The sequence below is a fragment of the Eublepharis macularius genome, chromosome 12 (assembly GCF_028583425.1).
Source record: "Eublepharis macularius isolate TG4126 chromosome 12, MPM_Emac_v1.0, whole genome shotgun sequence".
Lineage (NCBI taxonomy): Eukaryota > Metazoa > Chordata > Lepidosauria > Squamata > Eublepharidae > Eublepharis > Eublepharis macularius.
Genome location: NC_072801.1, coordinates 28,691,757 through 28,940,000, shown reverse-complemented (window position 1 = coordinate 28,940,000; position 248,244 = coordinate 28,691,757). Strand labels below are relative to the sequence as shown.

Sequence of the window (248,244 nt, the reverse complement as noted above, 5' to 3'; positions counted from 1 at the left end):
AATATCAAACCAATCATAATTTAATTCTTTTTTACTATTTCCAATCATGTGACATTCTACCTAGCCAAAAGTACCACTATGCCCAGCTGCAAGATAAGAGAGATGGATAGTAAAAATGACAGGAAAAGTTACATGACCAGATCATCCTTGGTCTCTGCTAACAATTACAGAACATTTATCTGATACTGGTCACTATTTTTAATTGGCTGTCAAAGATAAAGAAGCACCAGTTATACACCATACTAGAAAAAGAACTACAGTGAAGTTCATACAACGTTATTTAGAATGCATATGTTTCACTAAGTATGTGTTCTAAACCATAATCAGGAGTCTACTGGTTTGAATCCCACTACTGACATGAGCTCAGTAGGTGGCCTTGGGTCAGCCACTCCTCTCAGCCCCAGCTCCATTGTGGGGATAAGAATAACACTAACTTGTTCACTGCTCTGGGTGAGGCACTAATATGTGTAGAAGAGCGGTATATAAGCACAGTTATTATTATTATTTATATTTCCATGACGCCATCCCTTGACCTGTGAAATTAAGTATTTTGATAAATATGAAAGTGATACAAAATATAAATGCATTGCATAATGTGTGAGTGTACATATACAAACTTTAAAAATTGTATTGGATAATACCACAAAGTATGATTACTGAGAAAGCTGCTTTCATTGCTTTCAGTGTGGAGAGCTGCTTGTAGATCAAAACAACCTGGCGAGCTGTCTTCATGCAGAGTGCACTTGATTCTCTTGGCTTTCAATTCTGCTTTCGTTCAGCATGGGTAAATCAATGTGTCAGCAGTAAACATTTGTATCACTCCTCTCTGAATGACCTTTTAAATTTTACTGCCTATCGTGTCAAAGCAATTAAAATTAACAATACAGTTACTAAGCTGTTAAGATCAATTAATGGCTTTTAGGCTTTATTTATTGATCTAGTGACATCTTCAAAACCCACTGGTAACAGACTATACATACTTCTCTTCTATCCACAATATATACACAAGGATTGATTACATATTCTTATCTTCTAAATTACATATTTAAATGACATATTCTTATCTCCTAAATTAATTAGTCAAACTCTTTACATCAAGGATTTGTGACAAGTTGTGGACAGCCTATGCTTGGACAGAATGTACACTGAGAATAATGGACATCAAACAAATTGGAAACTAAATAAATCACTTTTACTTAACAAAAATTTCTTCTGAAGTCTCTTTAGAAATTAAACAATAGAAACAAATAAACTATGTGGCATTCCTCAAATCCACGTGTAGGATGCTATGGAACTGGTACTTAGAGGGAAATTAATCTCCATTGCCTCCTGTCATGAAGAGCAAAAAGAAAACATTAGAAATGAAATTATATCTAGAATAAGAAAACTAGAAGATGAACACAAAAAAGGCCGCCCAATCTATAAACTTACTTGCTTGAAAATTAAAGGAAAAAACCTCCTCACATTCTATACAAGCTATTAAAGGCACCCAGGAAAAACTCAAACTAATTATGTAAAGTCGAAGGCTTTCACAGCCGGAGAACGATGGTTGTTGTGGGTTTTCCGGGCTGTATTGCCGTGGTCTTGGCAAGACCACGGCAATACAGCCTGGAAAACCCACAACAACCATAATTCTGTAAAATTAGCCAATTTATTTTCTGAATACTACCAAACCATTTGTACATCAGACAATCCTGACACTAATCATATTTTAAATTATTTATCATCACAGGAAATTATTTGGAAAACAACTCACAAGAACATAAACAATATCTGGACCAACCAATCACAACAGAAGATGTTACAGTCACTATCACATCCTTGAAAAAAATAATAAAGCTTCAGACAGGGATGGATTCCCTGCCAAATTTTTACAAAAAAATACATTCCCCTACTTTCAACTCCACTAAATGCCACATGCAACTCTGTTATGACAGGAGATAGCATCCCTCTATCTTGGTCAGAGGCTGAAATAGTAGTTACTCCAAAAAAGGACAACGATATTACAAATACTAAATCTTCTCAACCAATACCCTTACTGAATCAAGACCAAAAGATCTTTACAAGCATATTTGCCAAAACATTGTCTAAATTTAAATAACCAACTACATTCACCTTGACCAGACTGGCTTTATGCCAACAAGGAATCTTTTTGACAATACACGTAACACTTTAACTATAATTAATTTCTGTGTAGCATACAAAACCCCTGCATTACTTCTGACTTTTGATATAGAGAAGGCATTTGATTAAGTGGAAATACCATATCTAAAACTTTTACTTCAAAAATGGGTTTTGGCAACCAATTCTAAAATGCCATTAATGCTCTTTATCTTTCTACAAAAGCTACAGTTAGGACCAGCAATGTACATTTGATAGATATCCATATAGCAAGGGGAACTAGACAAGGCTGTCCCCTTTGTATTGTCGAAGGCTTTCACGGCCAGAGAATGATGGTTGTGGGTTTTCCGGGCTGTATTGCTGTGGTCTTGGCATTGTAGTTCCTGACGTTTCGCCAGCAGCTGTGGCTGGCATCTTCAGAGGTGTAGCACCAAAGGATAGAGATCAGTGGTGACACTGAGAGATCTCTATCTTTTGGTGCTACACCTCTGAAGATGCCAGCCACAGCTGCTGGTGAAACGTCAGGAACTACAATGCCAAGACCACGGCAATACAGCCCGGAAAACCCACAACAACCATCGCTGTCCCCTTTCCCCATTTCTTTTTGCCATAACTATAGACAGGGCTGGTGCTACCATTAGACCAACTAGGCAGCCGCCTTGGGCACAGACCTCAAGAGGGGCATAGTTTTATACAAATTACTTTCTTGAAAAAAATGCAACTGAGAAAACCTATTGAGCACCCCCTAAATGGTCCTGTCCACAGACATCAAGCAGCTCAAAAGCTCACGGTAACATTTTTTTTATTTATTTATTTTATACCCTACCCTACCCACAGATGGCCTAAGGGTGGCTAACATTAAAAAATACATTAAAATCACAGAAACATAAAATCAATAATATTTTTTTTAAATGATTAAAATAGTCCAGGAGCAGGCTATTTAAACAAATATTGGGAGTCCTTATACAAACATGGCAGATGGCTGAGGGCAGCTCCGGAAGAAATGGTGGTCTTAGATGGAAGAAGAAGGACACTCGCTGGCACTCAGCCAAAGGCCCAGCAGAACATCTCCATTTTACAAGCCCTGCAAAACTGTAACAGGTCCCACAGGGCCCAGATCTCCAGCGGGACAGCATTCCACCAGGCCAGGGCCAGGGCAGAAAAAGCTCTCGCCCTGGTTGAGGCCAGATGGATGTCCTTTGGGCCAGGGACCACCAGGAGTTGCTTGTCTGCAGAGCACAACACCCTGCAGGGGACGTAATGGAGGAGGCGGTCCCGCAGGTATGGAGGTACCAGTCCATGAAGGGCTTTAAATACCAAGGTTAACACCTTGAACTGGATCTGGAACTCCACTGGAAGCCAGTGCAGCTGGCACAGCACATGATGAATGTGCGCTTGGATGGGCGTTCTGGTAAGAACGCGTGCCGCTGCATTCTGGATCAGCTGTAACTTCCGGGTCAGGCCCAAGGGCGGTCCAGGATAGAGTGAGTTGCAGTAGTCTAGCCTGGAGGTGACCATTGCATGAATTACTGTGGCCAGGTCCTGGGGTGAAACATAGGGCGCCAGTTGCCTGCCCTGTCAAAGATGAAAAAGGCAGACCTGGCAACAGTCATGACCTGGGCCTCCATTGAAAATGTGGCATCCAAGGTCACACCCAGACTCCTCACCATCAGTGAAGATTTCAATTCTACCCCATCGAGGGCTGGGAGCCGGTTCCCAGCTCGATTGCCCCATGATCCAGAAACAGAACCTCTGTCTTCAGGGGATTCAATTTCAGGTGACTCTGATGTAACCATACTGTCACAGCCTCAAGACCCTTGACCAAGGAATCCAAAGCAAGATCGGACTGGCCATGTGTAATGATTCCAAGTAAATGTATGCATGTATCTTTAAATGCTTGATGAGATAGGTGAAGAGTGGGGGGAGGTGAAGGAGATGGATGAGTGAGTGATATGTGTCAGGCTATGGCATTCCAGACTTGATAGTCTGTTTCACTCCCTTCTGCAAGAAGACGAGGTCTTTTGATTTCGAAAGGTTTATTGTGAAAGACAGCATTCAAGCCCAGATGTGCATATTCCAGGATTAGAGATCCTGGCCGAGCAAAGCGTTGCTAGGAATGAATCATAGAGTAAAGGTTGTTACATTTCACACTCCCGGAGCCCAGCCTCCCCCCCGAGTTCATACAGCAAAACTTCTCAGAGGTCCGCTGAGCTGGCCAAGGTCGAAACAGCAGATAAGACAGGATCCTTTCCCATGGAATTGGCTCCTTGCAGGTGTTGCCTGGAACAGCAGATAAGACAGGATCCTTTCCCATGGAATCGGCTCCTTGCAGGTGTTGCCTGGAGGGAAAGAAGTCTAAACACTACACGATTAAATATGGCGTTACTTAGGTTAAAACAGTTTCTGACAATATGATTGGTTGAGGACTGAGAGGGTGGGTGGAGTGAATGCAGTTTGAGACTGAGAGTAGAGAGAAAATTTTTAGTCAGAAGAAAGCAGGCTAGCTGTGTGCTGCCTGAATATGTTGAAGTGTTTATGAGAGAAATATAACCTGTGTGGAACCTGAACTGAGCATGTTTGTGAAAGGACACTCAGTCAGGGAAAGAGAGGCCAGCTGTGTGAATGAGAGTAAATGAAGTAACTTTAAGAACCGAGAACTACGTTTATGAAACCGATACGCTTCTTGACTAAATAAAAGTTTATTTTTGTTTTGTTATATCCCAGTGTAGCTGTTATTGCTATATCCCATTCCTATCTTCAGGGCCACATAGAACCACGAAGGAGCCTGACGCTTAGGAACGTTACCAAAGGGAAAATTTAAATAAAATATCTTGGAATAAAATATTCCTGGTGGCAGCAGACTACCCAGAGGGTTAAGGGATAGATTAAAAGAAAAATCTACCCTAAAGAAAGTAAAAGTCATAACACCATCCATCAGCAGATAGAGCTGAGTGTCATCCGCATACCGGTGACAACCTAGCCCAAAGCTGCGGGCTAACCGGGCAAGAGGGCACATATAGATGTTAAATAGCATCGGGGAAAGAATCGCCCCCTGAGGGATGCCACATACTAAAGAATGGTAAGCAGACATCTGTTTCCCGAGTGCCACCCTCTGTCCTAGATTGTGAAGGAAGGAGTTCAGCCATTGCAGGGCTGTTCTACGAATCCCCGCATCGGCAAGGCAGTGGGTCAGAAGATTATGATTGATCATGTCAAATGCTGCTGTAAGATCTAAAAGTATCAGCAGTGCTGACCCACTCCGGTCCAGGTGTCGCTGCAGATCATCTGTGAGGGCAACCAGAGCCGTCTCTGTACCATGGCCAGGCCTGAAGCTGGACTGGAATGGATCCAGGATAGAGGCATCACCCAGGTATACCTGCAGCTGTTCCGCTACTGCCCTCTCAATTACCTTACCCAGGAATGGAATATTCGAAACTGGGTGATAATTGGCTGGATCAGCAGGATCCAGTGATGGGTTCTTTAATAAGGACTGCACCACTGCCTCTTTCAGTGAGTCTGGAAAAAACCCAGAACTCAGAGAAAGATTAATGATGTCAGCTAATGGTGCCCAAATCCCATCACCACCACTTTTCACCAGCCATGATGGGCATGGGTCCAGTGGGCACATGGTAGGTTTCACAGCATGCAGGACCCTGCGCACCTCCTCCTGGGAGAGTGGCCTGAATTGATCTAATATCAACCCTGAGGACAACCAAGGGGCCTCCAGTACATATACTGCATCAACTGTCGTGGACAGATCCCAGCGGAGTGACAAGATCTTATCCGCAAAATAGACTCCAAAAGCCTCACAGCTTATTACCGAATTTACATTTTTATTTGTCCCATGCGTGACGTTAAAGATCAAATCACTCTGAAGAGTTGTGCCGGGCGAGAACTAGTGGACGCAGTGGAAGCTGCATAGTAGTCTCTCTTTGCAGCTTTCAGTGCCATCTCATAGGCCTTCATAAACGTCCTATAAAATGTTCTTGTCATTTCATCATGAAGTCGCCACCACACTCGCTCTAGCCATCTCAGCTCCCATTTGATTTGTTGTACCTCATCAGTATACCAAGGAGCTACTCTAGTTCGGGGGCGGAGAGAACGACGGGGAGTGATCTCAGCAATAGCTTCAGAGAAACGGGCATTCCAGTCCTCTATCAGCTCATCCAATGAGCCACCAGGGGGCATCGGATCCTGCAGAGCGTTCTGCAATTCAATTGGATCCATTTGACTCCACGGGCGAGCATAAATCAGCTCGTTGCCCAAGCAGGAGGGGGTCATGGTGCCCAGACAAGCCCTCAGGATGAGGTGGTCTGACCATGGCACTGCTATAGCTTCATCCAGATCCACCTGTATCCCGAACCCAAAGATCAAATCCAGTGTGTGTCCTGCTCGATGTGTGGGCATTGATACAAACTGGGAGAGTCCTAATGCTGCCATGGAGGCTATCATGTCCATGACCTGTGAGAAGGTAGCATCATCAGCATAGACACTGATGTCCCCTAAGACCAGAAGCCTGGGGTACTCCAAGGCCCAGCCAGCCACCGTCTCTAACAGGCCTGGCACAGCATCTGCTGGTGCGCTGGGCGATCAGTACACCAGACAGATGGCTATACTCTCCTCGGCATCCCACACCAGGCCCACACAATCAATGCCAGCAATCTTTGGCAAGGGGAGCAGCCTGATGGAGAAAGACTCTCGAATGAGCACCACTACCCCAACAAGACATTTCCCAATATGTAAAACAAATATGAGAAACCTGTACCATAAATGTGTTGGAATATATGTGTGTTGCAAGGTCTGAGATTCAGTCATTATGGGGTTAATGTGTTTACCTACCATGCTATCGTTTAGATTGACCTGGAAGGGGAACCTGGCTCAAAGCCAATAATCTGCAAGCCCGGAAAATTTGAGAGTGTTTGTAAACTGTTATTGGTCAACAGGTCAGGTGATTTTCTTTCAGGGTCAAGAAGACAGAGGAATAAGAAGATTCTCCATTCAGTTATCCCAGCTCTTTGTTTGTAACCAGTAGTGAGAATGTAGCTCCAGGCATTTGTTATTTTGTAGGCAATCCTGTCAACCTTTTTCCTTTAGAAGTAAATGATTTTAAAAGCTAAACTCGTGTGCTGACTCTCTATTGATTCAAGATCCATTGCACCTCTGAAGAAAAGCTATTTTTTAACCTTTTTCCCCAACCAAGTGGACCAGTTGAAGTAATTATTAAGGTGAAAAAGATGCTAGTGATTCGTGTATATTGTTCTTTGAATAACAGCAGTATGGTATGGCTTTGGATAGGCAATATGAGGTCATTAACTCTCAAAAAAGGCAAACCTTATGAGTTATATCATCCTGCTTTCAGATAATACTGCCAGTCATTGCTGCATCTCAAAATAGTCTAGGAGACTCAAAGTTATCTCAGAAGTCTCAGTCAACTTGAGAGGAACAATCCTTACTGAAACTACTCCTTTTTAGCTCTCCAGAGAGCCAGCTAAAAAGAAGAAAGCAAACAAACAAAGTAACTGCAGACAAAAGTATCTCCTTTTCAAGTACAACAGAATTCTCTCTCTCTCATTGTCTCACAGCAAACATGAGAAGGGGGTGGGAGTAGAAGACACTCTGTTGTGCCAGCCAGGAAAAAGGTGGGGAAATAGCTTCCAATGCTACAAAAAGAAACTTTTCAGCAACTTGAGGAAGCCAAGCAAGAAGTGAGAAGGAGAACAAAAGGGAAAAGGTGGGAAACTGCCTCCAGAGCTAAGAAAAAACCCCACTTCATAGAGCAAACTGTATTCCAGCAACACCAAGAGAAGCGGCAGAGTGGAAAACACTAAATCTTCACAGCTATTCTGCTGTGTCTGGAAAGAAATGGGCAGAAAGTCAGCTTCATGGCTGCAATAAAAGGGAGGAAAGTAGGGAAATTCTACTGTAGCAATGCACAGAGCATACTTGCTGCAGAGGAACAAGTGCAGGGAAAAATACCTCTGCACTAGAACCTACAACTATATAGTCAAGCTTTTAAGGTTTCCTCAAAATCTGAAAATCCTTTAAAGAGTTATGATGACCTCGTCCAATCCTTAAGGCCACTTTCGGTAGGTGCTCGAGAGGGAAAACTGGTCAAGACCAATTTGTCATCTAAACCTTGGTTTGATCAAAGCTGTATTTGTGCTAAAAATGCTTTAATCTATGCCTATAAGCTAGCACTGAGAGCTGATAAAAAGACCAGACAGGATGCATATCGTTCTCTTTCATTTTTAAAAAAGAAATACAAATCACTGGTTGCCCGCTGTAAGAAAGAACATACCAGAAAACTGTGGGCCAATATAATTGAAGCAGCTACAAGCAAAAACTCAGTGGTGTTCAGGAAACTAGTGTCAAACCGCGCCTCCACAGCCGCCTCCTCCTTGGCTTCCTGTATCCCCCCAGATAAATGGACTTCTTTTTTCCAAAAAATGTATGATGATCCTATTCAACCCCCTCCTGCCCTAACAATAGAAGATCTGGCCAAATGCCCCCCAGTTCATGCCGAAGAGGTAAAAGCTTATATTAGCCAGTTAAAGAATGCAAAAGCCCCTGGGCTTGATGGAATATCTCCAGAATTACTAAAAACAAATAAGGACTGGTGGGAAACTTTCCTAGCCTCCCTATTTACTTATATTGATGAAACCGGCTACATCCCCAATGATTGGGGAATGGCTATAGTAGTCCCCTTCCATAAGAAGGGAAAGAAGGAGGATCCATCCAATTATAGGCCCATCAGCTTACTAAGCATTGTAAGCAAATTGTCTACAAAACATCTGCTGGAGAAATTTTCAGACTGGCTAGAACAGGAGGATATAATTGCTGATGAGCAAGCTGGGTTTAGAGCTGGCAGGTCAACAATAGATCACTGCCTAGTAATGCAACACCTTGTAGAGAAATATGCTACAGGAGACCAAGCATCACTTTACCGGGCATTTGTTGATTTAAAAGCAGCTTTTGACACAGTCTCTAGAAATAGACTTTGGAGGAAACTGCAGGCCTCCTCTATTGATAGGCGACTGCTGTTCCTTTTTGGGGCTATGCACAAGCAAACTGCCCTGAGTAAGGTGCAGCCGAATTGAGCATTTGACTGACCCCATTCAAACTTACAGGCAGGTGTGCCTTCTAGCCCCCTTTCTGTTTATCTTCTACATCAACAATTTGGTAAACCTTTTGAATGACCCTGGATTGCACCCTCCCAAATTATCAAATAGGCACATTCACGTACTGCTCTATGCAGATGATGCTGTATTACTTTCTAGGACCCCCATAGGGCTGAAACGAGCCCTAAAAAAATTCTCCCAATTCTCTGATACTGAACACCTTCTAACTAATTACCAAAAAACTAAGATCCTGGCTTTCGATAAAAATCCAAAGATCAGACGATGGGAGCTTCAGAGGCATCAGTTAGAACAAGTTACCAGCTTCAAATATTTGGGTGTAGTTTTGCAAACCTCAGGTACCAAAATAACACATAGCAGCTTCATTGCTGATGTGGGAGAAAAAACAGCACACAGTATACTGAAATTCTATCAATCACAAGGGGGACAGTATGTACCGGCTGCACTCAGATTGTTTAAAGCCAAACCATTGGCCCAATTAGTATACGGATCATTCTTAGGGCTGCCATCCTCCTCTTTCTCTCAACTTGAGAGACTGCAGTCCAAATTCCTTAGAGCCCTATTACAAGTGCCCAAATGCATGCCTAACTCATGGGTTAGACTGGAAACAGGAATGTTAAGGGTAGAGGCCAGAATCACCATCCTTTCAATTTTCAAATGGCTGTCAGGATGTCTAAACCCACAAGGTCTGCTCCCTCTGTTATTCCAAGACAAATTTCAATCTAATTGGCAAAAGGCGACTCTGAAATCCCTGGGAAAATTGGGTCTTTCCCCTCAAAGTTTGCTAGTCATGGGGTTAGACCGAGCAAAATCACTCATTAAGCAGAGAGCGACAGACATTGAAAGACAAACAGATTTACTTAGAGCACCAGGTTTTATTTCTTCAGATACTACTAAATATATTGCCGCTCCTGCAGCCTACTTTTACTTTCTTGAATCCAGTAACTTCAGAAGGGCTAGAAGTTCAACTCTACCCTCTGCCGTTCTGGAAGGAAAGTTTAAAGCTGCCCATTACTCTCTTAGGCTTTGCTCCTATCCCCTAAGAGAAATTGACTCAATGGAGCACATCTTCTTTAACTGCCCAAGTCATAGTAAAATTAGAGCGGAAACCATCAGTCCATTAGTAGAAAGATGCCCTGGAAGTTCAAATAAAATCAAACTTGATTATCTTTTGTCTGATCGGAATCACCAGACAACACATCAAGTAGCAAGATTCTGTGGCCAGGTCTACAAGCAACGTAAATCGCATAAGGCAGACTGAATGTATTTTAACCTTTTAAACAACTAATTTATGATTATCTTATTTTTTTACTCTTATATTTATTCATCGTTCTTCCCCTGTATCCAGTCTCGACTGTTTTTAAACTGATTTGCAAATGGTTTTATATGTGCTGGTCACAGACTGTAATAATAAACTTGACTTGACTACCTCTGCACTAAGAACAGTAGAAATACCTGAACCTACTTCATGGGGTGAATTATCATAGCTACCACCAGAAGAAGCTGAGAAATGGAGAAAAGCGGAGGGTATGGTGTCGGTGTTGAAGAGAATGATAGCACATTGAAAGAGCTCCGTCTCTCCCATGCCTGAAATTTAAGATTTATGTTGGAAGGGCAAAATAAAAATATTTACCCTTCCAACGTAAAGATACACTAAGAGATCCGAAATGCAGATTCATATTTATTAAAGGCACTACAGAAAACCAAACTTACACATTTGGCTAAATTTATGCCCCAAGCCAAGACAGCCTAATGAAATTCTAAAACAAAGTTCATTAGAATACACATGTATCACTTAGTATAATGTGCTCTAAACCATATTTTCATGACAAACCCACAGAAACAGCAGCAACATAATCTAAGAGTATAACGGAAAGCAACAAATAGAAACAGAAGGATTCAAAGTATCCTACTCACTAGGTTGGAGGCAAGTTCTGACAACAGGGCCAACAACAAAGATTCTCAGGTCAAACTCCATGGTCAAGTAACAGATTCCAAAATCAAAGACTGTGACCCACCAAGGCTCAGGCAGCCAGAACCTAAGAGCTCACCAACAGCCAAGTTCAGAATACCACAATTGTGACTAGCTAATCCCATGCTAGCTGCAGCCTTATAAAGGGAGTTTCTCCTACAGGTGAGGCTGGGTTCATTAAGCTTCTTTCTCCAAGCTGGCTCATCTCTGCTACTCAGGAGGAGTAGATCAGATCCTGTACTGACTCTCCTGACATTTCCTCAGCAGGGGGAAGGCCGTGGGCTGCCAGGCATGCACTCCTGTGCTTGGTCCATGCCTCTGCCCTTACCCTCAGCCTTCGCTGCTCCTGGGGTTCTTTGGGAGACAGTGGCAGGTCTGGCAGCAGGCAGGTCCATGCTAAGGCCACCTGTCTTGATGACACTGTGGTTGCCAACCCTCCTGGAGATCCCCACAAATTACAACTGATCTCCAAATGACAGGTTTTAACATTCTCCAAGACATGGAGGCTTCTTAGGCTGGCCTATGTGTAATTATACCCCACATAGGTACTACCTGACAATTGATGTCAACCAACCTAGAGAACTCTGAGAGTTACAAATGACTTTCAAATGACAAGTTTAAATTATCTCAAACAGAATGGTGGCTTTGGAGTGTGGCTCCTGTGGAATTATACCCCACTGAGGACCCTCCATATTATGATTGCCGTACCTGGAGATCTCCTTCCATTTCAGCTGAACTCCATATGTCCTATTTTACCTAAATTGGAGACAATGGTGGTATTGGGTATTGGCGACTGGGGAGTCTGAAGCACCTCCTTACAGTAGTTGCTAACTTGGGGTTACGGGGGGCTTATATTTTCACCACTTCCTTATTCAAAGCCATGTCTAATACTGGGTGCTTGGAGAGAGGCCACATTCACGGCCTTAGGTCCAGAACCAGAGACTGGATCAGCACCAGCACATGTCCTCTTGTAGGGGACAGTCTCTGGAGTTCAGGGGTGTGTGATTTGGGGTGATCCAAAGATTGTTTTGGGTTTCAGAAGGCTTATATTTTCACCACTTCCTTATTCAAAGCCATGTCTAATACAGGGTGCTTGGAGGGAGGCCACATTCGAGGACTTAGGTCCAGAACCAGAGACTGGATCAGCACCAGCACATGTCCTCTTGTAGGGGACTGTCTCTGGAGTTCAGGGGTGTGTGATTTGGGGTGATCCAAAGATTGTTTTGGGTTTCAGAGTGCTTATATTTTCACCACTTGCTTATTCAAAGCCATGTCTAATACAGGGTGCTTGGAGAGAAGCCACATTCGAGGACTTAGGTCCAGAACCAGAGACTGGATCAGCACCAGCACATGTCCTCTTGTAGGGGACAGTCTCTGAAGTTCAGGGGTGTGTGATTTGGGGTGATCCAAAGATTGTTTTGGGTTTCAGAGGGCTTATATTTTCCCCACTTCCATATTCAAAGCCATGTCTAATATAGGGTGCTTGGAAAGAGGCCACATTTGAGGCCTTAGGTCCAGAACCAGAGACTGGATCAGCACCAGCACATGTCCTCTTGTAGGGGACAGTCTCTGGAGTTCAGGGGTGTATGATTTGGGGTGATCCAAAGATTTTTTTGGGTTTCAGAGTCCTTATATTTTCACCACTTCCTTATTCAAAGCCATATCCAATACTGGGTGCTTGGAGAGAGACCTCATTCGAGGACTTAGGTCCAGAACCAGAGACTGGATCAGCACCAGCACATGTCCTCTTGTAGGGGACAGTCTCTGCAGTTCAGGGGTGTGTGATTTGGGGTGATCCAAAGATTTTTTTGGGTTTCAGAGAGCTTATATTTTCACCACTTGCTTATTCAAAGCCATGTCTAATACTGGGTGCTTGGAGAGAGGCCACATTCACGGCCTTAGGTCCAGAACCAGAGACTGGATCAGCACCAGCACATGTCCTCTTGTAGGGGACAGTCTCTGAAGTTCAGGGGTGTGTGATTTGGGGTGATCCAAAGATTGTTTTGGGTTTCAGAAGGCTTATATTTTCACCACTTCCGTATTCAAAGCCATGTCTAATACACGGTGTTCGGAGGGAGGCCACATTCGAGGACTTAGGTCCAGAACCAGAGACTGGATCAGCACCAGCACATGTCCTCTTGTAGGGGACAGTCTCTGGAGTTCAGGGGTGTGTGATTTGGGGTGATCCAAAGATTGTTTTGGGTTTCAGAAGGCTTATATTTTCACCACTTCCGTATTCAAAGCCATGTCTAATACACGGTGTTTGGAGGGAGGCCACATTCGAGGACTTAGGTCCAGAACCAGAGACTGGATCAGCACCAGCACATGTCCTCTTGTAGGGGACAGTCTCTGGAGTTCAGGGGTGTGTGATTTGGGGTGATCCAAAGATTATTTGGGGTTGCAGGGAGCTTATAATTTCACCATTTCCTTATTCAAAAAAAGTCTAATATTGGGTGCTTGGAAGCAGGCCACATGCGAGGCCTTAGGTCCAGAACCAAAGACTGGATCAGCACCAGCACTTGTCCTCTTGTGGGGGACAGTCTCTGGAGTTCAGGGGTATGTGATTTGGGGTGATCCAAAGATTATTTGGGGTTGCAGGGGGCTTATAATTTCACCATTTCCTTATTCAAAAAATGTCTAATGTTGGGTGCTTGGAAGCAGGCCACATGCGAGGCCTTAGGTCCAGAACCAAAGACTGGATCAGCACCAGCACATGTCCTCTTGTGGGGGACAGTCTCTGGAGTTCAGGGGTGTGTGATTTGGGGTGATCCAAAGATTATTTGGGGTTGCAGGGGGCTTATAATTTCACCATTTCCTTATTCAAAAAAAGTCTAATATTGGGTGCTTGGAAGCAGGCCACATGCGAGGCCTTAGGTCCAGAACCAAAGACTGGATCAGCACCAGCACTTGTCCTCTTGTGGGGGACAGTCTCTGGAGTTCAGGGGTATGTGATTTGGGGTGATCCAAAGATTATTTGGGGTTGCAGGGGGCTTATAATTTCACCATTTCCTTATTCAAAAAAAGTCTAATACTGGGTGCTTGGAAGCAGGCCACATGCGAGGCCTTAGGTCCAAAACCAAAGACTGGATCAGCACCAGCACATGTCCTCTTGTGGGGGACAGTCTCTGGAGTTCAGGGGTGTGTGATTTGGGGTGATCCAAAGATTATTTGGGGTTGCAGGGGGCTTATAATTTCACCATTTCCTTATTCAAAAAAAGTCTAATACTGGGTGCTTGGAAGCAGGCCACATGCGAGGCCTTAGGTCCAAAACCAGAGACTGGATCAGCACCAGCACATGTCCTCTTGTGGGGGACAGGCTCCGGAGTTCAGGTGTGTGTGATTTGAGGTGATCCAAAGATTATTTGGGGTTGCAGGGGGCTTATAATTTCACCATTTCCTTATTCAAAAAAAGTCTAAAATTGGGTGCTTGGAAGCAGGCCACATGTGAGGCCTGAGGTCCAGAACCAGAGACTGGATCAGCACCAGCACATGTCCTCTTGTGGGGGACAGTCTCTGGAGTTCAGGGGTGTGTGATTTGGGGTGATCCAAAGATTATTTGGGGTTGCAGGGGGCTTATATTTTCACCACTTGCTTATTCAATGCCATGTCTAATACAGGGTGCTTGGAGAGAGGCCACATTCGAGGACTTAGGTCCAGAACCAGAGACTGGATCAGCACCAGCACATGTCCTCTTGTAGGGGACAGTCTCTGAAGTTCAGGGGTGTGTGATTTGGGGTGATCCAAAGATTGTTTTGGGTTTCAGAGGGCTTATATTTTCACCACTTGCTTATTCAAAGCCATGTCTAATACTGGGTGCTTGGAGAGAGGCCACATTTGAGGCCTTAGGTCCAGAACCAGAGACTGGATCAGCACCAGCACATGTCCTCTTGTAGGGGACAGTCCCTGCAGTTCAGGGGTGTGTGATTTGGGGTGATCCAAAGATTTTTTTGGGTTTCAGAGAGCTTATATTTTCACCACTTGCTTATTCAAAGCCATGTCTAATACTGGGTGCTTGGAGAGAGGCCACATTCACGGCCTTAGGTCCAGAACCAGAGACTGGATCAGCACCAGCACATGTCCTCTTGTAGGGGACAGTCTCTGGAGTTCAGGGGTGTGTGATTTGGGGTGATCCAAAGATTATTTGGGGTTGCAGGGAGCTTATAATTTCACCATTTCCTTATTCAAAAAAAGTCTAATATTGGGTGCTTGGAAGCAGGCCACATGCGAGGCCTTAGGTCCAGAACCAAAGACTGGATCAGCACCAGCACTTGTCCTCTTGTGGGGGACAGTCTCTGGAGTTCAGGGGTGTATGATTTGGGGTGATCCAAAGATTTTTTTGGGTTTCAGAGTCCTTATATTTTCACCACTTGCTTATTCAAAGCCATGTCTAATACTGGGTGCTTGGAGAGAGGCCACATTTGAGGCCTTAGGTCCAGAACCAGAGACTGGATCAGCACCAGCACATGTCCTCTTGTAGGGGACAGTCCCTGCAGTTCAGGGGTGTGTGATTTGGGGTGATCCAAAGATTTTTTTGGGTTTCAGAGAGCTTATATTTTCACCACTTGCTTATTCAAAGCCATGTCTAATACTGGGTGCTTGGAGAGAGGCCACATTCACGGCCTTAGGTCCAGAACCAGAGACTGGATCAGCACCAGCACATGTCCTCTTGTAGGGGACAGTCTCTGGAGTTCAGGGGTGTGTGATTTGGGGTGATCCAAAGATTTTTTTGGGTTTCAGAGAGCTTATATTTTCACCACTTGCTTATTCAAAGCCATGTGTAATACTGGGTGCTTGGAGAGAGGCCACATTCACGGCCTTAGGTCCAGAACCAGAGACTGGATCAGCACCAGCACATGTCCTCTTGTAGGGGACAGTCTCTGGAGTTCAGGGGTGTGTGATTTGGGGTGATCCAAAGATTATTTGGGGTTGCAGGGAGCTTATAATTTCACCATTTCCTTATTCAAAAAAAGTCTAATATTGGGTGCTTGGAAGCAGGCCACATGCGAGGCCTTAGGTCCAGAACCAAAGACTGGATCAGCACCAGCACTTGTCCTCTTGTGGGGGACAGTCTCTGGAGTTCAGGGGTGTATGATTTGGGGTGATCCAAAGATTTTTTTGGGTTTCAGAGTCCTTATATTTTCACCACTTCCTTATTCAAAGCCATGTCTAATACTGGGTGCTTGGAGAGAGGCCACATTCACGGCCTTAGGTCCAGAACCAGAGACTGGATCAGCACCAGCACATGTCCTCTTGTAGGGGACAGTCTCTGGAGTTCAGGGGTGTGTGATTTGGGGTGATCCAAAGATTATTTGGGGTTGCAGGGAGCTTATAATTTCACCATTTCCTTATTCAAAAAAAGTCTAATATTGGGTGCTTGGAAGCAGGCCACATGCGAGGCCTTAGGTCCAGAACCAAAGACTGGATCAGCACCAGCACTTGTCCTCTTGTGGGGGACAGTCTCTGGAGTTCAGGGGTGTATGATTTGGGGTGATCCAAAGATTTTTTTGGGTTTCAGAGTCCTTATATTTTCACCACTTCCTTATTCAAAGCCATATCCAATACTGGGTGCTTGGAGAGAGGCCTCATTCGAGGCCTTAGGTCCAGAACCAGAGACTGGATCAGCACCAGCACATGTCCTCTTGTAGGGGACAGTCCCTGCAGTTCAGGGGTGTGTGATTTGGGGTGATCCAAAGATTTTTTTGGGTTTCAGAGAGCTTATATTTTCACCACTTGCTTATTCAAAGCCATGTCTAATACTGGGTGCTTGGAGAGAGGCCACATTCACGGCCTTAGGTCCAGAACCAGAGACTGGATCAGCACCAGCACATGTCCTCTTGTAGGGGACAGTCTCTGGAGTTCAGGGGTGTGTGATTTGGGGTGATCCAAAGATTATTTGGGGTTGCAGGGAGCTTATAATTTCACCATTTCCTTATTCAAAAAAAGTCTAATATTGGGTGCTTGGAAGCAGGCCACATGCGAGGCCTTAGGTCCAGAACCAAAGACTGGATCAGCACCAGCACTTGTCCTCTTGTGGGGGACAGTCTCTGGAGTTCAGGGGTATGTGATTTGGGGTGATCCAAAGATTATTTGGGGTTGCAGGGGGCTTATATTTTCACCACTTGCTTATTCAAAAAAAGTCTAATGTTGGGTGCTTGGAAGCAGGCCACATGCGAGGCCTTAGGTCCAGAACCAAAGACTGGATCAGCACCAGCACATGTCCTCTTGTGGGGGACAGTCTCTGGAGTTCAGGGGTGTGTGATTTGGGGTGATCCAAAGATTATTTGGGGTTGCAGGGGGCTTATAATTTCACCATTTCCTTATTCAAAAAAAGTCTAATATTGGGTGCTTGGAAGCAGGCCACATGCGAGGCCTTAGGTCCAGAACCAAAGACTGGATCAGCACCAGCACTTGTCCTCTTGTGGGGGACAGTCTCTGGAGTTCAGGGGTATGTGATTTGGGGTGATCCAAAGATTATTTGGGGTTGCAGGGGGCTTATAATTTCACCATTTCCTTATTCAAAAAAAGTCTAATACTGGGTGCTTGGAAGCAGGCCACATGCGAGGCCTTAGGTCCAAAACCAAAGACTGGATCAGCACCAGCACATGTCCTCTTGTGGGGGACAGTCTCTGGAGTTCAGGGGTGTGTGATTTGGGGTGATCCAAAGATTATTTGGGGTTGCAGGGGGCTTATAATTTCACCATTTCCTTATTCAAAAAAAGTCTAATACTGGGTGCTTGGAAGCAGGCCACATGCGAGGCCTTAGGTCCAAAACCAGAGACTGGATCAGCACCAGCACATGTCCTCTTGTGGGGGACAGGCTCCGGAGTTCAGGTGTGTGTGATTTGAGGTGATCCAAAGATTATTTGGGGTTGCAGGGGGCTTATAATTTCACCATTTCCTTATTCAAAAAAAGTCTAAAATTGGGTGCTTGGAAGCAGGCCACATGTGAGGCCTGAGGTCCAGAACCAGAGACTGGATCAGCACCAGCACATGTCCTCTTGTGGGGGACAGTCTCTGGAGTTCAGGGGTGTGTGATTTGGGGTGATCCAAAGATTATTTGGGGTTGCAGGGGGCTTATATTTTCACCACTTGCTTATTCAATGCCATGTCTAATACAGGGTGCTTGGAGAGAGGCCACATTCGAGGACTTAGGTCCAGAACCAGAGACTGGATCAGCACCAGCACATGTCCTCTTGTAGGGGACAGTCTCTGAAGTTCAGGGGTGTGTGATTTGGGGTGATCCAAAGATTGTTTTGGGTTTCAGAGGGCTTATATTTTCACCACTTGCTTATTCAAAGCCATGTCTAATACTGGGTGCTTGGAGAGAGGCCACATTTGAGGCCTTAGGTCCAGAACCAGAGACTGGATCAGCACCAGCACATGTCCTCTTGTAGGGGACAGTCCCTGCAGTTCAGGGGTGTGTGATTTGGGGTGATCCAAAGATTTTTTTGGGTTTCAGAGAGCTTATATTTTCACCACTTGCTTATTCAAAGCCATGTCTAATACTGGGTGCTTGGAGAGAGGCCACATTCACGGCCTTAGGTCCAGAACCAGAGACTGGACCAGCACCAGCACATGTCCTCTTGTAGGGGACAGTCTCTGGAGTTCAGGGGTGTGTGATTTGGGGTGATCCAAAGATTATTTGGGGTTGCAGGGAGCTTATAATTTCACCATTTCCTTATTCAAAAAAAGTCTAATATTGGGTGCTTGGAAGCAGGCCACATGCGAGGCCTTAGGTCCAGAACCAAAGACTGGATCAGCACCAGCACTTGTCCTCTTGTGGGGGACAGTCTCTGGAGTTCAGGGGTGTATGATTTGGGGTGATCCAAAGATTTTTTTGGGTTTCAGAGTCCTTATATTTTCACCACTTCCTTATTCAAAGCCATGTCTAATACTGGGTGCTTGGAGAGAGGCCACATTCACGGCCTTAGGTCCAGAACCAGAGACTGGATCAGCACCAGCACATGTCCTCTTGTAGGGGACAGTCTCTGGAGTTCAGGGGTGTGTGATTTGGGGTGATCCAAAGATTATTTGGGGTTGCAGGGAGCTTATAATTTCACCATTTCCTTATTCAAAAAAAGTCTAATATTGGGTGCTTGGAAGCAGGCCACATGCGAGGCCTTAGGTCCAGAACCAAAGACTGGATCAGCACCAGCACTTGTCCTCTTGTGGGGGACAGTCTCTGGAGTTCAGGGGTGTATGATTTGGGGTGATCCAAAGATTTTTTTGGGTTTCAGAGTCCTTATATTTTCACCACTTCCTTATTCAAAGCCATATCCAATACTGGGTGCTTGGAGAGAGGCCTCATTCGAGGCCTTAGGTCCAGAACCAGAGACTGGATCAGCACCAGCACATGTCCTCTTGTAGGGGACAGTCCCTGCAGTTCAGGGGTGTGTGATTTGGGGTGATCCAAAGATTTTTTTGGGTTTCAGAGAGCTTATATTTTCACCACTTGCTTATTCAAAGCCATGTCTAATACTGGGTGCTTGGAGAGAGGCCACATTCACGGCCTTAGGTCCAGAACCAGAGACTGGATCAGCACCAGCACATGTCCTCTTGTAGGGGACAGTCTCTGGAGTTCAGGGGTGTGTGATTTGGGGTGATCCAAAGATTATTTGGGGTTGCAGGGAGCTTATAATTTCACCATTTCCTTATTCAAAAAAAGTCTAATATTGGGTGCTTGGAAGCAGGCCACATGCGAGGCCTTAGGTCCAGAACCAAAGACTGGATCAGCACCAGCACTTGTCCTCTTGTGGGGGACAGTCTCTGGAGTTCAGGGGTATGTGATTTGGGGTGATCCAAAGATTATTTGGGGTTGCAGGGGGCTTATATTTTCACCACTTGCTTATTCAAAAAAAGTCTAATGTTGGGTGCTTGGAAGCAGGCCACATGCGAGGCCTTAGGTCCAGAACCAAAGACTGGATCAGCACCAGCACATGTCCTCTTGTGGGGGACAGTCTCTGGAGTTCAGGGGTGTGTGATTTGGGGTGATCCAAAGATTATTTGGGGTTGCAGGGGGCTTATAATTTCACCATTTCCTTATTCAAAAAAAGTCTAATACTGGGTGCTTGGAAGCAAGCCACATGCGAGGCCTTAGGTCCAAAACCAGAGACTGGATCAGCACCAGCACATGTCCTCTTGTGGGGGACAGGCTCCGGAGTTCAGGTGTGTATGATTTGAGGTGATCCAAAGATTATTTGGAGTTGCAGGGGGCTTATAATTTCACCATTTCCTTATTCAAAAAAAGTCTAATATTGGGTGTTTGGAAGCAGGCCACATGTGAGGCCTGAGGTCCGGAACCAGAGACTGGATCAGCACCAGCACATGTCCTCTTGTGGGGGACAGTCTCTGGAGTTCAGGGGTGTGTGATTTGGGGTGATCCAAAGATTATTTGGGGTTGCAGGGGGCTTATAATTTCACCATTTCCTTATTCAAAAAAAGTCTAATACTGGGTGCTTGGAAGCAGGCCACATGCGAGGCCTTAGGTCCAAAACCAGAGACTGGATCAGCACCAGCACATGTCCTCTTGTGGGGGACAGTCTCTGGAGTTCAGGGGTGTGTGATTTGGGGTGATCCAAAGATTATTTGGGGTTGCAGGGGGCTTATAATTTCACCATTTCCTTATTCAAAAAAAGTCTAATACTGGGTGCTTGGAAGCAGGCCACATGCGAGGCCTTAGGTCCAAAACCAGAGACTGGATCAGCACCAGCACATGTCCTCTTGTGGGGGACAGGCTCTGGAGTTCAGGTGTGTGTGATTTGAGGTGATCCAAAGATTATTTGGGGTTGCAGGGGGCTTATAATTTCACCATTTCCTTATTCAAAAAAAGTCTAATATTGGGTGCTTGGAAGCAGGCCACATGTGAGGCCTTAGGTCCAGAACCAGAGACTGGATCAGCACCAGCACATGTCCTCTTGTGGGGGACAGTCTCTGGAGTTCAGATCTGTGTGATTTGGGGTGATCCAAAGATTATTTGGGGTTGCAGGGGGCTTAGAATTTCACCATTTCCTTATTCAAAAAAAGTCTAATATTGGGTGCTTGGAAGCAGGCCACATGTGAGGCCTTAGGTCCAGAACCAGAGACTGGATCAGCACCAGCACATGTCCTCTTGTGGGGGACAGTCTCTGGAGTTCAGATCTGTGTGATTTGGGGTGATCCAAAGTTTTTTTCTGCTGCAGCTGCTGCCCTTTTCTTCTTATTGAATTGTTCTGGGGGGAACCTATTTTGAAGCTGTTTACTCAAGATCTGGGTTCTGTAGGATGACCCAGCATAGGTCCACTTAGAATGCTGAGTCTTGTGAATATGAAGGTGTATAATATATGCCCCTGCAAACTTCATTTTGGAGTGTAGAGCTTTTCAGTTTTCCCACAATATTTTTCTTTGGCTTTGCGAATAACGAATAAGGAATAAGGAAGTGCGAATAAGGAACTGGGAATAAGTAACCAACTTCAGCTTCGTTCCCTGTACCTTTGAGCCTGCAGAAGAGGGAATCACTTTGGGAGAAAAAAGTTTCACTTTCCGTTTCTTGTGCCTGTTTAATTTGGTGTTTGCGTGTGTGCCAAGAATCTTTCATTCAGAGGCCTCAGAGTTGCTGTTTGCAAACAGATATTACAGGAAAGCAGAGATTCTTTTTAACCACAAAGATTGCTGATGGCAACATGTTTTTCTTCCCCTTCATAAGGCGGGCTGCCCCCTCCCTCTCATTAATTTTTCCAAACAGTTTTTGAGAATCTGTTTTTTCTTGGGAATGTCAAGGCCCAGGATTATAATTTCCAGAAAAGTTCTTGCAAGACATGCCTCCTCTTTTGCCAAGATGACTTGTGCATTGCTGTCATGTGAATTTGCACCTCCTGAACTCGCAGCTGTTACCTCCTCTCTGCCGAAATGAAGCCTGCAAAGCAAAGGTGGGAAGTGTTCATTTATTTATTCCTTCCCATTCATTAGAAGGAGGCATGGGATGGGCTGAGTTAGCACACGAAGATTATGTTTGAGAAGATTATGTTTGAGGATAGCTCCAGTTTCTCACAGCTCTTTCTGGCTCTCCTTTCTGGAGAAATGGGTGGGGAGGGGACATAAACAGCAATCCCTGACAAACAACTGTCAGGCGCCACATGACTTTGCTGCTGTGTGGAATGCAGGGGATGACACTTTTACCCTCATGATGTTGTTCAAGTTGCTCTGGATAACAAGAGGACGCACGAGTCAGCACTGATGGCTGATGACACATGGCCCCATGTTTGAAAGTAGCTATCTGAACTTTTAAGGCCAGCTGGGAAGAAGCAAGAGGGGATTGAGGGTGGGGGGAAGCCAGCTAGTCTTTGATGCTTCTTTGTTATTTACTTCATTTATACCCCACTTCCCCCCCATGGGGGCCCAAAGTGGCTAACATCATTCTTCTCTCCATTTTATTCTCACAATAAGCCTGCGAGGTAACTTAGACTGAGACTGTGTGATGGGCCCAAGGTCATCCAGCAAGTTCCATGGCAGACTGGGGATTTGAACCTGGGTCCCCCAGAACCTAGTCTGACACTCTGACTGTTACACCATGCTGGCTCTCAGAGTTTCTCTACACAAAACATCATACACAGGGATACTCAAGAAACTTACTTTCTGTGTGGTTTAATATTCAAGTGTACTCTGTCTCCCTGGTAGACATGGGCATGAACGGGGGGGGGGGGGGACCAGAACAAGCTGTTCGTTGTTCATTGCCATCCACGAACAGCGAACAGTAACGAACATGACCCTGTTCACAAACATGTTCGTTGTTCGTGCCCTTTAAAGATCCCCCCTGCCACCTGCCAGCTGATAGTTTAAAGGGCCCTTTCCTGCCACGTGCAAGGGGCAGGGCCCTTTAAACACCCCACAAACGGACCTTCCCAATGTCTAATACCCACCAAATTTGAGAAAATGACAACAAAGGGGGGGCCATGGATCATGCCTTTCCCGGGGTGCAATTTCTCTGAAACTTGGGGGAGTCTTCGGAGGACAGTGAGGACTATGTCCCCTGCAAATTTGGTGGGAATTGGATATTGGGAAGGTCAGTTTGTAACCCCTCAAATTAGCTTCCAATAGAGAGTCCCGTTTTTGCCACTGTGAAGAGAAAATGACAGCAAAGGCAGGGGACCCATGGATCATGCCTTTCCTGGGGTGCAATCTCTCTGAAACTTGGGGGGTCTTTGGAGGACAGTGAGGGCTATGTCCCTTGCAAATTTGGTGGGTATTGGACATTGGGAAGGTCAGTTTGTGGGGTGTTTAAAGGGTCTAACAAATAGAATTTTAAATATTTATATATTATTCATATTGATGAATTGTTATATTAAAGACTCTTTATATTTTTTCCAGTTGTAACTGCTTTGAGGAAGGGGCATCTGGAAACGGGAACCTCTTGCTGGCGAACCCGTCAGCGGTTACATAATTTAGTTTGGAAATATTATTGTTACAAATTGATGTTCTGTGGGGTAACTTTGTACCTCTATGTACGTTGCAAGTCTTGAAGTATTTATATCACTTTTGGACCCTTAAAAGGCACATTTTGAATTATTCACGCCTGTTGTTGATATTGTAATTAATTGTTTTCGCTTGTGCAATATAAAGAATTCTATTTACTTTGGAAGCAAGTATTGTGCCAGGAGGGTTAAGTGCTCTTCCATTCCCTGGCCTGGGGGGGCACTTTTCTCTCACCGGTACTTGGAGCTGGATTCGCCAACTGCTTCGAGTACAGTAAAGGTGAAGAGGTGTAATAAAGTTTGGTTTTTCATTTTGTATAATAAAATTGTATCACGTTTTATTGGAGTTTAGTTAGTTGGACCCGGGGTGATAGTTGGTAGGGTGTTTAAAGGGCCCTGCCCCTTGCAGGGCCCTTTAAATCCCCCCTGCCACCTGCCAGCTGATAGTTAAAAGGGATCTTTAAAGGGCAATGAACAACGAACATGTTTGTGAACAAGGTCATGTTACTGTTCGTTTTTTGTTGTTCGTGGATGGCAACGAACAACGAACAGCTTGTTCGTCCCGTCCCCCCCCCGTTCGTGCCCATGTCTACTCCCTAGCAGTGCATGTGTATCCACAATGGAAGAACAAGTGTAAGCTCTTTCACTTGATCCTGCTTGTGCAAGATGTCTTTTGTAGAGAGACTCTCAGTCTGGCAGAGTATTAGATTTCCTCCCTCTTGCTCAATAGATAATGGTTTGTTTTCAAAATGTACTACAGAAGTGCTGCGGGTTTTCAGTCATCCCAAGATCCGATGAAAAGCTGTCCTGCTCTAAAATTACATGGGGGTAACGGGGGAGTTTATGGAAGATGAGGAAAGTAACAGGGATATCTGTTCCCCAGAGGAGATGAATATTTGGCAAACTTCTGGAAGCTACAGCAGCATACATTTTGCCAGGGCTTCCAAGACGAGTATTTTCCCCAGTTTGCCTGCAAAGTGCACAGGGTGGGCTCAGTGAGTGTAGACGGCTCACAGCCACTTGAGACTAAATACTGAAAAGCGGGTCTTTTTTTCCGGGAAAAGAGGTGGTAGAACTCAGTGGTGGAACTCAGGACCACACAATGACATCACTTTGGGTCAGTTGGAACAAGGGGGGGAGTTTTTTAAAGTTTAAATCGCCCACAGCAAAAATGGTCACATGGCCGGTGGCCCTGCCCCCTGATCTCCAGAGGTGAGTTTAGACTGCCCTCCGTGCCGCTCCAGCAGCGCAGAGGGCAATCCAAACTCCCCTCTGTCTGGAAATCAGGGGCCGGGGCCACCGGCCATGTGACCATTTTCAAGAGGTGCCAGAACTCCGTTCCACCACATTCCAGCTGAAAAAAGGCCCTGCTGAAAAGTCACCACAATCCCTCCCCCTTCCATTTGGCAATGAAAAGTTGTAGCTCGCCACATTGCCCCATTCAAAGCCCCAGTAGCATAAGAGTTTTCAGGAGGACCAGCCAAAATGTCACAAAGCAAAACTTCTATATTTCTCAGAACTCTTTCATTGGGCTGGATGTTAAATTAAATCCAGTCTTCCTTATTCTTTCTTTGCTCCCTCTGAAGTCCTTATTTTAAAAAAAAAAAAAACATGACTCATCTTGGTTAACACTCTCGGTGCTGCTGTCTGCAGCTGGAGAAGACTTTTCATCATGTCCAGCAACTGGAGTTGCCAACAGGCCTGAAGAGGAAAACGTCCTGTCCCTTTAATCGAAGGTCTTTCACCACGGGATGCTGTTCACCTCCATGTGCCATGAAAAGCTTAAGCTGCCCATGGTCACGCATTAAGCATCGGTTAAAGGGACATTGTAATGGGGGGTCTCAATCTGGCGGGAAACTCTTTGGCCCATTACCCGCTGCCGTGAATGCCATCCCCTCCTGTTCCAAGCATAGACTTAGCTGGGATTCAGCCAGCTCCCTCCATAAATACTGCCCATGATAGCTCCCCAGAGACCCTCCAAGACTTATTTACATGAAACCAAAATGGGCCTCATTAGCCACACAGACACATTCTTACATATATTCTGCAGGCTCACACACAGTAATTGTTCCTGTGCTTGCTTGTTGTTGCCCATTTATTCAAGTGCAAGTAAATGATATCCTTTGAGAGAAGATGATAATAACTGCTCTCATATACCGCTCTTCTAGGCAGATTAGTGCCTCACCCAGAGCAGTGAACGTTAGTGTTATTATTATCCCCACAATGCAGCTGGGGAGCCTGGGCTGAGAGGAGTGGCTTACTCAAGGTTACCTGCTGAGCAGTAATGGTAGTAGTGGGATTCGAACCAGCAGAGTGCTGATTCAGAAGATCTGAATTTCAAATCTCCTTGGCCAGCAATGAATTTACTCCCTCACCCTCTAACACAAGAACATTAACAGCTGCAGATGTTTCCTCTGTGGGAGGCCAGAGGGCTCAGGGTTGATGCTTTTGTGGTCAAGGATTCCTCTGACTCCTCACAACTAAGGGGAGCAGGCAGGGGTGAATGTGCGTGAAGGAAGGGCTGCCTGTGAGTGGAGATGGGGCTGCAAACCGGGCACGAGCTCCTCCACAGGAGCTGCTTTCTCTGCAAATAGGCAATGGAGGTCACCGTGGGGGACTGCAAAGGAGCAGATCTGCCATTAATTGCCCTGGCAGAGACCCTGCTCCTCATAACTGATGGAGTCACCTTCTTGGCTAAGGACCGGGAGGTACATTGGGACACCCTCTCCTACTCACCAGGTCCTCTTGGGGGAAAGACACATGTACATTGTCTTGCTCAAGGGCCACTTAGCATTCCCTTAGGGATCAGTAGAAGTACTGACCCATTTGGAGCAATCCTGATAGCACCGCTACTGTTCAAAGGTTATCTTTAAAGGGCAGGTAGGGTTGCCAGTCTCCAGACTATAGAGATTAGCTAGCCCTAGAGAAAAATGGCTGCTTTGGAGGGTGGACTCAAGAGCATTTACATGATGCTGAGCTCTCTTGCTTCAGCAAACCTGCTTGGAATACGTCTGGTGCCTGATCCAGACTCCACGGCAGGCTCCCAGGACCATCAACCCCCACCTCAGCAGCGGACTGCCCTCACCCTGGCCAATGCTCCTCAGGGGCTGGGGAAGTGACAGGGTGGGGAATCAGCCTTGCTGGTGATTCCTGGCCAGGTCTGAGTGAGGCAGAGGCAGAACCGGGAAAAGGCAGGGCTGGGAAACAGCCAGAGGCTGGAGGGACCCCTGATAGGGCCCAGCCGAGGCTCACCTCCAGGCTGAGCCAGGTGTTGCTGCCTCATTAGCCCAGGTGGCAGCCCATCTCCTGGGGGTGGGGAAAGGGGGGTGAGGCTGGGATTTGTGAGGGTACAAAAGGGAAAATCCACAACAGACTGGGGAGGAGAAGGGAGCTGCTGGTCAGGGCACCCAAAGGCCGCAGTTAACCAAAGAGAGCCCATTGAGGACCCTGGGTGACTTTGTGACCTGCCTCAAGCTCTCTTTCTGAGGCCTGGGACACCCCACTTGGGTGATGAGGGCAATTCAGGGCAATGTCAGACAACTAGGAGGAGATGCCAATCAAGGTGGAACCTCTCAGAATACATCTCTAGTTTGAAGTTGTTGGCATCAGGGCATGCATTCCAGACTTCCCTCTATATGTTTGCTACTCTCATGCCAAGGACCACTTTGCAAGGTGCCCCTCACTCCCTGGCCTCCACCCTTTGCATTGCTGAAGGCTCCGCCCCACCCCCATGTGACTGCAAAGACTTTGCCTTGGCTGATTTCAAATCCAAAAGTTGTGTTTTGGTTGAGGATAAACTGGGGGGAAATACACAGCTGTCCAACAAATATGTTGGCAACAGTTGACACAGCTGTGGAGTGTATGATGCACTTGAGTGTTCATGTGTGCGTAACACCAGAGACAATGACTCCCAGTGCACCCACTCAAAGATTTCCCATCTAGAAAATATGAACCTTGCAAAAGAAGGACGCAAGCAAAAAATTTGGCCCCCCAATGCCTCCGATTCAATGTAGTTCAAAGGTGGAATTAGCTGCCTAGGGAGGTGGTGAGCTCCCCTTCACTGGCAGTTTTCAAGAAGAGGCTGGATGAATATTTGTCAGGGATGCTTTAGGCTCATCCTGCATTGGGCAGGAGGTTGGACTAGAAGATCTGTATGGCCCCTTCCAGCTCTGTGATTCTGAGCTTGGGAGCTTGGGAAAGTAGAAGACCTCCACCTGAGACCCTGGAGAGCCACTACCTGTCAGAGCAGAGAGTACTGACCTTTGCGTTAGAGAAAAAGAGAACTGGGTATGGTAGAGGCCTATAAAAATATGTATGGGGTAGAGATATGGATAGAGTGCTCTTTCCTTCTCTCCCATAGTACTAGCACTCATCGGAGTACCCAATGAAATTGATGGGAAATAGGCTCAGGACAGACACATGGAATTCACTGGCAGTGGCAGTGGAGGTAGTGATGAGCAAAGGAGGTTAAACAGATTCTTGGAGGTCCATATTCAGAGGCAGCAGATCTCCGAATCTCAGTGCTCGGAGGCGGCAACAGGGGATTGCTTCTGTTTCTTTGGTGCCCTGTTTGTTTGGCCCTTCTGGGCCACTGCTTGAAAACAGTGTGCTGGACTAGATTGACCACTGGTCTGATTCACCAGGTTCTACTTATGTTCCTATGTTCATATTTAATCAATATATCTAATTAGCAACTTGGGGGCTTACACCCCCCTCAATGATAAAAAGAGTGGCTGTAGCTTTAAGAAACAAATGCTCTCCGTGGCCATTGCTAGACAACCAAAACAGTATTGTAAGCCTTCCAGACTTGGTTTCTGTCAGGAAATGGCAGGGGGAGGGGGCAGGGCTCTTTTCAGGGCTGTTTTGGCCTTTGAGGGAAGGTATTTGTTTATTAATGTACTTTCCTAATAGCTGATGGTAGCTTACCAGTTCAAACTGAAAGCATGCAGCATGCAGTATACCCTCTCCCCATGCCTGTGGTGTGCCCCTGCCCCATTAAAAGCCCTGGCTAATTGAATGGCCTTGAATGGCATGCGTGCACGTGTGCAATCTCTCTCTCACACACACAAGTTGAGGGTGGTGGGGAGCTCCTTATCTATCATTTTTGCAAGCAAGGAGAAAGCAGTTGCAAGCAACAATCTGACTAAAGGGAACTGGCCATGATTGGTTACAGAAGTCCTGAATGTATGGGCCAGGATGGGGGAAGGGGAGAAAAGTAGGTAGAATTCCTCCCCCCTGTCCTGTAACAAACATGTTGGAGCAGGTGGGGAGGGGGCTTGGATGTGATTGATTGACTGACAGTTGATTTGAGCCAGACAAAAGGGCATTCTTCTGGGCATAATAAATGTGTGGAACTCAGGAGAGACGTGTGTAGATGCCTTTAAAAGGGGATTTCTCAAGTTCACGAATGGCTATTAACCCCGATGGTTAAATGAAACTCCATGTTCAGAGGGAGTTGAACCTCTGGACACCATTTGCTATGAGAACTTTGGCTTCTGGGCCCCTCCGTGGGAGCTTGTCCAAGCCTCTGGTTGGTCACTGCGGAGAACAGGATGCTGGACTTGCTGGAGTGGCCAGGATCAGGCCACCTTTGGTGGCTCATCTCTGGAGTGTGCTGCTGCCGCCTGGGGGCTGTGTGAGCCTAATCCTTCAGCAGCATCTTTTCCCCCAGCAGGAGGGTGAGCGTGTGATTTGCATCTGGTGCCACTGGAACTACTAAGGACCTGTGTTTTAGTTGGAAAAAGTTTCTGTAAACTTCAGGCTTCCTGCTTACATCTCTTGGGCCAGTAACCTGACCTTTTCTCAATTTTGGAGCACCTCTTTAGTGTAATATTAATTCAGAGTAACTTCTTTGGAAGAGAGCTTTGAGGAACATCCCTGCCTGACTGGCAAATGACCTCAAGAGACTACCAGTTTACTTTCCACATCCCTGAGGGGCAGGAAGCCTTGGGCAGACCTTGTAGCTCTGTTTTGTCAGGGGGTAGGGAATGCAGCAGGGCTGCAGCCATGATCTTTATAGGCAGAGAGGTTTGGGAGATCCTCCATCATTGCTCCCCTCCCCCCCCCATTTATTGGTTGCGGGGAGACTCATATTCCAGCACGGTGTAGTGGTTAAAGTGTCAGTCTAGGGAGACCCAGGTTCGAATCCCTGTTCTGTCACAGAGGCTTGCTTGGTGGCCTTGGGCCAGTCACATACTCTTTGCTAAGCTTACCTCATAAGGCTATTACTTGTTATTTATGTTATGTTATTTATAGTCCGTCTTTCTCGCTAAAACTCAAGGTGGATTACACATTGTAGGTCAATATGATCAATGGCTGGTAAAAGCAACAAACAATACAGTGGGGTATGGGACAGCAGAAATTTGAAAACAAGCACAGAACAGAATGTAGATATGAAATGTTGCAAAAACAAAACATAAATAATTCGACATGAACATACTAAATGATGCAGAAACTCTCAGTAGAAGTATATCTACATCAACAGATAGCACTCAGTAGTATAGTCTACAGGCCCTGTCCCTTTACCAAGACATCTGTCTGATCCATTTCTTACAGGTCAAACCTATTTCCAGAGTTAAAAGGCCTCCTAAATAATTCAGTTTTGCATAGTTTTCAGAAAGCCAAGGGAGTGGGAGTTTTCCTGACCTTTTGAGGCAGGCTATTCTATAAGATAGGGGCCACCACAGAGAACTTGCATGTGTGGGCAGCTGTTCATCTTGCCCTTTTGCAGGGGGATATCTGCAGAAGGCCCTGTTCGGATGAATGAAGCTGCCGTAGAGGGACATAGAGAGAGAGGTGATCCCACAGATATAAGGGATCAAGACCATGAAGGGTATGTGGTAGACAAAACCTTAAACTGAGCCCAGTAACTGATGGGTAGCCAATGGAGTGGCTGCAGAATGGGAGTAATATGCATGCTCTGCCTAGCTCTCGATAATAACTGAGCTGTGGCTTTCTGCACCAACCGAAGTCTGCAAGTTGACTTTGAAGGAAGACCTATGAAGAGCGCATTATAGTAGTCTAGTCTTCATGTTACCATGGCTTGGATTCAGGGGGCCAGAGTGACCATGTCAAGGTGGGGGGGGGGCTTCTTCCGGGCTAGCCTGAGTTGGAAGAAATCTTTTTTAAAAATAATAACTGCACTTAATATACCACTCTTTGCTGTCTCGATGCAGGGTAGCAGTTGCTTCTGAGGCCTGATGCTGCTTCAGGAACACAGCCCTTTGTGCATGACTGCCTGGGAAATCTGCTGCAAAATAAAACCACCAGTCTGCTGCACTTTTATCCTACCAAAGGCTGGCCCTGGAAAACTCGGGGACCGCTGCGCAGGGGTGTTCTCAACCAAAGGGGGAAAGGAGCCTGCCCTGGGTGTCGTGCTGGGGGGAGCCTGACTACCCACATCCACCCCCAAAGAAGGGGGTAAAAGTAAAAGAGCAGGCTCCCACCATTCACAGTAACAACCTCTTGTGCCCACTCAGTTCAAGGCTCAAGCAGTAGCTGATTTCCAGACATTGGTTGGCCTTAGCAGGGGGCTGTAGCGTTAGTGGTCAGAACCGCTCCGGTAATATTAGATGGCTTGTGGTTTTGGGTATGTCATGATCCCCTTCTTTGAATAAGCCTCCCGCATTAAGATTACTGCCCAAGCAGGCAGAAAACATGGAAGCTGGTTGATCAAGCAGGAAGCCAGATTTCGCCCGGGAGACGGAACGGGCAAACGTGGGGAGAAACCAGTGAGGCCAGCTCGACTCCCTCCCTTGCCCAGGAGGTGCACTAAGGATCCTGATACAAGAGGGCCTTCCCGGAGTCCCTGAATTAATCGACGCAACCCACCCTAATGATATCACCTCAACCACTTTCCTGTTCTTAAGCGATTCAGAGAACTGACTGATAGCCTCACCCGTCCAACTCGTGGGCCGTCAGTCATAACTTGGTAACTTTACTTCCACTCAGGAAGACTTAGTCAAACCTTCCTAATTCTTTGTTACACCCTGGAGATAGTTTACTGGCTTATTGTCCCACTTTGGGAACAGTTTGCCAGCAATTTGTCTCATCCTGGAGACAACATTGCAATCCTTTGCCCTACCCCGGGACCAACCACTCAAGACTTTGTTTGGGGTAGAAGATGCCCCATGGTATAAAACAGGCTGCCCCTCAACCCCAAACTGTGTGCATGCTTGGATCCAGCTTTCCACCTTTGAACTCCGTTCAAGCCCTCCCACTAGGGTTACCAGGACCCGTCAATCTCCCAGTAGGGGATCGAGGCCTGGCTCTTACCTTGGTTCTGTGGGGGGTGCGTGCGCGTGTGCGCGCGCAGCTCCCACAAAGCACAATGATGTCACTTCCGGGAAGTGATGCCATCGCGCTGCACACGCCCTCCCAGCGCCCCCACGCTCTGCAGGGGCTCACATTGGGAGCTGCTGTGGAGTGCAGGAACGCTCCTGCACTCCACAGCGGCCCAAAATGCACCTGCGGATCGGGCCCGTTTTGAGGGGCTGCAGAGCGCATGAGCACTCCTGTACACCCAGCGCCTCAAAATAGGCCCATTTGGGCCCGGATTGGGCCCATTTTGAGCCGCTCCTGTGTGCCGCAGCGTCCCAAAATGTGCCCGATCCACAGCTGTTTTGGTGTGGATTGGGCCCCTTTGGGGCCTCAAAAGGGGCCCGATCTGGGCCAAAACGGGCCCATTTTGAGGCACTGTGGAGCACAGGAGCGCTCTGCAGCGCCTCAAAATGGGCCTGATCCGTGGGAGTGCGCAGCTCTGCAGGGGAGTGCGCACAGAGGGTGCGCCCCCCCCCCGCTGGCCAGGTAAGTGGGGGTGGGGTGTGGGGGGCAAGGGTGGGGGATCCCCCGCCCCCACCGGGGGTCTGGCACCCCTACCTCCCACCTTGACGTGCAGGATGCTCATCGCTCCTCCTCTCTCGGATGTCTGGATGGTCCCCATCACCTGACCTTGTCTCTCTTTCCAAGTTAGTCTTGAATGCATGTTGCGTGTTGTATGAATGTATTGTGTGCTTCTGATTTTTGTCATTTTCAATAAAAACTCCTTGTTTTTTTGAAATATCTGTTTATTGAAGTTCTTTAGCTATACATAGTCTAAAAGATCCCTACGTTACACCTCCTCTTGCAAGCTTCTCCTTGTTGCTAATTCCTTCCAACTCACAAGGAGGGCTTGCAAGTTAGGAGGAATTAGGAGGGCTCATTTGGCTAACAGTTGGGGGTTGCAGTGATTCTGTGCCCCAGATCCACTAAGACCTCTCCTGTTGCTGTGCAGCAGCTGCTGGCTGGCCCTATGGCACTACGGCCCTCCAGGCCCTGATCCAGCATGGCCATTGTATGTGCCAAAGTGTAAGGAAGCTGCATTATTCCCTCCAGAGAGAGCCTGCCAGGAAGATGCTTGGATTGTGCATGTGGCCACTGAGAAAATGGGCAGAAGGAGACCACCCTTTGGTTCTGGCCCAAAGGGGCAGGGCTCATTTCGAGGGGGAACGCACAGGAACGCAGTTCCAGCAGTTCCCCAAAGAGGTCACATGTCAGGTGGCCCCGCCCACCTGACTTGCACATTTTGGGCCTGTTTCGGCCTGGATTGGGGCCAAAATGGCCTGGATTGGGCCTCTGACAGGTGGTGGATCCTCTCCCACTCAGCAGCGGCCCAATCCTGACCATTTTGGGCCTCTTTCCAGCCATTTCCAGCCCCTTTTTGCCATTTTGGGCCCAATTTCGGCCCTGAATGGCCAGGATTAGGTCCAAAACATCCAGAATAGGTGATGTCAGGGGGTGTGGCATATGCAAATCAGCTATACTAATAACACACTTCTGGTGATGGCAAGAGGCGTGGCATATGCTAATGAGTTATCCTAATGAGTTATGCTAATGAGTTCCTCCAGCTCTTTTTCTACAAAATGACTCCTGCAAAAGGGAGATATGAAGCTCTACGCCCCTTGGAGAAGGAGGAGAAGGACAGAAACATTCTCACCCAAGAGAGAAACCCATCCTTCCATGCTGAGCTCAGCCCAACAGCAGAGCTGCCTCAACAGGATGAGAATAACCTGGGGGAAAGACTTGCTCGCACAAGGTGAGAACAACCCAATCCGACTTCCGTTTGACATAAATCTGACTTCTATATGTTAAAATAAAGACTGCCCTGTGCCTCCATCTGCCCTCATCCTGAAAAGAGAACTGTGTTTCTTGATGTTTTTTGCGTGACATTCGGACATGCTGAAATCAAACAAGATGACTCGCTATGATTTGGGTTCTTCTTCCCAAAACACCAGTGCTGTAATCTAATGGTGAGCCTGCCAGCATCCAATGCCAACAACTGGCACAAACTCCAATGAAGGGTTCACAGAATGGGAGAGCTTGCACCATCTGCAGTGTCATTTGGTTTGGCCCCAATACAAAAGTTATGACACAGAGCTGGTATTTCAATCTGGATTTAGGGTGAAGGAAAACCACAGCTCTCTCTCTCCCAGGCAGCCCAACCAAAACTTTTCTTGGGAAAGGACAGGCAGCGCCTAAGCCAATCTGGTTGAAATATGAGGGAAGAAGATGACAAAATCAAGGACCATCTACAGCAGCAAAACAAGAGGCTGATCAGACAAGGGCTGGTCTCAGATTGCACAGAATGTGAGAAAACAGGAGGGCAATAAAAGATGCCACGTCCTCCAATTTGCAAGAGCGTCTGTTAACGACAGGACGTTTTGGAGGTCTTTCCTTCATGGGGTCACCATCGGTTGGAGGTGACTTGATGGCACGTAATACACACAGAGAACAGAGGGTTGCACAGAGATGAACCTGGCAGCCTCCTCCCACAGCAGGTCAGTCTGCTGTGTCTCTGCGGTCAGAATGATTGAATCAGCCAATGGCAGAATTGCTTGCCCTGACGCAGAGTGGACGTGGCAACAGCAGAACAGCGAACCGTGTAGCGGCCCAACAGGCAGCCTCTTCTGTGAATGGGTTTCAAGGAAAATTTAATTAATTTCTTTCTCAGGCTTCAGTGATCTCGTTGAAGAGATGCTGACCTTCTCACCACATTTCCTGTGATGTCTGGTGACAGCACAATGGATCAGTCATTGAAAAGTTGATGCCGTCCTTTTACTCAGGTGTACTCACAAATGCCAAAGGGAACCTCTTCCCATCTCCAAAATCTATCGCATTCCACTCTCTCGAGCTTGGATTTCCCCCTGTCCCTGTGCAGGCGCCCTCTGCAGTCACTCCTGGTCTGCTGGTGCTGTCCTAGACAGCCACCTACGTGTCTGTGGAACCAAGGAACAGGCTGGTGGAGGGCGGGGGGGGGGGGACTGTACATTTCTGGAGCGGGGCTTTTCCCCACAGTTCCAGGCTTCTTTCTTATAAATGTATTCTCTCTTCCTACTCAGTAGGAACCTTCCTAGGAAGTTCCCTTAGTATAGACTCTCCCTCCCCCCACCCCCGGTTTCTGGGGAGACTGTCTCGATAACAACTGGTTTTCCAAAAAGAGGAAGAACTGGTAAGATGCAGTCATTGATATCTTCCTTATCGTCACGCTAATCTACAAGAAAAGATAAACTAAGGAAAATGACATGACTCTGTTTACAAGAACAGAAAATGAGGAATTCATTATTCGTAAGCCCTGAATCATGTAATTCCTCACATTTGCCTAGCAGGATAGGGCCACAGGAAGCAAAACTTTGCTTCAATCTTAACTCATGCTTAGCTTGATAGGCCTGCTCTTTGGCTGGGGCTGCTAAAGGCACACAGGAGATGAATCTGTGGGACACTAGCTGAGCCCCCCCCCCCGCTGCCACCAGCCAAGGGTCAGTGCCTGGTGGGGCCAGCCTCCAGGTGGGGTCTGGAGACCTCTCAGAATTCCAACTGACCTCCAGACTACAGAGATCAGTTCTCCAGAACAAAATGACAGCTTCAGAGGGTGACTGTGTGGTATCACATCCTTGTTAAGGTTCTTCCCTCCCCAAACCCCACTCTCCCTGGACTCTACTTCCAAGTCTCCAGGGATTTCCCAATCCAGAGTTGGCAACCCTACTAGTGCTGCCATCTTGGTTCAGGTTGAGTCAAGAGTCTGAGCCTGGGCTCTCAAACTCGGCTGGGCTCTGTGCTGTGAGAACAGGTCTCAAAGTACCTTGTAAAAAGGCGGGGGTGTTTTCCTTGCATGCACCCATCATTTGCCATAGTGGCTGTCCTCCTCCTTCATTTGCCACTGGGGCTCTCAGAAGGCTGAGACCCCCCCAAAAGTTCGTCCCAGGCCCAGCAGCTGCCACACTGCTTGCTCCCAAAGCTGGACACAATGAGGACGGCTTGGGTGGAATCCTTTACAGGTGCATAACTGAAGAGATGCTTCTCCACTGATGTGCACTCATGCTACTGATGCTAAATGATATGCCAAGGGCACTTTGTGCATTCCACTGTCGTGTGTGGCAGCTGTTACAATTTTGGACTACAATCTGAGAGACCCACGTTCAAATCCCTGTTCAGCTATGGACACTTGCATGGACCAGTTGCATGCTCTCTACCTAGACTTCTTTACAGGGTTGTTGTGTGGTACAATGGAGAAACAATATAAGCCATTTTGGCCTGCCATTGGGAGAAAGATGGCATATAAATGAAGTAAGTAAATGAAAATTTAGTATGTAGGAGACTGAAGGCTTTAAATCAAAACTTGTAGTCTGCCTGACTTTTGGTCAACCTCACTTCATATTAATATTCAGGAGAGTAGCCGGTTGGAGAGATACTGAAGGAAAAACTGCCTCTTGACTACCCATTGTTCCCTCCCCTGCAGCTTACTCAGCTTTAGGCCTGGATAGTATGGAAGGCTAGTGCATGAGTTTTAAGTTAGTTGAAGGTAAAACCAAGGAAGTGAAAACCCACTAAACCGCACCCAAACAGGATCTGTTGCAAACTCCTACCCAACTCAAAGTGGAGGCTCCTAAGAAAAAACTGAGGCAAAAATTAGAGAGCCACAGTTTGCAGGGCACGGCCGATGGGAAGGGCCTCAGATGCAAAAGCCCCTAACCAAAGCCACCCCAGCAAAAATGGCTAGCAGCTATTCCAAGAAAGCTGCCTCCAAACCCACAAAGGCATCTTAGCAGCAAAGGACTGGGGCAAATCCTTCATCTGGACCACTGGGAATATTAAGTGGTGCCAAGGCAGTAGTATTTAATGGTATTAGAGCTATAGTGGGTTCTAGATTAAATCAAGCCTGAATCCTTGCTAGAAGCTAAAATGACGAAACTAAGGCTATTGTACTTTGTCATATCATGAGAAGACAAGATTCTCTGGAAAAGTCAATAATGCGAGGAAAAGTGGAAGGCAATAGGAAAAGAGGAAGACCTAAAACGAGATGGCTTGACTCAGTAAAGGAAGGCACACCCTTCTGAGCAAGTCTGTTAATGTTAGGATGTTTTGGAGGTCTTTCCTTCACAGGGTTGCCGTAGGTCAGAGGTGACTTGATGGCACACATAACACACACACCCACACACACCCACAGTTATAATGCATTTTGTTTTCTTGAGTTAAGAATGTGAATTTATACAGGGTTTAATTGTAGATTATTGCTTCGAGTCTGACTCCTGACTTGATCAAGAGAAAGGCATTTCTATAAATATTTTAATAAATACATTAGCATAAAAGAAAAGCAACCCCCTGCCCCATCTAGGGCTACCAGTCAAAATCTGGCTCTGGGAAAACATTCGGAGCCATTACAGCCCCTACCTTTCCTGGAGCCCCCAAGAGAAGGGAAGGCAGCCCCTGCCCTGGCAGGGTGTTAGTTTAAAAGCCAAGCTAGATGTGCAGGTTTTTAAAGAGTTCCCCAGGCCCAACTCAGCCATACAGCAGTTAAAAAGTAAATGGCTGTTAAAAAAGAGCCAAAATGGCCTCAGAGCTAAGCTACAAGTGACGCCTGACACAGGTTGGACACTTGTCAGCTTCCCTCAAGTTTTGATGGGAAATGTAGGCATCCTGGTCTTGCAGCTGTAATGGAGAGCCAAGCTGTAAAACCAGGATGCCTACATTTCCCATCAAAACTTGAGGGAAGCTGACAAGTGTCCAACCTGTGTAAGGCGTCACCTGTAGCTTGGCTCTAAGAATGCCTCTGTGGGGGAAAGAGGAGCTATTTCTCTGTGTCACAATAGCATGGGAGGAGTCTCTCCCCTGTTCTTACTGCCCCACATGCACAGAATACTCCACATGGAGCAGAAAAAATGGGGAAAGACTCCCTTCTCCGTTATTTTGACACTGGGAAATGGCTTGAGGGGGAGAGGGAGGAGCACCTCCTCCCTCCACAGAGGCATTCTCTGGCCATCCTTTATTTTTAACAGCTACTTCCCAAAGCTGTTGTGTAGCTGCAAGGAACTCAAGTTGTGTCTGGGGGAACCCAGACCCAACTCTTTAAAAATCTGCATGCCTAGCCTGGCCCTTAAGCAGCCTCTTAAGCTAGCCCACAGACCACCCCAAAGCTTCCACCTAAAAAGGGAAGCATTTGCTAGAACTGCTCAAAGAGACACATTCTTGGGGCAACCCACTAATTTTGCTTCCTTATTTAAATACTTCCAATTCTGTAGCTACAGAGAGAAGAATTGATCTGTCGACTTCCAAAAACAGGGCAGAAAGTATCTTCAGTTGAGGGTTATTAATCTCTAGGTGGAGCCTGGAAACCTCGCACAATTACAACTGTTTCCAGACAAGAGAGATGAGTTCCCCTGGAGAAAATGGTTGTTTTGGAGGGTGGACTCCAGGGCATTATACCCAGCTCAGGTCCTTCCTTTCCTCAAACCACACCATCCCCAGGAAACAAAAGAGGAGAAAACAGAGGATAGGAAAATGATGTAAGTCTGTTTCAGGAGAAAAGTGAGGTATAAATAAAGTATTTGCAGCACCAAAAGAATCTAGATTCTGCAATGTGTAACTTAGGACAAATTTGCACAGAATTTTCATCATCAATTATGGAGAAGGTCAGAGAAGCTTTGTGCCGTCACCCACTGGGAATCTTGTTCAATCAGCGCCCCTTCCCTGGCTTCTGAGGGCCAAACTACAAGTGACGAATGACACAGGTTGGACACTTGTCAGCTTCCCTCAAGTTTTGATGGGAAATGTAGGCAGCTTGGCGGAATGTTGGACAAGTGACAGTTGAAAAGTCCATTGGACAGCAGTCGGGGAGCCAAGCTGCAAGACCCGGACGCCTACATTTCCCATCAAGTGTCCAACCTGTATCATTCGTCACCTGTAGCTTGGCCCTGAGACTACAGTGGACTATCTCACCTCTAAGTACAAGAGAGATTTTTTTTAAAAAAAGGAACAATTAAATGGAATCTAAGAGTTTTAGGAGCTGAATTCGAGTGCCACACGCAGTCCTTCTGCTCTCCTGCAAAACTGCCACATTTATTTCCTTCATTTATACTCTTATCTTTCTCCCCACAGTGGGAATCAAAGCAGCTTTCATTATTCCCTAGCCTCCATTTTACCCTGTGAGATGGGCTAGATGAGATAGGCTGGGAGGGTGTGACTGCCCCAAAGTGACCCACAAGCTTCCATGGCACAGTGCGGATTCAACCCTAGATCTACCAGGGTCTGGTCCAGCATTTTAACCACTACACCACTTTGGCCACATACATTGATCTCAGCCTGTAGACCCCTTCAGTGCTATTATAGGAGATGAGCAACTGTATTTAAAACCCTTTTAGTGCTCCCTTCCTCACTATCCCACCCCCTTTCCAAGTTATCACGAGCTTTCTGGGAATTTAATGTCCACTCAGTCCTTCACATGGCCTTCTGGTAGCAGAGAGTTAAAAACAGCACCGAGTACAAAGTGAATGCCCAAAGAGCCTCATTTCCCTATGACCTTTGCCCCCCCCCCCCCGCTTCCAGCAAAAGCTGCCAGTTCTTTCCTCCACAGCTGTTGTAAAAGGAAAGGGAGGTAGATTTGTGCACTTCGCAGACAGTAGCTGAGGCAACAACACTCTTGCGATATCAACTTCAAAGAGAAAAAAGCTGCTTTAGAAACAGCAGCAGGCAGGCATTTGAGCGGAAAGGGGCAAAGACAGTGTAGCAGAACTCTGGCTACCTAATCCCTCTCTTAAATTATCTTTTCCAATTGGAGAGTTGGGGGGGGGGCAAGTCAATAAATGACAGCACCCCGGTGGCTTGGCGAATAATTATGAAATTACTTCAAAAAGAGAACATTGAAGATATTATAATTTTCAAGGTAACATTGATCACAAACCCATCAAATTTACAATTACAGGTATAACTGAATCATATAATCACTATGAACATTGCAGCATTTGCCGACAGGATTTCCAGTGCCCTTCAGAAAGAATAAAGGCAAGCCCTAATAAATGGTGCCCAGTAATACAAAGAGAACAGCAAATCCAAGACGTTCACTTAAAGAAGAAGTGCAGCACTATCTGTTCCGCTGTGTGCTCTTCAATGGCTTCTGCTGCCACCACCGCTGCTACCTTTGAAGCTCTCTGTCTGTATCTTGCCCCTGCAAGGGAGTCAGCAGTTCCCTCAATCAAGATTTATGTTTTCTGTCACCTGCTGAAGACCAGACTAGGGTTGCCAGCCAGGTCCCTATACCCTTCTGGAGGGATGGGAGAAACGGACACTTACCTCATGCCAGTGGCGTGTTCTCTCTTCGCATGTGTTCCAGCACCTGCATGATGACGTTATTTCTGGTAGTGATGTTGTGTCGGCCACGGGAGCGCTCCCATGCTCTGTGTGGGGCTGATTCAACCCATTGGGGGCCAAAATCAGCCCCAAATGAAGAGCAGGAGCTCTTATGTGACTGGTGTTACAATGTCACTTTTGGAAGTGATGTCATCACACCCCCTGGGAGCACACCAGAGTGCTTGCCGGTGGTGGGTAACCTCCAGGGGCTTGTCACCTCCTGCCGCTTGCTTGCAGATCGGTGGGCAAGGGGGCAAACCCCTGAGAATTTGCCCACCACTGACAGGCAGCTGAGACCCCTAGGCCAGATTGACTGAGGGGGCGAGGCTGTAGCAGCTGGTGATCTCACCTTTTGAGAGAAATAAAATGTTAAAGAGAAAACAGCCTAGGTTACAACAGGAGGTAGGGTGAGGGGGCAAGGGACGGTGTGCCCTGAATCTGCTCAGAGCCAACTGGTGGTGGCACAGAACAGATCCAGGAGACAATTGGGGGGGGGGCACAAGCCACTCCCATTGTCTCCTCGGTGAAAGCTGAGCCCCCTTGCCCTTTGTTCAGCACACAATGTGCTGGCTGAAGGGACAGACGGGGGCAGGGCCTCATCACTGTTCCTTTCCTCACAAATGCCATCTTTCAAGTAGGAGGAGGGCAAGGCTCCATCCCCTGCAAATGTTGGGCAATTCTCCATTTGTATTTTAATCCCACAGGGATAACCATGTTAAGCTCATAGAGCAGTCTGAGGGCAACTTAAAATTAATTTTTTAAATGTCAGTTGCCAAAAACCTCTGCCAGAATGAACTCTCATTGGCCTTCAAGGTGACATCAGAGGCCATTTGAGGCCAAATCAGACCTGGGTCAGAGAGAGACACACAAGTGAGCAGCCAAGTTCACTGGGGAAGGGGGTGCATTGCCCACACAAAAAGCTCCATTAGAGAAAAGGCCAAAAGCCATAATGTCCAGACAGTGAGGAAAGCAGAGAGAGATCTTTGAAACCTCATTGGCTCTTACTGTTGGGGCTCAGACTTTTTATTACAAGGATGGAAAAGAGAGGGAATGGGGTGGGGGTGAACTTCACCCAGTGAAGTGTACAGTTGGAGCAAGCTGAGACTCTTTCCACACAGGCATTCTTCTCCCCTCCTCTCCCGCCCTGCCTCCCCCAACTGTAAAGGGGAGCATCCAGATGCCACTATACCAAATCTGGGCCAATTCATCTGGCTCCCTTTCCCCCCTTTGTTCTGGAGAAAACACAAACCTCATTTTCTCCAAGGCCCAGGAGAAACTGTAGATGGAGTGTCCCTCTGGACTTTCCTCTGTAACAGCTAATCTTCGCACACCCTACTTTGTAGCCCTTTAGAGCAGAGTGGCTGGAAGCACAGGGGTTCTGTGCACAATGCACAGACATGACCTGGAGAAATTAGGTGAGCAGTGGGAGAGCAAGTGTAGGGCCATATTATTCATAAGGCTGGCTAGGCTGAAGCCTAGGGGCCCCACAGAGATTAGGGTCCCATCAATTTTTTCTGCTGAGATACACCCCCATATAAATTATGATTGATTCTCTTATCTAAGTTCTATTAATAAGATAATTAACTGCTTCCTTACTGAAGTGAAACAAATTGTCTTTTATATTAAAACAATTATCCACAAATTATATATTTTAATAAAAAAAATTATTCACTTCAAAATATTACAGTATTGAACAATTCTGCTCCCAAAATGTGCTTTCCAGAAGAGTTCTACTAGCACAGTACAAATATTTTTAAAATTGTGAATAGAATTCTTCAGGAGACCCTCAAAATGGATATAGGACTATGTACTGTGGTCTAGTACCTACCATACCAGGGTCAGGCTGTCAGCTGTAGTGAGGTAAAAGACTGAAATGCAGGAGGGGGTCCGAAATACTCAAAGGCCTAGGGGCCCAGCCATGGGTTAATACGGCCTTGAGTAAGTGGTGCGGGATATGCAGACGCCGTTCCCTTATTGCACCATTTGCTGTGGCCTCTATGGTGAGAAGCACAATTTTGTGCCCCTATCCAGAAGCAGCCCAAGCCACAGAAGGAAGTAAAGATACGGGGGTCTAGAATTGAGAGAGCTTCAGCTGGAAAAAAAACCCCTGGTTTTCTGTACATCAAGCAACGTGGGGAGAATTTTTCCAGGCTTTCATTTGTGGGGGAAGTAACCACAAGGGAATTTGTTGGAACTACAAAGTATCAGTGGGAAGTGCCTTCTCAATTAGGCAGAATGCCTCCCACGCCAGCTTCAGTCTGCTTACTGGGAACTGCACCATCCCACTGTGATAAGCGGATGACTTCCTTGCTGTTTGATGAAGGCATTGAGGAAGAGTGCCTGCTTTACATGAGGATAGTTTGGGTGGGTAGCCATGTTGGTCTACAGTAGAACAACAGGATTTGAGTTCAATGGCACCTTAGAGACCACCAAGATTTTCAGGGTGTATGTTTTCGAGAGTCAGAGTTTGAAAATCTTGTTGGTCTCTAAGGTGCCACTGAACTCAAATCCTACTTTGTGTGCAGAAGGCTCTGGATTCTCTCCAGGGCTTTTTTTCAGCGGGAATGCGGTGGAACGGAGTTCCGGAACCTCTTGAAAATAGTCACATGGCTGGTAGCCCCGCCCCCTGATCTCCAGACAGTTTAGCTTGCCCTCCGTACCAAGTGGCGTGGAGGGCAATCTCAACTCCCCTCTGTCTGGAGATCAGGGTGAGGGGCCACCGGCCATGTGACCATTTTCTCCGAGGGCAACCCACTGAGTTCTACCACCTCTTTTCCCTTAAAAAAAGCCCTGATTCTCTCATCCCTAACCTCAGCAACTCAATGTTCCCACAGGCATGTCATCTTTCAGGATGTCAGCTCCCTCCCTCTGATCTTTGAAAGTTGAAGGTCTTTTCTCTAGCGTTCCTTCAGGTGAAGGCAGGTGCATGAACACAATGGCAGCGCACCACCTGCCATTTCCCTGACTGAAGCTGAAGAGGTTTGGCTTCAGCTGTTGGAAAGATTTGGCACATCTTACTCTAATGACCTGGCCTCCTTTTGTCTTTGGAATCCATGGAGGAGAGGCCTCTCTGGAGTGACCAGAATAGATCCGGCAGTGATGTTGCATGCGTGGTGAGCGGTAACCCTTGGGCAGAGAGCTGGGGTGGCACAAGCGGTACAAGCCGGCTGGCAAACAGAAGGTACGGATTCAGCTCCTGCCCACTCCAAATTCAAAATCTGGTTTGGAAAGACCCTTCTCCACCCAAGGAAAAAGAGTCGCTGCCAGCCAGAGGAAAGAGCAGCATGTTTGAATGTTCCCAAAGCCTGACTCAGCACCAGCCAGTGGCACATATGTGCAAGTTGAACTTTGCCCCATCATTGCACTGGGTCTTTGTCATCCTTATTTCTGAGTCACGCAACAGAAGAACATTCATAAGCAATCGATTAGTTACAGAATCTTCTTTCTCTCTCACACACACTTCCTGCCTAACCCACTTAACCAACCTTTCAGGAAACAGACTGGATTTCCTCCACCACCACCACTCCTCCACCATTATTTAAATATTTATTACAGGCAGAATGATGGGCCATGTGACAAAAGAGACCCCCGCTCACTGACCCCTCTTTCAGTTTCACTTTTGGAGGGAAAAGAAGCTGTATCCTCTCTCTCTCTATTTGAATATTTAAACCCTCCCCCACTTTTTAACAGCTCCAACTCTGTTCCGGAACACACGATCAAAGTTCAACAGGTCAAAAATAAAAGTCACATAAATCCCTGTGTTTCAGTTGCTGTTTTTGCATATGTATTTTATCTTTGGTTTTAATGGTTTTTAAGATAGGTTTTGCTCACGTGTTTTTTTAATGTTAGCAGCCTTGGGGGCCTTGATGAGGGTAGAAAGGCAGGGTACACATTTTGTGAAGAAAAATAAACCATACATTGCATAAAAACAACAATAGGGCCCAGCAACAGGAGACCAGGGAAGCGCATACATGCGCACACAGCATCAGATTATCTAGATCCATTTCAAACCAGCTTCTGCCCTGGTTTGGGAAGTGCCTTGGTCACCCTGCTGGATGATCAATGGTGGGAGAGAGAGAGGGGCAGGGAACCCCATGGGGACTCCTCAGCCTTTTGGTCACATTCAGTGCCGTCAGCTATGCTTCCTCCTTGCCCAGTTGGCTAACATAAGGAAGCAAATGATCAACTCCTAATTGGCTGATCAGGAATAGCAACTACTGTCCTGGAATTGCTGCTTGAATCCCAAGCAGCAATGGGGGAAATGAAAAGGTTCCATCTTACACAGCATGCTGATTTAACTACTATAAGAAGATTGTCCAGAGATTGGAATTCGTGTGTCAACATGCTGATAATAATATTTGATTTATATACTGCCCTTCAGGACAACTTAATGCCCACTCAGAGCAGTTTACAAAGTATGTTATTATTACCCCACAACAATCACCCTGTGAGGTGGGTGGGGCTGAGAGAGCTCCAGAGAACTGTGACTCGCCCAAGGTCACCCAGCTGGCTTCAAGTGGAGGAATGGGGAATCAAACCTGGCTCTCCAGATTAGAGTCCTGTGCTCTTAACCACTACACCAAACTGGCTCTGATGATGCTGATGCTGTAGTTTTCCTTTTCAGAATTAAGTGAAACGATGGAGGTCCTGGAGTTGGGAAGTGGTAACGCAGTAGGCAATAAACTGAAGCCCAACCCAGACATGGCAGAGGAGCTCTTGGTCAATAGTATTGCAGCCTCTCAGAAACCAAGGATGCACCTTTGAATGAGAAAGTATGTGCCTGGGATTGGTATTTGTCAAATGCCTACTGCTGGAGGTGCAGCTTTCTGTTGGTGCATGGGCTACAGCGTTTCCTTGAGACACAGGTTCCAGCCCTGCTGCTCCGGGACTCTGATCACATCTAGGTTGGAGTCCTGCAGTGCAGTTGAAATGGGGTTGCCTCTTACCCAGTTCTTAATGGCTCACTTTAGTTCATTTTTACCCTTAGCCTTTCTCCCGGGCCGGGGGTGGAGGCCTAAAGCAACTTATATCATTATTCTCCCCATTTTATCCTCACAACAACCCTGTGAAGTAGGTGAGGCTGGAGAGTATGTGACAGGCCTAGAGTCACCCAGCATGCTTCTGTGGCTTTGACCCTGCATCTCTTGGATCCTCATCTGACATGCTAATTAACTGCTATACCACACTCTCTCTCTCATTTATGAAGTTCTAGCAATGATCTTTAAAGCCTAATCTGCTTCCACTTGAAACCTTCAGAAATGTCTCCCATCTTAAGAGGGAGGAAAGGTCTTTTCTTTCCTGGCACCTTAAGTGAAGAATGCCCTCAACAATATTATTTGCCTGGAGCCGAGCCGAGACTTTTCCTGTTTCTCCAGGCCAATTTTCTTTTCTTGCTGCAATCTGGCTTTTAATATTGCTAACATATACTGATTCTGTGTTTATTCATTGAAGGGCTTTCTAACATACCCCTCAACTATAATGGTTCTCAATCATCTTACATAAAAAAGTAAAACCATACTAACTAAAAACATTAAAACAACAAAAATTACTCTCACATAAATGGATTTATCTTGTTGCAGCTTTATGCATTTTCTCAGAAAGTTGCCTTGGCAAAGCCTCGGGCTATATACATTTTCATTAAATGAAAAATAAATATTAGGTGTTGCTACTGTCCCACTGTGAATCACTGGAAAATGTATGCAATTCTGAGAATGTAAAAACTTTTTCAGCTCAGACCAAAAATCTATCGAGCCCAGCATCCTGTTTCCAACATTGACCTGGCAGATCTCTAGGGGAATTCTAGCAGCGAGTATTGAGATGTATGCTGCCCCAAACATTCAGGTTCCACTGAGGAATTCACATTTGTTGGGGCCCTCTGAGTATATCTTCAAGAAGTTCAGAGTGGCAATTATATATTTCTTCAAGGTGTTCAATTTAATCCTAAAAGGCCCACAAGATGGTCAAGGCACAAGGCAGGGACTTTGCTCAAGGATGCTGACAGCTGAGTAGGGAAATTAACTCCAGCATCCCTACAGGAAGCATAATGCTCTTTTGCTCAAAGCATGAGGCCTCCCACTGTGACTGTCTGATATATACAAGGACATGCAACCAGGGCCCTGGTTGGAAGACACAGGAATAGGGGTTTTTTTCAGCGGGAACACAGTGGAACGGAGTTCTGGCACCCCTTAAAAATAGTCACATGGCCGGTAATCTCCCTTCTGTCTGGAGATCAGGGGGCAGGGCCACCGGCCATGTGACCATTTTCACTGAGGGCAATTTAAACTTTAAAAAACTCCCCCCTTGTTCCAGCTGACCCAAAGTGACATCATTGTGCGGTCTTGAGTTCCACCACTGAGTTCCACCACCTCTTTTCTCAGAAAAAAAGCCCTGCACAGGAATATGTGCTGGGCAGTAGAAAAGTCCCTGATGTTCTATGAATAAAACACATCCTTACTATTAGCACCAAGGCACTCAATTGTTGCCTAATTACTGTATTTCTAAAGTAGTTGGTCATTATTCAAGGAAATTGCTGCAAGAGTCCAGAAAGCAATAAATCACACACGCACCCCACATTTAATTTCCACCTCATAACTTTGGAAGTTGGCTTTTATCGATTTCACAGCAGCTTGGCTATTTTTGGCCCCAGCTAGCTTTTCACTCTCTTTCCATGCCATAGAATACCTTCAGGCATCGTTGTCTAGGCAAGGCTATATCAATTCTTTGCATTGCTAAACACACACTGTGCACTCCTGGCTGCAGCTTGAATGCTTCCCCCCAAGTGTCTGGGACAATTCTAGTAGTTATGGTCAGGCCACAAGGGACAACAGAGTTTGTCAGACACATACCTAGGATAGGAGAAAATAATAACATAATAATAATATTCAATATATATACCACCCTTCAGGACAACTTAATGCTCACTTAGAGAGGTTTACAAAGCATGTTATTACCATCCCCATAACAATCACCCTGTGAGGTGGGGTGGGGCTGAGAGCGCTCTGGAAGAACTGCGACTGACCCAAGGTCACTCAGCTGGCTTCAAATGGAGGAGTGGGGAATCAAACCTGGGTCTCTCCGCTCTTAACTACTACACCAAACATCTATTCTCCAGTTGTTACCAGGAAAAATAGAGCCACACATGTAAAATTCCTTCTATTTTGTAAATAGAGGGGAAGGACCTGTTTAGGTGGTGCTGAGATAGGGGACCAGAAGGCCCCCCACCATTTTCCTAATCTCACATTTTCTTTCACACTAGAGCATCCTAGCTCACATATTTATGAAGATGTGAGAAGTGCCTGCAGACTTCAACAGGGGTTTCTCTTGCATTGAAGCAATGGCCACCTGCAGACATCTTCATGGTAGCAGAGACTTTGAATGTGTTCTTCTACTTTTTTTCTACCATGAGACGACCGAGACAACAGCAGAATCCCAAAAGGGGCTTCCCTTGGGTACTTGCAACGTAAGCTTTACGTTACTACAAACACCCAATGTGCTGAGCCACTTTTCATCGGGTTTGTTGTCTAGTGAGAATTGGAAGAACTTCTATAGTGAAAGGACTGCAGTCTTTGGGCTTTGTGAGCAAGAGTATACCAATGAGGCACACCACTTTCCTTCTCTTTCAATGTACCAGCGTTCTTGCCCAAAGGACAGGTCACAGAGAAGCAGATGAAACCAGGGGAAACTTCAGGGACGGAGGCGTCAAGTGCCTGGCTTCCAGCCTCAAGCTTGGAGCAGTAAGTTTGATTGACTTTAACATTCTTCTTCTTCTGTGAAATGGAGGACTCTATGAACTCAAGTGAACTCTGGCTTGTGTTTGGGAATGTCATATCTTCCTTAACTGGCTCCTACCAAAGCTCTGATTTAATGAGCAGGTTTTCTAGGAATAAGCAGAATACAGCCAGGGCAGAAACCCAAAGGAACAAATTTCCTGGCTTGCCTTCAACTGCTGCCTCTAAAAACAAATGCATTCCCTTAAATTCACCTCCCTGGAAGAGTCAATGGGCTGTCGATAAAAGCAGCTTGCCAAGACACTGCCTGAAAAGAAAGCCAGAGATCTCTCGCATTTACAAAAGCATCCTACTAAACATGCGTCCAAGAAGAATGAGCTGAGCAGGAGAGAAGCAGGAATTTGTCAAGCTTCTTTGGCATCAGCATCTGGGCAGGCCAGCTCTAGGAGGACTCGATTCCAAAGTGGCTGATGACGTTTTTGCCATGATAAATTAAACTCCCCAAGGTTCTGTTGATGGTTATTCTGGTCAACAAAGCAAAGAATATTCTACTGAAATGCATTTATCACTTCTGGCTAAAAACAGTAAAAGATAAAAGTTAGTGTAGACTAACTGAAGACCTTTGAGCAGGAAGGGGAGTTTAACTAAGTTGCAGACTAAAGTGAATTAATGCTAATTCTTTCCAGGCAACTCCAGGGGCAGAGGCTGTAGAGGAACGTGCATGCTCCCTAAGAGAATTCTCAGCACCCTTGCCAAACTACAAATTCCAACATTTTACAGGGGAAGCCATGGCACAAAATTAGTCTATGTTTGTATGGCCAATCTGCCCTTTCCTTTGTCAAAATACATCACAGGGGTTAACTCTGAGTCTGCACCCTTCCCATTACAACACTCAACATTATCCAGGCAGACATGGAGAGCGAGGTAAGAATTTAATTCATTCTCACAGGAATAAGCAACCCCCCCCCCCGAAACAATTCCTTGAAATGCTCCAATGGCACCCTGCCAGTAAAACCAGTTCCTTTCCAAGCATTGTCAGTGTTCCTGCAGTGCAAGGGGGGAATGAGGTGTAGGGTAGCAGGGAGTGCATTGCCGGAGTAATTCAGGAGAATGTAAGAGTCCTGCTGGATCTGACTGGTGACATACTTAGTCCAGCATCCTGTTTCCCACAGTGGCTAAACCTGTTGGCCCTCCAAACAGGGCACAGAGGCCAAGGCCTTCCCCTTGATGATGCCTCTAAGCAGGGAGGTTCTCTAGGGTCACCTTGGCTAGTAGACACTGATGCACCTTTCCTCCATGAATCTAGTTCCATCTATGTCCATGGCGAACACTACATCCACCAGCACTTGCTTCCACACACTGAGCAGAGAAGCATTTCCAATAGTCTGTCCTCCGTCTACTGCCCATCGACTTCATTGGGTGCCCCCCCAGCCTGAATCAAATCCCCCTTCCAGGATGCATCTGGATTGGGCTTCTCATTTTGGAGGCCTAATTATGTGTGTGACATTCCAGTGCGATATATAGCTTATCCCTGAAAACACATGGAATTGGGAAGAACTCTGAAAACTTCCCTTTCATACACACTCAATATTGCCAGAGACCCCCCCTTGATGCATTTCACTCTCTCAGATCTCTTTTACCCACAGGTCATCAAGACAGGGATCTCTCTCAAGGAACATAGTGCATGTGTTGTACAAATACCTCCATTCCAAGAACAGCTTCAAAGTGGAACATTGAGGTTCACATAGGACCTTGCCACACAAAGTCTGTTTCATGACAGGCCACTAGGACGAGGACAGCAAAATCTAGTCCCATACGTGACAGAACAACGATTCACCCGCCTGCACCAGGCTCAGGGGTGGGGGTGGGAGACACAGCAGCCTCCAATCGACTTGTGCTTGCAGGCTGCACAGAATTTTACTGGTATATAAAATGGCCCGTGGAAGTTGCAGGGCCTCATTAAGGAAGGGCTGGTCCCAAGCAAGTATGTAGCAAGGACAACTCAACCACACCACGAGAAAAGCAGTATGTTAAAATAGTTTACATTCCTCTGAAATCCTTTACACAAAAACTCTGCCAAAGATTTCCCATGTATTCCTCCAAATAAGCCCTTGAGAGATGCTAAAGAACAGGCTCCCCCCCCTCCTCGCTCTGCAAACTCCCACCCATAACAGATGTGCATACAACCTCAGGTTAAAATAATACACACAGAGAGAGAGAGAGAGAATACACACATCCAAATCCTAAAGACTACAGCGGTATAAATACAAGCAGCTGGTAGGTCTGGGGTTTGCACAGACTACTCATGCCTTCAAAAATAAATCAAAACAGAATGAGGCTGGACGAAGAGAGAGGAGGTTTGTTCAGGTGGGGAAATTGCCTCCAAGGTGCCCTGGAGTTCGGCAGCCTTTCCTCCAGGCAAATCTACCAGCAGTTGGTGCCCCTAACCTCCACCACACAGAAAAATAATTCTGAACAGAAAGCAAAATGTCTCTCTCAAATTTTCTGAATTTTGCTGCAGTCGTAGCTTTTCCTGATAACGGGGTTCAAATGAGTGGCTTTCGTATTAGTGGCTTTTTAAAAGCGTGAAAAGATATACCCGCAGGTCCTCCAAATCACTAATACCAGCTCCCCTACTATTCTGTCCCCCACCTCACCCCTTTTTCATCACCACTGGTGTCCAATACTTAGCTCTAGGTTTACAAGAGATTTCTCTCTCCTCTTAAAATTAAATGCAGAATCTTAATCCTTTGAAAAAAAGACTCTGATAACAGGATTGTGGGATGTTACTACGGGTTCATTAATGGGCTTCGTGTTCCCACAGCCTCTCAGGAGAAAGCAGCAAGAGTTTGCTTTGCATCTCTGTCACTGCTCATGATCTGAATGACTGCTTCCCTCCGCCTCTGTGCAAACATTCGTCTCAGCAGCTGGTGGCAGAACGCAGCCAACGGCGAGAATACTGTCCGTGTCGACTGGCGGGACCAGCGTCAGTGACTCCACACTCAGGGCATCGGTGGTGTCGGTGGAGATGAGGGAGATTGTGGGCTGCTGAGCAGGAATCAAGCTGGGAGATAAGTTTGCCGTTTCCACGTCGGCGTTCCTTCCAGAGTTCTTGCTGGGTCTCGAGAGAGATACGGAAGTGTCATCTGCTACTGCCCACAGACCGAAGGACGGCATCTGAGGGTGCTCCAGAGCTGCTGGGTCATCTGTTAACGTGGAAAAACAAAAGAAACATCATTACACACTTAAAACAGCACCAGAGTTGGAACACTTTACAATACCACAATCAGGAAAAGTGAAACTTTAAAAATAGGACTTCCAACATGGATGATTTGGGTTCAAAACTTAAGTCCGGACAGTCTCATGTTACTGTCTCTCAGCCTCAGTTACCCAAAGTGAAGCAGAAAGGGGGAAAGCAGGAACCCAAGGATGGCTGAAAAACTCTTTCCTGAGGAGTGCTAGAAGGGCCATGAGATGGAGCAACATGGCAAGATAACAGTCCAGTGTTGCTTGCAACTAGTTAGGGGGTGGGGGTGGGAGGGGTTACAGAAACAGAGAATACAAAATGGAGCAAGCCAAGCATTACTATCTGGGAAGCCTCAAATACCAGCCAGTTGGGATCACTTCCTCTTTACTAGTGGTGATCAGGCAGCCACTTATTTGGGGGTGGGCGGCTGTTACATGACCTGTTCAATATATATTCGCAAGAACAGGCTATTTGCCACCATCAGAATCTACCTCCCAGCAGGTGAGGGATCAGCTGGGAGTCTGATTCTGATATCCCGTTACGAAAATCTAACTCTATCCGGTGTGTGCGTGCGTGTGCGTGTGTGTCAGAAGCCCATTCCCAACTGATAAGCTGGAAGTCCAGTTCTCCTGATCTCCCACCATGGAAATTTTGTTGCTTCCCAGCCTTGCTGAAATGCAACATACTGGGTGTGCATGTGAGTGATCAGACAACTGATTTCCCTTTTACTCTCCCTACCCCAAGTTTGTCAACCTGGGTTAAAAAGAAAAGGAGAGAAATGAACTCTTTCTCCCTTCTCTTTTACAATGCAAAGATTAAAAGCACTGCATCTGAAAGGGAAGGGAGGGGAAAGAAACAAGCTCTTTCCCCACTTGTAGTGTAGCTATTTTGCTGAGGAGTGGTGGAGGATAAGAATCTAACTCCCAGCTGATCCCAAGTGGGCTTCTGTCTGACATGCAGTGTTGAGCAAAGTAAGTTCGTCTGCTGAACACTGACTGCTGAAAAATTCATGGCATCCCTACCACTGACCAATATCAAGACGGACTACAAGAAGAGAGGGATTTTAGTTGTGAAGAAAGGCATTTCAATAGAATGTGTATGCATGTGCAAAATATTTGTTTTGCAGCACAGTCTTTTGAAGTGTAGGATTCTCAGTTTGCCTTGGCAAGAGACTTAAAGGCGTAGCCATGAGCATATCACTCCACAGATCTCTAAATGTATGAAATTTATTTGCCAATATTGTCAGGCACTGTGACCGATTCTAACATTGCAGAAAGCCCAGCGTCAAGATCCTGGTAAAGAAGAGATTGAAGTCTCTGGTCATTCTGGAAAGGCTAGCTGAAACCTGATTACTTGCAAGTGGGAAAGCCTGTTAGACCCACTGGCTGAGGGTTCAGGTGTGAACTGCATTCTGGGCCCTTCTGGTTTTGACATGTATTGTACCTATATGCCTGGATTCATCACAAGAGTTGGGTTGTTTTCAGCTGGGCCCCAACCGCATGGCAGACATCGGGGTCCACAGGAAACAGAAGCATGGCAGAAAGCCAGGAGATTCTTCCTGAAGAATCCAATTTTCAAGTGTCTGTATCCAATTCAGGGTTCATTCCCAATACAGACTTGACAAATGCTTTTGCCAATTCCTCCGCATGCTCCCTGCCATTCTCCTTTCTGTTCTGGCTCCTAAAGTTTCCTGAAGACTTAACTGACCACTGTTTTATATGTACAGAAAATTGAACAACACGAAACCTTCTACGCACATTGTAGTTTCCCACCTTGACTAGGGAAAGAGATGGACCTCGACAGCTGCCAGACCCTGCACCTGCTGAATGCTCTCCCACTTGAGATTTGCCAAATCTAAAAACTCAGGACTGTTCAAAACTCGGTACAGTTACCCCCCCCCCCCTTCTTTTTAGGCTGGTGGGTAAAGTTACTACATTTTCTGCATTGTTTGATTTACATGTCATTAGTTTGGTACCTTAGAGTGACGTTTTGATTTTCATGCGCTTGGCCTAGAGAATTCTGTGGGGAACAGGAGATGTATTCAATGCTGCTCTGAGAAAATTCGCTGTTATATAGGGTGCACTGGGTCAGAACCCCAGAGAGAGTTCATGATAGTTTGCAGCCTAAGTCTCCAGCTTTCCTAACCAACAGGACCTTCCTGCCTTACAGGCACTTCTGGGAACACGGCCTGGGTGCAAAAGAGGCAGATTTCACAGGAGCAGAGAGAGTTTTGCCTATCTAGAATCAGGAAGGAACCAGATTAGGAAGATCTGAATGTGTGTGTTTACTAGACAAGAGAAATATCAGCAGGAAATCTTTCCTAGACGGAAACATGCTTTTTCATTAGCTTCTCTTCCTTTTTATCTTAAGGATCCTATTCACATGAGAATCTCGAAGGAAGAGCGATTTTGTGCTCTGTGAAATTTGAAAGCTTATAATGATAAACATACTACTGGCTCATTATCTTTGGAAATACAAAAAAAATTGGTAAAGGAGTCAGTGTAACTCATTACAGACTGCTCTTTGCCCAAAAGGTTGAGGGGAGCCTGCACGGGCCTCTCTTTTCAATCACAACCACCCTGCGAAGTAGAGTTTGGAACAGACCCACAGTTAAGCCTGTCTCCTGGCTGAACGGGAGATCTGAACATAGGTCTCCTAGGTCCAATGTGCCCTTCTGTACTATCCCGCATTGGCTAAACGTGAATGGATGGTTAACGGAAGGACTGCCTCCTCTGCTATAACCCATCTGCTGATTCAAATACTCAGATCAGCTTCGGCTGATGGTGTGCTCTACCCAACAGATGCAGTCTTCCTCTGCAAGGTTTTCAACTCTTTGGAAGAGACTCTCTCCTGAGGATTGGATGGGTCGTTCTTTCTGTTTTTAGGCAGCCATGTAGATCTTTGAGATCTTTTGGAAGAAAGGGATGATACCAATTGGGGGGGGGGGATTGAAGTAATGGTGACTGCTATAATGCTGAGGTTGTTTCAATATATACATGTACACACACATCTCTATATTTAAATAGCAATATAAATATTGTATTTTTAAAGTAATCTGTTTGTCAGCTACCTGTAACAGAGAGACAGGAGATAAGTTAAAAATAAACCGCTTGCATTTATAGGGCGCTTTATGCATCATGTCCAAGGACCCCTTTGTGCAGAGAAGGGTTGAGGCTGAGAGAGAGTGGCTTGCCCAAGGATACCCAGCAAGTTTATGTCAACAGGAGCTTTGAACCCTGATCTTCCAGGCCAGGCACTTGTCATTTCATCCTGATGTCACGGTCACTTGGGGGTTTCATGGCAGGAATGAGCAGACAATTATTTGAGGTCTCAATGGATATTTTTAGCACACTTGCAAGGGCCCTTTGGAATAAATCCTACGCAAGACCAAGGCTAGAAAATTTCTAGCTGGGAAGGCTGGCTCATCCTTCTCTCTCTCTCTCTCTCTCTCTCTCTAGCATCTACTAACCACAGAAAGTGACCTGCAGTATGAGATAGCTGCAGAACCCCCCACAAGGCACAACTGACTTTTTGCACTTTGGCTAGAGGCAGAACCCTCTGGGATTTCAATTCATCCAATCAATGCAAAAGCGATGCAAAAAGCTTCACAAGGCAAAGAAATATTAAGCACAAAAAAAAGGAGAAAAGTGGGGGGGGGGGAACAGATGATATGTGGTGAGAAAAATGAGGAGCTGTGGGGGAAGAATGGATGAGGAGGTAGTTTTTTACTGGGGGAACCTCAACTTTGGTGGATGCACTGTAAAGGGGGAAGGGGTCAATTTTCTCCTCGAAGACCAGGCAGGGAGGTGGAGCCAGAAAGCCACAGGTGCTGGTGATGCTGCTGAGACAGGCCACAAAGGTTACCCTGGTTTCCTTGACCTTTCCAGGCTGACAACACTGGGAAGAGGAGTTTGATCTGTGTCAGAGAAGAGAATGGGGATGCCTGACGGGGTGTGTGTGCGTGTACTAGTTCCCAAGGAAGGATGCATAAGAAATTCCAGGCTGAAAGCTTTCTGTCCATTTGAGCTTTTGTGAAACCTTGAAAAGGGGTGGAAGGAGGAGGGCTGGATAGACTAACAAGCTGTACTCACGGAAGCATGAATTAATCCAACCAGAACAAAGTCAAGATAACATACATATATATTTAGTATAAATCAAGATGAGTAGTCGTGTTAGTCTATCTGGAATGTGATTCTTGAGTCACCGCTCACTTCTTCAGATATTTATTATCATTAGCTTCAACAGCAAACCTCCCAATCTGCTTGAGACCTTGGAGAAGTGGGAGGGAGCAACCTAGGCAACCTGATTCTGCGTATGGCAGATTTTTGCGCTTAGTTCTAGGGAGAAGGAAGGATATAAAACTAGAGCAGTAAAGCAAGATCAGCGGTGCAAGTTGTGTGCCATGAAACTAACCATGCTCTGAGCTGAGTGTGGGATCTGCACCCTCTCAGGCTAACTATCCACATTTCAGTATCCTGACAGGGAATGGGTCAGGCCTCAGACAGACAACGTGCCAGGAGTTCCTGGAACTCCCTGGGAGTTTCTTTTTCTTTACAATTGTGAAGGGACCCATACCAGTACCTGGACATTTCCCCCACCTGGCAAATCTCCCCGGGGCTATTTCAGATCCAGAAAACTGCAATGGGGATGGGCTTTACACTTCCCTCCCCTCACAGTTCTGATCCAAATCAAGCCCCCGCATGAGGATTCCAACAGGCCTCTGTTCAGAAGAGGCCACACACACAACGCTTGGGCGGGGGGGGGGGGGGAACCCAGCCTTCCATTTTTCTTTCAAGCTCCTGGACTGTCCAGCCCTGGAGCCACACAGGTTCGTGCTTTCCAGTGTGCCATTCCAATGGATTCTCCCTTGAGGCCTTGCCCAGGAGCATCATCTCCAGAGCTCTCTTCAGCAGAGCCACAAGGTTCATCCATGCTGCCCTTGAACCTTAGATTAGAATCAGCCCTTCAAAATGCTCCCAGTCGTAATTCTCTTCTGTTAAGTACTAGAGAAACAGAGACAGGCAAGTTCGTCCTGCCTGAGCCTGATCTGATTAGAGAGAGTTAAAATGACACACTTAGTGCTGAGAACATTGAATGAAATGGGGAGGGGAGAGGAGAAAGAGTCATCTCTTTCTGGGAATTTCATGAATGAATGAAAGAGATGCCTGCTAAAAATGAGAATCCCACGTCACACCATTCATATATTAAACATGGCAGAGGCCATTTCCTGGCAGATCTACATACTGTTCTTTTTCTTTTCAACTCAAGTAGAGGAAATTAGCTAAGGTAAGAGACAACAGTAATACCTTCCTCTTGCAATGTGTCATTTCTATGTATAAGAGTTTGATAGAATGTATTTTGCTTTCCTGGAAGATTTGTTTCACTCTCTTTTTAAAAAAATTGAACTATCATCATCATTCCTTAGTTTCAGGTGGGTAGCCATGTTGGCCTGCAGTAGAAAAGTAAGATTAGAGTCTAGTAGCTCCTTAAAGATGTTAAAAATTTTCAGAGCATCGGTTTTCAAGAGTCTTAGCTCCGTTTGTCAGATATGGGAAGAGAGCTTTGACTCTCAAAAGCTTATATTGTAGAAATCCTATCGGTCTTTAAGGTGCTTTTGGACTCAAATCTTGCTCATTATTCCTAAATATCTCTGCACACTGGAGCAATTGGGGAAGCTGGCAAACAAAAAAAAATTAGTTTAAAAGGAATACAGGGGAAAAAGTGTCTCAAATCCACACAAGGACTAGCTACAAATGAGGCTGGTTGGCTTTCCATGCAGACAAGTGCAGTTTGGGGCAGCTTTGTAGACAGCAGATTTGCAAACAGAAAGAGTAAATAAATTGACCATAAGACTCATAGCAAATGCCTTTTAAAAGAACAACAAAATATAAAAACAGTTAACACAATTGTGAACAGTAAGCACAGGCTTCAACTTAAAGGCTTCATGCACTGAACCAGTGAGCTCCATTTCAAATTCCTAGTCTTATTGCATTGCTTATTACACATCTCATTCTCTTGATTGCATTGATTTACATTGTTGCAAACCCCCTGCAGTCTCAGTAAGAAAGGCGTACTATAAATAGCATGAATATAAAAGTAATTAAATAAAATGTCTGAATGGCTGTCTGAAGGCTAACACCAGATCTCTAACAGCTATAGGTGGCTTCACCACAGTGGGCAAAAACAAAATCACAAAGAAAAAAAAATCCACAAGACAGGCAGGCAACCAAGGCTAAGTAACATTTCTTGCAACCCCAGGAAGAAGCTCCCCCAAATAAGACATTTAAAAGAATACCGGCCCGGCCCATAACAGCAACGTCTGAGAATGTTTGAATCTTGTGGAAGGAAAAAAAGGGAGTTCAGGCAGGATGCTGGGTTGCTATACAGGTGGAACAAAAGCATGGTGGCAACAGCCACCTCGAGCAGGCAACAGGGACGGCTGGAGTGGGCTCTGGCTTGTTTCCCTCCGTAAACCTGCTTCTCTACCCCTGCCACCACTATACTGGGTGTGGAGGAGCAGAAGGCCAGACAGGCAGGGGAAAACAGCAGGCAGGTGAACAGGCAAGGGAGAATGACAGAGAAACAAAACCCAATGGATATGGAAGTGAGGCGGTGACGGATGCTCCAGGCAGGGTGGGATTTCCCTCTCCCCCTGGGAGAATCTGAGGGCATCTCCTTATCCGCCAGTGCCAGATCACAACTCTTATTTTATTTTTACTTCATTTATGCCCCATCTTTCTCCTCAATGGGGACCCAAAGCAGCTTACATCATTTTTCACTTCTGCATTTTATCTCACAACAACCCTATGAGGTTGGTTAGGCTGAGAGGGTGTGACTGGCCCAAGGCCACCCAGCAAGCTTCCATGGTCCAGTGGGGATTTGATCCTAGGTCTCCCAGATCCTAGTCCAGCACTCTAACCACACCACCACAATGGCTCTGTCTCCCATTCCATGTGCCAAAGGGCAAGGAAGCTTCTGGTGCCAGATGAATTCCGCACGCAGGAAGAGCAATCGTTGTTTTCAGCGGGAGTGGCAAAAGAGAGGTTGGGAAAAGCCAAGGGAAGAAGGCCAGCCTGTGACAGCATGGCGCCCGCATACAGCAAAATTCTCCTCCCTAGGGGGTGGGTCCAGAGGGCCCATGATGCAGAATCCTTGCCCAAAAGCTAAGCAGTTCTGGGAAGCATGCCTGGATGGGAGAGCTCTTGGATCCCTCTGCATGCCCCCCCACCCTTCTAGTTGTAGCATGAGCTGAACCAAGATTTCTCAAAAGATGCAAAGAAGTGGTACCCCCAAGGGTCCTGCCATGCCAGTTAACTTGTTTCTGTGGGCACAGAAGAAGATGATGGCAATGCTCAGTTGACAGTTGCAATCTTGGGGTGGGGGCACAAATAGAACACACGTGGAGAGACCTGCCTGAAGGGGTTTGGCAAGGGTGGTCGCTGCTGCAGCGGCTGTCGGAACGCTTAAACCCAGTGTCCGCCATGACTGTCAGCCTCCGAGACACTAAATGCCTGTCGCCGTCCTTTCCTGCCAGTGCCAGACTTTACTAGAGGGAAACACAGCGAGACAGATCACGTGAAGCCTTTAGACCATGGGGAGAGGTGGGGGGGCAGGGTGGGTAGGGACAGGAAGGAGACAGGAAGGACAACAAGTTAGATTCACAACAAACAACAACGTGGTCATTCGCCAGAGCATCCTGGTGTGTGACTTCACCCCTATCCCCCCGCGCCTGGAAGCCTGAACAGATTGTGAAGAAGCCGTCTCACAGGGGGCACCCCCCCTTTTTCTTGAGAACAAGAAAATTGACTCGGCTGCCTGATGTGCCCACCCCTAGTGCCAGCTAAGCGCCAAAAGACAGAGCGGCAGGCAAGATGCGCAAGGGCAGGACTGAGCATTGACTCTGTGACCTGCTTTAAAAATGAAGCGAGAGCAATCATTTACACATTTCTGGTTGGTTAGCAATATTCCAGTCCCACTTAGTGGTAATAAATTGCACAGGCAGGCTGCATCTCCTCCCCAAAGCTGGACATAAATCAGAACATAGGATAAATCTACCCCGTTAGATAGGAAGGCTGAAATACTGCACTTGGAATCCAGTCAAACCTAACTGCAGCATTTTTTTTTTAAAAAGGACTCAGTGGTGAACAGTCAACTTGGGGGTAGAGAAGCTGCAAAGTTCAGTATGCATGCATGTGTGCATGTGCACACCCATAAAAACACCACTCAAAGTTTTGAGGAGGGGGAGTATTTTGGTGGCCTCCTTCACGGTGCAATGACACATGTGCTATTTTAGCCATTAAGGAAAAGCAAGTACCGTGTTGTTGTTTTTCCCTGCTACAAAATCTCAGGGCTTGAATCTAAAGAAACATGTAACCAAGTCCATGTGCCATAGAGGATGTTTCTCAAACAACCACCTCCTTTGTGTGGTCATAACAATATTGCAGCTCTCTTTTGAAACTCAAGAGGAACTTTCAAAAGCAGATTACAGTAGGGTACCTCCAGTGCCCTTTGGTGAACCCAAGCCTGGTTGGACCCTACCCTGGTGCTTTGAGATTCAGAAACACATCACACACACATCACGCATCACACATCACACACACACACAGGATGACAATGTGCCGATGCTAGGTTTGCTGTGGGATACGAGCCGGGAGGTGAAGTATGGCTATACTGCAACAATGGCATGCCCCCAAGGAGCAGAAAGTCAGCTCTACAGGTATCCAGTGTCCATGTGTGCGGAGGGAGGGATTTAAACAGGAGATACAGCAGGAGGGAAGCAGGTGGCAGTCCCCTCCCCTCCCCAAACTGCTTGCTCTTATTGGTTTCCTTCTGAGATTAGCTGGGAGAAATCACTCAGGGAGAAGTCTTAGAAGAATCTGGCACTCTCGGAATCCATTCGTCTGCATTTCATACAGGTACTTTCCATACAATGCAATTTCTCTTCTCAATCACCCTAGCAACCTCATCATTTTGAAACCCATGAGGCTGAGAAACAGCAGCTCGGTGCAGGTGACCCGCAGCCAAGCAGAACATGAACTCGGGGCATTGACATTCAAACCCAGTACTATATGCTCTGCATCTCACTCCGCAAGGGACCAGGCTCCCCAGCCCTCATCCGGAAGGTCAGCCTCTAAATGCCTAGGTTTTAAAAGATGGCAAAACGCAGCTGAGCAGGAAGGGCAACAGGCTATGCTTGTGATATGTAGTTGTTCTGAACACCTGGTATGGACTGAGCATCTTACATTGTAAATGGACGCACTAATTAAATAAGCAAAGGTATCAGTATCTTTAAGAAACAAGCAATGCTTTTGACTAATGCACAATCTGTAGCAGCAGTTAGAAATTCATTCTCCCTTGAGTCTGTTAATGCTGAATGAGGTGGCAGAATTCTGCAACATGTCACTTGTGAAGACAGAAGGAGGTGAAGAGGGTATATTGCAAGTAGGAGCACTTATTTGTGAGAGTTTTGCAGTAACAAAAATTCCAGCTGGATTCACAATAGGATTTGCTTGTTTTGCAAAGGGGGGCCCATGTATTGTTTCACCTGCACAGCACCTTGTGTTAGGCAGAAATTTTGTGGCTTCCCTGGAGAGTGGGAGATGGCTTAACCTGCAAATGAAGCAATTCCATCAATTCAGCAACCTCCTTCCTGTAGCGCACCAGAGGCCAAAGGACTCTACAGTAAACCTGAGATTACGAATCATGATGGAGAGAGGAGACCAGGATTGTACTTTGGACGGAATGAAAGTGCTAATAAAATCCTTTTCAAGTTTGCAGTCAAGGACACCTCTGGCATTTTAGGGATTTTCCTAACTTCTAATACAAAAATTCGCTTCTGCTTTTCGCGTTTATGAAGCCCATTCATTACCAGTTCTCTGAAGTGAGGACAGTTTGCATGATACAGTGGAGGGAAACTCATGGACTGCACATTGCTGCCCATGGCCTGGAGCCAACAGCTGGAAAAGAGCTTAAAAAGTCAGTTCTCCCCAGCAGAGAAAGTCCCCTCCTCCCACTGCCCCCTTAAAATATCCCCAACAAAAAAGCCAACCGAACCTTTAAAAAAGTAACAGATACAGTTTTGTCATGCCTATTAAATTAAAAAAGGAAAAATTAACACTACAGAACCAAGGGAGTTTCAAATAACTTGTGCAATTACATATCTACAAACCCTGTTACTTTAAAGCATGGAATAGTATTTACTCCAAAGCAAGAACAGGGTTTTTTTACAGGTATACCATCAAAAATAAAAGAGGAGGTAGTCTTAAATCTGTATACAAGTGACAGTTATGTCCAATAAAACTTTTCTTTGTGTATATAACATGAGGGGTGTGTTTGCATCTTACATTCAAGGTCACCTTTCTTTCAAGTAAATACGGTATATTCCCAAGTATCATAAGCATTGTATTGTCGAAGGCTTTCACGGCCGGAGAACGATGGTTGTTGTGGGTTTTCCGGGCTGTATTGCCGTGGTCTTGGCATTGTAGTTCCTGACGTTTCGCCAGCAGCTGTGGCTGGCATCTTCAGAGGTGTAGCACCAAAAGACAGAGATCTCTCAGTGATCAGTGATCTCTCAGTATCATAAGCATTCCTTTTACAAGCAACATCTGTCACCAAAACTATTCCATCCAAGTTAATACTTTACCTGGGCGTCTGGTTTTACAGAGAACTTGAAATGATCCCTTGTGGACTGGGAAGTTAGTCCAGAGTGGGAGGTGGGGAGCAGCCATTCTTTTGATGAACTGGGATTTTTGCAAAGGATATGATCTTGATGAATCTCCGCTTGATTTGGCAAGATGCTTCTGACGTACTTCAACAGGAACACTTTCTTGGGATCACTCAACAGAAGTTTAACTAAGCTTTAACGGGTACAAAATCCTGACCGTATTTATACACTTTGCGCACACTGCTGGACAGGGAAGTCAAGCAGGCAAGGATATATTCAACTCCAATTAAGGGGCTGCAATTTTCACCTCCAAGAGCTCAGCAAGAACCTGCATCAAGAACCTCAGGCCCAGTGAAGCCGGCAGATCCACAATCCAGTTTGGAAAACTGGCTTCCAAGTAATGGCGGTGTAATGTAGCAGCAAACCAACAATTTGTATCTCTCCATCATGCTACCTCCACAGTTGTTGGTGGTTTGGTTAATAGAGCAGCCGGCTGACTTTCTCGTTGAAGAACAGTATGTGAGGGGCCCCTGTGCAAACAGAACCATGGGAGGTGGGATATTTTCCCTGGGCCATTTTCCTGCCCTAAAACAGCCCCACAGAGCAGTTTTAAACTGGGGAAATGGCAATGGAGGGCAACCCACCATTGCTATCTACGGTTTTAGGTGGGGGGGGGACATTGAGAACATTCTTAGCATCACATATGAATTCATTTCATTTCTGAATTCACTTTATCACCAGTAGGTACTCAGAGTGGCTTACATCTTTCTCCTTTCCATTTTATTTTTGCAACAAACCTGAAAGATGGGCTAGACTATGAGTGTGTGACTGGCCCAAGGCTATCTAGCAAGTAGGGATTCAAAGTGGAAACTCCCAGATTCTAGTCCACCACTGTAACTGCTACACCATGCTGGCTTTCTGGGTGGATCAATTTATAAATTGATCACATGTTTCATTGGTAGCTTGACCTATAACAGACAGTAAATTTTAATAGAAACATGTTGGGAACTTTTTCAAAAAAAGCTAATTCAGGGGGCGGGCTGCAATTGACTAGGAATATTAATACACAACTGGGGGAGTTTTTATGGGCTGCTCTTGGTAGACTGTATCACTCCAAACCCTTACTTGTTGTCTGAAAGACAGTCCATGCATGGGTAAAAACCAACGTGGTATTTGTAGAAACAGGTGCAGCCACATCAAACCTACATCCAAAACCAAAGGATTCAGAATATGAATACAGAAAAAGTTACCTTCTTTGGGGGAATGTTTGAAGAAAAGTCAGTAGCCTAGCACTGACAGTTTGTGGATGGAGCTAGGCCTGCATTTGGTTGTACAGACCTGTGCTTTCCCAGAGTTCATCGTAACCACAAAACACAGGCATTATAAAGAACTCCATTTAAAGCATCTGTGGCAGAAAAAAGCCAGACACAAAAGACTGCCTGGAAAAGCTCCCCTGGGAATTTCCTGGAGTTGCCATCTCCCAAGTGACACACCTTCTCAGGGGAGGATGAGAAACCAAACTCTCTGCAGCAGGGCTTTCTTCTAGAATCATACACTGTCAGAAGGCATTTCCAAGCATGGAGAGGGTGAATTATCTAGATCGTCACCGAGGGTCAGCAGCAGGCCCCAGGATCCCCTCGAACATTTGTCTCCTCAAGAGATTAATTTCAGCTAGCATTTGACCAGAAGCCTTCCTTCAAAAGTGGGAACACGGGAAATGTTGGAGAGAACCTCAGAACGTACGTAGAATGCCTTTCCTTTACTACTGCCAGCCACTGCATATCTGAGACTCTAGGGACAGGATTCCAAACCAGAGAATGAGAATTCTGGAACAGACTCAGACCTGGCAGCTCAGAAAACAGCTAAAGCACTACAACATCGAATTTAGGAAATTTGTTGCAAGCTTCGTATTGTATATACTTCAGATTCACAAATGGCAGAACCTGGAGACAAATTTAGTGGCCCCAATTCTGCATGAATGCCAAATGGATTCACCCAGATGACCTTAGGTGCCCATCCTAGAATGCCCACAGAGTGAATGAGATATGTAGCATCAAGAAAAATGAAGAAAGCCTGTGAACTTACAGTTCAGTTCAAGTGGTTTCTATAAAAGCCAGCCTCTTGAGTCCCCAGGGTGGCAAGAGATAAATCAAGGACTCCGTACCTGATGGGCTCTGGACCACTGAAGGCGTGGACGTGGAGCTGGCAGCAGCTGAGTCACAGTGCCCGGTGCTCCCGCTAGACGGAGGAGATGGTGAAGAAAGTGGAGAGGAGCCATGCTGGTTGGTGCACTGAGCAACAGCAAAACCTGCCAGCAAACAAAGCAAAAGGGGGGGGGCAGATTACTGACAATGCAAAAGCACCCCCACACAGAAGAGAGAAACATGGCTACTCTAGCCAAACAACATTTGCCAGCTGGAACAGCAAAAGCCCAGCTCACATGGGCAAAAGAACAAGGGAAAACACACACTCACACCATGTCAAAGCTCAGTTAATTACATTAGGGGTGCAGAACTGACAAAAAACCACAAGGCTTTGATCACAGTGGTTTCCAAAACTGCCTTCTTTGGAGAAAGCTTCTGTTGCCAAGTAGGCCCCCTCCCCTGCTTTAAGGCCTGCCATGAACTGTGTTAAAGTTTCCTGCGTTACTGTTTCACTGCTGCACAAAGACTGCTTTGCACGTGTGTGCTCTGATACACGTGTCAGTTTCCTGCCTGCGTGTCAATTACCCTGCTGCTGTAATAGACTGTGTAGTTACTGACTCCATGTTTGGTTAACTGCACAAAAGGACTCTCTTTCTGGGCAGCTCTGCCCTGACCTGTATCTGGAATTCCCAGTGTGTGTTTGGACTCTGTTACAAATGTGCCCCGTGCCTACATTGCCATCTGCCACGGACCGTGCCTGTTCCCTGCTTTGGACTGTGTTTTAAAGTGTTGTTCCCGCTGCCTCCATGGAAGCCTGCCTCATATGGGCCCAAGCCGCTGCTAGCAGCCGGGCGCCTGCCGGGGAAACCTCCAACGAGCCTGGCTAGGCGCTCCCTGGTCAGTTCCCGCCTGGAGCCTCCCGCGGGCCGGTCCCCGAGCTTGCCCTCGCTACCGGGCAGCCTGCTATCCAGCCCCAGCTATGCCCAGCCGGCATCCATGTTCTCAGGCACCCAGAAGACCCAGGGAAGAAGACTGCTTTGAGAAGCCATTTCGGCGAAGCGGGCACACCACGTCCGCAGCGAGAGCCCCTCGCCCCGCTCTGCATATCTTAGGAGCCGCCCCGGAGAAGAACTAAGTGCCGACCATCCCAAGCACTTAGAGAATGCATCTCAAAGAAACCTCCGCATTCCAGAGCTGATGACATCAGGACAAGCCCTGTCCGCTGGAACATCCTTTCAGCCCACTTGGATTTCCCCCTCCCTCTTTTGTCCCCTCTTCCTGAGGTGTCACTTATCACAATCTGATTACCAAAGTGGCCCATCCAAGCCATTCAGTGACCCATTAGACCCTTTGTTTTAATCTGTGAGAACCACCAAGTACAGCACCAGCCCCAGGGTACGTTTTGGGGTATTTAAGCTGGTCTCTCAGACCACTCGGTGCCTCGGCCATTCCCTATCCAGACCTCCTTGCTGTCCGTCTGTGGTTCCAGTGCTGGCATTGGGCCACCCTCGCTGCCGTGTCTCTGCTTCGCTCCAGGATTGTGAGTATTTCCCTTACCATCGTTGGGAACCCGCTAATGCGAACGTCTCTGTATTTCCTACTCTATATTTCTTAGACCTTGTATGTTCCTTGTATGATTCTGCAAGCTAGGCTTACGCCACACTCAATACACGTGTTTGGACCTTACTCCTTGTCTGCCTCTTTTTCACTAGAGTGTCTGGGATCGGGACCTCCGTATACATAGGTTATGATCCTCGCTTAATATTAAAGTTACAGACTGCTATAGCTAATTCCCCATTATAATAAAAGAGCAGTTCTCGTAACAGTTTACTGGTGGAGAATGCGGGCATAACCCAGTTCGTGTGAATACACGTGAGTCGACACGCGTGTCTTCAGCGAACTGACTTAGAGGAAAATTTTCCAGACCTCAGTGTAAAGAGCGCAATTTAGCTCAGGGAATTAAAAGTGTGAGTGTGTGTGGCTCTAGTGAGCATTTCTATCTTGTGGGTTGGCTTTTCCCCATTTCCTCCTTCAGCCAGCTTTGGACTACTTGCCTTTTGTGGTGCACCGCGAGGCCCTCCAGCCGTTATAACCGGTGTACTGTGGGTGAGGACCTCTGAACTGGTGAAGTTCCTGGCCACCTTCCGGGCCGCCTAAACGCGTCTATGTGGGTGGGATCCCAGAAGTAGGCTCTATATATATATATATCCTGAAGCAGCACATATAAAATTCTCTTCCGCCCTCCCCCGTCTCTCCTAAGCCCGTCCAAACCCCCGTTCCTGCCAGCACTTAGGCTTCAATCCCCGCTCCGGAGGAAACGTGAAGGGATCTATAGTCCGTTCGTTTTAGTTTAGCTTTGGGAATCTAAAGCCAGGTTCCTGAAGCCCCGCGGCAGCCGGCCGCACCGTGCTTAAGAGTTTTAAGTTAGACTCTTGAGCGCTTTTCGCCTGAGAGTTTTAAGGTAGACTCTTGGGCGCCTTTCCGCTTGCGAGTTTTAAGTCAGACTCGTGGGCGCACCTCGCTTGGGAGTCAGTGGGACTCTTGGGCACACTTTTTGCTTGGGAGTTGTTAGAACTCTTGAGCGCACCTCGCTTGGGAGTACAGTAAGCTTTACTCCTGGGCACTTTCGCTTGGGGACTTGCAGAGGCAGTCCTTGAGCACATTTAGTCTTTTGGTCGAGGCTTGGAGACAGTTTAACCGTTTGTCTCTGAGCACGAGGCCTGGGGACACTTTGAGTTTAGTTCTTGGGCAGAGAGCTTGAGAGCATTTTGGCTTCTGAGCAGAGGCTTGGGAGCATTTCTGGTTGCCTGAGCAGAGGCTTGGGAGACCCCCTTAGTAGCAGTTCCTGAGCAGAGGCTTGAGGACACTTTTTGGTTTCCGAGTATAGGCTTGGGAGACCCCTGAGCTTTGGCTTCTAGGCAGAGGCTTGGAAGCACTGAGCGTTTTGGTTCTTGGGCTTAGAGAGCTTGAGAGCACCTTCTGAGCCAGTAAACTTTTTCCTGGTCCCGTGGCTTGTAGGCAAGCTTGAAACGGGAATAGGAATTTTCCTTCTCCCCCGGTGGAGAAGAGCCGAGTGTAGGACCCTTAAAATACCCTTTGAACCTAAAAGTAGAACCTTAAAACCCCCTGGTAAAAACCCTTGAGGACCTAAGGGAAGGATAAACCTCCCAAAAGGAACATAGAGAGGAAGAAGTTGTTAAAACCCTTGAGCAGCTTTAATCGCCCCACCCCTGGTGTCGCTGATCCACTCTTTAACCTCCCCCGAGATCAGCCTAAACTAAAAAGAAAAAAAAATGTACCGGGCAGCCCCCACCATGCCCCGCCTGGAGAAGTGGCTAGTTAAGAAAGGAGATTGCCCTTGGGAAGCCGGTTCCTTCAAGGGACCCGACCCACTCCAGATAGTTAGAAGCGCCTTCCAAGATTTTTGTGAAAAGGAGAAACCTAGGTCAAGTAAGAAGGACAGATACGGGGCCTGGGCACTTTTCACCGCCTTGCAGGACAGCGTGTCCCTAATTAGCAAGTTGCACTCAGCGCAGGAGGAGCTAGAGGAGAGGTCAGAACGAGAGCAGAACGCCTTGCGTCTAGAGATCCAGACCCTCAGGACTAAGCTAACCGAACAGGAGAAAGACCATGAGGAAAAGGCAGTTGAGTGGCGCGCTGAACGCGTCAATTTCATATTAGAAAAGCAAGGATTAACTACCGCCCTCCAGGACGCCCAGCACAAGGCTGAAGCGGCCACCGCTCGTGCCGACATGGCTGAGCACGCAGTAATCGAGGGACAGGAAAGAATCGCTAAGCTAACCCATGCCGCCCAGTTCATGGCAGAACAGAAAGTTGCAAAGATAGCCGCAGCAGACCACTCCGCTTGTAAGAGGGAGCTAGAGGCCCTAAAGCAGCACCTGGGGATGCAGCAGGCCGTAATCTCCGCCGTGCATCCCGCAGCCCTCTTGGCCCTCCCTGAAGGTAGTACCGACAGTTGGTCACCCCCTTCGTCCCAGCCCGAGGAAGCTCCACAGCCCCTCCATCCGATAGCTACCAAAGAAATTGTAACCACAGACGAGGACGGTAGGAAGACAGACCGGGTCATTAAGGAAACCCGCAATTGGAGGCCCGATGAGCTCCAAGCCATAGCGGACCGCATGGGACTCCTGAACCGAGACTCAGCTATACAATGGTTTGCACACGTGACCATGTCCCAGCCCTCCGCCAGTGGCTCCGATGTAGCTCAGCTGGCTCGCCACTGTGCCAGCCCCGAAATAGTCACCTCTCTTAATGCATACATTTCTAACAGGAGACTAGCCACTCGCAGTCAGTATGGTGCCATGAAAGAGTTGTGCGCATTTCTATGGCCCACCAAGAGTTTAAAGGCCCTGTATATTGCAGAGTCTCAAAAACCCGGAGAGGATCCAGAGGCATATTTAGCCAGGAAGCAGCTCCTAGCCAAACTAGCAGACGAGGTAGATTTAGACTTGAGCGACATGCCGGACTTCGACGACTTAGAGTTTAGGAGGGCAGTCATAGATGGACTCAATAGCACCACTCGCCTGGCCCTAGCAGGAGTCGAGCCCGGGAGCATTACATGGGGAGAGCTGGAATCCCGCATCAGGAGCATTGCTGGCCTGTTGCGAGAGACCGGCGCCATCCGCCATGTGAAGTCCCCGGCCTCTCGTAGAAAGGAGAGCGAGCCGATAAGCGCAGTCACCTATGCCAATCATGGCCCCCACTCTCAGTACCGACCGCAGGGACGCAGCCCGTATCCGGAGGCAAGGGGAGGGATCCTGAGGGGAAGGAGCAGTAGCTTTAACCGAGGAAGAGGGCCAAGGGACTACCGCCCAGGAGTTTCCTTTGCGCCCGCCCCGAGTTACAGTTCCTCCTCCCAGCAGGGACCCCATGAGCCCCGATCGCAGGATGCGCCCCTAGCCCCTTCTCACTCTTGAGCATCGCACCCGTACAACCATCAGGTCTACCCACCTCCAGATCAGTCTAACGCTTGGGGAGCATCGCAGGGCGACCACGAGGGCTACCGGGACCGCGGCAGCACGCCCCAGTCCAGGGACTCCCTCCGTTGGGAACTATGGATGCGCCTCAAAAACATTGGAGCGAACATGGAGCTATTCGATGGAAAGCCCACGTCCGTTCTAATGAAGGCAATCATGGAGTGGGAAGACCAACAGCAGCCCCCAGTACCCCCGTCGGCGCCCCCGTTACCGCCAGACCCTCCCTTCTCGAGTCCCCCGATAGCTGCGGTCCGGGAACGCCCGAGCCCCAACAACCCCTTTAGAGGAAGCGCCGCTTCCACCGATCAGGGTGCAGGATCAGAATAGGGTTGCCCCGAGTCCCAGTCTCCGTCCGTGGGCATAGTTGCCAAACTAAAGCCGGACACATGGGGGAGACCGACAGTAAAGGCAGGGATCGGGACTCCCGGGGAAAAGAAGAAGCCTGCCACTCTTCTTATAGACACCGGAGCTTCTCTTAATATACTCCGGCCCACTTTAGCCACTAAAGGAACTCAGACCCCCACCACCATGCAGCTCGCCGGTTTTGGAGGCGGCATGCAGGAATCCCAGGTATGGCAGGATATCCCCCTCTCCGTCGGGAACCTGGCCACCCGGATTTCGGCATGCGCAAACCGGGGAGAAGATGATGGACTTTTGGGCATGCCATTTTTCCGTGCCGAGGGACTGACCATTGACCTAGCAAATGGGCTCCTGTGGCGCATCCCAGGAGGCCCAGACTTCGTCAATGCAGTCCATCGATGCGCAGCCCTTAAGGCCCCCCTTCCTCTCGCCCCCATCACAGGAGACCCCTGGGTTCAGGACTTTCCCGAAGTGTGGGTGACAGACAAGGCCGAGTGTGGGATAGTGAAGGGCGCCTGCGTCCTGATTGAAGGAAAGGATCCCCCTCCCCAAAGACAGTACAAGTACCCAGCAGAAGCTGAGGCAGGGATAGCCAAGACTATAGAAGGACTCCTTGAGTGGGACGTCATACTCCCGATGCAGTCCATCTGCAACGCCCCATTGTGGCCAGTTCTGAAAGCAGATGGAGTGACCTGGAGAATGACGGTCGACTTCCGTGCCCTGAATGCCACCACCCCTCCAGTTGCCCCGGTTGTGGCTAAGTACAATGAGATTCTGACGGCCATTGCCGCTGGGTCCCGGTTCTACTCGGTCATAGACCTGGCCAACGCTTTCCACTCTATCCGGTTGCATGAGTCTTGCTGGTACAAGTTCGCGTTCACTTTCCGCGGCCAGCAATACGCATTCAAACGGACACCCCAGGGATTCCACTCCAGCCCCAGTATTTGTCATGCCCATGTGGTTCAGATGTGGGAACGCCTCCAACCCTCCTCGAGGCCCCACGTACTGAGCTACGTGGATGACATTTTAGTCCACGCCCCCACGGAAGAATTAGCCCGCCAAATCACCAGGGAAGTCCTGGAACTCCTCCGCGAGACTGGGTTCAAGGCAAGCAGGGAAAAGGCCCAATTGGTTCAGACCAGCGTCAAGTACCTGGGTCTGACCCTGGGACCCGAGGGTCGCACCCCGGACGCCCAGCGAATGGAGGTCATTTCTAAGCTGCCTGCACCCACCGATGTCCCCTCCCTCAGAGCCCTTCTAGGAACTTTTAACTTTTCCCGAGACTTCATCGAGTCCTTTGCAGACAAAGCTCGTCCCCTTTATGCTCTCCTCAAGAAGAACACTCCCTGGGAGTGGGGACCGGAGCAACAGACAGCCTTAGCCGAGCTAAAGCGCAGCCTGGCCTCAGCCCCGGCCCTAGCCCATCCAGATGTCACCCAGCCGTTCTTTATTCAGTTAGCAGTGTCAGACAAGAGCATAGGAGCCACGCTCACCCAGCAGCAGGCGGGAACCGCTAGAGTAGTAGCCTATGCCTCTCGCAACCTAACCGCAGTAGAGACCAAGTTTAGCCCATGCGAAAAGACTTGCCTTGCTCTAGTTTGGAGTCTGACCCATTGGGAATTTATCATAGGAGGTTCACGTACCATAGTTCAAACCACTCACACGCCGCTCAAATATATTCTGTCTGGAAAGATACAAGACGGACAGGTCTCAAACGCCCGCATAGCACAGTGGACCCTGGCCCTGGTCAACCGCGGAGTAGAGTTTAAAAAGGAAACCACCGAGCCACCAGCTCCCTATGGCCTATTAGTGACCGGGACCGAGCACGAGTGCCCCCTGGACCCGCCACCGCAGGTTGTCTGGCCAGTCACTTGGGGAGTCCCGCTAGAGGAAGCCCGACAGAACGGCTTCACATGCTGGTTCTGTGACGGCTCCTCCTTTCACGTTGGAGGCTCCCCTCGGACAGGCTACGGCGCCGTGCGAGTGAGCGATGCCCATACTCTCAAAGGTCCAGCCCGCCCCCATTCCAGCCAAGCGGCTGAGGTGCAAGCGCTTCTGGCAGTGCTTGAGTTTGAACCCCCAGAAAGCCCACTTGCCATGTACACAGACTCAGATTGGACGGCCAAAGCCGCCACAGTCTGGCTCCCGGTGTGGCAGAATCAGGGGTGGAGAGCTAGTGATGGGAAACCCGTAGCCCACCTACAGCTATGGCAGCAAGTAGCAGCACTCCTTCAGTCCCGCTCAGGCCCAACGCAGGTTACCCATGTCAAGGGACACCAGAAGACAAACTCAGAGACCGCTTATTGGAATGACCAGGCAGACCTCGCAGCCAAGGCAGCCGCCACTGAAAATGCTCCCCTACCGGAACCAGCCACCGATTGTCCCTTACACCCTGTCACCACTCACGCACAAGCCCGCAGCCAGGCTCAGGGAACGGCAGGAACACTAGACCTAGCACAACTACAGCTATCTGACCCAGAAGTAGCTGACCTCCTAACCGCAGGAAGAGATCAGACAGGAAGACTAATGATCCGAGAGGAGGAAGGCATAGTTTGGGCAGTAGATACAGCCGGCGAACGCCACTGGGTAGTGCCATTGGAAGTTAGGGCCAACCTAATTCAGTTCGTCCACGAGCAGGGACACCGAGGCAAGGACCTGACTCTGGAAAGGGTAAAAGAGGTTGGTTGGTGGCCTGGCATGCGCACCGAAGTAGCGCAATGGGTAGACAACTGTCTGTCCTGCGCTATGGTCAATGCAGACCCCACCAGAACTAGAGCTCCCCTCCAGCATCAGAGAATTGACGGACCCTGGGCTCGCATACAGATCGACTTTATCGGCCCCCTTCCCCCCACTCCTCGCGGCAATCGCTACTGTCTCACTGTCATAGACCCCTTTAGCAAATGGGTCGAAGCGTTTCCGTGCAAGCGCAACAATGCAGCCACCACAGCCAAACTACTGTTCAACAATGTCTTTTCAAGATGGGGCATTGTGAGAGTCATGGACTCTTATTTAGGTTCACACTTCATCGGAGAAGTCACACAGGAGCTTTGTAAAGCACTGGGTATCCAGCAACGCTTCCACATAGCCGGCCACCCTCAAGCTTCAGGCGCCATAGAAAGAACCAACCGGACCCTCAAGGAGGCTCTCCGCAAGATGGTTCGCTCCTCCGGGAGAGACTGGGATGAAAAACTCCCCATAATCCTAATGGCCATTAGAGGCACTACCGCAGTTCACGGGCTCACACCCCATATGGTGATGACAGGGCGAAGAATGCAGCTCCCGGAGGCCTTCTGGCTAGATACGCAGCTCCCTTCTGATATGCAGCCCGTAGTGATTAATGACGCTTGGGTCCAAGACCTGCTCTCATCCATACACGCCGTCCACATGCAAGTGGCCCAGAAGTTGGGCACAGCTCAGAAAGATATGGACCGCAAATTAGGATGGGTCAGGAACCCCAGGCAGTGGGAGGAAGGACAGCTCGTTCTGTACAGGAAGTTCTCGCAAAAGGCGCATTCACTAGCAGCCAAATGGCAGGGCCCAGTCCCCATCACGAAAAGAGTCTCTCCAGCCGTCTACCAGGTAGCCATCCAGAGAAAGACAGGAGGCACTTGGCTAAAATACTTTCACGCCTCTCAGTTAAAAGAATGGAAAGGGAAGCCACTGCAAACCGCCCCTCCTGTGTATGACCCTGGGGGAGCCGCCACCAGCCCAGCCCCCCTCTGCCCAGTGATTCGCCAGATATCCCTTCACCCTGGGCCAGAGATACCCTGTGTCCCCTTAGATCAGACCTTTGTAGCCTTAGTATAAAAGAAACAGGAGAATATGTAGATATAGGTGTGAATGTCAAAAGTTTTTCCAGTTCTATTCTTTAACTTCATTGGGCGGGCCCCACAGTTGGGACCCTTGGGGAAGACACGGCAACCAAAGCCAAATAGGACCACCACCGAAAGTGATTCTTAATTGGATTTTTAAGCCGCATGTTCGGAAAAAAATTGCACAGGCAAAAGAGATTTGCTGTGTGTGAAAGTGGTTGGAGAGGCTTTAGCCCAGAGGTGCATACATTCCTTCGAACATAGTGGAATCACCAAATAAGGTGATCCCTGTATTCGAAAATATATCACCCGCCGTGCTGGTGAAGATCCCGCATCTACGTAGATTCGGGGTCTCACCTGCCAGACCCACGCTTTCGCATGATGGTCGGCTTTGGCTTTGAGGGCCGTGCCTCCCCTGGAAAAGGATCCCCAAATAGCCCAATACCCCTCTTTTACTAATGTTCATGTTCGTCATGGTGAGTTGCTATACGGCGCCACCAGCCAGTACGCTTTAGTGCAAAGGTAAAAGACCCGCCAGTATTTTGTAAATATGTGCCCTCTGGAATATGTTATTGGGGTGCGTTCGCTACGCACAAGGGGCAGCGTGTCTCATTTACATAGCCAGAATCCCCTGCGCCAAGATGACCCCCGAACAACCCAGACCCAGTGGCGCCGGCAGATCTCGGCCACCTCCGCCGCTTTTCGACAAACGCTGCCGAGCACCCTCGGCTCCACTTCGGCCCTTTCCGCCAGCAGCCACTCGCCCCACGTACTGAAATCTTTTCCCTTGCCCGTACCGTATAAGGGAAAAGAAGGGGGGGAGACATATTGAAGTTATAATGAAGCCCTGCCAGGCCCTCCAAGTGAGGGCAACCTGAAAATAACCCACGCCCGTGTGCTTTTGCTTTGTATGTTTCTTTCTTTTAACATGAAATTGGGGCCTCCCGAGGGAGTCCCTCCAAAAATTGATCCTAGGAAAAAATGGTCCGCCGAAATACATACATGAGGTCCTGCAAAAAAAGCAGAGGGAAAAAGGCAAAGCAAAGGTGAACCATCATGGAACATACCTTCAACCCTAACCACCCCTACTTAAAAATTATTTTAGAAAAATAGAACGAAGGTCTCCTTTAGCAGCAACCCTTATAGTTAATGGAAACCGCTCTTTAGTTTTCTTTTCTTTTTAAAACGGCAAGGCCAGGCCGAGCCGGACCGATAGCTCTCAGCCCGCAAAATAAAAGTAGCCCGCCACCGAGCAAGGGGCACCTGAAGGCCACATAGTCCAGGCACCCAGGGACCCCTGGGGCGAGTTTGCATAATCCCGCCTAACGCACAGCCGACCCTTGCCCGACGCAAAGACGTTCCCCTCTGAAATATACATGCTTTAGAAAGAAGCCTCCGCATAGGAGTCCCCCAGAGCAACAAGCTGGAAGGCTCGCTTAATGCTCCGGGACTTCTCGTTCGAGTCCCGCCTAATAAACAGTGCTGGCAGAAAAACGCCCTCCCTTTTCTTTTTCCGTACTTCACTTCATTTATTTTGCTGCAACAAACTCAGGGAACCTGTACTTATATCTGCAGGTCTCCCCAGGATATTTTCGGCACAAAAAGGAAAAAGAAGGCCAGGAGATGAGGCACCTGGCTACTCTGTGTTTGCTCATGCTGGCAGGCACCCTAATAGAGGGACGCCCGTCCAAATTAATGCCCTACCCCCACTGGAGATGTATCAACACCCTGGCAGGAAATGAAATGATGGTCTGCAAGGTTGTGCAGCAGATCAACATGACCACCCCCACGGATCGCACTAACTTCCGCAGTTGTGAAGAGCAGTGGATCCGACCCCCAGAGCTTGTTATTTTATGTGTGGGAGTAAAAACTCTGTCCCAAGAATTAGTATGTTACTCGCCTACCGATACAGTTTCACCACTTGCTCCAATCCCTTGTATGTTTCTTCCCCGTATAAGGCCAGCCCCCACCGCAGTCCCGGTGGTAGACAGATATACCACCCCTGCCAACTTCGAAACCTCGCCATTTGTCACTGAGGCTTTCGGACCATACTGTGAAGTTATTTTAGTGTCGGCCGCAGTATGGAAGGCAGGAGACCCCTTTAGAATGACCATCCTACTAGGCACTACTGCCACTGAATCTGCATCAGTCACTATCACGCCCCCTTCAGGCACAGTTCTCTCCTTTGCTATAGAACGCTGGGAGAACCTGACCTGGATTGTAAAGGAGGAAGACCTAGCCAAACACGGCCCACCCGATTGGATACTGGTTCAACAGACGCCCGAATGCCAAACCAAGCCCCTAGTAGAGAAATTTCACCGGCTTGGGCTGCTCTTTGTAAATTTGACTCACGAACCAGGCAATTATTGTCTGCTGATCCGGACCCAGGAGACCCACACCATCCAAATTGACCCTTTGATTGCTAGCAATGAACAATTAAGCCAAGGCGGCACGCATATAGTGGGCTCCCATGTTTTGAAAACTGACATTCGAGAGAGAGTTCTAGTCCGCCCGCAAATGTCTTTAAAAGAGGTCCGCATAGACTTAGCTGAGCTAAATATAACCCAGAGGCTGCCGCAGTGTGCTCCCTATCTGGAGGCCGGTAGCAAGGGTTGGAATGCATGGCTACAACTGTGGATCGATCCCTCCCCCTCTCTCTCGCGTGCCAGACGAAGCATTGCCGACTGGACTGCTCCTGCAGCCGGAGGCTTAGCAATCATGGATTCGGTCAACATTGAGACTCTCGCTAATAAGTTTGCCCATGTCACGACTAGCATCTCCGACTTAGGTAAACCGGTGGTGCAGTCCCTAAATTCCATTTCGAATGGGCAACACGAGATCAGCTCCATTTTAGTTAACTGGGAGAGTCAAATTGAAAGAGATTTTTCTCTGCTGCTCAAAGGAACACAGTCTTTGGAACGCAACATGTCAATAGCCATGGCATGTATGCAAGCCCAACAATTAAATCAGGCTGTGGCCATGGGGCTAATTCGGCAAGCCACGGACGGGCATTTGCCCCTGGAAATTAAAAGATTGATTATGCCCAAATTGTCACCCATAAAACTGGAGCTTGAATCCTGGTGGTCTCTCGTAAATTCCTCATTCTCACCGACCACCCAGGAACTTAAATTATTTTTATTGACGGCCAGTGCGCACGAGTCATTCCATGTGTATCCAGTGGTGCCTCTGGGACTCCAAGTCAGCGATACCGAAGTCCTCTACGCCCGCCACCCTGACCATTGGGCCCGCTTCACCCCGACCGGATGGCAGCTCGTCAGCCTCCAAGGGTGCCAGCATCGAGACCAGACCGGCTTCATCTGCCAGGACCAAGCCTTTGCACCTCATCATCCCTGTGTAGCCCCGCAAATCGACGCCCTCAATGAGTGCCCTTTCGAGGTCGTCCAGGAGAACAGCTCCGCCGTGGTCTACATTGGGAAAGGATGTGCCTGCGTGCGAACGGCCTGCGATTTTGTGGTCCTGAACTCGTTCCAGCTCAAGCCCGTGATCCCGGGAGTCAATCGCTGCTTCTGCAACCTGTCTTCGGTGGCAGCCTGCGACTTCACTTACACGGTACCGGTCTGGACCCAAGAAGAGATCCTGGTGGCACCCTCCATCTATCGACATGTGAAGCCCATCTCCCTCGGCCTCGGTCTGGAGCTAATCCATGAGCTCCTGGCCCACCCGCAGCTCCACCGCACCCTCCAGAGCATCCAGAGGGACGGGGATACCACTGCTTTGGTTGTGTCCCACAATGGAAAGGAGATTTTGGATCTTGCCCAGCGGATTAAGACCACCGGCGAGCACTCGTGGTGGGAGACCCTCTTTGGCTGGAGCCCCACTGCCACTGGAATTTACAATTTGGCTTTGCACCCGATCGTCGTTATTCTGGCCTTTCAAGTTTTGTTGTGTGCCTCACTGCTTTATTTGGGCTGTTGGAGCCGCCGACAGCTCCAGCAACTCCAACTTTCCTACCGTCTGGATCATTACAATCCAGACCTCCTCTTGCCCTAATGGTTATTCTTGGCGCCCTCCTTTAACCCTTGTTTGTTTTATTGCTTGTGCCAGTATGAACTATGATTATGTTTATTACTATGTGTACGGATCCTGCACCGGCCCCATGGACGCTCTGCTGCCGGACACCGCTCCGAGGCCCTCTTGTGGACTAGGGGGGGACATATTTCTCTGCCTCCCAGCCCACGGCCCGTCTCCAAACGACCGCCGGCCGCGCCACCTCCATGAGGACTAGAACTGTGTGCCTGAAGCCCTTCTCGCCGCCTGCCGACCCTGCTCTGCGGATTGACGCAGACAGCAAGGGGGGGTGGAAATGTGTTTTGGAACACATGGACTCAGCTTGCTTGTTCCTGTATATATGCAACCCAGTCTAGCAGCTGTACTGCGGACTGAGCCATCTGTGATCTTTGTTGCTCTATTGTTTTATGAATTTCTTCCCATTGCTTTCATGAATTTTACTCCCATGAATTTAGCCCCGAACTAGCCCCTCCCTCCAGCTACTGCAAGTGCACCCATGAACTTTATCCCGATGAATTTGATTTTAACCTTTCGAATTGCCTTCTTAACCCAACTCCCTCCGCCGAGGCAGTTCTAGTCTATGAATTTGATTTTAATCCAGCCATATTGATTTGGTTTTTAATCGCAGAGTTTATTTTTCTGTCCCCCATGAGCCCTTCCGCCGCTTACCCCCCCATGAACTATTTCCCCGCACTTGCTTTTACTATTGCTGCTATCATCTATGAAATCGGTTTTAACTTCCTGAATTATCATTTTAAACCCTATGTATCTATGTATTTATGATTTTAACCATTTATGAATTAGCCTACCCTCAATGAATTATGCCATGCTTGCACATTTCACTTTACCCTGTATGAATTATCCCTGCTTTTAATCCTATGTATTTATGATTTTAATTATCTATGAATTGATCCATGTATATTAATTGCCCCTGGTTTTTAGTGCTTTTAACCCACCATGAATTCCGTATGAATTACCTCCCGCCATGAATTGATCAATGTACCCAAACATGAATTGTTGTTGTTTATATGCATGAATTGATCATTGCTGCCCATTACTATGAATTACTATTGCTATGAATTATTACTATTTATTCTGGCGATTGCACTTAGCACACCCCCTGGTGTGAACCCAGAGACCTGCAGCCCATTGGCTGATCTAAATTGCACTTATTCGGTTAGGTGGTTCTCCAAACTAAATTTTTGAGTGACGCCTCCCCCTCCTTCCCTTCCCACTCCTTCTTCGCTCGAAGCTCGACCACCGGACATTGCCGACCACCTCGCCTTTGAAGTCAAGTTCGGAGACCCGCGCGCCTGACGTCACGGGGTCTCCGAGGGGGGGAATTGTTGCCAAGTAGGCCCCCTCCCCTGCTTTAAGGCCTGCCATGAACTGTGTTAAAGTTTCCTGCGTTACTGTTTCACTGCTGCACAAAGATTGCTTTGCATGTGTGTGCTCTGATACACGTGTCAGTTTCCTGCCTGCGTGTCAATTACCCTGCTGCTGTAATAGACTGTGTAGTTTACTGACTCCATGTTTGGTTAACTGCACAAAAGGACTCTCTTTCTGGGCAGCTCTGCCCTGACCTGTATCTGGAATTCCCAGTGTGTGTTTGGACTCTGTTACAAATGTGCCCCGTGCCTACATTGCCATCTGCCACAGACCGTGCCTGTTCCCTGCTTTGGACTGTGTTTTAAAGTGTTGTTCCCGCTGCCTCCATGGAAGCCTGCCTCATATGGGCCCAAGCCGCTGCTAGCAGCCGGGCGCCTGCCGGGGAAACCTCCAACGAGCCTGGCTAGGCGCTCCCTGGTCAGTTCCCGCCTGGAGCCTCCCGCGGGCCGGTCCCCGAGCTTGCCCTCGCTACCGGGCAGCCTGCTATCCAGCCCCAGCTATGCCCAGCCGGCATCCATGTTCTCAGGCACCCAGAAGACCCAGGGAAGAAGACTGCTTTGAGAAGCCATTTCGGCGAAGCTGGTCTCTCAGACCACTCGGTGCCTCGGCCATTCCCTATCCAGACCTCCTTGCTGTCCGTCTGTGGTTCCAGTGCTGGCATTGGGCCACCCTCGCTGCCGTGTCTCTGCTTCGCTCCAGGATTGTGAGTATTTCCCTTACCATCGTTGGGAACCCGCTAATGCGAACGTCTCTGTATTTCCTACTCTATATTTCTTAGACCTTGTATGTTCCTTGTATGATTGTGCAAGCTAGGCTTACGCCACACTCAATACACGTGTTTGGACCTTACTCCTTGTCTGCCTCTTTTTCACTAGAGTGTCTGGGATCGGGACCTCCGTATACATAGGTTATGATCCTCGCTTAATATTAAAGTTACAGACTGCTATAGCTAATTCCCCATTATAATAAAAGAGCAGTTCTGGTAACACTTCCTACTTTTTTGTTTATTTTACTTTATTTATACCCCACCCTATTCCCACTGAGGGTCCAAAGCAGCCCACATCACTCTTCTCACACTTCTCCTTGCAGCAGCCCCTTGAGGAAGATGAGGCTGTGTAACTGGCCCAACTTCACCCAGCAAGCTTCTATTTCAAAGCAGGAATTTGAAACTGGGTCTCCCGGATTCTGCCCCAGCACTCTAAGCTCAACGCTGGAGGAAACCCCAGTAAGCTTCCAATGGTCCCTACCAAGGTTATCTGCAACACAGTTGGCCAGCTGATCTTGGCACAGGCAGGGCACCATTGTCCCTAGGCAATCAAAGCAGTTTTGTTATCCCTAAGCGTGCCAAATGCCTCCAAGTCAAAGTGCAACCTTCAAGGCAGAGTGGACACCTTAACTGACATCTTTTGAACTGACACCTTGAGGGCTGTTTGATACATTGCAACAATGGCAAGCCCACTGTACAGGGGGAACAGGACTCCAGCTAACGAGGGCTCAACGAAAGAACGGGACTCCAGCTAACGAGGGCTCCTCAACGAAAGAACAGGACTCCAGCTAACTAGGGCTCCTCAACTAGAATGCCTTCTTGTATTTTTAAATGCATACTTGAAGTATCTCTAGTATGTTCCTAAAAAATAGTAACCTGTGAAGTGGCACTTCCTACTGACAGAAAAAAAATTATTAGCAGCATTTACTTTGTACTTTCTGAATATGAAACATGTTCAGAGCCAGTGTGGTGTAGTAGTTAAAGAACATCAGACTGAGATTTGGGAGACTCGAATCCCCACTCTGCCATGGAAGCTTTGCTTGGTGACCTTGGATAGCCACACACACATGACCTGACCTACCTCACAGGGCTGCTGTGAGGACACAATGGAAGAGAATGTTGTAAGACACTTTGGGTCCTCATTGGGGAGAAAAGCTGGGTAGAAATATCTAAATAAGCAAACAAATAGATATGTTTGAGATATATTTTCTCTCCATGTAATCCTTACAATAGCCCTGCAGGCATGGTCCACTATTCTACTATGAGTCACCCAGAGAACCACTTTGGAGATGCCATAACATCAGCTGCCTTTGTTGGGGCAATGACTAACAACATTCCTGGCTAGCAAAAACTTGATGCAGACTGAAACATCAAGGTGCTTTGGGGCTTCTGTTGTAACCATGGCTGGCCAGGATTCTGTCTTGCCTCCCTTATGTATGTCATTTATACATACATTTCTCACTGAGACTCAAGGTGGATTACATAGTGTGAGATCAGTACAACCAGTAGCAAGGACAAGGGTAGGCATTTCCATACAGTGTCAAGGACATTTCCATAAACAATGTCAAGTTTACAGAGACATAACATTAGCAAGGATCCAATACAGGGTTGAAGGGTTGCTGAAACAGAACATAATCCATTCTAGGATTGACACGAGACAACATGAAGCACAAGCAGTATATACATATTCAAAGCAACATATAATATGTAAAGCAACATACTGGTGGAGCCCATGGTTCCCAACTCATTGGCAAAACATCCGAGACCCCCTCGCTACAATACCACCTCCTATTAGCGAAACATCCAAGCCCCCCCTCCCTACAATACTGCCCTCCTATCTGAGTAAAGAAGCCTTTTTGAAAAATTCAGTTTTGCATTGTTTGCGAAAAGCCAAGAGCGTGGGAGCTCTCCTGACCTCAGGTAGGCTGTTCCATAGGGTAGGGGCCACTACAGAGAAGGCCCGTGAAGAGAAGGCAGTTGATTTTGCCCATGTGCAGGCTGGCACCTGCAAGAGACCCTGTTCAGATGAGCGAGGCTGCCATGGAGGAACACAGGGAGGGAGGCGGTCCCTTAGGTATGTTGGGCCAAGGTCATGAAGAGCTTTGTATGTAATAACCAGTACCTTGAATTGAGCACGGTAGCTGATAGGTAGCCAATGGAGCGACTGCAGGATGGGAGTGATGTTCATGCTCCTGCTTGCACCTGCTAACAGTCGAGCTGCAGCATTTTGCACCAATTGGAGCCTCCTAGTTAACTTAGATGGAAGACCAATATACAGTGCATTACAATAGTCAAGTTTTGATGTTACCATAGCATGGATCCAGGTGGCCAGATCAGCCGTGTCGAGATAAGAAGCCATCTTCCAGGCTAGAGTGAGGTTGTAGAAAGCATTTTTTGCAGCTGCTTTAACTTGTTTTTCTAGTAGTAGCACTGGATCCAGCATAACCCCTAGGCTCTTAACTGAGTCAGCAAGGGTCAAACAAATTCCATCGAAAGTGGGGAGTACGTCTTTCAGAATATCTGACTTCCCAACAAGCATCACTTTGGGCCTGTCTGGGTTTCATTTCAATTTGTGTCCTCTTCTACTATCACCAAGCTAGGGTCAGGCACAGAGAGGGCCCCGGCTTGGCCACTTACATTTATCTTCCACTCTACTCATTTTATTTACCTCATTTATAGCCTGCCTTTCTTGCTGAGACTCAAGGTGAATCACACAGCATAAGATAATGCAGTCAAACAGCCCGAGACAACCAAACAATGCAGTAAGACTAGGATCACCAAAATTACCAACAATGCATAGGGTTGAGAACAAATGACTGATCCAGGATGACCCAATGAGCTTCCTGGAAACCCCAAGTGGCAATTCAAACCCAGGCCTCCTCAGGCCAGCCTCTACCCCACACAGGCTCAAAGTCATTTCGTGCATTCAGAGTCAAGCCTCCTGAATTCAAATGCAGTGTGCCATGTGGCAGTTGCCCAACTGCTTGAACGTTGGTCCAGGAAGTTGCACAGCTCCAGAGCAACAGGATAACCCCCTGTAGAACGTCAATCACTGTTTATTAATGCTTCAAAACATTGCCCTAAAAAGGACAGCAACCCATTTTAGAGAAATTCAGGTTAAACTGAGGCAAACCTCAATGGTGCCTGGCGGTTTACAAAAGCCAAAGCAGGCTCCAAACTATCCCAGGCATATTCTTAACCAGCAGAGGGGTTTTTCACCACTCTAGAAGGAATAAAAATTTGTTTCAGGTTGCTTCGGGATCTTTAAAAAGCATGAAAAGCAGCATCAAAGAGAGTGCACAGTCAAAGGCGAGCACTTGGAACAGCAAGCCTTTATCTACTTGCTGTACTCGTTACATATTCAAGACTTCTTATTTTTAAAGTGATTTGATTTAAAGAGAAACAATGCCATAGGAAGTTTGACAGCAATAAGCCGAAAAATTGTATGAACAGCTGTGAATATTTGGGTCTGGAAAACAACAGACATTCTACCTCCCCAAAGAAGTGGCACAGGAAGGGCATCTCCCCCGCCCCACACCTGCATCCTTAGGCAGAAAGCCTCACTATACTGCAAGTAATATTCACTACGTCTATAAAATCCCTTCCACCGCTTTCTGTAAATCTGCAGTTCCTAACCCTAGAAGCAAAGTACATACATATCCAAAGGCAGTATAAACCTTTGAGTCCCAGGGCCGGGAAGCAGCATCAGGGGAAAGCCTCTGCCTCTGTGCCCTGTTTGTTGGCCCGCCAGGACAGCTGGTTGGCTGCTGAGTGACACAGGATGCTGGACTGGATGGACCACTGGTTGGATCCAGCAGGGTTCTTCTTATGCATAATATTGGAGGTGCTTGCAGACATGTGCATTCAACAAAAACTATGGGCACCGGAGGCACTGTGGAGGGTTGGTGGCAGGGAGAGGGAAGGAAGTCTATCAGAATCTAAATCCACTAAGCAAGATTTTACTACTTTGGTGTGCACAAGTGCATACAGAACAAGAGAGCTCTAAAGTGCCAATTCTCCCCCCACCCAAAGCCATACACAATCTATTCTTACGGCAATGGCACGAATGTGCACCACTACAAGAAAAGCAAGTTAATTTTATTTATGTATTTCATTTATAATCTGCATTTCTCACTGAGATTCAAGGTGAATTACACAGTGTGAGATTAGTACAGTCAATATCAGGAACATTTCCATAAACAATGCCATAGGGTAAATAGACACAAGTTCACGAAGACATAGCATTAGTAGGAATCCAATACAACATAGTGGTGAGGTCTATGGTTCCCAACTCATTAGCGGATCATCTGAGATCCCCTCCCTACAATACAGCCCTACTATCTGAGTAAAAAGCCTTTTTGAATAATTTGGGTTTGCATCCTTTGTGGAAAGCTGGGAGAGTGGGGGCTCTCCTGATCTCCTCAGGCAGGCTATTCCATAGGGTGGGGGCCACCAGGGTAAGGTGTCTACATGCAGCCAAAAGCCCTCAGCTACAAACTGGGTGTTTCTGAGAAGGGGTGCAGAAATTTGGACCCCCACAAAAGCAGGCGGTGAAACTGCCCCAGGAGAGTTGGACACTTCCCCCACCAGCAGAGCGTGGAGACCATGATCCTTCTTCCTAGAGCACTGCTCCCAAAGCTCTGCTTTGAGAATGCTAGCTCAGTGGAAACTTTTAGCTATTACCTGTCATCATTAATTGAAGAGAGATGAGAAATCTATGATTTTTTTTCTTCTAAATCAGCAACAGGAAACAGCGCTGGGGCCTGCCAGAAAATACGGTACTTTCTAAAACCACAGTTTCTCTGAAGAAGTCAAATAAATCTGTAGTTTAGGAAGACCTTGAGAACACAAAGTGTTTCCCATCCATTAGTTCACAGCAGCAGACAGAAAGAAAAATTGGTCGATTTTTTTTCATGTTTTTCTGAAAAACACCAAGTGCACCTCTGGGAGGCAAAGAGACCAGGTCTGCTGAGTCTTCTCAGTCTGCTGAGAAGGCCACTGGTCACCCGTCACCATGTTTGCCAGCTGGAAGGCTTTTGGAAAGGAGCAAGAGGGCGCTGCATTCTCAACAGCTGCTTAAATAGAAGCATACCAGGGGCTGAACCTGCTCACTATTTATTGCTCCCGGTTTCCGTATGCACTGGCAATGCTCACTGGGGCTTGGTAGGGTCTTCCTTGCTTTGTAGCACCGAGGGGCCTTGCCAGTAAGTCTAAGCAAGTCAGTAAGTCTCAAGAATTTTTGCTGGCCATGTATGATGCATGAGCAAATGAAGAAAGAAAAAAAATAAAAGAGAAGCAAGGACCAAAGCTCCTCTCATTTGTAGGAGCTGCCTTGCTTGCTTGGCAATCCTTGGTCTCCAGAGGTGCATGGCTGGGGTAGAGATCAGAGATGTCACCCAAGTTCATTTACTTCATTTATACCCCATCTTCCTTCCCAGAGGGGACTCAAAGTGGCTTGCAAGAGTCTCCTCTCCTCTGACCCTGTGAGGTACATTAGGCTGAGTATGTGTGACTGGCCCAAGGTCACCCAGCAAGCTTCCATGATGGAGTGGGGATTTGAACCTGGTTGTCTCAGATCCTAGTCTGACACTCTAGCTATTATGCCTTGCTGGCAAGTCGCTAATTATTTTGTCATACTTGGTTACAGTATGAATCAAACACTATTTTCCCCCAAAGTGCTCCTCTGATTAACCATGCTAAATGGAATTCTGTGCAGAGGTCCAGTTAATAATGTTCAGCAGACCAAATGCCCAATGCTGGCTGCTTTGGTGTATGAGCAAAAACAAGTTCTTTCCCTGAAATTCCAAGCAGCTCTCCGCCAATAATGCTCTGGGGATCATTGGAACTCATGCGCCAATGCTGCAAATCAGGAAAATATTTTCAGAAAGCAGACAAGCTAGGATTTCCCCCAAATACTCACCCAGCCAATCCTGAATCAAGAAAAGGGAAGCTTTCCCATTACTAGTGAAGATACACAAAACATTCAGCAGTAACAAAGAACCTCAATATCAACTCCTACTTTGCATCCTCTCTACAATCATGGCATGGCATCATACCAAAGTTCCAGGGAAACGCATAGTATCGCAAGAAGCTGACACTGGGCAACTTTGTGAATTAAGCCAGAGCTCTGCCATGGCTCAGGTCACACACTCTGCTTGCCAGAAATTGAAATGGAGAGGCCAGGCATGGAAGGATGTTATGAACTGGATAGTGAGAAAGCTCTGCAGGAATGATGCCAATCACAGCGGACAACCTTAAGACAGACCAAGGTCTGTCTCAGTACAAGGTACCTTGATGCACTTCCTTAGAATCTTTATTTCATTTATACCCCACTTTCCCCCCTCTATGGGGACCCCAAAGAGGCTTATTACAGCATTCCTCCATTTTATTCTCACATGAACTCTGACAGGCAAGTTAGGCTGAGAGGGTGCAACTGGCTCAAGATCACCCAGCAAACTTCCATGGCCGAGCAGAGATTCAAACCTGGCTCTCCCAGATTCTGCTCCAATACTCTAATCACTACACCACACTGGCTCAGTTTGTTTGTTTTTTGAAACGACAATTAGTTCCTGACATGTAAGGCTGTGAAGATGTGCGCAATTCCAGATGGGTACTCATGTTAGTCTGTAGCACCAGAATAAAACAGGAACCCTGGGGCACCTTAAAGAAAATGTCTCCCAGCAGCAGCTTTTGAGAGTCAGAAAAAAAGGTGCAGGAGCTTGCTGTGTACGACCAGAGACTCAGCCCTCTACGGAGCCCCCTGACCCCACTTTGTGACTAACAGGAGCAAGATAAGTTATGCAAAAATGCTGCAAACATGGGGAAATATGGCAAAATATGAGAATATGCAAATAGCATTATTGCATAATGGATACTGGCTGAACATTTGACTTCTTCTGAGGACAGAATTCCAGTTTCTTCTTTTGAGAGCAGAGAAACCAGAGCTTCGTGTTTTATAATATGATACAGCTGTGAGGAACCATCCAGGGAGTTGAGAGGTGCTGCCAATATGTGGGGGGACACCCAGTCCCATTGCTCTGCAACAGCAGTCATGTCCTGAACAGATGGCTGGAGAAGGTAATGGGATGGACGAGGGTCAATAAACTGAAGTTCAGCCCAGATAAGACTGAGATGGTCAATGAAAAAGCCACACAAGGACAGACTAAGCCCATGCTGGAGGGGGCTGCACTGCCCCTGAAGGAGCAGATTTGTGGCTTGGGGGTGCTGCAGGATCCTGGGCTACAGTTGGAGGGTCTGGTTTCCTCTGTGGCACGTAGCACCTTTTAACAGCCTTAGCCAATGCACCAAGTATGGCTGTTCTTTAAAAAGCATGCTCTTGCCAGGGTGATCCATGCTCTCATCACCTTCAGGTTAGCTTATTGCAACACACTTTACACGGGGCTGCCTTTGCAAGCTGTCCAGAAAGTTCATTCGGTTCAAAAATGATAACAGCCAAGATATTATTGGGGCTTGATGCAAGACACTGTATCACTCCTGAACTATAAGATCTGCACTGGCTGTCTACCTGTTTCCAGGCACAATTCAAAGCGGCAGTTCTGATGTTTCAGGCTGTCTTGAAGGGCTGCCTCTTCCCATTCCGTACAGCCCACCGGTTAAGATTGTCTTCTCCAGTGCAGCTTTCTGGGCCCCCATTTGCAGATTTGAGAGAGGTAGCAACCAGAGACAGGACATTTTTAGTGGTGGCATCCTGCCTTTAGAATGCCCTCCATCCTCACCTGGCACTTACTGTCCTTAAAGGCACCAGACCAAAGCATTTATTTTGCTCAGGCTTTTAACTGAAGGGGTTCATCCTTTTATACTCCCATTTTAACGATCTGCTTCTAGCCTGAGGACCATTTTACAGATATAATTGTAGACTGTGAAATGATGTTCTATGCTCTTTTGATGTCACCAGCTTCTTTTGGCTTGTTTCATTACTGATACTTCTTATGTCATTTTTATTGAGACTGTTTTTACTTGGTTAGCCTACCTAAGCAGGTCTTTAGAGAGGCAGCAAACACATTTTCTAAATAAACAAGTAATCTGATGCAAAGAACCCCTGTAGGACTGCCCCAGGATGCCAGAGGCTTTGACTTGCCATACACAGAAGGGCAGGTTTTTCTGAACAGCACAGAGTCAGGCTTTGCTACCATCTGAAAACAGAATGGTGACTTAGCTTAGGGAAGAGAAGAGCTGCCTTGGAAAGGAGTCTTGTGTCCTTAATGCCAGATTTAAGAATACGGAGGTAGCATTGTTTCCAACAGGCACAGTTTTAATCTGTCTCCATTCTTTTCCTCTCTCCAGCTTCAGTTTCCACAACTTCCTTCCCCTGCCTACACCAAATCTTGGAGTGGACTTGGGCAGTCTCAAACACCTGTCCGGATTAAAGGACCACACTGATCAAACCACCAAAGGGAGGAAGCACTTTCGGCCCTCCAAAGCATCACCCAAGAGTCAAAATCCATTTTATGATTGCTATCCTTAGGCTTGGTCACATAAACCCACAATTTAACTAAATAAACTCTGGTCAGTTGACCCAAACATGGTTTGAAGTTGGTTCATTAACTACTGTTAATCTTAACAATGGTTTTGTGTAATGCACAAGTGTGGCTATTCTGGCTTGTTCCCCTGCAGCAGCTTCATGTGCTCTCCAGCAATGGGGTCACCTAGGCAAAAATCACTCGAGTGCCAAACAAAATAGGACTCTGGTGGCACCTGATAGACTAATCACATTTATTTCAGCATGAGCTTTCATGAATCGGAGCTCTTAGCTTCAGAGGCTATGAAGAAGAAAGCATATTCTCGATTTTTATAGGGAAAATCTACTAAAGGGGAGGTGGGAAAGGGAGGAGTTGGGGACAGAGAGGGGCTTAGTATGAGTCCCATCACCCATCTTTCAGGGTGATTCTCTGTGTAAGGGACTGGAACCAACTGGGTTGTGATACAGAATGGATGATGACAGAGGTCAGAGATTCCAGCCTCTCATGGGGTGCAGATTAAAAAAGTTTTATAAGTAGGAGAAATAATTAATTGGAGAAAGAAGCAGCCTAAAGCAAAACGTCTCTTGCCTTTCAGCATCACTTGCTAGCAATTTCCCTAGCCAAGAAATTCACTCCTAGCCCACCTGACATGACCAAGTATTCACTCACACTATGGCCTGGCAACTGTGGGCCAAGCTACACATGACGAATGACACTTGAATGGCAAGTGGATTGAGTGGAGGGCAAGTGAACAGGGAGAAATACACTTGCTGTTCAAGTGTCATTCGTCATGTGTAGCTTGGCCCTATGTCATCTCTCTGGCACCAGAATACTTGTCCATTACTTCTGCATATGTTATGTGCAGAGGGAGGAAGGGGGGAAACATCTGATATGGATCTTTGGCTTTCTTAACCACCTGTGCCACAACAAAATTATTTACACAAGCAACTGATTTGCAGTTTTTCAGAGAATGGCTCTAGAATGGGGAGGGAGAAGAGTAGAGGAAAGCAAACAGACCAACTCCTCTGCATGGATTCTCCCTCAAACACAATTCAAGGCTTCCTCGTCCCCGTCTTTGGATGGAAATACCACTGCCCATGGTGGAATGATACTTGTGGGGTGGCTGGGTGGGGTGACTTTTGGGTGTAGGTATGCATAAAGATGTAAAGGTTAAAAACACTGGAAAAATAGGGGGGGGTATTTTTTAGGCTTCCCAATTTTTCTAATGAAAAAACTGGAAATTTTAGGGAGTACTAAAAAAGACTCGTATGATATTTCCCCCCTTTTAGAATGAGTGAAATGCTTTTTAAAGACAACGTGGGAATGTTGTAGACACATACAGTTCTTAAATTCAAGAGGCACTTCTGTACCTAGCAGGATCCCTAATCTTCATGAGGGGAGCATGCAGGGCTTTCATAGCTTCTCAACTGCTGCAGGCCTTCGGTTGTCCTTTTGACCTGATTCTTCCCTGGCAGCTGGCCGTTTCATCTCTCCCTCAAACTCTCCACTGTGACACCCACAGATTGGGTAACAAGCAGCTTATTGCCCTACCTTGCAGGAGGGGAAAATAGATCAGGAGGAGGTGGGGCGGAAACTGCACCAAAGCCTCAGAGGAAAAAAATGAAAGTTTCGTTGAGGACTGAACTCCCTCTAACCAGTAGCCACAGAAGGAGGAAGACAGCATATAGCTGGAACTACGCAGATAATATTAGTGACCCTTTTTCTGACCAAATAATATATTTTATATTGCTTACCACACAGCTTGTGTTTCCTGTTTAACTTATTTTTTTTCTACTTTTCAGATAGAAAAAATTAAGGTACATGTGCTAAGGTAATCCATAAAATAGCAAATGAGGTATTTTTCCTACAATAATTATTGTTAATATTAATACAATATTAATTTGTTGCTGTTATAACTAAAGCGTATTCTGTTTGTTCTGACTGACCTCTGCCAAGTTCTCTGGAACTTTTGAGACTTGGCCATCCATCTTACTGGAACTGCAGAACACTGTGAACCATGAGGTTCGGTTTTGGTTCCTGTCCTGCCCGCTTTCTTCTTCGACACTGAGGCTTGGCTCAGGCAATCTGGAACTATTGGTTATTTAAACTCTGGATAGTGCTGAGAAACCAGAATTTGGCCCACAGACAATCATCCAATGCCGATTCTTCTCAACAAATGTTGGTTTTAAGCACCTCCCCCCCACTCCGATCTTCTCTGCAAAGACCAGGCTGGTATCCTGGCATATATTTGAGTGGCTCACTAAGGGCAAAGTCTAGTGGCAATACCAATCCCCTTGCCCCATGATGGCGCTCATCTCCTTAGGAATCTTGGGCATACTTGACAGGCAAACAGTCATGGGTCTGCACCCCTTTTCCCTTCCTTCGGCACATGGAAAACTGACCTTGTGCTGCTGCATGAAGTCCACTTTTTTGGATATGTGCATGCCTAGAGATGTAAAGTTAACAACAATTTTGAAGCCATGGGGGAAAAAATTTCCTGTATTGAGGGAAATTGAAATATATTCAACAGCTAATGTCCCATAAAACCTAAACTGCTTTAACTACATAAAATGCATCCTTTATATCTTAGCAATTAAAATTGCAATATTTGACATATTTATGGAGTTTACAAGTTAGAAAGGCTTTTTCTACAAGCAAAATTGCAAATATACCTAATACCTAATAATATATATATAGCGCTTGAGTGTACCCTTTTTTCAGTGTCCCTTTTTCTTCTTCTACTTTTTATGTGACAATCCTTTTCCACCATTACTTTGCAACAAAATCAATCTGTGTAGCTTCAAGGATGTAAGGCATGATTGACCATCATGGTTTTCTTCATTTTGCAATCTAATCCAATTTGGTTTGTGTCCCATCTACAATTTCAGTGTAGTATTGAATCACTGGGATGGTCAAGGTGTTTGTGCTACAACTTATATTTCCACTGTTTAGTTTTGACTGGAGTATTTTTAAACCTTTTTTACGTATTCAGCACAAGTCTTCTTTTTCACTGTCATACGGTGAATATCACTAGCTTGCAATATATAAAAATATTTGTAGTTTTCTTTATAATCTAAGCTTTTGATTTTATTTCTATCCACAAGCTGTATTCTGTCTGATTCAGTCATCTTCTCTCATTTTATTGATAGCATTGCCCATTTTTCAGTTCCAAAGTCCATAGCTGTACCTTGGCTAAATATTTGAACTGTATGCACCAGAGACTTGATTTCCTCTTCAGATTTTCCCTATAATTTAAGGCCAACGGCAAAAGGTCTTTGGAGGACTTGGCACTGAAACTGACTGGATTTCCACTTACCATTTCCCAGAACGTGGCTTTACTCAGCCAGTAAGTGAACCTGGAATTCACAAATAAATCATACAAGTTGCGGCTCCAGGGATTCAAGGATGCATACCACATGGAATGACAGGATCTACCTGGCTGGGCTCTGGAGATGTCACAGTTACTGGCTGCTAGACGGGCCCTGATAGAAACAGCGTAGTGTTGAGGGGACGTAAGAGAGAGCAAGTGTAACCTGCACTGCAAAAGATTGGGAGATGGGGTGGTGGTGGTATTACTGTAGCTTTATGCACATAGAAAGAAAAACATTCTTGGGAACCAATTCTGTACCAAGGAAAGCAGAATCCTGCATCTCCTATACATAATGCAAGTTTGCAGATGCTCGGTTTGCATAACTGATTCTGCATCTGCTAGTCATGGAGATGGTCAGTCAAATGTAGATCATGGGATTTTCCAGTCTTGCTCAACATCCTTGTTGGTTGCTGACGTTTCACAAGGCATAGACGCTTTCAAATCTTGAAGGCCAGAAACGTGTGTACTCTTCTCTTTCTCTCTTTAAAGAGACATTCTTTGGATATTAAATTTTGTACTCCATATCAATTCCTCCTTAAGTGGCTCACACACACAGCTTTTGACAGCAATGTTTCTTAGCTGTTGTGGGTTTTCCGGGCTGTATTGCCGTGGTCTTGGCATTGTAGTTCCTGACGTTTCGCCAGCAGCTGTGGCTGGCATCTTCAGAGGTGTAGCACCAAAAGACAGAGATCTCTCAGTGTCACAAGAGATCAGTGTGTCACTGAGAGATCTCTGTCTTTTGGTGCTACACCTCTGAAGATGCCAGCCACAGCTGCTGGCGAAACGTCAGGAACTACAATGCCAAGACCACAGCAATACAGCCCGGAAAACCCACAACAGTCATCGTTCTCCGGCTGTGAAAGCCTTCGACAATACAGCAATGTTTCTGTTAACTCCACACATTATTACTACCCCAGGACTTAACCTAATTGCGTGTGTGCGTGCGCACGGGCATGCATGTGTTATGTCCTGTCAAGTCGCCTCCAACGTTTGGTGACTCTATGAAAGACCTCCAGAACGTCCTACCATTAACAGAGTTGCTCAGATCTTGCAAACTGGAGGACGTGGCTTCTTTTATTGAGTCAAGCCATCTTGTTTTGAGTCTTCCTTTTTCTACTGCCTTCAACTTTTCCTTGTTTTATTGACTTTTCCAGAGAGTCCTCTTATCTTTTCTAGTTTCCCTCACAGCTGCTCTTCCTAGTTGCAATCGTCTTCTGATTTCTTTGTTTCAGTCTCCCTTTTGGTTGACGGTTGAGCCAAGGAATAGAAAATTCAAACAATTTCAATTTCCTCATTGTCGGCATCAAAATTGTGTAATTCCTCAGTAGTCATTACTTTTGTCTTCTTGATGTTCAGCTATAATCCTTCTTTGCCGCTTTCTCCTTTAACTTTCATCAGTAGTCATTTCAAATCTTCACTATTTTCAGCCAGTAACCCAATCCTACCAAACACAATATCCTTCACCTGCAAGCTTTGAGGCAAGCTGAGATGTGCGTTTTAGGAGTAACTTGATATTTGTCAATGCTTTCTCTACTCGTTATGGTTCAGTTTTTGAAAACTGCTGCTTTTCCCCTACACAATGAATCATGATTCTTGTTTGGACTTGAACAAATCACCTTATTTGAACCAAAGCAAAAGCGGGGGTGTGAGACGGGAAAGCACCACGGACACAGCTGGCTAGGTTTGGGGACTGATTTAGCATAGAGATCATAATATGGCAAATCCGAACCAAATCAATTTGAAATGTTGTTCTCGTTGTCCTTGTAACATAATAATTAAAAGAGCTTCAGGACCAGTTTCAGGTGTTTTCTTGCCCTGCACAAGGTACACCCAACAGTCCCAGAGCCCATACTGCTGCCCGTGGATCTGTGCCTTAATGGGGCAGGTAATGGCAGTTGCTTTTCACAACACTGGTGGCTGGGAGAGAGCCAGGCCCTACTCCTTCTTCAAAAGTCTGCACCACTTTTCAATGAGCTGTCCATTTCAAGAGGTATGGTTTTGCTATCTTTGAGAGCGGCTGTAGCACAGTGGTTAAGTGGTTCAGCTGCGAATCAGCACTCTATTGGTTTGAATCCTGCTATTGCCAGGAGCTCAGTTGAGGGCCTTAGGTAAGTCACTCCTCTCAGCCCCAGCTCCCCAGCTGTATAATAACACTAACTTGTTCACTGCTCTGGGTGAGGCACTAATCTGTCTAGAAAAGTGGTATATAAGCACAGTTATTATTTATTATTATTTATCTTGGGGGTATTTCAATCAAGTCACAGATCTAAACATGTAGCAAACTGCTGGGGTTTATCAGTCTAACTTGCAAATGAATAGATGAATAAAATTAAGTGTGTCTTCCTGAAGAAGCACAATGAAGAGATTCTACCCACCCCCTTTAGCAAAACACTCTAATCTGCTGCCCCACATTAGGTGCTTCAATGCAGAGAAAGCAGAACGATAGTGCAAATTTATGTATCTTTCCTCTCTCGTGAGGCACGGTTCTGAGGTCAGACCACAATCTCCAAGCAGAGATTCCTGGCAAGGTATAAACTGCAAGTTTATCTAACAACTTACAGGAAGCAAACGGGAATAATGAGACAACAGAGGTACCAGGAATGGGAGCCCATATTTCAGTCTAAAATGGGAGACTTCGCTAAGTCTTGAGAGCAGAAACATCAAACCTCAAAAGAAAAGCATCCGTATGTTTTCAGACAACATGTAGCGAAGAGGAAACAGCTTCAGCTTTCTAGATGTTTTTATAATCACTAGGCACCAGCAAAAGGAACGGCAATTCTTAGATGAACAGGCTATGAAGGCACAAATGCTGCCGTGTTCATGGAAGGATATTTTTGATTACCACAAGCTGAAGCCAATGGCCCCCCCCCCCAGTTTTCCCTTTCCAAGACACTTTTAAAAAAAATCACAACTGCAAGCAGCTAAAAGTACTCAGCAGTATGGTTTGTTTGCAGGTCAGTTTGTACACTTCCTCCCACCTTATGCGAAAGGCCAGATACAACCTTCGGGTATCAAAGATCTTGGACAAGAACTCCTTAGTTGCTACCTCAGACAGCAGCCTGCTCCCTGACAGTAGCCCCTGATTATGTCACATAGACATATGTTTTTGAATGCCACCCCCTCCCAACAGCAATGGTTTCCAAAGCCACTTGTCTTATGGCATGGGGGTGTTCACTGTACAACAGTTTTTCAAAAAGGCATACAAGCCTTCGATTCCTGTCTCAGCTCTGAATGGTTTAGCTGAATCAAACATACAAGTATGTTTGACAAAACTAGGGGAAAGGAGCCCTTCCTCCTCACTTAGTGGCAATCCGGGCCCAAATGGGTTCTGCTTTATTTTAAATAGCCATTCTCCACAGCTCCCATGTGGCTGCAGAAGACCTGGACTAAACTCCTTTAAAAAGTAAATGTCTCATTTGGCTCATGCCCTCCTCTTCAGAGGTGAGGCAGGTGATGGCATTCTCTGTGGTGGCACCTCATCTTTGGAATCCCCTCCACCTTATGCCTACTCGTCTGGTGGCTACTTCCATTTTCTTTAGGTGCCAGGCTAATATACAACTTTTTACCCAGGTTTTTGATTAGGAGCAGAGATGGGCACGGAACAAAAAAAAACGAACCACGTGATTCGTGGTTTGTAGCATTCCACAGAACATCGAACCACGAACTTCCGACCTTTTCCCAGTTTCTGGTTCGTTGTTCTGTGGCATTTCAATTGCCCTGCACCGGCTGCTGAAGCCGGTGCGGGGCGTTTAAAACAGACAGTTTGAAACAGACAGCGTTTGAAACTGACAAACTGATAACCCAGGCAGCAGGAGAAAGAGGCTATCAGTTTCACAGACCCTGAGTGGCTGAAATTGGTGCGGGGTCTGTGCAACTCTGAACCCGGCCACAGAACGGCTGGAAAAATTCGTTTGTTCCATAAACACGTGTTCCCATGGAACAAATGTTTCAGTGCAAACGAACCAGCCATTCTGTATGGAATTTTGTTCCATGGTTCGTTTTGTGCCCATCTCTAATTAGGAGTATTGCCTCAACTAGCTTTTTAATGGTCTACTTCTGTTTTATGGACAGCTTTTATGTTGCTTTTGTCCAACAGTATGTTTTATAATGCACAAAGGAGAAGCAGGCTTGAGCTCTCTGGGTCCACCTCCTGCAGGATCGCTAATTTATAAGCATGGAAGCTACAAACATAGGTGCCATCCTAGCCATTAGGATCATTAGACAAACAACACTCCTGCGTGTACGGAGGGAAGCTCACATGTGCAGCCACTGTTCTCACAAGATGCTGATTATCCTTGGGGCTGGAGTGCAGTGTGCTCACCTCCTCCTACGTGTGTTGATTTTCTTTGTGGTATAATGCTGTCTGTAGAGAGCTGGACCCTCTGCTCTAGCCAGCCAAACACTGTCCATTACAAATGGCAGTCTGTTTCATACACAGATGGTTCCCCATCCTGCTGCCAGAGCCCCCTTTATCCTAAGGTGCCAGCATTGGAATGAAGGAACTTTCTACATTTGAAGCATCTATTCTTCCACTAAGCTGCCCCCTCTCTCCTTTAATCTGAAACAGTGGAATTCTTGCCACCAAAAATGCATCAAAAACGCCTTTCCAATTCTGAAATAAATTCTTTTGGATAGGAATTTGAACCCAGCAGGCACTGGTCCCTTCTAACATGTGCACAGAATTCTGAGATGCTCAGAGGGTGACTTGGTAAGATCCTGCAAAGGTCTCTCCAGGGCCGTTTCCAGACGGCCCCCCGCCTCGCGAAACGTCGCGCGTCGTCGCGCGTCGTTGCGCAGAAAACGTGAAATATCGCGTTTTCTCGCGCGAGTTTTGCGCGACGTCGCGCAAAACTCGCGCGAGAAAACGCGATATTTCGCGTTTTCTGCGCAACGACGCGCGACGACGCGCGACGTTTCGCGAGGCGGGGGGCCGTCTGGAAACGGCCCAGTAGTTCACATGTGTGTGGGGGAGGGCTCCCCCCAAAGCGTTCTGCAAGCATTTGCTTGTAAAAGTCATATCCTGGTGACACACAATCCTAGAACTGCCCCTAAAATTACTGCTTAATAGATGGGGGCCCTCTGGCCCCTGTGAACACTGCATCTTTCAAAATCAGAAATGTAAGGACAGGCAATTAGACCTTCTAACTTTATCCTAATTGCCTGTTAAATCTCATGTCCATATAAAAATGCTGACTCTCAGAAGAGTTCATTCTCTAACTAACTGAGTTTGGGAAGGCAGTCCAGGAGGACCAGTCTTGTGTTGAGATAATTCGAAAACACCAGCTTTGCCCTCATCTGAGAATGCGGCCACATGAAAAAACACATACGATTTAGATGGCAAGGAACAGGACTTTTTTTCAGCAAAACATTTAGAAGGATAATCTTATGTTTTTGCCTCCAATTTTCATTGGAGACTCTACTGGTGAGGCAGCTAATGACTAGGAGAGATCCAGAGTTAGCCGTGTTAGTCTGTAGTAGCAAAATAGTAAAGAGTCCAGTAGCACCTTTAAAACTAACCAACTTTATTGTAGCATAAGCTTTTGAGAACCACAGTTCTCATTAATCTACTGGACTCTTTACTAAGGACTAGGAGTAGGGCCTTTTCAGGTGTAGCATCCCAACTTCAAAAAAACCTTCCTCTCAGAAGAGCTAGGGTTTCAGCGCAGGATAAAAACCTACTTATTTTTTTCAGGCTTTTAGGAGACACCTTTATTGCCTAACTTCGATGCTCACCTGTTACTGCCTGTTCACTTTATTGTTGGTGACTGTTTATTGGATTTAATGTTTCAGCGGTGTAGTTTTTAAATATTTCTTCTTGGCACAAACTAGATTTCTAATTTAGTATTCTCATTAATTTTGTTGTTTCTGATGTTTACCATAAACTGCTCTGGGAACCAAAAGGTTGAAGGGTGGGATGTTTAATAAGGTGGCATTTTGACACTGAAAAAGTACAGTGAACATCTGAACACCTGAAGTCCATCCATCCCAGTCCCTCTCTACCCTGACCAGCAGAAGACCACCCAGCACTCAGGTGGGGAGCCCCTCCCCAATCTGTTACCCAGGATTGAACGGGTGATTGAACCTGGGAGCTTCTGCATGCAAAGCAGGTGCTCAGCCCTGAGCCATGGCCCCTCCTCCAGTCTGCGGAATGAAATATTTATTCTCTGGATGACTTGAAGAGCCTTGCAATAGCAAGACAGAAAAATTTTGAGTTCTGCTGTTTGCAAAATGCAACAGCAAACATCTAAGGCCTGAGCACCAGCTGCTCAGAGACCTACAACTCAGAGCCGCTGCTCAGCAGCAGCATCAGGAGAAAGCCCAGAGTGAAGCGCTGCCGCTCTTTAATGGCAGCCTTGAGCAGCCAAGAGGCCCCCTACCTGGAGCCAGGGTCTGTCTGTTAACCTTGGCGTTCTCCCCAGACTGATCAATAAGTGTTCTGCCAAAGACTGTATAATGTGTAATTAGCTGATCGCTGTCTGCCATCATCCTTGCGCAGGTTGGCTACAAAAATAAGTAAATAAACCCTTTTAAACAATTTAATCATTGTCTGGCTATTTTAGTTAATGTAGAGGCAATTAAGAAGGGATTGTTTAACACCACAAAATTCATTATGACACCTCCTGAAATGCAGCAGGGAGCCAGCCGAGGAAAGAGGGACTGGTCTTACCACACACACGTATAAGAACATTTACCACATATATATTTATATTCCCTCCTTTTCTCTAAACAGCTTATTTGGAAATCGTGGGTTCACGCAGTGCAATGTTACTTTTACGAGCACTTATCAGATGGATTGTCGTGTCTTTTACAACTTCTGTGGAAGCCTGCTCATAACCCCGGGACTCTTCAGTCAAAGCAGGACTTGTCCTCTTCACAATAACAACAACGGTTCAGTTAATTTCCTTAAAAGGTGCCTTGTGAACCAGAGTGGTTTTACAATGGCTGACAGACTGAAAATCAAAGTGACCCAGCCTCCTGCTTCGGGTCCAATCCCTGCCCTTTGCCAGCTGTAACTAGTCACTGTGCCCCTCCCGGTTTCTCTCTCTGCCTTCTTCTCATTTCTGTACTAATAGTCAAACACCTGCATTTTCTAATCTCACCCCCCTCCATTTTTAATACAAGGCCAGTCTCCCAGGTTCCCACAGAGGACAGGTGCCGGTCAGTGTTAAACATGGCTATTTATTCCCACTCTGCGGAACCATCCGGCAGCCTCCACGGCTGGTTCTCCAGACTGCCTTGTCTTCAAGCAAGGGGTGTCCGTGGCCGGCGCAGTCACTTTTGAGGGATTTCTTCTTTCGTGCCCCTGCTTATAAAAGAGATTTACTCTCATGTAATGAACACACTCTTGGCATGACACTTCACCACACCTCTCATCTGTGAAATGGGCACAGTGTTGGTCTGGAACTGGAGGGTCTTACTCAAAGACCAATTTGAACAGGGGCTCAGCACTTCCTGTGGGTGAGCTGAAAGAGGGCCTCTGAGCAAGTGCTAAGTGAAGCTTCCTAGCAACTGGGGCTCCTTGCTTCATACCTGGCAGCGGCTGCTCCAAGACTGAGGAAAACTGAAACCTGCAGCCAGTATAATATTGGCCCTTGTACACTTTCTGTGCTTTCCCCCTCATCTAGAGGAGGAGAAAAGGACACCAAATCCTTGCCTCCATCCACAGAATTTTATGAAGCAGTTCCTCTGGCTTCTGATACTTCTGCAGACACTGGCCGCAAGGTATGACACATACCTTCCCAACCATGAGGACTAGGAACTTTTTAAACACAAAAGTTGAGTCTTAGGAAGTTCGATTTTTGTGCCCCAGACTGCTTTCTGCTTTTCTGAGCTCCAATGGTATCACAGCATACACACCATCCAGTGTGATGTAGTGGTCTGGACTAGGATCTGGGAGGTCCAGGTTTGAATCCCCACTCATTGGGTGACCTTGGGCCAGACACACACACTCAGCCTGACCTACCTGCTGTGAGGATAAAATGGAGGAGGGAAGAACAATGTAAGCTGCTTCATATCCCCACTGGGGAGAAAAGCAGAGTATAAATAAAATAAATGAACAAATAAATAAAAAAACACATGTGCACTCGTACCAGGAACAACCCTCATTCTCCTTCTATACAGAGAGGACATTGCCTTTGCACATGCACCACTCACCTTCTGCAGCTGCCCTGACAAGTAAAACATTTCTGCAGTCCTTAGCAGTGAAAGCCAGGTCCTGTTTGGCCCAAGTTGAACCCTGTACCATCTCTGCAAGCAAGAATCCACTCAAGACCCATGCTCCCTACCGCCTCACTATGTAACACCAGCAGCTTGCATTGAGGAAACTGGTTTTGGTGGAAGTCAGCAGCAGCTTGTGGAGAGGGGAACAGAGTATATCTCTGCCCCTGCTTCCAGGGAAGGTGGCACTCGCAACATCAGGCATCAGCAACAGAGCTGGTGGAGTACAATGCCAAGCAAGGGCTTGGCTACTGTGAGTGGTTAGAACAACCTGGCACCAAGCAAGTGGCACCAACTCCCTGCTTGCCCACTACCCACTCAGCAGATGTGCATGTGCATAGTGCGGAAAACAGGTACTACATCTTTCCACCCAACAAAACATTTCTGGAGTTGTACACAAGATTACAAATCCTACGGAAGAGGTTTTATGCAACCTCCAACCCCCAGTGTACCATCCCAATTTTGTAAACATACTTAAAAGTAACACAACTTACACACCCGACATGGGATTTACAACTCTAGCAGCCATAGCATCTCTACAATCTAAACACACAAAAATCTACATGATGAAGATAACGTTAAAAATCAATCAGGAGAGTGGAAAGGTAAAAAGTAGGGTGTCGTAACATTATAAATTGATGTCCTCTCTCTTGTGGAGAAAGTTCTTTTGTGGGCAAAAAGGCAATGTTAGACCCGAACCATTGGACTAAAACTATATGCAAACTAAAGAGAATCAAGAGCACTTAGATTAAATACTTCTTTAGATAAACAGTAGCAGAACTCAATTCATTGTGCTAATTTTGGGTTCAGTAAGATATAAACCACATTGTACCAAATAGTTCTCAACTCCACCCTTTTACAGTGCCCCCACCTGAAGGAGGCTCAAACAAAGCTGCTAACACCATCTTAGGAACAAGGTTTAAAAGCTGAGACACTGAGAAATAAGAACAAACATCAGACCTATTTTCATGTGACACCAAGAATACTAATGTAAGAGCGAAGTAACATTTGGGGGCAGGTGTTATTTGGAGTCTTATGGTAATTGTGTTTAAAATTTGACTTTGAGCTATGAGAAAAGACAGGGTATAAGTAATTTAACAAACAAATTTCTAATAAAGTGGCTGTCAAGCTACTTTAGATGAGATTGACTTGAAATGGAGCACATACTCTGGCCTCATAAAGGAAACTGTTCTTATTGCATTTGTTTCATTGCAAGAAAAGCGGAGTATAAATAAAGAAATAAATGTTGAGGTATAAAAGCAAAAACACTAAAAAAAACCCCAAAATAAAATCCTACATCCAAATTAATTAAATGACCATAAAAGGTCAGAAAGGCAGCAAGGAAGTTTCATTGCTATCTACAGACACATTCTTTCTATTTCCTCTTTTTGAACTTTTAAGAACCCGAGAGGTGGCATGCAGTAAGTGGCAGTGAGGACTCACCTGGGACCTTGTCGACAGATGCAAACACAGAGCGCTGGACAGCCGGGTCGCAGCTGCTACGCCTTGCCTGGTCGTAAAACCTGAAGGGCAGGTGCTGAGCCGTGGCAGTTGAGCTGTGTCCAAACCCCATCACTTCATTGGAAGGCTGGACGGGAAGGTCCAGGAGAGCTGCATCCAAAGGGGGACATTTCCAAGTCTCACTCAACCCAAATGCATAGGCTACCCACCCTAACAAAGCCACACCTCGCTTAAACATTCAGCCCCAAACGGTAACAGCAGGTGGCTTCAATTCATTTGACCTCTCACCAACTCTCTTTTCATAGGATTCACCACATCATGGACTTTGCAACTGTGTCCTCAAATTCAACAGATGCAATCTTTTCAAAGCACATGAGCTGGGATGCATTGCCTGATGTGAAAATGGCCCCTTGGGGATTCCACTGCACGAGTATCACAGAGAACAGCCTGTGTATGTGTTTGTGGGTCACTATGGAAAATTATTTGCATAGAAACACAGAGCTGGAAGGGACTCCAAGGGTCATCTAGTACAGCCTCCTGCACAATGCAGGAAATTCATAACTTCCTCCCTCACCTGCTCCCCCCTCCAGTGACGCCAGCTCTATGCCCAGAGGAAGGCCAAAAAACTCCCAAGTTCCCTGGCCAATCTGGCCTGGAGGAAAATTCCTTCCTGATTCTAAAGTGGCAACTGGCATTACCCTGGGCATATAAGAAAGGGCCGTGAGAGCCTAGCTCAAGCTAATCCCTTCATAGCCTCCCAATCTGAGTAATTCATACTGAGTCACAGAATCATCACTGCTGTCAGGTGGCTATCTAGCCACTTCTTAAATACCTCCAAGGAAGGAGAGCCCACCACCTCCTGAGGAAGCCTCTTCCACTGTGGAACCTAATTGTCAAGAAGTTCTTCCTAATGTATAGCTGAAAAGTCATTTACTTTAATTTTATCCCATTGTTTCTGGTCCAATCCTCTGGAACAATAGAAAACAACCCCACTCCATCTGCAGCCTCTTTTTGAGTCGCTGAACAGACTCCAAGCACTTTAGACGTCAGGAAAATATTTATGAAGTCATCTGAGGCCCTAGAGCAGGAGTGCAGCTTGGATAAAAGTGTGGGAGAGCAGCCCACCTCCAATGGGGCTCTCCTAGGAAGCCCTGGCCACAAAGAGAAGCAGCAGTCACAGCAGCTACTCTCAACCTGCAAATTATGGCTGCTATCCTGGAAGGCAGACAGATTCTCTGATCTGTGGGGCAAAAGCCTCCTTGGAGTCTTTCTGTGCAAGCTGCACTTCCAGGAACAGGGCTAGCACACACTCCCAAAGGTTTGGTCTTAGCATGAAAACCAAGTGATGTAAATTGCAAGCACTTCCACGGATTTCAAACTGTTACACTGACATTTCTATGCAAACTGTTTATTGTTTCAGCTATGAAGGATCCAGACAATGCAATATTAGGAAAGAGAAAGAAATCAGTCCGATTGACCCAGACAGGATTACCTGCTATCCTCTGCATCTTCATGCGCCGAGCTTGGATGCGGCCCTTTGCCAGGCGCTGCTTTGCAATGATGCAGCGAATGTGGTCAGAAAAAACGAAGGTGGCCTGAAGGATGGGGAAGGGCTTGGAGTGGGGGCTGGAAGCTGGCTTGTGGATGACGATGTTAAGGGCCCGGCTGTCGTCTTCAACTCCGGTCACCTGCATGTCCTTCACGGGGAAGGGAAAACAAAACGCTGTTGGGATGAGAGTGACAGAGCTGGGCAGAGGTGCATCTGGATGCATAGACCAGCAGGCAACAAAGCTGAAGCCCGTCAGGGCAGGAGAGGCTCATGGCTCAGGGCATGCAATGGCCAGCTCATTAGCAGGGTTGGGAACAAACCTCCTTCGAGGCAGAGGAGACAACATCGCTCTCAGACTGAGCTCTAATCCAGCTCCCAGCTGTGTACTCTCAAAGCACAAAGCAGCTTCTGCTTGCCGCTCCCCCCACCCCAAAGCGGAGCCCAACCGATCAAGGATCAAGAGATAGCAGGTCAGCACCTGAGGCCCCACTTACTAAATGGCTAGGAAGTCCAGCTGTCAGAACCCACGGGGCACTCTCAAGGAAATTAGAAACTTCCTTTGGGCCAAGAGAGGCAGCTCTTCTATTAGCCACAAGCAGTATCAATCACAATTGAGGGAGGCAGCATCAATGGCGGGTAGAGGGGGAGAGAAATGTGTCAGGGAATTTGCTGTCTTCTGTGGCAACCTGCTTCCACAGAACCCAAGGCCCAAGTGGCTCTCCTCAGAAGCAGCCCAGTGGTCCCCATGAATCCAGCTCAGGAGCATCACCCAAACAACCCCCCCTTCCCTCAACTGCCTGTGGGAGGAGTTAGGGCCCCTTGGAACCCCGCTTCACTGCAAGGTGTGCATCCTACTATTCTGACTGCACTCTTAATTATGCAGGTCACCTCAGGTCTCAGAGAGAAGGGCAGACTATAAATCCAGTCAGTACGTGGATAAATAAGATAGGTCTAAGACCTTTGGTCTGATCCCCAGTGCTACCAGCTGAAGGCTTTCAGGTGGCAGGGAAGAGACCCAGGGTGATGTAATGATGAGAGTGTCAGACTAGGATCTGGAAAAGCCAGGTTTGAATCCCCACTTTGTCATGGAAGCTTGCTGGGACTGTCACAACCTCTCAGCTTAAACTATCTCAGAAGGTTCATTGTGAGGATAAAATGGAGGAGAGGAGAATGGCGTGAGCTGCTTTGGGTCCCTGTGGGGTAGGGGAGAAGGCAGGAATAAATGAAGTGAATAAGTGGAAAGAGAAGGGAAATGCCAGAGACCCCTGAGTGCCAATCGGTCAGCATTCTGTGCTATAGGGTTCAGTGACCTGACAGTAGGCGGCAGCTTCATGTGATCATGTGGAACTAATTTGGGCATACTGCAGATGACCCAAGCAGGTGTCTTGTGTGAAAGCTCTTCCCCCACCCTCCAGCCAGATGGGGGCTTACCTGGAGAAGGCCTGCAAATTTAACCACTCCCCAGCCTAAGCGGGCAACCTCTGGCTCCACCAAACTCATCTGGTAAATATCTACTGCCAGAAAGCGCTGGACTTGACCGGCATCTTTCGTGATGACAGTGCAGGCAATTAAATCGCTGTTATCTGGGAGAGAAGGGAGGGGAAAGGAAGAAGAGAAAGAACGTGATGAAATTCTAGAATATTTCAGAGGGATAGCCACATCTGCTGAAATAAACACAAAAATGTTTTGTGGCATCTTAAAACATCTACACATTTATTGCTGGCCAGGCTTCATGTATCTGCTCAAGGGGGCTATGAGAACTTACAACGACACATCTAAGGTACCAGAAGACTCCCATTAAAAAGAAAAAAGATCTTGTTTTTCTCCACAAGTGACATTAAAAAAAACCCCCATTCTTCCCTTCTCCATTTTTGCCTCAGAACAACTCTGCAAGGTAGGTTGGGCTGAGAGGGTGTGACTGGCCCAAAGTCACCCAGTGAGCATCCATGGCAGAGTAAGGATTCAAACCTGGCTCTCTCGGATCCTAACCTGACACCCTAACCAATCTGCCATGTCAGTTCTTTCTGAAATATTGTAATGTAATGGACAGAATGTTGCACTAGGTTCCTGAGAACCCTGACCTCGAATCCCTGCTCTGCCAGGGAAGCTTGCTGGGTGACCTTTCTTAGCCTGGCCCACCTCAAAAGGTTGTTGTGTTGAGAAAATGGAAGAAGGGAGTATGGTTTTGTAAGCCACTTTTGGTCTCCACTGAGGATAAAGCAGGATATAAATGGGGGCGAGGGAGCAGTGAACCAGCATTTATTACGAGCAGGAAGCATATGAGGAAAGTTACAACACATGCGCGCGCACGCACGCACACACACACACACACACACACACCCTACATGCAAAAGTAAAGTCTTGGTGAGGAATAAATGGCTACAGTCTCAACAGACTACATTTTATCTGGATTTCCAGGAAAAGCAACCGATCTGATATTCCGATCCACCATGTGGCAAAAATATTAGGGGCTGGGGAACTGCACATGTTGAGACAGGAGACACTGGAAAACAGAACGGCAAAATGCACTTTAACGTGCCACAGCTCAATTGCGATTGGTCTATAAAACCAAGAAAGGTTACAGGAATATACATTAAACTGCTCAATGAACATTACTGAAAATGAAAAAAAAATTGGATGCAGGTACCAATCAAAACAATCAATATGCAGGAAACAACATCATTCCATATGAAAGCCAAAAAAAATGCAATTTGATTTACTTCAAGAACACCCATATGAAATACCTGACAGTTAGATGATAATCACATTTCCAGTTAGTTTACAAGCTTAAATTCTGCCCTGGGAAACTGTTTCCTGATAGAGCAAATACTAGATTGGGGGAGTGCAGGAGAGCAATCCCCAGGACAGGACAGCAAATGATGTTAACTCAGTACCATCATTTGCTTATAGAATCTTGTTTATGACACGGCTATTTATCATCTCTTCCCTGAAACGTAATTTATTTTACAGCCCAATCCTAAGACTTCATGCGCCAGTGGTTTGAGGTTTACAGACATGACAGCAACACGTGTCCTTCCAGCACACTACCTGCTGGTGGCAATGACAGTTCAGCATCACCTGGAGACTCCACACCCCAAACTCATACATGCATGGGAGCATCCCCACCCCACATAGCAAAAACGGGCCAGAAGCAAGAGGACTGTGTCAAGGGTGATGGCTGCAGAAGTGGGATTTGGTAGCAAGCCACAGGGGGTGAGGGGCAGAGCTTTCCTCTAGGTGATCCTAGTTGCCAATGAGGCTTGTAAAATTCAGAGATTCAGATGGGACAACTTGGCACCCCAAATTAGCGTAAAAATAAATTTGACAGGTTTGATGTTGAAAAGTTTTGGCTTTTTAAAAAAATTGTACCTCCCCCCCCGCCCCCCCATCCCCAGAGAACAGTGTGAAAAATGCAGATCTCAGTAAAACATTGCAACTGAAGAATTGCTTTGTTTTATCTCCATGTTATAAGCAAGGCAGCTGATAAGCTACTGGGGGTGGATGCAAAGTTCTGTTCAAGAAATGGAGGCTCAAAACTTCATCAGGCACAAGGAACTCATGGTTCTGTTCCCTGGGTCCTAGCCAGAACTTATCCGTTTTTCAGAAACATCCACCTACACAACGAGCAATCCTGTTCCACTTTTCAAAACTTGGACCAAGACATGCAGATTCTATGTGAATCCTCCAACAGTGCCTCATTTAGGATACTTTGGGTGCAGCAGCAAGGTAAGAGGTCAGAGAAAAATAATGAGGCTGCTCACAACAGAATTGCTGAGGCAGCTCAAGCTTCCGTGTTGCCATGAGCCCGGGCTTCATGGGCATCGGCTCTACTGCTTGTCCAATCCAGCCAATCACAACAGGACATGGTCTCTGGAATTCATTGCGGTAAAAACGACCAAAAAACTTCTATTAACGTGGATGGTGTGTGCCAAGATGGAATGAGGATACTACTTTTTCCAGTATACGCTGAATTTGTTATGAAAATAAAACACAAAGCATTCCAAGAATATCGAGTGGCTATTTTGAGGCATTCATGACTTCCAGTCAGTGTTATTGCAGAAACAGCTTTACACTCTTCCGAAAAACAGAGAGAGACAGAACAAAGAAAGCACAGCTAGCCAACACCATCTAAGCCAAAGAAGATCCCCCCCCATCTCCCCTAGCCTGGAAAGCCAACTGCCTTACCATCAAATCCCACCAGGAAGCCCACAGCAGATGCTACACACGCCCCCAAATACATTCTCTCTCCCCAAGAGCACTCAGCTCTTCTTTACAGTTAACACTTCTGCCAAGACAGACCCTAAAAATTTTTGAGACTCAATACAGAGGCTTAGGGAGACTATGGTGCAGTGGCTAGAGCATCAGACTGGGATCCGAGACAGCCAGGTTTGAATCCCACTTTGTCAGGGAAGCTTGCTGCGTGACCTTGGGCCAGTCACACTCTCCGCTGACCTATATTATGGGGACGTGGTGAAGACAAAACAGTGGATAAAATGGTGGAGAATGATGTGCGTTGCCTCGGGGTCCCCCACAGAGCAGAAAGGTAGGGTGTAAATGAAGTACATAAAATAAACTGGCTGACTCTTTACAATGGCTCAACTTTCAGAAAAGAAGTGGTTCAAATGAATCTTCCAAAAGCTTCCTGCTTCTGGGGAGGGGGAGCAAGGAGAGAGACAGTTTGGTGTAGTGGTCAAGAGTGTGGGACTCTAATCTGGGGAACCGGATTTGATTCCCCACTCCTCCACTTGAAGCCAGCAGGGTGACCTTGGGTCAGTCACAGCTTCTAGCTCTCTCAGCCCCACCCACCTCACAGGGTGTTTTGTTGTGGGGATAATAATGACATAGTTTGTAAACTGCTCTGAGCGGGTGTTAAGTCATCCTGAAGGGCAGTATATAAATCGAATGTTATTATGTTATTAAAATGTGAAAACAAAAAGGTGGCAAAAAGTCCCCACAGCTCCGTTCGCAAGTGAGTTTCCATTGCCTTGTTTCTGAAACTGGGAGCAAAAACGGAGAACGCCACCAAGGCTACCGCTGCCTGTCCGGCTGGCTACTCACTCAAGTCCAGGACATCTTCGGTCTTAATCAGGTCCTCCTCCCGCGTCAAGGGCAACTGCGTCTCTGGCTCCTCCCGGAGTTGCAGTGACAGGGAACGAAGCATGAAAAAGACTCTGATGGCCTGCAGGAAAAAAGAAATGAAGCTGGTCACCGAGGAGGGGGGTGGGGGTGAGGAGAACGTGCCAACGTGAACCAAGCAGTAGTATGATTTCACCAAGCAACTGCCAACGGGAAAAGGTAAAGGAAAAGCAGGACTCCTGATCTCTGCCCAGCTCTTGCCCCCTTCAGTCTTTTCTTTTTTTGGTCTGAAGTTTATAATAGCTACACCCAAACCCAAAGCCTGCAAGTATGCATGCAATAAGAAGGCACTGTGGCCAGAATCCCAACTGGCAACTTTTAATTTTTACACTGTGCATGTCTATTTCATTTCTTTTTTTTTTAAGGCACACTTTTTTTCAAATATTGTTGACTCCAACTGGTCCCATCTACCACAGACAACCACCCCTCCCAAGGTGAAGACAAACGTGGGAGGGAAAGCACACCCTCCTCGGGTTACGATGAACAGCCACTGATTTCATACTGTCCCCTCTCATGATACCAAAAGGGCAGGATCTAAAGTTTTCAATGTCTTACATTTGGCAGATGGGAGGTTTGCAAAGACCACAGGGGGCCAAGGCAGAGTGGACATACAGAGCTACCGACTGGTCAGCTGACAGTCCATGCTGGGCTGGGTAAGGGGGAACGGTACTATCCCAGTATTACCCAAAGACATTTTGTCCAACAAGTCCTGCAATAAATATTTCAGCTAAGATGAAAGGAGAGGAAGGGAAAGGTGCTCAGGGAAAGGAAAGGTCAGAGAGAGAAACAGGTGAAAAGACCCCTCTGGAACCAAGTGAGGCTTCTGTTGAAAGTGCCTTGCTTTTAAAAAAAAAAATCCACCCCCTCCTCTTTTCTGCTTTGAAGGGCACCTGCCCGGGAAATATCGGGGAGCCTTCCGCTTCTCATGCATTTTCAGTAATCCATAGTAATGAGTGCTACATATAAGAGCAGAGAAAGCTGTAGTTTGTGGCTTTCTACAGGGAACAGATTAGCCAAATACAGAAACAGTTTTTAAAACTTAAGTCCATTGCTCTAATTTTTAAAGAGCAGACTAAGGAAGAAACAGGGGCACCACCACTCCTATACATGAAGAACAAAGGCAGAATAAAATGAATGTTTCGATCACTGGACTTGCTTTCAACACCCTCTAAGCAAATTCTCTGAATCAGGATGGACTTCTCAAGGCTTCAAAACAGAAGCAGTATGTGTGTGTGCAGACTTCTGGGTGCGCTGACATGTTATTCTGAGCCAATCAGATTCACCTCAGATGAATCAAAGTTCTGTTCTAGGAAAAAGTCTCTGTGTGCTCTTCCTAGAAGTTACTTATGTGCGAGCAAACCAGAGATAAAAGATAGGAAACTGTGCTGTTGTGATAGGGCAACATAAACACAATGGCTTAGAGAAGGGTATGATAGCTGGCATTTCCAAGAACGTTCTTAAGACCCAGAAGGTGTTGTTGCTGTTTTATTCTTTCCTCCCAAAAGATATAAAAATTCTATGAATGCTGAAAAAGAACAAACAGATCTAGTGAGAAGTAGGAATGTGTCACTGGTACAAGGTGAATGAATGGTGGTGCGTTCTCTGTGCAAAAGTAACCAAGTTCAAGTTGTTCCAAAAGAAAACAGATTGCTAGAGAACCAATCATAAAGTTCACTGACCAACACCAGAGCATGCTTCAGACACAACAGCTACTTTCAAGATGCATCAAGGCAAAACAGAACTTTTTTGATGTCTCTCTCTCCAGGGAATTGCTCTGCTTTCACAGCATGTCTGGAAAGTTGCAGGAAGTGACTGGAAAAGACTCGTATGGTTCTGAGGTACGGCTGAAATGGGGGAAAGAGAAGCCTCCAATTCCCAGCCAGATGTTTCTCCTGGCCTTAGCTGAGTCAGAAAATAATGGTGCTAGCTTGTAATCCTCCACCCAAACATATCAGAGCAGGGAAGATGATCACGTACCTTCCTATGTTGTGGACTGCATCTGGGGTTTCTTTTGCATATGGAGTTACATAGCTCTACTTTGTCTCCCTTTTTGTTGACTGTTACAGCTCCTAGACCCCAAATGCAATTATCACTGCTACCACGTTCTCTCCCCTCTTTACAATCAGCCCCTTGAAAAAGGTTGTAAGGTAAAGGGAAGCTATACGTAGCTATCTTTGCCACTGACCCCATCTCAGTTGGAACAGGAAGGAAGGAAAGCTTGTTGCTACCAATTCCTCTGCCACAGCTGCCGCCGCATCCTCTCTGGGATCCCAGAAGCAGTGGCAGATCCACAGTCCCTTCTGCCCCGCGTGAAGATGGGCAGCAGTCCAGTAGTGATCACAGCACATGTGGCCCCTTTTTCCTTTTCTGTCCATCCCCACAATAAGAGCTGCCCCCCCCCGCTCCCCGCAAGTCACCTTGCGTGTCCTTTCCACATCTCCGCACGGTAGTCTCTTTACAAAATCGATCCCAGTTAGTGGTGTCCCCGTAGGCGGAAGCAGGATGGAAGCATCCATCATCAGGTACTCCACATTCATGGGCTTCAGCTGGAAAAGAAACCTCACCATCAGCACGCAATATACAATTCCAAACATAAAACTGCGATGCATCAACCCCTCCCCAAAAAACTCTGAATGGGGCTGCACAAGAAATAAACTCAAAGCCCTCTTGGACCCAGGGAACAAACTGGATCTTGGTTCTTTAGTTCATGGGCAAGTAACCCCCTCTCACCTCCACCCCACACACATTGTAGCTTTTCTTCATTGGTTGTTGTAGATAAGGGGTCCCCAATGTGGTGGTCTGTGGGCTTCATGGAACTCACATCTTTCCTGGTACCCCACCAAGTAGTTTTAAAAAAATGAGTGGGGGCAGCTGCTCAGCAAGGCTTCTGACAGGATACTGGAGATATGATTACCTGAACTTATTTTTAAAAAGTTGCTTCGGCGGCGGCAGCCACCACATCATAAGGTTCTTTACTGTGTTCGTGTGTATATGCAATAAAATATTTTTAAACAATATGTTCATTTTAAACGGCACTCTGTTAAACAGAGCTGCCTAAAAAGTGGAAGAATTACTATTAGAATTATGCACGACCTCACAAGGGGTGTGCAATCCGGCGTTTATATAGCAGGATTTATGCTGACTCAGCATAATCTGGCTATGCCGATTCAAATGAGAGAATCCCAAATCAGATCTGGGATGCCGGATACTGATGGGCATGATTAAACTCAGTTTGTTTGGTTTAATCTGGAAAATGCTGCAGGCTGAATTTTCCAAGCCTTTTTTCCCCAGACATTGTTTTTTTTTGGGGGGGGGGAGGGGGCAAGATCATCTCCTGTGGCTTGTTGTACCCTCATGGCTCCCCATGCTCTTGGCTGGCTCCTCTCCCAGCCTCTCTGCCAGCTGCATCCTTTCCCCTGCTGGCCTCGTGCCACTCTCCAGCTGCGGAGCTTGCCACAGAGCTTTAAGCCACTTCGCACGGCTGTCGTCTGGCTGCTGCTCTGCCTCTGCTGCCTGCTTTTCTCCACGAGGGCTGTGGATTCCCATCCCACCTCCAACTCCCAGCTTCAAAAGAGTCCTTCAAGCAGCCACCAGCTGCCTTTTAAACTCCGCTGCTTGTCCAGTGAGACCCATCCCCCCCTTGCCTCAAGTTTGGGATTCCTGGGTTTGACATTGATTCCCTTGCTGTAGTTTGGTTCTGTTGGTTCAGCTTGTATGGGAGTGGGACTTGCATTGGGACTGGCTTTTGGCCAGGGGTTGCCTTTGTTTAAGGGTCCTCTTTGATTAGAAAGCCTTGGAAATGTCACCCCCATAGCAAACAATGGAGAGTGGCGGGGGAGACTTTGTTTAGGGGCCCTAAGAACTAGCCCACAGGATCCAATCTTCCTGAAACCTGGTGGGTATTTAATGGACAGGAAGGAGTAGGTTCCCTGCAAGTTTAGTGGAGTTTGCTGGAAAAATGCCCCATTGTCTGTCCCTTGGATAGCTTTCCCCATAGGGAATAACGGTTGGATAAATTCAGGATTCTCTAATCTTACAGAAACAGATGACAGAATCTGACCCAGAGTTTTTATGGTATCTCTGCTACCCAGATCCAAATTGAACCATTTTTTTGTGTGCAAACCCCTAGACCTCACTACCTGGCATTTTGCGGTTGGCTCCATCTCCTGCGACAGCCATTTCATGGTTGGCTCTGCTGCCTGTGACAGCCGTTGTGTAGTTCTAACCACCAACCTGTCTCAGAACTCTAAACATGCTCACAGACTCAAAAAGTTTGGTGATCTCTGTTATACACGGAACCTGTGTTTGCCTGGCTTCTGTCAAAGAATGGTAAGAAAGTACGGGCAACACACCTCTCTCTTCAGAGGACACTACCCCTGACAGAACGCCATGCCCGAGTTGACCCTCCTGCACTCTTTTCCTGCTCCCACTGAAGTCCCACCTTCTCACCCCTTGGCTGGATTTCTGCTGCTGCTGCTGGCTCAGCTCTTTCAGCCATGCATAAAATAATCTTATCCTTTCACTGTACTTCCAAACACTTTGTGAAAGAGTCCTACATGCAAGGATCTCGGCTCTGTCCACTGAAGACATGCAACACCTAAATGGAACCTATTTCACAGAGTGCTATTCCTAACTCAATAGAAAAAGAGCTGTTAATTACAGACATTTTATAAATTGCAAATTGTTTTACAATGATATAATGACGACACGATTCTTTTCAGTTGCATCTTGAACTCTTTATTTCATAAAGGTAGTAGAGGAGGGACACAAACACCTGCTTCAGGCAAGCCTCAGATCTTCGGCATGCCTAGTGCAGTTCTTGAGAATGTTACTGGGAGATCTTTCCAGGAATGCAAACCGCTTTCGAAAGTCTGCTCAGTTTCAAAAGTTGTTTGCCACCTGGTATTGGGAGGTGGTGGTTTCCTGCTATTTGAGAACTCTTTACCAATGCCCCTTGGCCACATGGTACAAGTTGTATGGTTCTTCCAACTGGGTCCTGGTTTCTTTTCCAGGAAAGAGTTTGGGCAGCTGAACTTTATCAACTTGGAACTCTTCCATTTGACAAAGAGCATTAGGCGAGATGGCACTGACAGATATCTTACTATGAGTTAATTATGACATTTTCTTTCTGTTACGTAAATAACTTGACATGCGTTCTGCAAGCCCTATGGAATTCAGACAAATAATGCATAAATCAATGGGCTCTAAACAACATCCATACATTTGGTGCCCAGCCCTAGAATATTTTTCTTTTTAGATGCAGCGCCCCAAGACGATTCACACTAATGTTCCAGTTGCTCTACAGCCCTACAGCCGTGGCCATTTTCACACTACTTACCGTCATACTCCTATATTCATCTTCAAACATATCCAGAAAAATTTCTTCTCCCTTTAAAGAAAAGAAGACAGTCATCTCCATCCCTCCATAATAATTCTGTTTCTCATTAAATGGTGGTCTGGAAGCCTCAAGAAATGGTACATCTCATTGTCCACCAACCTATAATCTTGGAGGAACTACTTTTGATCAAACTAATAGAGACCCAACACTAATTTCTTAAGTTTAATTAAAGTTTTCTCTCTCTCAGCATAAGCCTTTACAGTCAGATGCTTATACGTCCCAATGATTTGGCCCATCTGGCAGCAGCACTGCTTTTGAAGTAGGCTGCCTAAATGCCTGGAAAGTCACATGTCCATTTCCGTCTCATTTGTAGCTTTCAGGAATTAAACAAACAGGCATCAACTGGAGGCCAGTTCATGCTTGAAGCAACTGGTGGTGGAGTGCCAGAGACTACCTGGCAAGTTTGCTGCGCTTAAGTTGGCACGTGGTAAGTTTGCCACATTTAAGTTGGCACCTCCATGCACACCATCACCAAGATGCCTATGATTACAGCTACACATGGTGCTAGCTGCATATACTACACCTACATTGCAGTGTCATTTGTGAGCAGGCGACAACTTCACATGAGCCTTGTCAAGTTGCCAGCCTACCAGTGGCCCTCCTCCATGCTCCTGAGAGGACACACCTTAGGGCCACCTTGTGCACAAGCCTGCCTTAATACCACTTTAGAGAAAATAAAGAATAATGGCAGACAAAATCCAGGGAAGGAGGCTGCTTTCCCCTCCCCAAGAGTGGCGGATAGATGGGGTCTGCAGTGGTTTTCTGTGGGTGGCCTAACTGCACTGTGACATACCACACAGTGTGCTTTGTTGCAGGACAGATCTTCCCCACAGAGATCCCATGGAGCACTGAAATAGGGCCTCCCTCAGGCCGTGCTCCACGGAGCAGAATTCTCAAAAATTGGCTACAAAATTGGTGCTGGTTGAACAGGTGTGGCTCATGACCTCTACACTGATGGACCTACTCTGATGAAAGAAACAGGTGCATCAGACGAATGAGACCTGCAAACTCGGCTCTGTGCTGTTAAGCCAGGGGAAGAGCCACGCATGTCCCCTATTCAATTGCAGCTTTTCTGTAAGACTCTCGTGGCTGACCTGAACACTCTCCTAAGGACGGCTTCCTCTACCATCCCTTCTGTTAGCTGGTCTGGGATAGTTATAGCAAGAGAATACCTTATAAAAACGCCGCAGCAGGTGGACACTTTCTTCTCTTGCACCCTAGAAGGAACAGCAAATTTCTCAGTTCAGACTCGCAGTATTTCCCAACCACGGTTTCATAGAACCCTGGGGTTCTGCAAGGCATTGTCAGGGGTTCCATGAGAAATCAAATTCAGTAATACTGCAAAAAAATTCCAAATATTCCTCAAGATACAACAGTTATTAAGGTTATATTGACTCTATATTACAGGGTTTGGGTGCAGTGCACAGTTATTACGGTTTCTATATACAAGGTTATATTGTGTTTGTGTTCATACTGTATTATTACAGATCACTGACAACACACATTACAATAATTTAGCAGTAACTGAATTGTGCTCCCTACTATCAACTTTTTCCAGCCTGTAAACATTTTTGTACGTAGGGGTTCTTCAGAATTTGAAAAATTAATCTAGGGGTTCCTCCATGGGAAAAAAAGGTTGGGAAACACTATCTCAAAGTATGGTTGATCACCTTGGGCTGAATGGTGAACTACCCCCCCCCACACACACCCTGCCCCAAACAAAAGGTTATGTGCCCTAATCAACTCTCATTTGAGCTACTGTAACGTGTTCTACAAAGGGTTAACCCTTGAGGGTCGTTCAGAAGATATAATTGGTTCAGGATGCAACAGCCAAACAAAAACATTTGGTGTTAGTCAGGCCTTTTTTCTGGGAAAAGAGGTGGTGGAACTCAGTGGTGGAACTCAGGACTGCACAATGATGTGCTGGAACAAGGGGGGGGGGGTTAAAGTTTAAATCACCCTCAGCAGAAATGTTCACATGGCCGATGGCCCCGCCCCCTGATCTCCAGACAGAGGGAAGTTTAGATTGCCCTCCGACCTGCTGCAGAGGGCAATCTAAACTTCCCTCTGTCTGGATATCAGGGGGCGGGGCCACCGGTCATGTGACCATTTTCAAGAGGTGCCAGAACTCCGTTCCAATGCGTTCCAGCTGAAAAAAAGCCCTGGTGTTAGTTGTAAAGAGTAGACAGACACAAGTTCTCTATGAGCTTTGTTAACTGGCTGAATGGCAGGTGCTGGTGATCACTTTTAACACCCTTTCTGGCTTGAGCCAAAGACATCCTATGCCCACATATTCCTTCATGCTCATCAGAATTTTGGGGGGATAACTGATTCAATAATCCATATTATATCAAACTGGGGGCCACTCCCAAGGGATCTCTTGTTCTTCTGGAGCCAAAGTAGACATTATGTTGGTCAGAAGTTGGGGCCCGGGTGCCTGACCTGACTGTCACACAGAAGAACAGGGGAGCTTATCTCACAAGCACTCTGTTCCACTGCACAGAGGGGAGGAGGGGAGGCTTCCAGATTATGCTGTTTTTGCCAGCAGAAATGGTTGCGCGGGGGAGGGGGCACCCACTGGCAAACAGGGCCCCCTGCAGCCATTGCAACTGGCAAAAGCAGTGCAGGAGGGAATCCTGAAGTCCTCCCCCTCTGCAGCACTCTGCGGCCAAATGGAGTAATGGAGCACTTTCAAAGTAAGTTCCCCAGGCCTTTCATGTAATGAGCCGGGTCAGACACCCATGTCCCAACTTGTGAGGCACAATGTCTACTTGTGCTCTTGGGTTCTTGATAATTAAAGATACATGTTACGAGGTGCTTATTTGCTTAACACAGTATTGTTTTTAATCTCACATTAGATCAATAAGGAAACAATGTACACAGTTAAAAACTTGCTCTGAAAGCACTTGTTTATAAGCAAGTCAACAATCTAACAGAAAAGGAAAGACTCAGCTATCAAGAAATGGGTTCCCAGTTATTCAGAAGTGACAGGAATTCAAAGGAGGCAGAAGTTCCAAGGAATAATTCCCCCCACCCCTCACCCTGAAACTTTCTCTATAAAGAAGGTTAGGAGACAGAAGCAATTCTCATGGCCCTCTAGTGAGGCTGGCGGAGAAACACTATCAGGTAGGGGTCACAGCAGTGGTGCAGCCTATGTTTGGCATGCACTAAGTCCCACAGGAGAGTGATGAAATACCTGCTATCAAGTCAGATCATTGGCCTTTCAAGGTCGATCTACGACCATCAGCAGCTCTCCACCATCTCTGGGGGAGATCTTTCACATCACTGCAGCTGGAGATGCGGGAGATGCTGAGGACTGAACCTCGGACTTTCGGCATCCAAAGTACAGGCTGGGCCACAGCCCGCCCCAGGTCCCTGGACATCACTAACTAATGGATCTTGGGCTAGAAGGGCAGAGAAAGACCTCTGCCTAAGGTCAAAGCCACACATGCACAGTGGGACATTGCACTACATGTTTATTTCATTTATACCCTGCCATTTCCACAAACGGGGACCCAAGCAGCTTACATCATTCTCCTCTCTTCTGATTTATCACCACAAGACAGGTTAGGTTGAGAAGGTGCAAATGACTCAAGATCAAGTAGCAAGCTTCCATGGCAGAGTGGGGATTCGATCCTGGGTCTCCCAAATCTTAGTCTGACACTCTGTCCTCTACACCATACCAGCTCTATAGCACTATAGTAATAACTCGTAACTCAGTTCTCCTGCATGGACAAGACAGTCCAGTTGCGCAGGAATGTCCGGAGTGCAGTTCAAGGGCCACCATTTCCAACTTGTACTCTCAGCTCAACTTCTGGGAAGCTGGCACACTTACTTGCAAAGCAAAGCCAACAGAGGTGACCAGTGGCAAAGCTCTACAAGTTAATCTGGATCAGCAAACTTGGGGCTGCAACAACAAAGTACAAGATTACAGGGGGGGGAAAACACCACACTCACTTCCAGACAGGCAAGGTGAACATCTTTTATAATACTACCATGTTTGGACAACACCAGCTGTTTCAGCAGCAAGCAGCCAAGCTCCAAGGTAGCTAAACGGATTCTGCCATCTACAAAGTGGGAACAAAAGGAAAGAGTTAGCCAAAAACCTTACTGCAAAATATCGATGATTGATTTTGTATGATGATGGCAATTTCAGCCTGATTCTAGGACGTCTGCTATGGGGCACATTTATGCAAAGACGATCCAAAGGTTTTTCACACTTAGCTGCAACACAGAACTGGAAAGGCACCCAGCTAGCTCCAAAGCAAAACCACAATTTGGCCCCACTTTCCATGGCTGGCCTTGTATATTCCCTTCCACACTCTTGGGAAAGCCGGTGACCCCCTTGCAAGAAGATGAAAACTTCACTTCTATGCTCAGCGCTCACAGCAAGGCATGCCAATGACTTATTTAAGTAGACCCAGGAACTGTGCCAAATGCACCAAGCATTTTTTTTTTTTACAAAACGTAAGACAGATCAAATTTCTACACGTTGGCACAACTTCTGCCCAAATTACACAAATTCCGTGCGTTTGCATGATTTTACAATTCTGTATGATTTACTCTGCACCTGCTAGTCACAAGGATGATGTAAGAGGCAAGGAATCCTGAAAGGCATTGACACGCCCCCCTCCCCCCTCTGAAAACTATATTCCAACCCAAGCCTCTGGGCTGCTTTTACTAGGCACTGCCTCACTGGTTTTCAAAGATTTCTTTGTACCTCTCTTATTTAAAAAAAACACAACAACAGTTGCAACTAACGCTGCCTTCTGCAACTTATCCTCAGGGCCATGGCAGGCACACAACTGAATACAGTGGAAAAGTTCAGCAAATGACTGAACTCGGAATCCCAATTTTCCCTTGCTCAATACTGAACTCTTTTCCAAAGAGCCATCTGCTCTAAGGCCTCGTGCCTGGAATTCAACCTCCCTCTGCACCTAGGGCTGTAGCCTGCCTCTGGCATCTAACACTAGATCTCCCTACTGCCCAATAAGAGCATGTTGCACTGAGCCCTTGCGCATGACAGCCTTTTGATTCCCTACTGCTGCGTTTTACAATGCCTGCAATGGCTGCTTTGTTTTTTTCAGGTTTCCAATTGCTATAACCTGATGGGGCTTCTGGCTCAGACAAAAGATGTATTTTATTACAAAGTAAAACAGAGAGGTTCCCCCCCGCCCCCTCTGGTTCACACAAAAAGACCCTATATGACGAACGTCTCACCTGGCTGAGCTGCGAAGTTCATTATCCTGATGAGCCTTTCTGCAAAAACAGGGTTGTAGGTGTTTTTCTCCTCTGCATCCTGAGCCGAAAGCTGAATCCTCTCCAGCGTCTCCTGCTCCATTCCTGCAAATCAAGCAGCAGCATTTATGGCAATCTGGCATTTGATGGCCAAAAGGGGCTTCAGAGAAACTGTAGAGCTGATGGAGAGAGTGGCACCAGTGGAGAGAAAGACTTGTTATGTTCCCAAAGCTGCCCACACAAGATACAGGAGGGAGGTGATGCAGCCAGAGACAAAGACCGCTGGCTTCACTGGCCCATCCTCAATTCCTGCTGGCCTCTTGAGAAACCAAATCCCTTCCAGCAATTCAACCATCTCCACTTCATGGCTCTGAAACCTTTTCATGCAACCGACACCTTTTCAGCTCATGATCTTGTAAGGACTGATTAAAACCTTCAGCAAGACTTTGTGAATAACTGAAGTTATGAAACAGGCCTTGTTGGATTAAAGTCTGTCTGTACAGGGTTGGCAGCATATTGGGGAAGGGATGGAATGGTGCTGCTGCTGATCTCTAGGGTGGTGGCAGTGGTGGAGAGTGCCTTCAAGTCAAAGTTGACTTATGGCAACTTATGACAAGAGACTAACAGAGGTGGCGTGCCATTGCCTGCCTCTGCAACCCTGGTCTTCGTTGGAGGTCTCCCATCCAATTACTAACCAAAGCCAACGCTGCTTAGCTTCTGAGATTTGATGAGATCAGGCTCACCTGGGCTACCCAGGTCAGGGCGATCCCTAGGGTAGCATCTTGATAAGAACACACACACAAGCATCTCCTTGCATTTCACTATTAGGTCTGTTGTCAACAAAGGCAAACCCTCCTAAGTCTGAAGATTCAATGAGAAGAAGGGGAGAAAATGATAACATGTGCTACAAGCTTGTAGAGAAAAGACTTGTGAATGAAGATGGCCCTTAGCTATTCACGGGTCTTCTGTCTAATGTAGAGGCGGGACTGAAAATGGAAAGCGCTCTTTTTACATCTGTCTACAGAAGATTCAGGAGCGACCCATAGGAATCCAAACAGGCATCTGTTGTGGCTTAACAATCTATGGGCATAACAGTGATTAAACCTTTACATTTCCTCATCACTTCTTTGCCCTTTTCTCAGAATGATATATATGGGAATGATTCCTCTTTTATCCTAACAGTCTTATGATGCAGGATAGATTGAGAAACCCACCATCAAACACCAGATACCAAATGAACATAACCAATCTACATTCAACGCCATCTGCTACACTGCTCTGCTTTCTGCGCTTGTGCATATGCACACATGCATGCATGCGTATTGAGGAAGGGAGAGGATTTATGGAACTGCTGACTTGTTTGAGCACGCGAGAATCATTTAAAGCTTCAGTACAGCGAGCAGTTCCTGTAACAGAGCAAAGCAATTTCTCAGAACAGGTTTATTCATGATGCCGTCCTCTACAATGCATGCTACAGTAACGACTTTTAATACTGCAGGAGTATGTGCAGAAAAGCTCATTGTCCATCCGCTAAATCTGAAAGAAACATTTCTATCTTTTTTTTTTATAATTTTTTTTATTTTTCATAACTACAAAACACTACACCAGACTATCACAAGGAAAGGGGAGAGGGAAGGGACAAAGGGGGGTGGAAAAGGAAAAGGGGGGGGGAATAAACTACAAACACTAAACACTACACTTCAATGTTTCCCTTCATACTGTCATAATACAAAAATAGCTCCATAGAATAATGATGGAGTGGTTAATCATACAGAGAATAAACATTTCAAATTCTGATTAAACTTTCCTCCCCCTTCTAGGTCCCGGACGCAGTTCTCTCTGTGCAACTGCTGTTGTGATGCTCTCCTCCTCCTCCCCCCCCTCCGGCTCCTCCTTTTCTTCGTTCTTGGTGCAGCAGAGTTCTGGGTTTTTATTCTCAAAATCCTTTAGTTGATCTTCTGATAATATCTTATAGGCCTGATCTTTATATCTGAACCATATTCCTTCCGGGAATAACCATTTGTACTTTATTCCATGGTCCCTCAGAAGAGCTGCAAACTTTTTATATTTAAAACGCCGTTTCCGGACTAGAAATGGAACGTCCTTCAAAATCTTGACTTTCAAACCCATAAAGTCCAAATCCGCATTGTATGAGTTATATAGGATGGTGTCCCGAATCTTTTTAGATGAAAAGTCAATAATGATCTCACGAGGCAACTGTCGCTTTGTTGCATATTTTGAAGAAGCCCGACGGACCTCCAAAATGGCGCTTTTAACCTCTTCTTTAGTCGTCCTCGCGGGTGTCGCCAGTAGTTCCGAGACCACATCCCACAGATCCTCATTTTCCTCCTCTTTCACGTTTTGGAGACGCAAAATTGTCTGCGTTCGTTCCACCTGTAGCCCGATCAGCTGGTTCTCCACCAACTTCAGCTCCTTTTTTGTAGCCTTCACAAGTGATGCACTTTCCAGAGCAGACTTTTCTGCCCCCCCCCGCTGCTGCCTTAATGGTTTTCACCTCGCTTTCAATTAAGCCCACCCTTTGATCAGTTTCGTTCAGCTTGTCAACAAAGGGTTTTATAGCTTCCACCACCGCCCTGCGCACCAACTCTTCGAGCGACTCCCCCTTCTGCAAGGTAGCCGAGATTGACTTACCGAGAGCGGGACTTTGCTTCTTTGCTGCCATTTTGGGGGGGGAGGCGCCAACAAAATTCTGGAACTCAACGAAGGGGAAGAGCGAGTCTTCTTCAGATCAACCTCTCCTTCACAAACGCTTGTAGAACAGAAGGGATTCGCTTGTTTACAGGCTTCCGCCTGTTTCTTTTACTTGCCGTTTCTCGTTGCCCGGCGGCACTCGAGGCGCCGCGCACATCTGCCGGCCTCCATAGGGACAAACGGGCAATTCCCCCCCCCCGCATTGATTTCGGGGAGTTCTTCCCGCCGCGTCCCGGACCCTGGCTCCCTCCCTGGGAGTCCTGGGGGCTAATCCTTGCGGATCAGCCGCCCGGTCAGGGTGCCCGGTCGTTTCCTCCCGGACCAGCCGAGAGGAGCGTCCGGCATGGCTGAGAAAACGAAACCGAATCCAGAAACATTTCTATCTTGATAGTAAGGCCAACACATTCATCTCTGTAATCTCTCTCATCCCTGAATTCCAGGTGGGCAAGCATTTCCAGCAAAACTGCTTACCATTCATGCTTCACAAATCAGGGCTCATTCGCCCCAGCCTTAAAATACCCTTCAATATCACTTCTAGCCCCAGTTTCCCTGAGCCCACGAAAGAATTCCTTCCCATATGTGCTGAGCCTGCTGATGTTTTGTACATATTTTTAGATTTTGAAGCAGACCGGATAACAGAAATACTCCTCGTTGCATTTTGGGTCCGGAGATTGCAGGGGTGCATGATTTCTTGCTGAACAGCCTTAATATTCTGAAGTTTATACCTACGGGGCAGGCAACAGCTTCCTGGGATTATATATTCCCAAAATGCAGTTTGGACAGGAATTCAGCAGCAGCCTTGAAACAGGGTTTGCCACGTGACCAAGAAAGCCCTTAAAGCTCTCTGGACCTCAACACACAACCGGCGGCTGTGCTTCACTCATCTTTCAGCTGATCTAAAGAAAGACCATCAGCAGCTCCAGAACTTGTCCTGGTCCCCTTCCCCTAATCTCTTCCACCATAGCTTCCCACCTACTCCAGAGAAGCCCTGGACAGTGTTCAACAAGAAATATATTGGCAGCCTGTGGCACTGTTGTAAAGTGTTCCTGTCGGCCTTGTACCAGCCGCAAGATGGGTGGCAGTGTTTAGAACTGACACAGAAGTTGGTCTTCATGACTTGTCCATTTCTGCTTCAAAAGCAGCCCTGTGAAGGTTGAACACTTTCCCCATCCGGTGACTCAAAACAGTCCCCAGTTTATTCTGCACAGAACTAGTATCCAGTATTACTGTAGCAAGGGGAAAAAACACTTTTTCAGAGCCCAAGCCATGAGGCGGGTTTTGACCTTTAAAAGCCCCTGAATGGTCTGTGAGCGAACTTCCCATATAAACTTCCCAAAGTGTTCATTTGTGATGCAATGCCAAGCCCCCACTAGATGTTTGTCCTGGTGCGCTCTCCTTGCCCCCCAAAACGTACTTGTTCAGAGGAAGCTTCTTTTGGGGGGTGGCTGCTTCCAGAGCTGCCCCTTGGTTTGTCACTGTTATTACTGTTTGGAGTTCTTTTCTTGGTTTTAAAGTTGGCTTTAATTGGTTTCAAATTTGCATTCTATTACAGTCCCCTTGAATATGGAAAAGACGAATATAAAATAGCAAAAAACTAAAAATTTGGTTTTCCTCCTCAAGCTAAAAACAGCTTTTCAGGGCATCCAGAAAAGATTAAAGACTCAAGACAAAAAGGAGCAAATGCTTGCTTCTGTTTTTTCAAAAAATCCTCCAGGCTCCTTAATATTCACCAGCCCCAAATCACCTTCTTTATACTGTCTGATGGGGCTACCAGGGAAAAAGCAAGCTCAGCTGTAAATTCATTTAGGGAGTTGAAAAGGAATGGGCAAATTGGTAGATCAGGGGGTTTAAGACACAGTGGCAGCTCTGTTACATCGTGCCAAGTGCTGGCTCAGTTCCCTCTGAAACCTGGCACCAACAGATGAATCTTCATTAAAAATACTCCGCTCACATTAAAAGGCATGTTCTGTTTGCCATTATTTCAAGGGACGGACACCAAAGAGTTGTCATTTCAGCACAGTTTTGCTCCTGAGAGTTTGATGTCTGATCCATCATGATGACAAAGGAAATTCTGCAATTCTGCCAAAAGGTTCAGCCTCTCCACCCAGATCTTCCAGGTCAGGAGGGTTCACAGCTCTCCTACGCAGAATTGTGCATGAAGGAGTTATGCCTATGCTGATTTCCTAGAAGTATCCCATTAATAGCCAGCATCTATCGCTGTGATACGCTTCAGCCATCTTCCACAATGAGAAATCCACTGGATATGAACACCCTCACTGAAAAAGTAGTATGGGAGCCTCTTGCTTTTGAACATTCTGAGGATCAATGCAGACCCTTGCAATCTCTGTCTGGGAAAATACTGATGTCAGCTGTCAAACAGAAGGACCGCAGGATGAGATGACAACCAGAAAACAAGCCCGAAGAGCACCGCAACCATCTAACTACAACATCAATGAAAGAAGAAATGAATACATTAATTCAAAAAAGTATACACAGTCTTATGTCTTCATTATATACGATTCTACTACATAGCACAATGGTAGCTGCCAGAAAACACTCTAAGGCAAAAGAGGTCATCAAACATCAAAATGTCAAAGGGACGTAGTAGGCAACAATGAAGTCCTTATATATACACACACCATAAAGTGCGCAATGCAAGGACAGTAAATAACAATAAATAACCGTTACAATGTGACCATAGCAATGTTTAAAGCGACCATGCCTAGAGCAGCAAAATATATATAACGCAATCAATAGAGGAAATGTCCATCAGATCCAAATCTTAATGTGAGTTGAGTTCCAATGAGGAGTAACTGTAGAATTCCACTGAAGAGTAACTGCGACGGAGGTGCCAGTATGTCCACCCGTTTCCGTCTTCCCTCTTCCTGGCAGTTACCATGAGTAGATGGTTCTAATTCAGAATACAGAACATTTCCCAGTCATCTCCAGTAAGTATAGAGGCAGCTGGTGATACATTTGGTTCACTGCTCCCTTTTCTATCAAAAGGGAGGGAGAAAGATCTTCCCCGTCTTCATCTCAGCAGCCTTTGGTGGGCCTTAAACCTGTTTCACACAATTCTAATCCAATTAAGTTTGTTAACAGATTCCGTCTTACACTTTAAAGGCAACGATCAGCAGACGTGGGACCTTTCCATCACCGCTGGGCACTAAGAAGGCATTTACACAGCTTTGGTAAGTTTTTGGCAGACCACTGAGGCTATCTACAAGCCCAGAGGATTGTGCACATCACCTGAAGGACCAGGTCTGCCCATGGTGGCAATTCTGAAGGATGCTGCAGAGCCTCAAGAGGCTTACAGTCTCCCACTCCAGCCACCAAACTCAAGTATGGGATCTAAGCTTCCGCCAGCCTGAGCAGAGGCTCCACCCGGAACCTGTAAGGTCTTTGAGCTGGAGCTCTGCCCCCTTCAACCCCATAAACCTTCAACCCCTTCAACCTTCACTGCTCCCCCCATTACTATTACGCTGATCCAAACCAGGCAACATTATGGGAGTCTTCTGTTGGTTTCTGAAGTTGTCCCTAGGGTCTTCTGAAGTTGTCCCTAGGGTGCTGCTTCAGATGGGAAAACGGTGCAAAGGGAGCGGGAAAGATGACCCCGCGCCCCTCAGCCCCAGACCAAAGTGGGCCCCTGAACATCTGATCAATGCCAGAAGTTCTCTGATCGCTACAGTGCCAGCATCTCTCCTGGCTGCAGGCTCCCGTGGGTCCTAGCTTTCCTGCTCAATTATTTAAAACATTTATAGGGCGCTTTTCCAAACGCTCAAAGCAGTACATGCTTCCTGCTAAATTCCGGAGCGCGGTCACAGACTTCCAGTCCAGCAGCCAGTTGATCCATAAGCTAGGAAAAGTTCTGTTCTCCTTCCAGCAAGTCCTGTCAGTGGCGGTGGTGAGGGGCTGGCAAAGCCAGCCTAGTGTAGCAGTAAGACTGTCAGACTAGAATCTGGGAACTCCAGGTTCAAATCCCCGCTCTGCCACAGAAGCTTGCTGGGTGACTTTGGGATAGTTACAAACTGTCAGCTTCACCTACTTCACAGGGCTGCTGTTGTGAGGATCACGTGAAATGAGAGGAGAATGAACGCTGCTTTGGAGTCCCGTTGAGGAGAAAGATGCAGTAAAATAAAAATAAAGTTCTCAATGCTTCTCCATTTTTCAAGCTGGGCATCCACTTGATGTTACTGTAGAATGGAAAAAAGCAGGTCCACCAGTCACCTGCTTCCCTCCCTGGGCAAGAGAGTCCGCAAAACCATGACAAGAGCAATGGTTCCATTCACAGTGGCAGCCTCTTCATTATGCAGAAAGGCAAAGTAAATAAATCCAAGGAGCATTCCAAGTTTTGCAAGCAGGTGCAAGCTCTTTTTGCCACTATGCACAACTGAGAGCCAGGCCACTCAGACCAACAATTCACTGTCTGTAACAACTTTTTAATTAGTATAGTGTAGCTTTAAAAAAAAAACACACCCCACTTCTAGGGATTTCTGTTCATTGTGCTGGGAGCCAGAGCCAAAAGGTGAGAATGTCCAGAAGATTCCTGGAGAGTGAGTTCTTACCTTTGTTATGAGACATGGCATACAAAAGGCACAGCACAAACAGCGCGTAGTAATCGTCCTCAGCACAGTCCAGGGCTTTGTACACCAGCTCCAGAAAAGGCCTAGGGAAGACACAGACACTTCAGAATCTGCCATCGCTGCCCTATAATTTGCCACAAAGCAAACAGAGGGATTCTAGTGCACCAAATGGCCCTGCATGGGACAGATATGTCTAGTTACTTTCCTTTGTTTATACCCTGCCTTTTTCCCCAGTGGGGACCCAGGGCAGCTTACATCACGTCAGCTGCTCTGGGTCCCCATTGGGAAGAAAGGTGGGGTATAAATGAAGTAAACACACAATGTAAACTGCAGCTCTTTGGCCAGAGCTCAAAAGCTTTTCAGCACTGTCTTATGTAGGGCTGAGCACAGAAAGGCTTATATAAGACGGTCACTCTCTGCCCATACCTGTTCCAGTTTGACATCTGGGCACCGGAAGCAGCTGCTGTCTTTTCTTCATCCGTTATGTTCTGTTCTATCACAGAAGACAGTTTGCACCGTTCCATGATCACCATCTCGATTTCTGGAAGGAAGTGACAGAGGACAAAATTTACTGTTGGTGAGTTTATGACACAGAGCAAGAGGGGGCCAAAGGATGGTCCACAGGGGGACAATGGCAACTGCCACTGGCTGCAACCATTAACCTGCTTTTATTCCACTGTTTTCTAAGGTCCAAATCCCATTTTATTGCATTGTTTGTTGCATGTCTTATACTCTTTTCATTGTATTTTTTAAAAGTTTTGTAATCCTCCTTGAGTCCCAGTGAGAGAGCTGGACTATAAATTAAAGAAATAATAAATAATGAAGGACTTGATCTGACACCAGCAGGGCATTTCTTAAGCACAAGAATTCTGAAGATCACTTCACACAAGCCGCTTGTGTCTTAACTGAGAAAAGAACTTGCGCACATTCGAATTTACAATTTTACAAGACCATGGCTAGCCTACTTTTAAAAAAAATTATACTCCATTCAAGGCCAGAGTTAGTTCCCCTAACCTAGACCTTCTTGAATGTTGTCATATTCTCTTGCTGATCATTAGGAATTATATAGGTATCCCTTTTCTCCTTGCTGTATAGCATATCTACCTATCAACAAGAGAATAGGACAATATTCAGGAAGGTAAACAACTGCAACAAACAAAGACCATCCAAATTACAATTCAATGCACAGTGAAGTTTTCATGAGTCGATGGCTACCAGACAGAACTTGTCCATGTGGATAAGGTGAGGAAATAAAGCCAGAATTAACCAAAGCATGGGAAAGAAATCCAGCTCTCCAGAAGAGGATGATAATACCTAATCATATGACGTTATCAATGTTCAAAGGACATTGCAAGACAAACCAGTACTGTTCCTTAGAGCCAAAACACACGAGAAGAAATACCTAGGTTCAGCATGTGTTCTCTTACCTCAAGGTTTGCCGGGATCTGTAGGCGTCCTGGAAGCTTAAAGTTTAGCATTTACAGAGCAGCAGGAAGGGAAATACAGGCGCCTGTATTTCCCTTCCCCTTCCTGCTGCTCTGTAAATGCTAAACTTGTTCTCTTACCTCAAGGTTTGTTGGGAAGTGTAGGTGTCTTGGCAGCTTAAAGTTTAGCATTTACAGAGCATCAGGAAGGGGAAGGGAAATACAGGCACCTGTATTTCCCTTCCTGCTGCTCTATAAATGCTAAACTTTAAGCTTCCAGGACACCTACAGATCCCGGCAAACCTTGAGGTAAGAGAACACGTGCTGAATCTAGGTATTTCTTCTCGTGTGTTTTTGGCTCTTACATATTGCTGATGAGAGGGGTGGAGCTGAGAGAGAACGAGGACCACAGAGTGGGTCTGTGGCTGAGGCACGATTTAAACCAGAAGCCCCCAGATCAGGGCTCATTCCCTTGGCCACCATATTGAATTATATATTACAATCCAACTGTATATCTCAAATGCACGTTAGAAAATGATAACCAATGCACTGGATACTTTTCTTTGCTTCCCACATCTTTTGGTGCGCTCACCTTCGTTCTCCCTGCTCGGCTTGATACCTTTAGAAGGACCCTCCGTGCCTTCTTGGCCTTCCTCAGGCCCCTTCTCTTCTTCCTCATCCTCTTCAACATTTTTGTAATTCGGCCTTTTCTGTAGCCTCTTCCGTCCCTTATGCTTATTGATTTCCAAAGATCGCTCCAATGTCTCAGAAGGTTTAATGAAGCATCGGATGCTGGGCTTGGTCTAAGATGTGGACATAACGAAACAAACTAATTAGCCAGGCAGGAAAAATCTGGAACATGACAATTAGGCCAAGTCAGTGTTGTACATGAATGGCTCAGAGCCAAGCTACAAGTGACGCCTGACACAGATTGGACACTTGTCAGCTTCCCTCAAGTTTTGATGGGAAATGTAGGCATCCTGGTCTTGCAGCTGTAATGGAGAGCCAAGCTGTAAACCCAGGATGCCTACATTTCCCATCAAAACTTGAGGGAAGCTGACAAGTGTCCAACCTGTGTAAGGCATCACTTGTAGCTTGGCTCTCAGTTTAAAAGTGTGTTGGGGAGGGCTGATACTTAGGGTAAGTTTGCACTGAAATTTGAGCTTGTGTTTTAGTTTTGTACCTGAGAGTGAAAGCATTTCTAAATCTACAAAAAGCATGGAGCAGTGGCTCGCTTCTTGCCTGAAGTGAAGGCAAGGAGAGAGCAGTAAGAGGTAATATGGAAAGATTATTGCCTGTAGTGGCTAGTCGCAAATTTGGATCATTCAAGCCACAAGTCTAGAATTCTGCTAGATACAAAATTAAGATGACAGTGAGAACTCCTGTTGCTGCCACACTTCTGGGCTGTCACTGATTTAAGCAAGGGGTAAAGTACATGAGACACAGGAGACTGGTAATCATATCTTCTAACATTTTAGTTTCTAGTTAACAGCAGCCAAGGTGGGGGCTCGCAAATGGAGCACAGCAGTGGCACATAGAGAAGGTGAATATGCAACCCCCCCCCCCACACACCATTTTTCAGATATCACAAACAGGGGAAATGTATACATTTTGACCAAGCAGAGCAAGCGGTACCAGGAGGGTTGCGGGGAGACACGCAGAATGGGAAAGGCCTAGAGGAAACGGCTAAACATCTCTCCCTCCGCTTTCTGACTCAGTTTGGAGCTGCCCTCAACTACTTTTAAGTTAAAAAAGAAAAGAAAAAAGGACATTCAGCCACAAGGGTGAATTTGGCTTGCTGCGTGTCCAACTAAAGTCAATCTTTATCAGCTTTGCCAAGAAGGCTTTGTTCATTTCCATTTAAAAGCTTTTTTCTTAAGAGAGCAGTCCATTATCAGAAAAGACTTCCGTCCCCAGCCTTGACTCAGAGGCTTATCAAACCTCAAAAGTGGCTTTATGGGACCTCAGCTCCATTCTTCCCTTCATATAAATGCTAAAACTCAATATCCAAGACAGAGGGGAAGATGGCCTGGTGTGGGAGGGAGTTGGACTCCTCTTGAAGAGCTTCACTGCCCACGAAGGGTACCTGTGCCTGAATTCAGTAGAGCATTAACACCCCTGCAAAACCCAGAGCCCCTGCATAAACGTACATTCCAGGTCCAGCCACGGACTTGCCTAGAAAGCACAAGTTCCAGAACTGGAAGGACCCTCAAGATCATCTAATGGGTGGTACTGAAGAACTACTCCCAACATCAGGGGAAAAAAAAACCCCTAACAAACAGGTTTACATAACTTTCACAGGGGGTGGTGAGTGTTCCACAAGAAAACTAAGCAAAAATTCTGCACCAAGGTAATCCAAACGATACCAAGAACAGCTGAGCTCTATGAGAAACATCAGTTGCTTGCATGGCACAACTTGTTATTTTTGCTAACTATGGGGAAAAGACACAGGACTGTGCAGGCCCAGGAAATCCCAATCAAGGAAATCTTATTCAGGCCCTCCCTTGGTTTCCAATATATCTGCAAGCACTGCATTTTCAAACGTATCTTTGCAAATGCAGAGTTTAGAAAATAGCTTCTGAAAAAAAAATGAAAGCCAAGATTCCAAAGGAAACTGAACTGAGATGGCAGCCCAGGGGTTTTCGGGGCTCCCACAGAATCCCAGTATGCACACAAACCATCTTGACCACGTCTTCCATAGCACAAGGAATGTGCATTACAGGCTGGGCAACAGTCCCTTCTGTAGCAAAGGTCTTCTTGAAACAATGCATGCTGCCCCTACCCAAATGCCTGTCAGGTGCAACTATGCGTACAATAGCCTCAACCAATGGAATTCACCCGAAATTTTCATTCATCTACTAAACCAACACAGATGAAACACTTTGCAAGCCGAATCTGTCCAAGCAGCTCGCTCCCCTTAGAGTGGAAATTCAGTTTCCAAGGAGGCCTTCATTTGGACTCTGTCTACGTCCCTGGGTGCCTCCACGCATATCCTATCAGCATCAGGAACAACAGCATGTTATGGTTCTTACAATGATTGGCTTGCAGGGAAGTCACAACATTGATCCAACAGTAGAGATGAACAGGTTGTGTGAGAAATCACAGCCAAATACACAAATAGCAAAACACAATCCAGAAGAACATAAGAACAGCCCTGCTGCATCAGACTGAAGGTTCATGGAGTCCAAGGTGAGCAGCAACAAACAGAAAGGTGGCCCAAGTTTCACCCCCATCCCCAGCAACTGGCTTTCAATGGTACACAGCCTCTCAACATGGAAGTTCCATTTAGTATTTGCAACTAATAGCCCGTGACAGATGTGGGGCCTGCTACTTGTCCCCCTTACTGCACACTGTTTAGCCTCCATGGTGCAGATCTGGGAGACACGGGTTTAAATCTCCACTCTGCCACGGAAGCTGGCTGGCTGACTTTGGGCCAGTGACACAACTCTCAGAGTAGCCTAACACTCAGGGTTGTAGTGAGGATCAAGTGGAGGAGAGGCGAACGACATGCATTGCTTTGGGTCCCTCGTGGGGAAGAAAGCCGATGAAAAAATTAAGGAAATAAATTTGTCCAACTCCCTTTATGCACTGCCTTGAGTTCCATGACAGAAAAAGGAAATAAATAAGATTCTGAAGCCAGGTACGCAAACCATCTCTGAATGTCTCTTGCCTTGAAAACCCTAGAGGGTAGCCATAAGCTGGCATTTTCCACTACCAAGCTAGTGATCACCACGGGACCCATCATGCCTTGTGGTGGCAAATTCCATGAATTATGCTGCATCTCTTCCATGTCATAATTTCACCAAGTGACTTCAAGGTCTACTATAACAGGTACAATCCTAGCTGCACAAACAGTGCCATACTAAGAAGAGTTACACTCTTCTAAGCCTGTCAAAGTCAGTTGTGGGCTTAAAGAGGTAACTCTGCTTAGGACAGCACTGTTAAGTCACACTTGGAAATTTGTTGTGGATTGGCATGACATCTGAGGCAGGTGTGCAGAAAGAATGATATAGAGATGGAGAGTCGCAGCAAACAAACTGCTTCTGCAAAAACAGTTTTCAAACATGCCTATTTTTAAAATACTTTGGGTTCGATCATCAGCTAGACAACTGCAACCGTGCTAGTGACAGCCTACAGGTTACAGGAAGGAGAGAAAGTAGGTTAAGCAAAAAGAAAAAAAATTAAAGAGTGGCAGGAATTTGCCACATCCCATTTATGCAGGAAATAGATGGAAGACACACTCACAGGAAGGAAGGCAACTTCTGCCCCATGAGACATGGTGCTGAGTGTGAATGTACACCACTAATACCACCCCACTTGGTTACTGGAAGCATCCTGCTGGGGTCTCAGAAACTCTTCCACAGCAAAATCACAACCCAGATATCGCTGCTATGAAAAAAACCTAGGTACTCATTGGGGCAGGTCACTGAGCCAGACCAACAAAGTTCCCAAGACACTGAGATTTAGCAGCAATCATGCCTGGTTTTCCATGTTCCTTTGCTGTTAAAACATGTTGTGCATCAGACCACCAATCTGTATACTGCCCCATTGCGAGATTCACGGCCAAGGACCGACTTCTGGCAGGCAAAGGTGCTCTGCCACCAAGCATAAAACATCTGTAAAATATAACCCAACCTAGGCTGATTCTGCACACATTGGACAATGCACTTTCAATGCACTTTATCAATCGTTTGAGGTGGATTTTTTGTTCCGCACATGAAAAAATCCGTTCCAAATGAACTATAAAGGGGATTGGAAGTGCATTATCCAATGTGCGCAGAATCAGCCCTAAAATGAGGTCTGCTCAGAGCGAGTGATTTGTTGGCTTTCAGCAGCTTTTATGAAGCAAAACAACTAGTCTGAACTGGCACAAGCTGGAAACATCAAAAGAAACGTTTTTATTTGCAATGCCGCCTGTGTCCATCACCCATCATGAACTGGCATACATGCCCACACATTCATATGACCCCCTCACCCTCTTGCACAGATATCCCTTTGCATTACTACGTCAAATGCCCAACACCTATTCCAATGGGGCTTTGGCCTCCTTTCACACTCCCTTTCGACCCACCAGCTCCATCTGTTCCAATGGATGGGAAGGTCTCCTAGACAACTGAAAAGCTCTTGAGCAAGATAGTCCACATCCCCCTCTTCTTTGGTCTTGCCTTCAGAGCAACTGGCAAGCCACTTTGTTTTCTTGGGGGAAGAGCAGGAGGGGAGAGCCTACACAGACTGGGTGCCATGGATGGATTCTGCAAATGGTGACCATTTCCTCCGGTACTAACACCTGAGCCTCTTTGGCTGGCTGGACCCAGCGATGTCCTGTGCTCTCATTTAAGAGCTCAGTTGTTGCTATATAATCATGGCCTCTCCAAAGCCAGTTTTGACAGTGAATGCAGGTTGGTATGCATAAAAAAATACATTCAGTACCAAACAAGGACACTGCAGCCCACTGACCTCCGGCACTGCACACCTCCTCTGCACTGCCTGACAGCAAGTCTTGCTTTCTTTGCACTTTGCACAGTGGGTGAATTGCTGAGCCGGCAAGATCTTGCCAGCATCCTACTTAACAACTGCTACTCCACCTTTTGCTTGGAAAGGCCACAATTTGTGTTAAGTCACTGGCAATAGGAAGTGGTGTCCCAGAATAAGCACTAGAACACTTCTGCTTTTTTATTTTAAACAACAAAAAATATTTTTGATATTGCTAAACCCACAAAAAATGACAACAGTTACTCCAAAACACTCCCCTAAACAGTTTAAATTAAAAAAAAAAAAAAACCTCACACCCAAGAAATTCTGCAAAACAGGTTCAGTGGAAATGGCACCGCGGCAGCAGAAACCACAAATTTCCTAGTAATAAAACCCACTTAAAGAAAAGTGGGTGAGACACACAGCGTGAGCTAATGTACTAGGAAGACGAGATCATCTTCAGATGTATCAGATCTTTTCATCTTTCAAGCCTGCGTGCCAGAACAGGTTAGCTTTCTGGCTTAAAAAAAAAATAACAAGATGATGGTGTATCAAATACACGCGCCTGGGAAACTTTTGCACACTGCAAGCTAATGTAAAACATCAAACCCTCCGATTCTTGACTCAAAACAAATACAGGTACTTAATTTTGGCCCATGCCACGTGAGAGACTGATGTAATCAAGGCAGCGCTCCTCACTTACTGCGCTTTTCTGGACATCTTGCTCCACTTTTGCCGAAAACATTGACAGGTCTCCATTCAGAATGACTTCAGTTAAGGAATTCACCAGGGGCGCATAATGTATAATTAAGAAAACCTACGATAGAGGTAGGGAAGCAGAAAGGAATGTGAGTATGGAGCTGCCATATCTGGCCCTGCACACCATAGAGTGCTTCCTCCACATTTTCGCCTATTTAAACCTGCAGAAGCAGCACCCAGCACAGTTGGCCTTGCTCACATTTACATGTCACACATCCAATATTTCCCCAATCCAAAAATCCCCCACAATAGAGAGCTAGCAGATCAGTCACAACTGTTCTAGCCTAACCTTGCTGAGGAGCTACCTTTCTATTAAAGGAAATATTTGGGATTTGTTTCTTGAAATAAAAAGCATGGCCCCCTTATCAGCAGTGCAAGGTGGTATACTCCTTTGTAAACCATTCACATATTTCTATGTCACATCTGAGTTTCCTTTCCCTGACTTTCCTTTCCTTCATCATATCTGCTTGTCCACTCACCCAAACCACCCTCACCCCTCACTGCAAATCCCCAACCTCTCTTCCCATGAGTCAAGGTAGTATCTGTGGGCAAGGGACTACACAGACATCACTACAGCATCAGGCACTCTGCCAGTGCTATATGAATATGAAAAAAGCAGTGATGATGATCAGCCCCAACTTGTGATTTGCTAGTGACATCACTGACATCCTCAAAATGTCTAACACTGTCTAGAAACATCAAACACATACCTGCGACAAGAGGTACAAGGAAACCTGGAGACTTATTTTCGGACGTTCCCCGCCCTACAGAAGCAAAGGATTAAGACAAAAGTGTTAAAATGTGGAAACGTTGTCTGTACCAAATTGTATCACTTTAAATTGCAGGAAGAAAAAAACTTTTTAAAAAACCTCTCTGAAACTCCGGTGATAAAACTGGGGAAAAAACTTTCCTCTAGGATCACTCTCATATTATTCTGTTTCTTAAGACACTGAGAAACTCTTTTAACAATCTTTTTTTTAAAAAAATAGGTGAATGGTAGGAAGTTGGAAATCTACAACAGAACGGATTCAGGTGGGTAGCCGTGTTGGTCCATATCTGACCAGGTATCTGACAAAGGGAGCTCTGACTCTCGAAAACTCATACCTTGGAAATCTAGTCGGTCTTTGCCACTGGACCCGAATCTTGCTCTTCTGCAATGGAACAGCTTCCTAGTGCATACCTGCCTTCTTTCTCAGTTCTTGGACAGGTACCAATATACAGGGTTTGGTCATCAAGTGATTAAAACAACATGAACCATACCTGTGAATTTAAACCCCCTTTATCTGAATCATTAAAAAAAAGAAGCTGAGCATTAAACACGGATTTTAATGCTTCCAGAAGGTGCCTTTTGGGGGGTGCAAGCTCAAGTATTTTAGCAGTCACAGAGCAGTTACCCAAGACCAACGCGGGACGCAGCTCTGCTCCCCACTCACGAGGGGCTCAACAGAGTCAGTGGCTGAAAATGGGGCCATGGTTTTGGGTTAGGGTGGGCTCTGATGTGGGATCCCCTAGACTGCAACTGACAGTTGAAGGAGGAGTGCCTGCCAGGATCAGACCAACAGGGCCAGCCAAGGGACTCCTGGAAGCAGCTCTCACTTGGCATTCGCCTCCAACATCTTGGACAGAACCTGCTCCTGGCTGAAGCATTGAGTGCAGATAGGAACCCATCTCCCTTGGCAGGAATTTTCAGCCTGATGCTCCAGAGGCACTCCAGAAATAACCAGGAGCTGAGCATTCAACCACCAACAACAACTGCTACACAGAGCGTCCCCCAGAAGTCTCCCCATTGAGTCATAGAACAAGAAGACCCACAAGAGGGTCAAAAGAACCATTGCACTTTGCCAACAAGCCACTGGCATTCTTCAGAAACTTATCTTGCATTAGCTGTCCCAGAGCCAAAGCTGGAGGGCTCCTCTTACAATTATGTGAAGCACCAAGCCCTTTCTTGTTTCCCTCTTTAAGGAAAACAATGAACTCAAAACTATTTCAGCCAGCTTCCTGGGAAAAGGTGCTGTGACCAAACAGAGGCGCTCTCTCTCACATGAATTACAGAAGGACAACCACAGTTGTTTTTATCGAGAGCATTCAGAGTCCAGGTGGATCTTTGGCATGAACAGAAATGCTCTCTTGAAAAGTTAATTTGAGATAGTCTTAAAGGTGCACCTGGACTTTCAGGTGGCATTCCGCAATCACAAAATATTGGGGGTTGTTTCAACTGTGTCTTGCGTGATGAATTCTGGTTAATCTACCAGGCCTAGGCAACAAGCCCCACTTTGTACACAACACCACAGGCCACCTGCTTCTTGCTGGGAGGACTCCAGCAGTGGATGGGGTAGCATAGCTCAACACACGGGGTTCTGTGAATTCAGACACCTCAACAAACCTAATTAGTATAAATAAGTGAGGTTTATTATGTCTGGGTGCAGCCTCCTTTCCTTTAAAATTACTTAAAGCAATGGAGGAGGACGGACTCTAAATCTTAACAAGCCAATCTTAAATCCTTCCTTGGAAGAGCTTGAGATGACAACTAATCCTACGTGGCTGTATCCCAGAGAGAGACACAGGAACAAAGCACAGAACTGGGGGTTTGCCAGGGGTGTGTTGTGGAAGGAGCTGGCCTTGACTGGCATCCTAAGCCTCTCTAGTTCTGGTTGTGCTGACCTAATGCCAGTGCCAATTGTACACCAGCAAGAACCTTGATGCAGCTTTAAACACCCCCCCCCAACTGAACACAGGGAGGCTTCCACGTATTTCCCTTCTACGGAGCAGGCACTGGATACCAACTAGAAGTAGCAAAGCTGCACAGAAACTGGAGAGCAACTTAGGATGGGGATGTCCCGAATCAGTAGTTCCTTACCTTGTCTTGGTTGACTAAGGAATACACATAGAGTGGTAGAAATAGGCTGTTCAGTAAGTGGTCAGTCAGCACATCATTTAGGAATTCACAGTTGATAATAAGAATATCATTCAGGTAATGGAGATGGTCAAGGTGCTCAGCTACCAGGTCACTCAGCTTCCCCCGGTTTCTGTGCCTGCAAGAAAAAGAGAAACAGATGCAGCACTAAAATCTCCCCCCTTCACCTTCACAGAAAGTAGGAATTTTTCTAAGAGGCTGAACCTGCTTTTTTTAAAAAAGTAGTACATAAAACAGGGATTTAAGAGCCCCATGCCTGCTTACAAAAGGGCCGTTTCCACATGGCTTACCTGAAGCTGCGCCACGCCGCAATGTTGCAGACTGTGCCGGGGAAAACGCGAAATATCGCGTTTTCCCTGGCACGATCCGCAACGTTGTGGCATGGCGCGGCTTCAGGTAAGCCATGTGGAAACGGCCAAGGTCACCTTGACCCTCCTCCATTTCTGTCATTATATGCCCAAAAAATAAACATGGCAGATGGCAACGTGCAATTCTCTGGATCCTGGTCAAAATGTTTAGGTTGGGTTATTATACCTCCAGCAATTTCTCTCTCAGCCTAAAAGGGCTTGCTATGCCAGAAATCTAAGAAGCCTGGCATTAGCCTCTTTACTCTTCCCATACAATTTCTTCCATGTTAACACACAACCTGCTAACCATCTTTTGTTCAAGGATGAGCCGCCCTAGAGCCACTTGCTCCCTTCTGTCCCAGTGTCTGCTAACTAAATCCTCCAAGTCCTAGTCTACCTCTTGGGACTGTATCAAGCAGAAGGGAGACTTCAAAGGCAAGTAGGGAGGGATAAAAATGACCTCCCTCAAGAGGCATTCAGACACAGAATGAGAACCAAAGTCTGAAAGAGTTCCCACTTGGCAGCTAGTGAGCATTTCCCCCTAACTCTAGAGAAGGATCAAGATGGGTAGCTGTATTAGTCTGTCTGTAGCAACAGAAAAGAGCAAGAGTCCAACAGCACCTATAAGACAAACAAAATTTGTGGTTTCTTCAGAAGAAGTGAGCATTCAGCTCATACCCTACCACAAATCTTGTTAATCTTATAGGTGGTACTGGACTCTTGCTCTTTTCTAGAGAAGGAGAACAGGTGCCACGGCTGAGCAGACACGCCTTGCTTGGCAGGAAACATTTGCTTGCAGGTTTTAAAGCATTTGGGAACGTTCTTTCCAAAGAGGACCAGATGGATGTTAGGAAGTCACCCTGGGCAAATGGGAGCAAACCCCATTTTTTTTATCTAGCCAGGAAGCAGAAGACTTGTTTGCCTTCCCATAGCACAGGTGGCCATACAGCTTCAAGCAGTCAGGCACCCGTAGGTTAGCTGCTAAAGCTTCTCTTCTCCTAGAGGTGGATTCTCCCAGAATGTGACACTCCCACAAGGGTCTTTGATCTGCTTCTCTCCCCCAACATGCCCAGATTGACTTTGAAAAGAACTCACTTCTATGTAACAACTCCAAAGAGCTACTTTAGGGGCTGCCTAAAGTGGGATTTTGAAGAGCAGATGCTCTGAGCTCTTCAGCCTTCTTTGGAAAGCTCTCACTGTGTCAAAAGCAGCTTGCTATGTAGCGTTGGCACAGCCACACTGCAGTCACTGTGACTCTTAGGGATGCATGAGTTGCAGGTCCTGCACAATGCACTAAGGATTCAGATGCTATACTTGAAGAGGCTCAGGCAATTCCTCTCTAAATCAAAAGCTCTGGCTCTGCAATATCTAAAAAGAGCCTCTAACCCTTTCCTCTATGAGTCAGGCCATGATCAGTAAGCAGTTTGCTAGCTGCTCTTTGGCAATCTATTTCACAAAGTTTTCATCTCAGTGCACAGTCAGGCTGGATAAGATTGAAAGGGTTCTATGAAAAGCTTTCAACGATTTGAGAAACGCCCTGTGACTACAGAAGCCAGGGGAAGCTCAACCATGAGCCGGATACCCTGCAGCTGCTGGCAGTTCACAAGCCAATCCTCCCTTAGAGAACTCCACTACACTGGCCATTGCTCTAGGGCCATGGGACCCAAGGGAGGGGCAGCCAGACTCCTGTCACTGGCCAGAGGAACAAGCATTGCTGGGAGCTTGCACCTTCCAGAAGGACATACCATCACCGACTGATCTCAGTTACAGCCAAAGGTTGCCAATTATTTTGAGGCATCTGTAGAATATTTAGGGAAATTCCATTTCTTTGGCGCTTCCTCTCTTAAAAAACAAACAAACCCGTAAAACACATATATGTATGTTACTTTAAAAAAACCCCATCAGATGGAACACAAATCTAATAAAATCAAGCACCCCTCCCCCCCGCCAAAAGCCTGCAGTTTGGGGTTGCAATGGTTCATTGATTCATTCGATTTGATTGATCAGTTTAAAAGTCAGCCCCAAATAATCAAACTGCAGATGCGGATGGCTGGTACCTACTTAAGAAGGTGCTTTCCCGGTCCTCTCTCACACAAGGGGAATGCCTCTTCTTGGCAACTGCCTGCTATAACACATTTATAAGCAAAAAGTGTACTTTCCCACAAGCCACCCCTTCCTAGATTTATACAGATTTAGTCAACTACTGGTGAAGCCTTTCTGACCGCTCTGAGTGTTTTCATCAATAGTCAAGCAAGACAACCGGAAAAGCTCAGGAAATGCGGAGCCCCTCTTCAATTACACCATCCCGTCCTGAAGTTAATGATCACAGAAAGGGGGAACTCTGAATGGGGCTGCCCTGGGAATCTGATTATTCGGCCGGCAGTGCAGTCCTCCTTATGCTTACAGAGAACCAAATAAGAACATGCAGGACCGCGGCTTCTGGCTTCCTTCATCAGGCATCCCCCCTACTTGCAACTGCCTGGTATCAGCGATCAGAACTCACTCTTCGTCGGTTTGCACACAGTTATCCAGTTCTATCACGTGACTCCCGATAAACCAGACAAGATTGGAGAAGTAAGGGACAGCCGTTTTATCTCGAATGTAGTGAAGCATTGGTTGGTTGTCCACTGGAAAGAAAATTTTGGGTTTTTAAAGCACAGCTTCCAAAAGAGGAAGATAAATAAAATACACTTTTATACAAACCCCTTTCTAAAACGCAAGCTTTCAAGGCAGCATGCAAGCTTCTTTCATACTTACATGTCTCTCATCATTTTTCCACGTCACACACACACTTAACTCCCTCAAGAGATTAAGCAAGTCAATTAAAATGCTAGTAATTACTGCCTTGTTCTGAAAACAAGTGAGGGGAAAAAAATCTCAGTTGTGGGGGAGCTCTTGCTTTCTAAAGAACTGACAACAGAGCAAGAATAAAGAAATAAGGCTGACAGTCAAAGCGATTGGTGGACTTACATGAAACTGCGTTAAGGAACACGGGAATCATCAGTGAAGAAAGGGTTAAAAAAACAGACAATGGTTAACAGGGTTAGGAAACTGGGACAGCAAAACATTCTCCAAAGGGCGAAACAGCTAAAGCAGAAGCTATCTAGATTTCAAAACTACAGGTTAAAAGCGAGAGCGCGCGCGCAAGAGAGAAAGAAAGAGAGAGAACAAACACATTTGCAAACTCAGTTCTAGAAAGCTATGCTGCCTCAAGATACAGTAGTAGTGGGGGGACCCCCCCCCAAACCTGGCCAACATCATTACATCTTTGGCCCGTGGTTTTCAGGCACTCTGCCTTCTGGGAACCTTCTCAGATTGACTTGCCTGTTAGGGAACCTCCCCGCCATGTGTCACAAGGGATTCTGGGAAGCATCTTCAGCTTCCTGCTCAGTTGACGCAGAACCTGTCAGGCTCCTCTACTGGAGCGTACCTAGGTGCTGGAGCATACCTAAGACATACAATCCCCTGCCCCGCAGCTGAACGTCATGCAGGAAATTAAGAGTGTGGTGGCTGGGCTGCCTTCCCAAGGGCATTTGGCCCTCCACTACCGATCTTCCTGCCCAGGAACCATCCCTTAGAAACTTCTGAAGAACCCAAGGGTGCCCCAGAGGGAGAGTCTGAAAAGCGCTGCTCTAGTTAATACCACTTCTACCCAAAGAGCTTTTTAATTTTGAAAGTTTTGCTAAACTCAAGTTCAACAGATTGGACTAGGGCACCAAGGAGCCATGTTTTGGGCTACAGAGTTCAAGATGCCACAAAGCAGCCCGTAACAGAGGACTCTGTGATTCAGTGTCTGGACACACACTGCAAAAACCTTCTTGTATCATTGTAACAGGAATGAACAGGTTTAATGCCATATGCTGTTTACATCAAACACATACAGGACGTGTCCCTACAATAGTGAAGAATCTCTTTATTACGTACAGCATCAGACATTCAGCAGATGAAGGAAACGAGGGGTTTTTTTCTTAACTTATTCCAAATCTGGTGAATCTAAGAGTGTGTAAGTCTGAGGCTTTCTACATAGCACATCTTGAAATGGTATTTGTAGTGACGTCAGCAATTTAGCTCAGACTAAAAATAGCCCTTTGTATTACTAAAAAGATGTCTAAAATTGGAGAAAGGTCGGGGCGGGGGAGAAGGGAGACGAATTCAAATGCAATCTCAAAGAACAGCAGGATGAAAAGCTCCACAGGAATGCAAGAGTTACTCCTATCTACTGAGGGTTTATGCCAGGAAAGCAGAAGAGCCATAGTTAGAGTGCAATGCTCCTTACACTGTGGTGAACACCACTAAATAACCAGGAGCTACAGAGCCATTTAGAGTCAGTCAAGGTCCCGAATGCACCCATACTTTGGCTTTTTTAACCTCTTTTGAAATCTTATGTGTTTTCAAGAGCAGTTTCTTGTGTTTCATTGGGGGAGGGGGGAGCGGTGTACCATTCAAGAAATGCAAGTTCAAAGCGATTTTTTGGGAGTTGGGGGGGGGAGATCCTAACCACATGGCCCAAATGATCACTTTAGCTGGTTAGAGTGAATTCCTAATCAATACCTTCTAATTCTAGCTTTTCCACTATCAAGCAGGGTGAGGAAGTCTCGTATTTCCAGCTAAGGGAAATATCTGGCTGCGTTCTAATCCACAGCACAGTGACATTTTCTTCACTGATGAGCACAGGAGAAATATGAAAGGTAATGGATTCCAGTTTTGACTGCGCAGCTTAACATCCCTCAATGGCAAGACATCCAAGGGCTGATTCTTTAAGTATGCAGACCCAACAAAGAATGACCCCTAGAGGCCACTGTTCTGTGGTTTCTTAAGGGGGTCCAGCTTTACTGAAATTTAGGTGGGGGGGGTGGACAGCTGGATACAAAAAGTACACTGAAACACTTCCTTTAGAAGCCACAAAGTTTCAGCATAAATAAGATGTTATTCACCCACAACAGAAATGCAAATGATACTCTGCTTGTGTGAACAGCCCTTTGAATCATCAACCTTTCTCTCGATAAACTGCCCCAGTTAAAGATTTACTTTCAGAACAATGTTCTAAGGTAGCCTCATTACAGGTCATGTTACAGATTTGGGAAACTTACCTTTGTAAACATTCAAAGTTATCGTTCTAACAGCAATCCTGACCATGCTTTCGGGATGGTTGAAAAATTTAATGGCCTCTGTGTACAAGGCAAAATCATTCGTATGCTGGAAGAGAAGACAGTTCAATCTTAGAAACGACGTCATTACTTTTAGAACTTTGCAAAAGTGAATTACTTTTACATCTAACACCAAGGCAAGTTTTTCACATATAGATGCGATTACTTGTTACCCATGCCTTGGCTAGACACAACTTCGATTGCTGTAACAACGTACATGGAGCTCGCTATGAACAAACATTCAGAAACTTCAGTAGTTAGAGGGAAAGTATCTCATTCCTCAGAAAGAGCTCATGCCAACATGGTGCCATCCTCAGAGGCTTCTTGTTGGTTTTTAAAAGCTATCTGAATGGCAAACTCTGTCCTACACTGTGCATGCTTTCACACGTCATTGGCTAGGTCCTAATAAATGGTGCCATATCGACTGTCTTCTTAACCTCTATCCCACCAACCTCAAGCTGTCAACACACTATGTTCCAGATACAGATGGTGACTTCATAGGGGAGAGGTCTGTCTTCTGTGGCATTTCCCCTTTCTCCTCTGAAGTATTCAGGGTGCCATGTGTATTTTTTATTTATTTTGTTTATATTGCCACTTTCTCCCTTCTGAGGTCAGTAAAATGAGTACCCAGTTTCCTGGGGGTAAAGCGTAGATGACTGGGGAAGGCAATGGCAAACCACCCCGTAGAAAGTCTGCCAAGAAAACATCGCGATTGATGTCCCCCCATGGGTCAGAAATGACTCGGTGCTTGCACAGGGGACTACCTTTACCTTTTTTCCTCCTCAATGGGGACCTAAAGTGGCTTAAATACTCTCCTCAATTTTATTCCCACAACAACCCTGTTAGGCTGAGAGTGTGTGACTGGCTCAAGGTCACCCAGCGAGCTTCCATGGCTCAGTGGGAATTCGAACCTGGTTCTCCCAGATCCTAGTCCATCATACTAACCCACTAGATCATGCTGGCTCTCCTGTACCTGGTTCTTTCTTTGCTCACATCCAGATGCCAGGTCAATACACTTTTATTCCAGATTTCTTTTGACCTGGGTTGAACATTGACTGAATTCTACCTCCTGGTCTGGGATTGTTTGGTTGTTTTTAACTGAGGTAGGTTTTAATTGGCAGTTCAGACTTTTGTTACTGCTTTATTATAGCTTCGTAATTTTTACAAAGTACTTTACACTGATCTAGCCTGATAACCATCTTGGCGGTCCTCACAGGTGGAAAGGCAGGGCAAAAACGCTTCATGCAAATAGTTAGCAGCTGCCTCTTGCAGCTTACAGGGCTGCAAGCAGTTCTGGCCTGTTTCAACTCTGTATTCTTACGTTCTGGCGCCCTCTTCTGGTTAATATTGACTTAGTTTCAACAAAAGCTATCCGTTGTAGGGCAACAGTACTGCAGGAATTTTATTTTAATTATATTCCTCTTTTCTCCCCAAAGCAGCTTACATAATTCTCTTCTCTTCTTTTCTTATCACAACAACCTCATGAGGTAGGTTATGCTGAGAGAGAGAGAGAGAGAGAGCGAGAGAGAGAGAGACTGACTGGCCCAAGGTCACCCAAGAGTGGGAATTCGAACCTGGGTCTCCAGATCCCAGTCCAGCACTCAAACCAATACATCACCCTGGAGAATTTTCCTCGACAAATCTCCACATCCTGAGAGACACAGAAATGGCTTTTGTTATGGATAGTTTCAGGCTGAACATGCCTATGGGTGCTGACAGGGTTCTTGGGAGAGTCAGGGCCTTGTGCTCTGGATCCATGCCCGTGCTGGCTTTTAAAATCTTGCTGGGAAAAGATTTGATGATTAGTGAAAATTAGCTCCCTGATTTAGGGGGCTGTCCCTAAACCTTTGAAAGAGGCAGCTATTAGATCTCTACTCAAAAAACCTTCACTGGCTAGTGATGAGGTGGCAAGTAACAGGCCAGTCTCCAAACCACCTCATTTAAGGAAGGTGATGGAGCACGTGGTGATGGAGCAGCTCCAGGGCTTCCTGGATGGCACATCTTCCGCTGACCCACTTCAATATGGTTTCAGGCTGGGGTTTACACTGGTGGATGATCTTCCTTTGAAGTTGGCCATGGGATACTGTTAGATCTTTCAGCCGCCTTTGACACAGTTGACCACTCCATTCTTATCCACTAGCTTGGATACGGAGCTGGATGTTACCCTTCAGTGGTTCCGCTCTTTCCTGTATGACCGGACATAACAAGCCTCCACCAGAGGAGTGGAATCAATTGGTGGGATCTGTCTTGTGGAGTGCCACAGAATTCAATTATTTCACCCGTGCTTTTTGATATATATACGAAGCCACTGAATTGAGATTGTCTGGAGCTTTGGGGTTGGAGGCCATCAATATGCAGATGGCCCCCAGCTCTATAGATCATTTCCAAGCCTCCAGATGCATGTGCCTTGGTTCTGAACTGGTGCTCTGAGGCTATGGCAGAACAAACTGAAGCTGAATCCAGACAAGACAGAGGCAAATCAAATTATTTTGCTGCATTGCTTTTGCAAGACAGAAGCAATGCTGGTTGGAAAGGCCGATATTCTACAGGGTCCTAGACGGAGTGAAGCTGGCTTACTCAGAGCAGATTAAGAGCTGGAAAGGGTTCGTGGATGCTGTTTTGCTCTTTCAAAATCAGGCTGACATGGTAGCCAAGAGCACCTTCTATCAGCTGCATCTGGTGCGCCAACTCCCTTGTTACCTACACTCAGCAAATTTGGCCAAGCTGACCTATGCTTTTGCAACCTCACACTTGGATTACTACAATGTGCTCTACTGGGGCTGCCCCTGAAAACAACCCAGAAATGACAACTGGCCCAGAATTCAGCCACCTACTGGCAGGGGCTAGCCACTGAAACATACGTTGCCCACTTTGACACAACTACATTGGCTAGCAGCCTGTTTCTGAGCTCAATTCAAAGTGCTGACTATGACCTTTAAAGCTCTTCACGCCCTGAGATCTACATATTTGTTCTGGCAGCAATCTTCTGGCGATTCCACCTCTCAGGGTGGCCTGTCTAGCATCTACCAGAGCTCGGGCCTTTTCTATTGTGGCCCCTGCTCGGTGGAATGGGCTCCTTGAAGAGATGAGGGGAGCTCCCACCTTGAGATCTTTAGGAGATGCTGCAAGGCCTGTTTGTTTGCTGGGGCTTTTGATAAGGTTTGAATGACGGGCATCTTTCAAGGGGGAGAGGGGGGATTTAGGGGATGTTATTTTAACTATAAATGTTTATCATCTGTTATTGTGACTGCCTTGAATGTTTTAATAAATAAAATGAATGTCTTTGAGGGCCAACAGGAGTAAAGAACCCTATACTGCATTGTTACAACTTTGGAACTTTTATGCTGGAAGGTTTAGTGCTTTACTATCTGATCTAGCCTGATCTTGGCTGGGATCGCATCTAGCCCAGCAGTGGAAGAAGACAGAAGTAGGTGGGGCTCTGACACTCAAAACAAAGTAGCCCAATAACTAGAACTGGAGAATTTGAAGCAGGATTTTTTCCCATGAGGATGCCTTATAGTACTTGCTTTTTTTTTTTGCACATCTCAAACTACTCAAGATTCAAGAGCTTAAGCAGTGCTTTAAAGTGGCATCCATAGAGGGGTGTACACTTAACAAAAAGTAATTTTTTCAGATTCAGTTATCCCCAACACCATACAGATTTGGTATTCCAAGTATTCAGGTCCAAAAATACTGGTATAGTATTTGGGTGCTGTTCAGAATTCTCAATATATTCAGAGGAAATCTTTTCCAGAGACTGAAGAAGCTGTTTTTCAAGCAAGCTACACCAAAATTTCAGGGAACCTAGTCCTGCCTGTCCACTAAATACCCCAGGTTTCATGTCAATTGGGCCAAGGGGTCCAGTTCTAGGGACTCCAGAAAAGATGTGCCCAGCCACCCTTCATTATTTCCTGTGGGAGGAAAACCATTATCCAGTGCTTTCTCCAGGTCAAAGCCAAAAGCATAAAAAAGAGCCTCAGCTGAACACGAGAGCAACCACACTGGCCACGCCTCCCAGTGCAAACTGAACCAACAAAGTCTAACCAAACTAATGTTAAACCAGAGAATCCCAGAAGAACCATTCTGAAGCAAGGGACACTGTTACAAGCCCAACAGAACCAGTATTATTTAGAGATGCCAGGCAGAACCCAGGGCCAATGCAAGCCCAACAGCCCAAATAATCCAGACATATTTAGATATATCTGAATAATGTTAAAAAAAGTATTTTTGGTATTATTAAAAAACAGATATACCAAATTGCTCAACCCTAAATCCATATAGGAGTCTGGAAAAAGGAGGAGAGGGAACCACACTGAGCCCTGTGAGCACATAAAGCTACCTTCAGTCTTCTTTACATTGACTGGCAGCAGGTCTGTGGCATTTGGGATAGAGAAAGTTCTTTCACACAACCTACTACCTGATTCTTTCAAATTGGAGATGCCAGGGTTTGAACGGGGGACTTTCTGCACGGCAAAGAGATGTTCTACCCCTAACCCCTAAGCCATGACCAGCTGCCTAGAGATGTGGCAGGTTCCCCCTCACTGGCAGCCTTCAAGGAGAGGATGGATGAACACTGGTCAGGGATGTTTTAGGTTGTTCCTGCATTGGGCAGGGGTTTGGACTAGATGGTCTGTAAGACCCCTTCCAACTCTACAGTTCTACTGGACAGCCAATGCCATGCACTGGTTAGAGTTATGGGTTAAGCTCTGGGATACCCAGGTTCAAATCCCCACTGTGCCATGGGTGCTAATTGGGTTACCTTATGCTGGTCACTCTCAGCCTAACCTACCTCACAGGGTTGTTGGGAGGACCAAATGGAGAAGGGGATATAAATAGAGAAAGATGGGATATAAATTAAGTAATAATAGAACTATAGGAGACAAGACAGACAGAGCCAACTCTTCACAAAACAAGTTTTTAAAGGTTTTCCCAATGTTTATTCTAAAAAGTCATATCCAGCCTCTCAACCAAAAATCTGAGGTGCCATAGAATCAACAGAATTCAACTAATAAATCAGCATGAAAAGAAAACAGCAGTGAAAGCATCAATTGACTAAAGTCAGCACATAGAAAGATCTTACCACCTCTGAATAAAAGGATTCAGCGACATCTAAAAATGCCTGGTGAGCAAGTGGCTGTTGAGAGGCAGCTGCACAGTTGAGAGGCCACTGAAGAAGAGGCCCTCTCCCTGCCAGCCCCTCACTTCACCTCGGAAGTGGACGGAGCTGCTGGAGAACGGCCTCTCAAAAAATACTGCTAGGCAGGCTCATTAAGGTGCACCAGTCCTTCAAATTCCCAGCCCCTTTGGGATCTGTGGTCTTCAATTTTTCCAGACCCAAGACCCACCTTTATCATCCGAGTGGGAGCATAAGATCCACTGAACTATAACTCCATGGCAGAAATTATGGGACATCAAAGTACTGTGAGAGGAACAAGAAGGGTCAAAGTTATGACCTCACAGATCAAGGGGGTGCTCTGTGCTGCAGGTGGACAACAGCACTGGGAAGCCAGTGCTGGCGTGGTGGCCTGACTAGGAAAGAAAAGAAAGGAAGGAAGGGAGACTTATGGGAGGGAGGGTGCCTTTGAACCTGCCTGTGCTGAAGAGGAATCCTCTCTATCACTGAATGACCACACTTTGCCCAATTGAGCCTTTCTGCACAGTTGCAGGAGGCACAGCACTCTGGTTCCCTATGCATATGCAGTAGCCACAGGATCTTTCAAAAGACAGCCCCCCCCCAAATATATGGCGGCTGTACCACATGAGGATCCTGACCTTTGAGATGAAGACCACTGATTTCAGATCAAGGCTTTATTTGCATTCCAAACACACAATGTCATTAGAATGTTTCTCTTAAATTGCAACTGACCTCGTTATAAAAAAAATGAACGGTGTGGTTGTTGAGTTTCAGAGAGAGGGTTTTCAAGAACGATATGTAGTATGCCATGATCTCTTCATCAGAGAAGTCAAATTTATGCACAATGATAGAATTCACGTAGTTGTTAGAGAGCAGGTAATCTGGGAAGGAAGCAAATCAGTAATCAGCAAAAAATAAGAGTAATGTTTGGACCCCTGAAGAAATTGAAGATTTCATGAAGCATTCTGTCAAGCAAGGTTTATTCCAGGAGTTATCTCAAAGTCTTCAAAAATACTTGACAATGCAGCGCAAAATGCACAATGCCAAAAAGCCTTCTACGAATCAGGAAATCACTCCTGCAAGCAGCACATTCACCCGCATAAATCAGTACACAGAATTACTTCATCTCATTTATTCACGTTTTATTCTGAGATCCATCTACCTTTAGGCAGCAGACATTTTACAGAACATATTTAAAATGGTTAGATCACAAAGAACACGCCTCAGCTTCTGAACAAGACGCACACTTCATCACTTACATAAGCAACTTGCAAATGCGCTTTCCCAGCCCAGCTTTTTCAAATGCCATTAATTCCGCTCACTGTAACTTTTACTCCCAGGAAATCAGAGCTTTGTGCTTAGGCAACTTTAAAAAAAAAATCAAACCTTGTAAATAATTCTTTTTAAATGTGTATCACAGTTCTTATCAACAAAACTCAGTTTATGTTTTTCATATTTAGAGTGGGGTAGGGACTTGTAATTAGGAAGCAGGGAAAGCAATTCAGTAAAATGCCAGATGGAGCCAGAGTCCATTTTCAGCCTCTAAGTCAACTAAAGAGGCACCAGTCTCCATGAACTATGACACTCAGGGATACACAATGCTTTAAGTTCTGGATGTTTAACACATTTACTTGCTGCACTCTCCACAGATTTGCCAAATGCGGTTTTCTTTCCCATCCCAAGCAGTAAAAGCCTAATTTGTAGCAATGTTGCCTGAAAGTGATCATCCGTTGCACGATTCAAACCCACAGCCTTCAGGTCAACGATGCCTTGCCAAATGGCCACCACCTCACTTACACAATGCAAACAGAGAGAGAGAAAAGCCAGCATGGTGTAGTGGTTAGAATGTCAAGACTGGGATCTGGGAGACCTAGGTCTGAATCCCCCACTCTGCCAGGGAAGTTCATTGGGTGACCTTGGGCCAATCACACATACTCAACCTATCCTACTTTGCAGGGTTTTTGTGAGGATAAAATGGTGAAGGGGACAATGCTGGAAATCAGTTTAGGTACCCACAGGGGAGAGAAATTAAGTAAATAAAAAGAATGCTGCAAGAACACGACTAAGTTGCTTTTGTGACAAAGGAGACGAAGTATGCATACTCACAGAGAGACGTCTCATGGCTAATGTTCTCAAAGAGGATGTTCAGTGTCTGCAGAAGCTGCACACATACGTAACGGCCGGACTTCTGACGCAGGATGTTCAGAAAGAACACAAACATGTTCTTCTCCAGGAAAAAACTACAAACACCAGCAAAAATGGTTACCTATTTACTTGCTCCATTTGGCAAAATAAGTATTTTTAAATTATTTTGCGAACATTAGTTATCTAGATAAACCCATCGTTTATGACTGTCCTTTCACCAAGGGAAAGCCTCGCGGCATGGAAGGGATGCCTGAGGCAAAACCCCCTAAGCCATAGCAATAAAACTAAGTAATTGACCATTCCTATCCTTTGAGGTACTGTGTAATTTTGCAGAATGTCCTAGATTCAATCCTGGGAAGGAACTCAAAGAGCAGGCAGAGCCTCTCTGTGCCTTAGAGAACTTCTGTCAGATAGCAGAATACTGTCCAACTGAAAAGAGGGCAGGTTCAAAGATGTACCCAGGGCTTTTTTTCAGGGGGAACGCGGTGGAACAGAGTTCCGGCATCTCTTGAAAATACTCGGCAACAGTGCTTGAAAATAATATTATTTCAAAGAAACCCGTGCATTTCGTCCTCATTTCCCTATTGAGAGTTCCACCACCTCTTCCCCCCCACCAAAACCCCTGGATATACCCCATTCTGAAAATCTTCCAGGAGAGATGCATTTTAACAGAACACCAGAGGACTAAGAAGCCAAACAAGTTTCAGGAGGCAGGTGCAATCTCCTGGGAACGGTCTCCTTATCAGTGAGGTGAGGTGAAAAAAAATCCAGAAAACTGTCCAATGCTGTATTTTTCCATAAACTTTTCCACCCCGCATATGTAAATATAGTATCTGTTTCTCTAGTTGTCAGGGCTGTTGCACTGCATATCAATCACGTTAGATGGGCTAAATGCGGATCTGATGCATGGATAAACCCCAGTGCTTGTATATAGTCCAGGCTCATACAGGGTGTATGCCCTCTTCTGCTAACATCATTTATATTGACAATCCCACATCACTGCTTCCAATCCTGCTGGCTTGTAAAGCACAGCACACCCAGCCAACTTCAAAATCTGGGTAGGCTTCATAAAGTGGGAGGCAGCCCGTCCGGTACCTTGGCTCCAGTTTGTCTGGGGCTTTCAAAAAGGAACGCTTTGAATGGGGCCTGACCAGAAGCCACTGAAGCTGTCAACATACTAGCATTATATTATCATCACTGCCCCACGTGAGAATCCTAGCTGCTGCCGTCCGATTAAAATTCCCAGCCTCATTTCAGCAGCCTGTTCCAGATGTTACCAATGTATGTGCAACTGAGGCCATGACTTGGCGACTACATGTTAAATTCAATAGGTCTTACTTTTGAGCAAATCTGCAAGGAATTAAGGTGCAAATCCTTTTTAAAAAACAGAAATCTCCATTAGCTGATTAACAGTTCACCCTGTAAAACTCAAGTACAGTTTTAAAGCACTTACTCAAACACTGAACTGTCATTTTGATCTCCCCATATAAGGATTTCTGTTATAGTACGAATCGTCTCCACCAACAGGTTGCGGTTGTGCTCAGTCACAGTGGTATTTTTGGTCAGAATGTGATACATGTACCTTAAATGAGAGAAAGAGAAATGGTTACTGATTGCAACAAGACCATTGTCACATTTGAAATTCTTATCAATGAACTTGAGAGTTTGTGCCAGAAGAACCGCAACTTGGAGAGGTGTTCCTTAAGTTTCACAGTGTTTTGAGAAACCACCTGGGACATTTTGGCTTCAGATCAGCAAGGAAGCCAAGTCGATTAACAAAATTATTCCCAGGAGCAAAGATCCAACCATAAGCGAATCTAACAATGTAAGACTTGTAACTGCTTTCTACCTTCAGCGGACACTTCCTTTACTTGCTCATCTGCTGAGGAGCCCCAATCCCCTCAGAAGACTCTAGGGTGCACATGCTTGGTTCATGAGGACAACTAACCAGACTTGGGGGGGGGCGGGTCGGGTCTAGCTGCTCTCCCACCGAAACAAAAAACTATACCAAACAACACAGCTTGCCCATGGCTTCACAGCGCAGTGCAAGATGATACTAGAAGAGCCCTGCTGGATAAGACCAGAGTTCTACCCAGCCCAGAGCTCCGTTTCCTATAGTGACTGACTGAACACTGCCAGGAAGTCAATAAGCAGGGGAGCACAAAGACTGCTGTTTGCTCCTATGCAACTGATATTCAAAGGTATACAGAATGGAGGTCTCATAACCACTAGCCACTGACCGAGTTAACCTCCACTACGATTAATCTGTCTAATCCCCTTTGTATAACAAATCTTGCCCTGCAGCGGAATGGAACAGCCCAGGAAGGCACCTTTATAGTGGAATAGGCTTGCAGTCTTGCACTGCTTTTATGGCATTGCCTTCTACCTTTGTAATGTCATTTTTTGCATAGTTCCTAGCATACCTGGCCTTACACAGTTTTATGGCTCACCTTGTTTTTTAACTCTCTAATCCTAGATCTATTGCATCGTTCATCCTATCATATCTGACTGCATCATTCCATATTCTATAGTCCACCTTGAGTCTCAGTGAGAAAGAGAGCTATAAATAAACAAATTGTGGCAGTGAATTCTACACATAAACCATGCTCTGGCAAGGTAACTTTATTTTGTCTGTCTTTAATCTACCCCCTATCTACTCTTCTGGGTAATTCCGGGGTGTTATGGGCAAAAGGAACCCCTCCCCCATTATCCACACTAGGCATAATCTTATCAAGCCTCTATCATGTCTCTGCATAGCTGTCTTTTTTTTTTCTGCTTACACCAAAAGGTCACAAAACTCTTTAGCCTTTTCTCATAGGGAAAGTTCCCAAACTTTTTTGAAATTTTGGCTGCCCTCAGTAGTTGTAGACAAACTGTCTTTCATCCTAGGACCCTCTGAAACAAGTTCCAAAACTGACAAATGGTGCCATGGCCACACAGAGCTGCACTGGGGTTGCTCCTTTTAAAAATATATACTGTAAACCCCTTCCATGCCATGTTAGACTCGTGGAATCTCTCTCAGCAGAACTCCTCCATTTTTGTTTTCCTGTTACTACTTCCCACACTGTTCTTTGCAACCCTTGGAGGCGCTTCTGCTCCCCTCCCCATTTCTTACAACATTTACCCATCTAGACCCCTGCAACTTCCTTCAAATAAAATTTGCCCAGTCTCTCATTAAGTTACTGAAGAGACACAGAAATCAGGGGGCTGTGTGAGTGCCAGTGAAATATCAAGTGAGGCCAGTGAAATAATGTATTAGGACACAGTATGCAAGCCATAGCATTACACAGAACAGATCTTCCTGGACATTGCAGAAAACAAAAGTAGTGTGATCTGGGAGGAAGTCACAAGACAGAAGCTACATCATTCTGAGTGGAGGTATGGGTTTGTTAGTTCAAGAGAAAAAACGCACACAATGCCTTCCTAAACAGATTCACACCCTTCTATGCCCTATGTCGGAATGGGCTCAGAAAAGGATGACTCAGTTGAGGATTGCACTGAGAGAGACTGTCTGATCTTTACCTAGCTAAAGTTCACTGCAACCAAGAGTCCTATTGAAACGAAAGGAACTAACTTAGTCCCATCACTTTCAAAGGGAATCCAGTTCCAATTAACTTTAGCTGGCCTGGCTGTTAACGCAACTGTAGTCAAACATGTATAAATAAATCATCGCCTGTAAGTTGATACACATCCTGACATCGGCTTGTTGTTACTCTGGTTGGATAGACTTGTTTTCTTCAAAAAGTGTTACAGATCACAACACTATAAATTAGGTACAGCTACGGATTATAGATAAAAGTATGGATTAGATATCTAGTAGCCCAGTCCCAAATTCTATGTGACATTGTCTTAGTTGCAAGCAGGTGTCCAGCATATTGCATCTTACCCAAAGACAAGATAGGCTTACTATCACAAATTGCAAAACTGAATTATTCCAGAACTAATAATGGTTTTAAAAGCAACTAGGTTTAGAAAGCTACTTGGGTAGAGGTTTAGGGATAGTAATCTACACTATTATGTTTCAGTTTGTTGCTGAAAATATGCTCCTACTATGTAATTCCCATGTCTTTTAACATGTCACGTTAACACTTAAGCTTTGCTTCAGTTCTAGATTTCTGATATCAACACCTTATTGCTTTGCTTATTGGATGTCCCAGCCTGTGGATTGTATTTGACTTACACTGCATAATCCTCCTTGAGCCTTGAGAAAGGCGGACTATAAATAATATAAATAAGTTTACCCATACCTTTTATCAAGGTCAGAGTAGCAGGCTGAAACAAGCGATGGGCAGTTTATTCCGTGGATTTATTTGTAAGGCCAAGAGCAGCTTTGGTTCAGATCCCCCATTTTAATAAAGGTGACTAGCCCAACCTGAATTCAGTCAGGTCACAGGTTTGTGCATCAATTGTAAAGCTGCCTTCTGAGGCTCAGAGGAGGCCCCTTCCTCAAGCCTCACTTCATGGGGATGCTCCAGGCCAGCGATCATGTTTCTACAACAGTTTTGTTTAGCGGTTAAGAGCAGGAGGACTCTAATCTGGAGAGCAGGGTTTGATTCCCCACTCTTCTGCTTGAAGCCAACTGCGTGACCTTGGGTCAGTCACAGCTCTCTCAGAGCTCTCTCAGCTCCACCCACCTCACAGGGTGATTGTTGTGAGGATAATAACACATTTTGTAAGCCGTGCTGAGTGTGGCATTCAGTTGTCCTGAAGGGTGGTATATAAATCAAATGTTATTATATTATTATTATAGCTTTCTGGACACCATTCAAAGGGACAATTTGGACGCAGTTTGTCTCAAACACTAGGTTCCATCTTACTTATTTGGGGCAACAAGTATTTATTTACTAGTATAACCAGATTACAGATGTTAGTGCTTAGTGCTGAAAAACAGCTGCTGTTTCATACATCAACAGTTCTGGGTAAAGCTACGTAACCAGACTTAAGTACCCTTCCTGCAGCATTAACTGTTGAGCTAATTTTGGTTTATCCTACTTCAGTGGCGCTTCTAATCCATCTTATCACAATGCTGCTGTTTACATTTCCCAAATGCATCCAAAACATCACCGTCTGTTGAGCAGGACAACTGACATAAGAACTACCCAACTAGATCAGACCTAAGATGCATCTAGCCCAGCAGGAACTAATGGAATGCCTCTTGGAAGCTTACAAGTAGAGCATGAAGATGACAACCAGTGTGGTGTAGGGGTTAGAGGGTAAGACTATGATCTGGGAGACCCCATATTCCAATCCCCACTCTGCCATGGAAACTTGTTGGGTGCCCTTGGACTATCACACACTCTCAGCCTTACCTACCTCACAGGATTGTTGTGATGATAAAATGGAGAAGACAGCAATGTAAGCCATTTTGGGGAGAAAGGCAGGGTATAAATGAAGCAAACAAACAAACTTAGTTGTCCTTGATAACAGCTACCCATATGATAAGCCTCCTACCAGGATTTCCCCAATTCTCTTTGAAGATATCTACCCTTTGTTGGGTGTTATGTGCTGTTGTGCAATTCTGTTTAAACTTCAATAGGCATCAAAACACTGACTCAACTCCAGGGCACCTGGGAACTGGTTGGTCCACTGCAGTGACTCAAGGGCTGCTCTAAATAAATAGTTGCCTCAAGAGCTAATCAGCATCTGCGGCTTGGTCCCAAGAATTTCACACACCTGAAGAGCAAACACACGGAACGCTGGAATGCTAGGCATGATTCCACGGGAAGAAGCGAGGGGGGGAGACAGCAGAAGTTACTTCAAAGTAAAAACATCCAAAAGGGAGCATGCTGAGGATCACTGCACTGCTGGCACCTGCTTGACGTGGCCCTGACACTGCTATTGTTTTGCCTGCCCACCTTCTCCCAGGATTTGGGTACCTGAAGGACCACACCTGGGTGGAAGACCAATACAACAATGGCACAAACACAGGGGCAGATAACTCCATGCGCACATATTTATGCATATGTACAAAAAAAAGCATATATGTTTACAAGGAAGAAGGGAACTTGGACTCTCGAACACTTATACCCTCAAAATCTTGCTAGTCTTTAGGGTGCTATCGGCCTCGAATCTGGGTCTGTTTACAAAGGTCATGCATGAATATGTGCGCGCAATTACGCACACGCACAGACGCAGAAATAATTAAGAGCAGGTTCCCACACAGACGCGCTGATCTTGGACTCTCTGAGGCAGCGGCTCCCGCTTCTTCCTCTGGCTTCACGGCGGACGCCGCGCGCCCTCCTTTCCCTTGGCAGGCCTCGTAGACCGGGGGGGGGGAGGGGAGGCACTGACACGTGTCGGCATGCATTCACACGACCCCGCCCACACCCGTGTCCCAGCCGCTCTTCTTCCTCCACTCGCCCGCCCGCCCGCCTCGCCGCCCGGGCTGATGGACTCACTTGAGGTTGTCGAGGGAGCGGACGTTGCGGACAGCGCTGCCGTGCCCGCCGCCGCCCCAGCTGCGCGACCGGCCGAACATCCCGGCGGCTTCCTTCGGGGAACTGAATAGCCCGGGCCTCAGGCTCCGGTTACGGCCTGGGCCCTCTCCGCGCCCCCTCCGCCATGGATTCAGGATGGAAAAGGCGCCCGACGCCGCCGGCCCTGGACTGACATTCGGCCACCACACAGCTGAGCCCAGCCGCTGAGGGAGGGAGAGCGGAGCCGCGCGGGGTACGCCGAGAAACGCAGTCTCCGCGCAGCCGCAGCCCATCCACTGGAAAAGGAATGTGGACTACGAGTCCCGGCGTGCACCTCGGATGAGCGCCCAGGAAGGTGGGTGGGTCTTTGTGACCAGGCGGAGGGGAGGAGCCTAAAGCCTGCGAGGGCTGGAGAGGTGTCTCGGTGAGAGCGTCTATAACAGCGTTTTAGTAATTAATCCAGAGGAGGACCAGTTCGGATCAGGCATCTGATGAAGAGAACTTGATTCTCGAAAGCTTATGCTACAATAAAATAAAATTGGTTAGTCTTAAAAGTGCTACTGGACTCTTTTTGATTTTAGTAATTAATGAAAGTGTATCATCCTCCTCATCTTCATCCGGCTTGCAAACTTCTTTGCATACACCAGAAAGCAGCATGACAGTATGTGATTAATTAAAACGAATGAACAAATAAAACCATTCCATGGCAAAAGAACAGATTGGGGGGGGGCGTTTCCCTCCCATCAAAAAAAGTAGTTGAGGTTGACACAGGTCCCTGTGGCTGGGAGATCTCTTGAACATACCTGAGGATCATGTAGGTTGGGGAAGAAAAACAAACAAGGTGTGTGTGTGGGGGGGGGATCTCTTGTTTCTGCCTAAAAGCCACCCACTGGTAAGAAAGGATGGTTAATTATTAATTAAAGCAAGGGGAGGGTGATTGAGAGTCAGGGCACTTAGCAATATCTTGATCGCAGGTATATAAAGTTGCAGTGAAACTGGACCTTGTCCCAGGTGGGTCACAGCCTTACGCTTATTCTCATGCAGTGAAAGATCCCAACAGATGCAATGCACATTCTGTGGTCAGAAGTTCCGTCTGCAGCCCAGGAAATGCTCTTTTTTGCCGCCTGCTTCTCTCTGCCCTAGGGGTGGGAAGTGTGGCAGCACCAGCTTGGCCAAACAAAGGCCTTTATTTCTGTGTTCCCCAACAAGCCAGGACTAACTATGACTAACTGTGGAAGAACCATTATTCAGTGAGAAAGGGTTTGCATGCAAGTTCAACCCCCAGCATCTCCGGTTGAAAGGACCAGATAGCAGGTGATATGAAAGACCTCTGCCTTAGACCCTGGAGAGTTGCTGCCAGTCTGAACAGACGATGAAGGCAGCTTCATGCATGCTCATATGTATATTGGCACCACTGGATTCCATGGTAGAGTTGGAAGTAGGGTGGTCTTGAGGTGTGTGTGTGCATGCAAGGTGAGCTTCAGGGCAACAGCTGCCTTATTTGGGAGGAGAGAGAAGGAGGAGGAGAAAAGAGACCTGGAGGGCAAGGAAGCTGTGGGGCTGGTTTTCAATCTCAGCAGGGTGCACATCATGGCCTCATTCTCTGATAGGGTTGCCATGTCCCTATACCCTCCTGGCAGGGGGAGGGCTGGCACTTACCTCATGTATGTCGTGTGTTCGCTTGTGCGATGGCATCACTTCCAGAAGTGATGTCATTGCACCGGTTGTGAGAGGGCTCCTGCATTCTGCATGGGGCTGATTAAGACGGCCACTCCTTCCTCTGGAGCTGGTGTGGAAGCTCAGGGAGAAGTAACTTCTCTGTTGAAAAATATGGGGGCTCAGCTGGAAAAAGAATCTGAGCAATTAAATCAACTTTCTACTAATGATATGGCAACTGATAAATCAGTTCAACAATTGTGGGAGTTGATTGAAGCTATTGATACATGAGTTCAACAGATGGAGACTAAAATTGCTGCCCTGGAAGAACGAACCATCACTCATGAGACAGCCGTCTCAGCTTCACATACTGTTCTCTCTAGCCTAATCTCTCATCTAGAGACTTATGGACAGCATCTAAATACTGTGTTCTTGGATTATCAGAAGAGTCTGAAAAGACAGGCCAGAAAAGGCTGATTGAACTCATGGAGACATTACTTTGTGAGGTTCTGCAGCTTCCGGCTGATTATCAGTTGCCAATTGACCAAGTCTACAGGATTCCTTGGGCACCAGGCAGTGTAAACAAACCAACTCCTATCATTGTTCAGTTTCTACGAGTGGGGGTGAGACCTCACCTTTTACACTTGGCAAGAGAGAAACAGGACTTGTATTGGGGTCCTAACAAACAAAGGAGCATGCTTTACCGAGATTATACTAAAGAGTAGTGTCAGTATTACATCATCAACTCACAAAAGATCAATTCAGCAACCTGGTAGATCTTAGATGTGATTATTTGTTGGGGGGGGGGGAGATTTCAACGAAATACTAAATACAGCTTTAGATTGAAGTACACCCTCACATAAGTAATGTTTATTAGTGAGATCTATACTTAAAGCTTATATGGCTGAATTAAGTTTGATTGCTACACCCAAAAGAGACTATACCTTTATTTCTTCTGTATATCACAACTGTTTTCAATTTGATTATTGTCTTGTTTCAGCTGTGTTGATGACTCAGATTAAAGCATCTACACCGAACTGGAGAGCCAGTTGGGTGTAGTGGTTAAGAGCAATGGGACTGGAATCTGGGGAGCTGGGTTTGATTCCCCATTCCTCCACTTGAAGCCAGCTAGGTGACTTTGGGTTAGTCACAGCTCTCTGGAGCTCTCTCAGTCCCACCCATCCCACAGGGTGATGGTTGTAGGGATAACAACATACTTTTAAATTGCTCTGAGTGAGTGTTAAGTTGTCCTGAAGCATGGTATATAAATCAAATGTTATTATTTGTTGTTATTATGTGATATAGATGTAATTGTTATTTCTGATCATACCTGTTTTATTAGTTTACCAGTTTCCTGATTGGGTTAGACAATCAAGCTTATGGCATCTTAAAGTCTCTTTGCACTGCTTTTTCTTCTTCTCTTCTGTTGGCTTTTTAAAGTTAGAAAACAACATTGATGTCTCTTCATGGGGATAGCAGGATTGTGGCATTCAAAATCACTGATTTGTCACTGCCACATTGTTTGCCAAAAGAGCACCTTTCAAGTCATAAAGGAAGCGTCTGCTTCTCTTGTGTTCCCAAGCCAATAGGGTTACCAGCTCCAGGTTAGGAAATTCCTGGAGATTTTGGGGATGGAGCCTGAAGAGGGCGGAGCTTGGAGGCGATATCTCAGCTGGTTATAATGCCGTAAGCGTCACCTTCTAAAGCAGCTATTTTCTCCAGGGGACCTGAGTTCTGTGGCTTGGACACCAGTTGTAATTCTGGGAGATCTCTAGGTACTACCTTGAAGCCGGCTACCCTACAGCATCGCCTCCCTAAGCAGAGGCACAGCCTTGTTAAGGTAACCCCGTGGACTGCATTTATTCGTTGGCCGTACTTCGTTTACAGCCCCAGACGGCGAAAAAGGATCGCAGCCGCCGCCGCCTTGGCAACAACCCGCCTGTGGACAGACCTGGGGACGGTTGCCGAAGGCGGGACATCCGAGCGAGGCGGAACGGGCGGGACTTCGCCCTTGGCCAGCGCGCATTCGCGGCTGAGCCTCCTTGGTGGTTGCCAGAGCGACGGCGGCTGCAGTGGCGAAAAGGCCGCCGGCTTCCTCCGGGCTGCCTCCGCCAGTTCCGGTCTTACTGGGCTCCGGCTCGGGGGCGATGATGCCCCGGCTCTGCCGCTTCCCACTCCAGCCAGCCGCTGGGCGTCCGGCTGCGGCCCCGCTCTGAGGAGGCCGACCCCCACCCGCTGTCTGTCAGGCGCGGCGTAGCCAATGGGCGCGGCGGGAAGGCGGGCTTCGGGGTCCGGCCGGAGCCGAGCTGCCGCGCTGCGGAGGCGAGGCGAGGCAGCTATGCGGGGCCGCAGTGGGAGGGCGGCCGGGCCCGGCGCCTTCGAGGGAGGAGCGCCGTAGCGCCGGCCGGGGCCGCCCTCCTCCTCGATGTTCCACGCCGGCCTCTTCTTGGCCAACGTGCTGCTGCTCTACTACGCCTTCCTGCTGGAGTACATCGCCCTCAACGTGGGCATCGTCTTCCTGCCCGACGATCTGGACCAGGCGCTGGTGGAGCTGGGCGTCCTCTCCGACCCGGCCCTGGCCGCCCACCCGGACCCCGACGCCGAGCCGCTGCTCGATGGCTACTGGGACTAGCCGCGGGACCGGCGGGCAGCGCCGGGCGTAAGTGGCCTCTTCTGCGAGGGAGGCCCGGGCGCCGCCTTTCCTCCAGCCGGGCGCATTCAGGGGTCGCTTGCTCCGATGACGAGCAGAACTAGGGCGGGGGTCGGAGGGTCAGATCCCCGCTTTGGAATGGAAAGCTCGCTTGGGTGAGCATGGCCTACCTTACAAGGTGGTTGTTTTTGTGAGGATACGTGGACGTGAGCCGTTTGTGGGAGAAAGGCGGGGTGCAAATGGAGTAAATAAATCAACTGGCGAAGGGAGCCGAGACTTAAGAAAGCTCATAGTATTTATTAAAGTACTTAAAATTCAGACTTTTAAGGCTGCGGACCTTTTGTTTTGTTTTTGCTGGATGCAAAGGCAGGCTTGAAGAAGTGTTGGGATGGGGCTGAGGAGGAGGAGGAGGAGGGGACTTCACTTCGTGGCTTTCCTCTTTGCTGGGCTAGCGCTACCCTCCTCTGCCTTTCTGCATAGGCCTTCTCAGGCGTGAGGTGGAAAGAATTGCAGGGATCACTTGGGGAGGCCCTCTGATGGGCAGATGCCAGTCAGGAAGAACCTGAGAAGGGGGCAGCTGTTCCCAGACTTGCTCCCAAGGCCACAAGCTTTGCAATGTCAGAAATGCTTGTTGGGGCATGGCTCGGTAGTCCATGCGGTTGCTGGGGCGCTGAAAGGTTTTATAATGCCACTGAGCTGCATAGAGTTCGAGAGATTCACCCAGCCTTGGCTTTGTCAGAGGATGAAGGGATGTCCCCTTTGGCTTCTGCAGGGCAGCTGCAGCAAAATGCCCAGGGCAGTGCCCTTGTGCTGTGTTTGAAAGCTTGCCTCTGTTGCCGACCATTGAGAAACAGCTGCTTTGGCTTGCAAAGGGAACAGATGTAGGGGGGAGTGCTTGGAATGGGGCAGGTGTAGAATAGCAGCCAGGGGGAGGAGCTGTGATGCTGGTTCCGGTGTTGCCTCTGTCTCAGACTCATTCAGTGGCCTTGTACCAAGTTGCTCTCAGCACCCCCCCCTTCAGTGGCACTGGACAATGTATATCTTGATAGGCTTTGCAAGTACTGTGTAAATGCTAAGTATTATTAACAAACACTCCAAAGTCGGCACATTGGTGTGCATTTCTGTGCCCCCACAAAATGGGAGGTGACACTGAAACAAGTCCGGAGACTCTGATTATTCTTTTGTGGTTCAGTGAAGCCTAGCAAGGACGGGGTTGGGGAAAAAAGAAGCTTGCGAATGCGATCCCGGTCCACCTAGCTAAGATTTTTCTGTTGCAGATCCTTCTTTCAAAATGTTTGCTGTCCTGAAAATAGCCCAGGAACAGCTCCAGTTTCCCCCTTCACCAGCCTAAGAAGTTTTCAGTGAGAGACAGGTTTTTTTCCCTGTTGTCCTTCATGTTTTCATCCTGCCTTTCCTTCCTTGGAGCAAAAGGGTCATACGTAAATGTGTCCCATTATCATTTTTTCCTTTGCAGTAAGCTTGTGCAGTAGGTTAGGCTAAGGGAGAGTGACTGGCCTAAGGTCACCCTTTTGATTCAGGGCTGGTGGGTGGATTTGAACCTGGGTCTCCCCAGACCAAGGCCCACCTGCTATTAACCCTAACAATAGCAAAAGAGACTTCTACTCTTCACTGACCCTCTCAGGTCTTCCAGGAATACTTGGAGCGTGCTACTGAATTTACACCCCAATTGAAATAAATATTGCCTCTCTGTGTAATCCCACCAGATGGTGGTAGCCCAGAATGGTAGTCAAGGGGAGCAGAGTGTCTCTCCTTTTGCAACCCAGCTAACTCAGATGAGAAGCGGACTTGGGGCTGATTGCCTCATGCGAGCTGATGGCTCGAAATCTTATTAAAACACCAGCACTGCTTTTTGTTGGGCGGCAACCGATGTAGCGCTGGTGGGGTTGTTATAATGTTTCTTTGTAGCTATTAATTCTCCTGCAGTCTTCTATACATCTATGCCAACCCTGTAAGGTAGGCCTCTGTTTCCAGTGTGCATGTGGTAGTAGAATCCTAAGGAGAGGCACACCCATCTAACCCCATTGATTTCAGTGGACCTTGCACTGTGACAAACGGGTAAAGCAGAGTCTGGGCTATTGCTTCAGCAAGGCTTGATCAAGGGCCCACTTGGACTTAGTCCTGGATTCTGCTTTTGTTGCCAGGCCAGATTCTCCTTGTTCACCTTGAGCCCCACTCAGGAAGCTAACTTCCTAAATAATGGCTGATCTTTCTCCTGATTTTGTCCCTCCCTCCCACTGCCACTGAAAAGGCTGTCCATCAGCTGAGAATCCCAATCAGCAAAACATTTTTAGCATGGAAACGGATGCATTTGGTTTTATTTCACATGCAGTTATCAGCATAATGAGATTGGTTTTTTAAAAAAAAACTGCATTGATCGTATTAAGTGCCTTTTGCAGGCCTGTCATTAAAAAATTGAGACTTGTGTTCCTGGTTGCAGAGAAGACCCTGTTTGCTGGCATGGCAGAATGTCATTAGATTTGTGATGCTACAGGGGTTTGCTTATCGGCTTTGTGCCTGTGCTTTTACAGGGGAGCCGCAAAATGCAGGACAGCCGTCTTCCTGCTACGAGGGCAGTAACGTCTTGCACTGATTTTTTCCAAACAGGATTTTCAGTAGGGAATTGTGGAAATGTCATTCCTGCCATTCTGGAACCAGTCTCCTCCTTACTTCTGCTGCTTGTGGGAGGCAGGCCTCCACTGGGTTGTTTTTGCATGGTTCTTTCCCTTCTGCTTCAGCCTGCACAGGCATATGCCGGAATATCTAAAGTCATGGTCACCCTCTCCGTAGGATAGAATTTGGCTTCTTCCAAAGCTGGACCTAGCCAACTTGAAACACAACCCTGGCAACTTTTCCCCCGGCACACTCTTTGTGCCTGGTTCGAACCAGGCTGCACGGTGGGCAGAGATACTTCTGGATCTCTATTGTGTGTCCCCTGCATGAGTTCCTGGTTCTTATTTGCAAGAGCCCCACAGTGCATTTTTTACCTTTGAGTAGAAATACGACACCACTGACTTCGCAGAAATGGCCTCGCAAACAGAATCTGTTGCTATCAGAAGCATGGGCAGCCTTTGTGATGCAAGGTACACAGACAAGCCTTCAGCTGTCTTCTGCCAACTTAGAGGCATCTCACTTCCAGAAAAGAAAACACATTGGCTGCTGAAGCCCATAAAAATGATCTCACTTTTCCTTTAGGAAGCTCGGGGCTGGCATTCACAGTTCTTCCCTGACTGTTGGATTCCCACATCAGCCTGTGCAAGAAGTTTGCCTTAGAGATAGAAACCCAAGATCACACTGTGAGCTTCAGCGCGGGGGCAGGCGGGACAGGAACGTGATTCTCGATTCCTAGTCTAATCGCTACCTTCTTACACCATGCATAAACCATTGGAAAGTTCCCTTGCAGAAGCCTTAGCTGAAATGAATGAAAGTTCCTGTTCATTTCGGTGGGGGCGAGTCCAGAATCTGCCACCTGAGAGGCATCTTGTTACTCCTTGGCCATGTAGTCTCTGACTCAACCTGGTACTGAAAACAGCCTGCTGTTTCCCAGAGAACTCTCTATTAATTGTGCCCCTCTCCTTTTCCCCCCAATTAGGGTTGCTGCACATGTGGAGAAGGAGCCAGGACCTTTCCAGTCCCATCCACGATGTGACCTAATGGTGTGGCCTTGAATGTGTATTTTTGCAAAAGAAATGCTTCAGGGGGACTCGGATGACGTGGGTCAGCTGGACCCAGGATGTTGCCTTCGCTACGGTTGTCATCTTCAGGGGTTGGACATGATTCTGCAGGAGTACCTTATGCACAACATCAGGGTTACGTGGAGACACTGGAAGGGCTTCCGGACACACAAACATCACTGTATCGTGACATATCACTAAATCTATTTGCTCAGACTGTGAAACTTTGCAGTATCTAGGGAATGAACAGAGAGATGATTCCAACATTCAGAAAGGTTGGAGGGGAAGCAGTTTGGGTTGGTGTGGCAGCAACAGTTTTAGGAGTTCTGCCGTAGCAGCAGCAACTTCCAGAACATTGCAAGGGAGTCTCTCTTGGACTGTGTGGTATACCACAGTTGTGATGGGCCAGTATTGCCTAAGAAGGTTGTTGTTTTGAAACCCTGCCCCATCAACATTTCCTGCACGTGGAAAACTTTGCATTTCAATAAGGCTAGGCTAGGCGCCTTTTCCCTGTTCTGTTAGATTCTGTCTTCTTTTAAATAAATAGATTTCCTCTTGCAGGGAAAGTTAGAGGTGGGAATGTTGTGAAACCAGTGCTTTCCCTGCCTCCCCCCACGTTCGGAGGTGTTCTTGGCCCATGGGAACCCTCCTTTTCCTCGATGTTTGGAATCTGCTCTCCTTGTGACCCACATAGACCATATATGCCTGCTGTCGATCAGATGCACTTTTTGAAATATTTTCTGATCCCATTATGCTTCAGGAATTCATTTCTTATTCTCAAAAAGAATGTCGCCTTTTAAAGAAGAATCACAAAGTTTGATTGTATCTGCCAAGCAGTGTTAGGGGGGAAAGAAGGGTTTGTAAGTATTTTTGTAATTTTTGGAAAAGGGAAGGAGTCCTCTTGATTATCATGTGTTGTTGTTTTTGGAACGTGTTGAATTGAAACAAAACGAAAAAAAAGCAATATGCTGAGAACCAGCCTCTCTCAAGTATGCAGGTCAGTAGATTGAGAGTTTCGTATATTTATTTATACACTATGAGGGAATAATGATGGCCAGTGCTGAGAGCCATGCTGAAAATACAAGCCAGAGGGGCCCAGCTGAATGTCCGTGTTTGAGTTGCCTGTAATTAAGATGCTTTGCATTTAATGAATACAGTGAATGCCAAACTACAGTTGGTGGAATTGTTGTATTTTCCCTAGAATACTGCAGTCGGCTGCAAAAAACTACCTTCTATGGACCCTTGAGAATTGACTAGAGATGGATTTAGAGAACACAAAACAGATGGAAATCAGAATTAACTAGGGGCACTTTTTTCATCACTTCCAATTTTAAAGATGTTTCTTAAATACAAAGCAATAAACGCAACAGCCAGGTAAAATGTTTTTAAAAGTGGTCATCCAAAATATTTAATATACATACATTTCTCAACAATTATACAAATAGTACAGTAGTTTTGATCAGTACAATAGTATGGTACAGCTTGCCCTGGTCGTTTTTACAGGTGGGATCCACAGTGGTCAAACAGTATCACAACATATTAAAACAAAAGCAGTACACAGTATAGGAACCCTCACTGGACAATATCTGACAAGTTGGACTCCAGATACACTTAGGTGAATTTTGTATTTTAGACAACTCAGATAATTAAAAATATTATTGAATTGCATCCTGGATGCACCTGAGAGGTTTAGCAGTAGGTCCAGGATTTATGGGAAAGGGAGGAAGGCACTTGATCGAAACAAGGCCATGGTTAGGAGAATCCTAAAAACAGAGATCTCAAAGAGCACTTACAGAACTGGTGCAAAAGGAATGAGGCCCCTGGAACTTTGAAGGCCATGTCAAGAGAAGCAGTTAACTAGAATATTGCTCCAGCCAGCTCGTTGACAAATCAAACTTCCCAACTTCATTAGGAGCAGCTGCCTGACTCCAAAGAGTTTTTAAAAGGTCATGGAGTGTCCCTGGCTGGCCTTGACCTTTGGCACCCAGGCATACCTTGCTCTGGTTTGCAGGCAGGTTCTTGGATAAGCAGCAGAATATGGAATAACGTTCTCTCATTGATGAAGTACCATATGCAACGTCAATTTCTTGTCTGCCTGGGAAGGATGTCCATCAAGTCACAAAACACACTTTTTAATGGCTTCCTAACCAGACTTCCCGACACGGCTTAAAATGTCCCAAACTGAAAGCACTTTTTGCACTATGAGTAAGAAGGGGGCAGAGCAGCATATAAGGGTGGCCTTTCTGGATCACAGCCTCGCACGCTTTGTCCAGCCACAAACCCTCTTAACTGCAGCTGGACAGGTTTCCTAGAAAGGCCATCACTTGAAATTTGTCCCGTTTTACTCATCAGAATTTAGCAATGTTCCTGTCCCTGATCCTGGACATGACTGGGGGTCCCAGCACTCTTCCTGTGCTGGAGAATCAAATGAAATGCATAGAGCTGTAGAAAGGGTTGGTTTATCAGGTATGGGAGATTTGAAGCTCAGGAACCCACCTCCCCACCACTGGCTTTTTCCTCTGTTCCTCCTTAGGAATCTGCCCCTATCGTGCTGGAGTGCTGGAAGAATGACAGTGTTCCTATTTTGAAAATAAAAACACCGTTTTCAGTGGGACCTTAAGTGCCAGCTCCACCAATACTCCTTGATGAATTATAGGATGGGACAAGGGAATTCAGCGTCTCCTTATTGGAGCCAGCAACAGTGCAGTTTAATATCGAAGGCAAGAGGGTCCTCAGTGTAGGCCCAACCTTATCACCTGGATTTTCTGGCTCTTAAAGTGATCTGATTCGAGAATCCAGATGCTGAAGATGCTCAAGAACTCCGTGAGGAATAGTGGGGTTCCACAATCTAGAAGGCAATTTGAAAAAGCAAGATTAGCCCTAATTCCAATTTTGTAAGACAGTTCTTCTGCAGTGATTTTCTGTCTTTCTTGAAAATGGTATATCTTCAGGAAGATAGAAGAGAGCTTTGGATAATCTGGGGTGCATTCAGTGGGGTGAAGCAGCCTGCCCACATGACCTCTTCCCTTCAAACATTACTGGAGTAGCGCAAGGAAAACAGACACAGTGCAGCAACATTCTTACAGAATGTTTAAACCTGCCTTTCTCTCGAGGATGCAAGACAAGTTTCAATATTCATTACATTTATTTTTAATGTTTATAGTTTGCCTTTCTCACTGAGACTCAATTTGGATTATACAGTGTAAGTCAATACAATCATCACTTGGTACATTCAACAAACAATACAATTGTGTAAATAGATGTTTGGCCAAATGGTGATTTTGGTCAGCTGCCTTCCCTCTTTACAGGGAGCAGGCAAAACTTGAGCACCTCCAATGATAAGGGACTAGTTCAAAGTATGGTAGTTAAAGAAAATCCCAATATGTAATAATGCAACTGTTAAAAAGAGGCTTGGGTGGGAATGCAACCCCTGTAAGAAGTCTAGGGCAGTTTGAACACAAGAATTTAGCCAAAATAGCTGGTGTGTGTTTGCACATGCATCAGCCTTGGCTAGCATTAGCATTGAGGGATGACTTGCGTGCGTGAATTATGCCACCTCTAGCACCATGTTTTGCTCAAAGACAGTTCACAACTGAGAATGACCACAAAGAAACACATGAATTAGCACAAGCTGTAGACTTACGCCACACTCTGCACATGGGGGCATTTTCTCAGGCTGTCAGTCAGGCACTGGGCCCCAGCAGCTGTTATCTTGTTGCACTGAACACTGAGAAACACAAAGTACCTGTTGTTAATTTACAGTCACCACCTGTGTGGCCAAGCACAGACAGTAAAGGTTATTGCCTCTCCCAAAGAGGAAGGGCAGTAACTACTCTGGCTGGCACCCACTGATACAGGGGTCAGCGGTTGTGTATCATAGCAGAAAACCAGAGGAATGGGTTGTGTGACCCCACTCTTCTCCCAAGGAGATCATGAGCTCCTCCTTTCAACAGCCCCATAAGGCAGGTTAGACAGGGGGCAACTGGGTCACTCAAAGAGCTTCCATGGTAGAGAATTCAAAGCTGGATCTCCTAGATCCTAGTCTGACACCCTAACCGCTATACCATGGGGCCTCCTTTCATTTTCCTAAAAGGAATATATGTTTCAGGGTCCTGGGTGGTGATGCACAGACCTAGAGCACACATCCTTTAGTCTGGAGCCAGAAGACAAGGTCATGACTGGCTTATGAGAGGCACAGCAGAAGAGCTGTGGCTCCAGTTATTTATACCAGGGCAATCCAGATGCTTCATACTGCTGGACTATCGGAGAGGCCGAAGTTGCACATTCCTTATACACTTCTCTGCTTGAAGAAGGTTCAGGACACACACAGACCTAGTTAAAGTCTGCTTGATGCCCAGACTTCAGGATAAACCATTTTTGATCTGAATCTTCCACAGAAGCAGCAAAACATCTGTGCTAACTGATGTAGTATCGATCTGCTTGTAGCACCCAAGTCCATTTTGCCAGAGAATACTTTTGCATCCATTCCAGAGGAATTAAAATTACTGCAATGCTTGGTCACAGACATTTTTTATTCCCCCAGTGGCAGGGAGTTCCAGGGACAATTTTTTACTTGGTCAGTTTCCCTGTAAGAATTTAGAGGAGTGAGCTCTTTGCTGCATAAAACTTACTTCAGCACTCTCAAAGAGGTCAATCCCGGGAGTATTCTTGCAAAGTTTTCTGCTCCAGTGTCACCAATGCTGTTATTGTACAGGCTACAGAAAACAAAAGCCGAGTTTTAGCTTTCATCAGCTAATCAATCGAAACAGGAAATGGGTCTCAAAGTTATCAGCCTTGCCTGAAATGTCCATGCAGGTATTTCTAACAAATTTGAAAGCGCTACCATTTTCCCCGATTGGTTTTAAATTAATAGATGACAATAAAAAGTCAATTGTGACTGACGTGACCAATATAAACAGAGCACAATAAAAAAAAGGTCTTAAGTGCAGGGAGTTGAAATTGTAGGGGCATCACACAGACTTTCTCAGATGTGTCTGCCCCATAATTTCTTGTATCTTCTGGAAGCAATTCCCATAAACCTTTGCTTCCTAGCCAGGGTTTAGCTGGCTCACCTATGGTGAGCTGGGACACCATGGAAAAAACAGAGTGTTTCTTTGACTCAAATAGCCGCTTGTGTCATTCTGACTCCAGTGCTTCAGAGCTCATCTGAAGTCAGAACTTTTTGACAGGCAACAGTTTTGTGTCAGTACTGAGATATTTATTTTATTTATCACATTGATATCCACATTTTTTCTATAGAACAAACAATTAGTAGCAGTTGACCCAGCCCTTCTTAGTTTCCACAAGATGGGAGCATCACAGAAAGTACCCACTCTGGATTAGGAATTTAAAAGTGAATCCCAGCTTATAACTAAAGTTTCTTCCATGAATTTCAAGCTGCAAAAAAATGACTTCCCATTTTTGTGCAATCACTAATCTCAGACCCAGTTGTATTTAATGCAGGAAGACACAACCACCATGGGGTTGAACTCACCTAAGCGTCCTCAATGAAGGCAGAGAAGGAAGAGCTTTGGCTAGCTTCTCTGCTCCTAGGTTAGTTATCTTGTTCTGTGACAAGCTAAAAAAGAAGAATTGCAATATTAAGAGCCTGTGTGTGTTTCTTCATTTACTTTTAGGACAGTGGCAATAACACACACACACCTTTCTATAGCATATATAAATCAGGTGAATGGACTTACAGCCTTATACATATGATTAAGTGAGCTCTAACTCACAAAAACTTCTGTAAGAATAAACATTGCAGGAATAAATGTTAAAAGTGCCTCTGGGCTCCTGTTTTATTTTACAAGATGGTCAGAAGAATCACTACATAATGTACCTGATCTCAAGCTTGGAAACCCCACTTTTCATCTTTAGCTCAGCCTCAAGCTCCATGTTCTTATGCACACATGGATATTAAGATGTTCTGCTGCCAGCTAAGATTACAGCCAGGCTAGCCTTTCCCATCACTTTTAGCTCAGCTAGGAACAGGATTCCTAGTGCGGCCAAGTGGCACCCTCAGAAACTCCAAGGAGGGGCAAGTCTGGAGATGACTTTGGCTTTCTGGACATCCCACTAGGGAGCAAAGAGAGCTATAAGGCTCTGGGAAGGCACCCAGGCCATCAGGATGTTAATTTACTGTGTGCTTTTTATAGGCCCTGATTTGCTTCCTCGTCTTTTCCCCTGCACATGGAACTGACTTTGAACTTAGAGACAATGTTCAGCTCAAAACATGTTACACACACAGGGCCCCAAGGGATGGTGGAGAAGTAAGCCTCTTCTCTCCATGCTTCGGTGAAACCCACTTTTCCACAGTTGGAGGCTGCGTGGGGTGCATTTCTCTTGCCCCTGGGGTTCATCACTTTCTCCTCCTCTGCATCTTGGAATGGGCCTCTGTAAGCTGTGCAACTTACTTCAGTGTTTCCAGGGAGCGTAAGTGAGGAAGGACGTCGCTGAGGGCTGCCACTCCTTCATCTCCTATTCTGTTTTCCTTTTGAGAATCTAAGCTGCCAAAAGACATGGAAGATGAAGGTGTATTAGTTTACAGAGTGCCACCATTCGTGTCCCTTTCCCCACCCAGGCATCAGCAAAGGAAAAGAGAGAAGGCCCCGCCCCAAGAACTCCCAACCTATACTGACTGGTTTAAAGGACCTTCCAGATGACGGGGGGACTGGGAAGATGTTTGGCACAGGAAATGCATGCAGCCCTTTTAAAAAGATGTAGAAAATCATAAAGGCAAAGGGCCCAGAGGTCTTTCCTCAGGGCTTCAGTGGGCTGGGTCTTTGAGCAGAACTCAAACCATACAGTAGCATTTCCAGGAAATGGGGTCTAAATACTCCCATTGCTAGCGGAGAATGTTTGCAGCACAATTTATGCTCCAGCGGACCCATAATTAATAAGGACATGGATTGCATTTGATTAATCAGCTAAAACGTTACTTGCATATCAAACATCCTTCTATGACATGTTAGTCCAACAAGGAGTAAAGTCCTCTGCGACCTTTTCATTGGGGTCCCTGAGCCTGCCAGCTGGTATGCACCCTTAAGACATCTGACGAAGAGAGCTGTGGTTCTCGAAAGCTTATGCTACAATAAAGTTGGTCAGTCTTAAAGGTGCTACTGGACTCTTTATTATTTTGCAACTACAGACTAACACGGCTAACTCCTCTGGATCTGCCAGACCAGCTACACACACTAAATATCTCAGGAGTGGTTGCAAGAAGCCTTGCTGGGCCAAAGCAAAACCCATAGCCAAAAGCCACACATGACCTTGAAAAAAGACCAACACTAATTCCACACTGCTGGCACATCATAGTTGCACTGGTATGAACTCATAAAATTGCCCAAAACTGAGCTGTACAAAAGTTAAGTGTTTCAATATAACATCCTAAGGACACACAAAAATAAGGCAGTATACATATATGTCAAATGAATTCCAACATAATCCAGAGGGAAACAAGGCAGTATTGCCGAAAAGATAGTCCGTCCAACTGCAATCAATGAGCTTCCCAAATACGCGTGATGAAATTAAATACGCTGTGCACCAAGGGGCAAACACCTATGAAGCTGCTGCAAGGCGAGGCTTGAGCTGCTGCGAGAGGAAGGGCAACGAGCGTCAGCCGGCCACAAAATTCCTTTTTCTCGTTTCAGACTGAGGGTCCTTCTTCAGGCCACCATATATCACAAAGTCAAATCAACAGTTCATTTTCCAACAAGTCATTTTCCAACAAGTCATATCCGTATATGCCGAGGCAAAAAGTTTTGTTTTTTAAAAATTATTATTATTTATTAACCTTCTATTCTGCTCTCTCTGCTTACGCGGGCTCAGAGCAGATAACAACTATGAATAAAATCACATTAAAACCATACATAAAAATATACAAGGTGATGAACATCTCTCGATGGCAGGCCCACATTACCTAGCCCCAGACCAAACATCCCATGGGAATGGGAGACGGAGAAGCAAGGATAATCTACTGGTGGAAAAACCAGGGCGAGAGGGCACAGTACCCCCCACCCCAACTGGAGACTGGCAGGAAGAACTTGTCCGTGCCCCAACCTCAACCATATGCCTGGTGGAACATCTCTGTAAGTTACAGGCCCAGTGAAATGATGATAAGTCTGTCCAGGCCCGAGTCTCAGCACACAGAGAGTTCCACCAGGCTGGGGCCAGGACCGAAAAGGCCCTGACTCTGGTTGAAGCTAGGCAAGCCTCCCTTGAGTCAGGGACCACCAACAGCTGTTTATCAGCAGATTGGAGTACCCTCTAGGGCACATACGATGAAAGGCAGTAACTTGGAGAGAGCCCAGAGGCTAAGTTTCCTTTGCACTTACTCCAAATGCTGGAGAGCTGGAAATGCATCCAGAATGTCTACCAATTTTTTGAATCCTTTCAAGCCACAGGTAGGTCCCAATCTGCAGAGCAAAAGGGGAGAGGTTGTGAAGATGACTCCATCACTTAAATGGTTCAAAGATCAGTCAATGGAGTTTTTCTGCTTTTCTGATCGCTCAAGATAGGGAGGGCTAGAGGGTGCTGCTCTCTTTCACAGGAATTTCCCAAGGACAGGAACAAAAGGATAGCTTCTAAACCCCATGCTTCAAGAACATTGTTGTGGAACCACTATGCAACCCTGGCAGATGTTTTTATCAGGCCGGTGGTGTGGGTGTGTGTGGAGGGGGGACGAGCTGGGACCCCAGAAATGGGGGTGGGGAGTTGCTGTTGCTGCCTCTAGCTTCGCCCAGGCTGGCCTTCCTTGTTGGGAGGGGAAAAGAGGGGACTATGAATGCTCACAGGACATCAGCACCACACCTTCTTATAGCAAATGTAATGATTTGGAGTAACAAAATGGAATCACCCATAGTCAAGGGAGGGGTTTCTGTTTACAAAGGAAACTCTCCAAATATGTGGGAATATATTACTGGGTAATAAAATGCGGGAGAGGAGAATGATGTTAAGCTGCTTTGGATTCCCACTGGGGAGACACATAAGGAAAGGAAAGAGTGATGCCAGAAAAGAAGGTAGTTTCTGGCCTCAAACCATTTCCACACGTTCTAAAAATAGCACCACACTCACCGAACGCTGGCAACTTCTTGGTGCGATTTCTGACGTCACCGTTTTCTAAATGGATGCAGGCAGTTTACGAGTCCATTTTCGTGGCACCACAAAAATAGAATCATAGCTCCCTGCATCCGTTTTGTAAACTGTGACGTCAGAAATCACGCCAAGAAGCTGCCAGTGTTCAGTGAGTGTGGTGCTATTTTTAGAACGCGTCGAAATGGCCTTGGTTTCATCCTTCAGATAATGTGGTCTCAATGACCTTTATATTTTATACAAAAAGTTACTCTTGGGGATGTTTCCAAAAGAGCACCGGACTGAGGGTCAATCTAGTTCTGCATCTCATGCCCAGAAGCGGCTGCTCAGATGCCTCTGAGAACCCCACAAGCAAGGCAGGAAAGCAACAACCCCCCTCTTTTGCTGGTTCTGGGCATCCAGCGCTCATAGCTCCATATATGGAGGCCCCACGCCTGTTCATAAAAGCCTCCTTTTAAAAGGTCACAGTTCTCTCTTACTTACGCAAATTCTAGGTGTCGAAGATTTGTGACAGCCGGAATCACATGGACGTTGCAGTCAGAAGAGCCGGCCTTGCTAAACAGAAAGAAATTGAGGGAACGGCAATCAGAAAGTGGTGTTTTGGAGAGACAGGAAGGTTTCTTTCCTTCCAGGTATAAAAAATGTGATTCTCACCCTAAGGAGATCAAGGCAGCACCAACAAACCAATCAATTCTAGCCTCTTCCCCCACCCAGCTGGAGGAGCCCCAGACAGCTTTTGCCCTGACTGAGGGTAGGTCACTGTGATGGTGCCCACAAAATGGCCACCATGGGGCTCTCTCAACAAGTTGAGAGCTTCCAAGTCACATCTCCTCCTTTGGTTGAGGCAGCTGTTTCTGAATAAGCACTCCCCACAGGTGCAAAGGCAATGCTTCTGGGGCTCTTTTGCAGCACCTCCGCTCCAGTGAGGTGGAGGAAAGCCAAGGTTGGCTCTTTGCTTCAGGGAAGAAGGACATGTGCAACAGGAAACGCAATGGTAGGCATCGAGGTACCCACAGGCCCCATGTTGGGGATCACTGTGAACAACGCCTATCAATGCCTGTAACAGTTTCTAGCAAGCCTGCCTGGGTACCAGGGAGGCTGCCAGTTAACTGCTGATGTCAAAAGGCAAAATTTCAAAAGGGTTGGCAACTGAAGCCTCCCTGCCATGGGAGAAAACCGCTACCAGATCCTAAACCTTCAGCTGTGGAACCAAGAAGCAAGTTCCCAGCCCTACCAGGTTTTAAATAGGAAGCCAGCCGGGGTGGCTGGGTCGTTGGGCACCGAGCTGGCACTCTGGCTCCGGCAGCGGTGGCTGGCCAGGAGTGAACAGAGCTGGCAGTGGCAGCAGATAAGGGCTGGGAGGCTGCCTGCACCACCCTGGCTGCCTGCCACACCTATGGGGCAGCCGGCTTGCTGGGTGCCAAGCTGGCCCTCCAGCTCCTGCAGCGGCTGCTGGCCAGGAGCACACTGCCAGGTAACCGGAGCCTGAATCGTGGGAGTGTTCCCGAGGGGTGGGTGCGCCCTGTGCAATGATGCACGTGCGGCAACCGGGGCACCACCTGCCAGGAGTTGCCCTGGGTGCCTGCAACCCACGCTATGCTGCCGAGTAGAGGTCCCAAAGACAAAAGCACGAAGGCTGCTGGCACAGGAATCCTCCAGTTGCGTAGCATTCAGGAACAGGAGCAAAAGCAGGAACAGGTCCCCTTCTCTTCCCTCTTCCCTGACTCTCCTGATCTATGAGACTGAAGGAACAACTCTTTTTTTCAAGACCAGCTGCCTGCAGCTGGCCTAAACTCTTAGCCAATCAGAGGGGCCAAAATCCTCTGATGACAGGCTCGGCCGTGGCCTGTCCTCATAGGTAAGGGAAGGGGGAAAGAATTCATCACCTCAGCCCCATAAGGCTATGTGCTAACAAGCTAGAAGGCAGGTACAGCCCCTGTGAAGTTTGTCCTTGAGAGCTCTTTCAGGTTTGCACCCAGGGGCGGTGCAAGGGTTTACCACGCTCACAGCCGGCCGGCCGGCCGGCCGGCCGGGCGCCCCTGCGTGCGTGCATGTCCGTGCACACGCGCGCGCGCGCATGCACCAGCCTGCGTGATGATGTCACGTGTGACATCATCACGGGAGCGCACGCGCCGCCACCGGCCCAACTGCTGCGGCGGCCGGCCTCCGAGCTCTCCTGCTCGGTTGCCTGCGCCGCCGCAGATGCCTGCCCGTGGTAGCTGTGCCTGGCCGGGGGCTTGTGCTGGCGGTGGCAGCGGCATTGGGTGGGAGGGATAGGAGGCTGGTACTTTGTGGCGCGCGCTCCCGTGTGCCGCACCTCCTCCGGCGCTCCCTCCGGCACCCCGCGCCTGCGGCCACCGCCTTCCTGGCCTCAATAGGCCCGCCGCCCCTGTTTGCACCTGTGGCTCAAGACCTCTTACCTGACCAAAATAGACAGTGCCAACCAGCCCCAATCTCCTAAAGGGGGGCAGGAATCTCAGAAGCCCAACTCAAGATTTTTCAGCTCAAAAAGAAATGAATTGAATAAGTGAATTTCACTCCAATGCTGACATAAACTTTCTTACCTGGGGCTCATTTTTTCCTGCACACGCACGAGAGCAGAGAGGTCATCCACGTCCATCACTGTCTGTGCTTTAAATGGATTGATGATAAATTTCTTAATGGCTGACTGCAGCTGCTCTCCTGCTGTCGTTCCCCAGAGGCATTCCCAGAGCTGCACTGCTTCCCCAAGTGATGCCCTGAAAGTAAGCCATGCACAGGCAGAGGAATTGACATGCGCTGAGACAAGGAACTGCCATACAGTGGATGCAAGCGAATCTCTGCATTGCCTGGTTCTCCAGAGTCACATAAGATCACATGAAGCCGCTGTGTACCAGATATATGCATTGGTTCATGTAGTTCAGCAGTGTCTGTTTTGAGTGGCTCTACGGGGTCTCAAGCAAAGAAAAGTCCCAACATTCCAATTTAATAGGCTGGGGCCTGATCCTGGGACTTTCTTCAGGCACAGCATGTGCTCTACAACTGAGCCATGGACCTATAAAGAAACTGCCTTATGCTAAGTCAGACTGTCGGTTAGATTCATTGACAACAGCTCAGGCAGAGGGAAGTCTTCCCTTCCCTCCTTTCTGACCTTTTCCACATAGGGTTTTTTCATGTGTTCTGGCCCTATACTGATTCGGTGTTTCCCCTGACTTCTGCAAGCATTTTTGTGCCTTCAAGTTTTGCTTCAGTCCCTACCACCTGGGTTTTTCCACTTCTTTTAATACCACTTTTATTCCAGTGGGGTTTTTTAGAAGCCAGTTTTGAGTGGCCTTTTTTCTTGTGCATAATGTTTCGCTAGTTTTGTTCCTCCTGTCCACTCCCAGCTACCTCCAACACACTTTTTGATGATCGGTCCTTCCTTCGACATCACCCTCTGTTCTTCTCACTCCCTTCTCACCTTCTGTAGCTTTCTAGCACTTCTAGCAAATGGCAGTTCTCGAATGTGTGTGTTTTATCAACGATCAGAGAATCACCATAAGAGAGTTCTCATGCATCTAGCTACTACAGATCAGAGAATCACCACTGTGGCAAATTCTCATACATGTGTATTTATCTACTACGGATTAGAGAATCACTATTGGGGTGATTCTCATATACAAGAATTTATCTACTACTGATCAGAGCAGTGTCAGCACGGCGATTTTCATACATGACTATTCCTATTTCTTGTTTCTCAGAACTCCAAAGCAGCATGATTAGGAACTGTCATGGTGGGGTTCATTTTCATACGGTCAAGCCTTTGGATGAGTTCTAGTATGACTATCTGAGCCGCTTCCATTTTAGCAGGGCATGTCCCCCCTTCTCTCTCCTCTCTTTTCCCCCCTCCCTATTTGCCGCCATGCTCAGATGACATGTAACTTTCACAGCGAAAAGCAAAATGAAATGTCCAGGTGGTTTGCAGCTTTTTATTATCCCCCCCCTTTTTTTTTTTGCTTTTCTTCCTTCGTGTTTCCATTTTTTCAGCTTTTTTTACTTTTAATTAATTTCTCTCTCCATAGCCTGTCTCCTTTTAAAAAAAATTCACTCTTGCCAGCTGCCTGTTTTGAGTATGGTTTGTACCATGAGCAACAGAAATTCATTTTCTGCCTTTTTATTTTATACAGAGTGGATTTTTGGGGTGGGGAATAGTAAACTCCCATGTAAAGCCAGGGAGGTGGGGGACAGAGGGAGAGGAGGTGGTAATGATAGTCGGAGGCAACACTGCTTGTTGAACAACTTGCCGCTTCTGTTTGTGCACACTAATGCAATCACACAGAGCGTTCACCCTGGCTTCCCTCCCCGCAAACTTCATGGTGGCTGCACAGAATTGGGCTTGATTGGCAGCATGCAACCCAATGAATTCATACAGAGCTGGGCTTCACAGCTTCTGACTCTCCCCCGCTCAGCTGGTCTTTCCCTTTCCCCCTTCAGAGTTTGGTGAGACATTTGGCTTGGAGTTGTCAGAGAATCCCCATAGCTTCACTTCCCTCCCTAAGAATTTCAGAGAGAGGGGATTGCCAGAGGTAGAGGGGTGGGTGGGGTGGGGGCTAGAATCAGAAGATTCTCAGGAGATTTTCTTCCCCTAGCTTGGTTGGATTTTTTTTAAATTAAGCTTTTATATTGCTATAAACATGGACATAACATTTTAAAAGGGTGTGTGTGCTGTGACGCTGCTAGTGATGCCATTGAGGGCAACGTGATCCTTGCTTGAAAATCCTGATTATTTAAAGCATGTGCAGAAGAAAATAAACTGACTTCACAACTGTAAAAATGCAGAGGGAGGGTGTGTAACTGTACCCAAACCAATCCCAATCCTTGTGGATTGACTGCTAACAAAACCAGGCGTAAGCCCAACATGTCCTTTCACTGGAGACCGAACCTTTTGCATGCTAAGCAGACGCTCTCCCCTTGAATGACAGGGATCACTTGGCAGAGATCTTCCCATGTTGTCCTGGAGGGTCAAACAAACAGGGCACCAAAGAAGCCAGCACTGGATTCAGAGATCTGCTGCCTCTGAATGTGAGGCTCCCTTCAGTCAGCATGGATAATAGCCAGTGGTGGACTTCTCCTCTATGAATCTAATTCCTTTTCAAAGCCATCTACATCCATAACCATCACTATGCCCACTGGCAGGGAATTCCACAATTTAACTACTCTTTGAGTAAAGAAACATTTCCTTTGGTCAGTCCTGAATCAATTGCCTATCAACTTCATTGGGTGCTCCTCCTGAGTTCTAGTAGTATGGGAGAGGAAGAAAAAGCTCTCTGTCTGCCCCTTGAATAATTTTATACGCCTCTATCATGTCCCATATTCCCCACCCCGTCAACTTTTTTTCTAAACTAAAAAGCCCCAAACCGTGCAGCCCTTCCTCATTAGAAAGAGACTTGGACTAGGAGACTCAGGCCTGAGCTTGGCATCTAGGCTACAGAACACTACCTGGGACTGTTTGTGCCCAAGCCGTAGCATGCTGTTCAGGCTCAGGAGGTACTCGGTTTGTGAGTCACTGGCGACTGCAATTAGCCTCTGAGTCTGAATTGGTCAGGGTTGGCTCTCTGCCCTTGTCTAATGAAAAAGGTTTTCACATCTGCTATGTTTGAGGCTTCAGGTTCCCAGCTGAGGTCACTGGCCTCAAGAACACTGAGATGGAATAGGGTTGCTAACTCCAGCTCAGGAAACTTCTGCAGATTTGCGAGCAGAGCCCAAGGAGTGTGGGGTTTGGGGAGACAGGGAGCTCAGCAGGGATGTGATGCCATAGAGTGTGTCCTCCAAAGCAGCCCTTTCCTCCAGGAGAACTGCTCTCTGTAGTCTGGAGATCAGTTGTAATTCTACAAGAAATCCAGGCCCCTCCCGGAGGTAAACCTGGAGGCGAACCTAAGCTGGAGTCTAGATTTAGGTGCTTCCAGTGCTGGTCCCAGCTCAACCCAGAAACAGAGCACAGAATGATGCCTGTCTGGGCAGCTTCAGAGATGCCAGACCCTCCTCTCCACCAGCTTCCTCCCAGCCTAGTTGTGCAGAGCCCAAAAGCCAGGTCCTTACTGAGCCACCAGTTTCCTATCTGTGTGGCTCATTACAGAAGGACATTGCTCATCAAAATCCCACCAACCTGTACGATGTGACATTCTTAAGGCAGACCAAATGCCTGAGTCCTTCCGAACCAACAGAGCTCCTTCTCAGATCCAAGGCAAATTCCTTTGTGGCTTTTCTTAAGACAGAATGCAGAATGTGCACATCAGGAGGTGTGAAGGGGAAGCCAAGGAAAGAGAGGGCCGGCCTGACCCTCAGTGCCAAATGCTGCAAAAGAAATGGGTCTTCTGTTTCCTGGACACAGTGGAAGATCTCCAGTAGCTTGTCTGGGCTGAGATTGCTTATCTCAAGTTTCCGGATGTATTTGGAGAGGCTTTTCTGCTTCTTGGCAATCATTTGCTCAGTGTCCACCTCCCCTTCCTCTCTGAAGAGGAAGGAAGATCTTAGGTCATCCTGGATGAAGAGCAAGCCAGCCAGGAAGCGAGGCACCAAGTCCCATGAGCAGAGAAACCTTTTTGGTTTGGACAGTACCCAAAGGTGCTTGGTAAGTTTTTTGTCCTTAATCTCCTTGTTGAAAACCAAATGTAAGGCTGCCAAGAAATTGTGGACCACAAAACTGGAAAATGCATAACTGCATTCTTCCCTGCCCTCGCTTGATGCCAAGGGCACCATTATCCCGCATTGCAAAGCCAGCTTCCTGGCTTCGAGAGGGGGGAACTGATGGCTCATTGGTGTATTTGGCTGACCTTGTCCGAGAGACCACGCAACCTGGGCTAAGATGAGGATGCTCTGGAGCTTTGGGGAGGTTTCTTCATCCATTGTGCACTCAAGCTTTTGAAGGAGGAATTTTACCAGCAGGCCAGTGAGATTGGAAGGTAGTTCTCTATCTCCTGATTCAAATGCAGATTTGCACACAAAGCAAATGATCCTGCACAGATCAGGATTGTAACAGTGGCTGAAAAGATAAGGAGAGCTTTTAATGAGTTCCACTGCATCTGTGCAGTATGAGGCTCCTTCAAAGTACCTGGCCAAGTAGGCTTCAGCTTGCTGTGAGGAGAACCCCACCACTTCCAGGATCTTGTCCACCTTGGGTAAATACTGATGCAACTTATCTTTGGGCCGGGAAGTCAGCAACATGACACATCCATTGAGTTTCTTCTTCTGGAAGAGGCCAGCTAAAACTGCTCCGATGCCCCAGGCCTCCTTACGGGTTGGGCTATCTGAACAAGGGGAGAAGCCCTCCAGATCCTGCAATTCTTCAAAGCCATCAAAGATAAGGAGGACCTTCTCTGGGTTCCGCAGTAGATATCGGTAGACTTGGTCCTCTCCTTCTTGAGGGTCAACAGAGAACTCAAAGAGCAGCTGTCTCAGACTGTAGTGTTTCCCCTGGAGCAAGCTCAGCCTCCAGCAATCAAACCGGAAAACAAACTCAAATCTGGCAAACCTGCCCTTGGACCAGTCAAGACAGATCTTTTGGACAAGAAGACTTTTCCCCATCCCTGCCTTCCCCAAGATGACAATGACTTTATTGGCTCCGACTTCGTTCTTCTCGACTATCTCGAACAGCCTCTTCACTGTTGTCTTCTCCTTCTCTTCGAGGTCACAGACCCTCAGGTCAGCATTTCTCCCACTCCGGTTTTCAGCATGATGTTGCACTACATTGCCTTCAATGTAGAGGTGTTCCATGGGGATATCTCGCTCTGTGGACACGAACTTGCACTTGTCCCCGAAGGAGGTTTTCAACCCTATGGAAAAGTTATCCACGAGCTCTAGAAAAACAAGACATGGAGGAGATGAAGCACCGTGGAATGGAAAGAGACAGACTTTAAGAACTCTTGTTCTTGCTAAAGGAGCACAGATTTCCTGCAAATGCTATCTGAGGCTGCAATCTGATGCACACGTGCTTGGGTGTAAGCCTCACTGATAATACATAGCTCTTTGACGTGCATCAACAGATTTGGCAAGCTGCTGTTGAATCTGCCAAGAGCTTCCTTGGGCTTGCTCAAGCCCCTCAGTGTAACTTTAGTTCTTTTTCTGGGAATATATTTCTGGGAATATATTTCCATCTGTAGTACTTGAAGGCTATTATAAAAAGGTCTCCAATGGCTGAGCGTGTTTGCCCATGTGAGACCGAGAAAGCAGAAACAATTGAGCACATCATGCTTGCCTGTAAGTTTTATCATGAAATATGTATAAAATATATCCAACCTGTATTGAAGAAATTTTCGAGCCTTCTGGATATGGAGCTAACTAATAAGCTCCTATCAGGTTCTAATTCCCAGATCACGCTGGCTGGTGCTAGATTTTTGGCTGCAGCTTACAGAATCCACAGAGAATACATAAAGGAGTAACATTTGTTTTTACATTTTAACTCTGAAAGCCCAAATTCTTGTACTTACATTGTTAAGCTTTTATACAATTATTTTTATATCAAAGCTGTGTATTTTGAGTATGGTACTCATTTATGTTCCTAAATGGTTGTAATGGTTACTAACTGTAATTCCAACTAAACTTTCCAGGAGTTGTGTAAAGAACTCTCCTTCCTCTTAAAGCTCCAAAATCTCCCAAAGTCCTCCCAGAAACTTTCTTTGGAGTCTGAATTTGGTGCCTCCAGGGCCAGGGATCAAGACGATTTGATTTGCATAAAACCCAAATAGTTTGCCATTAATTTTAAGGGGCTAGAGGGGAAAAACTTAATATGCTAGCTGGGAAAGGGAGAAAGGTTGTGATTTTATTATATATGTTTTAATTTGCTAGTTGCCTTGGAGGCCCTTGAGGGCAGAAAGATGTGATATAAATTTTGTCAAATAAAAATAAAATAAATGTCTGAATGGTATAGCCTTGAAACCCTGAAGATCTGGCCTGAGTCTTCCTGCCCTCCCCCACCCCCAAACACTCACCTGGTCTTTTGTGAACTTTGTCAGAATGAAGAGGTGGGATTTGAGATCCATCATCAATTGCATCTTCAGCTAGGAACAAAGAAAAAAGCAGCATATTAATATAGATCACCCTTTTAATACCTCAATGAAAGCAAAAGAAAAGGCAAGCAAGCCAACGTTGCCTTGAGTGCAAATACAGCGCAGAACCACATGGAGGCACCATCAGCCAGCATGTTCTCCCATCATAGCTTTGAACAACACAACAGACTCTTCCTTGAGGAGGGGGCATTTTTGGGCCTCCACTTTGGTTTTAATATGGGCTTAGGGCTAGAAAATGGAGTCTGGGTCCTGCTAAAGTTAAGCTAACAGCAGGGGGCAGAGAGCCCAGCTGAGGCCAAGGTGGTGAGTCCTTAAGCAGCGACGGAATGCAGACCCTATACTCCCTAAAGCCCACCTCAGAGCGACGCTACAAGTGACAAATTTCACGTGTTTGACCCGTGAAATGACTTACACGTGTTCCCCCCCTTCTTTCATGTTCACGTGTCTGCCGTGATCACATTGCTATAGATCCCGTGTCCGTCCTCGCACGGGTTTCTTCCTTGTTCCTCCCATACTGTGAGCGGAACTACAAGTGACAAACGGCACAGGTTGGACACTTGTCAGCTTCCCTCAAGTTTTGATGGGAAATGTAGGCAGCTTGGCGGAATGTTGGATGTGACAGTTGAAAAGTCCATTGGACAGCAGTCAGAGAGCCAGGGTGCAAGACTAGGATGTATTGGATGGTGACTTAGGTTACAATTTTGTCTTATGTTCCAATGACATTGTCCCTTTAAGGGCTTTTCTATCCTTGATTGAATAACCCTAGGCGTGTTATTTAAACATGGGGTGTGTCTGGTACTAGTTGTAACTATCGGTATACCTGGAATTGTAATGGTATGTGGAGCGAGGAGAGATGCCAGTGGACAGTAAGGAAACTTCTACCTGTTTATATTGTAAACCACTAGCTATATTGTTCAGGCTGTGTATAATGCTTATTACTGATGGGATGATTTTATCTATAGTCCATAGAGTCTAGCCCAGGATGAAGAAAGCCCGAAATGGGAATTGGAAATAGCAAGCTGAAGCCCGTCGGCTAGGTGTCTTTGGACACGTCCTTTTCCATTCTTGGACATATGGACACTTTCCACGCGCATGTTTCCATCCGTCTGCACTCTCCCACCACCAGAATATTAATTGTATATAGAAATATATTTATTGTTCATCCGATAGACTACCTCTTCCTGTATATATATGCACTTTAAATCTTGTTTGATACATATTTGCACTTTTGCACCTTTGCACTTTGGATATAATATAATAATTTATATCAACATTGCATACTTGATTTTTGTGACCCTGGTTGTTGTGCCCTTGAGTTGTCCGTGTAGCCAGGGGGTTCCCTTTGTTGTTTTGCTGTAAGTATAGCCCACAAATCTCCAAAACAGCAGTTTATCCAGCTGCTACCCCTTTGGGGCACAGATTCCTTGGAGACACAAGCTGATCTCTTCTGTCTCTACACTCCTCTCTTCTGCTCTCCACATTAAGACTCTATAGGATTTCCACCCTCTGCAGGACAGGTCATATGCTTTCATTTGCCTCCCCTCCTTTGTTTATTGTTTAGGTGTTAGGTGTGTGCATGTGTGTGCATGTTCTCTGTGTGTGCATGTGTGTGTTTGCAGGCATGTTTGGATTCTTGTGTGCCTCTCAACATTCCCCTGTTCTATCTGTTTCATAATAAAGATTTTAATTTTATTCTGTCTTCTGCCTGCTTGTTTCTGGGAATCTCCCATCTCTGATATGATGCACTGCCCAGACCGGTGACCCTGGTATACATAGGCAGAATCCCAGAATTTGCCCAGCTACATGTATTTGTACTTGACACTGAAAAGGGGGACACTGCAATATTCAAGGAGCAGACATGTGAAGGCTAGTTGGGTAAGAAACTCCCATGATACCTTTTATAGGGACCAACCAATGACACACTTCAGGGTGCCGGGTTTTGAATTTTCCAGAAACTCTTCAGCAAACTAGATGTTACAAAAAGGGAATTAAGGGGTTCTGGGGACAGACTCTTTAAGGCTTGTCTCCAGCATAAGCTTGGAGCAGAGCTTGGAACAGAGGCTGGTTTCAAGCATCCTCGAGACGTTAGTAAATCCAGATTGACCGTGATCCAGCTGCACAGCTGAAATGGGGTACTCACCAAGGCAGCTGTTAATGTCAGATACTGTTGGTCCAAAAGGCAAATTCACCTGTGGAGAAGGCGGCAAAAAGGCCAAGATCATCTGAATGCCTTTTGTATGAAGGGCCGAATCAGAAGGGTCTGGAAACGAGGAAAGAGAGACAGAAAGAGAAAGAGAAGAGGTTTACTCAAGTTTCACCTTGTCTTCTTTATGGCACGATCCACCCTAAAGAGCAAAACGTTGCTTACAATGACTGACCCACTAGTAGGTGATGTGTTGCCATCCCAAGATGATGATGATGATGATGATGATAACAACAACATTCGATTCATATACCACCCTTCAGGACAACTTAACACCCACTCAGAGCTGTTTACAAAGCATGTCATTATTATCCCCACAACAACAATCACCCTGTGAGGTGGGTGGGGCTGAGAGAGCTCCGAGAAGCTGTGACTGACCCAAGGTCACCCAGCTGTCTTCAAGTGGAGGAGTGGGGAATCAAACCCGGTTCTCCAGATTATAGTCCTGCCACTCTTAACCACTACACCAAACTGGCTCTCAGGGGTCCCAGAGGCTGCCCTGGTGAACACAGCCATCACTTCAAAACACACTTGGCTCTCAGGCTGTTCAAGGGGGAATCAGTGAATCTTGCTCTTCTACTAAAGACCAAAGTGACTACACACCTGAAACTATCTTCAGTATACCTATCACTGGATTGTAATCAGTCCACTGGGCTGGCACTTTTAGATTTGCTGTGTCCATCCTGGCCTACTTGCTCTCTCTCAGCCTCTCCCAGGACAACATGATAAATGTGTGTGTCAATCCAGCCAACCTTCAAGGATCCTTCCTCCAACTAAAGTGGCTCTTTCTCCAACATAAGAGCCACTTAGTTTGGAGAATGTTTCCTTAGATTGCAGGAAGCCTTCAGAATTCGTTCAGCAAAGGGGTAGGAAAGGGTAGGACCCACCCCAGAATCTCGCCCGACTCCCCTTCCCAAGTTCATTGCAGGAAAGCAGAAGAAATGTGATAAGGATGTGACTTTAAATTGTGAGAATACAACCAGAGTTTGCAGACTCATATTTGCCTTGGACGTGGGTAAAACAACATTTAGCCTTTAGATATCTTAATAACCCTGAAAACAACAGTGTAAGGTGGGCTCCTATTATTGCTCCCATGCTTCATAATTCTATCAGATGCAGAAGACCTTTGATCAGGATCTCCCCAGATTTTATTAGAAAGTTGCATGCATTTCTGGGGGTTGGGGCACACAACCACGGTGCTGGGTGAGGGGAGGTTATCCCTTCTCCTATATGTGTGTTATTCCTGCAGGCACAAGAAGGGAAGTACAATTTGGAGAGGAGAAAGGGCTAAACCTGCCTTCCCTCTGTGTGGCACTGATCCTATTTCCCAACCCCCTTCCTCATGGGGGGGCACATCTCCTTTGCCTCTAAGAAGCCCTTGAATGGCAAAGACAAAAATTGGGCTGGGAGCTTCCTAAGAAGTAGCCACTGCATTACTGTGCAGATATATCTAATTTAAGGATTTATTCACTTTAAACGATCAAGTTTTGAAATGATATTTGGAAACAATACTTCTTTGTAGGGTTGCCAGCTCTCAATTTGGAAATTCCTAGCGATTTTGGAGGTGGAACCTGGAGAGGGTGGGGTTTGGGGAGGGGAGGGACCTCAGCAGGATCTAATGCCATAGAATCCACCCTTTGAAGCAGCCATTTTCTCCAAGTGAAATGATCTTTATGTCTCGAAGATCAGTTGTAATTCCAGGGAATCTCCAGCTGCTGCCATCGACTGGTTTCACTGACTGATGTTTTAACAGCTCCCCTGCAGTGATGGCTGCTTAAACTGGTGCCACTTGATTTCATTTAAACTTGCTTTTCTGTTTCTTATTATTAGTGATGTGTTTTTATCATTTGTATGCCCTTGGCTGCTGTGTAAACAATGGAAAGGCAGGAAAGAAAAAAACTGGATCTCCAACTGGATCATCCGTGTTTCGGAACTGTTTCACTATGAAGAAACTTTCTGACCAGATTACGCAAACAGAACACCCCAACCACAAATCATACCATATGGAATATTGGCTTCCAGTGGTGGAATTTCTCACAAAAAATGACATGGTGAAAAGGTCCAACCAGTGAATATTTTGAGGGATTGTTTTATTTGTAAATGTCTTAAAAGTTCGTTTGACTTCCGGTTTGGGATTCATGGAGGTCTAACGCAGCTCTTAAAGCTGAGCTGTCCGGACTGCTGTTTTGAGGGCTGGAGGGGCCGAAATCGCCTGCAGCCAACTGCTCTCAGGCGGAGAGCAGGCTTAGTACGCTCAAGAACCTCAGGGCGCGTTGATCTCGGGCGAGGGGGGGTCCTGCGCAATGGACTCTCTCCCGTCCCTTGAGGTCCCACCCGAAGACAGGTTTTGCCAAGATCTCTGCAGTAGCTCCGGAGCCAATTCGATTGGCATAAGACCTACATGCCCAAGCTTCAAACAGGGGCAAAGGGAACTGATGTGAATGGAAGATTGGAACAGTGATTACAACCCGAGAAATCGACTAAGAAGGTAAAGATCACTATCTCTTGAAACGGGACAGATTAACTTAACAAACGAAGTATTAAAGTTAATTTTAAAACTGCGACAGACTGAGTATAAGGAGGGGAAATCCTGGCAAGAAAATTTTTTAAAGAAGGACTAAGCATAACGAAGTTATTAAAGAAATTTGATTATTGTTTTACATACCTGCAGTGAGAAAGAGATAGTGGACTGTGAGAAAGTTTTAACATCGCGAGAATTGCTGTGTGTGGCTGAGGAACAGGAAGTACGTCACAACGATAGAGAAGCTGGAAAGAAGCGGCTGTCTCCACGTTACAGGAAGTAGAAGAACGCCATTTTGGAAAGGGGAAGGGTCGCGGCTTCAGCGGAACAGGAAGTAGGCCATCTTGGATTACAAATAAAGGGGGAATAATCATAGAGGAACCATAGAGAAAAGACGCCCAACATTTTGGACTCTGTAATCGGTCTTTTTCAAGAAACAAAGTGATTTTGGGACTTTTAAAAGCAAAAGTATAGAAAGTAAAACGCCATGGAGTTGAGGAAAAGGGCGGACACGTGGGAGTGAGGCAAAGCTAGCCCCACAACGTCGAAAAAGGAGTGGCAGGCGGCAATTGAAAGTTTAGATAAAAAAGTTTCAGAAGGGATTAAGGAGCTTAAAGACATGATACCAGAGATGGCAAAAGAGTTTAAAGAGACACTTAGAAAAGAATTGGTGGAAGTGACGAAAGGTATGGAAAAGATACAAAACGACTTGCAAGCCACGCAGCAAAGAGTTAATGTAGTAGAAAACGCGGTGGATACTCTAGCAGACACGCAACGAACTGAGATGAGGGCAATGAGAGGTAGAATGGCAGTTGCGGAAAGTAAACACATGGAGAAGCAGTTAAGGTTTCGTGGCTTGCCGGAAACTGAAGGAAAGACTGCCCAAGAACAGATTATAGAAGTGTTGGTTGAATACCTGGGGAAAGAGGAGGGGGAAGTTGCAGCTATCCTAGATGTGGTTTACAGAATAAACTCAAGATTTGCTACCCAGAGGAAATTGCCAAGAGATGTAATTGTGCAGTTTACGACCAGAAATACAAGAGAATTGATTGTGAGTAAACAGCTTCAGGATCCATTAGAAGTCGACGGCAAGACTGTTATTATTATGAAGGAATTGCCCAGATCGGTGCTGCTAGACCGGAAAAAATATAAAAATCTAGTCCAGACTCTGAAGGATATGAAAATAAGATACAGATGGGAAATGCCTGAGGGAGTGTCCTTTGAATTTGGTGGTGTCAAAAAGCGCATCAGATCTGAATTGGAGATGGAAAAGTTTATCAGGGACAATGAAAAGGACTTACCAACAGCAAGCTCATGAATATGGAGTGTAAAATTTTATCGTGGAATGTAAATGGACTTAATTTTCCTAGTAAGAGAAAAAATATTTTCCATTGGCTATTAAAACAAAAATGTGACATTGTTTGTTTGCAAGAAACTCATATTAAAAAGCAGGACGTAAAATATTTAAAATTTGCAAAATTGGGAAGTGAATTCGTGGCTGCTTCAAAAAAGAAGAAAAAAGGGGTGGTGTTGTATATAAAAGAGGAATTGCAGCCAAAATTAGTGATGTGTGATGTCGAAGCTAGATATCTAGCAGTGGAAATTATATGGAATTTAAAGAAACTGTTGGTGATTGGAATATATGCACCTAATGGAGCAAAAGAAAATTTTTTTGGTGACTTGAGTAAACAACTAGATGGACTATCTTATGACCAGATGACCTTAGCTGGAGACTTCAATGGCGTTACTAACTTGGATGAAGACAAGAAATCTGCTACTGCACAAAAGAAAAGAGGACTATTACCAAATTCTTTTTTTGCAATAAAAGAACAAGAAACTTTGGAAGATGTATGGAGGAGACAGAATCCTAAAAGTAGACAATTTACATTTTATTCTGCAAGACACTCCACTTTGTCACGAATTGATATGATCTGGGCCTCCAAAGACCTAGCGCTTTGGACTAAGGACGTGGAAATAATGCCTATGGTAGGCTCAGATCATAATCCAATCATGTGGAGGTTTGGGAAAAGAATAAAAAGAAGAGGTTGGAGAGTAAACGAAGATATATTGCAAGAAGAGGCAAATATTGAATTGTTGCGAAGAGAGACTAAGTATTTTATACAATACAATATGAATAACGAAGTACCAACAAATAAGGTATGGGACACTTATAAGGCAGTGACTAGAGGCATACTAATGGACTTAAATGCTAGAGCTAGGAAGAAAAGAGAGGAGAAGAGATTGGAGATTATGGAAAAAATAAAAGCCAAAGAGACTCAATTAAAGAAGAGACCAGGGAAAAAGAAGTTATACCAGGATATTAAAATCCTTCAAGAACAGTTGACGGCAATGAATAATAAAGAAATGGAATGGAATCTTAAGAGAATGAACCAAAAGTCGTTTGAGGGTGCAAATAAACCTGGGAAATATCTGGCATGGCAATTAAAAAAAAGAAAGGAGAAAAGAACCATAAACAAAATTTGTGAGAAGAACAAAATACATTTGGAACAGACAGCCATTAGTACAGCCTTTTTTAAATTTTACGCAAAGTTGTACCAAAAAAAAGAAGTTAATAAAGATTTAATAATGAGCTATTTGGGAAAGATGAAGCTCCCTGCAATTTCTGAAGGATGGAGAGATAAATTGAATAGAGAAGTGACGGAAGAAGAAATAAAAGAGGCAATACGGTCGACAAAATTAGGAAAGGCGCCAGGTCCGGATGGACTAACAGCTAAATTTTATAAAGTACTGGCAAACGAGCTGGCGCCCTTTCTGAAAGAGGTGATCAATGGAGTCATGCGAGATCAAAGGACTCAAGCTACTTGGAGCGAAGCTAATATATCACTGATTCCTAAAGAGGGACAAGACTTGACTAGTGTCAAAAACTATAGACCAATTTCGTTGCTGAATAATGACTACAAAATCTTTGCGAAGATTTTGGCTGAGAGAATAAAGGGATGGATGTCTGAATTTATTGCAGAGGAGCAAGCTGGATTTCTGCCAAACAGACAAATTAAGGACAACTTAAGGACAGTTATAAATGCTATTGAATATTATGATAAACGTTGTGATAGAGAAGTTGGTTTCTTCTTCGTGGACGCTGAGAAAGCATTTGATAATTTGAACTGGGACTTTATGTTTGCCACAATGGAGAAGCTGCAAATGGGAGAAAAGTTCATTCGTGCAGTGAAAGAAATCTATAGAGACCAGAGTGCAGCAATTGTGGTGAATGAAGATGTGACTAAGAAATTGACAATAGGTAAATAGACAATAGGTAAATAGACAGGGTTGCCCGCTGTCTCCATTGTTGTTTATTTTAGTTTTGGAAATATTGATGATTCAAATTCGAGAGGATGATGCAATCCGAGGAATAAAAATAAGAGAATTTTCTTACAAGATCAGAGCATTAGCGGACGATATAATGTTAATTGTGGATGATCCTATTGAGAATATGCCAAAAGTAATGGAGAAAATTAGGGAATTCGGAGATTTGGCTGGATTTTATGTAAATAAAAAGAAGTCAAAGATATTATGTAAGAATATGACTAAACAGAAACAGCAGGAACTAGAGGAAATAACAGATTGTGAAGTAACGAATAAGGTAAAATACTTAGGAGTCGAACTGACCGCGAAGAATATAGACCTATTCAAGAATAATTATGAGAAACTGTGGACTCAAATAGAGCAAGATTTGATTAAATGGAATAGGTTGAATTTGTTGTGGTTGGGAAGAATTGCAGCAGTAAAGATGAATGTATTGCCGAGAGTTATGTTCCTGCTACAAACAATTCCGATTATTCGTGACTCTAAACAATTTGAAAAATGGCAAAGGAAAATATTGGACTTTGTGTGGGCAGGCAAGAAGCCTCGAGTGAAAATGATAGTACTACAGGATGCTAAAGAGAGAGGTGGAATGCAGCTGCCCAATTTAAGACTATATTATGAAGCAATCTGCCTGACTTGGATAAAAGAGTGGATGATGTTGAAGGATTGCAAGCTATTGGCTCTGGAGGGATACAAAAAAATATTCAGATGGCATGCATACCTGTGGTATGATAAAGTAAAAGCTGACTCTATGTTCTTACACCATTATATTCGGAGAAGCCTTTTTACTGTCTGGAAGAAGTATAAAAATTACCTGAAGGACGGAATTCCCCTGTGGGTGGTTCCGTTCGAGGTAATAGACCCAAGAACTGTCGAAAATGAACAACAGTGTTTAACATACAAGGAGATAACGTTATTGGAATCCTCTAAATTGAGAATAAAGACGGAAGAGGAGCTGTCCTCAAGTTATGGATGGTTTCAATATAGACAGATAAGAGATCTTTATAATTTGGACTGTATGAAAGGAGGACTAAGAATGGAGAATTCAGAATTAGAAGAGGTAATCTTCCAAGAGGGTAAAAAAGAAATTTCAAAGATCTATAAAGTACTTTTAAAATGGTACACAGAAGATGAGACAGTTAAAGTTCAAATGGTGAAGTGGGCGATAAATTTTCATAAAGAAATAACAATGGAGGCGTGGGAATACCTGTGGAAAACGACTTTGAAGATCACGACATGTACAAATATTAAAGAGAACGTTTATAAAATGATATATCGTTGGTACCTGACACCAAAGAAAATTGTGCTAGGAAATACGAATATGTCAAATAAATGCTGGAAATGTAAAAAGCATGAAGGATCTTTGTATCATATGTGGTGGACTTGCGAGGTAGCTAAGCAATACTGGGGAGGAATAATAGAAGTGATTAACGAGATTTTACAGTTTCAAGTTAACAGAAACCCAGAATTGCTGCTACTGAACTTGGGAATGGAAGATATTCCAGCACAACACAGAACATTGTTATTCTATATGACAACAGCGGCTAGACTTCTATACACGCAGAAGTGGAAATTGCAAGAAGTACCAACTATTGAAGATTGGATTTACAAATTGCTGTACATGGCTGAGATGGACAAAATGACAAGGAAGCTGAGAGACCTTGATCCAGGACAGTTTAATATGGATTGGGGGAAATTGAAGCAATACTTGGAGAAAAAATGGGATGTGGAAGGGAAACTGTGGCAGTTTGAGAATTACTGAGACTTTATAAAAGAAGAGAGAAGCGGCTTTACCAGGAAAGGGGGATTTAATTATTAAATTCTAAGCTATTATTAGGGTTAAGATGAAAATTTTGTTTTATTATTCACAATATTAAATAATAGATGTATTATTATGAATATATATTATGAATATATATGAGCCAGGTATTTTTAATGTAGTTAAGTTTTTAGTATAACAGATATTTCATATAATTAAAACCGATTGAGAATAAGAAATGTTTAAAGAAATATACGGAATATAAGTTAAATTGATTAACTTATATGGGGGAGAATAAAGAGATTAAGTAAGGGAATAGAAAATGGATAAAATGTTATACTGATAATATAAAGATTAGTAATACATGCTAGCAATGTGTTATTTAGAATACAGGATTTAGTAAAGGAGGGGTTAAAGGTAACTCTGTGTTATAAAAAAATAACAAGCTTAGAAGAGAGTCTAAATGTATGTTTAACAGAATTTATGAGGTAATAAGTAAGTAAGTAATAAGATAGACAAAGGGTTGGAAAACTTTTGGAAGTCAAACAAAAGGGGGGAGGAAAGGGAGGGGGTTAGAAGTAGATATCTACAAAGGGGGAATGTTTGTATTGAATGATTATATATTCTAATCCAATAAAAATTTTGTAAATGTCTTAAAAGTTCTTTGTTTTTATCAGCAATTAGTAATTAACTGTATAATAGGAATGTTCAATTAATAGTTATCAGTTTATAATGTTAAACTACTTCTTTTGTTTATCTGCTGCACAGATATATTACAACCACATTTAAATAAAGTATTAAAAAATGAAAAGGCCAGATATAAATATTCCAAATATAAATAATTAAAATATGTTGGGAATCCCTGAGGTTTGTAAATAAGTCATTAAAGCAGATGTGCCTTGAAGTGGATTTCCTTCTGTCCATTCCTTTGCTCCTCTGGTGGAGGTTCCCCATACCCAGTGCCAGGGCTTTTTTTCTGGTGAAAGAGGTGGTGGAACTGAGAGCAGAACCACAAGTGACAAAAGGCACAGATTGGACACTTGTCTGCTTCCCTCAAGTTTTGATGGGAAATGTAGGCAGCTTGGCGGAATGTTGGACAAGTGACAGTTGAAAAGTCCATTGGACAGCAGTCGGAGAGCGAAGCTGCGAGACCAGGATGCCTACATTTCCCATCAAAACTTGGGGGAAGCAGACAAGTGTCCAATCTGTGCCTTTTGTCACTTGTGGTTCTGCTCTCAGCGGGTTGCCCTCGGAGGAAATGGTCACATGGCTGGCGGCCCTGCCCCCTGATCTCTAGACAGAGGGGGGTTTAGATTGCCCTCCGTGCTGCCGAGCGGCGCAGAGGGCAATCTAAACCCCACTCTGTCTGGAGATCAGGGGGCGGGGCCACCAACCATGTGACCATTTTCAAGAGGTTCCGGAACTCCGTTCCACTGTGTTCCTGTTGGAAAAAAGCCCTGCCCAGTGATGAGCTTTTGTCTCAGAGCAGAACCACAAGTGACAAAAGGCACAGATTGGACACTTGTCAGCTTCCCTCAAGTTTTGATGGGAAATGTAGACAGCTTGGCGGAATGTTGGACAAGTGACAGTTGAAAAGTCCATTGGACAGCAGTCAGAGAGCGAAGCTGCGAGACCAGGATGCCTACATTTCCCATCAAAACTTGAGGGAAGCTGACAAGTGTCCAATCTGTGCCTTTTGTCACTTGTGGTTCTGCTCTCACTGTAGTGCCAGGAGGCAACATCAGGGGAAGGCCTTAATCTCTAAGCCCTGTTGTAGTCCCTCCAGTGCAACTGGTTGGTCACTGTATGAGACAGGATGTTGGACTAGATAGACCACTGGTCTGACCCAGCAGGACTGTACTTATTTTCATATCCAGAGAGTGATTTGAACCCAGACCTGGATAGCTGAAGCAAGCCTAATCTTTTCAGATCTTGGATAGGGTTGGCCTTGGTTAGTAATTGGATAGAAGACCTCCAAAGAAGACCAGGGCTGCAGGGGCAGGCAGGCACCTCTATTAGTCTCTTGCCTTGAATACCCTAGAAAGGGTTGCTGTAAGTCATCTATGACTTGACGGCACTTTCCTCCTCTACCACCTGAGACCCGCCCCCCATCATCTACCTGATCAAGTGAGCTCTGACTTCTGAAAGCTTATGGTGGAACAGATTTTGTTAGTCTTTAAGGTGCCACAGTAGTCCTGTTTTGTTTTACACAATACCCGCTTTGGGGGTCCCGCTTTGGAAAGGTGACATACAAGTGTTTAAATAAATAAAATTAAAAAAAAAATATGGCCAGCTACAGTGCTTGTACCCTGATGTGAAAAAACAAACTTGGTGAAGATTAATCTTGCAGCCTTGGTGGCATAGAAAAATAAATCTGATGGCCAATTTCCTTGGAACTTCTTGAAAAAGTGCAGTATACATTTTGAATTGACGCTGTTTGCACACAAACTGCCCCAAATTATGGGGTCAGCTCCTCGGGACAACCTGCTCCAGACAAGGTGGGTATTTTTGCTAAGAAGGACGGACAGACCCATCCACCCACCCCCTGCAGAAACCATGCAGCTCTTAATCAGGCTTGAGGTGCTGAACAAACAATGATTTCTCGTACTGAATATCTTTGGAAGTCTCCCAGCAGGCGTTATGGTGGTCACGGAAAACTGCACGTGGAAGTTGGGAAGACAGATGGCCTCAGCTGTAGACATGTCCAGGGGGAACGTCGCTGTGCTGGTACTCCTGGAGCACTGACCCGGGGGGTATGCTACAGGAAAAAAGAACTAATTATATACAGCACAATACAAAAAGACAATGGACAAGAATTTTAAAATATGGTTCCTATAGCTTAATAGGAAGTGTTGTGCAGTGGTTAGAGCACTGGGTTAGTATCTGGGAGACCCAGGTTAAAATCTCCCCTCTGCCATGGAAACTTGTTGGGTGACTTTGGGCCAGTCACACAGTCTCAGCCTAACCCACCTCACAAGATTGTTGTGAGGATAAAAATCAAGGAGAGGAAAGCAATGTAAGCAGCTTTAGATCTCCACTGGGGAGAAAGGTGGGGTATAATTAAAGAAAATCAATAAATATTAATTGAAATGTATCCTAAGGAATTTTTCTAAGTGGTCTATCTGTTTAGGCATATGCATTATTCTAAGAATTATTAATAAAATAAAAACTAGACAGCAACTCATTTTAAATGCAATACTGTCTGTGTACAGAAGTCCTATGGGAGGATGTTTGGACCTCAGCCAGCATCCGTCTTCAACAAGGCGTTGATGCTTGTATGAAGAGGGGTGCGAATTCTTTTCTGAGCAAGGTGTGTTTGTGCATCCATCCAGTCCGAGAGGTAGGTGACCCTGTCCCACTCTAGCCACAGCCTCCTATGGTTCTTCTGGAAGGCTCAAATGGGCACTCAAGGGCCTACTTCTGGCGTTTGGCTTCTGGAGCATCAGAACAGCTGTCTGCAAACATGAAGAAAGCAAGATGAAAGGACACCGCATCTGCAGATGTTTATGGTTGCAGACATCAGGTGGAATTCTTTCTGTGTTTTGAAGGTCCAGTCATTCAGGGTCTAGAGCTGGCACCTGAACATTGGCTAAGTGGGCCAGGATTCTGGAGCTGAAAACAACCCGTGCCACTGGAGGGGCTGACTAGGCTGGCTATAAAAAGAAGCCAGGGTACTCTCCCATATGGGGCTGTTTTCTGTGCTCCATCCCTTCAGATGTAAGGTTGGTGGCAACCACAGAGAGACAGGACCTTTCTGCTAAGGGCCTTTGTTATGGATTTTGCTTCCTGTTATGGACTTTGCTTCCTGGACTGCATATCCCAGCTATTTCATATGCCAATATTGAATAGTACTGGAGGCAAAATTCAATGCTGACAACCACATCTACCACCAACTTTGCCCACCACAGCTCAGCTGAGTGGAGGTGGGAAATTCTGGGGGAAACTGGGTGGTAGTGGTGATCCACCTTGCACTGATGCCATGATGTCACTTCTGGCACAATCTGGAAATGATGTCATCACACTGGGCAATGCCCGAAGCTCTATGGTTAAACCATAAAATTTTGAGGTAATGCTGGACTGTTACTTCCAGGTTGTACCAAAAGTTACATCACTGCATGGCTTGTGAGGGCCCAAACAAGAATGTAAGTCTCCCACTGGTTGTCAGCTTTGGGCCGGCAACCCTATGAGGAATTGCCTGGTTCACATCTCATGGAGAGGAGCAACAGTCTCCCGGCACCATCTTTTGGGATATACCCTGCAGGAAGGGCTGGAATCACTGCAGAATAGTCCTCCTCAACCCCAGCTCAGCAAGAAAACCTTGGTCAGTGGTATCAAACACTGCTGAGTGGTCATGAGGAAACTACAGGGTCACACTCGCCTCTCTCTTAACTAGGGTTATCAACTTCTGGTTGTGGCCTAGAGTTCTCCCAGGATAACAACCGATCTCTAGACTACAGAGATCAGAACTCTAGAGGAAATAACTGCTCTGTGGTGGTGGTCTTTATGGTGTACAATAAAGTTTAGGAGAAATGTTAGTCCTAGAGTGACATCACTTCTGCTCTCCCCAGACACTGCCCCCCCCCGCCATTTCCAGGAATTTCCCAAGCCACAGTTGGCAACCCTACTTCTAATAAGGAGGCTCCACAATGGCCCTGAAACCTGACTACTATCATGCCAGTGTGACTGGACTTGATGGGGACCCCAGCCTCAAGAGTATTGGGTTCATAAACTGGAATGGGCCTCTAAAGCTAACACAGGCTCACGTGGTCCAGAAACTGCTTTGGAATGTGGACAGCAGGGTGAAATGGTTTCAAATAAAGGAAGACATTTGTTCAAAGTTCTGTTTTGTCAGCGCGTGGGCTAAATTCAGAATAGCTTGAGCTCATGTCAGGGTAGAAATTTACGCTCGATGGAACTTCTGTGTGTTTGAGGGGGAGGAGTTGTGAGGGTTGGGTTACAAGTCGGCTTACTTACCTTGCGTCTTTGGCTCTGAACAACCTTCGGTTGCAGCATCAACAAATCTTCCTGTTGTGTTGTTTGACAGAAAAACAAATGTTACGAATGCATGGCTCAGCGGAATGGCTTCCAAAGACGCTGCATTACAGCCCCAAGGTGCCAAGGAGTTGCTGGGCTTCTCCTAGCAGAGCAACAGGGCCTAGCTTTGGCATGCTGAAGGCACAGCCTTCTCCAGCACAAAGTTGTGAGTGTGAGAGATGGTATGACCAACCCCTGCTTCAGTGCACAGGATTATTGGGAACATGGAGCCAGCACTGTGTGTGTGGCATTTCAGAGCCATACACACAAAGAAAGACAAGTCCCTGCTCCCAAGGAGACGCCAGCAGTGACAGGAGGAACGAGAGTCACATTCTGCTGGCTTCAGGGCTTTTTTTCTGGGAAAAGAGGTGGTGGAACTCAGTGGGTTGCCCTCGGAAAAAATGGTCACATGGCTGGTGGCCCCGCCCCCTGGTCTCCAGACAAAGGGGAGTTTAGATTGCCCTCCGTGCCATGGTGCGGAGGGCAAGCTAAACTCCTCTGTCTAGCGATCAGGGGGCGGGGCCACCAGCCACGTGACAATTTTCAAAAGGTTCCAGAACTCCGTTCCACTGCGTTCCAGCTGAAAAAAAGCCCTGGCTGGCTTGGTGATGGTGTCTGCCCCTTGGTAATGGTGGCAGAACATAGAAGTGGTATTCCTCCCCTAACAATGAAAATGGGCATAATCCCCAAAAACGTTCTTCTGCGTAAGCCTCATTGAATAGCAGGAATGACAGGGCTTGCATAGGGCCTCGCAGGCCAGTACTTCTCTACCTCTCCAAATGATCCCAAATATATAATCTTCCTAGCCAGGGGGAGGCAACAGGCGCGCAATATGCAAGCAACTTACCAAAAAGGTCTTCCACTGGTTCTTCCAGTTGGTCTTTCAGCAAATATTCTGCAAGTTCAGCTACAGAACAAGAGAGAAACGGGCCAGGTGAAGGTCACCCTCACACCAGAAGTCCAGGGTCTTGAAGAATGGATCCCCAAACTTCTAACTCTGAAGGGGCTTTTGTCCCTCTCTGAAATCCCCCATTCTGTTCTGAGAATGGCCTCATCCTGGGTGACCAAGAACCTGCCGGCCAGTTAAGATCCAATGGAAAAGCCACTTAAGTTGGAAGATATTTCCTTAGACTGGAAGAAAGCTCCAAACTTGAGCCAAAAGGGAAGGTGGGGTATAAATATTTTCATAAATAAATAAGCAAACACACAAATTTGCTCTGTAGAGTGGAAAGATAGGAGTAGGATCCACCACACTGTTCCTAGAGTCTGTTTCTGGCTCCAGTTGACAGACATGTTCTGGGAGTGCTTGGAACTCAGAAAGGGGGTGTAAGCCTTCCCACTGCCCTGCCCTGTCCTGAAACAGCCCCAGAGAGCCACTATTTGCCCTGTTGAAGATGAGCTACCCGTAAGTTTACCCCCACAGGGGCTAGCAACAGCTCTGGTCAGCAAGACAGTGCAAAGGGGAAGGTTTAAGTTATCCTACTGGTACCCTTACAGTCTATTAACTGGGCTTTTTGCACTGTCAAGCCCTTGATTTAAAGCTTAGAGTTGTGCTACATGCCTTGTGCCATGCTGTTGCATTGTATTTTTAAAATCTCACTAACTATGATTTTGGAACTTTGCTCGCCACTTCGTGTCCTCCCCACCCGCTGCTTCCTTTGCAGGTTGAAGACGAGCTTTGCATGAACCCTTCAGGCCAAGTATTTGAAGGGTAGACCCATCATTGCCTTGGGATGAATATCACCCTGCCAGGCCATCCAGACCCTTTCCCCAAACCACAAGAGATGCCAGAGTGACTGGCCTTGGTCTTCTTCATGTTTCCCTGGATGACTCTCAAGCTTCTTTACGTAGTACCTCCCTTCCACCTGCTCTACAGCTTGCAGCCTCCTTTCCTAGAACCCTGATTCTACTAACTCCTGCTTTGTCTCTCCATGGAGTCCAAGCAGCTCAGGAAAAAGCAGCCAAAGACCCTTCTGTGATGTCAGAGCACCTCACTCAATCAGTGCCAGAGGCACCCATCACCATTACACCTACTTTGCCCACAGCAACGTAAATTACATCTGTAATAACCTGGCATTTTTAGAAAGCAAAGTGAAATAGGGCAGACTTGCTTTGCCAGATTGTGTCTTTAATAAGCAATTATTATTTATTATTCATTTATTTATTAGATTTATAGTCCACTCTCCCCACAATTGGGCACAGAGCAGATCACATCATATGAATATATTCAGCAATAAAATCACATTAGCAACAAAAAGTTCAGACAACATATAATTCAAGCGGCAAGCCGTACCACTCAGCCCCATCAATACATTCTATGAGATGGGGACTGGCACACAAACAGAAAGCACGTCAGTGGGGAAAAACTGGGAGGAGGGGTTTTTCAATCCCCCCCCCAATCAGGAAACCAGCAAAGGTGCTCACCCTTTGGAAAGGATAAGACCAAAGAGCTTGGCAGTAAAATAAAGTAGACCCCAACCAACTCCTCACTATGCTGGAATCCAAGAATCCCCTCCGTACCGATTTTCTCATAGGCTTCTCCAGTACTGGAACACAAGCAGACCTCTTCCCCGCTCTCACCGCTTTCCACCGTGTAAAAGAGATCTGGGTTGTTGTCCGGGTCATAGATGCTGGTGTCGGGAGTGTGGCCTCAAATAAAAAGAAATATTCAGTCAAGGAATGTCAGCAAAGGAGATTAATAAAAAGGAGAAGAAAAAACTGAGGAACAAAAATTCGTCAGAAAAGATTGTCTTTCCCTGCAAAAGACTGGCTCAGGCCCCAAGCCGGGGGAGTACAGATATGCCCTCCCTACTAGTGAAACCTCCATAACCATGCAGGGCTTTTTTCGTGGAAAAGAGGTCGTGGAACTCAGTGGGTTGACCTCGGAGAAAATGGTCACATGGCTGGTGGCCCCGCCCCCTGATCTCCGGACAGAGGGGAGTTTAGATTGCCCTCCGTGCTGCTCGGCGGCGTGGAGGGCAATCTAAACTCCCCTCTGTCTGGAGATCAGAGGGCAGGGCCACCAGCCATCTGACCATTTTCGAGAGGTTCCGGAACTCCGTTCCCCCACGTTCCTGCAGAAAAAAAGCCCTGAATCCATGTATTTAAGATGTTTTTTGGTTTTAAATTGTATATACTATGAAATATGATTAAACTTGGTTGTAATCCGCCATGAGCCTGCTGATGGGGGGAGGGCGGAATATAAATTGAATATAAATAAATAAAAAATAAAAATATCCCACATAGCTTGGGAGGTGGCTGGTGGTGATGGTGGAAGCTTTGTTAGGCTAGGCTAGGTAAAGCCTACTGTTACTCTTCCTGAGCCCAGAGTCACACAACATCTGTTTGGGGATGTTCATTTCAAAAGCTTCATTTGTTTTCATTTTATTTATCACTCCCATTGGTTTAAATTATTATATTAATTTTCATTCCTGTCAGTTTCCCAGGAAGACTTCCATGTCAGTTTCATCTCTCCCAACTCTTGTCACTTTCCCAGATCTCTTTTTGTTGCAAGATCTGTTTGATGTGCTGGTTGGAAAGCTTAGCTGTCAGTTTCATCTATCCACCTTTGTGCTCCCCCCTCCACTTTCCACTGGCCTCTTTGAACTTTCTAATCAAATCACCAGGGAAACAAATGGAATATATTTATTGAGAAGCCTTTTTGATGCATTTACTTTGGGGGGGGGGGGTAGATACACCTTTATCATTTATAGGTACAACCAAAAAATTACACTATGACATTTCTGGGCTCCATTCCATAACTACCTCCAGCTTGTGAAATCCAAAAACAGGGGCAGGAGAGATGCTTATAACAGTGAAAGGTGCCCAGATCATAGCATAGCATGTTCAGCAAGCTGAGTCTACGCTGTTGTGGGCTATGTCTTTGTGATATACAAATGCTGAACTGGAATTTAGTATAAATAGATTTAATTGCATTAGATAGACCTTGAACAAAGACGATTCCTTACCTATATGTGTTCAATTAGCTTAACATAGACATTGTTATCACCAATGTGAGCCAGTCAAATGGGCACTGTGCAAAGCTTGTATATTTTAGGAACAGAAATATCACAGATTTTACCACTTGGGCTGTGTCCATGCAGGCAGGATTCTCCACTGTGGGTTGATTGCCACTGTGCATGATGAAAAGGCAACCTGCCCTGGGAGAGTCTCTGGTTTTCTTCCCCGTTTTCTCAAGCCCACCATTCCACCCCTTGCAGTGCTGAAAAGTTTATTTGCCAGCTTCTTTTTAAAAGTGGCAACATGTCTAGCACTGGCAAAGGGGGCAGAATGGTGGGTGTGAAAGAATGAGGAGGCAGGGGGGAGGCAAGGGGAGGAACCAGCCACTGGGTTTGGGTAGGGGTGTGGGCAAATCTGTACCTTCCCGTCTACCCTGCAAGAAACCCCAATCTGACTCCACAGTTTCCAAAAAGCAGATTCTGATAACATCAAAGCAAAGCAGGGGAAGCCATATAAGGTGACGGAAGGGGGATGGAAGGGGGATGACACTGTGAGAGCAAATTCTCCGCATACAGCTTTAACCCCACTCTGCACCTTTCTTTCCCTCTCTGCCTGTGTATGTGTGTGTGTGTCTCTTTCCATCTGTATAACCATGGACTGAAATTTCACTTCATGCTTCTGACGATGTGGACTCCATCTAGACGACATGCCACAACAAATGCTTACGCTACAACAAGTCAGCTCACTGTTAGACATCACAGGCCTCCTTTTGTTTTGGGCCTTTGAAGACACTCTGGACAGCAGCAGCTGCCACGAGGGTAGCAAAGATACTTTTTAAAGCCAAGAGGACTTTCCTGTTAATTGGGGGGAGATGGATGCTGGTATGGGGTGGGGCAGGAGAGTCAGAAGAGAAGAGTGGTGGAATGCGGTGGAAGACGGCTGCTCGGTGTTGGCACTGCCCCTGTCAATCAAGCTTTGGGGGGGGGAATGCTCACACCAGAGGCATGAGACGCGCATCCTAGCTTAAAACTAGGCAGAGAAGCAGCAGTGCCGTAGCTGCTGCTTCTCTAGACGAAGTTTCTCTTCTCCATCCACTTCCTCCCTGGCCTTAGCCACAAAACAAACACCCCTCAGCCTGCTCTGCTAGAGCGGGGGTGGGGGCTTCTTTCCTTTTATAAGCTTCTGCTTTTCCCACTGTTGCAACTGCAGCGCTGAGCTCCCAACAGCACCCCTCCTCCGCAGTGCAATGGGGGCTGGAGAGTTGGCAGACCATAGCTAGGAGAGATTTCTTGGAGGAAAGGAGAGGTGTGTGTGGAGGGGGGGGGGAGGTTGGGAAAGCAGAAGGTTTGCAGGAGACCCAGCAAGGAGAAGACAGGAACCTAGGCTAGAGTAGAGATGAGCATAGATGTAGGAAAGTGTGCTGCTGCATGTGTGTATGCATGCGCACTTGAAAGACAGGGGCTGATTCCACACGGAGGTTTCAGCAGCTCTAATCCTGTGCCTTCCTACATTTAAAAAAAGTTGCCTTCCATTCCTGAACAAATCATGAACAGTCCATTCCCCCCTCCCCCCCGAAAAACTTTTGCTTAAAAAAAAACCTGAAAAAAGATCATTCCTAGCAGTGTTGCTGAGATGGTTTTTTTCATGTGTCCAGAAGAGAAGGTTTGCCTGGTGTTTACCTCTCCCTCTGCCCTACTCAAACGTATATCTAAAATGGAACTCAAATCCCACAGTTAAAAGTTCCTTCCTGAGATGACACCAATCACTTTTTTTATATCATTTGTCTTTCAAGAAGAGCAAGGTAGCATGCATGGGTTGCCCACACACAACCACCCTGTGAGGTAGGAGTGGAGTGGGAGTAGTCAAGGGTCACCCAGTGAGCTGCACTGCTGTGCAGAAGTTTGAAGTAGTCTGAGATTTTAACCATTACATCACACGTTCCCTCTATGGGGGCAGGATGGGAATGCATCTGTGTCCGTGATCTCCAATGTGCTGCCCCTGGGCACCACAGCACTTGCAGGCGTGTTTCTCAGGGCCCTCTTGTTTCTGAAGTCTTGCATTTCCTTGGAAATGGTCATCACTTTCTCCTCCACAAAGCAATGTACCAGTTCTAGCACCAGTGACAGACATTTTGTCATGACAGAAGCTTTGGGGTGATCAGTGTTTCCGCTAATGTGAGCACGTGAGAAACGGCTCACAGATTCTCAGCTGTAGTTCACAAGTATTAACTCTCAGGTGGCCCCGCCCTCCCACTCAGCTGGCACCAGCAGGCGGGTCCAATAAGGATGGAGCAGGGATGGAGCCTCATCCTGCTTCTCTTCTTCCTTCCCGGCTGTCGCTGATTTAGCCCTCAGGATGGAGCCAGAGAGCGACTCCAGTTGCCACTGGCTCTCTAGCTGGGGAACAGAGCAGAGCCGTGCAATGGGGCGCAGTCTGACCCTGAGGCTACCACCTACCTGGCCTCAATGGGCACACTGGCCCTGATACCAAACCAAAACTTTTTTGGTGCCACAAAGTCTCCTCTTTCACTTTGTTTAAAACCAGTGGTTACTGGCCAATTCAAGAGGTTTAAGTTTTGATCCGGTTCATGTTAACTGGCTTGCAACCTGCTGATGCGCCCAGTTTTAGAGTGTCCTAATGATGACATTCTGGAAATGTTTCCTCCTGTCATCCTGACTTCTTAAAAATTATGTTGTTTTCTGATTGTGAGACACCTCAAGCAGCTTTCTGTACCGGTGGTACATAAATATTCTAAAGAAAAATCAAAGCTTGAAATTCTGTATTTGCATGTCATATCCCTCCGAGCTGCAACACTGTGCAGATCTTGTTTATTTGCCCCAGAAAACTGACAAATAGACTTCAGGCTATTGAAATTGCATGCACAAAGTTACTAAAGCACCAGGTTTGCCATTTCTCAGCTTCTGTCTAAAATGAAAGGGGTAGATGAGCCACATTTTCTTTGTGACATGGAAAAGAGTTGAGAGAGAGGCTATGTTTGGACAGCTTTTATGTGTTTTATACTTGTCTAAAGCACAACTGTTCCAAATGTTGTATGGTGTCAGATTTCCAGGTATTTGTATACGGTAATGGCTAACTGCCTGAGCTGAGAAATCTACAGTCAAAATTGCACCTAAACCACAAGAAAGCCAGTCAGCATGAATGTAAAGCAAAAGTCGAGTGGCGCCTTAAAGACTAATTTTTATTTCAGTATGAGCTTTTGTGAGTCACTGCTCACTTCTTCAGATGTGGAAATCAAACTTAGAATCCTTCTAATGGGGCAAGTTGTGTGGGGTGGGGATTAAGATCAAGGATGAATTCTGTCATGAGTCTTTCAAGTGCAGATTCATTATGTAGAAAAACAAAATGTGAGAATGATTCTCAGGCTGATTTCCATACATATCTGAAGAAGTCAGCACTGACTCAAAAGCTCATCCTGAAATAAATGTGCTAGTTTTTAAGGTGCCACGGGGTGTCTGCTTTATTTTGCAGCAACAGACTAACACAGCTACCCTTTTGCAATCAGCATGAACATATCCATTTTTATACAGAAGTATACTGATTTTTGTGGCCCTTTCACCTAATGGGACTAGATGGTCTTGGACAACTAGGTTTTATTGTTAATTTCTTTTTATTGTAATCAAAATATATTACATGGTTTTTGTTTTTGGATTCTACAGAGGCTAGAAATCAATAGGTTTAGACTGGAGTAACTTTGTACAAGATTATACTGTAAATCTCTCCACCTACCTGCTGCAATCTTGTTGGAACAGAGAAGGCTAACATGTGCCCAGGATGGGATGCAGACCTTAGCACATATTCTCAGATATATTTATATTTGTATATCAAATAGTTGGGAAGGAGAAGTATTAATAATTTTACCTGCAGAGTAATTTAGTTTGATATTTAGAATCCATGTTTGAACGACTGCTTGAATTGTTGCTTCTAAGTGAGAAACAACACAAATTAGTTTGTATGTTTTTATGTTTGTAGACTGAAATAATTTTTTTTTTAAAAAAGGAGGTGCACTCAAAACTTTAATGAAAGTTGTTTCAGCTCACAAAGTAGATTTTTAGTTCACAACACTGCACAGCTTAGAGGGGAAATTGGTGTGATTGACTCTGCCCCTCCCCCATGGCAGCCTTTTTGTGCTGCCCTTCATCCAAATTCCAAAAGCACCCACACGAGTCAGCACAGTTGGGGACAACTTGTCTAGCTGCAGGGTTGGGCTTACTGTGGACTAAGTAGGGGGAGAAGCAACTCCTCCGACACTAATTGAAGGGGGAGCAGATGCTGATACACAGAAGGCAGTATCAGAGCTTGCATAGCTAAAAGAGGGAGGTTCAAGTTTATCAATCCCCAGTTCAAATCTCTCCCCTGCCACAAACTTGCTCCATAGTCTTTGGCAAGCCACTCCACTCCTAATTGGCAATACAGCGGTAATAATAATGAGTGAAAATGGAGTGAAAAAAAACACACTGGAGATTTGAAGTGTGTGGTACTTGTGCAAAGTATAATTTGGCCATTATCTGTCTCATTCAAACCTCAAGGAATGAAAACAAAACCCCTCGCCACCCTTTGCTGAGCCACCTGCGGGAAGGTCATCTTCGATGTTTCTATACAGAAGTAGCGGGTCCACGTCACTGTGCAGCAAGTCCAGGTACCCCTTTGCAGGCAGAATCCCTGACCCCATCGTGGTGTCTGAAAGAAGGTGAAGACGATGATATTATTTCAGTCTTCAAGAAAAATGGTTCAAATACTTAAATACATTCCAGTTATAATTATTACATCCTCCCTCCCTTGAACTGCAGTCCAAATTGTGGCTGGTTATAAAGGATTGATGTCCACTGAAGTGCAACTCAGGAAGTTTTGCAGATCTGAGAGCCAAGCTACAAGTGACGCCTGACACAGGTTGGACACTTGTCCTCGTTTTACAGCTTGGCTCTCCATTACAGCTGCAAGACCAGGATGCCTACATTTCCCATCAAAACTTGAGGGAAGCTGACAAGTGTCCAACCTGTGTCAGACGTCACTTGTAGCTTGGCTCTGACTGGAGAAATTATGTTCTTAGCTGGGCCCAGCTGTTGGCTGGAGGGACTGATTAAAAAGCCACGTGTGCTTTCCACTTCTTTGGAGAAAAGAGACGGAAGCTGGTCCCAGTTCCTTATTCTTGAATCCAACCACAAACATTGAATCTTAAAAAGCTCTGTGCACAAAAAAGAGCTTTGCAGCACCCCAAATCATAACCCCATGAGTCAGGGCCTGTGCAGGGTGCTTTGCTCTACAAGGGGACCAATCCTGCTCTGCTTATTTTGGGGTGCAGAAGGGATGCAGCTACTTGGCTTACTTGTTCAGGGCATCTTAGACGTATAAATGAAAAACATTGCAGGTTCCACTTAACTTTTAAGCCCGTGATCCAGAAACCAGACTTTCGACCGGGGTAGAGTCTGTGAACTCTTGTAGGCTACAAAGCCCACACTTGGAATGTGTGTGAATGATTTGGGGTAGTCCCCAAATTATTTGGGGTGCAGTCCTTCCCAGTGTCTTAATCTTCACTTCTCCTGGGACAAAATTCAAATCCCATAGCACCTTAAAAACCAACAAAATTTTCCAGGCTAAAAATTTCTTTGCAAGCTCTTTCCAGAGGCATCTCCATCTGAAACATACCCTAATGTTGCACTCCCCACTCATTCAAAGGGCATTGAGGGTCCTTTTTTTTTTGTTCTACAGTGTGGCTTTGAGCAAACAGCTATAGGGGTTTTGGCTAAGTGGGTTTCCCCCCAAATTTACCACTGCTTCATCAGAGGGCGGGTAGGGAACAACCAGGCATACTTCTGGGTCCCACACGTTTAGGTTCTCCTCCTGAAGGAACATTTGTATGACACGTAATTGTCATGTGTGTGGGGTTTTTGGTCCCTGGGAAGTGCTCTATTTAATTCTACAAAGATTCTATAAGACTAACAAAATTTGTGGTAGGGTATGAGCTTTCTTGAGCCACAGCTCACTTCTTTAGATACAGCTAGAATGTGAGTCCATCTGTCCTTATATCTTGGAGAGTGGAGCGATTGCAGAAGCCAAATGATAACAGCCGGTGTATGACAACGGCAGGAGTGATTGAATCGGGCGGGGTATGCAGAGGGCTAGTGGGTGTGGAGAAATCAGCATTGGTAATGAGGCAGGAAGCAAAAGTCTCGATTCAGTCCAGGTGGATGCATTGTCTTGAGCTTCGTTATCACCCTATTCAATCATGCCTGCCATTGTCAGACTAACATGGGCTACCCATCTTGATCTATCTAAACAGATTCTGTTTGCCACCTTAGATTTTAGAACAGTAGGATAGAAGAAGAGAGAGAAAAATCAAAAGAGGACTTCTGCCTCGCTAATTCATCCACCTATCTCCTCCAGTCCCCCAAAGGCTTCCTAGAGCGTTCCCATCCCTTCTCCCTTGCAGTCCGTGATGTGCGCAATTCCTTCCTCGAAGACCCTCCTGCTGCCTGCGCCCTCGCCACAGTCCTCATTCCCAGCTGAAATAAGTCACAATTTGGAGAGGGCAGGGATCTCGTTCTGTTTGGCTCCTGAGGCTCCGCACAGTGCAAGCCAAACCGACATTAACATCCATCATAGTATATATTCTACACTTTTGCAGTGCCGCACATTCAGCCAGCTTGGTTCCTGGGGTAGCTTACAAAGAGGGAAAACACAGCAGGAAAAACTGTAGCTAAAATTTTAAGTACCATGAAAGCAATTCAATTTAAAGCCAGCATGTCTAATAAAGGAGGTGGGAGAGGGATAAAATATCTTAAAACCAGTAATTCAGGCAGAATTCCCAAACAAACCACAAGGAGGAAGCATACAATAAATAAATATTAATAAATATTTTCCAGCCAAGTGTATCAGCCTATTCCGCCACTTGTAGACCACCGCCACCACCCCAGCCTCCAAAATCCTCTTGCAAACAGACATTTTTTACTCTCAGCACAAGTGCTGAGTAGAATTGGGGGCTGGGTTTTGTGAACATTTTCTTGCTCCTTGAAAATAGGGTTGTCCACTCTAGCTTGGGAAATTCCTGGAGATTGGGGGGTGGGGGGTGGAGAGGGGCTGAGGGTTGGGTTCAGGGAGGGACCTCAGCAGGGTATAATACCTTCCAAGACTGCCATTTCCTCCAGGGGAGCTAATCTCGGAAATCTGGAGATACGTTGTGATTCCAGGAGATCACCAGGCAACTTGAAAAGCAACACCTCATTTTCCTATGATTTTCAGGTGGCACTTGAACAAAAAAATTGGTGTGTGTCTAATAATAAAAACAACAATGTACTCAGGGCTTTTTTTCAGCTGGAACGCGGTGGAACGGAGTTCCGGAACCTCTTGAAAATGGTCACATGGCTGGTGGCCCCGCCCCCTGATCTCCAGACAGAGCGGAGTTTAGATTGCCCTCCACGCTGAAGCGCGGAGGGCAATCTAAACTCCCCTTTGTCTGGAGATCAGGGGGCGGGGCCACCAGCCATGTGACCATTTTCTCCTAGGGCAACCCACTGAGTTCCACCACTTCTTTTCCCAGAAAAAAAGCCCTGGATGTACTTATATACCACCCTTCTGGGCAGATTAGAGCCACACTCAGAGCGGTGAACAAGAACAGATTATTATCCCCACAATACAGCTGGGGAGTTGGGGCTGATAGAAGTTGGCTTACCCAAGATCACCTACAGAGTTCATGGAACTAGTGGAACCAGCAGAGTGCTGATTCAGAGCCCAGCCACTTAACCACTATGCTGCACCCACTCTCCAGAATTGTCCACAACTGTTTAAAATTCAAGTGTTGATGTTCAACAATGCTTGGCTTTTTAAATACAGGTGTCTATGCGCATCAGTGCTCACCAGCAATGCTGAAAAAAGAAATGGTGTGGGCGATGTGGCTTCACCCACATCTGATTAGCTATGTTGGTCTACAATGTTATCGTGTTCGTTATATGATTTCTGCTTTGTTGCTACAAAATAATGCTCAAAGCAGCAGCGTCAATGCAAACAAGCCTTATAGTGGAAAAAGGAGTGAAAATGAGGAAGATGAGTTATTTTTCCCTCACTGTCTCTTCTGAACTCTTTGAAACGGTGACTTTCACATTACCCGTCATGAAAATCTAGCACTGCTTGGCATATGTGAAGTTTTCTGGTAGCCTTTCCCCTCTGTCTCCCTGACCTATTCGTTCCTCAAATCCACAGTTTAACAGTTATTATCCACAACCTCTGACTGGTTCCCCTACCTTTTACTCAGACTCTTACAGTGAAATCCTTAGCAGAGTTACTCCAGTCTAAGTCCATTGAAATCACTCTGGAATAACTCTGTTTAGGATTTCACTGTTAGCTACCCTCTCTCTCTTTCTGCTGAAAATGACGCATAACCTTGCTAACAAAGAATCCTGCAAGATTATTCCCACCCAAACGAAGCTCTACCTATTACAGAAGTTGCACTGCTTGCCAACCTTCTGCTGCTGTTGCCTGACGAGATATAATATTTGTGAATATTCCATGAAAGATACAGCAATGGCAGGAGAAAGGATTACAGACAGGCAGATGATAGCCAATGGAAAATTATTTTGATGTTTGCCTTACAGTTCTGTGAATCGAGGAGGAGGCAGGGAAGGGGCAGAGAAAGAGATGTTGACATTGGTTCTTCTATTAGATATAATAGCTGAAGTGAACCTCCATGCCCTGAGGCAGTATTCTTCTCAGTAGCAGATACTGGAGCCAAACAGCAGAATGGGGTGTTATCTTCCTGGCCTGCCAGTGGGATTCCTCAGGCATGTAGCTGTGGAAAAGGATGCTGGACTAGAGACACCTTTCCTCTGATCCAGCAGGGCTCTTCTTCATAAGCCAATCCCCAGGTACTAGTCTTGATAGCCAAGAATAGAACCTCCCTGTCCAGAGAATATGTACCTCTGAATACCAGTTGCTGGAGGGAAACTGCATGGGAAGGCCATTGCCCTTGTGTTCTGCTTATGGGCTTGATCAAAGCACCCGGCTGGCCCCCATGAGCAACAGAATGCTGGGGGCCTAGGTGGGATCTGGCTCTGATCTAGCCGGGCTCTCCTCTTCTGTTCAGCCCCACAGACCTCAGGCACGGCTGCCAAGGCAGTTTACAACCCAGGATCACTAAAATAAATCACACCGTATTTTTAGGGGCACAGGGTGTTTTTCACGGTTTATATCTGCTATTTTAATTGCTTTCTTTATCAAGTTGCTTTTATATTGTAGTTAGTTACCTGCTTTGCATCCTGAAATGATGAGGAGGAAGAGAGGCTTATAAATATCGAAAAATAAGTAAATAGTGTGATAAAAGTCTCTGCCTTGCCTACCTCACAGGGTAGTAGTTGTGAGGATGAAATGAAGGAGGGGGGAGAACAAGGTTGTAAGCCACTTTCGGTCCCCCGCTGGGGAGAAAAGCAGTGTGTTAAACAAAACAAACAGTACTTAACTATGGAACAATGGCTGGCACTAAAACATTGCAGCCCATTGTCTTCTTATGTTCTAAGGAGAGCCACTCACTGTTTCCTGTCCCACTCGTAACATCTTATCCCAAATAAATTTTGAAGCTTCTTGTCAAGCAGATCAGCATTAATATTTATCTGTCTTTCATCAATGTGCCCACTGGTTTGACATAACCTCTGTCTTCAGTTTGGTGTAGTGGTTAAAAGTGCAGGACTCTAATCTGGAGAGCCGGGTTTGATTCCCCACTCCTCCACTTGAAGCCAGCTGGGTGACCTTGGGCTAGTCACGGCTCTCTGGAGCTCTCTCAGCTCCACCCACCTCACAGGGTGTTTTGTTGTGGGCATAATAATGGCATACTTTGTAAACTGCTCTGAGTGGGCATTAAGTTGTCCTGAAGGGCGGTATATAAATCGAATGTTGTTGTTGTTGTTATTCACCTTTCATTATCCTTGTAATAACCCTGTGAGGTAGGACGGACAGACAGCAGCTGACTGGTCCAAGAGCAACTCGTGAGGTTCATGGGCTGAGCAGGGATTTAAACCTAGTCCTAGCCCGACTCTCTAACCACTACACCACACTGTCTCTTGATCTCCCATGGGTAGTTTTTTCTGACCCCAGCTCTGAACACAAATGCCAGGCCAGAAGACACAGCAGGCATCAGTCCAGGAGACTTCCCAGGAGAGCCAGGGCAAAGCAACACCCAGGACTCTACAAAGGACCCCTTTTGGATTCATAACCATTATTTTTGCATCCATATCCTCTTGCTTGACAAAAACATGGCACACCCTTTTGGTACAGATCAAGGGCAGAGCGTTACTCATCTTTTAAAATCTGCAGCAGGTTGAAACAAATGAAGGCGAAAGAATCATATTAAGGCTAAATAACCAATTCAGAGTGCAAAGAATCTATGCCAGAATAGTCATTTTCACAACTTTTAACCGCAGCCCTCTGTGAGCATGAAGAAAAGGAGATAAGAAAATTATATTTTTAAAAGGGGGAGAGGGGGGAGAATCAAGCATTGCAATTTGAATCGACCTGGGGACTCAAATCCTCTGAGAGCCAAGCTACAAGTGATGAATTAGAGCCAAGCTACAAGTGATGCCTGACACAGGTTGGAGACTTGTCAGCTTCCCTCAAGTTTTGATGGGAAATGTAGGCATCCTGGTCTTGCAGCTGTAATGGAGAGCCAAGCTGTAAAACCAGGATGCCTACATTTCCCATCAAAACTTGAGGTAAGCTGACAACTGTCCAACCTGTGTAAGGCGTCACTTGTAGCTTGGCTCTTATACTTGCCTGGCAAGTGAACAGACTCACATGTATTCCTCCCTGTTCACTTGCCCTCCACTTGCACTCCACTTGATCACTACAAGGAGGAATACACCAGAGTCTGTTCACTTGCCAGGCAAGTGTAATTCGTCACTTGTAGCTTGGCTCTGTGCCTGGAACACACTTCACTTGCAGAGTGGGACAAGCAAGAGACCTACCCCATGAAGAATTGGGGAAGGAGCAGCATTATTACATAATAGTGAGAATATATACCTGAAAGAGGAACCAGCCCCCTTCCTACTGCCACAAGAAAGAAAGAATGTATTTTGCAAAATGTGTGGCACCCTATCTTGGCTGCCCTGGTTAGAAACAACAGTGATATAATCTCCTGGGAGATGCTCTGCGGGTGGGACTTGAGACATAACATGAGTTTATCATTGGAGTTTCACTTGTCAAAAATAATTTAGAGGCACCATCCTGAACGAGCGCAAGCAACATTTGGGGAGGGGGAGGCAAACAGCTTCCTGGCCCCTCTTCCTCACCTCATTCTTCAATTTAATTCCCTCCTTAGACTTTCTCATGGTCCCGCTGCTGTAAGTTAGCATGCTACTCCCTTTCTTTCCACTGATCCACTTGGCAGCATGCCAGCTGTCCTTTGCAGAGACCCCCCAGCATCGGATAGAATTACTGATTGAAAATATTTAAACACACATAAAGCTGTCCGATACTGAATCAGACCACTGGTCTGTTAAGTTCAGTATTGTCTACTCAGATCGGCAGCGTCTTCCACATCACCTGCTACCTGATCCTTAACTGGCGATGCTGGGGATTGAGCGTCAAAGCTTCTGCATCCCAAGCAGACGCTCAACCACTGAAGCATAGCCCCTCTCCATTTCTGTATGGTCTCTATGAAAGGCACAAAATGAATTCGGACAGCTACTTTTTAAGCTCGGGGAGCACTCCTAGGCTTCTAGCGAACAGCTTTCAGACACATATAATGCCCCTTCCCTCTTTTCAGCATTCCAGATCAGTGATTTTGGAAAATCCACCAAAGCGGTCCTCAGGGAGCCAACCTACAAGTGAGGAATTACACTTGCCTGGCAAGTGAACAGGCTCACATGTATTCCTTCCTGTTCACTTGCCATTCACTTGCTCTGGAGAGCAAGTGAATGGCAAGTGATCAGGGAGGAATACACGTGAGCCTGTTCACTTGCCAGGCAAGTGTAATTCCTCACTTGTAGCTTGGCTCTGAGTGCCATGCCATGATGGAAATCAGAACCAGTTATGTATTGGGAAATATGGATTTGCAAAGATCCAAAGAACCGCTCCTCAAAAACTGTGCTATGAGGTGAAAAACCCCGTATAAATAGCATTATAGTAAAAAACAAAAGAAGAGTCCTGTGGCACCTATATTGTCATGGAAGTTTTTGTGCATTTGAGCCCACATCATCAGATTCAGTTAAGTAATTCGTTAGACTTCTATACAGAAGAATTGGGTTAAAAGGACTGGCGTGTGCCATTTTTATGCAAAACTGAAAAAGTTTAGAGATCAGTACAGTGATCATTGGCAGCAGCTGTGGAAACACAGAATATTTAGTTATATTAAGCAATTTCAGAAGTGAGGGGAAAAGTGGCTTTTGTTGAACCTTTGGTCAATGCTATTGAGCTGAACGATGAATCTTGATTCAGACATTTCCCATTGGATTCTCCCTTAGAAGTTCTTGCGATGGGGATTGTCACCTTTCAGGTCAGAACCTGAAGGCCTAGTAGTTACTCATCACGCTTTCCCCTTGGTCCCTGCAAGCACCGCTTCGGTGCTGTGTTAGCACCGAAGAGCAATTGTTTGAGATAATGGGTCAGCCTTTGTACAGGGAAAGGCCTTGCATGTTGTTGTTGCAGGTGCGCCAAAGGTTATAAGTGATGTGTTGATGTGGTTTTAGGTGGAGCTGTGGTGCCTGGGCAAAGACTAACACAACTTATTCCCGTGAAAGATTTTATGAGTTGGAGCTCGCTTCCTCATTGCGGTATTCAGTCACTTAGGAGCCTGAAACTCTCAGGGCTGGGAAAGATTGTCGCTATCAAAAATGAAGGCCCTTTCATGTATGGCATATCTCACTGACGGTTGGTGCAGTAACATTAAGGTCTCCAGAACAAGTCGATTCTGAAATTTGTTCTCAGTGAGTCTGGCCGTTGATGGCGACCAACTTAACTGCACAACAGAATCGCAAGGGACTTGGACTCCATGTCTGCAAGCACCAGAAGGCCATTGTTTTGTGGTCAGCTGCCGTTAAGGCTGAAAACCACCTGCCTTGATCTGAGACTATCGGATTTAAAATCCACATTTGAATTGTTGATACATTCAAAGGCCGGGGAGGGAGATGCTACATGTTATGATGAAATCTGAGCTGTTTGCACAGCATCTTCCTTCAACTGAGCGACCACCCATGCAAAGTGGCTGCTCATGTGAACACAGTAGCGGGGCAGCCACCTGGGCAACAAAGAAATTCTGCTGTGCTAATTCAGTACACACCGCTGCTTTGCAAGCACAGCCGCCCAGGATAAAAACGACACCGTGTGAGCATAAAGTCCCACAGGAAATTGCCCTTCTCACAGCTGCCACCCCATTCAGATCAGGCCTGAGAGACGCTCCCGGCAGTTTTTACTAGAATATGGGAGGAAGTCTTGGGTTGCGACTGACAACGGGAATTGGAACTGGTCCAAGTCATCCTGTTGGAAATAGCAATGTCTGGTGTACAACAGCAGCAAGAAGGGGGCAGCAAGGATCACTTAGTTAGGATCACTTAGGACAGTGAGAGTAGCACCTCTCTTGTTTCCTGGGGCTCATTTCCTTGTCTTGTCTCCTATTGGGCTAAACAGGGCAATATCCTGCTTCTTCTCTCTCCTGCCACACTTCTTATCTCGCTCTGCAAGATGTAGTCATATAGCAAGGACTCTCTCTCTCCTCTTTACTATCAAGTATGTAATTTCCTCAAATAAAACTTTTTGCCTCTCTAATCAGCACATCGTAATTCCGCTGCATTATTTACACTCACTCCATCACATCCTACAACTGGACACAGGGTTGGCAACCTTCAGGTGGGAGCTGAAGTTCTCCCAGAATTACAACTCATCACCAGACTTACTGAGATCAGTTACTCTGGGGAAATGGCAACTTTGGAGGGTGGATTCTATGGCATCACATCCAGCTGAGCTCCCTCCTCTCCTAGGGTTGCCAGCCTCCAGGTAGTGGCTGGAGATCTCCCGGAATTACATCTGGTCTCCAGGCCCCAGAGATCAATTCACCTGGAGAAAATGGCTACTTTGGAGGGTGAACTCTCTGGAATTATGCCAGGCCAAGGTCCTTTCCTTCCCCCAAACCCACTTTCTCTAGGTGTCTCCAGATTTCACCCCCCAGATCTCCAGGAATTTCCCAACTTGGAGCTGGCAACCCTATCCTCTCCTCAAAGTCTGCCCTCCCTAGACTCCACCTTCAAATCTCCAGAAATTTCCCAACCTAGAATTGGCAACCCCAGCTGAACAGCAGGGAGAATTTTTACGATATTTCTTTTCAATGGTATCAAGCTACACCCCCCCCCCCCCGATCCCCAAATGAGTTGTGTAACACAAGATCTCTGCTGGCAGTGTCAAGCTAATCATACCAGGAATATATTTTGAACCTGTCGAATTTTGGAAAGAAAAACTGGAGTTGTTAATAGATCAAGATGGGTAGCCGTGTTTGTCTGTCTGTAGCAGAAGAAAAGAGCAGTCCGGGAGCACCTACAGACTAACAAAATTTGTGGTAGGGTATAAGCTTTTGTGAGTCACAGCTCACTTCACAACTTTAGACGGAGCTGTGGTGCTGGGATTCTAAAGCAGCAGTCCAGTGAGCTGTGTGACTCCTGAAAGCTCATACCCTACCACAAATTTTGTTAGTTTTATATACGCTACTGGACTGTTGCTCTTTTCTGCTGGAGTTGTTGAGACCACTGACAGGGCAAGTGTTGCCATTCAACCCTAAAATAATGCTGCTAGGATTGCTGGAAGGAGGCTCCAATCTGGAATCCACAGGAAAAAACCCTGTAAGCATTCCTACCGGAGAAAAGTGGAACTATTTCCTGGTTTCACATGGTCTATTGCTTATTATAGAAGGAATGGGATTGCTCCACAAGTCAATAAGTGTATGGAAAAATGGGATCTTTTTTGAGGGGGGAGGGAAAACAGGTAAGCCACCTAGGTAGAGCTTGAAGAACCATTTTTGCAGCGCAACCACTGCCATGGAATTTCTTTTTTATTACGTTATTTTTGCGTTTTAAACATATACTACCATGCTTTAAGAGATGCTTTCAAGTCAAAAATCAAGAAATCTGGTTGAATAATAAGTGGGGCAAGACTGCCTCTGATGAGGCCATCTCTACTGTACTGGTTTACTGTTAGAATGTGGAAGGAGGATGCATCCACAGTGCCTCTGAGTCACTGCTCTAAACTTGCAACTGGAAGGATGCAAGTTCAACAGACCGTCTCTTCTTAAAGAGGTCACTCCATGAGACCTCTGAACAGAGAGCAGTTTGGATTTTTTCACTTTGTTTTGCTTCATCCCACAGGTCACAGACCAAGTAGTTGTGCAAACCACAGTGCTGTGTGCCAGGCGCCATTGCTCGCCTTCACTGGGCTGTGCCAAGAAAGGTGCCAAGAAAGACCATCAGGCTACCCCTCCCCCAAGCAGTATCAGCAAGCTAAGTGTGGCGCTAGCTGAGCCTGTAGCTGAGTCCAAGGGATTTGTCCCACAAAAACTATCCCTTACAAAGCCCTTGCACACCGCCACCCCCATGTGTTCACCACAAGTCCTGCTGTGGTCTGAGAGTTCCACGCCCAGAATTTCACTCCCAGGCATGCCCCCTCACCTCTGGATCACTACTGTGGCATTCAGGGTAAAGGGATGGAAGCCTCTTTTTATATGCACCATTTCCCCAACTGGAAAGAGCGCCAGAGGAGCAGCTGCTTGTTCCATGTAGCCATGAGCACTCAGAAATGTGCCCCACAGCACAAAGAGCAGCTCTCCCTGGGGTTCTTTCAGGTCATGAAATGGCATGGGGGGGAGGTTTAAGCCCCCTCTTCTTGTGCCCTAGTCCCAATCCAGATTGTCCCACCTGCACATTTGGGGATGCTCAGAGCAGGCCCATTGACAGCCTACAGGGGAGATGCAAGAATTTTCTAACAAGGGAACGGCTCCTTTAAATTAGTCATAGTGCCAGGCTTTGAAATGCCAGTAGCTGCTGTAAGTAACTCCAGGCCAGTTGCACGGAACTGCGAGGGTTAAATTTCTCAGCCTACCTCTCGGTAGATGCCATCAACCATACACAGAACTGTTCCCCTGACCTACAGCAGGCCATGCCTGCTGCTTTCTCTAGTCCACAAGGACTCCAAAGGATCTGATCCTCAGGAGGTAACTTTATAGTAACCACATCAAAAGGCTCGTCAGGAGGAAACCTTGGACAGAACCCAGCTGCTAACAAGAGCTCATTGGAATTGGAAAGTGAATCTTCTTTCCCCAAGAGACAGAATTCGAGGCAGGAGGGTCAAGGCACTGCAGGGGTGATAGTGATCTACCTTACAGGGTTGTTGTAAAGATACCACCAAGATAATGTATGCCAGGGTACTTGGAATGCTTACTCATGAAGACACCTGAAACTGTTTTCCACTAAGTTGCTCTATCAAGGTCAGTCTTGTCTGCTTTGACTGCAAGTGGCTCTTCAGGGTTGGCAGAGGTCTTTCACATTACTTCCTACCCAATCCTTTTAAGTGGAGATCCTGGGGATTGAACCCGGGACCTTCTGAGTGCCAAGCAGATTCTTCCCCACTGTGCCACAGCTCCTCCATTCTACATGAATGCCAAGTATCATTATAACTTCTTTCAGAGAGCTGTAGGTGCCCGATGGAGATGCTGCCTGCTTCTTGCTGTGCATATTCTAGGTTTTATAGCCATGTTTATGCTATAGATGTCAAATGACTTCACAGCTCTCAGCAAAGCAGCTCTTCACAGCTCTCAAAGCAATCTGGGAACTGTAGTTCTGTGGAGGGTCTCCAAAAGAAGTCTCCAAGCCGGCACCAAACTGCTGTTGCCGCGGTCCTCTGGGGGATTCCATCAAAAGCAAGACCCTCAGGAACATCCCCCTTCAGCTTTCTGATGTCTATTGGACACTGGTCCAAAGTATTAGCCTACTGAAATCCTCTTGAAACAAGCCAGATTATCTGATACCATCTTATTCCCCCCCCACGCCGTTTATTAGCATCACTTGCTAATAAGGCTTTTTGTTGGTTACACAAAACACATTTGAAAAAAGAGGGAAGTGAGCTCCTTAGCTTGGCACCAGGTAAAAGTCATAAACTACACAGAGACATTATCCTGCACTAACTAAAGCATCCCCATGTCCAGAAGCTGTCTTTTCCGCCAAAGCAGACCCACAAGCGGCAGGAATGGGGCACCTGACCTTGGACACCGTGTTCCAAAGGCTCCATTTGCAGCACTCGTTGCAGGCAGAACTCGGCAGTGCTGCAAAATCCTCGAAGCACGAGAGCAGGCTTGAATGGGGAAGAGCATCAAACATCCCTCTCTCCCCGCATCATGTGAAGAGCAGACAGAAGAGAGAGGTTGGCTAGAAACAAATGTGAGGGGAATCCCATGAAGGAAGGAAGGAAACTCCCTTGCATTCTACCAGAAATAATATTCTGGGTGATTATTGCCGGTTGCCAATTGACCACTCCCCTCTCTATTTCTCTCAAGTAGTTTCCACACTGAACAGATAAAGAATTAATACCTGTTTTCCAAGATCCATGACCATAAATGCTACAGTCTCTGACAGTCTAGTATGTCTCAGGGAAAAACAGACATCCTGCTTGGAACACCCTTCTTCATAACAGGGCCACTACCTGACTGCCTCTCTCTTATTAGACTTTGCTAAAAGTTGTATTCTGTTCATTTGCTCTGTGATAGCCATGTCCTCTGCCAACTTTATGTACTTATTTATTTAGGATACCTTTATTTAATTCCACCCTTCCTCCAAAGCAGCATCTATGGATCTCTATTTGATCCTCACAACTACCCTGTGAGGTAGGCTAGGCTGAGAGGAAATTACTGGTGCAAGGTCACCCAAGAAGTTTCATGGCAAACAGGCACTGGAACCCAAGTGCCCCCCAGTCCTAGTCCATCATTCTAACCGCTACACCACACCGGCTGCCTAAAAGCCAAGACAGCATTTGACCTTTCAATTAAAGATGTGTTTGAAAACATATATACAGATGGCCTGATTAGAAATAGCAACTGCCCAGTGTGTGTGAGATAACAGGCTGGGCACTGTGCATCACGGTTCAGCCACTCTCCACTCAGAGCCGAGCTACAAGTGACGAATGACACTTGCCTGGCAAGTGAACAGACTCACGTGTATTCCTCCCTGTTCACTTGTGCTCCACTTGTGAACAGGGAGGCAATACACTTGGCAAGTGAACAGGGAGGAATACACGTGAGTCTGTTCGCTTGCCAGGCAAGTGTCATTCGTCACTTGCAGCTTGGCTCTCAGAGGTCTGATTTCCAAAGACTCTGGGAAAGGACCTGAAGCTAGACAACTCCAGCATCTCATCAGGTTAAAAAAAAGAACAATGCCTCTCCACAAGCCTAGGAACCTTATAACAACATGGATTTACCAGGAACTGGGACCAAAGAAGAGGAACTGTCCCCGCTAGACAAAGAACATTGGAGCATATGTTATGCTGGAGCATATGCAATTGTTTTCTGCAGGCATTGGCAACACCTGCCCCTCACCCCTACACCCTAATGTTAAAGAAACAAAAAAAGATGCAAACTCCAACAAGCAACCCCCCTACCCCAGAATAAAACACGCAAATTGCCAGTGTCTCCTTACCTTGCACCCTGCAGACTCCTCGTGGCTACAGAAGTGAAAGTGTTTGAATTTTGTTTCGCTTTTGAGCTTGATGTGCATCAACAACAAACTATGCAGTGGCCATCACAAGTAACTGGAGGGGTCAAGTCCTTTCCTTTTCCCTTGGCCTCTCTTGGCTCAGCCTCTGCTAGCCATCAGAGGTGTCCAAGCTCACTGGGAAAGCCCCAGCCTCCATTTCCTGGCCTCCTCCTCGTTGGGTTGTTATTATTATTGGGAATAGTCTCAGCTTTTGCCCACTGCTTTCCTTAAGAAGAAGTTTCTACAAATTGCCAAAGATCCACTTTGGGTTGCCAGCTCTGGGTTGGGACATTCCTGGAGATTTGGGGGTAGAGGTTGGGGAGGAGAGGGATTTCAGGGTGGTATAATGCCACAGCAACCATTTTCTGCAGGGGAACCATCTCGGTAGTCTGGAGATCAACTGTAACTCCAGGAAATCTCCAGGTCTTACCTGGAGGTTGACAGTCCTAGACACTTCAGGGCTGCATACAGATGAACTTGCAAACAGGAGCAGATGAGGATTTTATGCATTGTGGGGAGCTCTTCTGGCCCCACGTGTTTGTTTCTGAAACAGCCTCCAGGTAAAATGGTGCCCTCATCAGAATTTCCTGTTTCCATTTGAATGATTATCTGGACAAAGATTGGTCTGGCACTTTTTTGTCTATTGTTTATTTTTTTAAACCCCCCACTCCCCCCCCACACACACACCTTGGCAAAAAAACCACCTTATTTTCCCTCTGTCCTAAGTGACTTGGGAATGTCCTTGATACCTGTTAGGGAATTTCCCCAACAAAATCAATTGATAAGGAAAATCAATGGCCCGGAAAAAACCCTTTCCTATGTCCTTAATTGCTTGCACAGGAGAGCCCCTATGCTGCTGGTTTTGAAAAGCAAACCACCCCACCAGAACCTAAGGTTGTCAACTGGACTGGTGGGGGGGGGGGAAATCCCATCCCTTTAATAAGGATTTGGGCAGTTGAAGCTTTTCAGGGCATGGAGGTTAAGCATATCTCCTGAAAACTGCTTGCAGAGTAAATGTATATGAAAAGGATTGTGAGAGGGGCCAGTTTAAAGCCCCCACACCTAATTATAAGTAGTTATTTCCCTTCAGAGGCATTCAGAGAGGTGATCTCTACAATCCCCCAGGAAAGCGAAAAAGTGTTGAGGATTTGGTTACCGTGGGCATCTACCCTCTCTCTCCCTCTCTCTCTCTCTCTCCCCCCCCCCCCGCAAGGTGGCAAAGAAAGGATCATCTCCCCTCTCTCTCAAACATACATTTGTGTGAGAAAGAGAAAGGGGGAGGGGTTGCTGTAATCTTTCCAAAAACATTGTAGTAAAGCAAGTTTTTGAAAGAGTGTAGAAAAGCCAAGGGAAAGCCGGAAAGTGCAAGGGTACACCACCAAGCTGTGTGGGAAAAGGAAATGAAATTTGCTTCCCAATCCCAATAGCTCCCAATGCACACTAAACAGCCAGCGGGGAAGCAATGAGTCTCTTTCTTCCCAGAAGCTTGGCAGGGCTTGATTGCTTCTACAAACAGGGTTTCCAGCAGGTCTGAAAAAAAAGATGTCCTGGTCCTTAAATAGAGGCTAAAAATGTTTGAGGAAGCTTTTTGTGGGGTGGAGGTAATGAAGCCGCTATTAAAGGGACAGGACTTTTTTCACTCTGGGTCTGTTGGCAACCCTATTAATAAAGAGGGGGATCTCCCGAACAAGTGTTCTTTGGGATGGAAAAGGGTATGGGCTTGCCTTGAGACCCTCTGCTCTCTTCAAGAAAAGCTACCAGCATCTGGGAATGATGGAGAGCCCACAACAGGATTTGCCAAGTATCCAGTACAGCCCTCAACTTATTGTAACAAAAACAACCCTGCAGGTGTGGTGTGCATTTTCTTCCTTTTCCCTGGGCTGCAGCAGGCCCTCGGGCTTCTGCCAGCTGCCTCTCCTCTTGGGTATATTCAATTCAGCCACTGCAGTGCCAACAGGCCTCAGGGTGGCTGCATCTGTATGCCCGGGTGGATCTCGGTCCCCATGCAGGCAACCCTACCTGTCACATTGCTGTGTTTCCATTTCATGCTAGTCTTTTTGGCTAGGGGAAAGTATGGGCTACAGCTGTAACTGGCAGGAGGAAGCTTTTAAAGGAAAGGATTCCAACTCTCAAGCATCTCTACCATGGAAACCTGCTCCTTCTTCTTTCTGATATGCAAGAACTGCTGAAGTAAAGGAACTCTGCATACGCCCTGAGACTCTCTGGTCTTTTTCTGACATCCTCCGGACAGTATAGAGAGTGGTTCTGGGGTGATCCTCACACAGACTAAGTGGCATTTCTGAACTTGTCGATCAGGGAAGACCCATTCATATCCTGGATCTTTGGACGTGATCACTCAGCCCTGAAGTAAGGCACTCTGTACATGCTCAGAGGGGGTGGAAGGAGAGCAGGTTGATGAGGCGCAGGAGTGAGGATAGGATGAACAGAAGTAGCACCTGAGTGTTTTGTAGAACACAAAGAATAACCAGAGGGCTTCCAAGCATGTGACAGAGAGATAAAGGATAAAGACTCACAATCCTCGCTGTATGGATTTTGCTATAGAATTGGGGTTCATCTGCTAACTTGGGTCAGGAATGCATTTTCGTTCAGGACAAAAAAGTCTTGCTTACTTTTCTTTTCCTGAGTGAAGTCACAGACCCCCATTCCCTTGAATCATCCGGTCTGGTGGACTCAATTCTTCAACTTATTCAAGAATACCTTTGCACTTGGCATTTTGTCCAGCCACGTTTTCTGCCAGATGATGGCATTTGGAATTTAGCTTACTCTACATTCACAGTCTTTGGGGTACAAGGGTGTGTTTCCTGTAACTGTCAGACTTGGGGGCACTTAAGACTTTCCCACCTAGTGCCACCTGTATGGCCTGGAACATATTGGCCTTTTAATTTTTCACCTTCAAATTGTAAGATTAGTACTTCTTCACAGTGGATACAGTATCTGTCATGAGGAAGTTACCTATCTGTCATCTCTAAAATGGGACATGTGAAATCGACAATTTCATTCTACAGGGAATATGGTCTGAATTCAGTAATTCATGCATGCTGTGCCCTTGGACTTCCCCTGTGGCCTCAATTCATCTGCTTTGCTCATTTGAAATTATCTGCTCTGCCTGCTCTTGATTATTCCTTGTGTTGACCCCAGTCTCTGCAGTCTATATAGTCATCAGATTGCCCCTCTGAGAAATATTGGAGAGTAGGAAACTGCTCCAATAAAGGGGACGTGGTAGCTTTGTGACTGACAAAGGGGTCACCCAATCAGCTCTGTGCTCAGCCTTCCAGTGCAAAGTGGCAAAAGGGATTCCTTTCCAGCTTGATCTTAGCAGAGAAGATTGTACATGTCTCCCAAATGCAGTGAAGGAATGTTTCCCCATTACTCTGAAATTTCTGGTGTTGCATAGTGGTTAGAGCATCAGACTAGGACCTAGGACAACCAGGTTCAAATCCTTGCTCTGCCATGGAAGCTTGGTAGGTGACCTTGAGCCCATCACAAGCTTTCCGCTTAACCTATCTCGCAAGATTTCTGTTTTGAGAACAAGATGAGGGGATCTGAAAATGATGCGATCAATCAAGAGGGAGAAAAGCAGGACAGAAATAAAACAAACAAACAAGCATCAACAATAAGAGTAAACAAATATGGGGCATTATGTTTCTTCATATTGCCAGTGCTGAGCATGTTTGCAATAAAGTAAACTTACGACCCAAGCTTCTAGTCCTGGCTGATTTAGCTTCAGAGGCACCTTCTTGGTTGTTGCCACAGAACTGCAAACAAGAGTGAGAAGCAAAAGATTCCAGGCACACATCCTGCTTTCCGACCAGGGTCAAACAAATCTTCCTTGCTAGATCTTCTCTGTCTTTTTCATGGAGCAAGGTCTGGTGGTATTCCTTGGAGATGACACCTTCTTCTGACATGAGGTTCAGCAGTGCCTGAATTTGGAAGGCCGAAGCATTGCTAAGGATGTTTCGAATGCCCGGCAAGATCTCCTGGAAAAGATTCATACTGGCCGCATTAAGAGTTGGAAGAGGATTTGAGATGAAATCTGGACTATTTACGTATTATATTAAAAAAACAACACATCCCACAAGCATCACAGAAAAGATGAAGTGAGATAAAATTGTGGCAACATTTTATTTGGTGTGGAGAGTCATGCAAGCCATTTCCTCATTTAATTGGTATTTAAAACGCATTTCCAAAGAAACACAGAAACCGAGATTTTTATGCCAATGCAGCAAAAAAGTATCTACAACATTCTCAGAAAGCTCAGATATCTGCAACTAACTGCAGAATGATAATTTCATGGGACTTTCCCCCCCTGCAATAAGGAACTTCTCCCAGTTAGCACTGATGAAATCAGCGCAGTACCAGAAATTCATAGATTTAAATTTATTGGGGAAAGAAAACAGTCAAAGAAGGGTTTGCCAGCCACAGTTTGAACTACCATTAGGTGGGTGTTGCAGTAGATTTCAAAATTGAATTTTCCTGCAGATATGTCAGAAATCTGGAGGAAGCGCTGACAAAAGCTGGGGGGGGGGCAAGAGAGAGGAGATGGGATGGTCATAAGGAGTGATATCTATGTAGGAGGCAGGTGGGCAAGAGTTCAAATGATAAGGTAAAGGTAGTCCCCTGTGCAAGCACCGAGTCATTACTGACCCATGGGGAGAGATGAGTGCAATTGTCCAGTTCTTGGGGATAGCTGTTTAACTTAGCAATGCAGAAAGAAGAAAAACAACAACAGGGTTCCAAAGCAGCACTCCTTGCAAGCAGAGAGTTAGCAAGTCCCAGATGGGGATGTGAGTATGGATCTGCACCACAGGACGTGCTTGTCCAGTGGAACGTGCACCAGATGAGCAACACAGGTGCCTTCTGCACTTTTGTTGCACTTTGCTTCCCCAACTGGAACACGTTCTTATGTATTTATTTAAGTGCTTAATTTATACCTTGCCTTCTCCCAAACGGCGACCCAAAGCAGCTTACATCATTCTTCTCTCTTCCATTTTATAATCACAAAAACCACTCTGTGAGGTAGATTAGGGTGAGAGTGTGGGACTGGCCCAAGGTCCCCCATGGGAGAGTAGGGGTTCAAACTAACACTCTAAGGGGGAAGGGACAGGACAGCGACAGTGGTCAGCAGGACGGGCATAGGGAGTGTGGAAGCTCCCATTATGTGTCCCCACTTCATTTTCTCCTGCTTCCATGGGGGGAACAACCACAAGATCAATGCACATTTCCATCAGCATTAACTGTGTGCACGGAAGCCTGACTCTGCACATAGCCCCCCAGGTGGAGTGGGGGTGGGTGGGCATGTGCCAAAGTATTGACTGCCCCAGAGAGGAGTGCTTATCTTGCTGGGCAGGTGGTGGGGTTGTAGGTTCAATTTGCAATGCTCTTGACTAAGGAACCTGTAGCGTGAACTGTTAGGAAAAAGATTTCTTGCTGGAAAGCCACAGGAGACAGAACTGTGCTAAAGAAATTAATAGTCTGGCCATGCAGCTTCAGGTACTCCTGGCTGCATTCAGATGAGAAGTGATTTTTAAAAATATGAAGATAAAAAATGCAAAGCTTTCACTAAATTTCAAAGATGTGCAAACTCCTCACATATAACCAGAGGAGTTAGCCGTGTTAGTCTGTAGTAGCAAAATCAAAAAGAGTCCAGTAGCACCTTTAAGACTAACCAATTTTATTATAGCATAAGCTTTCGAGAATCAAGTTCTCTTCATCAGATGCCTGATCAGGCATCTGATGAAGAGAACTTGATTCTCGAAAGCTTATGCTATAATAAAATTGGTTAGTCTTAAAGGTGCTACTGGACTCTTTTTGATTTTCCTCACATATAAGAGGCTGCACAGATTTGAAATTTACTTGCGTAATATTAAGTAACTATTGATTACTTAATAGTCCGTGACAAGTTATTGCTAGTTTTTGTAACTAAGATGCAAGATATATTACAAGTATGATAAAAACTATTCAATCAATCAGTAAGTGGATTACAAAATATAACATTTGCATCAAACAAAAAAGCATCAAAATATGACATTTTAAAAGGATAACAATTTAATCAAACATTAAAGAACAGAAAACAAACAGAATATGGAGAGAAAGAAGCTATTTTTATTTATTTAATATTTATTTTATGTTATAGTCTGCCTATCTTACTGAGACTCATGGCTTTTTACACAGAACCAAGCTAGAAGTGACGAATTACACTTGCCTGGCAAGTGAACAGACTCACGTGTATTCCTCACAGTGAAAGTCCATGCGATCAACGGCTGGGACATTCAATAAACAGTGTAATATGGTATACGTGGCAAAAATGTGAAAAGAAACATGTAATTCAAATCCAGTAACACAGCGATGAAACAGCCCGGAAAACCCACAACAACCACAGCGATGAAACATTGCTGAAACAAAACATAAGTAATTTGACATGACTTATTAAACAACATGGAAACTACTCTCAGTAACTTTATATATTATAATCTGCAATTATTTATGGCTGTTACAAATATTATTTCTACAGCACCATACATATACATAAGAGTTTTATAGAGGTTCACAGGGGGAAAAACAGATAGGTCTCTGCCTTCAATGAGAAGACTGGTTGGGAAACGACAAAGCAGAGGGAGAAAAAGGTTGGGCTGGGGGGAGAGAATGCCTATGGGCAAACGGAAAAGCCCGGTGCTTTAAAAAAAAGTATTTCCTTTTTGTTTTGCTCAAAATGCTTCTGTAAAAAGCATTCTTGGCCCAGGAAAGGGTCTTCTTGCGCTCTGAAGCGAGGAGGCTGCCCAGTTCAGCAAAGGCAACCAAACTGACAGACAGCACCTGCTGCGGAGTCTATTTCCTACTATTATATAATGGGCCTAAGAGGGCTCGGAAGTCACATGATTTTCCACCACTATAACCAGAAACAAAAATCAATGCCCCCACCTTTTTTTAAAATAGTACTGGAGATAGCAGTGCTTGGATAATCAAATATTTTCCAGGAGTTTCTGTTTCAATGGAAAGTCCCTGCAGCAACTGAAACATGTCCTGTATGAATTAACACATTGTCAGGAATGTGAAACCATGACAAGCTCTGGACCACAGATGTAGTTCCCCACAATGTAGAGTTGTCAAGAGTAGAAGCGTGCTGCAGTTGTTTAAATGTTTCCCTGTAACACAACACGAGTAGAACTGCAGTTGTATTGTCGAAGGCTTTCACGGCCGGAGAACGATGGTTGTTGTGGGTTTTCCGGGCTGTATTGCCGTGGTCTTGGCATTGTAGTTCCTGATGTTTCGCCAGCAACTGTGGCTGGCATCTTCAGAGGTGTAGCACCAAAAGATAGAGATCTCTCAGTGTCACAGTGTGGAAAAGATGTGGCAGGTCATTTGTATCTACTCAGGAGGGGTGGGGTTGAGCTGAGTCATCCTGTAAGAGTTTCCCAGGGTGTGGAATGCTAATGGCGGGAGGCTTCACTGTATCCTGAGGGGGTTCTTTTGCATATGGATTGGTGCTTGATGTGCTAATCTTCTCTGCAGGGCTATTGTCGGGGATAGAATGTTTTGTTAGCCTGGTGTTTTTCAGAACTGGAAACCATGCTCTGTTCATTCTTAAGGTTTCTTCTTTCCTGTTGAAGTTTTGCTTATGTTTGTGAATTTCAATGGCTTCCCTGTGCAGCCTGACAAAGTAGTTGGAAGTGTTGTCCAGTATTTTGGTGTCCTGGAATAAGATACTGTGCCCTGTTTGAGTTAGGCTATGTTCAGCCACTGCTGATTTTTCCGGTTGTCCAAGTCTGCAGTGTCTTTCATGTTCTTTTATTCTTGTCTGGATGCTACGCTTTGTGGTCCCGATGTAAACTTGTCCACAGCTGCAGGGTATACGGTATACTCCTGCAGAGGTGAGGGGGTCTCTACTGTCTTTTGCTGATCGTAGCATCTGTTGTATTTTTCGGGTGGGTCTGAATACTGCTTGGAGGTTATGCTTTTTCATAAGCTTTCCCATCTGATCAGTAATTCCTTTGATATATGGCAAAAACACTTTTCCTGTAGGAGACTGTTTTTCCTTGGTTGTTTGATTCATCCTGGGTTTGATTGCTCTTCGGATTTCATTTCTGGAGTAGCCATTTGCCTGAAGTGCGTGGTTTAGATGATTAATTTCCTCATTGAGAAAGTGCGGCTCACATATCCGTCTTGCACGATCCACTAATGTTTTCATTATGCCTCTTTTCTGTCGGGGGTGGTGATTGGAGTTTTTGTGTAAGTACCGATCAGTGTGAGTTGGTTTCCTGTCGACCTTGTGACCTAACTGAAAGTTTGCTTTGCGGATGACCAAGGTATCCAGAAATGGGAGTTTTCCCTCGATTTCTTTCTCCATTGTGAATTGTATGTTCAGGTGGATGTTGTTGAGATGATTCAAAAACCCCATCAATTCTTCCTCCCCATGGCTCCAAATGATAAATGTATCATCCACAAACCGAAACCATACACTAGGTTTGTGGGGTGCTGATTCTAGAACATGAAAGACACTGCAGACTTGGACAACCTGAAAAATCAGCAGTGGCTGAACATAGCCTAACTCAAACAGGGCACAGTATCTTATTCCAGGACACCAAAATACTGGACAACACTTCCAACTACTTTGTCAGGCTGCACAGGGAAGCCATTGAAATTCACAAGCATAAGCAAAACTTCAACAGGAAAGAAGAAACCTTAAGAATGAACAGAGCATGGTTTCCAGTTCTGAAAAACACCAGGCTAACAAAACATTCTATCCCCGACAATAGCCCTGCAGAGAAGATTAGCACATCAAGCACCAATCCATATGCAAAAGAACCTCCTCAGGATACAGTGAAGCCTCCCGCCATTAGCATTCCACACCCTGGGAAACTCTTACAGGATGACTCAGCTCAGTCCCACCCCTTCTGAGTAGATATAAATGACCTGCCACATCTTTTCCACACTATGACACTGAGAGATCTCTATCTTTTGGTGCTACACCTCTGAAGATGCCAGCCACAGCTGCTGGCGAAACGTCAGGAACTACAATGCCAAGACCACGGCAATACAGCCCGGAAAACCCACAACAACCATAGAACTGCAGTTCTTTCGCCTTGACTCCTATGCCTGTAACTGCAGCCCGAGGGACTCAATACAAATATGCCAGAGATACTGCTGCTTCTTTTTTTTAGGAAAGGAAAAGTGTCATGTGCTGACTTGCTCCGCATGGCAGGCTGCCGTGGAAAGCCCACTGCAGTCCACAAGGTAGCAATTAGGGTTGCCAGTCTCCAGGTAGTGGCTGGAGATCTCCTGGAATTACAACTGGTCTCCAGGCCACAGAGGTCAGTTCACCTGGAGAAAATGGCCACTTTGGGGAGCGGACTCTATGGAATTATGCCATGCCAAGGTCCTTTCCCTCCCCAAACCCCACTTTCTCCAGGTTTCTCCAGGTTTCACCCCCCAGATCTCCAGGAATTTCCCTACTTGGAGCTGGCAACCCTAGTAGCAATAGTGCCATTTGAATCTTTAAATCAAATTTCTGTGTTAGCATATCCGTGTGTTTCTGAGAAACAGAGATTTCTGATTGCTCTTAGAAGGCCTTGATCTTGTGGACTCCAGAATGACTGTCTAACAACAGCAACACCTCGCCTCCAGCAGACCCCAATTCTCTCCTCAAGGTGCTTGTCCTTAGCCTGTCACCTCTTTTCTCCAAAGCCAATTTCTTATAGCCAAGCCACAAAGCTTTTTCTATGATTTCCCTATTCCACTTTCTCCCTTTCAGGCCCTGCCGGATCTAACCTGTATCCCTCTTCTGTCTCCATAGCAACAAGCCAGGAAGGAAGTCAGATGCAGCAGCATCACATCCGCAGAGGCAAGGCAAGGAGGCAGCCAGACAGGAGGATGAAGCTGGTGAGGAAGAGGGGGAGAGGGAGGAATGCCCAGGGGATAAAGGGCGTGAGATTATTATGGGGGGTTCTGGGGGTGTCTTTAGGGGCTTATGTGGGGAAACGGTATTATTGCATGAGAATGAGAGCGCCTGAGAGGCTGGAAGGGAAATGTCTGGGGCATGTGTGTGTGTGGTTGCGGGGGGATTTATGAGCAAAAAGGTGAGGGGAAATGATGGTCCCCCAAGCTTGTATGGGGGGATGGAGGTGTCAGTCGAACACCCAGAGGGCAAGGAAGAATTTGGAGACACAAGGGGTAGGATGTAGAAACAGGGAACCAAGGAGGCCAGCAGAAGTTAGATTAGGATCCAGGAGAGCCAGGTTCAAATCCCCATTCTGCTATGGTGGAAGCTCACTGTGTGACCTTGGGCCAATCATGCTCTCTCAGCCTAACCTACTTCATAGGGTTGTTGTGAAGATAATATGGAGGAGAGGAGAAGGATGTAAGCTGCTTTGGGTCCTTGCCAGGGAGAAAGGTGGGGTATAAATGAAGTAAAATAAATAAGAGAAAGGAATGGGGTTTGATGAGGGCATTAGCAGAATAGCTACATCTCAAGATTTGAAGCCTCCAAGGGAAGGAATTCAAACTCAGGGCTAGTGGGCTGAATTAAGGGAGGGGGCAGTCCATTGGCTGAGTGCTTTTACTATTCACAGCAACGCACACCCATAAGACTGCGGTGCACTGCACCCATCTCAGTAGCCATCACCCCTTCCCAGGCTCCGCCTAGCCAACTCCAGGTGTGAACTGCTAGAAACCTGAAGTCCTAATATCGGGGAAACGGGTGTTAATGGCAGGGTTCATTTGGGTGTGGAGTAGGGTTACCAATCTCCAGGTGAGGCCTGAAGTTCTCCCAGAGCTACAATCAATCTCCAGATTACAGGGATCAGTACTCTTGGAGGAAATGGCAGCTTTGGGAAAGTAGACTCTGTGATATGGTAGGCTGTATGCAATGGAAGACATAGAGAGGCTATAGGAGAGTGGACTCTATAGCATCACATCCCCTCTGAGCCTTCTTCCCTCCCCAAAACTCCATCCCTCCAATACAGTGCCTCAAATCTCCGAATTTCCCAAGCTGGAGCTGGCAACCCTAGGTCCGCAGTGGGCCTGTCCATAAACCCTGAACAGCAGTGGGGCTCAAGACAACTGCAGGTGCCAATCAGTGTTCTGGGCTGGCATCAGAGTTTAACGGTGCTAGGAATACCACTGCAGAAGCTGGGGCATGGGTGACTGAGGGCAGCCCCCAGTTCTGCTGCCAGCCAACATGGGACTCATCCAGTCTCTTATATTTTAGAGTTTACCCTGGAGCAAGTGGGAAAGCACAAGGTATGGTGCTGCCAATGGCTGGTGTTTCACACAAGCTGGCCTGGCTTGCTCTAGTTGTCCAAAGGCTGTAGAATGCAATCTGCATTAGCCTCATTTTGCAGTTGGCCCACTTTTTGATTTATCTCTAAAACATATACCCCATGCTGCTGCTGAAAAATGCGCAGGGTAGCTTATTACACATTAACAATAAGGCAGCTGCAATGGGTAAAAGAGACGGACCCCCTTGCTCCAAACAAACTGTGTATAACTTAAAAGAGCAGCACGAGTCAAAAAAACCCAGTTTCAAGAAACCAAAGACTGACTAAACATTAAATTAAAAACGGGCATAAAATCAACTTAACCTGCTCTTTCCTCCCTCAATCCCCTCCCTCCTCCCCAGGGCCCATTTTAAGCATCCTGTACACTGACAAGCATTAATTGCTTTTGAGTACTTCTGACGGGTGCAAAGAGGACAGGGATATTTGCTGTAGGTTCTATTCATATTCCATTTTCTTATTTCCTACTCTCTTAAAAATTCAAAATATTAATTGCTTGCTGGGAAGACGTTCCCTTCCTCAAAGATTACCTCTTTGATTACTTAAATTGGCCAGATCAACTTTTTCCAAGCTGCATGAGACCATGATTGATTCCTGTACATCCCACCAGATATTTTGCAAAATGGTTTCCCATTAATGTTCTGGTCAGGAACTGGTCCCTGGCAGATTCCAATTCCCAAATACTCAGCTGAACTTCCTGGTTTTGGAATAAAGTGCCTGCTTTACCATTTCATGTTATAGCATTTTCATGGGTCAGAACCCACTTCTGCCCACTTCCATTGGGCACAGAAATTCCCACCCCAGCCCTCCCCCCTTTTCCCTCGTCAACACAAGCCACGTGCCAGAAGGGTCCCCTTTCCAAGCATACATTGCCAATCATGCATGATCCCTGGAGGCTTCCGTCCTCTTGTATCCTCCACACAACAGAGAGCCCCTTATCAGCTACACTTCAAAAGCAAATTTAAATAAAATGTTTTTATAGTCCATACATGGCCTGTAAATAATCTCCCATTGGAATCTGGAGTTCTCTTGGAGTTACAATTTATTTCCAGACTGCAGAGTTCAGTTCTCCTGGAGGAAAAGGCACCTTGGGAGGGCAGACTCTGTAGTATACTGTAGAGTGAAGGAGAAAGGCCCTTTTCACACCAAGCGCCAGGAATCGATATTGACGATCCCGCTATCAGGTTGGTTGTTTTCACAATTTCACGAGCCGTTGTGCTTCCTTGCGTTTCCAGATGTTCCCATTCATGAGCGCCAGAGGATGTGCTCGCGTCGTGGGTGACAACAGCATATTCCCGCCCATTTCCTTTAAAAAAAACCTGGCACCATATTTTGCGCTATTGCGCAATTTCGCCCTTTCCGAAATCTGCCCCATGATTGGTTTGGGCCAATTTTTGCCATTTTCACACCAAATTAGAGCCTGCTTTGTGCTGTGAACTTCTATCAAAGAATCTGCCATTGCTAGGTTGAAAGACACCACTGGACTCACGCAAAATTGGAACCACAGAGCTGTTTTGGCCCATGTTAGAGCATTTGCGCACATCACTGGGAAAATATGAACGTGCTGGAAGCGTCCGCATGCAGCTGCACTTTCGCGGTAGTGCTAAAACAGTGGACCGAGTATTGGGGGAAATTAAAAAGGGGGGGCCACAAGGAGTGCTCAAAGGCTTGCGGGACCCCTTGCACTTGGCAGGAAATCGCCACCAAAAGGCTAGAAGGCGGGGAGCGGAAGTGGGAAGTCCCAAGCACAGAAAGCGCCATTAAGCGTTACCGACTGCTCTCACGCAGGTGAAAAACGCGCGAAGAGTGGGACAACAAGCGGAATAAGGGCTGCGCAACGATTATGGGCATGCACGGGTATTTACTGTTCTTGTTTCAGCATGAGGCGCTATCGTGGCGCTATGATGGCATTTGGGGGGGCCAGTGTGAAAAGGGCCAAACTAAAGTCCTAGAGTGACATCCTTCCTCCCCCAGGCACTGTTCTAAACCTCCAGAAATTTCCCAAACCAGAGCAACCATATCTAGAAGGTCAGGGCTCAGACTATAGTTGATTCTATCTGGCCACAACTCAAAATGCCCAAATCTGAATTCTAGTCAATCTCAGCCCATAATTGGAAGAGTTTGCACCTGAAAGAAGGAACTTCCTTATTGGTTAAGAACTTCTAGCTAAGACCAGGAGTGAGAAGGGGCTGGGAAAAACTTTCAGAGCTGTTCGCAGAAATAGAAAAAGGCTTGCATCATATCCTGAACTTCCAGAATTCAAATGCAAAATGCATTGTGTTATTATTCTCTATGGAGGCAGTGTGGCATCTCTGTCTCTGCTTGACAAGATCTCTTCTCTGACTGTCTGGATCCATTTATTCTTGTGTGCAGAGAGCAAAAAGGGCATCTATCATGATAGATGGTGAGCAGTGGAATAAGCCCCTGGCAGTCTAGCTGATATTAAGAAGTCTCATAGGGGTGCCAACTCCAGCCTGGGAAATTCTTGGCGATATGGGAGCCGTGCCTGCAAAGAGGGGAATTTGGTGAGATATTTCACCTACTGTAGAATCTATGGTAGATTCTGCCCTCCGAAGCTGCCGTTTTCTCCAAGGGAACTGATCTCCGCACCCTGGAGATCAGTTGCAAATACGGAAGAACATCTGGCTCCACCTGGAGGTTGGCGATCCAATGTATTAGTGTAGACTAGGTAGTTAGGAGAATGGAGTTGACTTCTGGGCTTGCTGTAGAGCCTGGTGCCTGTTGCTGGAGAGAAGGGGGCTGTTTGTGAGCAAGACGCAGCCTACTCCCCAAGGCCCGGCGTCTCATTGCCCAGGAGGGTCTGTGGCTGATCCTCTGGAGGGGTTTTAGCTGAGACCTGGTGGGCCTGTTTCTCCCCGAGTACCAGTATAGCTTTCACAATCTCTTTCTTCACTTTCTTGGGTTGCTATTGTCATTTTAAGAATGCCTGGTGTGAAATAAATGGATGGATGAATAGACAGGGAGATGCTTGATGTTGTTTCCACAGAAACAGATTTGCTTTAGGAGGCACCAGAGTACCTGCAAAGCACTCCTTTTTTGCAGGAAGTGGTGAGGACCCCCCCTTTGAAATGCAGCTAATCCCCACACAAAGGGGCTCAGTTATGATGGACGCCATCAACCAACGGCCAAATGTCTCTTTCAGACTTAACTGTGTGCCAGGGCAACCGTCGCTTTTTGAGGGGCAGAGCGTAGAAGCTCCAGAAGAGGCTTTGAGAGCAGGATATTATTCCTCCCTAACTACCTTGTGCTTTTATTATTTATTTATGTCATTTATGGTCCGCCTTTCTCACTGAGACTCAAGGTGTATTACACAGTGTGAGAGTCATACAGTCAGTATCAAGGACCATTTCCATAAACAATGCCGTAGGGTAAATAAACACAAGTTTACAGGCGTAACATTAGCAAGAATCCAATACAGAGCTGAAGGAATGCTGAAACAGAACATAAGCAATTCTAGGGATGACATAGGAGCACATATTTAAAGCAGTACATAAGGCAACATAGTGGTGAAGTCTATGGATGAATTCTATGGTCACTAACTTATCAGTGGAGCATCTGAGACCCCCTCCCTACAATACAAAAGCCTTTTTGAATAATTCAGTTTTGCATCGTTTGTAGAAGGCTAGGTGGATGGGGGCTTTCCTGACCTCCTCAGGCAGGCTGTTCCACAGGGTAGGGGCCACCACAGAGAAAGCCTGTGTACGGACTGCTGTTGATTTTGCCCATGTACAGGGTTGGCACCTGCAGGAGACCCTGTGCAGATGAGTGAAGTTGCCGTGGAGGAACATAGGGAGGGAGGCGGTCCCGTAGCCTGCTCCCCACTTCCTAACTGCAGTCAAGGCAGTTTACAACAAACTAAAAATGAAACCATGTTTTCACTCAAGGGTCAACGTTTTCTTTCTAAACGCTTGAGATGTAGGCTTTCAGTACCGGAGTGCCTTCCGCCCTGCAAGCAGCATTGCTTCCAGTGGGCTGAGAATCCTCCAGAGATTCTCTGCTGTTTCTCTCTCTTCCCTGCCACAGCAGATCCCAAAGCGTGACAGTAACTGGGAAGGGTAGAGCAGGCTGTCCCCCCATGCCTCCCATTTAATTAGGGTTGCTAACTCCAACTTGAGAGACTCCTGGAGATTTAGGGGCAAAACCTGCAGAAGGCTGTGTTTGGGGAGGCAAGCGAGATCACTGGGGGACACTCTAGGACTTCCATTTCTCCTAGACTGTATAGTATACCATAGAGCCCATTTCCAAAGGTGCTAGAGTTTCCAAGGGAAGTGAACATTCTAGTCTGGAGACCAGTTGCAATTCCAGGAAAGCCCCATGTCCCCCCTGGAGGTTGGCAACCTTCTGTTTAATGCCTATTAGCGGGTATGCTTTTTTCTTCGCAGACTTTAACAGACGATACTGAAGATGTCTCACTTGACTTTGGCAATGAGGAAGAGCTGGCGTTAAGGAAAGCAAAGATCAGGTAAAGCAGCGCCACTTCTCAAGCTTCTTGAAATGGGACCCATCTGTAAACTCACCCTACTTTTTGCAAAATAAATGCATGCTACTTTCCCCCTCCGCAAAATAAAATGCACAAATCTCACCTCAGTTAACACTGAACAACTTTATTTTTTATTTTTCATGTTTAGTATTCATTAGCAGCCCAATTTTCCCACCTTCCTCCTTCCGCCAGGCATTATGAATAAGGTTGCTGACCTCCAGGTGGCAGCTGGAGATCTCCTGGAATTACAATTGACATCCAGGCAACAGAGATCAATTCCCCTGGAGGAACTAGCTGCTTTGGAGAGCGGACCGCATGGCACCATATCCCACTGAGGTCTGTCCCCTCCGCAAACGCCACTATCTCCAGGCTCCAACCCCCCCACCCCGACCAAATCTCCAGGATTTTCCCAAAGTGGTGCTAGCAACCCTATGACTTACTTGCAGGAGCAGCATGACCCATTTTGGGGTCCTGTGACACCACAGTTTGAGAATCAAGGAAGTTCTCAAGGAGCAGTCCCTGTATGGGATTGAGATGTGATGAGACACAGTAACAATGCTGGCAATGAGGGCTTCATGCAACCTGAAGTCATTTTGGTAAATGACAACATTTCACCAGTTTTCTGACATTTACTGCAATGCACCTATTATCATAGATGTAATGGCTTAGATCTAAAAGGCCATCAACAGAGCTCTGCTCACAGAATGGCTCTTTCCCACAGCCCCTTTCCCTGAAATGCTGGTTCTTGGGACTGAGATGATAGTGTGGGGGTCAGCAATGGAGCACAAACACTGGCAAAAATTCCGCCTCGCATGACTGGAAGTATCCTTTGGTTCAAGGGAGTAGTCGGTTGATCCAAGCCAGAATATATATTTCTTGCCACCTCCCCTATGACCACATGATAGGGCAGGCTATACAGCTCTGTCATTTCCTCTTTCTACCACTGTACAGTTACAAGGGAAAGCCCAGCAGCAAACTTGCACAGTAAATCAACAATAAGCTGTCAGGTGCTGCTAACCCCATGTGTCCTGACGGTAGCTGTTTCCACACGGAAGCTGAGCAGGAGCTACCTCCTCTGAGCTGGTGGTCCATGCAATGTACAAGGCGAGCACAAGCCCCCTCCTCCCTTTGGGAATGAGAAGGGTCTTTTTCCAGAGCTAGTTTTGCTTCCCCTTTGCACCCCAGAATGGAAATCAGCAGAGGAGGCAAGATATAGGAGTTGCCAAAGCCAGGAAATAAGTTGTTTTTCTTTAAGAAGTTAAATCTATCACCCTTGTGATTCCGTCCCACACTCTTCATGGTTGCATCTGACAGAGGGGAAATCCAAGACAGGCTTTGTTCAACAAGCCACCATCCATAACAAGAGCATTGTCTAGACGGAACATGCTAGGCACAGAGAAGAGGAAGTGGGGAAATGCACATTCTCTTTCAGCAGTGGGTGTAGTGGGCCTCCAAAAGTCAATACATTCTTGCCTGCCCAGTATCCTGGGACAAAGATGTAGTGCCAAGGCCCCACAAACACAGGAGTTACAATATTAATAATAGGCAATGGAAGGCAGGGGCGAGACAGAGTGACGGGCACTATGCACACAACAACTGTGGACATCTCACTGCTCAGGCAAGAAAGCAAACGTGGCCCCAGGAGCAAATTTATACACACCCTCTTCTGCAGGAGAGCTAGAGAAAGTGTGACTGCACCTGACCCCGTGTGGTCTTTACATCCAGCCAATTCTCAGTTCGTTTCTCCTCTTTCTCTTTTCCAAACACAAACTGCCAAGCTCCTGTTTCTTCCAGTGTGCACTTGCACTCTCTCTCTCTCACATACACACAGCCCATGCCACAGTTGTCGGCTTTCAAGTGGGACCTGGAGATCTCCCAAAATGGCAACTGATCTACAGAATACAAAGATCAGTCCCCCTGAAGACAAGGGCTGCTTTGCAGGGTGGGCTGTATGGCATCACATCCCAGATGAGCTCCCTCCCCTCCTCAAACTCCAGCCCTCCCTATGCTTTGCCCCCCAATCTCCTGGAATTTCCCATCTTGGCGTTGCCAGTCCTACCCATACTCCTCAGCTTGCTGGGAGGAAAGTTCTTTGCCTTCTCCAAGCTCAGTTGGGTCCTTGAACCAAAGAGCTCTCTGGAGACCATCTCCTGACAATCAGCTCCCACAGAGGCACCCCCATTTGCAGCACTGAGACAGCAACTCCATCGCCTTCTGCAGGACTCAAGCAGCATCACCTGTCCCACTTTGGCCTATTGGGGGAAAGCAGCGCTTTCATCTGGTCTTCCAGCAGCCCCTTCTTTTAATCAGATTTGGTGTGTGTGTGTGTGTGTGTGTGTGTAGGCAGAGTCCCCCCACGCACATCCAGCAAGTCACCAGTTTGAGACCCATGACCTTTTGCATGAGACAGGAAGACAGGCGTGTGGTTTATCAGAACCGCCTCCTTCTAATGGGAGTCTCATGTCTGACCGGTGCCTCTTTTTTGCCATATGAGTGTGTGTGGTTCCTTCAAGTCATAGCTGACTTATGGTGACCACTTGGTGGCAATTTTCATGGCAAGAGACTATCAGAGGTGGTTTGCCATGGCCTGCCTCTGCAACCCTGGACTTCGTTGGAGGTATCCCATCCAATTACTAACCAAGGCTGACCCTGCTTAGCTTCTGAGAGCTGGTGAGATCTCAGGCTCACCTGGACTATTCAGGTCAGGGCCCTTTTTGCCATATAGACACACAAATAAAAGCCAGCCTTTCGGTCCTTGCCATGAATCCTCCAAACAAACCGGTATGAAAGAATGCTCAGCCACTTGGGCCTTGTTCTCTATGAGTCAACACAACCCACTGATTGCCAACTGGAGCTTGCCGCAGGGCTCTTTTCACCCTTGCCATTAGAACTGTGAGTTGCTCAGCTGTTGCCTGAACTCAGCAAGGGAGAGTCAGGGAAAGAATAGCCTGGATGTGATTTCACAGAAGCTGGGCACCTGGGGAACCTGAGTTAATGATTCATAGACTGGTATGAAGTTGGCTGCTTTTGAGCCAGACTGAATCTGGACAGGTGCTCATTTTTGTGCTAGTTCAGAAGAGATATGGACACAATTTTATTACCTAACCTGAAACCTGCTTCAAGTATTACAAGCCACCGTATAAATGCGGAAACGGCTATATCGTCTTGCCTGGCAGTAGATGGCTTTGAATACAGCCAACCAAACTTCAACTGAACTGCTGTGAATCTCTGCCTGGTGCACCTCTCTATAAAGTGGGTGCTCTGTGTTTCAAATCAGTCACGGGGAGCTTGAGAGGTCAGAATAGTAGGGACATCTTGTTCCTTTTCTGGCAGCCTGGCTAGGTTTTTTTGGGGTGGAGGCAAAGGTTTGCCAATTTGGAAGTGAGAGGGTGGGGCCCAATCGCTTCTCTCTGCTTGGCCAAAGTGTCACCATTTGAAGGAGGGGGTGCTTTGGGGAATATAGAGGAAAGGCTGCCATGATGCCCCCCCCCACTTCGCTGAAGCTTTCAAGCAGGCGCAAACCATCCCTATAGTCTCTTCTAACGCAACTGATGGGCATGCTGGATTGTTCTCTTAGGCACCCGCTGGCCACCTTCTTCCACCTCTTCTTCAGGGTGAGCGCAATCATGACCTACCTGTTCTGTGACTGGTTCAGCAAGAGCTTCATCGCTTGCTTTGTTGTCATCCTCTTGCTGCTGTCCTTTGACTTCTGGTCTGTGAAGGTAAGAATAGCCTGGGCTACCCCCGGAACCTGCTAATGTGCCACCTGGTTCCATTTGGCTTTTAGTTCAGAATCACAGGATTCAGGTGCGAGAAGACATCCTGGAGGAATGACTACAGCAGTCACCCAATTTTTAAAAAGCTGTAGTCAATTCATCCTCCCAGCTTTCAATAATTAATGGATTGTGTGATTTGTCATAAATGTGCATGTCAGTAAGAGAATGATTCTGAAGAACACAAGCACGCTTTCATCGTTAACGATGCACAAACATGCACCCTCTGAGAACATGCATTCCTTCCTGGTGGATTGGGAAAAGGCATACCTCTTTTAAGATGGCACCTGCAAGATTTGTAAATTCTTGTATTATAGAATAATTTCAGTGTTTTGAAAAATCATCTGCCTGGGTCCCCGGGGGTAGATTTTGACTTGATCTATTAACAAGGCACTGCAGTCCCAGTACTGACTGAACCTGGGATCCATTCTGCAGTCAGAGCAGATGCCGTACCACTGAGCCACAGCCTGTCCCCAGAACCTGCTCACATAGCAAGGTCTTTGGTCCATCTAGCTTAGTCTTGCTTCCTTTGACCGGCTTATCTGAGTTTTCAGCAGAAAAAGGTCTCAGCAGCCTGTGCATGACCCACAATGCTCATCTGAAATCCCCCAGACTTCTTTCCTCTCAACCTTCCAATAGATAGACTGTTTTCTGAATTTAAATGGAGAGCTTCCCACATGCATGTCAGCATGAGGCATTGTTTTGACAATGCTTCCTGTTGGCCTCAGGCCTAGATCAGTGACTCAGACAAGTTGCAACAGCCAGCCTCCCCTAAAGCTCTTACATCCTCAAGTGACCCAGTCATATCCAAATGTGGAGTTAGCTGCCTCTAGCTGAGGGCCATTGGGAAGACTGATGCCAAAGTGCAGAGAGGCAACAGGCACCCCATGCCATGGATGGTTGCTTTGGAAACCTTTAATGAATGAACTTATTTTGCACAGAAGATGCAGGCACCTTGGACAACTATGGAAATTACTGGCATAGATAAAATTGCAATGGCAACATTTGCCAAGTCTTCTTGCTCAGTATGCATCTCTTTGGGCATTGTGCTATGCAAGGCATTAGAGTCAACATTCCAACCAAGCAAACCTAGCCCTGTACAGTTCCCCCTTCTCTTCATTATCAAGGGGCTCTGTCAAAACCTCATCTCTGAGCCAAGTCTTGCAGCATGGTGGGTTTGTGTCGTCTGAAGAGTGCCTGTCCCCGCTCGGTAGGGGCAAGGAAGAGCGAGAGGAAGAGGAGGAGGCAGATGGTCTGCTCATGTAGCAGTTGGAGTGTCATGCTAGGATCTGGGAGGCCCCGGTTTGAATTCTCTGCCATGGAAGCTTGGATCAGTCACTTTCTCTCAGCCTAACCCAGGGCTTTTTTTCAGTGGGAATGAGGTGGAACGGAGTTCCAGCACCTCTTAAAAATGGTCACATGGCCGGTGGCCCCGCCCCCTGATCTCCAGACAGAGGGGAGCTTAGATTGCCCTCTGTGCTGCTCGGCGGCGCGGAGGGCAATCTAAACTCCCCTCTGTCCGGAGATCAGGGGGCGGGGCCACCGACCATGTGACCATTTTTGCCGAGGGTAATTTAAACTTTAAAAAACTTCCCTCTTGTTCCAGTTGACCCAAAGTGATGTCATTGTGTGGTCCTGGGAGCATAAGTGCACTTGTGTGGTCTTGACTTCCACCACCTCTTTTCCCAGAAAAAAAGCCCTGGCCTAACCTACCTAAAATAGAGATGAGGAGAATGTTGTGAGTTGCTGTAGGTCTCCATTGGGGAGAAAGGTGAGGTATAAATGAAGTAAATAAATAAACAGTGTGCACAATCTTGGGCATTAGCGCAATTTAAAACTACCACCAAAGAAAAAATCAGTTGACCCATAAAGCAAGGGGTCCTCCTCACAGAACCGTCTGCTGTTTTTTTTTATTTTGCCACTTAGAATGTCACTGGAAGGCTCCTGGTTGGCCTGCGCTGGTGGAACCAGATCGACGAAGATGGGAAAAGCCACTGGGTGTACGAAGCCAAAAAGGTATGTACCTCTTTAAAGGTGATTATTTCTTCAGGCAACAGGAGCGCTGCTGTCCTGAGGCAGAAAATGCATCACTCAGGAACCAGGAGGGTGGCGCTCTTGTTGGAGTGGACTCAGCCTGTACTGGAAATCGTCCGCAGTGGGGATAAAACCACCATCCTGCCCAGCGAGTCCCTTCAAGAGCTCCTCTGTTTTGCATCCCGCTATAACCTCTGTGAATTTATCGGCACTGATGTTTAATTTTACACATGGAACTTTTGCCCACAAGTACAGTCGAGAGGAATGTTTTTTGCTACAGTTAAGAGTTTTAATTGTAAAAGCTGATTAAACATTTTGAATGCCCACATGCCAAGGCAAGGCTCAGTGCTGCCCCAACTGTGTTCGTATCTCATAATCCAAGACAAACCGCATAAACTGTGCTGTAGAAGAGATGGGAAGTGGGAAGCGCTTGCCCCTTTGGTCTCACAGGACTTGCTTCATTGGTGCATCCTAAACCAATGGCTAGAGTTGAACTTAGGAAGCCCCTTAGGCTAATGTGAACTTTGCACTCAACTGCGCTGGCAGTTGCTTTATACAGAGTAAGGCCATGGTCTGCTCAGACTGGTAGCGGCTCCCCAGGGCCTGAGGCAGAGGTCTTTCACATCACCTATATCCTAATCAGGGCTTTTTTTCTGGGAAAAGAGGTGGCGGAACTCAGTGGGTTGCCCTCGGAGAAAATGGTCACATGGCTGGTGGCCCCGCCCCCCTGATCTCCAGGCAGAGGGGAGTTTAGATTGCCCTCCGTGCCGCTGAGCAGTCTAAACTCCGCTCTGTCTGGAGATCAGGGGGCGGGGCCACCAGCCATGTGAACATTTTCAAGAGGTTCTGGAACTCCGTTCCACCGCGTTTCCGCTAAAAAAAAGCCCTGATCCTAATCCTTTTCACTGGAGATGCTGCCGAGGATTAAACCTGGGACCTTCTGTCTTCCATCTCAGGAGAGCCACCTCAGGAGAGTCAAAGGAGAGCCACTTCCTCCCCAAGAGCCCTTTGCCCAACAGACACAATTTGGAACTAGGCTGACACAAACCACAAAGTGCCTCATTTGCCCTTCGATTTTAAACAAATTTGATTTTTATTCTGCTCTTCTAATCGGAAGAGAATCCTGGGAGGCTTGTCCATCTACATTGGAGCCGATACACTTACGGAGGTCTGCTTTCTGAATGTAAGTTTTTTTAAACAAACAGACAAAACAGATTAGGGGCCAAGATGACAGCCGCCACTTATAATAAACACAAAGGAAGTTTATAAGCCAGGATGAGGAAATGAATCTATATTCCTAGAATCAAGAGTGTACAGAGCAGTTTTTCTCATTTCTACTGAATGTTACATTATTTTTGTGCAATGTTTGCTGATGAGAACTCTTTTGCGTTAGTCAGCCCCTCTGTCTTTCTAGGTCCCTTCCAGCATAGCTGCCCCCACAGAAGTTGAGGCTCGGATCTTCTGGCTGGGGCTGATCATATGCCCCGTCATCTGGACCATTTTCTTTTTTAGCACGCTGTTTTCCTTGAAGCTGAAGTGGCTGGTAAGGCTGGGATGATCCTTTGGGCCAAGACTACAAATGATAGGAAAGGTTAGCTCTCTGCAGCTCTGATCCATCCAGGGTTACCAACCTCAAGGAGTGGCTGGAGGTCTTCTGGAATTACAATTGATCGCCAGACTACAGGGATCAGTTTCCCTTGGGAAAAAATGGGCAGTTTCAGAAGGCGTACTCTGTGAGATGCCAAATTCCTAGAGCGACATCACAGCCCCGATGAGCCTCTTCCCCAAACTCTGCTCTCACCTAGCACCACCCCCAAATCTCCAGGAATTTCTCAACCTGGAGTTGACAACCCTGTGCATGAGCACTCTCCACAGCTTTTAGGGCAAAGGTGCCCTCGAGGGGACCCAGCCATAGAACTCTCGAAGTATCTGTCGCTTGGTCCTTTGCTTCTCTTGTGGATGCCAAGAGCCTTACAGCAATGGAGTTGACATACAGAGATCCTCAACTCCAGCTGCTTCCCGACAGAGGCTTTCTCTCTGCCTTCGTTTCCAAACTGGAAGACCAAAGAGACTAAGGGAGGCAGCCAAGAGTATCACCCTTGACATCATATCCATCCTAAAATCTGCCCTCCCCAGGCACCACCTCCCAAATCTCCCAGCTAGAGATGGGCATGAAACAAAAAAACCCTGAACCATGTAATTCGTGGTTCATAGCATTCCATGGAAACTTGAACCACGAACTTCTGACCTTTTCCCAGTTCGTGGTTCATTATTCTGTGGCATTTCAACCACCCTGCGCCGGCTTCTGATGCCGGTGTGGGGTGTTTGAAACAGACAGCCCCTTTCTTCTGCTGCCTGGGCAGCGGGAGAACGGGGCTATCAGTTTCACAGAGCCCGCACTGGGTTCAGCTGCAGGGTCTGTGAAATGGACAGCCTCTTTTCCTGCTGCCCAGGCTGTCCGTTTCACAGACCCCAAGCTGGAACTGATGTGGGGTCTGTAAAATTTAAAACCCCGGGCAGCAGGAGAAATGGGCTTTCAGTTTCACAGACCCCGCGCTGGAACTGGCGCTTACTGGCGTTACTTGCAAAATGCACCCAGAAAATTAACCGTATGAACCCCGCTGGAACCTCCAGCCTCCCCCAGAGTAGTCTTTCCTGTCCCTTTGCTAAAGCATCAAGCGGAATCTACCATCCATCTGCTTTTCTGCAGGCACTTGTGATAGCCGGCATCGCCCTTCAAGCTGCTAACCTGTATGGCTACATCCACTGCAAATTAGGAGGATTAAAAAACCTCCACAAAATTGCCGGGAGGTTCCCAGCTCAGCAGATATTCCAGAAGGTGAGTCGGTTTGTCTCTTTTTAAAAAAAGTCTGTCACAGACCCTTGTCTGTTAAAGGAATTGACTGAACAACTTTGCAAAACATGTAGAGTGTTTATTGTCCCAGCAAATGTTCTCACTGTTCCATCCTTGGGGAAGAGAGAACTTTAAGCAGATGAGCAGATGCCCAGAAAAATCTCTTAACAAACAAGATTACACAGTTTTGATACATATATTCCTATGGGAAATTTCTTTTATGCGAGAGAAGTGCTCTCCTCATACCATCAAAGTGAAAGTTGGAAGGTATTGGTATGGTCATGTGGGTTTCATGTAATTGATCCGATCTAAGATGGCCACACCCAAGAGATCCCTGAAGCTCTCACGCTTGGGCTGAGTGAGACTAGAGCTTGGGTGAGAATAAATTGTATGTCATCTTTTAAATTTAAGATAGGACAAGGAGATGGTTCCCAGGCTTCTTGGTATGGTGATCTACAAGTCCAAATTTACTTTGTATGGTGACCTATCCAAAGCTGGTCCAAGAGATTAAGAAGGCACTGGGTGAGGGAGGGAGTTGAGGAGAGGCAGGAAGATGGCAGAGTGGCAAGTGCCTCAGTGCAGCACATCTCCCATAGCAGGTAGAGGGCAGTGAAACATAACAGGTGGCCAGGCAAGAGGTTGGACTGCCCAGCAGCAGTGCCAAGACAAAGCCTGCACTCTCACACACCCTCTCTCCCCTCCTCCTCTCACTTTCCCATGCGCTAAATATCTCTCACCCCCTCTCCAGCCTTTTCCCACCTTCCTCCTACTGTCATAAAGGCAGACAGCTTCCCCCACCCCCGCCCATTATTGTTGCAAAGGGGGGGCGGGCTAGGTGAGAATGTGAGAAACTAGAGAGGAAGGAGAGAAAGAGAAGGGTGTAAAGGGCAGGAGCCGCTATTAGGGATGGCTGGCCTGTGACCCACTTGCACACTTTGTGACCTGCTTTTGGGTCCTAACTGACAGGTTAGGAAACACAGGAATAAGGGTCACAATATATATATATATGCTCATCTGTTTTGGATTTCCTTGACATACGCAAGAGTTTTTGTATCATTTTGATTCTTTCATATCCAATAATTTCAAGAGAGTGATGAGACTGATTTTAAAGAAAAGTCCTAAAAGATAACAGAGTGATTATTGACTGGGCTGCAGTGTTTTCATTTGACACCTAGAAATAATAAACGCCTGACTCATCTTCAGTCAGAAGGCTGTTATCCTCCAACCTGGGGGTTAGAGCTTTGACATACACAAACAGTGCAATCCTAAGGAGAGTTACTCCAGTCTAAGCCCATTGACTTCAATGGGCTTAGTTTGGAGTAACTCTCCTTAGGATTGCACTGATTCTTCGTTTCTACATGCCTGTTTTGAAAGGAAAGCTTCCCTTATACTGCAACAGTCTATGAAACTACAGGATGGCTTACATCAAAATTTTAGAACAATATTAATAATAGTAAAATCTCCCCAAACAGCAGCCATAAAAACCCCACAATAAAATAAATAACAGCCAAAGCCAACAGCAGAAACCCACTCGACTCTCCCAAGCAAAGCCATCTCTCACTGAGAGAACAGGGGTAGAAGGCAAAGTAACCATCCCACAGCAGGACATTGCACAGCCGTGGCACAAGATGAACCCCACCTCCACTTAGAAATGTGAAGGCCTGGGGGGAAATGTTTCGGGAGGACTGAAAAAGACTCCCAAGAAATATTTTCACGTTTAGAATGCTTTTTAAAGACAAGGTGGGCATGTTGTAGACACATACAGTTCTTAAATGCAAGATGCAATTCTGCACCTAGCAGGATCCCTAATCTTCATGAGGGGAGCACGCAGGGCTTTCATGGCTTCTCAACTGCTGCAGGCCTTCGGCTGTCTTTTTGACCAGACCCTTCCCTTGTAGTTGGCCTTTTCACCTCTCCCTCAAACTCTCCAATTTAAGATTGGGTAACAAGCAACTCTAACTAGTAGCCACAGAATGAAGACGACAGCATGTAGCTGGAACTACATCTAGCTGTGCAGATATTATGTTGCTTACCACACAGCTTGTGCTTTCTGTTTAACTCCCATTTTTTTCTACTTTTCAGATAGCAAAAATTAAGGTGTATGTGCTAAGGTAGTATAGGGTGCATCAGTTTACAGCTTTCTCTCAAGTATTAGGTATATTTGCAATTTTGCTTGTAGAAAACTAAGGCTTTTCTCACTCCATAAATACGTCAAATATTGAAATTTTAACTGCCAAGTTACAAAGGATGCATTTTACGTAGTTAAAGCAGTAACAGTTTAGGTTTGATAGGACAGTAAATATCGCATAGTGCTCGTTATTTCAATTTTCCTCCAAATTTAAATCTCACCCCCCCCCCAAAACCCTGGAAATCCCCCCACCGTAAGTTCAAAATTTCCAGAAATTTCACATCTCTGTCTCTGTAACAGAGAACAAGTGGTGTAAAATAGCAACTCAGTAGGTAGTATTGAGTGAGCAAAGCACTTCTATGCCACAACAGAAGGGAAAGCTAGAGAGATTCAGACAGCATCAGTATACAACTCATTGTGAGGTGTTGCGGGGGAAACTACACAAAGTATGGGATTCTCTGCAGAAGGATCAATGAACACAGTACTCTCACATGCCAGAAGCAATGGCAAAAAGCCACAAGCCATGTGGCACAATGGTAGGAGCTGGTGGGTGGAGCACCAGATGCTTGTTCAGAACATGCTCTTGGTCCGAGGTGACAGGCCTAGACGCATGACGTTGCATTCTTTTTTCAGGACATGCCAGAGGGATTTCAGAAGACAGTTCTGAAGGGGATTGGAACATGAAAATCACAAGGTGAGCCAAAAAGATCCTGGGATCCAGAATCCAGACTGCATCTTTGTCCCAGAACTTGCAGTGAGAGGTCTGCTACTGCCTTTTCCTTTCACAGGCTGAAAGCATCATGTGCGTGCACATGCTCAAGACTATGCGTGCAAGAAGTTATTCTAGCCTCTTCCTCTTCTGGAGCATCCAACACACGGGAATCCCCTCCAAATAGCTCACCCCTAGCATAGAGTTGGGCAGTTTTGATTTGAGAGTGAGGAATTGAAAGCAGGCCAGAACATCACCTTCCTCTGCAATCAAATTAGCACTGAGTCCAGTAAACAAGGGTCCTTTCTTTGAGTAGTTGCTTTGCCAGCTGTCCCTAAATGGAAGCACGTTCTCTTTGCGCTGGTCTTAAGCCAAAGAGGGATTGGGCCCAATTCAGATTCCTTCTACGTGATCATTCCTCAATCCATGCCTGATCGGTTCATTTAGTAACACTGTAGACGAGGAAATATTGTGCACATTTAAGGGATGCCACTACTGGATGAAAACTGGCCTGTGGCCCAGCTAAGAACACAGGCAAATATACTACCTTCCGCCACTCTTTCACACCCTCACCATATTCAGATGCTGCGTTTTCCACAGTGCAATTGCCACCCACACCACAAGCCAGTGTGGTGGAAGGTAGAGTGATACTTTAAGAATTGAGGGAAGCCAGCATTCATGTCACAGTTCAACCACAAATCTTACAGTGGGGGGGACCTTGTGCCAGTCACTTTCTCTCTCAGCCTAACCTATCTAACAGGAATGCTGCAAAGATAAAACTGAAGGGGGGGGGAGAAGAACCATGCCCTGAGGTCTCTGGAGGAAGCGAGTGAGGTAAGAGACAGCAGATTTTGGTCACTGGCCTCCATTTCCTCCTCCCTTGACCAATCAAGAAACAGATTAGGAAACAATCCAGATTAGGAAACAATCCACCCAATATTTGCTCTTTGAATTTATTTTTTTGTTCCAGATTCCACTGGGTCAAATTGGCAGATGCCAAGGGGGATTTGCATTCTTGATATGAAACACCATCAACCACCAATGCAGCACAATGGTGGAACAGAGATGCCATTGTGAGAGGCTCTTGAAATGCAAATGGAATGTGCCAAAAGGTATGCATCTCTAATAAAAATAAAAATGCTACCTGCATAGTTTGTGTCTGGATTTAGTAGTGAGAACAGCTACTAAGCAAATCTAGTGGTTAAGCCCCTTTTCCTCTCAGGAAGCTGCAGACCAGCCAGCTGAAGCCAGTACTGAGGAGTCCCTGGCGTGCAATGGAATTTTTTTGGATGGGGTGATGGCTGGGATGGTGTTCAATACATGGCAACTGCTAAGAGGCAGGGAAGGCTTCCCTGGCTGAGATGGGAGAGTGTAAACCCTTCCAATTTCCTCCTCCCCCTTCTCTTTTCTGGCTCTTCTCATATTTGCTTTCACTTCTCATAGGGAGAGTCCCCCTCCCCACCTTTGGGCTGATGGTGGAACTTACATTGCAGCAACAGTTTCTTTTTTTTTTTGAAAATTTTTTTATTGGGTTAGAATATTGTTATTTTTACATTACATTCAATTTTCCCCAAATTTTTCATTTCTAACCCCCTCCCTTTCCCCCCCTTTTGTAGACTTCCAACAGCTTTCCCACCCTTTGTCCCTTTTCCCTTACTTCTATTAAATTCCTCTGTCTAAAACAGATATACATTCTCCATTATATTAAGCAGTACCTCTTTAACTACTTTTCTTATTATACACCCAAACTGTACGTCTTTGGATAAACAATTTATCCCATTTTCCAGTTTTGAATATTTCTATATATCATAAACCTATATATCATAAACCATAAAAATTTCCCACATTTAAATTTGTTCTCTATATATTACTCATTTCAGCATTTTATGGCAATTCTATATAGCTCATCACATAATCAATCAATTTGACTCTTCTATACATTCAGTTTGGTGCATA

The 248,244-nt window shown here is 46.2% G+C and overlaps 3 protein-coding genes and 1 long non-coding RNA gene across 7 annotated transcripts; 2 read left to right on the top strand and 2 right to left on the bottom strand.

The window, feature by feature from the left end:
* Positions 1-50,081: 50,081 nt before the first annotated feature.
* CLEC16A (C-type lectin domain containing 16A) lies at positions 50,082-155,590 on the bottom strand. Of its 4 annotated transcripts, XR_008597969.1 has the most exons (24): positions 155,350-155,590; positions 150,405-150,533; positions 148,913-149,046; positions 147,539-147,687; positions 141,616-141,721; positions 139,029-139,152; positions 136,122-136,296; positions 133,975-134,028; positions 133,209-133,322; positions 127,626-127,836; positions 126,036-126,150; positions 125,592-125,692; positions 118,297-118,419; positions 117,034-117,143; positions 114,249-114,293; positions 113,017-113,067; positions 110,096-110,224; positions 107,601-107,721; positions 103,974-104,125; positions 102,486-102,690; positions 100,976-101,143; positions 64,133-64,276; positions 58,719-58,851; positions 51,193-51,264 (listed from the first exon to the last, which is right to left on the bottom strand). XR_008597969.1 is itself a non-coding variant. In XM_054993187.1 (23 exons), exons 1-23 carry the CDS (start codon positions 155,427-155,429, stop codon positions 50,924-50,926), a joined length of 3,081 nt encoding a protein of 1,026 aa, XP_054849162.1. In that variant the 5' UTR covers positions 155,430-155,590; the 3' UTR covers positions 50,082-50,923. The 4 variants fall into 4 exon arrangements, 3 of the variants coding, with proteins under 3 accessions (XP_054849162.1, XP_054849163.1, XP_054849164.1); XM_054993187.1 differs by lacking the exon at positions 58,719-58,851 and having other exon boundaries at positions 50,082-51,264; XM_054993188.1 differs by lacking the exon at positions 58,719-58,851 and having other exon boundaries at positions 50,082-51,264; positions 127,653-127,836.
* A 4,060-nt stretch (positions 155,591-159,650) lies between these two features.
* LOC129340520 (uncharacterized) lies at positions 159,651-164,538 on the top strand. The gene is made up of 2 exons (XR_008598023.1): positions 159,651-159,828; positions 163,284-164,538. It is a non-coding gene; the product is annotated as an uncharacterized LOC129340520 (long non-coding RNA).
* A 205-nt stretch (positions 164,539-164,743) lies between these two features.
* Positions 164,744-223,011, bottom strand: CIITA (class II major histocompatibility complex transactivator). The gene is made up of 17 exons (XM_054993684.1): positions 222,711-223,011; positions 204,867-204,977; positions 198,840-198,968; positions 197,167-197,226; positions 196,260-196,310; positions 193,894-194,043; positions 183,619-183,738; positions 181,401-181,469; positions 178,580-180,269; positions 175,020-175,193; positions 172,939-173,010; positions 171,699-171,779; positions 169,779-169,871; positions 168,860-168,943; positions 167,997-168,080; positions 167,009-167,092; positions 164,744-166,213 (listed from the first exon to the last, which is right to left on the bottom strand). The coding sequence occupies exons 1-17, from the start codon at positions 223,009-223,011 to the stop codon at positions 166,138-166,140; spliced, it is 3,429 nt and encodes a 1,142-aa protein (XP_054849659.1). The 3' UTR covers positions 164,744-166,137.
* A 5,858-nt stretch (positions 223,012-228,869) lies between these two features.
* TVP23A (trans-golgi network vesicle protein 23 homolog A) lies at positions 228,870-247,328 on the top strand. The gene is made up of 8 exons (XM_054995019.1): positions 228,870-228,895; positions 234,693-234,772; positions 238,368-238,512; positions 240,490-240,579; positions 242,012-242,140; positions 243,308-243,436; positions 246,213-246,273; positions 247,259-247,328. The coding sequence occupies exons 1-7, from the start codon at positions 228,887-228,889 to the stop codon at positions 246,261-246,263; spliced, it is 633 nt and encodes a 210-aa protein (XP_054850994.1). The 5' UTR covers positions 228,870-228,886; the 3' UTR covers positions 246,264-246,273; positions 247,259-247,328.
* The last annotated feature ends 916 nt before the right edge of the window (positions 247,329-248,244 follow it).

What these genes read in the sequence shown, in the direction of transcription:
- CLEC16A (XM_054993187.1), bottom strand. Translation starts at nt 155,429, where the DNA reads ATGTTCGGCCGGTCGCGCAGCTGGGGCGGCGGCGGGCACGGCAGCGCT. An exon ending in TAGCCATGAGACGTCTCTCT is followed by an intron (nt 147,688 to 148,912) that starts GTGAGTATGCAT and finishes CTTCCTTCCCAG; the next exon opens with ATTACCTGCTCTCTAACAAC. An exon ending in TGTGTGCAAACCGACGAAGA is followed by an intron (nt 136,297 to 139,028) that starts GTGAGTTCTGAT and finishes TTTTTCTTGCAG; the next exon opens with GCACAGAAACCGGGGGAAGC.
- CIITA (XM_054993684.1), bottom strand. Translation starts at nt 223,011, where the DNA reads ATGAATCTTTTCCAGGAGATCTTGCCGGGCATTCGAAACATCCTTAGC. An exon ending in CTTCGACACCTAGAATTTGC is followed by an intron (nt 171,780 to 172,938) that starts GTAAGTAAGAGA and finishes TTTGCTCTGCAG; the next exon opens with ATTGGGACCTACCTGTGGCT. An exon ending in CCTTCATTGAGGACGCTTAG is followed by an intron (nt 168,081 to 168,859) that starts GTGAGTTCAACC and finishes TGTTTTCTGTAG; the next exon opens with CCTGTACAATAACAGCATTG.
- TVP23A (XM_054995019.1), top strand. An exon ending in TTGACTTCTGGTCTGTGAAG is followed by an intron (nt 238,513 to 240,489) that starts GTAAGAATAGCC and finishes TTTGCCACTTAG; the next exon opens with AATGTCACTGGAAGGCTCCT. An exon ending in CCTTGAAGCTGAAGTGGCTG is followed by an intron (nt 242,141 to 243,307) that starts GTAAGGCTGGGA and finishes GCTTTTCTGCAG; the next exon opens with GCACTTGTGATAGCCGGCAT.